Source organism: Agelaius tricolor, unplaced genomic scaffold (assembly GCF_023055355.1).
Source record: "Agelaius tricolor isolate 1412-34295 unplaced genomic scaffold, bAgeTri1.0.p SCAF_3, whole genome shotgun sequence".
In the NCBI taxonomy this organism is placed as follows: domain Eukaryota; kingdom Metazoa; phylum Chordata; class Aves; order Passeriformes; family Icteridae; genus Agelaius; species Agelaius tricolor.
The window spans coordinates 5,620,292-5,908,649 of NW_027269263.1; the positions used below are offsets into that span (position 1 = coordinate 5,620,292).

Genomic DNA, 288,358 nt, shown 5'->3' on the forward strand with positions numbered 1-288,358 from the left:
ATGCTCACAATTTTCAATAACTTTTTCTTGTAAGTATCGAAACCTTTCTTATAGCTGCAAAAATTGATAAAGAGCTAAAGAAAAAGATTCTGTAGAACTGAAGTTTATCCCTTTATTTCTCAGTTCTGTCAGTCCAGCAACTCTATATAACTGCATATATTTTCTCCTTAGAGACAAAGAGATAATGTATGTAGCAACTTCTACTTACCAGTAGCATCTTCTCAAATATTATTTCTTAAGATGCCATTAGACTGGCTTTCATAAATTCTGCAAGAGCAAACTTTGTAGGTATTTGTCTCCTAACGTGAAGATACCAATCCCAGGCCTATTGCTCCCACCTTACAAAGCTTATCGGCTGACAGATGTTGTACATATGGAAAACCTTCTAAAGGCTGAGGTTATTGGGATTTAAAATCCTGAGTTATCCTGAGTTGGAAGGGACATGCATCCTGTGATTTTAGTGCACAATAAAGATGAGCAGACTAACTCATATTTCACAGATGGAATTAACAAATTAAATGGACTCTGCACCGGCAGTGAATAATACAAACTCTGCACTCGAATGGTTTTAGGCCGAGTTCTGCTGCCCACTATTTTACCTCCACTAGATGTCAGGCTTTTGACAGAGCTGGAGGGGTTTAATCTCTATTTTTTAGTATGAAGCTTGGTCAGAATCACAGCTACAATTCTCCAATTCCAAGCACCAGCAGTAACCCAGAACAGGAGATACTCTGAGTGGCTGTATGGGTGTTTCTTGCTCTTCATTCTTTTATGCCTTGTTTTTTCCCTGCAGCAAATTTCTCAGCATTGACAAGGTACACCAATGCTGGTAAATGGGAGCACTTCCAAGGAATGTGGGATTCCCTGTGGGCATTTCCCTGTGCTCCTCCATTCATTGGCTTGACACATCTGTTCAGGAAGACTACATAATAACTGGTGAGTTCCTCAAAAATATTCAAGCATGTACCTCTTCTCTCTGAGAGCAACCAGGTGGTGGAAACTTTTCAGTTATTTCTCCTCCCTAGTAGGGATATTTATTTCTCTTTTCTGGGAGTGAGATACAATTTCAGAGAGTATTCCCATCTCTCCAGCAGCATCTTTGTGAGGTATCTGAAGGAGCCAAGCTGGCCTCCAAGCTTAGCAAATGAATTACATTTTCCAAGCAACAGAAGGCAGATAGCATTTCCAGGGCTTTACACAGGATTTTGTAAGACTTTGCTCACAGATGCTAAGCAGTGATTGCCACAGTCCCCAAAAGGTGATTTTCCCATGTGGAGCCCTGCAAATATGGAGCAATCCCAGCAGGTTTAATGTGCATGTGGAGAGTGACTCCACACCGTGCAAAAGCAATGAGTCTGCTTGAACTCCCTGTCCTGTGCCACAGAGTGGCTCCACAGAAGCACAAAAGCCTGGTGAGCTGATCAGCACAGAGCACAGAGGCGATTTATGTGCACTGGCTTAATAGCAGCTTTTTGGCTGTTCAGTTGTCTGGGCTGCTGAAGTCCAGAAAAGCTGTTGCTGCAATGAAAACCAGGAAAAGACAAGATTTGCACATGAGAGATGAGATCTGATTGTATTTGTCTGGGAAATCTACATTTTATGGCAAAAGTGCCAAATCTAGCTCCCACTCCACTGCTTGTGGGAGCATTTTCACACTGGCTTCTAGGACTTAAAGCAACACTGGGTAGTGGAAAAAGTCACAGGAGGAGACCAGTAAGTGCATGCTCTCACCTCCACAGCTCTCCTGGAGAATCCTTCTTTACCACAAAACCTTAAAAAAGACCCTTAGAACTTATTTCAGATATATTGTCTCTATGCAGCATTTCTGCAAGCTCATTGCTTACTGCCTCATTCCCCACATCCACCATTTTTCCTTCAGCCTCTTGACTGGAGTCAGTGGCAGCCTGCCTTGTGGAGAGAGATGTCCTTCCCTGCTTTGTGTAGGCCCTTGTGCATCCCTGTCCTTTCCTACAGAAATTAAGCTGTAGTAACCAATTTCTTTCCCTTGCAGCAGTGTTAAACTACACACCACTCTCAATCTCAGAATCATGGGTGGTTTGGGTTAGAAGGGACCTTAAAGAGCATCTCATTCCACTCCCCTGCCTTGGGCAGGAGCACTTTGCTCTAGAACAGTTTGCTTCAAGCCCTGTCCAATTTGATCTTGAACACTTCCAGGGATAGGGCATCACCTGACACTCAAGAAGATGTGGAATCAGTGACTTTTTTAAGGCTTAGTTTTATCCAAATTTGTGTTAACTCTCTAACAGGGACATTCTCTATCCATGAGAATACATTTCTAAACAGAAGGAGGCCTCTCCCTGGCACCTCATAGCATGGGAAAAGCTGCAGGATGACACGAGTTAACATACACAAAACCTCCTTGAATTCAGCACCATCCCTCTTAAAATTCAGCTGCATTTTCTTCTGTGCCAGACAAACCCCTGACTCTAAATTCCACATATTAAAAATCAACTGGTACATGAATTCATGTACCACAAAATTCCCCAGGCTACCAGGGAGCCAGACTTTGGGTACCAGATATGCTCAGCAGCATCTCTGACCCAGCTGACCAGGGCAAGGATAGTGTCTTTCCACATGTTTGTGCCACTGGCTGATATGATGAAAATTATGCTGATCCCAACAAAAACATGCTATGCAAATGTGGCATAAAACCTTTGTGAAGGGCACATGACAGTCACAAAATTCCTCATTGCCTCTAAAAACTGGACTGCCTCTAACAAATGAGGCAAGAGTCCCTGCAGTGACTCGGAGCCTGGCAACTGTGCAGCTGACAGCATTTCATCTGCATCTCCTTCTCAGAAGACATCATTTGTTTCCAGAACAAAATGCAAGGGCTTTGAATATCTCCTCAGAGGCCTTGTGGGCTTTTTTTTTTTTTTCCAGATGGAGGGATTTCCTTCTTATAAAGAATTAAATTTATTTATGATATTACATAACAAACAAGTGACCCATAAATCTCAACATCAAAAATAAGTGCTCTTTTATGGCCTTCAGACACATGTGAAACACCTCACCTGAAGCCAAATAAACTCTGTAGCTGGCTTCAGATTGCAGTAGTTATTCTTGGGTTTGAGACAGTCTGCAGTATCCATTTCATGTGGATTCTGTTTTACCTCTGGTGTTTAAAAAGATGGTGCTACCTCCTCTCAGATCTGCTCTTCCTCATCTTAATATAGGTGTTCAGAATTCCTTGGCAAGGTAAGGAATGCCTGTAATTTGCCCAGGGTAAGCAGGAAACTGAGGGCATGATGGCAGGGTGTGCTCCACAGATTTAGCAACAGAGGCTAATGAAAAGCATTTTTCCAAGAGCATTGATCAATTTCACTAGATCCTATTAAACAACAGAACAAAAATAAAAGCTTTTGGTCTACAGCTTCAAAGCTGTGTGGGCTAAATCGTACTTAATATAACGCAGGCCCAAAATAAGAATCAGAAAATGAGTATTTATGCCGGAAACATATAAAATATTTATGCTGCAGGATTTGCTTCTTTACTGTAATTTTTTCCAGAGCCCAAATTTTATCTTCTGATGGAAGTTGCCCCCAATAAAAAAGAGGCACAATCAGTATACATAATGAGATTAGAGCAAGTGGCCCTCTCACAACATTTGAGATAGGAGGGATTCAATGTCTTTGACCTGCTTTGCCTCCTGCAGAGTCAGCATTTGCTGGATGGGGCAATTTTCTTCCAGAGACTTAGCTAAGACAGGTCCTTCCCTTTTGCAGCTTCAAACACTGCTGCCTCAAGAGTATAGATTATCTCTTAATTTGATGGAGAATTATTTCAAATAAGTTCTGCACAACTTTGTTTTCAGACATAATTGGCTCTAGGTGGTGTTTCCCTTCTTGTAGTTCCCTAAAGCTGTGCTAAGAAAAATAAATGCTATTTAGACTCTAAACTTTCAGGGAAAAGCCTCATTTTTAAGGGATCTGCCTGTTTTTTCACAGAATTAGGTAGATCAGATGAGCTTAACATACAACATCCATGAGTGATCTGGAAAAAAACGACTCTATTTTATAATCTGTGTAAGAATTGGCTGATGATTGAACTCTAAGAGTGTCTTCCCTGTCCCTGAAGTGCCCAAGGCCAGGGTAAATGGGGCTGGGAGCAACCTGGGCTAGTGGAAGGTGTCCCTGCCCAAGGCAGGGCGTTGGCACTGGGTGGGCTTTAAGGTCCCTTCCCAGCCAAACCAGTCTGTGATTTGATGATGATTGTCTAATATAAAGTGTTTGGCCACAATTCGTCTTTTAAACATTGGAAGCTAATTTCCATACAGGTTAACTTTTCATACGTGTTTAGAAAATGCTGAATGATATATTTAGAAACGAAATATTTAAAATATCGTGTTTAATTTAAAAATATTTTAAAACTGAAGCAAAGTAGTATTTACTTCACAGAAAGGCTTGGACTGGGAAGGACCTTAGAAATCGCCTATTTTCACATCCCAGCCACAGGCTGGGAGATCTGTATATAATTAGGATGTTAAGCACGAAATAATTATTCCCGCAATTTATGTGTTTTTACATTCATTTAATATTTGTTTTGTTTAGAGACGGGTATCCCCAAGAGCACACAGGGCGCGGTGTGGGGAGCGCAGCAGCAGCTGCGTGAGGAGAGCGGGCCGCCGTGAGCTTCCCACCGCGGAAACTCAGGTACAAAAGGAAAAGGTGAGGAAGAAGGAAAAGCATGGGAAAGGGAAAGACAAAGGAGCCGGTAAGGAAACAGACACGGAAAAGCCACACATCTCCCGGCCAGGAGCGGCCATTTTCCCGCTGGCTCCGCGCACCCGGCCGCCCGCCCGGCGGGGCGGCACCGCCGCCATTTCCGCGCGGCGGGGGCGGAGCAGGGCCGGGGCCGGGGCGGGCGATGGCGGCGGCGGCGGCGGAAGCTTTGCCCGCGGCCCGCCTGGAGAGCGTGCGGGCGCTGTCGGGTCTGTTCCGGGAGGCGCAGCCCAGGTAGAGGGGAGCAGGGAGCGGCGGTGCCGGTGGATGTCGGGCAGGACTCGCCTCGGCTCCCAGCGAGGTCCTGCCCCTCGTGGAGTCACTGCGGGCTGGAAAAGGGGCTCTCCGTACCCACACAGGGGGTGAATGAAGTCCCTTCTGGGGAGCTTCTACACCCCCAGGCTTCTGCTGGGGCTGTGTTTTTGGGGGGTGAGCTGTCCCTTCTCTTGTCCTGCCCCAGGGGGCCCATGAGGAGCGCAGTGCGCACAGTCCTTGTGCCTGTAGCAGGGAGCAAAGGTGTTTGTCTCTTACCTTACCCGTGGGTGGCATAAAATATCCCAGAGATACAGAATGGCTTGGGTTGCAGGAACATTAAAGCTCATCCCATCCCACCCTTGCTATGGGCAAGGACACCTTCCACTATCCCAGGTTGCTCCAAGCCGTGTCCAGCCTGGCCTTGGACACTCCAGGGATGGGGCAGCCACAGCTTCTCTGGGCACCCTGTGCCAGGGCCTCACTGCCTCCACTGGGAAAGATTTATTCCAAACATCCAGTGTAAACCTTCTCTGTCAGGCTGATGCCATTGCCCCTTTTTCTGTCACTTCAGGCCCGTGTAAATAACCTCCATCTTCCTTGTAGGCTCCTCTCAGGTGCTGGAAGGCATCAGGTCAGCCCAAAGCTGCTCTTCTCTAGGCTGAGCACTCCCAAGTCTCTCAGCCTTTCCTAACATCAGAGCTGCTCCATCTGTTTAAACAACTTGGTGCCTTCCCTGGGTTCTCTCTAGCAGCTCCATGTCCTTTCTGTGCTGGGATCCCATGGCTCAAGGCCAGTGGGGTCTCACCTGAGTAGGGCAGAGAAGCAGAGTCCCCCTCCCCTGCTGCCCACGCTGGGGGCTCAGCCTGGCACAGGGGGGCTCTGGCTCCCAGCACACAGGGCCAGGGCATGGCCAGCTCTCACCACCAGCACCCCAAAGTCTTCTCCCAGGGCTGCTCCATCTGCTCATCCCAAGCCTGGATTGATCCCCGGGGGTTGTCCTGGCCCGGGTGCAGCACCAGCGCTTGGTCTCGTTGTCAAAGTTGTTGGACACTTGGCTGTGTGATTTACTTGAGGCTTCCAGTGCTTTTAGTTGATTTCTTTATGCTTCCTTTACTAAGCTACTAAAAATAAGAAAATGGATTTATTTTGTTCCTGGGAATGTTGTGAGGATAAGTACATTAAAGGTGTTTTAGGGACTGCTTACAGGAATGGAGTTGTGCAAGTACCTAAAACTTAGAGTGGAAATACAGAATTGTAAATTTGTGGATTTGTTTGTGTCATTCCTGACTAATTTTGTGATTTTTTTGGGGGAGCCCTGGTCTTTTGAACACAGTTACATTACTGTTTCTAACTCCATGTTCACTAGAGTGGTATCTGGTAGAGTTTCAGTTTTTAACAATCAAACAGGTCTTACAAGGAGTGACAGTAATCTTCCTTTTGGCATGGGTGCAGGAATTCTGACTCTGTTTTGACTTCACAAGAAATTGTGCATGTCTCCTTGTCCAAGGGCTGGGCTGCTGTACCCTTTCCCTCTGCTTCCTTTTGTATTCCTGCAGAACTTCATGTGGAAATGAAGGACAGGTAGCAACAGCAAAATGTGGAGCTGCTGTGTTAGGCACCCAGACATAGGAAACTGAAATTAGTGGAATATCCACAAAGCTGTTCTGGATGGATTTCAAGGGCTGTTTACAATGCAAGGTATTATTTTAATCCAAAATCAACTTAGGGGGCTCTCTGGTAGTTTTAGAAATTAAAAATTAAGGAAAAGATGTTTTCCATTTCAAAAATGCATTTTAAATATTTATAGCTGCTACTTTGTATATGAATCTTTGTTGTACTGCTGGAAAAAGATTATTCTTTAAAAAACTTAGTAATCATTGCTGTGGAACAGTTTTCTGAAGTCAATCTTGGCTAGTTTCTTGATATCAGCTAAATATTTTCTAGTGTTCTTGCTAATTTGAGGATTTTTTTATTCAGAAGGACAGTTTTATTTAAATTCCTTTGTAGCACACACTCAAGTTGCAGTGCTGTTTGAATGCTTAGGTACAAGAGTCACATGTAAATTTTCCTCAGAACAGAATCCTGCTCTATCAAACAACATTTAAGTCAGTCTGTGTTCATTTGGAATATCTTTTGCTTGCTTAGGCTTTGAGATTTGATTTCTGCCTGAACTGATCTGGCTTGAGCAGTCTGGATTTTCTTTCATAGTGTTTAAGAGACAGATTTGGAGTTCTGTCCTTCCTCAATGATGTAAAAAAATCAGCATCTCCTTCCACATTTACACTTCCTTGCTCCATTAGGACACACAAGGTTTTAATCTTCATATTTCACTGGAAATGTCTATACTCTTAGGTTTTCTTTTACTTTCAATGTAATTCTAAAAGAAAATTTGTCACAGCAGCTCAGCATGCTTCTGATCCAGTGTCTGGCTAAAAGTTCTGTTCTGCTGCATAGCTCTGCTAGGAGAGCAGAGCTTTTCCAGCACAAGAATAACTGTAAGGTGTCCTTTTACCCATTTAGTCACAAAAATATGCACAAAAGTTCTTCTGGCTTCTTTAATTTCTCTTTTTACCAATTGAAATAAGTGAATGTTGTACAGTAGTATGTCTTGCACTGACCACTGGCTTCTGTATTTTGCAGCTGTGTCAGGAAATGATTGGTTTCATGGGATAATCCAACAAAAGGCACAGGCTGATAGAAGGAAACTCCAGTGGGCTGAGTGGTCCCATTTTCAAGTAATGTCAGAGTTCAAGAACTTGGAAGAGCTAATGGTTCTGCTCAGTGTAGGAAGCTCTCCCTGGCTGGGGACTGCCTTACCAGGCTTCAGCTTGTCTGACATTTAGAAAAACTTGTCTCTGGTGCATTTCCCATGGGGACTGTGGTGTGTCAGCCACTGAGTCTTCTCTTGGCACAGCATGAGGTGGCAGGAGCTGCACTGCTTCTTGTAAGCTGAAGGTTCAAGTTCCATGAATATATTTTCTTGGGTCTTGAAACCAAAACCTAATTCCAAACTTTCTTTCTGGTTATGTAAGCTCCACTGTTTTCTTTAAGACTGAGGGCCAGCTCTGCTTTTGGTCATTGTGTTTTTGTGCCACTTTGGTATTTTCCCTTCCCTTCATTTTACCAGTGTTAAATGTAGCTTCTTCCCCATAATGCTCAAGTGATGCAGTGGTGGGATTTTTAATGTTTCAGTGTAGATGGAGAATGTGTAAATGTATTGCTCTTGATCAACTGTGAGGTTGCAGGATAAAATACATACTTCCTGAAGATCTGAGACCTAATGTTGTGGTAATTTAGTGACATGAGTGTACGTTGTTGTATTTCTTACCACACTCTCCCTTCTTTCTAAGTTTCCTCCACGCCCTAACAGACCTCAACATTGGAGAGACACTGTCCTGTCTGTAAGATGTAGCCTAGCATAAAAGTGTCACTATTGGAGCAACAAATCTGATAAGGAACTTAGAAAATGTGAACTGTGAGCAAAGACTAAGAGAGTTTTGTTTCCCTAGGAAAGGAAACGTGGCAGGAGCAGAGGTGGGAAATAATGGCTCCAGACATGTCTAAGGGTGTGCTTAGGGACAAGGTGGATTGGCAGTGCTTGGTCAACGTTGAACTTGATGATCTTAAGGATCTTTTCCAACCTTGCTGATTCTATGGTTTGATTTATGGACGTGATCACTTACAAAAGAGAAGGTAGAATTTCTAGTTGTGCAAATGTGTGGGCATTTGAGTGAGCATCAGAATGCAGGTCATACCATATCACCCAGTAGAGTTTGATCAAGAGGACTTTTAATTCTCCTTTAGGAAGAGTTTTCTGCATGAACATTTTATTTAATGCTATTTTACATTTCCTCTCATCTCATGCAGTGTCATGTATAAACCTACCAGCTATACATATTAGGGAGGATTTTTTGTTTCCTTTTCATTAAAATTCCAAAGACCTGTTGAAAAGTCATGAGGAATACTAAGGCAGCACCACTGTCCTACAGCCCCTTTTCTGAAAAGGCTGATGGGATGATTGTGTGATGTTTTTGTTCCTTTTACTTAAAATTTCTACTATGAATAGTTAAATACTCAGAATAGTTAAATATTGTTGCAGAGCATCTTTGAGTTTAAAATAAGAAGTGCCAATGTAGGCATTTTGGTAGGAGTTTGGCATTTATATTTTTTCTTCACCACAAATTTATGTATTTCAGAGAAACTGCAGAAGAAAGTGTATTTCAGGATGTCCTGGAAATCCTGACAAGCACCTCAAGTGCCATTGAGCAGAGCTGCAAGGACTCCTGTGGACTGGCAGATGTAGACACCTGCCTGCTGCTCATAGCAGAGTGCTTCAGGTGTCTGAGGAATGCCTGTGTTGAGTGTGCCAAGAACCAACATGTCTTGAGGTACAGTTATTAACCCTTGTAACCCATACCAAGGTACCACCTTCTGATGTTGGTGGGGTTTTATAAAAGAGATTCTTATTTTACACTGCTGTGTTAGTCGATTTATTAACTGGCATTTCCTGCTTGATGGAATCACTTGAATTCAGATATGCAAGACACAAAAACAGCTGACCTATTTGTAGGTCAGTCTGGGGCCCTGCTCAGTAATAGAACAAAGTGTTTGGATCCACAATACAAATTGATTACACAAATGAAATAAGCCTGTTGGAAGCCTGACTGTAGAACTATCCTTTTTTCCACCTTTTTTAAATTTTTTATAACATAATGAATAATTATATGGTCTTAATAATCAGTTACAGAATTAGTATGTCTTTTAAGGTTCAAATCTGTCTAGCTTTCCTGGCAAAACACAGCATGTAAAACTGTGCATATTAATCCTGATATATATATATATATATATATATGCAGGCAAGTAGAGTTTAAAGGATATTAAATCAATCTAGTTCCTTAAGTTATTTAGCCTCTCTATTCTTTGCCTATGTCTGTTGCAACTTTGAAGGGATGCTTGTGATACAACCAGCTCTAGTTAGTGAAAACCTGACAGTCTGGTAGATGTTTTTAAAAAACCCAGCAAAATAGCAACACTCTCCTTGCCTGCATGCCCCATGAGAACCCCAAACCAACCAACCAACAACAAAAAAAATGGCCCAACTTGTCACAAATTGGTTATGTCAAAGAATTACTGGAGACTACAGTCATAAGAACTGGCTTATTTGGTCGTGTCAAATTTGATTTATTGAACTAAATATAATTTTGACATGGGACTGAGTCTTAATTTCTGTGCTGGGGCAGAATTCTGTTAATGCCCCAAAAATTGCAGTGCAAATCATTCTGAGAGGTTATCTATGATTCCTCCTCACTGGAGAAAGGATAAATGATTACTTGGGTTTCTCTCCTTCTCTCTTTGAGCTGGCCCTGTTGTTTTTTGGTAATGGTCCCTAGTTGCTTTGTTGGCATTGAAAATCCTCCAAGTTTATTATGAAGTAAGATACGTGATTCTTGTTCTGGATGCTTGACCTCCAGACAAAGCAAAGTTTTTACAGAAATAAAGCTGTTTAAATTACAGGAATAACATGCTGATGTTTAATGTCTGATAGGAAGAATAGCAAAAAGGGAGGAAAGAGTACTTAGCTCTGAAGATTCTGTGCCCAAAATTGGTAAAATGCAGAATGATGCAATAAACCTCTTTGATTTGCTTCTGATGGTAGTAATGTGGCTACTGATAGGCTGGCAATAATGTAGGAGAAACTATTTTTGTTTCAGAGGTCCTGAAGATGCTAAAGATTTCCTGTTAACTTCAATGAAAAGCCTTTTAAATTTTTTTGAGTGTATTTCATATCAATGTTTTATTCCCAATTTAATAATAGGAACTTGGGTCTCATCTCTACATCTGTCCATTTGATAAAGTTGCTTCATGGAATACAAATCAAAGAAGAATTGTTGCTGACTGGTAAGGCTGGGAATTTATTAAATGTATATAAATAGCCTGCATTATATTTTTTTATACATGTGGTATGATGTCAATTTACTGATGCATTTGTTTTATAAATAAGCTTAATTCTTTCTTGAATAGCAGTTCAGAATTGGCCCTCTCTTAGACTGCTTGTAAAAGGTCTCAAGTCTAGTTCAGCTTTATTTTCACTGAACTGTTCCTTATAGATTGCTAAAGGAAAGATATTTGGAAACTTTTTAATATGAAGTACAGTAATTGGGTTTTATAAGAGGAAAAGTTTGTGTGCTACCTCCATTCAGAATATATTCTGCTGTTTTACTGTCTTTTTATTTGCTGATACTTAAGATAATTTATCTGATTCCAGGAAGCAAATTTTGGCTGTGACTTCTTAAAAATGGTTTTTAATTTTCATTTGGATACCACGGTTGCTGGCCAGTCAGGATGGTATCTGCCAAGAATTAAGTACTGATTTGAATAGTGTTCACATTTCCCTAACAGATGAGTTTTTTCTTTCAGTGCAGTGAAAATGTGGCTCTGTAGTACTAGTGGTAGTTATTGCTACTCATTTCACTGGATATTAAGGGTTTTCAGTAATTCTCACAATCCGTGTTTCCCAGTGTGTGCATGTGGAGCTTTGTACATTGGACTCCAGATGTGACTGTCTGTGCTTGCAGACAGTATAGCATGTTTATTTTCTTGTGTGTCTGTTATTTCTTTTCACTCCTGTTCCTCAGATAAGGTTTTTTACTGGATTTCTGCTGCTGCTTTTCTGCTGTTTTGTGAAAGCAGGTGAAACAGCTGTCATACAGTTACAGTTATGCTATACTAAAACTATACTAAAGAAAGAGAAAGGATACATCAGGAGACTTAACAAGAATGAATAATAAGAACCCATGGCTGACTCAGAGTCCAACACAGCTGGATTGTGATTGGCCATTAATAAAAACAATTCACATGGAACCAATCAAACATTCACCTGTTGGTAAACAATGTCCAAGCCACATTCCAAAGCAGCAAAACAGGGAGAAGCAAGTCAGATAATTATTGTTTTCATTTTTCTCTGAGGCTTCTCAGCTTCCCAGGAGAAAATCCTGAGCAAAGAAGATATTTCAGAAAATATTATGGTGACACTGTCCAGCCTGTTACTATCTGTGCTGGGGCCTTGGACAGCAGTGGGCTCAAAAAGCTGTACAGGTCAAGTGGGCTTGCCACCTTCAGCCCCTTAAAAGCATCAGGAATTGTGGTGTAGGAATGCCACCTGCCAGAGGGGCTGCCCAGCACCCGCAGGAGAGGGAGCAGGGTGTGCTCATTGTTGGATACAGGCATGGCCTCAGGTCTTCCCTTTGGGCTGCTGGCTGCTGGGCTGTCACATGTGTATGCTGTTCTCTGCTCAGGGGTTTGAAGGAGAGGGAATGCTATTGAGCAAAAAGCAAAGGGGGTAAAACCCAGTAGTTTGATTATCTGCTTCAGGCACTTTTTCCTAGCCAGAGGGTGGTGTAAAAATGTGTTTATCAACATTGAATATAAGGGTGGCATCAACAAGACATTTTTAACAGGATTTTGGTAGAAGTTGTTTTGTGACTGCCACTCTACATCGCCATTCAGTAAATACATCTGAGTTATAACTAAGATTTGCTGTGTTGGCCCAGGGTAGGTGCTTCATTTGATGCTGTAAGTAGCATTGATCTCTTGGGGAACCTCTGTAATGATCATGGCTTATGTATTCCACATATGTCAGTACACCAACAAAAAAATTGTAGACAAGCAAATGTTGCTAATTCCTTGCTGAGTGATCTGCTGAACTTTGTGTTAAGTGGAAATTAATGTAGTGCCTAGAGCACAGGTTCCTTCTGCAGGGTTTACCTCAGAAGTTAACAGTTAAATTTGGCTGTTAGTTGCACTGAAGCAAATTGCTAAATTGGACTTGGATAGCACTGTTGAAACAAAAGAGACCCATGAAATTAATAAGTGGTACTGTATTTATTAACTGTGATTCTGTTTCATGATTCTCCTCATGTTTCATATAGGAAATCAGGTCACAGGGCTAGAGTAGCAAGTGTATTTTGTTCTTGCAGATAATTAGGTGTTAAGTGGAGTATTTCAAGTTGTTCATTTGGGTGTGGGGTTCATCATTTCCTCCCTCAAATGGCTGCTTGGATTGGATGATCCCTCGTGGTGCCTGTGTATATTCTTAAGGTTTTTAAAATACCTTCATACTGCTTCCATAGCAACAAAGCACAAGGAGGAGGAGGTAAGGCTGTACTGCAGGGTGAGCAGCACTAAATAATGTTTATGTTCATAAATGTCACATGTTCATGTGAAAAATTCCCAGAACAAATTATTGTAGGCTAAATAAACTTGAAGTTGCAACATTACCATATTTACAAAGATGAGATTGAAAATTCTTTCTGCAGACTGAAAAATTCATCTAACCTGATCTATGGCAGGTTTTCACTCTAATCCATTGGTAGCTGTTAAGGCTAGTAAGTGAGTGGTGTGCTAATTTTTGTAAGAAAGCTCAGTGTAGTACAATTTCAAATGGATAAAACCAGAAATTAATTAAAAGTGTGTATTGTTTGACCACTGCTGTGGCCAGTGTGATGGTTAAGGGAGAGGACATGATCAAAGAAACCAAAAAGGAGGTGTTGTGCAAAGTGGTACGACTAAAAACTGTTGCTAATATTTATTCAAATAAATCCAGACTCCTTTGCATCCTCTCTGCTATGAGTAATACTTTAAAAATAGTTGCCCAGGGGTTAAATACATGGTTATTTTGGCTTGTCAATTCAGTATATTTACTGAAACAACTCTACTGCATGTTTTCACCATAGATCTTACTTTTTCTTTTTTTCACTGCTTTAAAATATGAGATAAATTACTGTATGTCTGTAATACTTGTCCCAGCTAGCTGTGGAAAAAGTTTCTGTTTTGATTACATAGTATACCACTAAGGCAGTGGGCCAGAATCCTTGAAGGTGAGTTAGAATGTCTGTCCTGAGATAGCTCTTTGAAACTTCAGGTAAGTTGAAAAATGGTGCATTCATACATGCAGCATTCAGAGATTGTTCAATACCATGTACAAGCCAGCTGTCCCTGTAATAAGAGTCTCCTTTCTTTTTAATACTTGCATTAAAAAGCCACAAACATTTCTAGTCCTTTCTTTTATGGTATTGCTAGAGTTAGCTGTTTGTCCCCACTCTTCCTCCTTGCCACACCATTGCTGGTACAGATTTTTTTTGGTACAGAATGTTTGGAGCCTGTGTTTGTGTCACAGGCCCTGCTGGGGATCTCAGCCAAAACCTGTGTCCAGGTGTGCTGCCTGTTAGAGCAAGGTTTGGGGTGTTCTCTGCTCTTTGCAGTCCAGAAATTTGGTTAAAATGTATTGGATTGTAGCTTGAATCTGTGAACAGGAATTTGACCTTGCTTCCAGTTTTCTGCAGTGTGTTCAGGTGTAGTTAAGCAGCCACAGATACTCCCTTCAGAACAGAACTTGCAGCATGCCTTTAAAAGCAGTAATGAAAGATGACTCTCTGTAAATTTTTTAATACTGCACTTATTATAGTAACTTGAGCATTTTCTGGTAGGAAGTTCAGCAGCATGAATATCATATGTCTAACACCTGTTCATGCTTCCTTTTGTGAGGGAGGATGTGTGGGAAAATATGTGATATTTTAAACATTTTTCAAGTACTACAAATGCCATATTCTTATAAAGGACTATAAAAAATGTTCCTTTCTTTGAGCTTTTTTTATTCCCCCCTCTTTTTTTCTTTTTTCCCCCTCTCTCCATTTTTCCTTTCTCCCTTTTTCTCTATTTTTTCTCTTCTATTTTTTTTCTGTTTTTTCTCTCTCTTTTTTTCCTCTCTCTTCCTTTTTTCTTTCTCCTATTTTTATCCTCCTTTTTTCCTTTATCCTTCTTTTTTCTCTCTTCAGCCACCTTGTTTTTCCCTCTCTCCTCTGTCCACCAGTACCATTAATAGTACCATGGATTCATCCTCAGTCAGTGTTGTTGAACTGCTCCAGCTGTTCTGGACCTGATTGGTTCTCATGCAGATTTTTCTTTCAGTTAATGAAAACCCAGTTGTTCTTGACCCATGGTGCTTTATGAGTAGCAACAATGAGTAGCTCATGGTCTGGGAAGAAAGTGCCTTTGGAAGTGTCTTGTAATCCATCAATGTGGAGGAGAAGCACTCTGCAGAAGAAATATCAATGAGTAACCTTTAAATCCAGAACTTTATATAAATAAAAATATCACTCCTTCATAGACCCTAAAAATAAATTTTAAAAAGCATAGGGTTGTGCATGTGCTTCAGAAATGACATGTAAGGGACCTAGGCCTATCTGTAGTTTCCAGAGATTGTTTCTTGTAAAAGCCAAATGGGGTGGAAGAATTTCATCTTTGATGAAGTGAGGAGACAAAAGCTCCCCTGAGGTCTACAGGGGAGCATCACATGGCTGAGCAGAGAAGGATACTTGATTTTTTTTTGTAAGCTTTTGAAGATTAAGACATGCTGGGTTTCAAAAGCCACTAAATATAAGCTGTAGGTGCTCCTGTAGTACTAGAAAATCACATTTACATTTCATTGGGAGAGATTGCTGAGAATAAATGGCAAGAGGAAATAAATTTCCAGCTGCTAAATTGGGTGCCTGTTCAGTTCTAAAAAGTTGTTAGTTCAAAGTAATTTTCAAAGGTTTACAGAAAAGGAGATATTTAATCAAATGTTTGTGTTTTTCTGAAGAAGAACATGAGTAAAACAGGGTTAAATTGTTATGTTTGCAAAAATATTCCCAAAAACAAAAATGGCTAAATACCAGTGAAGTGATTTCTATGTTTCCAGGAGGGTGTAGGGGAAAAAAACCTTTCAGTTCTGTCCTCACTCAGTGAAAAAAAAACAGGAGATGTTTCTTTGCTCTGACCTTTTCCATTTCTGCAGTCAAGGATTGGCAGTTGGGAATTACAGTGGAAAGTCAAGACTGGCTGATTTTGAAGGTACAGAAGAGCAAGGGAAGGAAATGCTTTCAAACCTGCCAAAGCACACTGAGTTGGTTTTCCTGTATTCCTTCTTAAATGGGCAGCCATGTGTCCTTAACTGTTTACTTTTTCTTGTCAATATTTATTTATCTCTTTTTTTATTTTCTTCCTCTAGAAGAAAAGGGGAAGAAGCCTTCCCCTAAGGCTATAGTCTCCTTAAAAAGATTATTTTGGTAGTAGGAGAACGAGCTAGAAGTAAATACTTGGACTTTTAGAAATGCATTGGAGTGGTACCTTTGCAGAATGAGTGAGTAGAAAAATCTGGGTATTTAAGGCTTAGTTTGAAAATCTGAGCATTAGAGGCTTATGTACTGGCATCACAGTCTAACTAGCTTTCACCTATTCTTGAAATTATTTTAAATCAACAGGAAAGAGAGAGTGGTCAGTTATGGAACCTAAATGTTCTGAAATGAATGCCAATATTGACCAAAAGAGTCAACTCTCATCTTTTGTGCTTCCCTTTTATCTCTTGTCCAGTATTTTTCATTCTTCTCTTTTATTCTTTTAAAAAACTGCATTTTGCTTTCATTTCTTTTTGTAGTTCTTTAATCATGTTTCACTGAATGGTTTAATTTCCAAATTACTGCCAATGTTTTCTGTATAAAAAAATAAATGTTTTAAAGCTTGCTTAGAAAGTGGGGTGGAACACAGTAACTTTTTGCTAGACAGACATCACAGCAGAGCTCACCCAATGCATTTGGGAAACCATTGTCCAGTTTTATTGTCTATAAAAAGAGGCCTGTAACTGTCTGAGCAAGTGTCTTCACACAGGCTTGTTTATAGGGATTTGGTGAAGGTGTAATTTCTAAATAGTGTCCTGGAGACTCTTATAGACAATGGCTACTAAATTTAAACCAACAGGATTAAGGAAGGAAAGTTAATCTTTCCTCTCTTCCCACGTCAGTGCCCCAAATATTTATCTATGAAGGAGGAGTCATACTGTTTTGTTGGAGATCTTGGGGCTGTTTGTGACCAAACACAGTAAATTATTGTGCTGCAGATTTCTTTGTACTAATCATGTTACTTGCTGATTTACATGGAATGAGTGAGTGGGTATAAAGCTTGAATTATTTTAGGTGTCATACAGTCACCATGAATGGTTGATAGGTGACATTTCTCAAATTAGGTTCACATTAGCTTTTCTTTTGAGGGAGAGGAAGAGGGAGAAAGCAGGTTCCTGAGTGGACCCACAGTCCATGGGATTAAATCCCAAAAAGTAGCATGAAAGAACATGCCTCAGCTGCATGGAAGAAAAGAGAATTTAAAAATCTGCACTACCATTTATTTTTGTATTTGGGGTGTCCTTTTGCTTACAGCTAGCATAATTAAAACTACATATGTGTTACTGCTTAAATAAACCAGCTGCTAACATAAACAGACTTTTTTTAGACATAGGAATAAAGGACAGCCCTGACCTTAAGAGTTGCCAGTTTCAGTGTGTGATCTTTGCTTTGTCTGTTAGGGTTTTTGTATGGGGGACTGGTGCCAATGCTTTGCTGCCACTGTTAAAGTAAAAACTATAATTACATTGTCAAAATAATATTTATAGTATTTTCGGGGAATAATTGTGGGAGTGTGATGAATATATTATACTCATCAAACTTTTATGTAAACATAAGCATGAGTTTTTTATTTGAGTTATTGGTGTTGTTTTTGGCCTTTGTGTTTTTCCAATCTGTAAAAATAATATTGGGATTTTCATGGTCTCTAGCATTTGCAGAGTGTGTGCCCTAACAATCAGTTGATATGCTATCTGGTAGAAGTAAACTGCTAGTTGCACTTGTATTGGGATTTTGGTTTCATGTTTCCATAGCTTAAGAAAATCCTCTGTTTTTTGAGTTTTGCTATCCCCTAATTACTATAGCACAGAGCATTTTGCTACTTTACCAAACAGGAAAGTTTTAAGTAATTGGTTTGTTCTTTTGTACCATTTGTGGCTTTCTGTTGTTGTTCTTGTTTTTCCTCTGTGTTTACCTCTTCTTTTTTTTTTTTTTAATGAGTCTGAGTTCCTCTTAAAAGTGGATATGAACATCTCCCAGAAACATACATGGTAAGAAGCAGTTGTGAGGTTTTCTAGCAATAGGCAGTTGTCCCTTGGCTGGTTGAAGGTACAGGCAGAACTTGCTGCTGGGCACTGGCAAGTTACCAGATGCACAGATGCTCCAGTCCTGCCCTGTATGGAAGTTTTAACTGTAGAGCTGTTCTGTCTCTGCTGTGTTTTGGTGAATATTGTCACAGATTTTTGATTGACTGTCTTCAGAACACCTACAGCAAGGATGTGTAACTTCATGTTCCCAAATCATGTCAACCTGATGCAACCTCCTGTGGCCAAGAACGTTCCCTTGGTTCTTGTAGTTTGGCCCAAAATTCGTTGAAGGCTGTGGAAAGACTCTGATTTGGGTGGGTCTTGGTTCAGGTCATTGCTCCAAGGTTTTGTGCTTTGGCCTTTTTGCAGGAACTCCAAAACAGGGAACCAACCTTTACACCACTTCCAGCTGTCTGCGAAAGAAAAAGAGCCAAACCTGGACCAAGAGCATTCAAACTGATGAGTTGTCCTGAGTTAGCAAATACAGAATTCTCTTTAGCTCTTGTGCATGTAGTACTGGCCCTGCCTGCAGAGGTTAACTCTTGCCCCATTCACTGGGAGTTCCCACACTTTGCATCTTGCATAGTGCATATGGGCACAGCTCCCTGTGCCCTGCAGGTCTGGGGTATTTGTGTACATTGTTGTCATACAGCAGGAACTGAGATTTTGAGTAAATGCCAACATTACCAGTGTTTTCAACCTAACATGTCTTTATAATGCTGGCTGTGAACTCTGGTATTAGTATGGGAACTTGATGCATGCCTTAATTTCTTTTTTCATTTTTTAACGTTTGGAGTAGAGTGGGGTTTGAGAGAGTTTAGATCCACTGAAGAAGGGCATTGTAGGATCCATTGTAGGACCAGGGACTCTACTTAAATGCAGCACTTTCTTATCTTAATGGTGAAAAAAAAAGGAAGAGGGAGTGGGGCTTCCAACTTCCAGCAGCATTTGGGTCTTCATTACTACAGGCAGCTGTAGTTGTAGGCTCTTGTGTCCGAGTATAGTAAGCTCCAGTTTGCTGTACTTATTATCCCTTATTAGTCCCATGGAAGGCTCTGATCTCATTTTAAAGCCTTTTCCTAACTCTGGTCTGTATGTCCTACTGTTTGAGTGCAGTGATTCACGGTAGGGGTTTTTTTCTCCCTACTGTGGGCTTGATTCTGTCCTTGAGTCTTGCTGCTTCTGCAGTAGAGGTCTGATTTAGAATCACAGAATGGCCCGGGTTGGAAGGGACATTAAATATCATTTTGAAGATCATCTTGATCATCCACACCTCCCATGGTTCCACTATCCCAGATTGCTCCAAGCCCCTTCCAACCTGACCTGGGACATTTCCAGGGCTGAGGCAGCCACAGCTTCTCTGAGCAGCTTGTGCCAGGGCCTCACCACCTTCACAGGGGAGAATTTCTCTATCATACCTCATCTAACCCTGCCTTCTGGGAGTGGGAAGCCATTCCCTCTTGTCCTGTTAGTCCAGGCCTGTGTAAATTGTCTTTCTCTGTTTAAACTGTGCTGAACTGAATTATTTTATTGACTGTATATATGCGAGTATAAAAATTGTGGAGGCACAATTTGAACTACAGACCAGATCCTGCCTAATGAAGTTCTCCTGTCAGGTACTGATGACATGGCTGGCATTGGAAACAGGCTTTGAAATAGGGATTAAAAAACTGGTGCTTCCCAGCAGTTTAATACTTGTACTGATAGTCAAAACTGTCCTTCTGGTGGTACTCAGGGAAAGGTGTTTTGATTGCTGTACTGGGAGGCAGAGGCAGTGACTGAGTGTCAGTGTAAATCATTTTGCTTCTTCTAGGAGAGAGAGTAACCTGAGGAAACATCTCTTAAGTCAGAACAATTAGTAGGTCAGTGGGCTGCCCTGTGGGCTTCCCTGGTCTCATTGCTGGTACAGCTTTTAGACAGTGTGTAGAGCTAGTTTGTTTTTTTCCTGCTCCTGCAATTTGGAGGCTTTCTAGTATAGCCTGCCAAGATGTTGCTGATTTATGCCACATGCATAGTGGTTTTATAATGTGGACTGATATCCACTTGGAGCACAAAGGAAATAGGAGTTTGCTGATGTCTATTTAATTAGAATGGTTTCTGGTTACTTTGGTTGAGGCTTGAAATGAATGGTAATGCCTGTATTTCTGTGGATCTCTAAATACAGTGTTCTGTAAGTCCTTTCCTTCCTTCCTTGCTCTTTAGTGTCCCCTACCCAACCCCAGCAGATAATGTCAGCAAGATTCATAATGAGGCAGGTTTCTGTTCTACACAAATATATGTGAACCAAACCTTGCAGAAACATCCCTAGATTTAAGATGGTCACAATGTTTTTTACAGGGACATTAGGATCTCAAGATAAAGGTGGGAAGAATGGGGCAAACAAACCTTTTAATTGCAGAGACCTTTGTAAAGATAGAGCATCATAAATGTAATGTAGGGAGAAGAAGCTTAACTTTTTTTCACATGTGCTGAGGGAAAATATCCCTTCTAAAGAGTCTCCCACAGAGGCCCCAAGGTTTTTTTTCCAGGTAGAGTGAAGATGGAATGGGGATGAAAAGAAGCTGGAGTAAGATCTGGGCAGAGGGAGCAATGGGATGCATCTGTTGCCTGTTGGGATAAAAATCCAAGTGGTGATAATTATGTAGAAGTTACACATGTGATTCTCTCAGCTGTTTGATTAACACTGCCATGGCACAACTTCCATACTCTCCAGTTACAGGAGCATTGTTCTGGTGGAAAAGAGGGAATTCTCTCACCATGGCTTTGCAGACACAAAGCTACAAGACTTTCATTCCCATTCTTTCCATTTCCCTTTCTTGCTAGCAGCTTTGGGCTTGGAGAGAAATATGTCTCTCCCTTTTTGCTGAGAAGTTTAGGGAATATTGCCAAGTTACATGATGTGTAGAGACATCAAGAAAGTTTGTGAGACACATCAAGTTCTTTCCTTTTCTTCCATCCTCTGGGCATATACCAGGTGTGGTACAAAAGGGACCATAACATGGCCATGAGAAGAGGTAAGCTGCCTTTACAGGTATTAAAATAAATTATAGTGCCCCAAAAAGGTTGATGCTAAAACTGTTGCTGTACATTAATGTGGCTATGCAAGTAAAAATACCAAGTGTAAGTTTGCTAGTAATTCTGTATTCCAAAAGGACTGTGGTCCATTTATTAGCCAGGTACAGAATAGAAGTGGTACAAGTAATGGGGGGAAGTCTGATACTCTTTGCACAGACTTACAGAAAAAGATCATTCAGCTCTTTGAGGGCAAATATAAGCCCTTCAGGGGAAATTTTGGGTTAAATGAAACAATGTACACAGTATGCTATCAAAAGTAATTGGAGATATTTGTTCATAACCTTGGTTAGTACTTTACATGTTAATAATTTTTTCTTCTTTTTTTTTTCAGACCTGTGCAAAGTATCATGTAGGAGGAGTGTGTCTCACAGTCAGACACCACTAATAGTGCATAGTGGGTGGCCAGTCCTTCTTATTTTTCTTGGTTTCCTGGTATGGTTTAAGCCTGGTTTGAGACTCCCCAGTACTTCAAACTTGCTGATTTCACTGCTGCAGGACCTTTAAAGAGACATTGCATTAGATTTAGGCTCAGCTTTTGGGCTGATTCAAGAACAAGATTTTACATCTAATGCCTGCAGAAAGCTCATAAAGGTAGTTCCCAGGTCTGCAAGCACTTAAAAGTGTTTCACTTCACATAGGAGAGTAATCTCAGGCATGTGCTTTTGCTACTTATGGGGATGTAACAGGAGTCCCATTTCATATGTCTTTAGATTTTAATAGATAATTTGTTAAAGAAATGAGCACATTTATGTTTACTTTCTAAAACTGAAATTATGCAATTAAAATAACAGGAGATAGATAAACTTGTTCTAGTGCTGTATTTATTAAGCCTTGTCAGTGCTTATGAATCAGAGTAGATTTGAACCTGATCTCAAGAGGTCTGTCAAACTGACTCTTAGTAAATGCACAAGTCTTTTTTTAATCTCCCATTATGAGACCTCATTGGAACTAAATTTGCATCAGAGGCTAATTTGATGTGTGGTCTGATGGTTTCTTCCAGCTCCCTTCTAATGTATTTGTAACTCCATGTTTTTAATAGTGTGGCAAGAATTTTAGTTGCCTTTTAAATCAAATTCTCCTTTTTAGTCAGAATGAAGTATTGATGTTTTGCCTAGACATTTATCTTCCAGGAACACAAGGGTTGTCCAATCAATGTACATAATGTTCTGGTAAAATTAGAGTTGGCACTTCTAAAGGGAAAGAAAAAAAAAATCAGAGTGCAACTTTGTTTCTGAGGTAAAGGAGATGGAGGGGAGGGCAAGCAGAAACTTATGAAACACAGCATTCTTGGTGTTCTACAGATGGTATAAATGGGTTACTAATCTGAACTGCAGCAAGTGCAGTAACACCAAGGTGAAAATATAAAAGGTAGCTAGACAATAATTTTATTTACAGCAATAAAATACTAAGTACTATTTTAATAACATTAAATGACAGAGCCCATATATGTATTGTACATTCAATTTCAGTAGTCTAGACAGACTGTTTTCCAAGGAAAATACATTTTCATCAGTATTTGTGGTATGATTCATGGTGGTGAAGAGGGAAATAACTCTTTATGACTGGAAGTTGCTTTAACTTGCAGCCACAAGGAAACAAGTCAATGACCGGATGATAGTGGTGGAAACTGACATTTTATAGTAATAGAGGTCTGCACCTTATGCTGAGTTGGAAGTTTTATTTTTCTGGGACAGGCAGTCTATCACAGAGCATTCTGCCATTATGTACAAACAGCCAGGGCTGCTCTGCATGGCAGCTCACAGCCCACAGTTCAGATTTGCAAAGCTCACAGGAGACTCTGAAAGTGTGCAGACTCTTGGGAGCCTGGGATGTGGCTCCAGCACTTCCTAGGCTTTGTGTCTGCCCCAGTGCACAGGGGGCACTCCAGCTCTGTTTTTCCTGTGTTATTACTGGTTGGAGCATTAAGAGAGATGCAAGTTTGTAAGTCTTATGTTTGCAGTCTGATGAGCAATGTTGTACAGTTTTGTGTGTGCTTTGGTTGGATCTATTTGATATCTCTATTTGTTTTATGACTCCAGTAAAGGCAGAAGCTTGTACTCACAGCTATCACTGTGTTGTCTGGCCCAAATAAAGAGAATGGAAATCTCCTAGGACTGTTAAACCTCTACAGTTGCTGTCAAGGTTTTCTGAAATGATTGCTGAGCACGTTTGTGGGCTCCTGTTCTAACCATGTGGAACAGAAGGAAACAAATACTGAATTTTAAAATTCTAATGCTTAAAGTCTTTGTCCTCAGAACTTTGGGGATTTTAATTTTAATCTAATACACAATCTGATTCTGCAAGTGGCGCTGTGTGAAATGATGCCTTTGTGTGGAACTGGAGCATCTCCCTGGCAGGGAAAGGCTGAGGGAGCTGGGGCTGTCCAGCCTGGAGAGGAGCCCCAGCTGAGAGGGGCCCTCAGCCCTGGGTGTCCCTGTGTGCAGGGAGGCTCAGAGCAGGGCCCAGGCTCTGCTCTGGGGGCCCAGCAATGGCACCAGAGCCACGGGCAGGAACTGATGCCAGGAGGCTCCACCTGGACATGAGGCAGAACTTCTTCCCTGGGCAGTGCCCAGGCACTGAACAGATTGTCCAGAGAGGGTGTGGAGTCTCCTCACTGGAGATATTGCAGACCCCTCTGGACACAATCCTGTGCTCTGGGATGGCCCTGCAGGAGCAGGGAGGTGGAACCAGCTGACACCGCTGTGGTCCTTTAGACCATATCAGGTAATTGTTAATACTGAGATAATGTCAATATAATAATTAAATGAAAAGCATGCACTGGAGTCTGGCCCAGTTGTTCTGTGATAATAAAGGACTGGAAGGAAGAAAGGGAACTGTGATCTTAAACATACTAAACTGCTGGAATACATTTAAACCATCTTCATACAGGGCCATCAAGTATCAGCTGTCTCACCTTTGTCATGGGTGGCCTTGAGCAACTAAATGTTCAGTTTGCATGCAGACAAACATTGAGGTACCAGAATTCATTAGGTAAAGTGTTTCTGCTTGTACCCTTTGCCCTGTTGTGTAAAGAGGTTATTTTTGTAGAACCTAGAAAACTCTCCTTAAGCCATTTCAGACTGGTTGTGAAAGCAACATGTAATTTGTGTATTTGCTAAAGAGCACCTGCTTTTACAGGAGCTGTTGAAATCTTGGTGAGGGGAAATCTCTTCAGCTCCAGGGTTGGTTTGTGTATCACAAGTTACATCTTAGTACATGCAATTTCACGGTGGTTGACCATCAGGTTAAAAATACTCTTCTTGACCACACACAGAGTAACCTTTTTTATAAAGTAAAATTTAGCTATGCTGATAGCTACAGAATTGTTTAAGAATATTGTTTTTAGCTGTGTAAAGGTCTGTACTTTTACAGGGATAAGTGAAATTTTCTTGTCTTTTTTTCCTTCTTTTTTTGTTTTTCTTTTCTCCTCCCCCCTTTCAGAAAGCTCATGGCGTATTGATTGGATAGCAGAATGGAAATCTGTCTTCATCAGCTTCTACATTTTCTTGCTTTTTCTGTAAGGACATGGAAGGGCCATGGAAGGAAATTGCCTCAAATTGTGCCAGGGGAAGTTCACATTAGATACCAGAGAAAACTCCGTCATGGAAAGGGTGGGCAGGCATTGGAATGAGCTGCCCAGGGAGTGGAGTTACCATCCTGGAGGTATTCACAAAAGGTGTGGATGTGGTACCTGAGAACATGCTTCAGTGGTAAACATGATGGTGCTGGGTGGACAGTTGGACTTCATGGTCTTACAGGTCTTTTCCAAGCTTAATAATTCTAGCTCTGTGATTTTATGATGAAGAAATTCTTAAAGAGAAGAAAAGCAGTATTTATATTGCACAGATATCCAAGTATACTTCAGTCTTATGTTGCAGCAGTCAAGTCCAATAGAGCTAAAGCAGAAAAGAAAAACATGGAAATTGAATGCTAAGAAAAGAGTTCCATAGTTCAAAATACAATACTTTCCTTTTATGGCAGTGTTTGCTTTTGTTAACATTCACATACCTTGCTGTGAGTTAACTTCTCTAGTTGGATTTTTGGGGAATTTCTTATTTAAAGTATAAATACCATAGTGTAGATTTTCATTGCTTCCATCGAAATTGACTGTCTTGGTAGCTTGGTGCTAGGCTAGTACATTTTCCATGGAGTTATATTTGAAGAGAAGCACTGCATGAGACATTTATGTATTCCAAGACCACCACCTGTGGAATTCTGGGAGAGAAGTGTTGGTTCTTTAAACACAACCATACAGATATTGCTGTGATGAGCTACTCTAGGTGTGGTGTGATGGCTTTTCATGCATCTTCATCTGTGCCTTTCTGTCTGTGGCTGCTGGACATGGTGTGTGACCTGGACCCAGTGCTTTGCTCAGCTGCTTACATCTGTTTGTAGAATCATATCTTCCAAATTGCTGAGACTCTTCATATGAGAGTATTTTTATGGCAAAATGTTGCATTATCAAGGCATCCTCTTTCTCGGCTTAGTTGGGAATAGATGTTAATAGGTTTTGTCTTACAGAATATCCACTTGCCCATATATTCATTTGTGTACTCTAATTAAAAGAAAAATCCTAACTCTTACTGGTTAAGAACAAGCACTTAGTGATGAAACTGGTTTTTTCCATAGGTGTCTCCGCAGAATTGTTACTTTTTCCTGTATCTTCCTTCCTTGATCAGGAAATCACTGTTGGACAAGGGCAGTGTTGTTTGGTTTCACAAATATTGAAATTTGTTGCTATTTATTACTGTACTGTAAATGAGTTCATGGCATTTCCTCTTTGGTACAGTAAGAATGGGAACTTTACAAGATCTTGAACATTTTCCCTTCATCTGTAGAACTTTTTGGACAGACTAATCTCTAACAATCAAAGTGTAATAGCTGAAAAAGGTGAAGCAAATTTCAGGGAAAGATTGGAATATAGTCAACCAACCTTATGTTCTTTGGGAGACCTTTCTTATTCCTGTATAGGTAAGGAATTCACCAAGGCAAATAATACCCTGTTCCTAGGATTTACTGCCTAGTTTTGTTTTTTTCTAGCAGGGAAGTATTTCCATAAAATGTCTGCTGGCATGCCCATGCTTGCTGTCCTTCAGAAACTCCTTAGTCAGCGGGATGGGAACCAGATGGGTGGGAGAAACGGAAGCACAATGATGAGCAGAAAATAATAAACCAGTGCAGATGTGCAGGGGGAGAGAACAGAGATCTTAACTAGAAGAGAATATAGTTCAAGATGCATTATGGTGAATGCATACATCTTTTGGGCTTAAATATATCTAGATATATATAGATACATATATATCTATATATATGGCCAAAAAAGTACCTTTTTTTCTAAGCACAAGTGACCACTTCTCAGACTTGCTTTCTTCTTGTTCTCAAGAGGACATATGCCCAGACCTGTTTAGGAAATCTGGCTGCCAGCTGGCACAGCAGCACAGCACCTTTCCAAGAGACCTAATTTTAGATGTGCAGAACCTGGCAATAATAGCCACTTCCATATGTATTAGGCTGTTGTTTGTATTATCTGTGAAACTGAATTTGAAAATGTAATTTCAAGTTTCTTTGCCAACTTATTAATAAGGGCCAGGCTATTGAGAGCTGTTGATAAGGATAAAATAAGTTTTAATTTCATGAAGTCTTTGGGTTCATGCTATTGTGTTTTATGACTTTACACCTTTTGGTGGCTGCTCTAGGATATTAACTTGTGTGGTGAAATCTCATCTTGTATTTTAAATCTATATTGAGAGGAGGCTAAAATAAATCCTTTGGAGTAAGAACAGAAATCAGCCATATTAAATTCAGTGTCAAAAATGGAGGCAGAGCTATTTGGAGAGCTGGCTTTCATTTTTCTAGGATAGCAATTCTGGGATAGAAGGTATTGAGCACATCGTAATTGTCTGTAATGATTTTTCCAGCTAACCAGAATATAATGTGAGAAGCAAGAACCTGTCAATTAGTTCTTGTAATCACCAATAGCCAGTGTGTAATACTCAGACAGGCCTTGGGTGTAATTCTGAAATACTTTGTAAAATTATTTGTATTAGAAGAGAAAATATAAATATTTATTTACAGTACCTGTGAAATACTGCACCTAAAGCTTCCTGGAGATGGATTCTGCAGTGTGTATCTGGAATATTGAAGTATGTAATTTTTGTGAAATTTATTAGTGTTTCTTTGAATTCTTGTTAATATATTTTCTGTATTTCTTTCAGCTCTTCGTTGTAGTCTTCAGTTTCTTGGAAACATTGCAGCAGGAAATGGAGATTCCCAGAATAGCATTTGGAAGTGTGCTTTCCCAGATCTCTTCTTGTAAGCATGGATGGGTTTTTTTTCCTAGTGTCATTTCTGTGGTTGTATTCAAATCTTTTGTACATGATAGTTGTGCCTTTGCTAGCACCATGAAACTCTGAAAAATAACTTTGGTGAGAATGGGCTGGTTGAGACCATATCCTGTAGATGGTTTTTGTTAGCCAACCACAGGAGTCAGAACCTTTAAAAACCTGCTTGTTCTAAACTATCAGTAAATAGACGTAATTTAACAGAAACTGGAAGAAAACTATTTTGAATGATGAGCTTCAAACATAAGCTTTATTTCAGACATGTTTTCAAGTAGTTACACACATTTACAGCAACACAGCATTATCTTTTTCATGTTACTGCTGTGCAGATCTGTCAGGGTTGGTGGATCACATGTAGTCTATAAAAGTTCCTTAATCTTCATCTCTTTCAATCCTTCCATCCCCCTCCTAACCTCACCAGAATATCTTCCTGGGGATTTGTTGACATATGTGTGAGGAAATATTACATAAACTATTTTGTGCAGACACATGACAGCATTGTTGATGTGTTCAACCAGATTTCTTGTAGTAAGGCACTTTGAGTCAATTTGATAATCATTCTCCATGGGTCTTTGAAGCCCACTTGTCAGCACTGAGTGTAGGAAGACCTTAGGGTAAGAAAAGCAGTTCCAATTTAGCATTAGTTTTGTAAACTTCCTGTAAAGTTTGACCTTCAGCTGTGAGTTGGATATTTTTCCTTGCAGGGGAAGGAAAATCCTTCTTTATCCTTCTTAGGTAATGGCAAACCTGTAGTTCTCTAAAAGCCAGCAAAGGACAACTCAGCAAGCTCAGTGCCCCTTGCCTGTTTTTCCAGGGTCCATTTCAACTTGCTTTTAACTTCTTATTTTCTCTTGAAGGACATGTCTGCCATACAGTGATGAGAAAATTGTCTCCTATTGCTGCATGGTTCTGTTCACCTGTCTGAATTCAGAGCGAGTGAGAGAACTGCTGGATCCTGGAAACTTGCCTGTGGCTCTTCATGTCCTCAGAGTCTACAAAGAACAGTTGGATTCTGAGTGGTCGTATGTATAGTTAAATTTTCTTTGTAATTTTCTTAAATTTGCTTTTTCCTCACCTCTTAATTAGGTGTTTTTCTGGTGTAACTCACTGTATTAAAATGTCTGAACTTGTGACACTGCAAAGTAGTAAATGGAGATCTGATTAGAAATTAGTAGTTTATAATAGAGAGACTTTCCATGGTAGTTTCATGACTGTTTTGATTGTTGCTAAATTAAGACTAAATTTTTTGTTGAGGACATAGGAATTTTCAAATCATGGTCTGGTTTTCTTTCATTAATGAAATGGGGTTTAGAATGCAAACTGATTTATACTTGTGGAGATTTTTTAAATTTAGCACAGAATAGTCTCACAGACAGGTGAGACTATTCTAGGAAGACTTGTATGTCTATTGTTTGGGAGTGCTCCATAAAATGTGAGGGTTTTCCTTTTTTCCTTTTTTAACATTGCCATTTTCTACTGCAACATGCAGTCATTTTTATAGCAAAACAGGGAAGACTTTTTTTGTGAATCTTCATTTCATACTTTAGGAGCACCTAATCAGTGGTTTTATCCCTCTGAACTTTTGTACTTCTTACTAATGGCCAATCTTCTAAATATTGTTGTCAGTTATGCCTTTGATAAATGTGCTGCCCTACATAGCAAGGATGCACATTCAGCTAATTGTTACACCATGTATTCCAAGGGGAAGATAATTTATTGTATGTTTTTGTAGCATTCTCTTTAAGGTCGTGTTTGAATTAAAAATCTAATTAGAAAGAATTGTTGGTGTTTTAGAAGCAATATGGAAAGTCTCAACACACAGTTAAGATGTTTGAAAGAAAAGTAAATGTCATTTTGTAGTTTGCTTTTGTACTGAAAAAAATGACCCCAAATTTGTATGTGGCTGGGCTTTTTTAATGGCAAGGGCAGTTTGCTTATGACATAAGTAATTTTCAAAAAGCAAAATGTAAGTTTAGGGTCACACTATGAGACTTCAGTTTCAAAAGTGACAAACCAGGTCCTTAGTTTTGTCATTTGTCAATAACACACATGTAAAGTGTTGCTTTTCAGATAATTATCCTGATTATCCTTAATTTTCGAAATTTGTTTTGACTGAGATACCAAAGTTGTAGTGGCAAATTTATGTTTTGAAGGTAAATGCAGAATAAATGCAGCATCAAAATAAATAGTGAGGGATGCATTTCCCTTACTCACAAATGACTGAAATGGAAATGTTCTTACCTAAAGTCAAAAATACCACTTAATTCCCGCCTATCTTCTTGTCTCTGAGCTGGAGCATCTGATTCTGTGTTACAACAAATAAGAAGTGACTGCCACATGTGTGTTTATTCTTCCTGTTGACTGGACTTTCTTGCTGTCAATTGCTGCTTTTAGGTATTGCAACTCTTTATTTGAATAAGTAGGTAAGTTTTCATGATAGGGAGAACTTCTATTCATTATTTTATTCCCTTTTATTGTGCACTGAAATGTATGAAATTAATGTTCCTCTGAGACAGTACCCAATGCATTCCACAAGCAAACAACTATGATGCTCAAACTATTTTTGCAGTTGCTGTTGTGAATTGTAAGGACAGAGAGAGGATATCCAGGATAAATATTTGGATTTAAGGCCATTGGCTGAAATGTAGTCTCTTCCATGGAGTGCTCACTACTCCACTCAGCCAGCACACTTGGGTTCTCTGTTCCTCACCCATCACAGGAATGCAGGCACACCTTTCAGGTCTTTAGTTCGATGAGCTGGCAGTTCTTTCTCTGTTAATAATCCTGTATTCATGTTTAGAGTCCAGTTTCCCATCTTCAAGTTGGAAAAGTCCTTAGGAAAAGTTCAGGAGGAACCTCCTTCCGAGTGTGATGCCTTTTGCCTCTTCCACAGCAACTTTATATCCAAGGAAATCTGAGATTGTTCTGAGCAGCTCCTCAGAGCTTCTTTTTTAGAGGCATCAATTGGTAGCAGAGCTTTTGCTCTTCTTCCTCTCTCTGCCATAAACTCCTCTCCAGTTAGAGACAGCAGAGGAAGGGTCTCTAAAGGTTGGATGTAGCTTTCTGGAATTTTCCTGTCACTTTTGCCTACTTCTTGAGTCACAAGACATTTGGTAGAAGGCTAAGATTTCGGGTCAAGAAAGAGGGAATATCTGAGATGTTGGCTCTACTTCCTGAGAGGGGTGGGTCATGGGAAATAAGGTCTCAGTTCAGCAACTTCTGATTCTAATCAGTGATGGAAAGCCAAGTCATTCTCTTCCTAAGCAGTTTCTGAAGCAGAGAAGAGCTGTTTTGCAGATCAGCATAGTGGAATTTCTAGACTAAGCGCTGATACAGTTTTAAAATCTTTGTACATTGACAACATAACAAAAAGTTGCCTTAGAACTCGAAAGAATGAGAGGTGACAGTGCTGTGATGCACATCTAAGTGTGTTTCTTGAGTGATACACATTCTGTTAAGTATTTTTGTGGTGTGCTGTGAGCTAAGAAATAGTTAATAAAGGAGGAGACAGTTTTCTAAGGAATGCCCTGGTCAAATTTTGTGTTCAGTTCTTCTGTGATCATGTTTCTCCGGATCAGATGGTCTGAAGGCTTATTTCATTAAGCTTGTGGTTACTTGTCAGCCTCAGAAATGCTTCTATCTCTGAGATCTGTGAAGCTGGAGAATGTAATACACACATTTAATAAATATTCTAATGATTAAAGAACTGATGGATCCTTCTCTTTTAGAAGCTTGATCTTCTCAACAGCTCCAGGATTATTTACATATTGCTGTCTTTGCCATTTTTAATGTTAGATGCTGAATGACGTATTCAAATAATATTAATTAACATATATTAGACAATGTATTTTTACATTGCCACTAAACTTCTATTCAGTACAGCTCCTGAGCTTATGTCAGGCTAGCAGTCCTGTAATCCTGAATGCTGGGAGCTCATCTGAGGTTGCTGCTGCTGGTCTGACTCTCTAGAGCAATGGTCTGAGGAAGCAGATGGTATTTAAATTCTGAGATGGTGTATAAGTTCTGAGGTTCTTAAAAATACTTGTCTGACTGGCTCGTACCCCTTTGTAGCTGGGCTTGTGGAGAGTGCCCAGAGCTTGCTACTTTGGAAAGTTGCAATGTGTGTGATGTTACAGAATGCATTTCAAAGAGTAAGTCTTTGCAAAGACACTAACTCTGCAGAAACAAGTTTGCTTCCTTTCTTGGATCTGATTTCTGGCATAGCCTAATTAACTGATCCTATCTCCTCCATCGTTCTTTGCTGTGCAGTTGTCTTGTAGAAAACATGCTGTTCTTCTCAAAGTGAGCTGCTGTCTCCTAAACTCTTAACTGATTTTTCTGCTTCTTTTTGGGTCTGCTTCTTCCATCCCTCCCTTCCATCTTCTATTTCTATTCAACTAGATGAGCATGGTTTTCAAGCCCTTGTGTGACAGTAATTTATTTTCTGTGTATCTTCCATCTTTCTGAAGTATCTCTGATGATACACAAATTTAATTCTGAACTGTTGATATAATGAGATGAATATAAAGAATTGTAGGATGGTTTGGGTTGGAAGGGGCCTTAAAGTTCATCTAGTTCCAGCTCCCTGCTGATAAGGACAAGTAGAACTGAACAGCATTTTATTCACTTGATAAGGATAGTAGAACAGAACAACATTTTACTCTTATCAAGTAAGAGCCAATGTAGCCTTGGAGAAGGAGACAAAACAGAATTCATGCAGAATGCAAGCAGGATGCCAGCTCAGCTCTGCAAGGCTGACAAAGTTAATGCAAAACAATGGTATTGCTCTTAATCAAAAGTGGGGGTCAAGGAACAGCCACCTAAAAAGGATACTGGATATTGGAAGACAGACCCCAGAGAACCAAGTCCATGAGGACTTCCAGTAAGGGATGTGACTGTGTCAAATAAAGTCTAGGAAGTGGAAATAGCTCATGAATATGTAATCAGAGTGTGTGATAAAAGTTCTGTTCATCTAATGCTTGGGACACTCAGTTGAAAGAAGGATCCCCCTAGGTCCCCCGTGCTGCCATAAAGAATTCCTGCTTTCTGATACTCAAACTGTGTTAGAAAGTTTCTATCAGGCCAATTTTGGTATCAATGCCATGGGCAGGGACACCTTCCCCTATCCCAGGTTGCTCCAAGCTCTGTCCAGCCTGGTCTTGGACACTTCCAGGGATCCAGGGGTAGCCACAGCTTCTCTAGGCACCCTGTGCCAGGGCCTCATCACCCTCATAGGAGGAATTTCTTCCCTATATCTAATCTAAACCTACTCTCTGTCAATTTGTATCCATTCCCCCTTGTCTTATCACTACAGTTCCTGTTGAAAAGTCCCTCTCCAGCTTCCCTGTAACCCTTTCAGATGCTGGAAAGTTCTGTGAGGTCTCCATGCAACCTTCTCTTGTCCAGGCCGAACAACCCCAGCTCTGTCATCTTGTCTCCGTAAGGGAAGTGCTTCAGTCCCTTTATCAACTTTGTGGCCTCCTCTGGACTTGCTCCAACAGTTTAAAGTGTTAATGTTTAAATATCTTAAACACATAAGCAAACCTGCTCCATCAGCTGATTCCTGTTCTGGTGCTGCTTGCTTTCAACAGCCACTTCCTACCAAAGGATGCTGTCAGGAAACTGGACGTGTCCATCCTTTAGGAAAGAAAGCTGGAATATAACTGACTATAACTGTTTAATAACTGATATGTATTTTCTACTCTGTTTCTGTGTGAGTACTTCCAGGACCTGAAGAGCCCTCTGTTACAAACTCCTATGCAGTTCCAAAGAAATGCTGTGTCTTATTTTTTTTTCAGTAATAGCTTCTCCTAAACACATGCAGACAGCCTTTGGCTCTGGAATATTGTGGATCCTTACAAAAGTTGTTTCTCTGTGTTTCCACATAGATCCACATTCACTCCCTCTTGGGTTTGTGTTAATCAGTAGCAAAGTATGTCACAGAGTGTAGAAGGTACAGTATTTAGGAAAGAAACCAACAGAGAATGCCACGTGAGATCTATTTTAGAATGTGAACCTGGAAAAATGTCTTTTAAAAATAATTAGGAAAAAGTAGTAAAAATACATTGTAATTTATCCTAACCAAGATCAATGTGTGTTCTAAAAGCTGTTTATTTTAGAAATACCTTGGTGGCTCCATTAGAGATGAGAGTATAGCTTGTGTCATCAGTTTTTCCAAGTGTGTGCATGGGGCAGTTCAGCCAATATGGATAGGAAAAACAGGTTGTATTTTTGATTCCTGAAGAGCAAAGTAGGAAAATCCTCCATTTTAAAAGAAGAGGCATAATGTGCTTTTTGGCTTTCAGAAAAATGATATTAGGAGTGTGGTCAGCTGTTTGGCATTGAAGTAAGTTTTGCTGAACATCCACTTTCTCTTTCTGAAACCACAGCTCAATGATTACTGTAAAGATTAGGCTGTGGGGCTACCCCTCCCCAGTTTTTTGCCTTTGGGTTTTTTGTCCTGGCTTATGGAAACATGTGTGGACAGAAACTGGTACTCCTGTGGCAAGGACTCTCAACTATGGGCAAGATTTAATGGCAAGGATAGAACTCTTCCTTGCTGCTCTTTTTGCTTAATTGAGGTGTGGGGGTTGTGTGTGTGAGGTGAAGTAACTTTATTTTTCAGTTGGGCTGGCAACTCAGTTTCTTCTGTTGGACAGTTTAGAATGTCCTCTACCCCTTTCTTCTGTTCTCCAGAAAATAATTATTTTTTAATTCCAGGAAAGTTGAAGTTACATTGCAGGTTCCAAGTTCAGCTGTGGTTTTAAGCAGTACTGACCCTTGGAAAAGTTTCCTTAATTTTAGAGATCTGAGTAACTTCTACTTTCTATTTACAGTAGCAGTGAATTGGCACAGATTTCCTCAATCTTTCAAAGCTCAGCCTCCTACATTTAATTATCTTGTCACTTCTTTTTTTCTTGTGTGTATTGTGGAGAGGGGGGAGCAGGAAGTACTATTAGCCATTGCTAATCATCTTCCATTTATTTCTTGGTAGCTCTTCAGAAAAAAATTATTTCAATTTTACATATAAATTAGATGTAATCTCTGTTTAGTGCCTTTCAGATGTAGCTGTCAAATTCAGTGGGAGTGTCCTCTGAATCAGAGGAATACTGCACATAATTTGAATTTAGTCTTCTAGACCATGGAGTTTACTTGGTGGGAGCTATCATGGCCAGTAGGGAGGATGCTTTCATTGGGGAATGCCTTTGGAAGATGGAAGGATGTTCACTGTTGTGCTTGGTTCAGCACAGGAGAGGAGCGTTGTGATGTTTGATGTTTGATAGGAGCAAGCCTTCCATATGAAAATGTGTTTCCTTTTTCTCCTTCTGAGCAAGGAGTGCTGGTGTGGGAATGGGGTGAATTACTTCTTTTCTAGGGATTTTATGGCAGCACACATTCCATTTGTTATGGAATAGCTTTCTACTTGTAATTGTTTATTTAAATGGTTCTGTTCTTGTGCAAGGATGAAATATGCTTCTTCTAAAATGTGCTCTGATTCCAAATAATTCCTCATGAGGCCTATTGCTTTTTTAGCATCTAAAAAGGCTGGTGATGAGAGTTTGAAGGTTGGCTGAAAATAGCTGAACTTTCTTCTTTACTTTTCTTCAAAATGTGGATGATTTATTACATTTGTTTGTTAAATTGCAGTAAAAAGCTATTTAGTTCTTACTAAATATTTTGGATAGAGTGTCATTATTGTAGGGTGATGAAAAATGCTTTTGGCTTTGAGATTGAAAAAGAAGTTTGCTGATCAAGTAGAGAATTGCCATGTCTTGTTCTTTGTACTTGGAAAACATGTGGGGTTGTCTTCCTCTTTTCCTGAGACTGAGGAAATTGTTCCCTAAATTTGCTAATGGGATAAAATCAACTTAATATGGAGCATGACATTTGATGATAAAGTTGATTGCTTACACCCAGCATTGATTGGAGCAAGCTTAGTGGCCATCTGGAATATACTGAGTGCAAATGGAGCTCATACCACTTTGTCTTGGCTGCTTCAGAACTGCAGTTTGGTACAATACAGCCCTTGTGCTGTTGTAAAGTCTTTGAACATCTCCTCCTCCTGTATTTATCTACTATGGAAGCACTTGATTTTTTAGGATTTTAGCCAAACAGTTTTTAAAGAGTCAAGAAGATTGGCATATTTAACACTATTCATTTCTTACTGTGTTACGCTTGCATAACAGCTTTAATTTTCATGATTTCCTTCACTAAATTACAGTGATCTTCAGTTTATTCCAGTGGTTCTGCTGTTGGCCCCCAAAGAGAGTTTAAATCTCCTACCAAAGCCTTTTGTGTGCATTTGAAATGCCATGTTCAGTCAGTAACCCAAAACTGAATATCTTTTTATATTTCAGAATTGTGGATGATCTTACTTTTCCTCTTCTTTTCTCGTGCCACAAATGAAAAACAGGAGTGCTGAGAGGACTAAAGATAGAACATTGAATTTGCTGCATCCTTGCTTAGTTACCTCCAAAATTGCTAGGCATGGTGAAGGAGTTGGAAGTGCTTTACTCCACTGTTCTTCTGTTATCTCTTGGTGATGATGCTCATGCTCTGTTCTTCAAGATACCATAGTGCAGAAAGTGGATAAGGTAAAAGGAACACTTAAATACAGAAGCAGATATTTCATAGAATCACACACTGGTTTGGGTTGGAATGGACTTAAAGCTCATCTTCTTCCACTCCTGCCATGGGCAGGGACACCTTCCATTATCCCAGGTTGCTCCAAGTCCTGTCCAGCCTGGCCTTGGATGCTTCCAGGGATGGGGCAGCCAGAGCTTTTTGTTTTCTGAGGTGTTGCATCACATCATGAAACCAGAAGGTAAGAATCAGAAATTTTAGTCTTAAAATATTCCAAGCTCCTCAAGCAGTAGAGCTCTAGCCCACAGAATGTGCAAAACGCACGTGAAGAAAGGCAGGAGCACTGACCCAAGGAACAGCTGAACTATGGGCTTTCCACTTTGCAGCAGTGATCAGGAACATGAACCTAGTAGCAGCAGATCTTTTTCTGTGATAATTATTGATCACTTTTTAATCATAAGACAAGTAGGCAAGAAGGTTTCCTCAACGTAGTCTTAAACGTGAAAATTCGGCTTTAAATTAAATAGCCCCAATTGCAAAATAGAAAAATTGGGCTTCAGGCTATCTCCTCAGATGCACTTTTTACTCTACTGCCTTGTCAGCTGAAAATTGTACATTCTTAGGCCAAGTTCTGTGTTCTGCACAGCACTGATCTGTGCTATTTTCTTCCGCAGCTCCACACAAAAGTTTGTGGTTCTGCTTAAATCCATGGAGAATGAAGTTGGTTGTGACGATTCTGAAGGTTTAACTGTGGATGGCTGTGAGATGTTAGTTCAGGAGCTGTGGAAGAGTTGCCCTTGAGTGCCCTGCTGATGGCTTCACTTGGATGTTACAGCTGAGTCTGCACAGCTCAGCTGGATACATTGATGCTGCTGACTTTGAGTCTTCGTGTTTTTTGAAATTTGTGTTGAAAAGCTCTTGGATCAATGCTACACTCCTCAGCGTGCCAGTTTTAAGTTGATGATTCCTTACACCTCTGCATATTTTTTTTTATGAATTAATGTGCAAATATCAGTAAAAAGAAGTGCAGTAGAAAATAGTTTTTCTTCCTCCCCCTCTTAAAAATGTCAAATTTTCAGTAACTGAATCAGATGCTGTTTTAAGTCCACAGTTAGCATTAGAAATATAATAGCTATTAATCTTTTGGACCTCTTAGTCTCCTATTTGTCCAGTTGGCATTGAGTATTTGTGCAAAACATACTTTGTTGCAGCTGGAAGACTTCATTGTGATTTTATTAACTATGCAAAATAAAGGCTGTCAGTAAGGGGAAAACTAGGGAGGAGGTGGAGGGAGTACTGAAATCACTTGATTTTAATATTATTTTAGCTGTTCTTTTTCTGTGATTTCATCAGCTCAAAGGATGCTCTGAGACTTGTAATTCCTAGACAAGCTACTTTAAAAATGCATCATCTTGTTTGAGTGTACCTATGCACCATAAATATCACTGCTTGTGCTCTTGGGGATGCGACTTGAAGAGCTAAATACTTTTACCTACTTTGATTTTTTCCCCATAACTGGGATTATGAGTCTGGGTTGAAATTAAATGAGTGCCACCTGCTGTGGACTGCTGTAGATGGTGCTTGGGAGAGCAAACAGTGAAAATACTGGCATTAGCACAAGGCCAAGGCTGACCATATTTTCCAGAGAAAGTATTAAGAAGAAAGAATGAGCCATTGCCAGTTTTGCATAGATTGTTTTTTAAATAGACTTTTTTTTTGAGGAAGGTTGATACCATAGATCCCTTGCAACATTTTGGCGAAGAGAAAGAGGGAACCAGTGGCCGGTTTGTCAACTTTAGTCATTTGTTGGTCTTTTTGTATTCCAGACAGAAACCCCAAATACGGTGTGAGAAAGGGAAGGTGGTGATAATTTATTACAGAATATACTTCACTGGATTTTGACTGGCAAGATCCTTGTGTTAAAGTTGGGGGTGTCTTGTGCAAGGCCAGGAGTTGAACTTGATCGTCTTTGTGGGCTCCTTCCAGAATATGAGATTCTATGATTCTATACCTACCTGCCTTGTAAAGCAAGGACTTGGAATTGGTTTTCAGCTTAGGTCTCTATTACACAAGGAGGGTATGTTTTTGAAGTTGAGAAAAGTGCTTTGCTGCCTTGCATCTGACAAAGAAATTCCCATTTGCTTTGATGCTTTGTTAGATGGCCTTTTTTTAAGAAAGATAAATATATTATTTGGGCATTTTTTTGACTTTTTGGGCTTACAGACAGTGTTATGATGAATAGAGTAATAATTTTCAAGCTGCTTTAAATTTTGTCTTTTTGTATAAACCATTGGATGAGTGTTTCATTGTTTGAATTGTGGTGTATATAACAGGCCTAAGACTTCAGCCAGCTTTCCTTCAAGCATGTGAGTAAAAGTGTGCTGAACTGATGAGAAATGGGCATTGCTGTGTTAAGGGAAAAACTGCAGGACAAGGTGCAATTATTTTGTGCCAATTTGTATCTATTAGTAAGTAGGACTAAAAGCACAACACACATTAATCTGCAAGTAAAGCTAACCAGCACCATTTGAAGTAAATGTGGATACTGCTTTTATAGCTGTAATAAGACTTTTTTTTTTCTTTTCCCTTAGGTTCCTGATTGTTACAGAACATTTGCTGAAATGTCCAGAGCTGGTAAAAGCCCTCTATGCCAAACTGAGCAATCAAGAAAGGTAACCCCAAAACCAGTGTGGCTTTTAGTATTTAGCATTCCATATAGAGTATCCTGTTCACATGATTGAAAAACTGTGTGGTTTCATAGTTGGCACAAAATATCTAAATACATGTTTCTATGTTAGTAATGGTTTTAAATTGGTTGGTTAACATTACAGCTTAGCCACAACTGGCAGTGATTTATGTAGGGTTGCAGAATCCAGGTTGGCGCCATTACTCTGTAAAGAAATACTTCACACACAAAAAAGGACAGGATTTCATGCCTGGGTCTTGATTTCATAAGAGCACCACACCCTGCAGACTTTTACAGCTCGATTAGAAATGTCCAGAGCTCTTCATACTTCTGTGGTTGTGTCCAGAAATTAAGAGGAAGCCTTTAAGAAAGATGGAAGTGTCTCATGCTGGTTAGCAGAACCTACATAACAATAGATGAACAGATGCCTGTGATTACTTAGTCTTTAATGTTTCAAGTGTTGAAAAGCTTCAACAAACCTTCACTGAAAAAGTATTGATAGCTTCCTTCAAGCATTTGAGTAAATGTGTGCTGAATTGATGGGAAATGGCCTCTGCTATAATGGAAAAATGCTCATTGCTTTAATAGAGAATTGAGGAAGATTAGGAAAGATACTTTATTAAGACAATCAAATTTGGGAAACACTGCTAGAATTCTGCAGCTCCTCCAACTGCTTGAAGATTTTGTGGTTGCATTTATGTGTTTACTGTGCCTACGTTGTTCTGCATCCACCCAGGGAAGCTGCAAGTTCCTCTCTAGTTTTTGCAGGTGAAAGACAAAGCACTAAGTGAAACAGTGCCTTTGTGGTTTTTTCTGTGTTTTGTGTTGCTTCCAGTGTTACCACGGGTCAGGGTTCAGGTACTGATTGGAGAAAGGATGTCAGACAAAGAAAGAATATGCAATAGGTGTGAACTGTAAATAAAATACCATTACTCTATAGGGATGGGAGTGGTAAGGAGGCCTGAAATAAATCCTGTGTTAATGTGATCAGGTTTTTAGTGGTATTCTGGCCTGGAGAAGTGCATGGTGTTGTGACAATGCCTGCTAGTTCTCTGGAAGGGATTACTGTAGAAGGATATGGCCATTGAGGTAAAAGAATATAGATTCTTGAATTCTTTGCCAGATTTGAGATTTTCCTGCATGTCTGTGCAGGTATTTGGCAGAAGTATTTAGAAAAAGCCTCGTTTGCATTCATCCAAGTTAGCCTTGAGCATGGACACACTAAGTTCATGCCTTGCTTGTCTTAATTATAAAATCTTCAAAAATGAGCACATCTGTTGTTGTCCCAAGAAGGGTTTTTTTTTTTTTTTTAATTAGCAGCATGAAAAAGTGCAGCTGAACAGCTTCATGTGTTTTTAAGATGCTCAAGTACTTGGGTCTCTAACCTTGATTTTAGTGTTGTTGATTTTAGTTTTTAGGTGAAGTGTCCAGAGTGAAGGATGCAGCCATTGATGGAATTGCCTGCCAGGAAATGGGCACTCAAGCTCCTGTAAGCAGCAGCACCACTTGCAAATGCTCAGCTACAGGGCTGCCTTTGTCAGTGCTTGGAATGGTTTTGTTCCTGGCAATGCTCACAGCCCTAGAGTAGCTGAAGGTAGCACTGATCTACAGGTGCTCACAAATTTACCAGTTTTCATTTAATGTGATGCTTGCAAATATCATTTGAAGATGAAAGAAGTGAAAGTTTTCAGGAAGGAGAAGCCTCAGTCACAGAGGGAGAATGTCCCAAGTGTCTGGCCCTTGCTAAGAGGTTATAAACAAAGCACATTTGATGCAAACATTGTGTGATCCTAAGAAAACCAATAGAATTTTACACTGCTAGTTTTAGGCTTAGTGAGGCAGCATTTTATTGTGTAGTAATGAGCTTCCAGATTTAAATTGCATTTGAATTCTGTTGTTTATTTGCAAGCTGCAGGAAACAGAAGTTTGTTTTACTGATGACTGCAGATACCTTATAGTGGCTGTTCTAAGTTTATGCCAGTTTAGTCAGCTTCAGGAAGAACTGGTTTAAATTTGGCTAGGGGGAAAAAAAAAACTGCAAGAGAGTCACAAAAGTTCTCCCTCAGTAGTGCCGAAAGAAGAGGAAGATGACATGCCATGATTATTTCCAAACAGAAGTATAATAGTAAATATAATCCACAGAATTAGATTTGAGATACTGAACTGAGTACTGCAAAAATTCAGCTGGTACTGGCAGTTGTCATATTTGTTGTATTTAGCTGCAGGCAAACAAATAGGAGGAGATGCTGTCGTTTGAGTGCCTGAACAGTTGTGAGATCATTTAAAAGAAATGGGCAAATTGCATTGTCTGGGAGAACTAACTTCAAAAAGTTAGGGGTGAATCTTGAAAGAAAACTGAGAGAAACAATAGAAAAAAGTAATGTAATGGAACTTGCACCAGAACAAAGCACTGCACTCTCAAGAAACTACTGGCTGAATGGCAAGACTTGCTTGAAATTCAGGGAAAGAGGGGCATGTCCTGAATGACTGTGCCTGGAAGAAAACTCAGAAAAATGATTTGACTTGAATGCCTAAAGAGACCAAAAAACTTCAAAAGAAATTACATTCAGGTGTTGTTTTAAAGAAGGACTGCAGTAGTTGAAAAAGGCATCCATTCATATTGCAAGGGGAAAAGTAGTGCAAAAAATTTCCCTATTCACCATTTAATCTATTAATCTGGGTTTATGGAAGTGTGGTGACTCTCAACTTGTTTACAAAAGGATTGTTTGTCAGTTTTAAACATTTATTATTTGCATTATTGGTGCAAGAAGTGCTGACTAGAATCCTGTCAAGCAGAAGGTAGCATTTGTATTGGGTTTGCATGGCCTGGTTTTGGTAGCAGGGGGATTACAGAGGTGGCTTCTGTGAGAAGCTGCTGGAAGCTTCCTCCATGTCTAGCAGAGCCAATCCCTGGCAGCTCCAAAGATTGACAGGCTTCAGGACAAGGCTGGGACAATTAGAGGTGGTGGCAAAGCTTCTGTGATAATATATTTAAGAAGAGAGGAAAAAAGAAGTTTTTGCACAGTTGTAATTGCAGTTTGATGGGGAATGTTGCCCGGGGATGGACTCACACTGCAGCAGTTCACTGGGATCTGTTGCCTGTGAGGTGGACTCATGCTGGAGAAGTTCATGGAGAGCTGTCTCCAGTGGGAGGGACCCTGTGGGTGCAGCAGGGGAATGAATGACTCCTTCTCCTGAGTAGCAGGAGAAACAGTGGGTGATGAACTGAGCATAACCTCCATTGCCTGTCTCCCTTCACCACTGGGGTAGGAGATGGAGCTGGGAAGGAGGGGGGTGGGTGGGAGGAAGGTGTATTTAAGGTTTTATTTTACATCTTATTATTCTGCTCTGATTTTGTTAGTAATAATTTTAAGTTATATCTCTAATTTCGAGCCTGTTTGCCCGTGACAGTATTTGATGAGTTGTTGTGGTGTGTTTTATGCTTGTTCAGTTTTCCCTCCATTGTTCTCTCAGAAAGTCCTGTCCTGTTACCAGTTTGTGTCAATCCCCAAACCCCTCCCCAGTTGTCTTGGTTACCAAATGTATCTTTCTTGTTCCCCACCCCTGGCAGCCTGCCTGTCACTCGACACCCCTGCCTCTTTTTCTAGAGAGTTCGGGCCAGGGTGTCGAGTGATTGGGTTAGGGGCCAGGGTCCCTCCCGCAACTGTGTTTGATGGGTTCTCCGATCATGCCAATCCTTAATGTATCCCTCTCTGATTTGCTATCTTTCACCCCTCCCACCCTCTGTAAAACCGAGGCTTTCCCTGCCTCGGGGCTCTCAGCTTCTTCCACCGAACCTGCACGTTTCCCTACCAATAAAACCACCCCCCCGAAGAAACTGAGGGTCGCCTCTTCATTTCATCCTGCGACTTCGGAGCTCTTTACTGCGGCCACACGTCCGCAAGGCTTGACATCGCCTTGGGCACAAAGCCCTGACTCCGGGTTGGGGAAGTGCCTTACTGGCTGGAGGTTGGCTGGACACTTATCTAGCCTGGGCGTTTCACTTTTCACCGGCCACTGCTCCAGTTTTGGCGCCCGGCGCGGGGCCCCCCCTTTTCTCGGATTCGTGGACCCCACGGACGGGATTTCGAGAATCCCAGCGGTCGCGGAACTACCCTGTGGTCGAGCAGACCTTGTGCGCGAGGTAGCGCTCCCCGGGGACCCTGGACGGCAGCTCCTTGCACCTGGGAGTCGTCCTGTCGCAGGAAACCCCTCGTTCTAGCTTTTCGTTTGTCGCCTCCGGACTTCGTGAGTATTCTGCTACTCTCCCTGTCGCCTTCCCCTCTATTGGTGTTTCGTCACCACCCTTCTTTTTCTCTAGACAGGGGCCGGGGGTAGGCACCCTTATTTTTTTTTCTCTTTCGCGTTTACTGGAACGGGGGGGGCTTTTCCGCAGCTGCCACTTATAACATCGAGCGATGGGTGCAAAGTTTTCGCTCTCGGCAGCTCAGAAGGGGCTGTTTTACCAAGTTGTGGGTATCCTAGTTGGGGGGGGTTGTTCCGTTGATAAAAAGGAAGTTAAAAAATTAATCCGATGGCTTTTTTCTGAGTTTCCCGAAGTCTCCCCCGATCTAATTAAAGATCCTGCCTTTTGGCAGAGGGCAAATGCCAAGTTATCAAACTTGATTAGATCACGAGACACCTCGCTTTCTCCGTTAGCTTTTTGGATTTCACAAATTCGATCTATCTTGAAAGCAGGAGGAAACTCAGAAAAACCTTCGGTCAGTTTTAGTTCGTGCCCCAGTTCTCCCGCCTCTCCCTCTACCCCTAACCCTTCTTCCCGTCCCCACAAATGTAAAACCGGGATTCTGAAAGGTGCAGCGCGCTCCAGCCCCGCGCAGGGTGACCATTCGTCCCCTAGCCCCCTTCAAAATCCTCGGCCCCCCCGCCCTAAGAGTCCTGGCCAGTCTCTTAGGGGCTCCTCGTCTTCCCCTACCTCTCCTGTTCCCGCCCCCAGGTCCTCAGTTTCTAAAACCCCAAAATCCAAAACCCTAATTTCTAAGTCCCCAGTTTGCTCCCAGTCGCCTCCAATTCCCCAAAATGGCTCCTATGGGGCCCAAGATGGAGGCAACCACATGGCTGAAATGGCGGGAAAGCCCTCTTCTTCTCCCCAGAATCCCTTTTTCCCAAGCTCCAACCCCTTCCTGCCAGTCGGCCACTCCCAGTGTTCTACCCCCTCGTCCTTCCCCCCTCCTGGTCCCTCCTCCTTTCCAGAAACCTCCTCTTCAGTAGTCCCTCCCCTTTCTCCTCCCACATCCCCGCCCATAGCTCCTCCCTCGGTCCCTCCCATACCACCTCCCATCTCTCCACCCCCCGCCAGTCAAAAGGTTCCACCCCTTGTCTCCGCCTCCTGGGAGGGTCCCTCGATATCGGATTGCCCTGCTCAAGTTCCCAGCCACGCCCCTACCTCCTCCTCTCCCGGTTCCCACGCTCTCCCTGCCGGCTCCCGCGCTTTGGGTTCCGGGGGGGGGGCAGCAGTTGGGAACCGGGAACCGGGGTCTGCTGCGATACCATCCGCAGCCCCGGTTGTTTACCATCCAGAGGGAGATGGTGGGGTGCGTCGCCAGTGGGTCCCCTTACACCATTCACAAATTAAGGAGCTGTGCAAGGCACAGAAAGATTACGGCCGGGACAGCGAATACTTTCGGGGAGTGTTGCAGGCAACACTTACCGAAGCCGATGTCACCCCCTCTGACATCCGGCGCCTCTTCACGTGTCTGCTCAATCCCACCGAGCGGGCTATGTGGGAGGCAGCCTGGAAGAGGGGAGTGACGGAGGCCCTCCCGAGCCTGTGGGAACGGCCCCACACGGGGCTAGACCTAACGGGCAATGTCCTGGCCATCGATCAACTCCTTGGGACCGGCAACTGGGCAGATGGGCACTCGCAGGCGAGTGCCATCCCCCAGGAAGCACTCCGGGAGTCAGCGCGGGCAGCCGAGAAGGCGTTCCTGGCGCTGCCGGGGGCGGCTCCTCTCCTTTCTTTTTCCAGAATCTTTCAGGGCGCCGAAGAATCTTTCCTCGATTTTGTCGAGCGTCTTCGAAAAGCTGTCGAGCAGCAAGTGGCGGACGAAGTTGCCCGGGAACATATCCTGAAGGAAGTAGCATCCACGAATGCAAACTCTGCGTGTAGGGATGCCATCCTCAGCCTCCCGATGCACCCACCCCCCTCGCTGCACGATATGCTCGAAGTCTGCACCCGGAAAGTCCTAATCATGCCATCTAGGGAGGGAGAGAAGAGAAAACAGCTGCCACCCCGAGTCAGCGCCACAGAAGAGGCGCCTGAAAACACCTTCTCTGAAGCCACCTGCCGCTCGCCTGCTCCCGGTCCTTCCGCCGCCAAATCACCCTGCCATCTGTGCGGAAAGCTCGGGCATTGGATGCCCGACTGCCCGCTGCGGCGGGAATTTTATGAATTCAAAAGGGGGCAGGGACTCCTGGGGAAAACCCAGACAAAAAACTAACATCTGAGCGCAGTTCCCCCCTGCGCCATGATAAAAATAGGGCGGGACAACTAACACCACGCAGGGAGGGGAGATCTCAGGGACCGCCGCCTGCCAAACAAGACATATTCTCACCGGACTTGTCACATGTTGCATGTCTCCAACCTAGACCCGTGCTAACTGCCTTTTCTGCTTTCAGACCCTTCCGGCTGCAGCTGACGGAGCCGCTACATCTTAAGAACTCCGATTTTCAACTCGTGTCAGTCAGCCCGGAATGACCATTAACTTCCTAAACTGTTCTTTCGAAAATCTCAATCCGCCTATTGTGCGACATTTCGGGAGACATGAGCAGCTGCAGGCCAGGGTCAGGCCTCCTGTCCTGATTAAGGATCCGGAGACCTGGAAAACGGAGGGGCCTTTCGATCTAGTGACTTGGGGAAGGGGATACGCTTGCGTGTCCACCCCCTCAGGTCCGAGATGGATCCCCGCTAAGTGGGTCAAGCCCTTCCGCCCTGGGAAGACTCTGAGAGCAGAAAACGTAGAACAGGTCACGGAGGCATGTTGGCGGCGGCGGCGGAAGCTCCCAGGGATGGAGCCACTCCCAGTTTAACCCTCTCCCTGCCCCGGGCAGGACCTGATTCAGAGTCATTCCTTATGTCTGTCTCTTGTTTGTTTTTAGTTTTCCCCCAATGGAACGTGTCTACATCTTAGCCCGCTTGACAGCCGTCCTCATCTGGACCCTGATGCCATCAGTGGGCCCATGGATCGTCCCCCAGCCCAAGGCCAACGTTTGGCGCACCCTCGCGAGTGCCCTTGGCCAAGAACACATATGTTTAGATATGGGCTCAGCAGAGGACCCGATGTCGTCATGCCTTGTGGGGATCCCTCTCTCCCTTAATGAGTTTCCCTCCCCTTTCAATACTTCCCTCACCTCCCTCTTATCCAAGACCCCTCCTCTAAAAATCAATGCACAAAATGCCTGGGGAGAAGGAGTCAAGGGGCTGGTCCCTTTGAGCTCTGAACCTCCAGAGCTTGATTTGCTCGGCTCAGCCAATGCTTCCCTCTGTATTTGGTTTCAGTTCGCCCCTAACCCTTGGGACAGCAGGTACTCGTGGATCAAACCATCAAGGCCCGAGTACAAAGCTGCCCAGTGGTGTCGAATGACCATCGAGATGCCACTTGCTTCCACCCTGGGTAGCCAACCGCTGTCCCTGCCCCGAGGTATCTTTTTCATTTGCGGAGACCGAGCTTGGGCTGGCATCCCCGCTCGTCTAGCCGGAGGTATCTGCACTTTTGGGCGGCTGTCGCTGCTTACACCCAACATTACCCAAATTCGCGATTGGAAAATGAAAAGAGCACAACCGAATTCGGCCCGCTCCAAAAGAGATCTCAAAGATCTCGACCCGGATTGTGACTCCCAAATTGAACATTGGTCGAAACCAAAAACTGTAGCCCTCACCCTGCTTTTGCCCTGGGTGTCTGTGGCCAAGTCTCTAGGTGAATTGGCCCACCTGGAGTGTTGGGTAGCTAAGCAAGCCAATTTAACGTCAGCGACGCTATCAGACCTCCTCACAGACGAGGAAATTACAAGGAAGGCGACCCTCCAAAATCGCGCGGCAATTGACTTCCTGCTTTTACTGCATCACCACCGCTGCGAGGAGTTTGAGGGCCTCTGCTGCCTTAATTTGTCATCTCGGGCTGAGGACGCAAGGGTGGCCATAGATAAAATGCAAAGCCTTGTCCACCAAATAAAACAACAGACATCAGACTGGCTGGGGGACCTCTTTCAAGGATAGGGTCTGTCAAGCTGGGCTGAGTCCATCCTGAAAACTATACTTTCCACCCTTTTAGTTTTACTTATTGTTTTGATCGCCTGCTCCGTAGTCTGGGGACTCGTAAAGAGACTTATATCCAGGACCATCAATGTCCCAGACGTCAGCCGAGCGGAAGTCTCAGAAGAAGAAGGAGAAAGAGTTGACACCGCTTCATCAGAAAACTCCGATCCTGAAGACTCCAGCTCGGTTTCTAGCGACGCGGAGCAGGCTGAAACTTCATTTTGAACAGTGTTTGCCCTTACAGTTCTTTTATTTTTAAACGAAAAAGGGGGAGATGTTGTGGTGTGTTTTATGCTTGTTCAGTTTTCCCTCCATTGTTCTCTCAGAAAGTCCTGTCCTGTTACCAGTTTGTGTCAATCCCCAAACCCCTCCCCAGTTGTCTTGGTTACCAAATGTATCTTTCTTGTTCCCCACCCCTGGCAGCCTGCCTGTCACTCGACACCCCTGCCTCTTTTTCTAGAGAGTTCGGGCCAGGGTGTCGAGTGATTGGGTTAGGGGCCAGGGTCCCTCCCGCAACTGTGTTTGATGGGTTCTCCGATCATGCCAATCCTTAATGTATCCCTCTCTGATTTGCTATCTTTCACCCCTCCCACCCTCTGTAAAACCGAGGCTTTCCCTGCCTCGGGGCTCTCAGCTTCTTCCACCGAACCTGCACGTTTCCCTACCAATAAAACCACCCCCCCGAAGAAACTGAGGGTCGCCTCTTCATTTCATCCTGCGACTTCGGAGCTCTTTACTGCGGCCACACGTCCGCAAGGCTTGACATCGCCTTGGGCACAAAGCCCTGACTCCGGGTTGGGGAAGTGCCTTACTGGCTGGAGGTTGGCTGGACACTTATCTAGCCTGGGCGTTTCACTTTTCACCGGCCACTGCTCCAATGAGTGATCTCTCATGGCCCTTACCTAAACCCATGAGCCCTTTGTGAAGTTTTTTCTCTCTTGTCCAGCTAATGGGGGTAGGAGAGGGAAGGAAAGTGAGAGGGTGGCTTTGGTAGGTGCCTGGCATCTGGCCAGGGTCAGCCCACTGAAATACTGGAATAATTCCTTTGTTCATCAAGTCAAGCAGACATGTCAAGTCTAGCCCTGTGTTGGGGGCAAATGACAGATGTGTGGAGTTGGGTTTTGCATGGGATGCCAAATGGGAAAGCCTTTGGTCGCTGGGGGTGCTGGGGAGCTGGACTCTGGTTGTTTGGAGATTGCCAGGGTTACCTGGCTGTAACCTGCAGGACAAACAGACAGTGAGCAGAGCCCCTGGGAGGCTGCTCCAGCCTCCTTCCTGAAGTCTACCCTTTGCCAAGGGTGCAGGCAGCGCTTCTGTGCTGCTGTGTTGAAAAAGCTTTTTGTCCTCCTTCAGATAATATTTTAATGCAGCTGTATTAATGACACGGAGGATTGAGTTTAGCAAGGACTAAGTAGCTGTTTTGTGATTAATAGAGGTGGGTTCCTGGAGGTTAATAAAGCAGTGACTGAGCTTTTCCACAGAAAAAGACATTTCTCTTCCTCTTCTGACAACCTGCTTGGTAAATTTAAAAGAAAAAGCATTTGAGCTATTCCACATGTTTGAATGTCATTTGTTCCATCTGAATTTCAAATATTTCACTGGAAGAAAATCCTGAGCTGGCTTTTGAATTAATTTAGTAAAGAGTGTTCTTAGAGTTTGAGGGAATGGCAGTGAGACTTCACCAGTCCCTGTGTGCTGGATTGGGGCAGGGACCTGTGGGAGGGCCTCTGCCATATCCAAGTCCTACTTCCACAAAATACTTCTAGCTTGCCCTGACAACATGAAAGGACACTGGAAATAAAATAACATTAAAGCTGTTAAAAAGCCCAACCCAAGCAGATTTCATACAGCAGCTTCATTTTGTATCTCGTTACTTGCCAGCTTCATACATTGAATATCTCTGAGTGGTACATGAGTGATTAACTTGGATTTGCTCAGTCCATCTAGTAACAATTATAAAAAGAACAGAGTGTGCATATCAATTTTTATTTTCCCTGTTTGGTCTCAGAATTGGTTTGGGGTTGTGGGGGAGAGTTAGTGGAGGACTATGAGCAAGGCAAGGGCTGTGAAAACCTGTATTTTTCAAACAGAAGCTGTCAAATAGTCTGTGCTTATTTTGCTGTGCTTAACAGCTTGTAAGAGCTGGTTTGCTGGAAATTTTAGATATAGGGAATATGCAATCTCAGTAATGTTTTGTTAGGACATAAGAAAATATAAATTGAAATAGACCTGAGAAAAATATTGACTGTCTGACCAGGTTGTATTAATTTAATGATGAAATAAATTAATTCTGTACAGAAAAAAACCCCAGCAGACAGAAATTGATTGCCAGTATTCATGAGGCTTGTTAATTTTTAAAAATCCTCTCTGTTACTATTTTTATCTTTTTAACTATTTATTTATCATTTTTAATGCATATTCTACTGATAGTGGTATGTGGCTCAGTGAATCTGACTAACAAATTGTTTTCTGTCTCCAGAGTTACTTTGTTAGAGCTGATGATGGTGAAAGTAAGTGACAAGAACTCAGTTAGCAGTGAAGAAATGAATGTGTTTGTGAGACATGCTGGCTTCCTTGCAGACTGTTTCCAGGAGAAATGTGGAGCTGTGCTCAAGTTAACTGCTGCAGCAGCTGCAGAAGATGAGGTATGACTGATAACCATTTCAGTACTAGAATTTGATGTGATAAATCCTCATTGCCACTGTTGCCCCGGGGGACACACACATAACAGTATCTTGTCCAGTTTACCTTGGGAAAGCAGTGGCAGAGCACACAGTAGATTCTGTAGGACAGCAGGCAACTTTTGCTTTTAATTTGAGGATGGCAGAGGATATGGTACATAAAAATAAGTCTACCCCATTGTTAAATATTTCAAAATCTAAAAAAATGTTCAAGTTGTCACATATTTGGATATTTTATTATCTTACTAAGGATCACTTGTATAATTTATTTAAGTTGTCAATTGTGATTAATTCAAATTTAGAAGTGTAGTGACAGGACAAGGGGGAATGGCTTCACACTGATGGAGAGTTAGATGTTAGGAAGAAATTCTTCCCTGTGAGGTTGGTGAGGCCCTGGCACAGGGTGCCCAGAGAAGCTGTGGCTGCCCCTGGATCCCTGGAAGTGCCCAAGGCCAGGCTGGACAGGGGCTTGGAGCAGCCTGGGGTAGTGGAAGGTGTCCCAGCCCATGGCAGGGAGTGGAACTGGATGGGCTTTAAGGTCCCTCCCAACTCAGACCACGACTGAGATGAGCTCAGCTGGTCAGAGCATGGTGCTGATAACACCAAGGTTTGGGTTTGACCATTCACCTAAGAGTTGGACTTGATGATCCTCGTGGCTGCCTTTCAGTTCAGAATATTTTGTGATTCTATGATGACCCTATGATTCAAATATGAACCAAACCAAAGATATTTATTCTGGGCATAGATGGGAAGCAGTAATATACATGGAGTCAGAATAATTTTATTGTTAATACAAAACCAATATGCAGTAGTTTCACTTCTAGAAACTCTAGAGAAGAAGTGTCATAAGTAATTTACTATCAAAGTAAAAAAAACCATTTATCTTAAATGCTTTTATATGATAATCTTAAAAAGTGTTGGACTTGCTTGGATTTTTTGTTTAAATAGGCACAAGAATTTTAAAAGTAGGTTTGAGATGTGTTGTGAAGAAATACCATAAATCACTTTATGGGGAGGTGGTAGTTGGATGTGTTAAAAAAACCAAACACAAACCAGCAAGCACACAATCTCTTCTTATCTGTCCAAGAAACACAGCCTTCCCCACTGCCCCAGCTCTTTAGTCTAAGTTATGGCAGATAACTTAATGGACTGCTTCTGGAAAAGGTACTAACTTGGCAGTGAGAGGACATACATTGAGACAATTCCATCTTTACTTTTTTTTTCCCTGCCTTCCTTTTTTTTTTTGTTTTTTTTATCCTTTGTGGTTACTTTCCAAACAACTTTCTGTGGTTTCAGTCATGGAAAAAAACTATTTGTTTGAACACCAGAAGGAGGTCTCTGTCCAACCAGAAGGTGCTGGGACAGCAGTATTGTGAATATTACTGCATAACTTACCCTGCTTGACACTGACTTCTTATTCTTCTCTCACATAAACAAGAGGTATAAGTTGAGAATCACTGTTTGGTGGGAAAATGGGGCTCATTGAATTAACATAAAATACAAGTCCTACTAGATGAATAAATGGAGGACAATATATGTGCATGCATATTTGGGTACACACTTGTTCACAACATATTATTGCCATGGGAAAAGAGAAATGCCAGTCTAAATTCATAAAACTCTTTTCTTACAAGAAATTATAAAGAATTGCACCAATTTCTCCTCATTTGTAGAAGTATTTTTAGGTTTTTTTGTAGCAGTTGTATTTAACTGCAAAAAATGTGGTTGTGCATGTAGAGTCTGTCATTAAAAATGCTTTAGGCAACATCTGTGATACTCAGCTTGGCTTTGCCTGGCCTTCTCTGTGGCCCACAAGCCAAGTGCCTTGCTCAGGCCATGTCTGTAGTAGTAAGCTACCTTAGGCTCCAGAACTCTGAGGCCACATTTAAAAACTTTTGGGAACAGTCCTTGGACTGGCCTGACTCCCAGAATGTTGTCTGGGTGTCCCATCTACTGTTTAACTTGTTAAGTGTAGACACTGCTTTGTTTTCTTAAGGAACATCAGGTCTTGTAGCTTGCATCCTAAACCCATGAGAAGCTAATCATATGCTTTTGCAGTGCTTAAACCAATGTTTAAAATAGCTTTTCCATTCAAAGCCTGACTTCAGCATCAGTTTGCTTGCACTAACTTTCAACCATACTTGCAATTGCAAAATTCTTTTGCATACTTGCAAAATAAAACTGTTCCCTGGACTTAGTTCATCTCTTTATAAGGAACATCTTTTCTGCATCTTTCTCTAAATATGTTTATTTTAAAAAGTCTTCAGTTATTTCCTTATTTACTTTTCAGATTATATCCATAGCAAGATGTCTGTCAGAGTTCAAACTATTTTGGGGTTTGAAATTCAAAAGGAGGTATTTTCCTTTACTGCCTTTGTTTTGTACAGGTGGAGGGCAAAAAACCCCAATTTGGAAAGTCAGCAGCAGGGAAGGAACTTTTTTTTTTTAACTTAGCAAGTTTCAAATATACATGAAAATTCAGGAATTCTTTTATGGTTTTTAAATAATCTGTTCCTTTTAAACATTGTAAAAAACTGGTTACTGTCTCAGAAGTGCAGTTGGGGTATTACTACTTGGTAACAGGATAATGGCTGATTATCTGCCTTTGTGCTGATGAAAGCAGTTTATTGAATAATTTAGGGCAAGACTTGCACTTTCCTACACCTGTATGGGTCAAAAAATAAAATGCAGCTTTAGTACCTGGGCCCTATAGCAATTTGGTGTTTTCAAGGAGCAACAAATGAATATAATTGTACTACTTAATTCATGAACACTATTGTTGATGATTTGAATAACAGTATATGGATCCAAAATACTACACTATGGGTAAGTAAACCTTTTTTTTTTCCTGGACCAGACAAGGCAGTAATAGTTACTGTGACCAATGTCTGAGCCTTTTCATGGCTACTTGCAGTTTATGTAACACTCCTGGAGTGGGATCATCTTGCAGTCACAGCCTGGCTTTTGAGCCATGTGTGGTGTTCCAGATTCTGTCATGTGCTCCTAAGGTATTTTCTGTAAGTGCTGGATTGTCATTATAGGCAGGACCAACATATTCTGTGAGAAAAAATAGTTCTGTGGCTGAATAAATAATATGCAAATGAACTTGTGTCTCATCCCTAACCAAAATGCTGCATCTCTGATCACAATCCTATTTACCCAAGAATAATGTAAATTCTCACAGCCAAAGTTTGTTTGACCGCAGAACTTTACAGAATTCCTGCGGATAACAAATTGGTGTCTTGCAGGCGGTGTTTGTGTCTTTAAAGTGGAACACTCAGACTGAATAAACTCAAAGAAAACATTTATACAGAAATAATTTTCTCAGCTAGTAATTTTCTGTATTTCTGCTTTTGGAAGCTACTGTGTTTTTGTTAAAATTTTATCCCTTATGGCTCTGTTTTGGTTCCCCCATGATTTTTCAGGCAGATATAACACTAACTGTAGAAGAGAAATTATTGCAATCTAATATGTTATTGTTATTTTAGAAAGTTGCCCTAATTTTATATAAATTGATTCTTGGCAGTATGGAAGACCTGCACAGAACCTGAGGAGCTGAGAGTTCCTGTCCCCTGTTTACATTTCTGGGTTTATGTTTTTAGGATAACCTTCATAAGCCATTTTCAGAAATGCAGTTTTCATTCCAGGAAGCACTGGTGACAATTCGTCTTCTCGATGTGCTTTGTGAAATGACCTCAAACAGCAGCCAGCTGGAACATCTGCAGGCATTCCCTGGTTTGCTTGAAACAGCTGTAGGTGAGTGAGCAGCCACAAGGCTTAACTGTTGGTGCTCAGTGAATGAAAACATGTTTTTCACCACTGGTGGTCATTCTAATTCTGACCTTTGAATGAGATAAATAAATAGAAGATGGAGTTAATCTGCATATTCAAATATTTGATTTGTTCCTGGAAATTTTCTGCTTCTCCACTTTCTCTGTTGGCCTGTGTTGCCCAACAGAGCCTGGATTCAAGTATCAGCAATGTTCTTTTCTTACTGAAAGTGTTGCAAGGGACAGTTGCTTCCTACATTCCTACATTCCTTCCTACATTCTGGCTGAATATGTAGAAGAGTTTCTTCAAGAAGTAGAAAAAGGACTTTTCCTCCATGCTTTCTGTTTCCCAAATTCCTGAAATTGAAGTGCAGTTTCAATGTTATTAACCAAATCCAGTGACTTTTAAAGGTCAGCTTTAAAGAAGCTAAAAAACAGCAAGGGAAGGACTGTACATAAATAAAATTATGCCAAGATATTCCAGAGTTGCTCAAGGGAGGAAGGAGGGATGATACATAACATGACCAGTGCTTTTTTACATTTTAGTACTTTGAGACTGAGGTATGCTACCATTTTGTGAGAAAATTGTAAAAGTTTGTGTATTTTTGAGACAAATAGGTAAAAATTAAAAAATAAAGAGGTTGAAACAGCTCTATTCTAACTCTTTAGGGGGAGATCAATAGCAGCAGCCTTCAGCCTTCATGTGTCAACTATGTAAGGGTGTAAAAAGTACTCAAAAATGCATTCTGACATTGGGCTGATCTTTTATGGTTAGTTATATTAGCCCATATCACACAGTGAGGTAAACTTCCAAACTTCTTTGACATGATGTTGAATATGAGAAATTATGTTGCTTATTGCTGAACTGAACAATTAAAAATAGAGCTCTGTGCCAAGTGAGACTGATTTTCTCATGGTAATGTATTAAAATGTTTTCTCTAGATACCCTGAGATTAACTCACCTTGCTGGGAAGCAGGCTGTAAATATTTTCACTGCCACACATGCTGTGACAGGGCAGGAGGAAATTTCACATCCAGCTGTTGGTTTCAAATCTCATCTCATTCGTTTGATTGGAAATCTGTGTTACAAGAATAAGGAAAACCAAGACAAGGTGAGCTTGTAGATTTTTATGGCAGAACTCTGATGTCTAAACAGATGCCTGACTATAAGGTAACTGAAATATATTGTTGGTCTAGAAATTGATTTGTAAATCATAGAATTGATTGTGTAAAAGAAGCTTTTTTTTTTGGTGCCTATGAATTACTATCACAATTATGCTGACTTTTTAATAACAATATAATGTTTGCCTGCCTACCTTTTGTTTCAGCCCTGTGGAATGCAAGCCAGTGCCTAATTCCTTTGTGGTTTTCACTTTTGCACTTTGTTTGAAAAGTCTCAAACTAAATTTCAACTTTAATTTGAAGGGAAATGGATGTGATTTGTTGCATGAACTTAATTTTAAATCTTTGAATTAGTCTGATGTTTTTTCTCCCTTTTTCATGTCACTTTAAAAATGGAGGCCTGCCTTTATCAAATCACTTGAAAACCTTTATCTTATAAATCCTATATAGAAAATCAGTTTTGTAGGGAAAAAGAGGAAACAGCAGCAAGCTTTAAATATTTTTTTTTTTGAGTGATAAAAGATGTGGCTTTCTTCCAGGATTTGTTAGACTATCTTAGTTTCAGCAAGAAAAACACTTCCAAAAGTGTTTTTGTCTGACAAATTCTAGTAATATGATCCTCTGGATGGGTAATAGGGGAATGATTTTCCACTTCCTCGTAATCAAAGCTTTTAATATATCTGAAAAATATTATTAATACTAATAATCTCTCTTGCTTAGTTGCATCTCTGACCCATTATGATGTAATGCTGTTTTTTATCAATGCAGAGATGAAAAAAAGGAAGTCTTCTGGGAGGAAAGGGAAAAGAAAAACACTTCTACTGTTAAAATTAAGCTTAATAAAAGTAGCGAGTAAAACATCTGGATGCTATTTAGTGTATCTAAATTAGCTTGGATTTATATGTATATATAGATCTCTAAGCCAAATTGTTTTATATGACACTGGCTTCCTAATTTGAAGACTGTTCTGCCTGAAAATATGAACAAGATTTGACTTGTTTGGAATTCAGTTTTCAATTCCTTTTTTTTTTCATGGGGGCAAGCTGTGCAATTAATCCACTTAGTTAGAAAAAGGTGCCAACATCCATAGATCAAACTGTGACCACCCAACTTCATGTTCTTCCTGTAGTGATTATAAAATAGAAAAGCTCCTATTAAAGACACAGGCTTTTTTTTTTTTTTTGCAGAGTCACAGAATAGTTTGGGTTGGAAGGAATTTTAAAGACCATCTTGTTTCACCCCCTGCCACAGGCAGGGATGTCTTCCACTATCCCAGGTTGCTCCAAGCCCTGTCCAGCCTGGCCTTGGGCACTTCCAGGGATGGGGCAGCCACAGCTTCTCTGGGCACCCTGTGCCAGGGCCTCACCACCCTCACAGGGAAGAATTTCTTCCTAATACCTCATCTAAACTTTTACCCTCTTTCAGTTGGAAGCCATTCCCCCTTGACCTTTCACTACACTAAGTCATTTAACAAATGGTTCTTTCACACTTAAGGTTTTTAGAAAAACTTCATGAGCTTATCTATTCTTCTTCAGGATGAATGTAACTTTTTAAAAATAATTGCATTCTGGCATAGGAGGATTTGAAATTACATGCAGTGAAGATCATCCCACATTTAACTGCACATGCTATTCAGAGGTGGTGGGGGGAGAACTAAACCTCTTGGATTTCTTAAGTAGAAACTTGCATGATTGTGATTATTGTGTTTTCCCAATGTTAAACAGAAGCCTGAAATGGAGGAAAGATTCTTGGTTTACAGTTGAACAAAAGAGAAGGAGTCTTTTAGACCTGGATGCTCTGAAGTGGAGCTCCTTCACACCTACCAAAAATTCTCCATGCTTCCACTGGTTGGGTGGGGCTGTTCTCATAGAGCTCTCTGTACCTTTTAATGCTTTGCTAGATAAGGACAAAACACTCAGGGTGTTGCAGGACTGAGCTCTGTAATTGGTAAGTTTTGTCTGGGTATAGCACTGTGAAAGTCAGCAGGAAAGCTGAAAATGGACCTTCTGGCAGAAGTCCTTTTAAAAGGTTATTAAAAGCTTTTTAAAGGGTTTTGCTGTGCAGATGGGGGCTCGACCTAACTAATACAGGAGTACACTGAGTAGAAGAGTCTCTGTGGCTCAAGACTGTCTTTTAGAGTATCTGTTTGGACATAAAAGGGAGCTGTCCTGGTCCCATGTTGTTAATTATGTTATTGTGCTAGTCTTCAGCTTTGTTGCAATCATGAAGCCTTAATAAGGTGCTAAGATTTCCATCAAAGCATAGAGACTGGTAAACAAAAGAGAATCAGGCTCTCTCTTATGGGGCAGGACAAAATGAGTAATAAAGGGTTGGTGTGAGGTTCTTGCCTTGAGGTCAGAGATGAATGCATAGTGTGCAGTATTGTTTGTAAAGCAATGGATTATTTTGTAACAAGGTGACTCATTTGTCCTTAAGGAATAATACAAAACTTTATTCTGTTGTGCTGCCCCTTCAGCAGCAGCAAGTTAATGTTCCCTCTTGCCCTGCTCCTATTCCCTCTTCTGCCCCTCCACTTGCTGACAGCTGATACAGTTGATCCATTGTGACTTACCCAGTTTGGCCAATTTCACTTGAAACCTTGATCATACAAAGAATGGAAAGTTAAAAAAGAAAATAAGCTGCCTCTGTATACATTTCCAAAGAGTCTGTACCAACTTGTAGGCTTCCTGGCTTCCTTTTGACTCTGGAGGGGTTTTTTTGAGCCCTGTGTGGTGTTGAACCTAATCATTGTAGTGGTACAGCACAGCCCTTTCTAAAGGAAAGCTTGGTACACCAGTGTCAAACAGCTCTTTCCAGACCTAAGTGTTGAAACTGCATCTGTAGCATTTCTTTTTAATGTGCCTGTTGAAGGTGTAAAATCCTCATTTTCCCAGACAAAAATCTAAAAATAAGGTAATTGACCTTTATATGGAAGAGTTCTCAAGAGGTTTCTGCAACTTCTTTCCTGGTCCAGCCAGCTGAGTAATAGTTGTCATACCTGTGGTAACGACTTCAAACATGAATTAAGCTTGGTATTCACCAAAGGGTTTTGTGCTGTTGCTCCTTCTTTTCTTCATCCTCAAATGATTCTGTAAGGCATGGATTATTAAAATTCTAGTCACTTGAGAAATATTTAGAGATGTTCAGAGATTTTTTGTTGTTACCTGTATCATACTCAATGAAGTGAAGAGCACCATATCAACTAAAAACATTCCTTGCTAGTTTACTAAGTGATGAAGAACTGAATTTGTTTGGGGTACACAATGTTAGAAAAACTTACTAAAATAACACCTTCTGATGTGGTTAATGTTTTTTTAAAGAGGTTCAGAAGATCTAGGGTACCCTATATTGCAGGAAGGGGGTTATGTGTGGTTCCTGGGGTTTGCCAGTGGTATAGATTGCTGGAAGCAGGAACCCCATATGTGGAAGAGCATCTGCCTTTGTGAACGCTCCTTCTCTGGCTCAGATCTGAGCTGTTAATCCAAATTCTTCCCACTTATACTGGTATCAGATACAAGTGACATATTTTCCAGTGTTACAACAAGAATTTCATCAGTTTTCTGTGTTGTTTTTCATTGTCCTAACCTCAACATGAACTGAATTTCCCCATCTTCTCTGAACTGCCATCCTGCCATACAATCTCTTCAGGATGTTTTGTTTATTGAGTTTTGGGTCTTTTTTTAAAGCTGCACCAGACTTCACAATGGGTTGATGTTATGCTGTGAGTGTTGAATGTGATCCTTTTTGGATATACAACTTTCTTCTCTTTCCACTTAAAAGAGGTTGTGCTTGCTATTTTAATTACCCTGAGAGACACAGGAATCATTCATTTTTTCATCTGTTTCCTGAGAAGTAACTTAAGTTTTGGTTACTGTGAGATATTAAAGTTTCTCAGCTTATGCTTTTATGACAATCCTGAAGTTTATAGGAACCAGCAGAAAAAAAAAATAAAATTCTTTTAAGTGTTGAGATTTGGCCTTCACTACTTATAATGTAGCTCAGTTCACATTTTGAAATAAAATAGTTTCATGGAGGAAATAATGATGCATGACATGTGAAAGACTGCATTTTGTGGTGAATTTCCTGCAGTAACCTGGTTTTAGTGGCACACTGTTGCATTCAGGGTGAGGAGAGCACCAGGGAGATGTTGTGTGTAAGGCAGTAGTGGAAGAGCCCTTCCCAGTGATCAGCAAGCTGGATGTTAAGCCCATGCCACTGAATCCTGATACCAACTTTCCCACCAAAATCAGAGAAGCTCTGAGCTAGACAGAAACTCACAATATGCTACCAAGTTCCAGTTTCATCACAGTGGGGTTCAGTTATTGGCTCCCTCCCCTGCGACAGCTGTTGCCAGGTTCAGTAGAGGTGTGATGCCATGCAGGCTTCAGCCCAGCTTTGCCTTGTCAAAAAGCAGCTGTCAACCTTTAGTTCTCTCTGCCTGTGTGCCTCTGAACCAGTCTGAATTCTCTTACCAGTCCTGAAAATTAGAATTACAGAATTGAATCTCCTGAGGTAGAAGGGAACCACAAGTATCATGCAGTCCAACTCCTGGCCCTGCCCATGACACCCCAACAGTCCCACCCTGCACCTGAAAGTGCTGTCCAAACACTCCTGGAGCTCTGGCAGCCTTGGGGCTGTGACTGCTGTCCTGGGGAGCCTTTTCAGGCCTGTCCACCCTCTGGGGGAAAAATATTTTCCTAATATCCAGCCTAAACCTCCTCTGACATACTTCCAGCTGTTAATTAATTGTTTTCTAAAACTCCTGTTGAAGGATGTGAGGCCATATCAGAGCACCTAATCTTCAGACAGAGACCAAGCATTTGATTTTATTAGTTTTTTTCCCCATTTTTCCTCTTTTCAGAGGAGCCAGAAAGTGTAGTGATAGTCATCTGCAGATTTGAATTTCTGCCATTGGGTGATGCTGTTTGTTCTAAATTGTAGCCCTGCAGGATTCTCCTTCTTGCTCTTCAGCATGGCAATGCTTTAGCCAAGTTTATTCATGCCTGTGCCTGAAGGAATCAAAGGTCTGGTCTCATTTTTAAAGAGGCTGGGGATGAGATTTCACAAGTCCATGTAAGCAGAGGTTCTGCCCATTCAGCTGTTATTTGCAGAACTCCATTTAGTTATCTTTTCTGCTTGAAATGTGGGCTCTTCAAAGAGCCCTGATGTTATAAGATGGTTGCAATAATATAAAAATAAGTAGTGGTCACTTCTGCATGCTTTTATCAACTAATTTAATCTGCCTGCTAACCAGTGATTGGAAGAAACCTTCTTAGCTTTTTATGTAAGCAGTGGTAGAACAGGTGACAAGAGTAGAACTTGCAGTCTTTAAGGAGATTTTAGAAAAATATCTTCAATTCTTGCATTGTTTAAGGGCTTCATAAATATTCAGGATCTTCTGCCTGTGTTTTGAGAGAGAACAGACTTAATATTCCTTTTACAGTCCATTGATATCATCAGCATGCTTATTCACATTAACTGTGCTGTTTGAAAGCCTTCTATTCTTTAACCAAAAAAAGTTGAGTATTTCAATCAAGAAGTGACAAAGAATTGCCTCATTCATGAGTATTTAAATGTTTAGAACTGTGAGTCTCCAAGTTTGCCTCATAATTGCAGTCAATCAGATGTGTTCAGATTGTTATGGCAGAAGTGGTTTGCTGGAAGGATTTCAAAGGGACATTGACCAAAGATTTCATAAAGACACTGGAAAAACAATTGGGTTTAAGTTCCTTGAATGGAGCATGGCCTATATTTAGATATTGTAGCAGTGGGAGAAAGATCAAAGTATGTCAAGTCATCTCTGTGCTGAAAGTCAGAGCACAAGAAGATATTGCATTAATCCTCCACTGTTTGTGAAATGCAGAATGAGGTAGATATGCAAAAGCCAAGATGATGGCTCGATTGTATGTATTAAGATTTAGTTAATTAAAGACTGCTAGCAAGATTCCTTCCATTATGCCCCAAAGCCTTTCCAGTGGGTAACACCACAAGACTGATTGCTTCCATCACACATGCTGACACTAAACCCTGCTCTAACAAAAGAGAAACCTGTGCCACCAGTGTGATTTTCCTTCTTGCTCATAAGGGGGTCACTCAGTGGGACAAGAGGAAGCACTTGCTGAGAGTCACTGCATGTTCAGGTCCCCATAGGCTCAGCCTGAGGGACACTAAGGAAGCAGACAACAGTTTGGCACATAAGCTAGAATAAGTATTGAATATGAGTGTCTCTCCATGTTTTTCTGCATGTTTTAGCATTACAGTCAGCTTTGGCTTAACATTAATCTTACCTATAACAAAATAAGAAGGATTTAGATTTTCGTCTAGCAATTACTGTTCTAAAGCACAATTATGGAGCTCAGTGGATTCATATTGAAGCTGGCAACACATGTTGAATTTTAATAAGGGGAAATTATAACATTTACCTTCAAATCAATTTTTCCTGTCTTTTTAGAAAATGAAGGTTGCTACCCATGGAGCTGTTTAGGGCTTGAAATTTTACATAGGAGAGTTTCCAGCTTCTAAAAATCTCTTCATCCTCGAGTCCAGGAAATGTATGATTGTGCATTTGGCTTTGGAAATATCAAAGGCCTTTATTTGGAAATATTGAAGGCCTTTATTTCAGGCAATTATTCAGCATTGTAGCTAAAAATAATAATAATAAAGAAGGGAGTGTTTTGCCTGCAAACAAAAATGCCAACAGCTCAGTGTAATTAGTCATAAATTGGTAGGTTCCCTTTAACCTGCATCTAACTTTTATTCCCTGCTACTTGAATGTCACTCCCACAGTATTCTCCAGCCAGGTCTGTTGTTGTCTCAGCTCTGCCTGTTCCCCACAGCTCCAGGCACAGGAAGCAGATGCAGTTTGGGAGGACACTGACTACTGCCCATTCTTTGGGAACCTGCAATCCAAATTGAGTATTTGGTGGTTGGGAGTGTCGCATCTTAGTTCCAGCTCTTGAGTTACACAGATTCATGAGTACTTTACCATTCAATGCACTTCCTTTAAAAGTACTTTTAGAATTTGTAGCTGCTGAGAAAATAAAAGCTTATAATTCCCCTACAATAGATCAACCTGGTGTCAGCTGATTGAGGTTCTGATTCAAGGCTTTTTCTCCTCTCACCTTCTGACCCACCATTACTGTCAGCCTGTTCCTGCAGGCATTTCTATAAAAGTGTTGACCTGCTCCTTTGAAAATCAACTTCAAATGAAAATGTTTATTATTAAGCTCCTATAGAGATTTTCTTTCTTTTTAAAAATAGTAAAAAATATTGACTTACAGAATTCAAAGGTTTTTGAAAAAGTTTCTATTTTTATGATTGCATTAATTATGGTACAAATTTCATCTATGGAAATGTACCCTCAAGCTCTGTTCATATGAGATTTTTTTTCTTGTTAATGGACTTGCTAAGAGGACTTGGCTGTGCTTGTGTAGCTTTCCCTTGAATAATTTTTAATAATATGGTGTATATATGCTTAATGTAGACTAATGAAACAGTCTTGAAACAAGAACTCTTTATTTTTCAGTTAAAGTATACAGCCTTGTCTTTATAGGCTGTCATCAAATTAATGATCTGTGGCAAGAAAATAAATAACAATATAAATAAAGCAAAACAGAACATTCAAAATTATATAAAGAATTGGCTTAGTGCTTGAGTGTATATATATAATTAGTGCAATAATATTTTCAGGTAAATTAACCCTATGAAAGAATACTTCTTATGGAGTTTTTAAAACAACTTTAACTTTGAACAACACTTTTGCAAATTTGAAAATTTTGTCACAGATAGTGGAGTTCAGCTAGAAATGGGGAATCTTACTTTTGTAGTACCTGCAGCTGTTATTACCAGACTACAAGACATTTAGAGGCACAAATAGTCAGAAAACCCTCTGGTAGTTGTAATTTAGAGGCAAATTAAGAACCAACTATGCAATCTCCTTGTGTACAGATTCATGTATAATCTCGCTCAGTAGCCTGAAGCATCAGCAAGCTTTCAGCATGAAATTTAGTGCTAGAGCATGCATTCCTGAGTTTTTGTATAGCATGCATATCATATATATGGCTTTTATAGACATATAAATCACAACATCAGGAGTCTTGTTTTCTAAATGTAGAGCTGATCTTAATCTCAACAAGGTGGCTAAATTTATCTTAATAAGAGAGTCTGATCCTGTGCAAAGGTTATGCTTGGTGAATCATTAAAAGGAAATGTGTATTCTTAGAATTTCAGGTAAATGCAGAGAATAATTGCTCAGCTTTCTCTTAAGTCTGGATTGTCAGCAAAGAAACAGTGTCAATGTCACATGAGGGCTGGGCCAGTCCATGGTAGGTACAGCAATTGTTTGAGGGCAAATTGCAGAGTTTGGCACGGTTCACGTGCACATCCCAGCCTTCTCCTCTTCCTTCCCTCAATCTTCCCCCACCAAAATCAAATCACAGAAGTGCCTTTCCTTTCCTTGGGCAGAGCCCATGGCCTGCACTGTGTACTCAGCAGTTCCTGAGTGTTGCCCAGAGGAGTGGAGGTTCTCAGGAGTTGCCCCTGGGACCGCCTGAAAAACGCAGCAAGGCAGTGCCAAATTCTGACATCCCAGCTCTGTCTCTGCTCATGAACTCAGAAGCTTTGCTGGGATGAGCTGTATCAACCCAAGTTTATTGCAGCCTTCAGACTTCACCAGTGTATTGTTCACTTCAGATGAGGTTGATTAATCTTGTCCTTCCTTCCACCCTGCGTTCCACCATCTCCTGTAATGGTTTTTTGTAATTTTTTTGATCACACTGAGAGGGATTAAACCTTGGGTCCCGTTGGCTTGGGTAGTGGAGAGCTGCACCTCAAAATGTTCTATGTGGGTGAACCTTTGGCAGATCATGGCTAGTTCATTTGCTCACCTCTTGGATCACCACATGTGGTTTTCAAGTTGTGCCCTGCTCCTGTAATAACCTCATAACATTCACTGGTTCCTAACCTATCCAGCAGGTTATTTCTTGAAAATAGTTTTCAAAATAAAAACAGCTCCCAGCCCACAGAGAGGTTTGTTAAGTAGTGCATTTATCTGCTTGTCCAGGGTGGGCAGGCATTCAGGATCAGCAGTGGTATTTTAGAGTGCAGTAGACCATTCTCTGAGTCCTGTTAGGAGATGTTGGGCTCAGCCTGGAGAAAATGAGGCTCAGGGGGGGCCTTCTCACTCTCCACAACTCCCTGACAGGAGGGGGCAGCCAGGTGGGGGTCAGGCTTTGCTCTCAGGAAACAAGGGACAGGATGGGAGGAAATGGCCTCAAGGGAAAGTTCAGGTTGGACATCAGGAGGAATTTCTTCATGGAAAGGCTGAGCAGGCAATGGAAGGGGCTGCCCAGGGAGGTGGTGGAGTCCCCATCCCTGGAGGTGTTCAGTGACATGGCACTCAGTGCTCTGGTGTGGGTGACAAGGTGGGGATCAGTCTCAGGTTGGATTTGGTGATCTTGGAAGTCTTTTTCAATGCTAGTGATTCTGTGGATCTGAGCTGTGTTATGGTGCAAGTGGACTGTGTCATTTGATGTCTCCAGTGGTGATGGGGTGCAGTGTAAGGTGCAAGGATTTATTCTGCTTTTATTTATTGCTATGGTTGTAGATAATTGCTGAAAGGGGGCAAATACTAAACTGTTATACTGCTGTAACCTAGAGTATCATTCAGCTTGTTTTCTGAATTCTTTTGTGGTTTGGCTGTTTGGGACTTTCAAAAACTATCATGGAAAAGATACAAAAACTTTATGCTGCCAGAATCACACTTTGTAAAAATTGTCAGTGGAAAAACTCTCTGTGAGTTACTTTTAACTGCAGTTACATCAGCAAAACGGGTTGCAAATGTCAAAAATGATGAGCCATCATAAAAAGATCATAATTCAGATTTCTTTTGCAGTTAAAAATGAAACACCATTACTGACAAAATTCTGGAATCATCAAGGAATTAATCCTGAGTATATAAAAGGTGTGAAAAAGACCCCAAATGAAAGTAAACTGCTTTCTGCTCTGCAGTGTGAGAAACATTAGACTTTTCAATAATATCCATACACAGGGATTTCCCCCACTTCTTTGGGTAAGCTGATCAGAGCCATAGAATCCCAGAATGGTTTGGGTTGGAAGGGACCTTAAAGCTTCTCTCATCCCCCTTCCACTAGGGTTCTCCAAGCCCTGTCCAACCTGAGCCTGTTAAAGACCAACACTTGCATTCAGTCAGTTTACAAACCTTAGATTGATACTTTTCTCTTCAAAAAACAGAGAAGACTTCTTTGTCATGCTCATATACAGTGGTATTTTCCAGATTTTATATTTGCATACAGTGCTGCTAGCCACTCTGTAACTGGCTGGCAATCCAGAACACCTTTGTTAGTATATCTCTGCTTCTCATTAAAGAAAGAGATTATAGAACACACAGCTGATGAGAAACCAAGTAAAAATTGATTTTAAGAGAATAAATCAAATGTGGAAAATTACATTTGGGGAAAGAGTCACCTTTTTTTCTCAGGGTGAACATTCATTCATTAACGAATGTTAACTTGAATAAAGCTTCTCAATGTATTGAAACATTTTTTCTATTGAAAAGTGTTTCTCTCATGCCACAGCTTCCCTTGTTTTAATACTGCCAAATCATTAAATACATCACTGAAAGTCTTCTATTTTCTTTGTTTCGTTTCAGCGTATGAGAGATCATTTAGTCTGTCTGGGATACTCTGATTTCAAGAGAGTATCTTCTTCAGGCAAAGTTCTTAATCATAAGGGGGTTTTATTTGCAAAATATATATAATATATATTATATATATAGTATATATATAATATATATAATATAATATATATTATATATAATATATATATTTTTATTATATATATTATATATAATATATAATTTTACTGTTGTCTCAGTAAAATTGTTGCTGAAGTAGTTTGTGACATTAGTTCAGTTGTGCAGAAATAAATTTGCCTGGAAGAGTGTGTGATTACTAGTGTAGAACAGTAATGAGGAAATCTTCGACAGGAGCAGTCAGTGGTAATCTATTTTTCTGTCAATGTCAGTGATTTTCAAAATCAGGATTTTTTTATGGATTGTCTGGAATTCTGTTCCAGAAGAAAAGTTATTCTGATGTAATATAAAATGTAAAATGGGAGAGAACAAGGCTTTAAGCAAACAAACAAAAAATATCCCCAAAAAATAACAAGCCTGTACACACAACCCACAAAACAAACTCTCTCATTTTAATTGAGATACTCATAAAATGCTTTTTAAAGCTTGACATAGAAGACAAAAATACTGTAGCCACCAAAACAGTGGCAGCTTGCCAGACTGACTTGGAACTTCCTATTACAACAGTGATTATAAAGGCTGATAGGTATCATGTGATTTTTTTTTTTTGTTCAACCTTTATCCCTGCATTTTTTCAGTAATTCAAACTGAGAAGTCTTCAGTTTTCACTTTGCTTTAGAACTAAATACATTTTGAAGTTTTGATGGTCTTGTAGAAGTTGTCTCTAGTCACATAAGAGACTAGAGACAACTCTTAATTTCTATCTAGTTTTTTTGAAAGAAGACAAGAGAATTAAGAATCACTTTTTTAGCAGTGGTTGGAAATCAGCAAACAAAGATTGTCTGATTACTGGGGTTTGTGGACTGAGAATGGGAGAGTGTGTGACTAGAAGTACATAAATGTATACTGTGGTGTTGGTGCAAATTTGTACAAATTCACCTGATTTGCAGGGCAGTGCTGAATAATGGATTATGTTTAGCACCATTTTTCTCTTCCACTGCTGCTGCCAGGAGAGGCAAAGGCTACCCTAGCAAGTATTGTGTGTTTCAAGCAAAATGAGTCTGTGTTGGACCTGCTTTATCCACATCAAGTCACAGATCTAAACCATACCAGAGCAAACAGCCTGCTTCCCATGGCAGCATCCATTTGTTGTGGCTTCTGGTTTAGGAGTTGTACAGGAAAGCTGCATTGTTTAAAAAGCAAATGTTCCAGCTGTGTTGCTGCTGTCTCTGGTGGGAACCTATTCTGAATTCTCCAGTGGTTGTCTTATCACCCCAATGGCTGGAAACTCCTGTGTTTTGCTCTTGGAAAGACTAGTTGAAAAAATGATTCAGCAGCTGAGTTAGCCTGTTACCCTCTCCTTTCAGCTGGACACTCTGCATCTGCTTATTTTGGCTCAGGCCTAATGGTGTGCTTGGAACCTTCCTCTTCCCTTCCTCTTCCAGAAGGCCAAAACCCTCTTTTCCTAAACTACTTCTCTGAGGAAAGGTTTAGGACATCACAAATGTACCCCACATTTAGATTCTAAGATTTTTTTAATTTTTTTTTTTCACCTCCAAGAAGGAGGCAAGGCTCTCCACTTTTGAGAGAGTTGAAATAAACCTCATGGCTCTCTGGGAAATAATGTTGAAAGTGAGCTAATATCTTTGAAATTAATGTAGCAGGAGCAACAGATTTTGTTGCCCTGGTTTCTGAGTTTCAGACATTAAAATGTTAAATACATGCTTCCCTAGGTGGTGTAGAGGTGGAAGAGTGTTCTGAACACTTGGAAGAGTGTTCAACCAAGAGTTGCCTTGGTTGAAGTGGACCTTGGAAAAACAAACAAAAAGCCCAAAACCAAGACTCAGAAATTAAATAAATGAAGTAATGTTTTTCAGTATCATCATAGATGCAGAGAAGCCTGTTTGGAAACCTAACAGCTGCTGTGTTCCTACTCTTACTGAGCTCTTCTGGTACCCACATTGAATGCTGGATTCTGCCCAGGTGTCTAAGCACTCATTAACTATTTGTTGAGGAGGTCTTGGAGAAAAATTGACTCATGTGAGTCAATTTAGGTGTCAGGGTCTGAAGGACAGATTTCTCACTACATAAGTCATCATGTGGTCTCATGTGGTACATTCAGAAGGAGTAAAGTAAAGCTTAAAAATGTCTTTAATGGTGGCCAAAGACTGACAACAAATCCCCAGTGTATATTTCATTGGAATCCTTTTCTTTGGCATAATTTAGTATTCTAGTGTGACTTTCATACCATATTTAAAATAAGATTAGGGTTTTGTGCAATATTAACTCCTTCCCCAAGCCCTGCAGAAGATCCCTGCAAAAGCTCTCCTTGCTTGCTCTACACTGAGCATTTCACAGACAGTTCTCTGCAAAGCAAGAACTCTGAGAGCAGTAATTAGTTGGAAGAGTTCCCAGAGCACTTTCTGTTTGGGCAGTGTAGTTCCAATGGATCTGTGAAAGAGGTTGAGGTACAAGATGATTTCTCAATGTTTGCAAAATGTGCTGGTTTGGGAGGAAGGGAAATGAGAGCAACAGGATTTGAGAGACTCTCAGCAATGCAAGTGAGACACTGGGCTGGACAATGATTCTTCCCCCTGACTGCCCGTGGCACTCCTGTTGCACAGGTGGCTCTGCTATGTGCAGAGCAGTTGGTGAACTGGCTCACATTACAGAGCACAAATTGTTGGTTGCTATAAAATGTGTTTTCAGTGGACCACTGGAGGTTCAGGAGCAGCTGGCTTGGACTGGAACTTTTCTAGTAGTGGTTGCTCAGGATTTGAGCTCTTCATCTCGTGAGTCACTTGGTGTATGTAGGTTTGTCTTGGGTAGGTGCATTGTAAGATTTTTCTCCTTGCTCCATTTCCCTGTGTAGTAAGTCATAGGTGACATTCCAAAGCTGGCATTGTGGTGACAAAAGCTGTGCCTATCTCCTGCAAATTGTATGCACATTTGAATTGTATGATGTTCAAGAAACTCCAGGCTGGGAGGTGCAATGCAGTGGTAGTTAGCAACTTGTTTATCTATGAAGGTATCACTGAGGCTGTGGTTTGCTGCTGCTGTTCCCACATAACTTTGAAGGAATCTTGACATATTCTTGCAGTAACTTTTTGAAATGTGGATGGATCCTAATTAGAATTGAACTTTCCCCAAATGCTTACTCTGTTAAGTAGACATCTCATTTGAATCAAACTGGAGCATATTATTGCATGGTTGGTTTCTGTTGACAGCACTTTATCCCAATTATTTTCTACTGGTGGGAAATAGGAGGGAGCATTGCAGGCACATCAGAGTTTGGCTACAGCCTGCACATCAAAGAACCAGCATTTCCCAGGCATTTGCAAGTGCTGTGTTGCTTAAAGGTCACTGCTTGTTCAAGCTTTGAAGTGTGATACTGTGCACGGTGCGTGGCCTTTGGAGAAAACACAAACATTTAGTGGAAAGAATGGATATTTTTAAACTTGTATTATTCACTGTATTTCATGTAGGTAAAGTTAGGCATGTTAGCACAGATGTGCAAGGTGGGTTTTAAGACCTAGAAGAGCTCTTTGCTTCTTATGCCTGTAAGCATTGCCTGTCTGTCTCTCTGTCACTACTGCTTTCTCATGTAGCTTGAGACTCTGCAATAACATTATCTGAAAAGGAACTTAAAAGAGGCATGTGCTCATCTTTGTCTCTGAATTCAGTTTTATTGATCCATAGGCTGTTTGGGATTTCCCATCTAAACCCGCTCAACTTGCCCCTCTTATCACTAAACTTGTGCTGCAGAAAGCTGATGATCCTGCAGTGTAAATTTTGAGATTTATTTTTTTCCCTTGGTACTTAAAAATGCATCTTGTTTGGGGCAAAAAAGATGGAAGAGAGAACACATCATCAAGTCACAGCCTAAATTGGCATTACGTTAAATTCCTTTAACTGGCAGTTCTTGGTTTAAAATTAAATTTTAGGAAATTAAACAACTTAAGATTTGGACAAGTATAGCTTGGCTATCACAGAATGGTTGAGGTTGGAAGGGACATGTGAAGCTATAAATATGCATGTGTGATGTTACAGTGTACCTTAGGAGTCTACATAAATTTGTTATGGAACATATTTCCATAAGATAATTAATGCTCCATGTTTATTATTAAGATCAGCTTGTCCCAAGTACTTGGTAAAGTGTATGTTTAGGAGTCTGTTAGGATTATATGTTATCTCATACACACACACAATGTAGCAGTGCAATTCATGAACTCCCGTGTGTGTATGCACAAGGAACTAAAAGGCACCAGATCTCATCTTTGCTCATTTGCCAGTAACATAAGGAGCACTTTCTCAAAGGAAAAACATCCAGGGCTCTTTGTTGATATAAAGAATTTGTGCTGGGTATGTACAAGTAACACATTGCTACTGAAGGTACAGCAGATGTGGTCTCATCCAAACTTGTGTGTGTGTGTAGGTGTATTTTTCAACTTCTTTTTTTTCCTATTTTTTGCTCCTATTTTTTGGTTTGGTAGTTCTTCCTTCTGGAAGCAAGCAGGAGATTTAAGTGAGGTGCTCACTTAAATCTGGCTTATCTGGCTCAGTGTCAGAAACAGAAAATACCTCAGTCAAACACTTGCTAAATGAAGGGACAATATGAAATTAGAGCCCACTTGTTACTGTTTTGTGATATGCTGAAAACACCAGGTTTACTCTGCAATTCATGTTAACATGTTTTAATATTTTTGATGAAATAAACATATATATTTCTTGCATGAAACATTGTTAGTATTGCTGAGACATCTGTTAAATTAAACTTTTGGGTTTTTTTAGGTGTATGACTTGGATGGCATTTCCTTGATTCTGGACAATTGCAGCATTGATGACAACAATCCTTGTATCCTTTATCAAATAATTCTGTTTCTTGAATATGACTCATGAGAAAAGGTGTGGGGGTTTCATGGATTTATGCCAGCATTGCTTTCACAGGGTATCTAAATGGAACTGGCCTCATGAGCTTCTAGGTTGTATTTAAATGGTTCAGAAGTGAACAAGGGCACAAGTAGGCTTCCATGAACTGGATTCTGAGTAAGTTAACTGTGAACTGTGGTTATATTCTATTTGCTAAAATAATAAATATTACTGGTTTGCAAGTGCCTATTCAAAGAGCTGTGTCAGAAATCTGAATTCAGACTCTAGTCATTGTATCAGATTTTAGAGCTTTTGCTTCCACTGAAATCTGTTCAGGAAACTGAAATAAGTACCTCATCAATTCTCTACACTTGTTAAATCAAATTGGAGGGCTTATTCTAAGCACAGAGACAAGGCTAGCAAGCCTGTTATGAAAATCTCTATAGTTGAGAAAATAAATTATGCAAATTACTGAAATGTTGGGAAGATTTTAATATAAATGGCATTGTGCTTCATATTAGAGATTTTTTTTCCTGGAATTTAAGAGCAGAAACTTTCAAAAATAGATTGCTATTAGAGGGAAATAATCTTATATTGAAGCTAAGTAGTACTTAAGCAGAGTTATCTATCTCTTCAAGTAATACAAGTGTGTTCAGTGACTGAGCTGTGATTTTCTGTCATCTAATCATCAGCTCTTTGTAAGTTTCTGATAATTGCATCTGGAAATCAAATGTCTTTCCTGTATGGAGTCATGTCAGCTTTTTTATACTGAACACATGAAATAGGTTTTCAAATGATTATATAAGAAAAAGCACATTATTTTTAGCAAGTATAACAACGAAACAAAAGGAGTAGTGAAAATGTTTCATAGTCTCTCAGTTGTGTCCTGCAGAACATCATGTACATATAAATATATCCTAAAATGATGAAATAATATAGATGATAGCACAATGTTAACAAACTATGTGGAGGAACAATGGGTGGTAAGTATCCTCTAAGTTACCCAGTTTGATGCTTTATATCCACAAGTTTTACATCTTCAGCATTCCTGCAGTTTGCACCTGGCAGTGCACTGAGTGGCAGAATTTTATTTCCATGGTCCAGATCTGGTAATGGGCACTGCTGGATGTGGTGGGATGGGCAGGGAAATGTACCTTTCCCTAAGTGGAAAAGCAGCCCTGAGAAAACCTAGTAAGGAGTTGTTGTCCCAGGTGACTCTTCTTTGCTAGAAAGCACAGCTGTGCAACCACTTCTAGGATTAATCCTTCATTTTAGCTGTAGCAGAAGAGGATAAAGTTGGAGACTCTCAGAGGGTAGACTTGTAATTTATGGCCTCGAATGAAAGGATAATAAAATACTATGAGAGTCTTTACTGTGTTTTGAGCAAAGTGGAACTTCTTGCACCTTTTGATACAGGCTGACATTTTATGGCTATACCATAAACTTACTAGAGGATAAAACTTTGTTTACTTGGTTTTTAAAAACATAATAACACCTCTTAATGTGAGCTTTCACCAGTGATCCATATTGGGGGATATGGAAAAGTGAGTAGCACCTGGGCACAGGGAGGACTTGCCTGCTGTGACAAAGTTTGCTGCATCAGCTTCTGGATTGCAACTCCTGGTGATGCCTTAAGTTCTAACTTTCATTTTATTTTAGATTTTGTACTGCCTTAGTGTGTGACTCTGAACTTCATAGAAAGTGTTAGCAAGTTCTCTTCTTAGGGTAGTCAGACAAAACAATCCTTTTGCAGCCTGAGAACCAAGGACAACAATTACAGCTTTAGGATCAAGAAGTGTAAACAATGGCAAATTGAGGAAAGCAACCTGGGAGGATGGGACTTCACTGACTGTGGCTCTGTTTATTGTTTTGACCTCTTGCTATTCCAGGTGCTCTTGTGCTACATGAAGTTAATGCTCCCCTGCTTCTCTCCTGCCTCTAACATTCCTCATCTGCTGCCTTCCCAGCAGGTCACACACAGGGAAGCAGAGGGCAAGTTTGCAGTTCAGATCTGTCTCTACTTTCATCTGCTTTGCAGTATGTTCTGCTGTTTCTGGACACCTGATGCCTGAATCCATGGCATAATGGATGAGATTTAGAGATTTAGACAGTTTCTTTGCACTCTCTGTGTGCTCCAGTCCTGCCTGGCACAAATCCCAGAATCACTGAATGGGTAAGGCTGGAAGGAACCACAGTGGCTCATCTGCAGTTTTCCAAAGCAGAAAGAGCTCAGCATAGCTCTTCAAACATGGCTCCTTCAGGAAGTCATGTCCAGAAAGTTCATTTTACATTCTTATTCCTAATGCCTGTTTTTGTGGTTTCAGGCTGTGTTACTTGAATTTCACCTTGGATAAAGCTGTCTGGAAAAAGTTTCACCCTGAATCCTTTGGTATAATAACTGCTTAGATTTCTTAGTAAGTCTTGGTAGATGCACATTTTTGTTGAATCTGTTTTGGAGTCACCCAGGCTCTACAGTTGTTAAGATGTTGTTATGTTTTCTCCATTTTACTAGAAAGGTTCTGCCTTCAAATTACACGTACACAATTTCTCACCAAAAAATGTAATTTTTGTTTTAAAAGCAATAGGATATTTTGCTGGATGGGAAAAAAATAATTTCCCTAAAGTGTGCAGTTTATCAAGGGAAGCTGGACTGCCATGGTAGATGTTAAAGGAGCTCTTTATTACATTTGAGAGGAAAAATTCTTTGATAAATCTTTCTATTTGTAGCATATGGAAGTATATTGAAAGAGGAAATGGGTCTTCTCTTATCCTAAATTAAATTCCTTTGTAAACCTGTCATTACCTTAAAATTGCTTTCTTTGAGATCCTGAACAGTTCTTTAATGTGCATAGAAATACCAGGGAGTTTGTAGCTTACAAAGTTCAACTGACATGTTTGCATTGCTGTAATTAATTGTTTAAATTCATCTTTCAGTCTGAGTTTGGGAGAACTGTTATATTGTCTGATTATATCTCAGACTTGTAACTTCTACATTTATACTAGCAAACAGGTTTTTTCCTTCAGGATATTTCATCAGTAAAAACAAAACACCACTCTCATAGTTACAGAAAAGAAGATTATTATGGACAGTTAAAAACAAATTTACTGTACCTCTGTAATTATTTGAATTGGTATTTTAATTTTCCAGCTACTACAACTTTGCATGTAAATGCAGCAGAGAGATGCTGAAGGGTGCCAGATTTTCTGTGGCTCTTAGGTTTTCAGCACAGGACAAAGGGTGAACAGAGTGAGACTGGGGAGAACCAGTTCATTGAGAGTTAAACTTCAAAGAAGGTTTAATACCACTTTTTCTATACCTGGAAAATCTTCCATGGGTTGGCTGTGTCCTAGTCATAACTCTCCTTCTGTTTCAAAGAAAAACAAGGTGTTTAAAAATGCAAGCAGAGTTATTTGCCTTTAGATTAAGGAGAGATTCCTGTATGAGCTAATCTTTATTTTTGAAAATTCAGTTTCTTGTTCTGCTTCTGAAAAGTGGGAAGATTGTGCTTTACCTTTGTAAGCTGTGCTTAAAAACAAATAAATTCAACCTGCTAAAGGGTAGCAGAGTGGGTTGGAGATGCCTATCTGGGTATTACCAGTAAAAAATTTACTCCAAATCCTGCTTTTCAGGTTACTTGTGTTGAAAAGGTGTTCTAAATTCAAATCTCTTCTATTTTGCTCTCTGAATCATCGTCTTCCTCATCTCTGACTGGCTCTATCATCAGACAAGAGCCCTTCCTTTTGTTCTTGCTTTTACCTCATCCTAAGCTCTTCCTGCTCCTTCCAGCTTCATTTCTGCCCTTTCACAGGTTCCATTTCGTTAAGGTAAACATGAGCAGGGAGGTCAGCCTGTTCTGATCAAAATACTTTTGACCCTAATCACTCAAAAAAAGGTGCTTATGAGAGGCTTTAAATACACTGACCTGTTTGTTATTGAAGACTTTTCAGTTTACCTTAACTAAGCTGCTCGGTTTTTCACTGCTTCCTAACATTTGTGCTCATAAGTAACACACACAGTTGTGCCTCTTTTTGTTTTTCAGTGGCTGTCCATAGAAATATTTATTACTATTTGGGGGGAAAGAAATATTATCCAGAGTACTGCAATATAATAGCTGTTAGTTAGTGGTAAAACTTGAAAGTCAGAAGTGAACTGCAGTTTTGAAGATGGAATATTCTTGTTTTTTCAGGCTGCTTGCCAATATTACCCTTTTGAGATTCTTATAGCTGTCTCAATAAATTGATTTTGTGAATGTCTGGATTTAATCAGTGACCTTATATAAGTATCTATTTTATATAAACTGTTAATTAGCACAATTTTCTATTAGCCAAGAAATCAGTTGTACATGAAGAAAATATATCCTGCTGTGAGGATATATATTTATCTATATATATGTGTATATATATATACATATGTATGTTATATATGTGAGCAAACACCTAGGCAGCTGTGTTTTAGGAGTAAAAATTTTCATCATTTCTGAAAGGAAAAGCTTGAGATATGGGAAGGAAAAGGTTGATATGAATTTCCATACACAGATCCCTTAGTATGAATAATGGATGAAAATGTAGAAAGAGTAAGTTAATTTCCAGATACTCCTTCCAAAACTGCTTCTATTATATTCAGTCATCTGAGAGGTAGATTGAAAATACTTTTGACTTCATGGCAGCAGCAAGTATAATTGTGGTTCATGAAACTGGCTAAAGCTGGAGGAAATCAAGTTGCTATGGTCTACAACAATGGCAGTTTGTTTTTGCAAGATGCCAGCAAGGACTTTTGGGGAGCTGACAGACATTTTTATCTAAGTTACAGAGTGCAACCTTTAGCAGGCCACATGCTGTAAAACAGCCTCACCACTGAATGGGAGCCAGCAGAAAGCAAAAATAGGAGAGTGAGTTGACTTTTTAGAGTGAGCCATCACAGAGCTGAGCCTTTTCATGCACGTGTGATATCCCATGTGTGTTGCTGAGAAAATAGAACACAGTGTCACTTCAGCAATGGTTGCCTTTTTTTGGAAAGCTCATTTCAAGCACTGGCTGTGCATTAAGAAGTTTGATGTGACCTATTTGATTCTGTATTTTTATAAGCATACACAAAATTATGTTATTATATGATCACTGTAAAGGACCCACTGATGAGAATTGTAATGGTCTCCTCATGCCCAGTCAAGTTCTGCCAACTTGGACAGAACTTCATCCCAACCCAGGAAATGGAATTACCATTTTCCTCCTCACAGTGACACTTGCTTTGCTGCACAATTTGAAGGCTTCCTAGTAAAAGGGAGAGTGCATTCTTTGGCAGACATAATAATTTTGCATTATTGTTGGTTGCTCTGTGTTCTCCAGGGATGACAGAGAGTGCTGCAAACATCTTACTTTTTATCAACCAGTACTGAATGTGTCACTGTGAGTTAACAAGCAGTGGTTGAGGTCAGCAGGGGAAGAATGGGACTTGTCAGCACAGGTTAAGAACATAAATTTGTTGGCCTGAACCCTTCATTCATAGAGCTAAAGGCAAAATAAAATAACAGCTGAGTGGAAGCCAGCTCTACCTCTTCTCACTGACACAGGTTGCCCAGAGAAGCTGTGGCTGCCCCATCCCTGGAATTGTTCAAGGCCAGGTTGTACAAGGCTTGGAGCAACATGGGATAGTGGAAGGTGTCTCTGCCCATGGAATTAGATGAGTTTGGAAGTGTAGAGGTGGAGCTGGTTTGGAACTCAGTGAGCTTTAAGCCCAAACCAGTCTGTGATTCCACCATAGATGGAACTAGGAAACCAAGAAGTCTCTGTATTGCCATGCTCCAGTTCAGACCAATTCAGTTCCTGTGTGCTGAGAATTGTTTTTAAAGAGAGTGGAGAGACTGGAGGATTCCTGCCTGGTGACATATGCACAAACCTGAGCTCTGTCTGAATGTCATTTTAAGGTACAGAGAAGAACTGGTCAGACCAGAAGCTGGAACAGGTACAAGCGTGGTTATTCATTGAGCAAGAGCAGTCTGAGAGGGGCTTATTTCTTTCACCTTCTTCAGTAGATGAAATCCTGCCCTGTTCTGCAAGTTGCTGTGAATTCTTTGTAGCTGTATTTGTTAGTGGCTGAGGGAGACCAGGGGCCTGTAGGGGTTTAGAAGGGAATCCCTCAGTGTTGTTTCAGGGTGGGGCTTTAGCAGGCTGGTTTCTGAAGTGATTCCCAAGAGGCTTCAGCCCAGCAGCTATTTCCAAACACCATATGTGGTTGTACTTGGGAAGGTCACCTGCCTACCAGTACCTACTGCTGTCACTCTCTATCAAGGGTGTTTTTTACACTCTTGAAAGAAGCATTACCAGATTATCCAGTCTTTTCTTACATCAGTGTTCATTGACCAAAGAGATCTCAATTCCAAGTAGATTTTCAGTATATTGCCTAAAGTGTCCTGAGTGGGATTATTATAAAGCTCCAAAGGGGGAGGAGCTGATAGGAAAGGGCACATTTAAACCTTGTTTTAAATCCCACTAAACATTGGCTGCACATCCCAAGAGTTGGGATAACATAGCTTCCATGTCTTAACTCATTGTTTATCTTTTCTGGGTGCTGCAAACTCTGCAGGGCAAAGCTCAGTTAAAGGTGGAGAACCAAGGGAAAAACCTACCACGTTTAGCATATTTGGTAGATCTAAATTCTGACACAAAGAGTGTAATTCTCAAGTATTTATTGCTAGAAAATACTTATTTTAAAATGAGAACAAAAATGCAAAGTTTTCTTATGAGATGTTCTACATTACTAATTGTGTCTTCCACACTGTTCCCCAGGAAAACTCTTCTCCTGTCAAATGCAACATTCTCCTCATACAAAAAATACTTGAGACCACAGAAAGAATGCAGTGTGCAGTACAGAAATAGATACTCTGAGAAATTAAAGGACTTAACCTTTTTTGTCTTCCAAAAGTGACCACAGATCACACTTTGTGTTTTATCATTTAACAAAGTTGCAATTTCTAAAGATATATTTCAATATGCTGATTGTGTAATTCCTAAAATTCATTTTTTAGAGCACCTGCAAGATGATTAAAATACTGAAAATACTTTAAATAGTTTAAAAATATGGAACTTCAGAGTTTGGGTGGGGTGGTGTTAGTAATTTCCTTGAGAGTTTATAAAATACTAACACAAATTTGCAGAGATGTGAATCTGAGTCTATTCTTCAGTATCTCCTTTCTACCCAGCTGTCACCATCGAGGAACATGTGATGTACAGGGTCTCTCTTAAAGCTGGAGGAAATCTAACAGAGCTGTACAGAATGTGAGAAGTCTCTTTCAAATGTTACATTCTAATATTTCTAATCCTTTGTGAGGAGTAATCTCTGTAGGCACCAACTCATGCATGTAAAAGTGAGGAATTAAAGTTAATAAGTCTATTTCTAAACCAAATGTTGTCATATTTGTCCTCTTCTCTAATCCTCTTGGTGGATTTAAATCCATGACAGGCTTGAATTCTTGAAAAAAAACAGGTCTTTAGTTATCAGGAGCACCTAAAAAAAAATCACTGCTTTTATAGCTCAAACAGCTTCCTTGATTTTTCTGTACACTTACTTTTGAAAAATTCCCCTCTGGGCTGAGATGGAGCACTAGAAATTTGAGAGCCAAAGATTTTTGGTTTTTTTAAGTAAAGCTAGGAGTGGTTCAGAAATATTGTTGAGAATGGAATGCCTTCTACAACCACCTTATCATATTTCAGTCTGTCTTCTTGGCATTTTTTCTTGTGCATACCTCCAAAGAATATTTGGATGTCATCTGGCCAATGCTTTGAATAATATTTTTATTCTGGCATTTTTCTGTTGCCCCCTTTTTGATCACTGTAATTAGAACAGTTTTATCTTCAGCTGGTGAATGTGTTCTCCTGTGTAACCTCTTCTTGAGCTTTAAATTGTTTCCTCTCACTTCCTCAGATCTTTGGTTAAAATTTGTTCTTTAGATTTGCTAATGGTTTTTAAAACCTTTCCTTCCTCTCAGATATATTTGCAGTTCTTTCCACTTGTGGATTTGTTCCTTTCTTCTGGAGTGTGGAGATTTCCTCAAGGAGATGCAGCCATTCCCTGAAATTGTAGACAGAATTGTGGCTAATGGCTATTTTGCTAAACAAATAGCTGGTTATAATTTAGCTGCATCTTTCAAAACACCCCTTTATTTAATGGTTGTTATTTTTGGATGCACACTGGGCATCATTTGGTGTCTGTGACCATGGAACTGGAGTTTCATTTACCTTCAGTGTTATGATTATTTGTCATAAAGTGACATTTGGAATGGCCATAAGCAGCAGGAGGGAAGGTATGCCACATAAGTTACACAGAGACCCTGAATTAATAAAATACATGTGTACTGTGCTGAAAGATAAGGTGGCATAAAATCCTTGTTGGATCTGTATAAATGGATGAATCTCTGGCATTTCTAAACAGAGAAAGAGCTTCAGTCCAAATTGTGTCAGCTCAACTCTTCATCTGAGAGTGGTGAATTATAATTAGCTTAACCACATCTCAGGCAGGAATTAGATTGGCTTTTTAAGTGTAGTGCCAAATTTCTGAAAGTTTTATTTGACTCCTGTAATTGCCATTTTAAAGCATTTTAGAAAAGATGCTTCACATCTCAGTGTTTGTGGTAGGTTTTAATAGCAATTTGATGCATGAATTTTAACTTAATGAAATGTTGCATTTTTTTTTCTGTACTTGGGAAGAGAAGATAAGGTAAAGCATTTTTAAGTAAGGTAACAGCAGTTGAAGCTTTTTTAACATACCAGCCTGCTAACTCTGGTACCTCTTGCAGATAGCTAATTGATTTAATTATGAACTCATAAAAAGGAATTATTATAAAAGAAGGGATTGAAAGAATTGACTATTCTAACTGTGAAGTACTAGCTTGAGATCGATCAAGAGTGTGATTCTTTCTGTTTTAAAACCAGATGATTTGTAGTTGCTCATAAATTATGGGTTTCTATTAAAAATGTAAGTCATAATTTAAAAAAAAAATTGGCAGCCTAAGCAGCAAAAAATGAATGTGTCATATTCTTGGTTTTAAGCTAGTATTACAAGTCTGAGTATAGGGAAAAGGAAAACAAGCTGGAGGTTATGGCTTAATTTTTTTGAAAGTTCTGTAAGTTTTGGCATAAGAGACATTATAATAAAAATAACCTGACAGAGCTAAACGTGTCCTATGGCTTTTGTAGCTCTGAAGTGGACCCAAATTTTTTGTTCAAGTTCATAGTATGCTAAGATGTCCTGGCATTGGGTTTTAAGTCCCAGAGAACATGAAAGGCTACACATAGAATATAGATTAAATGTTTAGTTGGCAGGCATTAAAAGCTAATACCAATCTGGGTGCATAATACTGCTCAGAACTGTTAACCCAGAAATACCAATGATCTAGGGAGAAAAATTCCTATATGACTCTAGTTACTAAGAAATGTCGCAGTAAATTTCACATTTCTGAAGTAGTAAACCTCATTTAATGAACATAAGGTGCCGTTTAGCTGGACGTCACTGACATGAGGATGTAGTTAAAAACAGGGAAGCCTTGGAACTTAAATGAGCCTCATGATCTGCCCTGGCTTTCAGTACTGGACAGTGCTGAAAAGGTGTGAAAGTGTGACAGGCTGGAGAGCTTGGACTCTGCTTCTGGGAGCACAGTAAATATTACATATATATTCATAATTATCTATTAGATATACAGCAACTGGATATTGTGAGCTGTTGTTCTTCTGAACTACTCACAGCCAAAGGGCCAGGAAACTGTGCTGCACCTGTAATCAGCCACATAGCAAATTTTGGCAGATTTTCTTACTTAGTTTTGGTGCCTGTCCTTCAAAAAGGATGCTGAAAAACATAAATTGAGGGAAGAGACACAAAAATTATGCAAAACTTGGACTAGCTCTCTTGGTTTCTTTCTTTAGTTCATGCAAAAAATACCAAATGCTGGTTATGATCTGGGATTTTTTTATTTTAATCTATGCTGAAAAGCTGTGTTTGGAAACAATTCTAAACAAATCTAAGCCAGAAATAAATCACAGGCTGTAATGAGCGAGATATTTACCCAGTAGGAAAGTTTATTTAGGGACACAGTGAAATCTTCCAGTTCAACACTGAAAGTTTTTCAGAGAAAAGGCATAAAAGCATCTTGTGCATGAAACAGAATTGACAGGTTTGATTTCAAGAGGAGGTGACCTTTGGTCATCTGTGTTCATGCAGAAGTGTTGGGCAAAAGAGATTTAGTAGTCCATTGTGGTCTTCAAAATGAATTTGTTGGCCATAGATACTTAAGTGGATGAATTGTCACTGAAAGTCATACATGAGGTTTAATGTATCTGTGTTATGTTTAATGTGTCTGCTTATACAGAAGGTGTAAGTCCCATTTTAAAGAAGCCTGTGTCTCACAAGGCACACTTTAAGAAATGGATTCATCATTGCAGATCTTGGGTAGACTGCTCAGAGTGTGAGATAAATGCAAGTAGCCAGAAGGATGGTGTTTGTCTGCAAGAGGAACTGCAGTTTCCACTGCTGGTGGGGAAGGATAATGAGGGCTACAGAACTGGAAAAAGTACCTCATGTACAATTATATTGTGCTGTGGATGTTTCCTGTTGTCTGTAGGCTGTGAATTCCAGAGAATGTTGCCTTAGAATTTAAGTTGTTTCAGTGCCTTTAAACCAAATGGTTTTGCCCATTTGTCTGTTCTGCGATGGTGAAGTTTAAAACCTCTGACAAAGCCATGTTCTGCCGGGCAGAATCCAAGCTGCAAACCCCAGTTCAGGTTTTTGGGGATAGGCTTTCTGTCTTTACTGGAATATTTTGTGGAAGCAGCTTCCTTTGGGGAGGGCTGCTGGTGAGGAGTGGAAGGGCTGCAGGCTCCTCATGCCACACGTGCTGTCCAGTGAGGCTTTGCTGCCACGCTGTGGTGGAGATGGAGCCTTGTTTGGTGCTGGATGGTCCAACCCTCTGGCTGATCCCTTGGGCCAGGTGAGAGTTGCTTGTAGCAGAAACATCTGCTTTCACTTCCCCAGTGTTACAAACCTTATCCCTGAAATGTGTGATCAGGAATAAATACCTCTGACAGCATCCAGCAGTGCCTCTGTAATTTGGAGGCTTCTGGACTGGATGGGTTGAGCTACATCAGCTCTGCAAGAGCAGAGTCACACAGAGGGGGGAGGAAGGGACATTCCCAGCTTATACAGTACTGCCCATTTCTAGCTTTGGAACCCAGAATGTGGTGACTGCAATCACAGGTGATAAGAACAGCTGTGGAATAAATGAAAATACAGGCAACTGAAATATTCTAGACTTTTTCTTTCTTACCTTCTAGGCAAAATATTGTAGGTTTGTATAGGATGAATTCCTGATGTTTTATGGTGCTGTTAATTCAATGTCAAGTATAAATAGAGTCTATAGCATTAATTCCAAAAATATAAATTAGCTTTTTGAAAATAAGTAAGTAAATTAAGATAAAGCATTTAATTAATTACATTTTCTGTTATTACTTTTTTTGGTAATGTCTTAATCACAGGTAGAAGTCACATAAAAATATAAAGGAGTTATAAATAATTGCTCTGATCTTATATAGCTTCTACAACTTCATTGAACTGCTAAAACCCCAGATAGAAGGAAACTTTGTAAGCAGTTTGGCTGATGGTGAGTCCTGGATATCATCTATGTGTGGTCCATCACAGCTCCAAACTGTGACAAATTGCTGTGGTAGTTGGCTAGAGACCTCTTTTAGTGGTGGTAGGAATTATCTTCAAGGTGCTGTGGAACAAAAGTGCTTGAAAGGACTGAAAGACTGGAAAGAAAAACTGTTTGTTTTTTTCAGTGCCATCCAGTCAGGTCTGCAAGTGGAAGTGACTCTAAGTGATGCTTCAGTATTTCATTCCAGTCTGCAGAGGTTCTAGTGATGATTGGATTACTTGTTGAAGGCCAGAAAGAAGTATAATTATTGTGCAATATAAATATTGTATTTTCATTACCTCCGTTTTTTAGTCATACAGTCCTGTTCCAGAATAAGTCTTAGAAAAATTGGGTGGCTTTAAGAAAGGGATTACATGAGCAGCCCATGTGATGAGGGCTCCAACCTGTGAGTGCTGGCTTTCTTAATAAGGTTTTGTAACTCTTCCTGTATTTGATTAGAATGTAGTTGCTATTGAAATAATAAAAAATTTGATTTAAATGAGGTAATGGGATTGGGCAAAGAATGCCCTCTTTTTCGCAGAAGACCTAATTACTCGTAAGGAAGAAAGTTCCTAAGTAATAATTTAGTTGTGGAAAACTGACTGTAGTGCAGGAAACAGTCTAATTTAAAAAAAAAAAGTCCCTAGACTATGTAATAAATCAAACTCTCCACTAAGAATGTTATATTTAGAGACCCTTCAGTATTAATAACTATGAAGGGGATTTAGGAAAACAGATGTATGTATTTCATTCTCCTTGTCATCCCTTCAGTATCCTGTATTAGTTAATGATAATTATTAACTTCTAAAACTTGCCTTTTGCAAGCAACATACTTCCAAGCTTACTTGTGCATTGCCTTTTATCTACCTCATCAGCTTCCAACCTCATTAATAATTTTTTCTGTCCTCTATCATCCATAGAACCCAAATTGCTTTATGGACAATTATTTTGGGTCCTGGTGGCTACAGTGGGCTTGTCAATCATGTTTAGTTCTAATTGGACTAAGAATGAGAAGGTGGAACCCTCTCCCTGAGAAATGGTCTGTGTGTCCTCTGCAGCAGTATTGGTTAGCGGTTCCTGGCAGGACATCCTTGTATTTTCACACCCCATTAAGTTTACAAACCAGTCCCTGTGCTCTTGCATTGACTCCAGCAACCTCTTGTAGCAGAATCCAAGTGAAAAGAACTGGGAGAATTGTGAAAAGTTCCCTTTGCAGTCAGGGACAAGACTTACACAGGATTTAGTGGCACAGATTTTCATGGCTCTTCCAGATAGTAATATTTTTCATCCTTAAGGGACAGTGTTCTCCACCTTTCTTCCTTTCTCTTTGTGTTCCCCTCTCCCTGACAAAGTTATGACCCAGAGGATGATTTTAAATTTTAAATTGTGGAGTGAAGATGTTACTTAGGCATAGCAGACAAGGCAAGTTGATTCAGTTTTGTTATTTGTATATGTCAAAATAGCATAGGAATTCCAAAGCATACAGTACTGAAAGATTTTGAAAACATGTTGCTATAAATGCACAGAAATGTTTGTTTTCCGTCCGTAAGCACAGATAGTCTAGTGATGAGGCTTCTGCAAAATAAAATTAATTGTTTTCTTCCTTTTGTATGCCCTTTTCTCTGTGACAGAATATCATAATCTTCACTTGTCTATAATATTAATTTATTTGAGAGTGTAATATGTCCAGTTGGGAAAATCTAGACAAGTCTGTGCAATCAGATCTGCTGTGCTTGCTGTGTTGCTTCTCTATGGTGCAGTTTCACAACAAACAGGCTCACACTCATATTTTTAGTAACTATGGCAACTTTAGAAGCTCTCTTTCTAAAGCTGAGCATACAATAAAGTGCCGAAAGTGTAGGTAGGATTAGAGACTCTCGAATATGTTTCATTTTCTCTCTGTGTCTGTGTCTTTGGAGAGGAGCAAGAGGGTAATGTGAGTATTAGCTGGGGACTGGCTTTAATCTCCACAGACACTCAAGTCTGCCAGGGTCTGCTCCCAGCTGTCCAAAGGCCTCATCCTTCCCCAGCATGCGAACAAGGGGATGATGAATATTCATGGCTGTGGTCACAATGGAAAACCTACACACAGAAAGGGGTTTCTGAAGGAGTGAAAATGTTATTGAAACCATTTTGCAGCTTCAGCTACAGTAGTCAGTAATGACAAATGCCACAATGGTGATAGAGTTCATAAGATAATGGGGATGTCTTAGATATTATGTAAGCATGAATGGATCTGGTAATAGGAAAAGAGCATTTGCAATGGGGTTTAGCAGCAGGTTTGTGTTGAAGGACATAAAGACTATAGTAGCAGGATCATTCTCAAAGCTAATACACACAAAAGTTTTGAGAGTACTTTTTTTGTCTGTGTGGCACTTTGTGTGATTGAGAACTGTCAGTCTCTGCAAATTGCTGTTAATATTACAGAAAATATGCTTTTATGCAAGTGCTGTATTTTATGCAGAAGCTGTATTTTAGGAACACAACAAGGGAAGTCTGCTTCTCATCCAGGAGCTGAGCCAGGGAGGGTGGTAGGATGTTTTTCACAGTCCACTGGGAGAACTTAGTGTTACTTTATGGCACTCATGATATGCCCTAAATCAGACCTGGAAAAGACCTGCTGGGTGTAAGCCTTAGTTTATCTGCATTCATCAGCTTGCATGCTTTGCTGGTCTGAAATCTGTTCTCACCGTTGGCACTAATGACTGACAGTCTGCACATACGTAATTTTATTACTTTATTACTAGCATCTTATTGTTTTATATAGTCAAGTGTAATCTTCAGTGCAAATACCAGGTTTATGTAACTTAAATGTAGATTGGCACTTGTCTTTTTTACTTAATTCTAGTAGTGATGCACTGACAAAAGACAATATATTCATATTCTCTGTTGTGTTCACCTGTTAAGGCTTTGATGAGATGAATAATTTGTTTTGGTCTTAATTTCTCTCCTCTGTCATTACCTCACACTGGAATTTTTCTGAATAAAGAAGGTGTGCAGCATGCTTCCTGACAAAGCCTAAAGAGGTCTATCAGGAAAAGAAAAAAAGCTCCATAATAGTTACACTTTATTATTTTTTATTTTCAATTCTGAACTTCTTGAATTTGAAAATAAATATAAACTGCTACAAAAAAGCTATTTTACTGAAACATGCCAATGCAGGGCTGTTCCCTTATGTTTATGTCCAAACTACTTTTCATCTAAACTCTTCTCTCTCTGTTGAGGTTGTGTAAGATTGTTTAAGTCCAGTTCCTCTCTTCTGTTGTTTTGTCTGAAGTTCCCCTCTGTCTGAGTTTTCCCCTCCTGTCACCCTGTGGCAAATGCCCACAAGAACATTTATCTCTGTACTTAAGATGCTCCCCAACCCAAAAGACGTCAAGGAGATGAGTAAATTATGCATATTCTTCTACTGGATGTGAAGCTACATGTAGTAAATAATTGGTGCCCTGCAGGCAAACCACTCATGGGATTCAGAAAGGCTTGGCTCCTGTATGGGTAACTTGGGAAAGATTATATCATAACAACTTTTCAGCTGCAGAATTGGGACCAACATCTCTGACACTTCATAAAAGGAACACTGTAGTTCACTTGGAAGATGCCTGGCTGATAATCCTGGGAATTTAAATCCTTTGTCTACATCCCTGACATGTGCCTCAATCCTGGCCTCAAGGGACCACCTTGGGAGGTGAATGAGTTGCAGCTTGTGCCCATTTAAACATCAGCAGGAGCTCCCTGCCAGTGATCATAGTGTCTGGTCTCCTGGCAAGTGTGTAAAAGCACCCAGGCATAAAGGACTGAGTTTAGGTAATATTAGAAGTCAAAGAATTTTAAGTGTCTCTGATATTATTTGTGCTATTTTCAGATACTAACTTGGATAAGTTGTCTTTTTCTACATCTCTTCAACTTTTGCAGTGAAAATAATAGTCATCTTTCCTGTGTATGATGTACAGCTTATTTTGTTTGCCAGTGCTTGGAAGTGTAGTGTTGAAGTGTTCAGATCATAAACAACTGACTTATTTTTATTTAAACTCACTAGGAAGATCATTGGAACATTTCAATTGACTGTAATTTTGGTTTAAAACAGTATGTCTTTTTAATTCCTGCAGTTCATTTGCTTGGGGTTTTTTGTTTGCTTGGGTTCTTTTTTTTTTGACTTAATATAAACCCTAGTAAATTTGTGTTAAGTTTAAGGGCAAACCTCTTTTAAAATTAAATTGCCTCATATGCAAGTATTTGCAGGTTCAGTGTCAGCACTTGTAAACGTCTTACTTGTTCAAACCCTTGATTTCTACTCGTTTTCTGAGTTTAAGGAGGAGGGCTGGGGGAGGTGAATGCAGTAATAAATCAAAATAATCAGTGTTTCATCTTCAAATAAATGAATGTTCCTTGACCCTGCCCGACAGTTGTGAGCCAGTGGGCAGTTTATGCCATCCGGAATCTGACGGAGCAGAACGAGCAGAACCAAGCGCTGATCGCGCAGATGGAGCGCAAGGGGCTGGCAGACAGCTCTGCCCTCCAGAGCATGGGCTTGGAGATACAGCAGAGAGATGGCAAGTTAATCCTGCAGTCAACCAGGAAAAAGCCCTCCTGAGCAAAAATATTAGCAATAGACTGAAAGGGTATTTCTCTTACAAAACATTTTCCCTTGATCAGCAACCGTTTTTTTCACTTTTAGTCCCAGTCTGTTGAAAATGTTGTGTTTGTTCTCACAAAACTGCCAGATGATAATGCAGCCTCCTTTTGCTGTAAATAAAAGGTCACCTGTGTGTTTTCTATGTACCTGAGTGAATCAGGTCCTTCTTGTCAGTTGGTTGGAATTTCATCGCTTCCTTTTTCATCGCTAGAAGAATGTCACACGTGCAGTATCGACTTGTCATAATTTCCTTTGCTGAACCTGGAGATATAACTATCATTAAAAAACTCTTCAAAGAAAGAGCTCCTTTGCAGGCTGCCTTCTCCATGTAAAAGATCTGTGCTGAGTCAGGGCTAAACAAGTAAAGTTAATAATTTTCAATCATAGGACCTAAATATATTTATATAAGCATCAATAGAATGTTGGACGTACTTAAATATTTAGTGAATTAAACACAACATGGCTTTTGTCTATTTAAATTATTAGTAAACTGTCTTTTCTACCTTGATACCTATCAGTCTTCATGACAAGTATATTAAAACCAAAGCTGAAGCTGTTGTGGCAACAGATGCTGCATTCCTTTGCACTGGGGCATGTCTCTGTTTTGGAGACTTGGGTGTTTGTTTGAATGTTATTTGTTCCTTTGGAGGGTAAGTCAGCCCACTTTCCTTTTATTTTGCACTTCTCATGGGTTTTCTGAACTTTGGCAGACTGCTGAAGAGGTAGTTTCTCACTGTGATTAATTCTAGCAGTTTCTTTTCACCCCTCTGCCTTTCCAAAACATTGACAAAACTCATTTCCAGTTAATTAATTCAAGAGAGGCAGAAGAATAGAAGGCCCTGCCTCTTCATTTTGGGTACCCTCCTATATTGTTGTTGGACCCTGCCACTGTGGAATGTGGCATGAATGAGATGGGGGAGAAGGGGGGGTGAAACTGGGGGGCAGGGGGAGGAGGGCACAGTTAACTCTGTGTGTGCCACAGCTTTGCCCTGGAAGCCAAAAAACATAATCCTCCCTGCAAAACAGGAATTACAGCTTTATATTGCTGGTACTTGTGTACAGTTACTGTCATTGGATTATCTTCAGCCATGTCTAACTCACAGGTGTCAGAAAAATTAACATATTCATGTTCTTGTTGACATTTAATCCCATTCTTAAATAGAAAGGCAAGTTCGTGTCCTTAAACTCCATATTACATGTAAACAGACCTTCATCCATGTGTGTGAGCTTTTGCTCCTCCAGCTGGATTTTTGATTTAAAAATGGAAAAAAGTACACAGTGCTTTGAGAAACACATTATACTGCTTAAAACTGATGGTGAGTAGAGCTGGACTGCTGAGGTCATTTCAAGTTAACAGAAAGATGTTGGTGTCTGCCATGCCAGCCTGGTGGGACTGTGGAATTGACCCAGTGGGATTTTAGACACCTGTTGGTTTTAAAGGCAAGGATACAAAATTCCTGTCTACAGCTGTTTGTTAAGTAAATTATGTCTGAAGAGGGATAATGGCAATAGGAGCAAGGACTCTAACTTTTATTTCTTTTAGTGACTTTTTACTTTAAAAATAAATAGGGGAGAAAGTTTTTCTTCGCTTTAGCAAGGAGTAAATGTGAATATAAGCAAATTGATTTGTTTGCTTTTAAAAGGTAGCTTGCCAGGACTGTTTTGTTGGGTGTTAAAATTGTGTTGAAGTGCTGTCATATACAGGTAGGTTTGTTGGCTTTTCCTGGCTGAATGGAAATGTGATTGTAGTTCTTCTTGAGCACATGGTTTCTCAGTGATTTCCTTAAGCCTTAATGATTGTGTTTAGGCTAGAATTCATTTAGTATTTTCATTACTGTCACATAGGATTTACAGCTGTAGGGGGTTATGCTCTTATCTCCATAACACAATGGGAGATTCATACTTCTACCATCTAAATGGAAAAAAAAAAATTCTACTCTTACAGAAAAAGATTTTTTTAAAGGCGGTTATTTGGAAGACTGCATCATTCAACTTTAAAAGGAAAGAATTAAACTTTTGCTAACAAAGGAGCATCAAATATGACACTACCTGAAATAAAGTGAAGTTGTTCTTAATTTGGTAATTAGAAAAATGCAAACACTTTTATTTTAGTGCCACTACTTAGGAAATTCATGGTAGATAATTTAACAAAGTGAGGAAAAAAATTATTCTGAACAGAAAATGGACTTTCTGTGTAAGGAAAAAATGCAAAGAATTTCCTTTTATTTAGGGTGATAAAGAGTTAAAATCCTGTTCACAAAACAAATCCAGAGAGAACTTTGGTTGTGGAAAAAGCAGTGGGAGTCCCTTTTCTTTTTAAGCAATGAGGAATAGACAGGGTGGGGATTTTTTAACTTGATGGTTGTATACCCACCAATAGAATACACACGAACCCATAAATATAAGCCAAATAATAACAAACACAAAAAAAGATTAAAAGAGTTTTGTGTGTTTCAGTACATAATGGAGTAATAGTTGTGTTTTCTAAAAGGGAAATGTAGGGCTTTCATAGTGGAGAACATGCTGATTACTGTATTGTGAGAGGCTGGCTTTTGATTTTCCAGGATGGATTAATTCTCGGAAGACAACAGCTTCCCTGTCCTCCCCCAGCGGAGTCCTGGTCTCCAATAGACTCGTTTTATATACTTGGGGATTAATACAGCACAGCAATCAGTCATAAAAAGCAAGCTTTAGTGAGTTTGTAAAGGGGCAGAACAGGCAAATCAAGTCTTGTGACCATCTTACTGCTTTCGAGTGCTTTCAAACAATAGTGATCAGATTTTTTTTTTCCTTTTTTTAAGGTCCATTTGTTATTAAAAGAGAATAGGGAGTTGGTTTTTCATCGTAAGTGGAGAGATTCTGGAAGAGCTTTCTGGCAAATTGTGAGAGATAACCTGAAATGTTTGCAAAGCTCTGAATATGCTTCTAATAATTTAAGTGATTTTTGCCTAAAGTGCTTGTAAAATATGTTTTTAAATACAACCCAAAAAAGGAGGAAAAGTCATAGGCAGTTTATGCCGTTGTCACAACCTTTATTTAACAGTCAGTTTGTATTTTGAGGTTCGTGCAAGTGTTTGTGTAGTGAGAATCAAAAAAAAAGTCTACTTGATTTGCAAATGAGAAACTACTAAAAATGTGAGGCTCTACCCAAAATTACCCCCAGTTTTTGTACCAAGCCTGAGCTGTGTCGTTGAGTTGTATTAATTTAGAAATCCCTGTCTTCTTAGTGTGGACTTCTTTGTATTAAATGGAGGGAGTTTATGAAGCAATGCAGAAGCATTTTAGTAAGACATTGTTCCCTGTAGGGTTGGTGAGGCCCTGGCACAGGGTGCCCAGAGAAGCTGTGGCTGCCCCATCCCTGGAAGTGTCCCAGGCTGGGTTGGATGGGGCTGGGAGCCACCTGGGATAGCAGAAGGTGTCCCTGCCCATGGCACAGGGGACTTGGAACTGGGTGATCTTTAAGGTCCCTTGCCACTCAAACCATTCCGTGATTCCCTGGACTTTCCTTCTGAAAATCCCCGTGTGCCCCTTAGGCTGCTCCGCCGGCTCCCTGCGGTGCTGTCCAGGGTCCTGACAGAGAGCTGCCCCCTTTCTCTGGAGCTCTTTCTGGAACGAGCCTTTCCTTGTCGAGAGCTGGCTCCAGTCTCTTGCAGCTTGGCCAAGGCATGAACATTCCAGTGGGGGGGTTCCATCCTGCTTTAGGCTTAATGGGTTTCTCTAAGGGAATTTTCTCTTCCAGTAGTTTCTGATAACATCCAGCAATTGATGAGGATGAGAAACTGGCATTGATTTTTGAAGAGGTCTTTAGTATCCCTAAAACAACTTTGTTTTGGAAGCTTTAGCTATTCCCAACTTAAATGAGGGTAGTGAATTTTCTTCTTGCATAATCCAGCCTGAACTTTGCCACATTGTAAGCTCTGGAAAACTTTAGTTTGTACATTGGAAGTAGAGACATGGGGCTGAGCTGCTAAATTTTCTGAATTGATGCTCCAGTCATGGATCCAGTGTCTGTACAGGACATTTCCCACAGCTGTTGCCCCTCACTAGGGTGGTGCTGGCAAAAGAAGGCAAGAACTGAAAGACTCCCTGCATTTCTCTCAGACCTGCCTGGTGGTGTCCATCTAACACGGAATTAGGAACCAGACTGGAGAAGGCAGAAGCAAATAAAAGTGGATTTTGGGGTGAGAGAGGGAGGAGTTGAGGTCCCAGGGAGAACTCCTGGGAGATGGAAAACACGTCAGTCAAATGAGAGAGTCTTGTTAGTTGGCATCTTCCCTCCTGCTGTCTGGACACTTGCAGAAATTTGCTGTCCAAAAAGAATCTTTTTAGGAAGAGTCTCCCCTTCCCCAGACTAAGATAAAAGAGTTGTCTTCTTTCACTCCAGATTTCATTTGGACAGAATTTTAATTGCCTTATAGAATCATGAAATCATAAACGTTGGAAAAGAGCTTCAGGATTATCAAGGATACTCTGGAGTTTTGCTCAGCATTTTCTGCAGCCTTACACCTTACTCTAAAAGTAGTGTATAATTCAGAGAGTACCTCAATAGTTAAAATATTTAAATAGTAAAGAGAAAATATACAAACAAATTAGAGAATTCTAGTCTTGCATGGATTTTCATGGGAAAGGAAAGCACAGCTGGAGGGTAAAGACCAAGGGAAGCCCAGAGCATTTTAAATTAACTTCCTGGTTTTTGCTGCACAGCATCTCATCTCATCTCAGTTCAAAAGTGGAGCTGATGCCACACTGGTGATGATAACATAGAGATGTCACAGAAGTTCCTGAGCAAGACACACTGTAGGTAGCACTTGGTTTTGTTTAAATGTAAGATGGCTTCCCTAACGCATTTATGCTAAACTTTAAAGCTTCCTTTCATTTTTGAGTGCAACTAAGTATTAATGTAGAAACATAATTGCACAAAAGTGATTTGTGTTTGATTTTTTCATTTTGTTATTCAGGAAGTATTTCAACCTGCTTGTCCACTTGCAGAATTGTCACACAATGCCTTTAGTTCTGTAATTTTTCGAGAGTTCTGAAAATCTTCATGCTTTAGCATACATTCATAGTCAGTATTTGTTATAAGACAAACAGTCCAGTCAGTTGTGTGGTTTTTTGTGGGGCTGTTCTTGAAACACTTTCTTCTCCTGAATTTTGAAAATGTGACCAAGGTAAGCACGAAAGCTGTGTTGCCTAAGGGAAAAAGTCTTAATAAATCTCTGAAGTGGTAGTGCATTAGTCACTGAGAGGAACATTGCCATGGTAGTGTTAACTATGAAACATAAGCAGAACAAATGGTGATGATCCCTCTTCAACTGCAGACCTTGTTTTCAGAAGTACATGTTTATGTAGTATTCATATAGCACAGTAATAAGGAAAACATTTAAGATAAATTCAAGTATCCATACCAAGTCCTCAGTCTGGGTGGAGAGGGGATTTTCAGCTGTTGTGCTGGGCAGTTTTGGTTTTGAAATTGTGTTTACTGTGATTATTTATTATAGAATGGTTTGGATTGGAAAAGATCTCTTAAGACCATTGGGTCCAGCCATTCCCCCAGCATTGCCAAGGCCACGACTTACCCCTGTCTGCAAGTGCCATTTCCATATGCCTGTTAAACCCCTCCAGGAATGGTGTAGTGAACAGGTAAAAAGTAAGGAATGTTTCTCCAATGCCTCTCTGAATATTAAGTTTTGAAAGTTTGTCTTGAACTGCCTCTAATAAAAATTTTAGCAACAGCTTTATTTTAGAAAATACGCCACCCTGTTTGAAGGTCATTACAATCACCTGTTGATACATCAGGCAAACAAGCAGTAAAGTTTTGATAAATGAGAAAAGCAAGCAATAAATTTTTTATGCATCAAGGGAACTTTGCCTGGGTGCCAGTGAGCAGCCAATAATTTTAAGGGAACAGAGATGAAGTTCTCCCCAGACATGCTGTTGCTCTAAGGTAGGTACAACATGGCCACTCTCCAAGCAAGTGCCCAACCTGCTGCAGGTTATAAAACCTACAAAGTGTCAGGGTCTTTGCTGTGTGTGCTGTTATTTGCTGTCCTGGCTGCTCCTGTGAGGCTGCTTGTGCCCCACCCTGCTGCTCCTGCTGCTGGGGCTCTGCGCTGCTGCTGAGTCCCTGGCAGCTCTTGGAGGGGCTTCTCTGGGCATGGTTTTCCCCAGTGCACTCCATCAGCCAGGACTGGACTCATAGAGGAGGGAACCCCTTTCCTGTGCTTCTTGTAATTGTTCTTGGCATTTTCCTACTTTGCTATTTTATCTCTTTCTCTCCTTCTTTAGAAAAAAAAAATGGAGCTGAATGATCGCTTTGGATTCCAACCAAGCTCATTTGGGTTTTAATCTTGTTTTCCACTATGCTGAGAACCTAATTCCTTTCTGCAATTTTAGATTGGGGTAAAACTCACCTGTCCTCACCTTAAGCAGATCAGAACAGATGGGGATGCCACCACTGCCCTGGGCAGCCTGTGCCAGGGCTGGATGGCCCTTTCCAGGAGGGGTTTTCCTAAACAGCCACCCTAAACCTCCCTGGCACAGCTTGAGACCATTTCCCCATGTCCTGTCTCTTGTTATTCAGGAGAACAAACCAATCCCAATCTGGCTGCTCCCTCCTGGCAGGGAGTTGTGGAGAGCCAGAAGGTTCCCCTGAGCCTCCTTTTCTGCAGGCTGAGCCCCTTTCCCAGCTCCCTCAGCCACTCCTGGTGTTCCAGCCCCTTCCCCAGCTCTGTTCCCTTCTCTGGACACTCTCCAGCCTCTCAGTGCCTTTCCTGCAGTGAGGGACCCAGAACAGGCTCCCAAATTCACAGTGCCTCAGCAGGGCCAGCACAGTGAGCTGTTCAATGGCTGCTCATAAAAGCATTTGCCTTTCATGATAAATCCTATGTCTATTGCTTCTTTTAAATGTATTTAAACAACTTTGACTAGGAATCAGTTTAACACTGAACATTTGCACTTTGTTGGCACTTTTGTCATGGAACACATCATGGAAATAGTGTCCATGGGCTTTTTTGAGGGGAGGAGTTGGGGGAGAAGAATCAGTTTGCTGCTTCAGATTACCTCTGTATTAATTGTGGAGGAGGTTATCTACATTTGCCACAGAGCTATTGAGCTGTTAATGTTAAATGTAAGAATTAAAGTGGAGGAAGGGAAGAGCATGCTGGATGAATATATGTGATAGGCTGAGTAAAAAAGATAATCCCTAGAAAAAGAGATCTAGAAGTTATAGAATCAGAGAATGGTTTGTGTTGGAAGGGACCTTAAAGCTTATCCCATTCCACCCCCATGCTATGGGGTTGGAATCACCTTCCACTATCCCAGGTTGCTCCAAGCCCTGTCCAGCCTGGCCTTGGACACTTCCAGGGATCCAGGGGCAGCCACAGCTTCTCTGGGCCAAGCCTGACCACCCTCACAGGGAAGAATTTCCTCCTAATATCTAATCTAAGCCTACTCTCTTTCAGTTTGAAGCCATCCCCTCTTATCCTGTCACACCATGTTCTTGTGAATAGTCTCTCTCCACGCAAGTCCAAGCTGACAGTGTCTTAATAAAAAAAGTTGAAGCAAGCCTTGCAGATCAAGGCACTGTGGCAGGGGAGAAGTAGGTTTTTACTTCAGCAGTGATTTTAAAAGAGAAAAAAAGCAAATTCTGAATTTGTTGATAAACCATTTACAAAACCACATTTTCCCAGACATCGGATGTAGAGTGGCTGATATTTCTGTTCCTTGCCCCCTTTATTCTGCACTATGCATTTCTTTTCTTAGGAACAACACAGGCTCTGCCTACTTTTGATTAGAAGTGAGGCTGATTTACATACACAAGGGGGGAAAAAAGGCAGTGTTATGTGTGCAATAAATGGGAAAACATTGATAAGGAAACAATGGATGAAAATGCCCAGATATTTTCTGAGGGTAAAAAGCATCCTTAGTGGCTCCTTTGAGGAGCCTCACCCTTAATTTTAAGTCTTCAAAACTGGGCCAACAGGCTTGAGCACATCATTTCTGCCCCTCGCCAAGGGTAAAGGGAGTGCATAACACTGCAACAAATAGCTCTTACTAATGGTGTCATTAAAATTACAGCACATCCCTTGTCACTGTAAACTTCTGTGTATCAGGTAACTGTTGGCTTCACTCTCTTCTCCTTGTCTTGCAAACTCTTCCTTAGTGGAATTGTTTATTACTACATTTAGGCAGACCTTGGCACCTCTATCAACTGCTCTCTTGGCCAACATTAAATTTTGTTTTAGAAGCAGGTTTTTTGGCCACATATTTTATAAAGTGGTGCAATTCCAGTATTTTCCCCAAGCCCATGTTTGATGATACCAAGATGTGTCTTGAAGAGTTTCCTCCTCAGTTCTGTGTATTTCTCATTGCCAGGGCTTTTTTTCTGAATTGCAGCCATCTGTTGTGAGTCTGCACTGCATGGGTTAAAGTTTATTTTTATATTAAGACAAGCTTTCATTATGTTTTCCCTCTTTCCCCCTTTCTCCCACCCCCCAGTTTGGAACTTCAGGCTTTCTAGTTAAGCTTTTATGGTGGCCACAAACAGGTGCGTGCTTCACAGAGGGTCTCATTCTGCAGCTCCCACTGGCATCCCTGGCCTCCTGAACTCCCTTTTGCTACCTCCTTCCCCCTCAATAATTTTTTATGAATGATAGCTTTTCAGCACCCTGGGAACAGCCTGTTGGGAAGAACACTCTTTGTGGGGTGCAGTCAAATCCTACACATTTCTCTGAGGGTTTTCTGTGAAAGGGCTGGTTCTGTGCTGCAGGTATGACGTACGTGTGGACTCCCCCTCCCTGCTGCTCCCCCACCTCCCCCCTCTGTGATTCACTGTGATAAATCTGCTTTTTAATAAATGCTGGTAGACTCTCACCACAGGTGCTTCTCAATTAAAATCCACTTTGTTTAAAAACTGCAGGCTTGTTTAACCGAGCCCCTGGGGAGAGTTGTCAGATCCCAGGATAGGTGACACAAATGGATTGGTGACCCTCTGGAGCTGCATTGAAAATACCATATCCTGGGGGACCAGAGGGCAGCGCCACTCTGAAAACAAATCCTCACATTTGAGAAACCCTGGGACTTGTCATTTCAGTGTGGGGCCTTTTTAATCCATCTTTTAACATTTTGTTTTGTTCCCTGCTACCCTTCTCACACCCCCTCCCCCCCAAGTACTTTCGCCTTCTTTCTAGTACTGATTTAGCTGTTTAGAAAACACAAAGGTAAAAGGAACATTTATTTTTTTCCAAGAACAGTCTCTCTTTTCTGAAGATATTTAAAGATTATAAAGATATTTAAGGATTCTAAAGATATTTAAAGTATTCTAAAGATATTTAAAGTATTCTAAAGATATTTAAAGTATTCTAAAGATATTTAAAGTATTCTAAAGATATTTGCAAGAAGTTAATTGGAATGGCAAAGCAGGGTGTGGAAAAAAGTATTTGGGGAAAAAAAAGAAAAAGCAAATGGAAATTATTTTAAATTTTCTTTTTAAAGAGAAAGGAAAATGTACTTTTGAGTGATCTGAACTTTTCCCTGCCTTCTTAGACGTGTATTTTTAGCATTTTGAATACATGTAATGTTCTCAGATATTGCTTACCAGAGCACTTTGTAATAACTATAGAGGGTGGATGGGATGACTCAGGGGACTGGTAATTGAATGCGGAGCCTTTTCACCTCCAAGTCCCCAGCTTGAATCGAGCCCAAGCTGAGAGGGACCTCGTGGTTACCCTCAGATGGGTGTTTAGTGGCCTGTCTGAAGTGAGTTGGTGGTCTCAGTCCAGCTCTTGGCAAGCAGCTCCCACATCACAGCAACCACGGCCGCAGTCGGTGCCAATTATCAGCCGGGCTGGCAGTGCCGGCAGCGAGGGCAAGGATGGAATTAGTGTGTGCTGTGCTGCTGTCAGAGGTGGTCCCTGCTGCTCCTGGAGCCCTGCAGCAGCAGCAGCAGCTGGGTTTGGTGCTGGTGGCCTTGAGGGATGTGTGTTCCTGCGCTCTGGGGTGATGGTAGGTCCCAAGTGCTGAGCTGGGTTTGGTTTTGCTTTGCCTCTGCAGGTTATCAGTCCCTCGGTTCAAGGGCATCTCCATGCATGGGAATTTCCTACACACCCTTTGACATCTCTGCTAAGCATGCCAAAAAAGAGATTCGTCACATTTGTGAGTCCAGAGAAGGGAATGGAACTGGGGAAAGGGCCTGGAGTACCAGGAACAGCTGAGAGAGCTGGGGGAACTCAGCCTGGAGAAAAGGAGGCTCAGGGGGAGCCTGCACAACTCCCTGACAGGAGAGGGGCATTCAGGCTCTGCTCCCAGGGAACAAGGGACAGGACAAAAGGAAATGGCCCCAAGCTGTGCCAGGGGAAGTGCAGGTTGGGCATCAGGAGGAATTTCTTCACCAGAAGGGTGCTCAGGCATTGGCAGGGATGGCCCAGGGAGGTGGTGGAGTCCCCATCCCTGGAGGTGTCCAAGGAATGTCTGATAACGGTTGTCACGCTTCTGGTAACTCTCAGCTCCCAAAGTTTCCATACCACCCCATTATTCTGCAATCCTCTTTCTGGAGTGGTTTTACATTTCATCTAAAGTTGTTTTTTTTTTTTTCTAAAGCTAAACTAAAATGTAGTCATTTTGAAAGTACGACGACAAAATAGATAATTCTTATCCTTTAAAATCCCTTATAGCTGAAAAAAAAAATCTTGCATGAATTTCTTGTATTTTGAGAGTTTTAGAGTATAACCCTCACAGAGATTCTGGATGGAGCTTTAATGGATTCCAAAGGCCACAGAGGAGGATCCCTCTGCTGGCAGTAAGATTTTGAGTTGATAAACAAATCTTATCTGTGGCAATCTGTCTGCAAAATCATGACAATTTTCACATGTTAAAGAAAAGTTGAAGTAAATATGGTTTGCAACATTTTATGCTGAGAGACAGTTCTTTCCAAAAATGGGGAGTTCATTTTTCATACTCTACATTTCATTCAAGGGAACAGAGTAACACAATTCTAATCAAAATAAAGTGGGTTTTTCCCCAAGTACTAAACTAAGTCCCTTAGAAACCCATTTTTAATTTTTTTGCCCCTGACTCTTAATGTTAACTGTGGTTTCTGTAAAAATAAACATTTCCTCAAGGTATTGGCAGCCCAAATAGAGATGCTGAAACTGAATGTAACAAGAGTGACCTTATGAGGATTTTTTACCTCTAAATTGAGACAAATGACTGAAGTGAATTGCACAAACAGAAACAATGAAGATTTTTAAGATTTTGATTAAGCTTAAAAATTTAAGCTGGTATTGGTAAAATGGTAAGGAGGATTTTGTATAGAAGGAGATCTAAGTATTGCCTGTTGAGGAGGACAGGGATGCAACTTTTGGAATCTGTAGTTTAGGTTGGGGTAACATCCAGCTACACACATCCAAGTAACTAGTTAGGTTGATTTCCTCATTTCTGGTGACTCACTTATAGATGATTTGGCCAGGTTTCACTGGGAGGGGATGGATTTGGGCTGTCTTTGCAGAATATGGTTTATTTTTATCCAAGAGTAAGACTTAAGGAAGCAGGTGGAAGACCAGCTTTCTGGCTGGGAGCACCACTGCTGGAGATGAAGGGAAGCCTGGCTCAGGGCTTTCTCTTGTCTTTTGGGCAAGCTCAGGAAATTAACTCTTGGAAGGGTCTACAAGGATAATCCCATGCTTGGTGTCTTGAGCAGCCCAGAAAAGAGGCAAAAATAATTGCTGTTTGCAGGTTGAGATTAGTGGGCAAAGCCAAGAAGATGTTGAGTGATTTGCCTCAGTTGAGAAACAGATGTGTCCCTCACCTGGAGCTGATGGTGGCAGAGCTTTCCCTCTTTAAAGCTCAGGCAGGAAGGAGGACTGTGCATAACACTGCCCTAAAAACTTGTTTTGGAGCACATGTTCACAGTGGAAGTGCTGTAAGTCTGGAGGAGATGAAGTCTTCTAAATAATGATGGTTTTATGGAGGAGGTGAAGATTTCTTCTCACAAAGGAAGGACATGGAAAAAACTGAAGTGGAAACAGTTGGCAAGGTCACTCTGTCTTGTCTCAGAATGTCAGGAAGGAGGCCTCCAAACAAACCAAAGCCTTAGGAGTGGGGCTATCACCATTTCTTCCTGCTCAAATAGAATTCTTGTTCAAGGCATTTCCAAATAAGGGTGAGGAACTGAGCACTGCAACCGCAAGATGACAGTGCAAGGCTGTTAGAACCAAGACTCCTTTTTCTCTCTACTTAAAATAATCCATGTCCAGCCATGAATCAAAGTGCCTCTGTAACCTGCCTTGCTCCAAAATAAACCGACAGAAACATATACAAATCCTCCTGGAAAAATACATTATGAGAAAAGCTTTAGCTGGAAACTCCAGAGTAAGAATGATTAGCAAGTTGCACTTAATGTGATTTTAATCATGGGCTAATTGTTCATCTCAAGGCGAAAGATGCCATGATGAGTGAGGTGAGAACAAGGCACGTGGAAATTCCATGGCAAAAGTAGCATTTGCATAATATGGTAACAGTAGAAGCAAAAAAAAAAAAAAAGAGAAGAGGGGGCAGAATTTCCTGGCTGGTATGAATTAGCCTGAAATCAGAGGAGCTTTACTAATCCATACCTTTGAAACCCTCCCCTTCAGCATGCCAGTGCTACAGCAACAGTGAGCCATGGGATAGTTGTTGAGATGCCTCACTGAAGTAAGAATCAAACCACTGTGTTACTGAGGGAAAGAAGGAAAGAACAATTTTAGCATGTAAGATTAGGGCAGTGCTGTCAGGGTGGGACCAGCCTGGAGTTTGCCAGTGCTTGAGCCCACTTACACTTTGTATAAACTTCTAAATATTCGGGAAACCTTTCCATGATGTTTTGATTTCCAAAGCTATCTGGCAGCCTGAGTGCCCATACCTAACAATTAAACCAAGGAATTCAGAGGCCAGTCTTTAAAGTTCAGAGCTTCAAATGCTCTCACTAGTGCATTATTCATAGGCCTGGTTTTTTCCTTTGATATCTCTCTATGGTGTGATCTGTAGAGCAGAAGAGAGCCCACATCTGTCTGTTTACACCACCCTGGAAATTCTTGTGGGCAAACAAAAAAGTCAACCACAAATAACTGCTGGGCTACCAACAAACATAGTATCTGGAGTGCCTCCACCCACCTGCCATCATGCAGACTTCTAAATCTCATTTGAAATGGGAAAAGTCAGATTGGGGTGGGAGGGAGAAGTAGAGGGAGGGCTGGGGGGAAAAAAAAACTAGATTGAAAGACTAACCTGAAATTAGCAGAACTAGGAATTTTGCTTTTTTTCTTTTACATGGAGTAGGTCACATGTGGGCCCTGAGCTGAGCATCATGGCATGGCACAGTGGATGTCCTTCAGTCAGATCCTTTGACTCATTGTGGGGTTGAGGACTGAACCCATTTGTGCCTCTGAGCTGTGTCTTGAGGAAAGGTGAACAGAAAACATCCTGTAAAACATTTTAAAATTCGTGAAAGATTATCCAGTAGGATGTTGGGAACGGCTGTAAATTCCTGCTTTTGTTTGAGTCACTGGGAACTCTGGTCATTCTCACTTTATCTGCAGGGTCTCTTTACATTGTTGTGGGTCTTATTGGAGGGAGTTACAATTTCTATTGGCTTGAAAAGCTTCCCAAATCTTCCACTGGTAACTTCCTTACCAAGGCTTTTGCTCACCCAGATATTTTCATGTACCTGAACTAAAGTATTTGGGTAGGGTTCTCAAAAATGGAAGTAGTTACATGCTTAAAAGTAGGCATCCAAGAAGTTGGATCTCATCCTATGACCCTTTAATTCTTGAGACGTATGGAAAAGACTCTGATTTATTAAGCTGATCCTACACGATGCTTCTTGATTTGCAGTGTTCAGAGAGTTTTAATTGTTATTTATCTCACACTAATATCCAATCACTTGGATGTTTCACCTTACCTTGATTTATGACTAAAAAATAAAGCCATGGTGGAGATGAGCATTTCATTGTCCATAAATAGCTTTTCAGTCAGGTGTTACATCTATTTCTGAGGCTTTAAGTCTTGGTGAGGTAATTTCTCCCCAGTGTAGATCATCTCATGCGCTGGAGTAATACCACATTGATGTGGACTCCCCTGCTTGGAAGTTTGTTCATCTTTCAGCTTTTATTTCCCTGAATCTGGGGAACAGTTCTTCCCCTTCCAGTTGTGTCCATTTTTCTGAGAAAGGGGTAGACTTTTTGACTTGTCCTGACTTTCTCCCTTGTTCTGTTTATCCTTGCTGCAGAAGATGGCCACAATTCCTCCATTTCGTGCAAGTTGGAGGTAGTGCTGGGGTCCCTGGCAAGTTCCCAATACAGGTCTCAGATGACTTAAATGCTTCCCATGGGTACATTGACACATTATTGAGCAATTACATTCTCTTGTGGCAGTCATCTGTGGAATAAGTAAACTGCCTCTGTGAGCCCCACGGTGATATCATGCACCATAAATGCATGCTTGGCCTCCATTGTGTCAACAATCCCTCACGTTCTCAAAGGCAGAAATGCCAGAATAATTCTCAAACTACACTGGCTAATAAACAGGTTAGTTTTATTACTTGTTTCTACCTTGAAGGGCAAGATTAAATTTAATTTATAAGGCTGCCGTAAAAGAAGAAGGCCTATGGGTAAGCATGAAGTGATTATTTGTTTATTCACTCTAAATTTATTAATCTGGGGTTTGGGGAGCAAAAAGGGAGGCCAGAAGAAGAGAGTGACTTACACTTAAGTCTTATTTTTTTTTCTTCTGGGTAGGGGAAGGTTGGTCATGAAGATCATTTTCTCATCAATAACTTTGGCAAGACTATGACATACATTACTGATAACTCCCAGATCTGCTTGCACAAGCAGAATATTTATGCAACAAGATGTCAAGTAACACTCTCCTGAAAATTAGGAGATCTTTGATTACACAGTCTAGTGTTAAGTTAATGGTGTAATGAGTCTTTTTTTTCCCCCTCCCTTCAAAAAACTTGTGTCTAAGTGTTTTGTTAAACTTTGAACACTCCCAAGGACCCAGTGTAACTAAAAAGGTGTCATAACTGCTTGTGTACTCATTAATAGCTTGCACTAGCTATCATTAATGGGATAGCCTGTGCTTTGGTGCTTTCTCCAGCCTTTGTGTGTCGTTCAGTGATGTGTGGTTGAGGCTGATCACTCTCAACCCAGCAGAAGGGACCCAGCTCTCACCCACCAACACCTCCAAGTCCTTCCCCAAGGGCTGCTCTGCATGACACTGTCCTCAGATAAATTTTATGGCCACCAGGTGTGCTGAGGCCTCTGAAAGAGGGAAGCCCAGCACTCCTGCCTGAGTCACCCTGAAGGTGGATGTGACAGCACAGGGTGTCCTACACACGAGGCCAGTCGGGTTGTTTCCTGTGGATCTTTGTTGTGGCCGGGGACAGAGCATAGATCCCAGTGTGCTTTTCAGGGTTGTACAGTATTATTCAGTCTGGTTGAATGACTACCCTCTGCTTTGTCATCAGAGAATATTTATGACCATCGAAGGAAGGCCGAGTTCCTGGAGACGGGATAACGCACGGCTTTCTGCTGCCAGACACAGAGTTCCTTTCCGTGGTCACACCAATGTTTGTTCATACTCCCACGGACACCACAACTTTTTTGGATAAGGAAGAAGATGATGGAACACAGATGAGGGAAAGAAATGGCCTCAGAGAACTTGGATACGTGGGGGTATTTTTACCCTTTGGGGTTTTTTCTTCCTGAATTTCAATGAGTGACTTATTGGAAACTTCTTTGGGTTTGAAGTGTTTTTTTTCTTTGTTCCACACACACGAAACTGTTTTGGGTTGTTTTGTTTGTCTTTGTTTATAATGCAGCTGAGATAGGGTGACTTGATATTTTTAAAATAGAAAACTGATGCCTTCTGAGGGAATAGGCGGAAGAGAGGAGGACTTCACTAGCTGGAAAACTCCCGTGGGTCATACCAAGGACAACTTGCTACTGTGAAGGTTGTGCTGGATATGGCAGGGAGGATTTGGTGAGAGCTGGTATGGAGGCAATAGTGCTGCTTCTCCTTGGGTGTCAAATCCACTGCTGGCTCTCCAAATGCCAGATCCCAAGGATCCCTGCACCACAGCCACATATCTCTTTTGATTTATTAACTGTTTTCCCCCTCTTTTGATTTATTAACTGTTTTTCCCCTCTTTCTTTTAAAGTAAATTCTAGATTGCACTTTTCCAACCCATGGCATTAGAAACTATCAGGCAGTGAATGCCAAGCAGGTGCTTTCAGTTTCACTCACTGACATCCTGCTATCCTCAATCACTCAATGAAAATAAACCTAAAACAAAACAAAAATCTTGTCTTATATGTGAGGTAAACAAATGGGATTACAAATCCAGTTTTTTAATTGCTAAAATGCAGAACCCTCAGAGAAAATGCTCAGCATCTTGTCCCTTCTCATTTTGATTATTGCCAAAGCCTACAAAGCACTGGGAGTTTAGGAGCATCTTCTGGAGCTTATTATGTGCTGGAGGCTGCCCAGCACACCCTGAAGTGACAGCAGGTTTTCAGAGAAAGAAATTGTCAGTGAACAGGAATGCATGGCAATGACAAAGTGTCTTCCAGGGATTACCAACCAAATGAACAGCGTGAGTCTCCACAAGAGGCCCCTCCACTTGATGCCCGTTGGGAAAAGCACTGTGCTGCTTTCCACGTTGTGCAATTAAATTAGTGAATAGTATAAGGTATTCTACTTTTTCAAAGCCATCACCCTGGGGATAGCTTAATATTTTGAAAGGAATATTTCATATTTCCTTGTCATTTCTATGTCTATGTTAAAAGTATTATGCGTATGCTAATATTGGCAAGTGATTACTGTAGGGTAAGTCTCTGTGATGGTAATCCTCTTTCCCTTCTCTGCTGTCATTGCCATTTCAAAGCTTCCAGAGGGGAAGCTGTGGGAATTATTCCATCTGGAGACAGGGACTAGAAATTAATGAAATAAATGCTGTTGTTCTGAGATTTCTGAAACTCATGTTTGCACTGGTGCTGATGGGTTCAAACCCAAATTTGAATATACTTTGCTAACTCCTGCGGGTGGACTGAGAGAGAGGGAGAAGGTGGCTTTGGTTTTGCATATCTATTATCACCTAATTTTGATTTTGTTGTTCTGAAACACTTGAGGGTTCATATATTTTGAGAAGTTTAGCAAAGGTCTACTTTGTGCAGATGCACTTCAAGCATCAGCAGATGAGCTCCAGGAAATCATGTTGGACAGGGCACTGTTACAGTCATCCTTTCTACCACTTCCTCTCAAACTGATATAAACAGATGCATGTTTTTATGTTCTTTCCCTTGGGAAAGGGAGAACTCTGAGCACAAATGATCAATATGTGGCCTTTCCATGGTTACTTGGGAAACTTCATCCCTGAAAACTTTTTTTAATCACAGGACAGAATCCAGCTTTTTGTTTTTCATCTACTGTAAGTTATAGAATCTGGACAAGAGGAACAAAGCTGAATGAGCTGGTTTATGCAACAATAAAAACAGGTATGTGTGTTTGTGAAAACTAAGGAGGTGCAAAAAGGGAAATAATCAATGCTTTTAAAATAGTGATAATTTTAGATTTTCTATGTACTGTAGACTTCCATATTAATTTACTGCTCCTTCCAAACATTTTTCATGTTTTATTTTTTCCTTCAGCGTTTTTAGAAATTTATGGAAGCTGGATTTGATGGCATCTGGCACAACATGATTTCTCTTCACTTAGGAAGGCCCTAAGGGAGGCAGTTCTGTGTGAACATGAGGTGCAGTGGCTGTTCTGTGGTGATCAGTGCCAAGACAAGCTGGTGTGCAATTCCTAAATTGTATTTCTGGTTGTATTGCAGCTCTGGACAAATCACACCTGGGAGGTTTTGGAGGGCACATGTCTGGTGTTTATTTCCCACTGGCATGCAGTAACATGAGTGGTTAACAGCTGGTTGAATTTTTCTAAATCCCTCCCATACAGCCTTTCAGTTTCCATGCTCTCAGTTATCCCAAATAAAAGGTGAAGGCTTTGGAGTTATCTTCTCTGGAAATGAAGCTCTGCAAAAATTTACTTGCAAAGGTCCCTCCAAGAGCAGAGGCAGCTCATTCCTCCAGCTGGAGCTGCTGGGCACCAGCTGAGTGTGGGCATCCCAGACTGGATATGAAAGGGGTTCCTGAACCACAGATTCCTTCTAGACACTGATGGGTGGGTGAGACTTTGCACACCATGCTGCCAGATTTGCAGGTTTGGCAAATAAATTGTGAGGCAGATTGTTCAGAGGGCTGGGGGAGGTGGGAGGTCTGTGGGGCCGTGTTTGTAGGATGGGAGGGAGATGGGACTGTCAGTGCTGTATGATTGTCATCTGCTGGGAGATGCTCCTGGACCTTGCCCCAGCTTTGAGGGGGGGTTAGGACTTGTGAGGCCAAACATGGGGTGTTTTCTAATGGTTTTGAGAGCGATTTTAACAATGCCAGTGAGGACAAACACTGTTGCAGGTACAAAATACTGACACCAGTCAAAAGGCACAACAGGCCTGTGGTGCACACAGGAGAGGAGTTGGCAGCTCTTGGATCAGTTTTTGACTTTGCCACAGACCTCCAGTGTTACTCTCAGAAAGTCACTTAATCTCTGCATCCACCCTCTGTGAAGCAGCCAGGCTTGGAACAGTTTGTGTCTCTGGAATCATGTATCTAATTCAGCTGTTATTATCAAAGTTAAATATTCTTTATCCTAACTGTTGTGTTATCATAGGATAAAACCATGCCACACCATTTTCACTGTGAACTTTGTTCTTTTGCTATTACGTTTTCTTTACATTACATTTTTCAGGAAAAACAATGTTTTCACTGCATAAACGTTAGTTAGGCAGAAATTCGTGATGCATGTTGTGCAAGCTAGACTTGTAGATTTGATGTCTGACACTAAAATAAGAGATGCATGTTAAATGCCACTAGGAAGACTTCAGGGCTGGTTGTTCAATAAAATGAAGCACAAGTCTGGGCATTGAAAGTAAACAAATAATGTAAGACTTTGTAGAGATCAGCCTTCCAAAGCTGTTTGGAAAGTTCCATAGCCTGGTTCTCACTGTAGGCACTCCTCATCCCCTTGGTGACAGGCATGCTGCCCTGAATTTGATATTCAAACTTCCACTAATATTCTGTGTCAGACAAGGAAATAACTTAGATAAGATCAATTTTCAAACATGTTTCTTCAGGAAGGAACTAAAGAGCAGTCCTGAAAAATATCTACTGGAATGGAAAAATTCTGATCTTTGGGAAAATAAAGGAACTGCTGTGTGAGAGGAAAAACGTTAATACATTTGGAGGACAGGTGAGTTTGCTTGCCAAGCAGCCTTCAAGTCTGTCTTTGGAAGTGCATGGTCAGTTTATGAGGAGGTGCTTTCAGTTTTAGGAAGCACTGGTAAATGTCAAAGCTATTTACATTTTTAATTTAATGGAACATGGAAGCTTCCTGTGACAATTGGCAGTTTGTCCATGTGGAGGAGAGGGTGAATGGCGACTTTGGAGAAGTTCAGTTTGGGCTTAATTGTGTTTTTCAGTATTCATTGATTCTGTGGAAGGTGGTAATTACCTGGTTGAAGTCTGGACAGTGTAACTCCCCAGCAGACACCTACAGCACTGTCCCATACACCCAGACAGGGAGGGATTTGGACAATTTGGGGCCATCCATGTGCTCTTCAACCAGCAGTTCCCCCAGTCCCACCCTGCAGTGTCTTTGGTCTAGCTGATGAGAAGTTTTACAGCATAAAGGCAGCTTATGAGGGAAGGGAACCCTGAAAGCCACATCTTTTCTCACACCTCCAGCCCTCAGCAGAGTGTAATAATAACCCACAGGTTTGTACAGAATTTCAAATATTTCACCTGTGTTGCATCTACATTGCCACATGCACTGATGTGTCATCCCTGAAACATTTCTACTGCCCTGTTACCATCCTGTTTCAGCTATCTCAAAACACCTTTTATTTTTTTTAAACCACTGAGTATTTAAAATGATCCACAGACTATTTCAGATTGGTTGTGAACAACTCCAGAACAATGTTTTGAGCAACTTTTGCTCCAAGATCTATAGGATAGATCTTTCCATAAGCTCCAAAAAGCATGCCTGGAGCCTCCAAATCAGGGAGAAGTATTCAGTTGGAAAAACTTTCCCCTTTAGAGGAAAAAAAAACCAAACACCCATATTCTTTGGATGCCCTTTTGTAATGCAGGGACTGTCACAAACCTCTAAACCAGAGACCTCCTCCAGCTTCTGAAAGAGCTGCATCTCTGCCTGGGTGTGTCTTACTTTGAGGCACCTCCCTATCCCTGTCTCATCTGCTGGGACAGGTGAGGCTTGTGATGTCTCTAACCTACCCCGAATTATTCATTTTCTCTACTGCAGTAGCATCTTCAACAACACCTGCTGTGTTCCTTCTGCTGGCAGAGGTTGTATTTTTGTGTTATTGGGGTTCAATCAGCACATCTGGCTGTGCTTTGTATCATTCTGTGTGAACTTGAGTCTTTGAAGCCTAAAACACTTGGGATGTCTTTTCTTTCTTTCAGTGAAATTGTCAGGAAGAAAACACTGTTAAAAAGGAGGCATAATTTAAATTTAAGGCTCCAGCTGAGATGTGCTGAGCTGCACAGCCATAGACTTTCAGCCACACAGAGCCCTGCAACAAGTTAGACAAGGGGCACTGAGGGCTCTCCTGCAGGAATCCCATTCCAGGAGAGGCTTGATTTGTGCAGGGACCTCCCAAAGAAGCAGCAAAGTCACTGCTTGGTTGTAAGGGCCTGCTAGACTTTATATGGTAGTAGTGTAACAGGCTTTGGAAATACATACTATGATGTATTATATAATTATAATATAATTTATAATATAATTATAATTATATATGGATCATGTGTGATCTAGTAGGTCCTTTCTGCCTGTTTGCCCTTATACATGTGCTGAACTTTAAATAACCCATGACAATCCACACTGTCAAGCAGAAGGCTTCATTTTAAGTTAGTCATTTGAAGATCAAACTATTTTTGTGCCTGATAGTGTCTCTGACAGTGAAAGGTCACAGAATAATTTAATTAAAAAGCTAAAGCAAAGCACTAGTAATACATGGTATCTCACCAAACCCACAGTCACCTCCCCTGCAGCTGCTGGATTTGCAAAAAAATAAAAAGCCATCAAATAATGGATTAAGGATGCTTTCCAGGCTGAAAGCTTTAAGTAACACACCAATATATGATTCTTAATAGGAATATCATCATCTAGAAACCCAGCCAGCAAGCATTGGATGAATCTGTTTTTGTTGTTATCGTTGCAGGCTGGCAGTACTTCTCTCCAGATGTACCATTTGGCACATTAAGCAATTCTTTTCTTAGAAGGGGAACCTATGTTTTTGCCATGTAATGCAAAACACCAATGGAATCACTACATAAGCAAAATGCCAGTAATGGTACAGTGGTCCAGCCACAAACATTGGTATGTTAATTTTGTTTTATTTTTCCTAGTGTGTCATCTGTAGTACTGTATTTTGTATCAGGACTATGGCTGGGCTGTTTAGTATCAGATTTTAAAATGTGTTTTCAGCAAGAGATTTAAGCTAGGAAACTAATGGTTGGGGGGTTTTTTCCTACTTAATATGGATGTAACTATAATTTTTACTTGATCTTTGAGACCAGGCCAAATTTTCCCCTCAATTATAGCTGTTCTATCATTCAGCTGTATGTATCCACTTTTGATAATTGTACCCAAATACACTGGAAAGCAAGCAGTCTACACTAAGGCTGTGGCTTATATATGCCATTGCTTCCTAAGACTACCTAGACCTTAAAAATTTTTTTTCAATTCATTTGTAAGAAGATTATTTAAATTACAGTAGTTAGCAGGTTTCTTTCAAGTTAATATGACAGGTGTTTATTTTTTTCCTGCCATTCACCAGAAATTTCACCTTTATTCCTCCCATGTTAAATAAGTCAGTTCTGGCTTTTGCCTGTCCATGCAGTCAGAAAATTATATTTTCTGATTACTGTCCCCCTGCCTAAAAGCAATGGAAAAGCAACAGTGGAAAAAAAAAAAAAAAAAAGAGTGGTTTCTCTCCAAGTTTCTAATGAAATGGGGTTGTGTGGCCTTTCCAGTTTGATTAACTCTGTAATTAATAATGGCCAGGTGAGGCAGGGAAGTTATTTTTCTTTGGGTTTTTTCTGTCCCATGAATGCTGGGAAGGAACCCAAGGAAGGCATGCAGTTGTGAGAACACTTTCCCTCCCCTGTTGGTACAATTCCTAAAATCTGGCCATGTTTTAAACTCCTGCAAAGAGCAAAATTTCGTTATTTCTCCTCTAGAGGATTTCTGCAAAGAAGTTAATCCTTGGTCCTGCTCGGCCACTGGAGGAAGAGTGTTAATGCTGTGCCCTGTTTCAGTTTTTCTATGTTTTTGTTGGGTTTTTTGTTGTTTGTGTTTTTTTAATTACTCTTTGAAGCAAACAACCCAGGGCAAAATATGGTTTTGAATGTTTGCAGTTACCCTTGGAGCTGAAGTGCAGAGAGCCACTGCAGTAGTGGTGTGAGCTCAGCCATGTGGGTCCTGCACTCCAGAGGGGGAAAGGGATGCACATTTTTAAAAAGACCCTGGCTAAATGTTTCAATGTGTATTTAGTCTTTTCCCACTCCTACCTGTGTTTCAGGAAGTGATCCTCTGCTGCCTCTGGGGTACCTGAGGTGGGGGGATGAGGCAGACTATGGGATTACCACAGGACTGTTTCTTCTTTAAGGCAAATATGTTAAAGTTTGAGTTGGTGTGTGAATGAAAGTCACAGCACTGGCACTGCTTTACTCACCATTATGTTATCATTAGGAGTCCATGAAAGAAATGTGGATTGGGCAATCAGCCTGTGCAGGGCTTTTCCCTGTGGCACACCAGCTACTCTTCATGTTTGCTGTATTTTCATAATAATTGAACTTCACATACTCTCCATTCCAAAGTTCATTCCATTTCTTGGTACTTTTCTGTTAGAGGTGGCTTTCCATGCCTGGCTGTCATCCAAATTGCATGTTGAAGGCATTTTTGAGGAAACTTGAAGTTTTAGAGTGTTAATAAAGTGCTGCCTGCTAAAATAAAGTCAGATTAGTTCAATGTTAATGTAAAAGAGGGGGTAAATAGTAAATACAGAAATATCAAAACAAATATAGATAATTTAAAAATATCACCCTATGCTCAAGGTACGTTGGTTTCATGACCTATTTTATTATTCATAGGTTTCATGACCTATTTTATTAGTTTTCACTTAAAAAATATGCACTGCCACATGCTGAATATATCGAGCTGTCCTTCTACTGCTGCTGTTCATATATTAAAGGATTCTTCTATACTTATACAAAATCACATTTTGTTCTTTTCCTTCAAAATCTTGCTTGAACCTGCACCTCAGGAGTGCCTACAAATACAGTTTTGTCTACAGCTTATTGCAGCTGCTTTTACAAAGCTACTCTTTTGTCTTTTGACTGTCTGCCTGAATGTGTAACTTCTCTTTTCACCTCTTTATTTGGGAGTCCTCTGAGGCAAGAGCCTCATACAGCACCTGGATCCTTGCCCATAATAATGCTCACTCCTCTATACATCCAACAGCACATGGTTTTTCCTAAGAAGAGTGAGTCCTTTTCTTAAGAGAGGAGTTAGGTTGGTCTTTATGAGATTAGTTAGTTAATTAGTTAGTTAGTTAGTTAGTTAGTTAACTTTTAGCTTAGTTATTGACTAGGTATGTTACTAGAGCTTTGGCATCAAACCAGTGTTCCCTTTGCATGAGTTTTCCCCTAGAAAGGGGTGTCCAGCTCATTGGTAGGACACACCTGCAGCCTCTCCCCTTTGCCTCACACCTGCCCACATGTCTTTGTCCAAAAATCTGGAGGCTGTTGCACCATGTGCAAAGTGTGGTCGTTGTGGGCTTGTTCTGCTGAGTTGTGGCATCATGATGGGCCATGTGGTGGAGATTGAGAGGAGAATGATTCTGGTGCTGATTCCTGACCCCCTGAGATCCAGAGGGTGCATTTTCATTTGATTTACATGATCCACTGACAAGGGTTATGTTGTTGCTTTCCAGGAAACAAGAGAAAGGAGAAGAGAAAGACTGGGAGAAGTGGTTGGACTCAAGGGTCAAAAGGGCTTTTTCCAACCTAAATGGTTTTCTTTAGTGAAACCTTGAAAGGCTTTTCATGTGTGAGCAAAGAAACTGGGATCCAATACCACCAAGACAACCTTTGCCACTTCTTTCAAGATGTCTTGAAGCACATATAAAATTCAACTTCACATCAGTTTTAATATGCTTTTATACTACCAGACTCCACTTTAAGTTAAAACCAGCTCTTGGGTGAAGTTGGATTTGATGTAAAGAATAACATTATGTAATCACATAGGAAAGTGCTGCTTAACCACCAAAATATATTTAAAATACTTTTCTGAGTAGATTTGTTGCTAATTATACTATATAAATTTAAGAGTGGAAACTTTGTTTCTCCGTCACCATGGCTTGCATGTCTAATATTTTGCACTGAGCTTTGGAGTGCAACTGAAGTGCAGCTCTCCTTGTAAATCTGTTTTTGATCTAATCCCATTTTCTAGTTAAACATTTCAAATGAAATATACTGAGCAAGAAAAAGTGGGCTACTTTGTTTGGGGTATTCTATAGGCAGAAGATTGCCTGAGGACTTCCTTGTTGACTGTACCTTATCTTGCTGTGTATCCACTAACAGATCAAGTTGAAGTGTGGGTACCTCAAGCTCTGTTTAATTTTCTTTTTCTTTTTTTTTTTTTTCATCTCCAAGTACATGGATTTGAGCTATAAAGATGTTGGTCTAAGTCACAAGAGTTTTGGAGACCGGAAATGCTTGATTTTAGTAGTTGAATTTAAAGTTATCTGAAGGTAAATATTTCTTATCTAGATGGTGTGTAAATTGTGTATTCATCTGATTTCCTTTCCTTACTGGTTATCATTTTCCTTTGGTGAGTGGTTCATTTGGCTTCCTAAGCAGAACTAGACAAACTCCTAAAACACTCCAAGCTTTCAGTGAGCTGTGTCACCTTTCTTTTTTTATTTTCTTTAATCATTCTTTCCATGCTTCCGGAACGAAGTATTGTGAAAGATTTCCTATCATCTTCTGTGTGCCTGTCTCAAACTTCATACCTCAATATTCAGTGTGTTTGATATTCAGCTACCTTCTCTCTAATATTGCATGCAGGGGGGGGTTGAGATTTCCAACATGACTGCAAATTTCACCTTTCCAATGACATGTTGTGTTGGATTAAAAGGTGCAAACACTTGTGAATGTTTGCACCTTTTGGAATGGAATTGTGGATGCTGGAGTTACGTGCCCTTACCACTCTGGGTACCTGTAACCTCCTGCTGGAAATTCTTACTCAGGTTTCCCAAAGATAATACCTTGCTGGAATTCTCTAATAAATGGCTATTGTGTGTTGCTAAATAGTTTGTGTAGAGCCCAAAGCTGACTAAATTCCAGTGATAGTCCCAGTTTTCAAAAAGGATGTGTGTGATGGATACTGTAATTATATGGGCTTTTTTGCAAGTACCATATGTGGACATTTGTTCTAATACCAAGTAATTATAGCAATAAATGCCATTAATAGATTAGTTAATTTAATGCTTTCTACTCTGAGAAGTCATTTGGAAAAAAATTCACCTTTCCTCTATACCATTATCGCTCCACAACACACCATTATCAGCAAATACCTGATAAAATATCTCTACATGCTTGCTGTTGTGAAAGAAATTAATATTTATACTTTTATTGCTGCAAGCATTGCCTGCCAGAGTGTGTGGATGTCTCAGTTTTCCATATGTCTTGGCATTTTTAACTATTTTGCTACTGTAGATGCAAATCCTGTCTTTAGCTTAGCATTGTTCTGCCTTGTGGGAAACAGGGAGTTGTACCCATTGAGTTGAAAGCAGGGTTTGACTCCTGGAATTTCTGTTCCCAGTGGTGCCATGTAGGCAACATGGAAACCAGCCTGACTCCTGTCAGTGTCCAGGTGAACTTTTCTCAGCTTGGCAAAACATCAGTGCTGTGTTGCACAACAGATTGGTATGAGGAAGGATTGATGCACTAATGTCTCTAGGTTGATTGTATACTTTATGGTCATACAATTAAAAATGTTTTTTAAAAAAAGGATGTTCTCCCAGAAGCACTAACAGGATCTTCTTACAATCCCTACCTGGTCCCTGCATGTGCAAACCTGGTGGTTCTGCATTTATCCCAGCAAGTCCTGTGTGGAGACATTTGTTTGCATCCCAACTCTTGATGTTCTTCCAGACCTATTAAATTAAGAGCTGGCATGGTCTCCTTTGAGTACCCAAGTGAGAGATGCAGGAAGGAGGTGGAAGTTTGGTACCATCCACATACATCTCAAATAGTTTAAAAGCAAATTTGGAGGGATTATAGCAGTAAAGAGTGTAGGTGCAGTCCTGAAGTCACATGCAAATACCACTGCTTTATAGATCTCTCTTAAAACTCTGACCATGCTGAAGTATTAATTTACTGGCTGAGAAGCTTTGAAAAACCTCAATTTCCATGTCAGCTACATGAAAAAAAATAGGGTCTTGTCCTCTGGTTCTGTGGCCTTTTGTACTATTTTTTCTACATGTTATGGATGGTCTCCACTGCTGCATGACCTTCCTGAGCAGGAATATTGATGCACTTCCAGTTAGGCTGAGGTAGTGATTCACTTTTTGGTGGCATTTATGCAGCCTCCCCTGCCAAAGTTGTGCAGCTGCTTTGCATTTCATCTCGGGAGTAGCGTTTCCTTGAAACCAGTCTTGAGGAATCCAGTGTGTAACTTGGAGAGGGGGAGGGTATCCTCAATTTCATTAAAATTATATCCAGGACTTCTGTGGAGGAAAAGTCTTGGAGAAAGGGAAGAAGCCAGCATGCTATTAATGAAACGTTAGATTCCTTGCAGAACACCACTTTCCTTGCAAGGCAAACCCCAAAAAGCGGAAGAAGTCCTTCTTGAGTTTCTGATTTCTGTGGCCCTTTGAGCTGATTTGCAGCACTGAGAAAAGGTGCCAATATCTTTGTATTGTTTGGCAGAGAAAAGATTACCTTGTAAGTCATCTTGTCTGGCTATGGCCTGGCACTGGATCATGACCAGGTTGATGGCAGCCTGACAGTTTTAAAAGAATATGTTGGCATTTTATGAAAAGGGAAGTTATTACACTTGAAAGGAAGTAAAAACAAAACCAGAAAACCTACCCTTGTCAGTTTTATGGCAGAGAGGCTGTAAAAATTCTGGCATGTTACTTCAGCCAATCCCTGCAACAAATTACTGAACTAAATTGATTACAAAATCAAAAGATGGATTTACATAAGCATTTGTGTTTTAGTTACCCTGCTCTTAAAATGTGTCAGACACTCAAAAGAGTCAACCCCATGCCCCTTACAGTTAAAATTAGTTTACAGCCTAAATTTAGATGTGTAGCAGCAAGAAGGGAGCATGGAAAGAAAAGAAGAGCATGGGAAGGGATGAGACCTCCTGGGTCACTGGCTCCAATCCCTCCCAGTCTCAGGAAACCACATTGTCTTACCCTCTTTCAGGCTGTGTTATGGTCTTCTGACATTCTGTTAGATAATACAAAAGATGGGGAGTTAAATTTACAGATTTGTCCCAGCTCAGTATAGTTTTTGTCTGTCTCTGTTGACTGCAGGATTGGACCCACGCTGAGACTTATCACAAGTTTCTGCTGGTGGGCTCTGTTTCACTGCAGGAGATGTGCCAGGGAGCTGGGGACTGTGGAGACAAAGGCAGCAGCATTTGTGAGTGAGCAAAGTGTGAAGAGCAAGGAGGATTCAGGGTAGCTCTTCCAGCAACCAGGAAGAGCATAAACTTGGAAAATAATGTTTCCAAACATTCTCATTTCTCTTTCTGTTCCCAAGCTGCTGTCAGAGTAGTGCAGCAGATCACTTCACCCTGCGAAAGCCTAATCTGCAGTGCAGCCCAGGGTGAGCCAGGGAGGTTTGGGTGCTGTGGACAGGCTGAACAGATGCCTGAGGAGCCACATGCTGTGCCAGCTGGGTGGCATTCCATTCCCATGCTAGCTCAGGTATTCCTGTGCTCTGCACTACAGGTCCCTGGAAACTCTTCCTCATGCCATCCTTCAAAACCCTTTACTGAGTATCTTCATGCTCTTGAGGGTGTTCCCTGTGTAAGTGAGGGCTGCAAAGAAGGCTTGCTTGGTGAGTGCCATGGCCTCAAAAGAGTTATTTTGCTTTGTCAGTCAGAACTGCAAACTGCAACTGCATGACTTTAGCTCCAGAGAGGGCTGCATGGAGTTCCTAGCATTACAGCATGTTTTCAGTCAGGCCATGTAGCCAAAGAAAACGATGAAACCAGACTTCTTCTTGTGGTCAGAAAGAAACAAACAATTTGTTTTGATTGAAGGCTCAGTGCTGTAGAGAGACCTGGAGTTCTGAGCAGCTGCACAGGAGTTACAGAGATATGGGCTGGTGGTTGACAGCACAACTTACCTCTGTCACAGCTGAGCCCATGGCACGACAAGGGGATGGAGAGCTGAGAGACACAGAGAGAGCTGAGAGCAAGGCCTGGATTGAGAGACACAGAGAGAGCTCTCACTGTGCTGGAGAGCAGAGAGCCAAGCTTGGAGCTGAGACACAGAGTTGTCACTTCTGGCAAGGGGGCTCTTGGCCAAAGTGATCTGCTTTTCTTAATGCCAGTTGAGATTTCTATGTACCGAATGCAATTGCCTGAGTAGATGCAAATAATCTGGGGGGAATTTTCTGCAGGAGTTCTGGCTCCTGTGTTGGGAAGGAGCATCCTGATGGTGGGAGCTTTGGGTCAGTAAGAGGTGCTATTGCACCTGCCTGGGGCCAGAGAATCTATCACTTATGGCTCCATCCCTACAGTGCCTGTATCTCCTGTGCAATGCAGCCTTGTGTGCTGAGGCTGGCAGCTTTTTGTTTTTTCCTTCAGCTCAATGCAATTCTTGCCCCATCACAGTTATTCAGCCCAAGTAGGTCCAATGTCGCCTGTTCAGATAAAACTGAACAAATTTGAATATTATTTGAACAACATTTTGAATAATAATAATAATAATTGAATAAATATTTGAATATTTATTTGAACAATTTTTCTTTAGATACTGAAAACAAAGTCGGTTGGGTTTGGGATTGAACTCAATATAGGAAGCATGTTTTTGGTATGCTCAGATTACTTGCAGGTTGTTTTTTTTCTTCAGCTCAATGAAATTCTTGCCCCATCACAGTTATTCAACCCAAGTAGGTCCAATGTCTCCTGTTCAAATAAAACTGAACAAATTTGAATACATTTTCTTTAGATGCTGGAAACAAAGTCAGTTGAACTCAATACAGGAAGCATGTTTTTTGTATGCTCAGATTCCTTCAAGGATTTTAGACCTTAAGACTCCTCCTAGTATGTAGCTCCCAAACAGGTTTTTCCATGAGATAAGAATAAAACCTCTCTTTTCTGAGGTTTCAGAAAGTTTTAGTCTTGTGCAAGTATAGTGGGAAAACCCAAATATTACCTAATATTTATTACTTATACTTACATTACTTAATTATTACCTATATTACTTATTTATTGGCTTTTTACTGAAAAATGTTTTGTCTAGAAAATGTGTTTGAGAAAAATGTGCTCAAATTTAGAGTCCACATTTCACCTTGAGGACATTGGATGCTGATGTTCAGACTTTGTCTTTTATTGTGGGTTTGTTGGGGGAAGTTTCCTAATTCCTATTTTACAGATGGGAAATTCAAAACACTTCTTAACAATTCAGAGATGTTCTTAGGATAAATATTTGAGGAAAAAAAAATAGCATGGTAATATAGAGTCACAGCTGACACATGGTGAGCACCCCAATGTCAATTGTCAAAATCTCTAGCTGCTTCATGAAAGCAAAGGTGAGTAGAAGAATCAGAGCTGCCATTTAAAAATTAGATTTGCATAAAGCTGTGTTGAAACTGCATCTTGAGGATTTGTGCAAAAGGAATTTCTGCAGAGCTTGTTGTTAAGGAAATCTTGTGAGAAAATGTGGTAATTTTTGCTTTGAAGGCCTTGAGAAGAACTAAACCATGAACAAATGAAGTTTAGAGTCTGAGTTTCCTTCCAGAGCTCCACCATCCACCAGCTGTCTGTCTGTAAGTCAGTCAGGCAGTTCTCTGTCTATCCCTGTGAATTTATGGGATGAAATATGGCCAAGACCAGCAAGAGCTGTGGATGAGGATGGGCATTGCCTGGCAGGGCCACCTTGCTGCTCCAGAAAGCCATCCAGAACACCATTTGAACATCAAGCTGTTCACATAGACCAGCTGGGACAACGTCACAGCTGCCCAAGCTGAGCATGGGAAAGAAAATTATGATGATACAGAAGTGACTGGGTGTGCTGGCATTCCTTTCTTTTCAGGGTAAAGACATGTGAAAGGGCTTGTCACTGACAGAAAGAGCCTCTCACATTCTATTGGGGTGAAACTTTCATCTTTCAAATAACACCACGAGTTGTATGTTTCAAGATGTGATTTGTGCATATGTATTCTTACACCACAGGAATTCAGCATTGTCTCCTCACCCCACAGCCTCAGCAACTTAGAAATCTGCTGATTTATTTGGGCAAAGGGTTGGGGTTTTGCTTATTTTTTAATTTTTAAAGCATGTGTCTGGTAAATTGCATTTCCTTCTAATGTTAAATTCTATGCAGGCTGAGATCCTTCTATTGTGCTTGATTAACTGAGACTCACAGATAAATCTTTAAAAGGAGAAGGTTTTCTAATTTCCATGGAGTGATTGCACTAGGGGATTAGGAATCTCATCTTCCACCTCTAAGCCTCTAAGCTCAAACTTTTAAGTTAGTGTAAGTGAAGCTAATCCTGAGAAAAATTGAAACTGAGGAAGAAAATAATAGTATTTCTAAGGAAAAAAAATGCAATATACAGTGGGGGAGTTTATCCATCTTTATTCAGCATGAAACCCTGTGTTGATTAGGGGCTTTGTGAAAAGTTGATTTTCCAGTTCAGCAAAATTTATAGAAAAAACTTTTGCTTCAGGTCAACTGCAGCTAGTTGCCCTCCCTTTCACTCATTAAAATGAAAAGCAAGTGTTCTCACTTCATTCAACCTTTTTGATCTAAAGCAGAGCTTTAAGGCAGAGCTTCTCCCAGAGCTTGGTCCTGTTCACTGGACTCAGGAGGATCCTTAATTTCTGTGGTTACAGTGGCACTTGAGGTCACACATAACCAGGCCCCAAAACAAGGAACACAATCCAGGGTCCCAGCCCCTGGTGGATGTCCAACCAATGGAGTGTCATGGCTTGCAGAATAAATTTTCATCAGTCTCATGAGAGGAAGAGCTTCATTTTGTTTGAGATGGAGAGATGAGAGGATGTTGATCTGTAGCTGATGGGAAGGGAAAGTGTCCCTGTGCTGGCACTGCTGGGACACTGCAAATCCTGTGGGCAGTTCTGGGCTCCCCACTGCAGGAAAGACCTTGAGGGGCTGGAGCATGTCCAGAGAAGGGGATGGAGCTGGGAAGGGTCTGGAGCACCAGGAGCAGCTGAGGGAGATGGGGGAGCTCAGCCTGAAGAAGAGGAGGCTCAGGGGGGACCTTCTGGCTCTCTGCAACTGCCTGAGAGGAGGGAGCAGCCAGATTGGGATTGGTCTGCTCTCCCAAATAACAGGAGAGAGGACACGGGGAAATGTGGGAACCCAGGAAATTCCTCTGGCTGCCCTGGAGGACTCAAGTCCCTGCCCAGGGGGCTCAGAGACCTTGGCACAGAGCCCAAGACCCCTGTGCCTCTGATTTAGCCCTTGGAAAAACCAATTACAACCTTATATGAAGAATTATGAACCATGAAAGTTTAAGTAGAATGATAGTGAATTTATCACGGGGTGAAAAATAGATTTGGGGGGTTTTTAGAATGGGGGTTCAGGGGGCAAGATGGAGGAATCTGGGCATGTCCAGCCTTTCTCCTTCTTCTCCTTGGCCTCCATCTTCTGCTGTGATGTTGGCACTTTTAGACTGGTTTAGAGTAGTAGCTCACTGTCTAACATAGGTGATAGGTATTGGAAAGTAATTGTAAATATTGTACATGTAGTTTTTAGTATAAAAAGATAACACTGCCCTGAGGGCAGTCAGTGTGCCTCTGTCTGTCCTGCTGAGCAGACCTCGGCAGGCCAGGAGAAAGAATTTTATAGATAAGGAACAATAAACCACCTTGAGACTGAGAAATTAAAGAGTTCTGACTCCTCCTGCGACTGCCAGGCTGGGAAAAGAGACTTTCTAACCTACCTTGGGGTCACTGTGACCAGCTAGAGAACCCAAGAGGGAAATGGCCTCAAGCTGTGCCAGGGGAGGTTCAGTTGGCCATTTAGGAAAATTTCTTCATAGAAAGGTTTTTCAAGCATTGCAAAAGGCTGGCTAGAGAATGGTGAAGTCATAATCCCTGGACATATTTAAAAGTCATGGATATGGCGCTTGGGGTCATGGTTTAGTGGTGGCCTTGGCAGTGTTTGGTTAACAATTGGTCTTGATGTTTTTAGAGATCTTCTCCAGCCTAAATGATTTTGTGATTTATAGAACAGAACATTGCCAAATAGCACTGAGATGTTGTATTAGCTTCTGAATTGGTAGGAAGCAGCAGTAGACTGGTTTGGCTGTTGGTGGAATAACTTTTCCACAGGGCCATAAATTGACAGGTTAATCACAGTGTTAAGGAGGGTTTATTTTTGCAGTAATAACTTTGGTTAATTTTATTATGTGTTTCACTTGTCAGTCCAGCAATCTTCAATGCAAAAAAGAGTGGCTTCAAAAATAGAAGGGAGAAGGGGCAGTGTATAAAAGAGTGTGTCAAGGAATACTTTGGAATACTTAGGCACTTAGGAATAGTGCCCTGCAGTGTCAGACCTTACAGAGCAGGCCAACCAACATTTTTATGGTCGTTTTTGAAAAACCTGCCTTCTGCAAGTTTGGGAAAGAGAGCTCTGCTCATCTTCGTGGTGAAGCAGTGGTGTTGAGATGGCCTTGTCACATGCAGATCCTTTGCTCTAGATGCTTTGGGGTTTGATGTTGTGCCTGAGAAGGTATGAGCTCATAGCCTGACCTCATACCATCTGTGCAACAGATGGGTGTGTATGGCAAGGCTAATGGTTAAAAACCTGGCTCCACTTAGGTCAGTGGTATCAAGATCTTACCCACGATTGGAGGGGGAGGAAGAAAAAAGTGTCCAAAGATAGGTCTCCTAAATCACTGCTGGGAAAGCCTGTAGGCTTTAGAGCCTTGTTTATTTACCCTGCTGTCGTTTGGCTGATAGTGATTTGTGCTTGGCCCTTGGACAGAGGATTTGATCTTTATGTCTGTGTCTGTGTGTTTGTTGGTGCAGACTATTAATACATGTAACTGCTGAAAGAGATGGAAGAAGTGCAGATCTTATTTCTAATCAAACTGTGAAAATTATAAACTTAGCTGGCATTGATCAGAATCCTGTTTGTCCATACTGTTCTGTAATGAAAGTAGCACAAGTATCAATCATGTTTATTGGTAAGTCTGGGTGTTCTGTTTGCTGTACCAGACCAGGTGATTAGGTTGTTTTCTTCTTAGCTGAATTGCCCTCTTTTTCTTTTTTGTTTTTTTTCTTTATTTTCTTCTCTTTAAACACCCAACACCACATAGATCATCCCTGGATTTCTTTAACCCACAGAATACAATTTTTCTGCCCTCACTGAAATGTTAAAAGTCTGTGGACTGGAACATGGCTGGGTGGAGCACTATTCAGTTTCCAGCCTAAAATACAGCCCCTGACAGATTAAACCCAGCTGTTGCACAGGTGCACTGAGGCTGTGCTGCAAGGAAGTTTGCCCACTTATAAACTTCTGCCTGTGTGCGTCATTAAACCAAGATATTTTTGGATCTCAACTATATACTTTTTGTTTTTTTGATTAGGCAAGGCAAGTGGTCTTCATTAAAGCCACAGACAGCAGAATGGTTTCATCTAAATTCTCCCCTGTAATTGCAGAAAGACAAACACAAGTCTCATAATGCTCCAGTTCTTCCCCATCCAGCTCATTCAGCCATTTCTATAATTGGGAGTAAAGCCCACAGAATCTTAATTGTTTGTCTAATCTGACACTTCAGCATCCAGCCTGCACTGAAATAGTGCAGAAGTACATGGAGTTACATTTTATAGATTTTTCTCGCTGACTCTGAAAGAGCTGTGATATCCCAGTAGGAATATAGTAAAGGCTCTAGAGAGCCAGTCCTATGTGGAGCAGGTCAGGGAGCTGGTGGGGCTCAGGGTGGAGAAAAGGAGTCTCAGGGGAACCTTCTGGCTCTCCACAGCTCCCTGACAGGAGGGTGCAGCCAGGGGTGTCAGCCTCTTTTCTCAGGGAACAAGGGACAAGACAAAAGGAAACAGCTTCAATCTGTGCCAGGGAAGGTTCAGCTTGGACATCAGGAGGAATTTCTTCACTAAAAGGGTGGCCTGGCATTGGCAGGGACTGTGCAGGGGGATGGCTGAGTCCCCATGCCTGGAGGTGTCCAAGGAACAGCTGGATGTGGCACTCAGTGCTCTGCTCTGGGTGACAAGGTGGGGATCAGTCACAGGCTGGACTCAGTGGCCTTGGAGGTCTTTTCCAACCTGAATGGATCTGTGATTCTATGGAATGGCCCAGGGAGTAAATGTAGTAGAAAAGTTGCTTTGAATATAAATATAAATACACCAGCATGGTGTATTTATATGAGTGAATTCGTGTGCAGACCCAGACTTCTCTTGCCTTTGCAGAATTCTGTAAATAATGTGCAATAAACAATTGCTCTGCAGGCAGGAAAATGTGACCACAGTGTGTAACTTACCCATGCTGGCTGCTGGGGGAGCCCCAGGTAGTGACAATCCATTTGTTCCTACTGATTCCAGCTGCAGGTGTGACTGATAGGCAAGGGGAAGAAAAACCAATTAGTCCCCACATGTTTTTGTTTCATAAAGACAATTCTCCTAATGTGTGCAGCCAGTAATGATGGGGATAATTGTAATCTTTCCATAACCTTTCCTGGCTTGAAGACAAAGCTTGTCACTTGCAATGACCCTTCCTCAGGTGACAGCTACGGTCTGGAGGCAAAAAGTTTAGCACTTCCATAATGACTGAGAAAGGAGGGAGGTTGCAATTTTATGCAACTCTTTCCATACCACAATTTGCTGCCTTTCCGGTTCTTGACTTGCTCTTGAACAGGACAGGAGGAAAAACAACATGTCTCTGCACAGGAATCCCCTTGAAATTTTATATTTTACTTTAAATACTTCTCTTGGTGCTTCTCCTGGCCAGAGGTTCAGTCTGCACTCCTGTTTCTTATAGCTACTGACATATGCATTGTCATTGTGTTTCTCTGATGGGATTTTTTATCTCAATCCCAAAGCCTCCTGTATCAGTGAGGTCTGCAATTTAATTATGTGTTTTGGAAGAAAGCATTTCCTCTGTGTTTTTGATCTTATTATCTGATCATCACATTAGATCTACATTTGTGCTGTATTTGGAAGCAGGCTGCCCTTGTAAGTTTGACTTCAATGGGCTCCAAACAGAAGATTACCATGCTGATTCAATTACTGCATGCTGCAGATTGCTGCAGGTCCTGAATGCTCAAGAACATTTTGCAGTTCCTGAAATGTCTACTTCCAAGCTGAAAATGGCAGCGCAGCAAGGCATTGGCAATAACATTTCAACCCAAAATTGCACCTAAGTCTTCAAGCTGCCATTGTCTGAAGTGGATTTTGGTGCAGAAATCCCATCTGGTAATTTATATTCTTGCAGGAAAAGTCACCATGAGGAATTGAATGCTTCAAAAGAATCGAGGCTTCTATTACTTTTAATTCAAAAATAAATGCTTTAAATGGAGTTATGAAGCAGGAGCTCACTGATGGGTCACTCCTCTCCCTGAAGGCTTGAGGCCTGATTAGGCTCAGGCTCTGAAATTGTGCACACAGCTGATACAGCAATTAATGGGGTTGTGATCATTGGCTTCAAATGCCTCCAGCTGATCCCTGATGTTTCTGAGGTGGACATCAGCAAACATGGAACTTGGACTGTGTAGAACCTTCACTTTTGCTGTGAAGAGGCTTTCAAGAGCCTTTTATTTTAAGGATGTTTCACTTGTTTACCAAGGTTTGCTTTCTTGTGTTTCCATTTTAAAATAGACTAATGTATGTTTTTTAGCTCTTGTTACATTTATGTTTATTTTATTTCACTGTTTGCATAAATCCATCAGTCTTATTGCTGAGAATGCAAACTCTTTTACCTCTCCTCAGTTGATATGTGGTTGAATATCCATTGTCCCCTTCAAGGGACTGCAGAATTGAATTTTGATCCAGTCCCACAGCTGACATTCTGCTATGGGCTGTGGATAATAATGTGAAATTTAAAAAGTAGATGAAAACTATTGTAAGAACATGTTTGTTATGGTTACTGCATTATGCAGTAGATTTCACTCTATGAGGAAGCTGCTGTCAAGGTGGAATGTATTTTGAACTTGAATTCTTCAGAAAATAACCTATAGATAAAGCCGTGATAGCATCAGAAAAATAGATACTTTGAATTCATTTTTGCAAATGAATGATAAAATCAATGCCATAGTTCTCACAGGGGTTGTTTTCATGTTTTCAATCAAATAAATTTGATTGAAAGATGATGTGGGTCACTCCAGCTTCTCTCTTCCTGGCTGATATTCTGCTAAGATGCATGTGACTTTTCACATGACTCCAGTCTCACTTTAGGCACACCACAAACTCAAGGAAACAATTCTTTTTTTACTTATTTATGTTGTTCTCTAAATCACAGAATCATTAAACAATTCAACCTTAAAGATCATATAGTTCCAATCCCCTGCCATGGTGGGTATAAACATCTAGTGCAACTGTGGTAGAAAAAAAAGCAAAAAAAGAAAAAAGCACAATTGTTCTGTTTTTTTTTTATCAAAAGCTGCAAGGCCCAGCACAGGTGATTGAATTATTGAATTCCCAGCATTCTGCCAGTAGCTGAAGTGACATCCATGCTGACAGCAAAAAACTGTTCATTTCCATTTGGTTTTTCCTCAAATACTCCTATGGGGAGAAAAAACTTATCATCTCTAGTCCAAAAGCACTTGTGAACTGTTTTGAAAGTTGATGGGAAATCCTCTTAGTCCCTTGGGATACAGGACAGAGAGATCTTTCACAGCTTTGGAGCACCTGAGCTGGGAAGCCTGTGCTTGGCATCTGCCTATAAACAAGAGTGCTCCTACTTCTTTTTGTGTCTATGTGTTTGCAGGGCAGCTGAGAAGGGCTTCTGTCTTTCTGGGTGTGTGTGACTGAAGGAGAAAAGGACAACTTGGAGTAAAAGGTAAGGAAGATATTATTTGCAATTTTTTTATTTTACTTTAGGCTTATTTTTTTTTAGTATGGTAAATGTAAAAATTCAGACTCTGATCTGCAACTCACCGTTTTCTATGATTTCCCTTATTTTTTGTATTTCCCTTGAGATCAACGGTATCAAACTTTTTAATATACCTTCATACAGAAGATTTTTTGTACAACAAATCATTTCTCTAGCAGCTATTTTCTGTGGGGATGATGGTAAAGCACATTCCAAGCCATTTGATTTAAAGTGCAGTGTCTGAGATTGCATTCCTTGTCACCATTGCTCAGTATGAGGTGCTCACCAGATTTTTTTGAATAATAGGTGAAGCTATTGTTTCAAAATGAGTTTGACAAGCTCATTGAGTTTGGACAGATGATAAATATGTCCCAGTTGAAGCCAGAAATTAATTTATAGTGCATTTAGAAGTCCCTGGACTTCTTTGTGTCAGGTGCTGTTCCCAATTCTCCATCCAGCTGTGGAATTGCCCTTCTGTCCTGACTTGTAGGGACCTCTGATATTCCAGTCCAGGCTTTCTCTTCAGCAGAGCTTTCCAGTGGTGCAGGGTTGTATGGTGGTTTTTCACTGTGGACAGAGGTCCACTAGGATGCAAACCACCAAACTCTCATTCTCACTGTGACCCGAACCTGGATTTAAACTGAAGTCTCTGGAGGTGAAAAAACAGGATACTAACAAGTGATGGGAGAGCCTCACATAGCTTGGTTCAGATAAAAATCTTAATGTTTAGCTTTTCTGAAACCATTCTGGTCCAGAAAGCAGCATTTCAGTCCTGTGAGAGTAGCTTGCCTTTTCTGACTTATTGCATAATAAGATTGGGACTCCATTTCTGAAACACCAACAAAACCACCTTTTTTTTTATTTTTCATAACAATTTTGACTAAAACCAGTGAGAAAAGACATGCATGCAAACATTAAAACAAAGAAATAAACATTAGGAAGAGCCTCATGTTTTGCAATCTCAAACACTGGGTTTGTTTTCTGGAAAATAGTCTGGAAATGTTTCCTCTTACTTGAAATTTTGTTTTACCATAGTAGTAAGTGGGAGAAGCAAAACTGGTGGTTATGCCAGAGGGGTCTGGAAGAAGGGCTGGGTTTAAATAGACATTAGAAAAAGAAACTAATGGTAAGAACCTGAATCACTGGGACCAGAGTGCCTAGGAAATGGGTGTCAATTCTATCCCTGAACATGAGTGGCTAGATAAAAGTTTTGGAGAATTGAAAGATTTAGGGCTGGTCCTAGGATAGGAGTGTGTGCATTATAAATTGTCTGCAGGTGGCTTCCAGGTTTATGATTCAGCAATTAGTTGTCTTTAGGAACACTATTTCAAGATAATTAAAAGTAAAACCATCAGTTAGTTATGGTTACTGTAACACAGCATGGAAAAAAATCATTCACATTTCCCTATTAAAATAATTATGCTTTGAAGGTTCACCAATTCTCAAATCATGGCATCCTGGAAAACCAATAACATCTAAGTTTCAGTCCATCTTGTGAATGCAGATTTCATTTTGATACAAATCATGCATAACAAATATCAACCCATCAACAACCACATTGTCCTATATAAGAGGATATTGTCCTATATGAGGATATACCCACCATCCCAATAAATACCAAGTTCCTCCTTTTCTTTCTAGTCACAAGCAATAAAATAGGATTTAATCTTAAAATATTCTATTAGCTGTAGGGTCTACCTCCTTCAGCAACTACTTTTAATAGATATAAAATGTACTGCTATTACTGTTGTCTTTATGTGAAAACATCATACTGAAAAATCCCTATATCTTAAAGATCACTCATGATTTACTTTATTTGGGCATGGCTTAGCAAAGACTTCCCTGTTAAAATCATAGCAGCCTTTGCTTGCTGGGGCTTCATTTTGGTCTTCCAGAAAACCTTTGCACAAAGCACTTGGGAGATGCTAATTGACTAGTAACTATATCCTGAAATTGCTGTTCTGATTTTAACCCCAAAAGAGTGGTTTATTTTGCATCCTGAAATGAATAGGGTGTTTTCACTTCCCTTATTCTTGATACTCAAAAGTTTAAATATGTGTGGGAGAGACATGCAGAGGAAGAACTGATGATGTGAGAAGGGGCAGATACAACTACTGGAAACAGTGGTTCCAGTAGATGAGACCCACTCAGATAATAAAAATGTGAGTCAGCTCTCACTCATGTGCTAACAGAGAAGTCAAATTTTCTCTAACCAACTGTTTTTAAATTTTCTACATAAACACAATGATGCATCAGGATATGTCTAAAAATAGTTCCTCCTCCCATGAGGGATATATCCACAAACCCTGCACAAAACCACTTGTGCTTCTCAAACACAACTACTGGGCTGTGAGGCTGTGGGTGAGTGAATGGGCTTGCTTAAAAAGAGTTTCAATCAAACTTTAGTTAAAGATAAGAAAAAAAAAATACAGAATGTCTGTTCTGAAGGGAAGCAATGAGCTGGATGTGCTGCCATAGTTCCTCCATTGAACATGGGTTTGTCAAATCTCACACTGCTCATTGGTGTGATGAGCTTCTCTGAGTTTCTCCTATTTTTGCTGGTTTCTGCAAGTGCTGGGCTCTTCTTGGCAGAGCTTTTTGCCTTCCCAAAAACTATTAAAAGTGCCCCTCATCCAAGCTGCATAGTTTGATACAGAAGTTTAATTCAGCTGAATTGGCATATGGCAAAAAAGGTAACTAGAGCTGTTAGTTTTGCTGTGGTCAGTTCGAGTAGGAGCTGGCTGAAAGGGCAAGATAATATTTGAATGGGATGTAGGGAAAGTGGTGTCACACTGGAAAGCAGGAAACAAGTTCATTTTTACACTTCTGCTTTTGCTTTTTAGAAATCAGCTCATAAACCTGTATTGATCTGCTATCAGATCAACCTGTATCTATCTGCTACCTGTGATCTTTAAGATATAGGGATTTTTTTCAGTATATTTTCACCTGAAGATTAATACACTTGAGAATTTTGTTGCATCAGACAAGTTATTACAGAATCATAAACCTGGAAGCCACCTGAAGACAATTTATAATGCACACTCCTATCCTAGGATCAGCCCTAAATTTTTCAGTTCTCCAAAACTTTTATCTGCTCTTATATTGAGCTGCTGCTGTGTATCTTGGTGAGAGAAGAGATGTTCTGACTGTCCTCTCTTTCTGTTGCAGTGTTGGCTGGGACTGGTTGAAGTGCACACGGGTGATGATGCTGCTGTTGGGGAATGTGTGCCCAGGGGTTTTAGGCTTGGCTCTGGAGCTGGGCACACACACGTGGGAGACACAAGGATGGAGAGGATGTGGCAGGGCAGCAGTGAGGTCTGCCATGGTGTGCAAACCCTGCTTTCTGTGAATCACTGGAGTCAGTGACAGGCTTTGTGCTCTCCTCTAGAGGAGTTCCTTCTGAGGAGCATCAGGATGTCAAAATCATGGAGTCACAGAAGGGTTTGGCTTGGAAGAGACATTCAACTCTTCTCATCCCACCCCTTGCCATGGACAGGGGCACCTCCCAGGTTGCTCCCAGCCCCATCCACCCTGGCCTTGGACACTTCCAGGGATCCAGGGGCAGCCACAGCTTCTCTGGGCACCCTGTGCCAGGGCCTGACCACCCTCACAGGGAAGAATTTTCTCCTAATATTTAGAAGAATTTTCTCCTAACTGTCTTTCAGTTTGAAGCCGTTCCCCTTGTCCTGCTATTCCAGGCCCTTGTCAATAGTTTCTCTCCATCTTCGTACCAGGCTCCCTTCAGGCCACAATGAGGTCACCCCTCAGCTTCTCTTCTGCAGGCTGAAAAAGCCAAATTCTCTCAGCCTTTCCCCACAGCAGAGCTGCTCCATCCCTCTGGTCATCTTGGTGCCTCCTCTGGACTGGCTCCAGCAGCTCCATGTCCTTCCTGTGCTGGTCCCCAGGGCTGGAGGCAGCTCTGCAGGTGGGGTCTCACCCAAGGGTACCACCTGCCCCTGAGGGACATAAACCACCCTGTAAATGATAGAGGTTGTTCTAAGCCCGACACAAGGAGCTCAGCTGACCTAGTCTCACTGGAAATTATGTCTCAGAAGAGCTGTGGTCTTTTACACCTGCTCACAACCTGCCCTGTGAGCTCCACAGCGCCAGGCATCCGTCCTGCAGCTGTCTCACACACAGACCTGGGTGAAAGCCCAGTGTTTCTGGGCTGTCATAAATCCAGATGTCCAAGTTCCATCTTAGATTCCTCTTGAGTCATGGGAAGCTGTATTCCTAAGAGGGTTAGTTCAGTACCCTGCAAAAATGAGTTATTGTGGTCTAAATTAAGTAAAAATTGGCATCAATTCTGGATTTTCAAATGTCTTCTGAAAAGAGATAATCCTGCTCCCATTTAAGCCACTATTGGGATTGAGGTGGACTAGAGTTAGATACAAAAAAAATGAAATCCCATCAGAAATCCCATCCTAATTAGAGAAGAAGAGTTAGGGATGTCAATGTGGTGCATTCTTGAAAAGAAATAACAAACAAAGAAACCCATTTGAAGTATGACTTCCACAAATCCTGTCATGTTATGCGAAGAGGTGTTTCAGAGATATGTACAGTTCCTAAAAAGATAACTTCAGCTTTAAAATTTGAAAGATTACTGTTAATCTTTTACAAGTTAAAAAAAAAATTCTGGCTGGGCTTTTCAAAGCAGTTCTAAATTTTAAATATAAAATAGTAAGTGTTGCATGGGTTGTATTTTGCCTTAATCCTCAAGTGCATAATCCTGAAATAAATTTTGAGCTAAGTCCCCTGTGACCAGAAATATTCCTTTAAACTCTAGGGACTGAGCCAGCTATAGTTTCATTTTATGCCAACTAGCCAGATGTATTTTAAAGAAATAAAATTCTATTCTAAGAAAAATAAATTCAAAACTCTTTACCATAGAGTCTAAAAAATAAAGCTGAAAACCAACATAGACTTTATTTCCACAACAGCTTAGAATAAATATGAACAAAATCTGTGTCACGTGGGATCAGAACTGATGTTTGTGCATTGCAGGGGCATTGCCTGGGCAAGGACCAGGGCAATTGCCTGGAAAGAAATTGCTGTAGGGACAGCATTTTTTATATTTGATAGTGGCATCTCCTTTCTTATATAGCATTGAAGCCTTTTTGACCAAAAACCATGGAAATTTTTGCAACTTTCATTGCTTGGCTGAGTTTCAAGAAGCTTTGCTTTGACTGAGAAGCTCTAAATAATGAAAGAGAAGCACAGGAGTGGACAGGGTCTGATTCTTAAAGCAGTGAATGTGAGTGCAGGGAGGCTCCCCAGGGTATTGGGATCACACACAGAGCTGACTCCTGGTAGGGATTTACAAACAGGGGCTTAGAACTCTTCTGAAGTTACACCCTCAAATGGATGCTGGTGCTCTGGTTTTCTCCCATTCTCCTCCACCATCCTTTCCTTGCATTCCCTTTTCTGCACTCCTCTGTTGTGAATATTCCTCCGTTCACACCCCCTGCTGCCTTTTTTCCCCCTATTTGCTGCCATTTAGCATTACACCAGCAGAAAATTATTGCAGGAGGGACTTCCACAAAGCAGCAAGTAGACTTGAAATCAAGGAACAGTTTCAAAGATGGGATTGTCGTGTTCCTGTGATCATATCATGACTGTAATGAGGGTTTGCAATGCTTTGACATATGCCATAGGGGTAACCTCATGGTTACCCACCCACAGTGACTCTGATCTGGAGTGATCTCATTCCATATCCTCAGCACAGTTCTGGCATGTTCCCTCCCTGTGGAGGGGGGAATAGGGAATGACCTTCCTTTGAAATCTTAGATGTATTTACATGAGATCATGCCAAATGCATTAACAAGTGGCGGGAGTGGAAACCTTGAGTGAGTAAACACGGGCAGCCCAAACATATGTAAATATATCTAAAATTTTGCAGTATATCATGCTTTGATTTGCACCACAAACGATAGGAGGAAATTCCAGGCCAGTGAGAATCTGCTCTGTTAATTTATTTTTAATTGGTATTTTGTCATGGCATAGCACGTCACGCCCTCAGGGGACTTTTAAATCTCATCTTTGCAAAGTAGATTTGGTTCAGGTTCTGTTGTGACTGACATGGCATCTCCTCACACATAGCAGCAGCTCCTGGTGGTGGTTATTTGTGATGTTGCACTCTCTTATATCCCTCCTTATCTGCTGCACTCCTGCCCAGAGAAAAAGAGAAAGCTGCTGCTAAGCTTGGGGTAGAGATTTGGCCAAGGACTTCCCTGGTTTTGGACGGGCGTTCCTCCTTGGAGCAGCATGCCTGGGCTTTGAGAGGGCTTTGTGATGAGTGAACAGCTATATGAGGAACTTTCAAACTTTAAATTGTATCCAAGGAACCTCCAGTAATAAGGGCTTCAGCTTCTGCCCACAAGTGGTCCTGTGGGAAAACTGGTCTTTGGGTTTTATTTCCTGAAAGGAAGGATTGTATGGCAGGGCTGGGGCTTCTGGGTCTGTGTAATCAAGGCTAGGCATGATGAATTTGATGTACTGGCATCTGTTCTGTGTGCTTTGTAAGGCTTCCAATAAAATATGAATTAAAAAGAAATATGCTTCATATGCCTATATGGGACATATGGCAGTTAAAGCTTTAGATATGGCATTTTTGTTGAGTTAAAAAGGATGTGTTAGAACACACATAAGTTGCACAGTTCTTACAAAAAAAACAGAGAGGCAGGGAAAATTTAGGAAGCCAGTCAATGTAGATATGACCTTCAGTGTAGGGGAATTTTCTGGGATGCCAGGGTTTGCTTCAAGCTTAATGTACCTTTGAAAGCTGAGGCTCCAGACTACATATAATCCTTCAAAGAGGGCAAGGTGTGAAAACAAGCTAATAAATGTATGAGGGCTAAAGGAGGAATTTTACAGATCAGAGTCGAGGTTGCCAACCTTTCCCCACCACAAAACCCCAACATCCCTCTCCAGGAACTCAACCCAGAATATTAGTTTTGGATGACTGCCTTTGCAAGTCAGTACAGTGCAGATGAGGACCCTCCCCCATTATCAACTTCCAGCCCTTCTATGAGTGCAGAAAAGGCAAAAATTAAAGATGAAGCTGCAGTTTGGGTGATTTTGGTCTGGGATTGATTATTCAGCACTGTCAGTGTGCCCTGTCTTTCCATTGTGATAATAGAAACATGATTAGGTAAATCACTCATTTCCTATCTTGCTTGCATTTTGTCCCAAAGCAAAACCAAACAGTCACTTTTTCTTCCTTGAGCTTTTTCTTCAGCTCCTTCCCCTGGCTCCTCCTCAGGGCTGCCTGCCAGAGCTGCAGCCCAGCCCCGATGTGGGACAGACCAGAGAAGGAGCCCTGGGAGTCGTGCCAGGAGCCTCCCCACGCTGGTCAAGGGTGACATCTCAGCCCAGCCCTCAGCCCTGGTGTCACAGCTGTGGGCACTGCTGTGTTACTGCCTGATCCCTGTCTGGGAACAGGGAAAGTCTTGGCAACCCCTCTGAGAAGCCCTTTGAAATGTTGTTGGGGTTACACCCGTAAAGCAGAGGGCTCTTGGATCTTTCTGCATTTCAGCTCCTCCAAATGCTCTTTGTAGGTTTCTGAAGGAGCTACAGACAGAGCTGAAAAAGAGAGTGCTCTTCCCTGGGAGTTGATCCAAGGGAATATTTGTGGAAGATACTTCACAAGCAATGGGTAGCTTATGAATCCCCTGCCTCAAATTTATGAGAGGAACTGAGCAGAAGATGAAATGCTTTGTAACATGATTTGGTTTCAGTCATTTGAGCTGATCATGAGCTACCCACTGCTCAGACTGGCTGCTTGCAAGGGGAAGATATTGCCCTTGAAGAGTTTTAAGTTCAATGCACTGGATTGACAGAAGAGAATTTATTATCATCCTGTACCATCTCTTTGGAAAGCTTTCTCTCGTCCCAGCACCATGTGGTCTCTTCTACATGGTGCCTGTGCTTCTGCTCTTCCTGAATGCCCCAAGACTGTGAAAAATCTGTGTTTGTTCTGTTTTTCTCCTGGCCCAGAAATGTCCTTTCCTGCATCTCACGTGGGACATAACTCAGCATAGCAGCACTAACCTGTATTCCATAACTGGAAACAGTCTCCTGTGGACAAAGACCAAAGGCTGCTTCTACTTCTCAATCTTCTTCAACATATGGGTGGGCTGGAGTGAGAACCCTTTGAGGGAAAACCTCTGAGATGGGAAAATGTTTGGGGAGGACCTGAGGCCCCTGCTGGACAAGCTGAGCCAGCCCTGGGGGACAAGAGGGGCAGTGGGACCCTGGGGTGCCTCAGGAAGAGCAGTGCCAGCAGGGCAGGCAGTGATCCTGCCCCTCTGCCCAGCCCTGGGAGGCACATCTGGAGAGCTGTGTCCAGCTCTGGCATCATCAGCACAGCAGGGACATGGAGCTCCTGGAGCGGGGCCAGCAGAGGCTGCAGAGAGGATTTAGGGCCTGGAGCATCTCCCTGGCAGGGAAAGGCTGAGGGAGCTGGGGCTGTCCAGCCTGGAGAGGAGCCCCAGCTGAGAGGGGCCCTCAGCCCTGGGTGTCCCTGTGTGCAGGGAGGCTCAGAGCAGGGCCCAGGCTCTGCTCTGGGGGCCCAGCAATGGCACCAGAGCCACGGGCAGGAACTGATGCCAGGAGGTTCCACCTGGACATGAGGCAGAACTTCTTCCCTGGGCAGTGCCCAGGCACTGAACAGATTGTCCAGAGAGGGTGTGGAGTCTCCTCACTGGAGATATTCCAGACCCCTCTGGACACAATCCTGTGCCCTGTGCTCTGGGATGGCCCTGCTGGAGCAGGGAGGTGGGACCAGATGAGATCCATTCCAACCTTGCCCAGTCTGTGATTCTGTGTTAAAAGAAAGTAAGCAAAGAAAGTGCAACAAATTTCTAATAGTGCAGATGTAATTTATGGCAATGAAATTTCTGTTTCATATCTGGAAACAGACAAGTGAAAAGCTGTGTGAGGTGAACATGAACTGCACATGAATGAGATTGGAAGATGCTTCAGATTGTTTTATATCAAGGCAGAATTTTGGGGGGGTATATATTATTATTTAATGCACACCCATTTATTACCTGTTCCTGTCTCTGGGACAGCTCTCCTCCCTGCAACCTTCTTGCCAGAGGATATGGTAGCAATGGCTCCAGGCCTTGCCAGGCACAGCTCACTATTGCATACATATGACCCCATGAAACCAAAACATACTCTCAAAGAGCTCTTGTACTCCAGGCCTTCCACTTCAGGAAGGATATTCAATTTCAAAGTATATTTACATATTTACTATAGCACTTCCAAGAGCAAGGGTTTTTTTTAAAAGGTTATAGCAACATCTCTTTGCCTTTGATGGAGACAATTCCTCTTGCTTATATTCCCTATATTGTTGGACTTCTGAATCTTACAGAAATCTTCAGCATTTTAAATTATCTAAAGGTTTGATAGGTTTTGGAGTAAGTGGTTGGAATCTAGATAGCTGCAGAGTTTTCACAGGTGAAACTAATGGTTCAGCAGTGCACTTTTAAGGCCCTGTGCTTCTTAAGTGTGTTGCATTTGCTAAAGTTAAAGAAAAAAGCAAAGTCTGACTCTATCTGTGGCTCATACTATGTTGTGTGTGATAAGTGGCAGCCCAAAAGTGAGTTTTCTGGTTACTCCATAGCAATGAAGTGTGTGAAAGGTGAGGAAGAAATTCAACAGTTAAGGAGCTTTGTGAATCCTTTGTGGAACCTTTAGTGTTCAGGACTCATGAATCTAACAATAATAAGATGATTGGATTAAAAATGTGAAATGCAAAGTATGAAACTGGCAGGGTTGAACCTTGGACATAAACACTGGTTACACTTTTTAGCTATTTTTTGCAGCTGTCTGGTTTGGCAATACATTTTTCTCTAAAAATTCCTAGTGGCTTTAAAATGTATTGATATCAAATACTGTGAGATGTGTCAGTGCAACTCCATAGAAACAGGGTAATGCCAATTAATTTTTGTTTGTTTATTTGACTGTCAGCTATGCAGTTGGTGTCCACCTGAATGTAGGAACACGCTTCATAATAATTTATTGGAGTATGCTAAAATGAGAGATGGTATTTCTATGTGAATAAAGAGTTACAGTAATAAAACCATCCCAAAATATGAACTGGTTTGAAATCCGTTCATGAAAAGTGAATGCATCACCCTTACCTTCACCTCAGCTGCTGTTTGCTCTGGTGATAGTTAAGCATGAACTTTGGGAAAGCTCCTGTCATCCTTGCTCCCACTTTTCTATTTTGTATTTGCCCTGGAAACTGTCTTCCAGCTGCAAGTAGATGTGGCACAAGAACATTTCTTTGGGGAATTACAGAAGAGCAGAGTAGAAAAGCTGGACAAGTTGAGTCCTGCAGTCAAAGGAAAAAAAAATAGCTTAGGGCAACTCTTCTGGGGTTTCACCACCCCTTTTCAACATTCATAAAACTGCACATGAGTTTTCCAAGTTGGGCTTGAGGGCTCTATCAGGGGAAGAGAGACAGGCCTGCAGGGTCCATGAGCTTTGGGGATGGAATTGCTCTGACAGCAAATGCACAAGTCTAAGATTGTTGTGCTTTGATACAGAGGAGCAGAAAGTGCCCTTTCTGGAGTAGAGAAATGTGAATCCTAGTCCTGACTCTAACTGCAGATGCCCAGAGGATGGATTAAGGCTCTGCTCTTCACTGTAATGAGAATATCTTGGTGAAAAATATAATCTAGACTCGTGATTCCTTAGGCTGTCCCAGCTTTAAAAAGCATATGGCTACCAGACCTCATGACTGCTCCTAGTTTGTTCTTCAGGGAAGTGTAAAAAGACTTAAATATTTTGTTTATTTGTTTTACAAATTCTTTCAGTGAACATGGAAGAATGTAAAAATTGGAGAAATGCAGAGAATTAAGCTAAGTCCTCCCAAATAATAACCCATTAGTGAAATTGCAAGTATGGTGGGTTTTCTTGGTATGTGCTAGAGTGAAAGCATGGGTAAAAGTGGGGAGAAGAACCATGATTTTAGGTTTATTCCTGAAATACTGGTGTTTTCAAGAGGCATTCTAGAGCCAAGGATTGTGTTTACTCTGATATATGTTGGAGGATCACACCTACCACACAAAGAGCATCTCCCTGGGTTGGATGGTACAGCTTGATAGCTGGGCACTTGGAGCATTAGCTATCAGCTAATTTTAAAAAAATGGAGAAAAAAATAAATAAAAGGCCTGTTCTCAAAAGGCAGCTCACCTAGGGCTATTAATACACTTGTCTGAGGAGAAGGAGGAGGATGATGTTCTCCTATTTGTTCAGGGCATGTCTTTTTGTTCCTTCCTGAATCCTTGAAGGCAGTACAGGTGATCCTGTGTCTTCCAAAGAGCTGTAATAGTCTACAATTAAGATTTGTTGGACTTCTTTGTCTTTGTAATCACCTCCCTCTTCTAAAAGGAATGAAGAGGAGAAGCAATTTCTGGTAATATCTGAATGAAGATATTTCATACAGTGAAAGTTCTTTATCCCACAGCTGCAATTATCTTAAATAAACAAAACCTTGTGGGTTTGTCCCATAAAAAGGATTTCTCTGATTTTCTGTGTGCTAAACCATCTCATTTGAATTATACCAGGGATTAGCCTGGGAAATGTAATGCAAATGACTGATTTTTTTTTAATAGATCAAAACGCCTTTTCAGTTTATGAAAGCCTTTTTCCCATAATTGATATTATTCCTTCTATTTCTTCTAAGTCCTTAGAGGATTATGAATGTCAGTATTAGAATAAAAGAAAGATTGCTTTAGATAATTTTATGTTCAGGGCTCTGTTCCAAAGGAACCAAACTCACATGGAGATCTTTGAGAACACGATTAAAAGGACATGATGAAAATAAGGTGGGGGTGAAGAAGAAAAACCCACAAATCAGACTCAGCATAGGTTTCCAGTACAGCTGACAGTCAGTACAGCTGCACTTTTGGTCATTACAATCCAGCTGGAACATCTTGATGCTGGAGCACAACATTGATTCAAGATTGTTTTCTCTTAACACTGGTGATTCTTTTCCTGACTTCTGTGAAGCTTTCCAGTAATTCAAGCACCATGATCTTGTCCTGGATTCACACAGGACATGGCTGCAGGGAACCAAAGGCATGGAGACCATGTCCCTCTGGCTGCAATTTGTACACCACAGTTGTTTTTGGAATCAGGAGCAGAGGATGCAGCTTTGAAGGACAATTCTTGGTGTATAAAGCCGTATTACCCCAGTTCCTATGGGAGAGGGTGTTATTCCATATCACAGAGATGATAGCAAACCTCTCACCTGCAGCTCAGACAGAAGAGAGAAGTGGCTCTTTTAAAAGTAAAGAGTTTTCTTTTTTCTATTATGTAAATGTTAATTAATTAATTTTAAATGTAATGCTGTAAATGTTAATTAATTAATTAATTTTGAGTTTGAAATCACGCCTCCCATCAAAAAACTACAGTGAACATGCTTGTAGAAGAGCTTTTGCCATTAATTTTAGTAGGCATATGGGAAATGTCCTAAACTTGTACCAGTCAGCCTACAAGTTTTTGTTGGCAGGCAGAGATCAAGATTAACATTTCCACCAGACTTTTTCTGTGCATTGGCCTTAGCTACCTTAGATTAACAAGGAGAAAGGTAGGGATGTGAAGGAAATCGAATCAGCCTAATGCAGCTTTCTAACAACTTATAGCCTCCATCATAGATGATGGCAAGGTTACCCCCAAGGGTAAATTTTTGGGGGTGTTTACAAAGTTTCCACTTTTCATGGGGAAAGTTGTCAGGTCGTTATGTCTAGTGTTATGCCAGTTCAAGACTGAGTGACAACAGTAGCACAAAAAAAGCACAAGATTTGAGGCTGTTGACGTTAATTTAGGCTTTGGCTGCACGACTGCACTGCACTGGAGTGGACCAGGCACAGTGATTGCTGGACTTCAAAGGAATGTTCCCTTTCCTGGTTGATGCTGCCCAGTAGGACCATTGGGAGGGAAAGCCTCTGTTTGGGGTCCAGTTAGAAACTGAGAGTGCTGGGAGCACCTCAGCTGCCATCCTTGTAAAGGCTCTGCTGGCTGGCTCAGGAGCCCCGGAGCTGCAGGACATGGGGGAGTTTTGAGAAAGGAGAGATCAGAAAGGAGGGCACTGGCTGGGAAGTTAAATAGGTGGTCTCCAATCATTACAAATTTATTCTGTAATCCCAAAAGTCCTTATCAAGGTACAGTAGTCAAGTTAGTCCAGGAAATTAGCTCCTAAATTAATATAGTCCAGGAGGAGCATTTCCACAGCAAAGGTTTTGCCTGCTGCTACTCTATGAGTACTGGGCCATTTTTTTATTTTTCCCTAAATGTCCATAGAGGAAATTGTGCCTCAATAAGGTTCAGATGATTTAGCCACTTCAAGTGTTGATACCATTAAATCAGTGGAATGCCATTGGGTTTGGAAGCTGGAGAATTGCCAATCCAAAAAAGGAATGAGTTTTGCTCTACAGCCAGGTTAACAATCCAGACTAATCCTAAAAGTTAGTGTTTCACAGAGTTAATGGTAAATATATGAAATATTTTAAAATAGATCTTAGGGTGGTGAAACATGCATATATTAGATGAATGAAAATTTGGAATCCCACTCTAAAGCAACATGCTGCAGTCCAGAAATACTTAGAAACTGAATGAAGTTACAGAACTATGACATGGCACTCACCTACTTCTGGTATCATTTAGAGATCTTGTAACTGTATTTATTAGACCCAGCTTTGTGCACTCCTCTTCACATCTTGATCCTGCACCATCTGATTTTACCCAGCTACTTTCTTTCCAATGAGCAAATTATGTGACTGGTGAAGATTTAAACTGCTCATGGCAACTTGAGTAATTGCTGCCAAATGATGTGGATTGCCAAATGATGTGGCTCATAAACAGTGGATAGGCATTCCTGTCAAGATCTTTGAGCCCACAAACGAAAACCTGTAATTCTAATTTGCTATTTAGGAACATGAAAACAAGATCTATGTTTTCCATAAAGCTGGGTTTGCACCTGAAAGCTCCTGTCAGAAGAAGCCTTTTACTCCAAATCTTTGAAAACCAAAAACCAAAGTGCTCAAATAAGAATTTAGGAAAGGAGAATCGGGCACCACTTGGGGAATTTCATCTCTGAACAGAAGGAGCTTGGCATAAAACCACACTGACAATGACTCAGTGCAGTCTTTCCCAAATGAAGTGAAAGATGGCATGGAAGCTGGCCAATGTGAGATCAAAGCAGCCATAGCAAGGCTGCAGAGAAGTCAGCTGCAGATGAAAAGCAGAGATAAAAAGCTTTGCATATTTTTTGTCTGAAGTCCTATGAGCTTGCATTTATGTGGGTGAGTATCACTGATTTTATAATGAGTCACTAGAGCAGTTGAAGGAAATTATTAAATGAGGAGTAACTGTGTGTTGCAACAAAAGTCTGAAGGAAGTGGTGTGTCCCCAGTCTCCTGATATCCTCAGACAAAGCTCCTCCTGAAGGTGAGCACTGAGAAGATGTAAGTTACAGGCTCAGGTGCAGAGCAGCTCAGGGGTGTTTGCTGTGCCCTCTGGCTGTGGGGCTGAGAGGCTGCCAAGTACCCACTGAATTGCTTGTTTGGCTCCCAGGGGAGAACTTTGTCTCACTGGCCTTGTCCAAACAGCTCTTCCACAAGCTTTCTGATCATAGAACAAGCTTGGATAGACTGTTACAGCCACAAACTGGATGTTTTCCAAAGCCATGTTGAGTTAAGATTCTACAGGACTCACCTAGGTGGTGGATATCCTCTAAGACTTCCAACTTTACCCCAGGTGAATGAATGGGCTCTGTTGTTTCAGAGGGTTGTTTTCATGTTCATCTGCTTTCCTGTATCACAGCATAAGTGACTTCTCCTGCAAATCTGCCAAAAGCCTGACAAAATTCAGAGTATATCACAGTCTTCACTTACTTTATCCCACTGGTAAAATTGGTTCCCATTTTATTCAATCACTTTATTTCCTTTATTTCAAAGTAGTTTTGCAGCAGTTAGACTGGTCTGTACTTCAGTATGTGCATTTCTTCAGTAAGGAGAAATCCTGAATAATTTACAGTTGTTTCATGACTGTACCTTTACATGCAAGGAAAACTGGCTAAAACTACAGGATTATGGGTGAGAGATTGTTTTCTTTTATATGCAGCTTTCAAAAAATTAGATATGCAATTCACTTGAGGACTTTTTCATCTCTTCTTCTAGAGTAGTGAGATTCATTTTGGCAACTGGAAAAACTTAGATTCAGTGCCACCATGTAGATTTTCAGTTGGACAAAATGATGCTATTGCTTCGTATATTATTATAAAACAACCACATCAAACTATGCAAGTGTCCTGTAATGTCATGATTACAGTGTTAGGCTCATACCAGTTGAAAAATATGACTAATTGAATATTAGAATATTCCTTCAATTATATATTTGGTTGTCCACATAGATATAGGCAATCTGTTAAATTACTATGTCAATTTGTATTATGGCAAGCTTGGAAGGTTCCTGAGAAGGGAAGGGGAGGCTGGAAGTGGAGGTTTTAGCATGTATTGTGGTGTCACCTAATCCTGCCATCTCATCAGAGCCTGCTTGTGGGGAAAGCTATGAGAAAAAAGTCCCCAAAGAATACCCAGATTGGTGCTGATGGTCATCAGGGACATGGCTGCTTTTCCAGGGGCATGGAGTGGCATCCTGTGGCAAGAGGAGCCAGTTTTGGATGGTGGGAGAAACAATGGAGCTGGTCATGGCACAGATTCTGTAAGTGTCTTTTTGTGAGAACTTCTAAAATCATAGAGTCATTTAGGTTGGAAAAGACCTCTAAAACCATTGAGTCCAACCATTAACCCATAATTTCCAAATCTACCAGTAGACAATGCCTGTAAGTGTCCCACCTACACATTTACAGGGACAGCGGTTCCACCACTTCTCTGTTCCAGTGCTTGATAACCCTTTCAGTGAAGCAATTTCTCATGATATCCAACACAAACATTCCTGCCACTACCTGAGGCCATTTCTTCTTGTCTTGTCCCTTGCCACCAACCCCTCACCTTGCTATAACCTCCTTCCAGCCTCTCTCTGCAGAGCACCCAACACTCCCTCAGTGCCCCTGCGTGGATCCCATCTGGCCCCATGGATTTGAAATTCTTTCTGAGAGAGTGTGATTTCTACTGCCAAATTGCAGCCTCTCTAATCACATTCTAGTTGCCTCCAGTAATCCTGCTATTTCAATTGAATGCATAAATAAACAAACAAACAACATGCTTTAAAAATACTAACTGGACAGAATGGCAGGAGGCACAGGGGTGTGGCCATTTTGTTTGAAAAAGCATGCTTTATTTTTTGATACTTTTGCCTGAAATAGCCTCATATTTTCAGGTCAACTTATGGCCAAGAAAAACACAAGTCAGACCAAAGCCCACAGGAAATTCTAACAACTCTAAGAAAGGCCAGCTAATGAAGGTTGTAGAAAAATCACCGTGAATGATATCATTGACCACTGGCAGTGGGAAAGTCTGAGGACTTGTAGCTGATCATGAACAGGGATTGGGGAAATGAAATGTTAAAATATTCTGAATTTTTATTTATTTGTCTTCTGTTTTCTAAGAATCCTGGGAAAAACAACTTTGTTATGATTACCACCCATTGCTTTCTGACTTTTAAGGTCCCACAAATGCAATTTATGCCTCTGAGTTGCTATAGATACAGGACATTAAATCTGTTCCTGGTCTTGCTAAGGTTGCTGGAGTTTTGCCATTCAGTAGGGGACAGATTTCACCATAGATTTTCAGTGCCACAATCTTATCTCCTGACAGAGTCAAAATGCTACCACTTCGGAGAGCAGCACTTTGCAAAAGAAAGAAGCCCCCCAGTGTAACTGTTTGTAGAATTCCTTCTGTGACTTTTCTGGCATGGTGTGTGCTGGCACAGTGTGAAGAAAGTGCATGGGGTAAGAATTTAGGTGCTTCATTGGAAACAGCTTTTCTCAGGTTTGATGTGGACCTCTTGCTAGAAAGCAAAAGTGAGGAAGCACAGAAGCAAATCGAGAGTGCTCCAGGTGATATTGAGCTGAACTTATTAGATAACAATCATCTTCTGATGTCACAAAAGGGCTTTGTGTTCAAGTATCTTTCTGTGACTGGCCCTAATCTTTTGTTAATGCATCTGAATGCCCTGGTTTGTGGGCTAGGGTTGTATTGCTCTCCTCTCCTATCTTTCAGAGACTTGATTGCATTCGTTTGGTGGACTACACTTTCACACAAAGCTTGTATCACAGATCACCTTTCCTGCTGTTTCTGAGCACAGACTGTGCTTCTGTAGTATCTGTTGCAATGATTTTAATAGAAATGTGATACTGGGAGAGCAGGAAAGATATTGTATATATGGTTTCCAGTGCTCAGAAGTCAAGAAGCAAATGCCACACGATGAGGCAACTCTCAGCGGACCTCAGCCTGGGGAATATGGAGTGTAGCTGCACTAGCCTGATGCTTTCCCTGTAGGAGAGGTGGGAGTTGGTTTCTGAGCTGTTCCTGTGCTTTGGTGTGAGGGTTACCTCTGAGCAGTTCATGGCACAGCCTGTCTGGTGCTTTGCTGCTGCTGTTGGGCTTCAGCGCTGTAACACACACCAGCCCCAGCCAAAGCTAAATTTGGAGCAGAGGCAAAGTGAACCAGGGCCAGGAGGGAGTGAGCCCAGGACAAATCCATAGCTCTGTGTCCCAGTTCAATGCCTTTTCCACCCAACTCGGTGGCTTGGGGCACCTTTCCAAGCTTCAGCATCTGGCTAACACTGGAATTACCTGGCTGAATTTCAGTCCAAACAAACTGAGGGTGACATAGGCAGGTGCTGGTGTGGTTCATCTCATGGTGAAGGAGCTGTGTCAAATACCACAGTTTCCACAGTTTTCTCGCTATCATTGTTCCCCAGAGTCCAAAATACTTTGCAATGTTAAATTGTCTGTATTAAAACAGTCTCTCCAATGCAACTGGAGACCACCCAGAACTGATCCTAGATACTACAGCATTCTCTCCAAGGAGATAGGCTGAAATTATTTGGAGTTCACTGCCCATGGGGCATATTCTGAGCTGGATTTATGCACGCAGGCAGTGCTCAGGGGACTTGTCTCAGAGCACTCTGTTTCTGGTGTGCTTTGTTTCCATTTGTGTAATGGAACCATTTAAAAAATAAATAGCAGTTTAAAAATAAGTGAGTGATCTTCGTAGCTAATGTTTATCTAGGATAACTGGCATCCATGTCCATGCTAAGAAACATTTGCTGGCTTTATGAATCTGTTTATTTAAGTATCTGTATTTGAAATGAGGCTTATAATATTTGCATGTTGAATAGCATAGAATTTCTTTTATCAAGGAAGCTTCTTCCCTATATAATTCTGTGCTGAAAAGAGGAAGTTGTGCTTTATAGCAAAGCTTACTGACATAACAAAGAAAATGGGACCTGTCAGATTCTCAGAAGCACCAGTTGCTCCAGTTTAGTTTTGCTCTGCCTTAGTCTTTTGTCATAGATTCCAGACGTGGCGTTAAATCAAATCAAGAGCCTGAACTGGGATTGTTATTTTTGTTCAGCTGTACCTGAAAAAAGTGTGTGAGACCGTCACCAGAGGACTTTAGAGGGAGTTTTCTGTGTGATTTTTAACTGAAAGACAAATGACTTATCACACATAAATTCTGTATACACAGGTTTTATGGTTGAAGGCAACGTGGAATATTAGAGGAAGGTTAATAGCAAATTAAGAAGGTAAGAAGATGAGACACTTTTAGCACCTGTCTGTTTTGTATGTCTCTGTATGAATTGTCCTTCAATTTTACATTAGTCATTTTATGAATTTCCCATACAGTCCCAAATGTTCACTTCCTCAATGGAACTGCCTCCATCCAGGTCCCCTTTTGGGCTGTGAGTGTTAAATGTCCTCCTGCTGAAATGTACCTGATACTCATTTCAGCTGTGTTAGCTGGTGTCCATGGTGCTAATAGGAAATACAACAGCACAAGTGATGTAATTTCATTATCTAAAGCCATTTTGAAAAAGCTTGGATCTTTCTTAACCAGCCCTAGTGTAGGTTACATTGGAGTGAGCTTACTGAGGGGATTTGAAAGACAGTCGCAGGGATCAGACACCGAGAGTTCATACCCCTACCAAAGGAACAGAAGAATTACAATGCTCTGTGGAGCTTTGATTAACTGTCTCCAGAGTAAATACAACCTCTGGAAACAAAAGCTTTCTCTCACACCAGGCCCCAGAATTGGCAACTTTAGCACATTCTCTTTGTTCACCTCCAGGATGGCTGGCAGGTTCAGCCAAAGGAGAGGGACTGTAAATTACAACAAAAAGGGAATTAGAAGATGTTATTTTAATCAGACTACTGAATGACTTAACTGCCGAGCTAGTGCACGGTGTGCACAGTAATCAGACTTCTGTGGGCCCAGGCAGGAGCTTTCTCTGTGGGGCTGTGCTGGAGGAGGCTCAGAAAGAAATCTTTCAGCACACCCTTACGGTTGAATGATCAGGCAAGTCCTGTATCCCTTCCCTTGTACTTCTATTGTATCTACTTCAGACCACTCTTTGCATAAGCAATAAGGCTGGATTGTTTTAGCTGGCATATCAGGCACCAATTTTGCAAAACATGATCTACTTATGTAGACCTGAATGCCCACAAAGAGTCCAACACCATTCCAGAAGTGATTCAGGGGATCCTTGCTAGGAGCTGCTGTTGAATGATTAACTTTCACCCAAGCCCCTGCATTATTTTGAACTCTACCCTTGTTCTTATAGATAAATGTAAAATATTAGAAAGTTCCTGGTGCTGTGCTGTGCTTTATGTTGTCAGAGCTATAATCTCACTGTTAATTACTGTGTGTTTAGCATCCCGGTCTGACAAAGCTCTCCCATGCAGGCAAGCTGAATTTCCTTGCAGTATTTCAAGTGAGATATTTACTGCCAGTGTTAGCCAAATAAAGGATTTTTGAATGCTCCATTATTTTGAATTATTTTCTCTTTTCTTTGTATACTAGGCTCCAAACAGCTCTCAGCAAAACAACCTGCCTTTCCCACAGCAGAGTTCAGGAGTTGTTCCCCAGACTCTGTTCCTGAGAGCTGGCATGCTTGAAGCAAAACCAAGCTGCAGGATTGGATTTTTTAAGGGAAGATACCTGCCATTATTCAAAAGAAATGCATGTTTTCCATTGAACGTTGCCATCACGTACCTGGCAGCTGCATGAGCAAGAGGGAGCAGGACTAACAGACTGTGCCATACTTAAAAACATAGTTGAATTTAAATTGCCAATTGTGAATCTGTTTAACAGGATCATTTACAGAAGAGCATTAGTCCCCTGAATGTTTCTGCAGAGCTTAGTGGAGTGGATAACATGACTATTTGAATTTTTCTTACAGGAAGGAGCAACTGGTGGTGCAAATTTGGATTATTCTTCATTGCAAGGCTGTGTTTTTGGGGAAAATGTGTGTGCACCCCAGGTGAAGATGCACACCACTGTCACCAGAGGAGGTCCATATTGCCTCACTCAGTTTTCTAAAAGCTTCTCTGCTCAGAGCAATCTCCACATTTGTACCTCTCTCTCCCACTTCCTTTTCCTAAAACCACTGACACACGCCCTTACCCTCAAATTCCCCAGGTCCCTTTGTGTCACGAGGCAGGCAAGGATAACTTCACAAAATTCAGCTTCTGCACGTGCAGATGCATGGTGGGGTGCCCTGTGTGATGGAGTGACCACCTGGGGCTGTGCAGATGTGCATGTGCAGATGTGCATGTGCTGTGCCTGGGAAGCACTCAGGGTTTGGTGGCTCCTCCATCGCCTCTCCAAGCACAACATAAACCTTTCCCCTGCCTGGTCTCTTGGGCTGTCCAGAGAAAGTCTTGCAAATCCAGATAGTTTTGTTGGACTGTGTTTAACCCACTCACTGATGAAGGCTGGGACTGATTGTCCCCCATGCTGATTGTCCTTCTGCACCTTAAAGCCAGGCCACCCCTTGGAAGGGCAGTTGTCTCAGACATTAGGAATCCTTGTTTTACCACTTCATCACTCACCTGGACAGTCATCTCTTGCAGCATATAGTTTGCCATTCCTGGCGTCATGCTGGAATAAAAAAACATTATGAGAAAAATAAAGTACTGCATAAAAGAAAACCCAAACCAGAGTTAAAGATTGTTCCTTAAATATGTGACTTTCTGTTTCTTGTATGACAGAAATTGGGCACCTGGGTTTGTTCCCTCCCCCTTAGCCCTCTTGAAAGTGAGACTTCTGCTCCTAAACTACTTCAGCCTTTTGGAGGGCTGTTCAGTGTCTTTGCCATCTGTTTGTCCTCCCACCTCTCCTCCTTGCTCATGCTGCTCTCTGGAGCGCTGCTGCTTCTTGCTGCTGTTCCTGTGCATGTGCCTTTGGACTAAAGGGTGGGATCCTGGTCACAGCTTGTGGTGACAGCACCTCAGAGCAAATAAATGCAGGACCAAACTGGAGCTCCCTGTGGACGAATCTAAAATCTAGGCTGGAATGACCTGGCCAGGGGATGTTGATATTAAATGTTCCTCTCTGTTAATTGGTTACGTATGGTGGCCTGAGTAAATGGGTGTACACAGGGCTGGGTGCAGCAGTTTAACTTTCAGGAGGCTGTGTCTGCAGGCTGGGGTCACAAACAACGAGGGTGGAGGAACCAGGAGCCTTTAGCAAGCCCAGAAGATGTGGATGAGTCCAACACACATGGACAGGGCAGCAGCTGCTCCTCAGGGCTTGCAGACTCCACACATCCAGGTAAAAGCAATGCCCTGGTCCAGCCAAGCAAGGCAACACTGCTACAGCCACCCCCAGGGCAAGGAGGCAGCAGCAGAGGCCCTTTAGCTGCCCTTGATAGATCTGTGCCCAGCTGTAATGTAAAGGAAGGTTCAGAAGGTGTGGGTGAGACTGCAGCCTAGCACAGTTGTCTTTTTTTTTTAATCTCATTTCGGTTGAGGAAACAGAAAATGCTGTTATGTAGAGTATGACAAAACATTATTTATTAAAAAAAAGGAAAAAAAAAAGATAGAAATTGACAGGGAGTTTATTCCTCCAGCATATTCATGTAAAAGTTATGATATCTGAATCAATGTTTTAAAGTGAGGAATTTAAAGCAGGAAAACCCAAGACATAAGTTTACCTAATTTAAAGCAGAAAAGCCAATATATGAGTTCACCTAAATGAATGACAAGTATGCATCAGTTCCATCAGAGGTTGATGTGAGGTGCACAAGAGATACTCTTGGGTAGTGGGAGTTGTTACTCACTGGGCTGTGTCTTTGCAAGTGGGAGTTTGGGGTCACAACTTTATGGCTCTAAATCCGGTATCACATTGCTCAGTGGAAAATGTTACAGCCTCTGCACACTGTAAGTATTCTGTGCCACAAGCCTCAAACTTTCACCACTTGACTGTTGCACCACCTGGGTTTAATTAGCAGTTTGACATCAGATGGCAACTAGAAAATTACATTAAAGTGGAAAACCTGGGCAACCTGATTTCCAATTTTCATTTTATACAGACAAGAACAGACACCACAAATGTATAGTCCCTTCCGTGCACTGATTCTCTCAAACCTTTCAGAGGCTTTACTCTTTTAACCAAGGATGTAGCTGGCTGAAAGCACATGAAATACATTGTTTTTAATGCAAATATATTCAAATTAGAAGCTATCTGTGGTATATTTTACAGAAGCTGTTTCAGTGTTAGCACAGCACAGCCACATGAAACCCACCTGGCCACCTGTGAGGTTTCTGGTTTCAGAGCCAGCTTCACTGAACCTGGCCCTCGTTGCAGAGTTAATTGGAAATATTTATCCAGGGAACTCGCCTGGCAGATTTTGTGTGTTGTTTGATTTCCTCATTCTTGGTGTTTAATCTGTCATATCAGAATGTGTGGTTTGGTGCAGTTGGTTGGTACTGTCCAGAGGAGGGGATGGAGCCAGTGCAGCTCCTGCTCCCGTGGATCCCCAGCAGCTGGAGAAGAGGAGGGGGACAAGATTGTGGCCAGGGAATTTGGAGGAGGAGGAGGAGGGCTGATGGACAGCTGCCTGCTGATAGCAGGCTCAGGCTGGATCTTTGGCACTCAGCACAATGCCCTCCTTAGGGTAGAAGTGATAGCAGTAGGATATCTCTGTGCAGGATCGCTGGCTGAGTACCCCAGTGTAATTGCCAACTAATCCTAATTGTGTTTGTTCTTTAATCCAAAATTAATCTAAGTCATCTGGACTCTTGAAAGTAAAAGCATTTGTTTCACTGCTGCTCTAAGGATAGGTAAATCTCTTCTTCCTTGCTCTTTTTAAACTTTTGAGCAATACCTTGCCTTTTTTAAGCCCTTTGGCCAAGTTTTTTTTTTTTCTTAAACACCAGTGACAAGAATATGAAAGGAATTAGAAAATTTTTATGGGATTAAGACTCATGCACAAAAGACATGTTGATTCCTTGTCCTCCAAAGAGGGCAGCATGGGTTCTGCAATCAAACCTAAGGGGTTCACAAGGGGTTCACGTGCCGTAATGTATGTGGTAGGTAGGAAAGTAATGCATGGAATAATCTTTGATTAAAAAACCAAACACCTCCCTCCCCCAGGCAGTGTAAAAGGCAATAGTCAAAAACCTATTTCAATTTTTAGAACTAAAAAAAAAATGTATTCTTCACTTTTGTGAAAAAATGTTATCTGTCAGTGGTAAAAAACAAAATGGGCACACTTCTAACTTTACTGATTTTGTAATATGTTATTTCTATCTCTTTCTCATCAGCAAAGAGATGCTTTGCTACATGGACAAATATTTTTTCTAATTGCATATTAAGTTCCCATATAGAGTAAAATTAGATGGGATACAAAAATTATTGATTTGATACTTATTTGATACCTCCCCACCTGATTTTCAGTAAATGGAAATGTCACCATCTATATCCTCTTCCTTCTAACCACAGATATGCCAAAAGTTTTCATAACAATGCTGAGAGGGGAAAAAGTGTTTTTTGAGGAAATTTACATACAACTCTCTGGATTCCTGTTTGTTACGAGAAATAATAATTTTAAAACTCTGCTGTCTGGACTTTGGGCTCTTTGGAACTCCCAGCTAACTGAGGGCCGGTCTTAAACCATGAACTCCAAGCTTAGTGCTTGGAAACCATGAGGGTAATATCATTGGGAATTTTGCATCAGTGAGGGCTTCAGGATGTGGCTGTGTGCCTTTCTCTGCACCTTATCCCAGTTCCTGTTTTCTTCCCCCTTTGAAGGCCCTGTTTGAAGTTGCTCCTTAATCTCCTCAGTTGTTGACTTGAAAATGCAGCAGACCTCCTAAGCATGAGTCATGCCAGCCCTCAATCATCAGTATTGTCCAGAAATGCTCTGTTTCCCTTTTCATCTCTTCTTACCCCTTAACCAAGGGCAGCGATGATTCATAGTGTAAAAGGACTTGATTTGCATTTGATATGAGGCAACAACTAATTCAAGATGAAGAAACAGCATCAAACAGGCCTTGTAAAAAAAAGGGAAGGAAACTTTCTTATTTAATGTGGCCAAATCAAAAGTACAGGCATAGACATTATTCTTGAAAAATCAAAAGATACATTACACTAGCTTGAAAATCCCCTCATACAGATTCTGCAAATGTTTGAAAAAAATCAATGTGTGGTAAAATATACTGTGTTCCAAACAAATCAAAATCTTAATTCTCTTTTAAACATCTTGCAATGAAACATTTCTGCTTTTTTGGTTTTGTTTGCTTCTTTTTTAACAGAAATTTTTGTTCTAGGCATTTTACAGGTAAGCAGAACAAGATGAAAAAAATCTCCCTAAAGAAAACTTTTTAGGAATGCACTTAAAGTGTACAAATCTCATCTTTATTTTAGACATAAGTAATTATGTGCTTACCTGCTATTGATGTCTTTAGGCATTAATCCCATCTTTAACGTTAAGCATATTTCTAAATTATTTTCCTCCATTGAGGTCTAAATACACAAAATAGGGGGGAAATCTACTGAGGGATCAAGACAAAATGGCTATAATAAATCTTGCAAGTCTAGAAAGTTACTTCACTAATTTTGAATCAAATACTTCAGGGATCTTGAGCTGCTAATATTGATCAACTCTGGGTGAGTAATGCAGCTGAGCAGGAGCAGACTTTGCAGGACAGCTGCACCCCATAGTCTTGGGGCAGTTTCCTGTGAAGAAAATTATTATATATACTACAAATATTGCATGTCTCTCACCCTCTCTTTTGCAGAACTCAGATTGCCCAGAAGATGGCCTGTTTCTTTAAACTGTCTTGAAAAAGATTCTGGTGGAGATGGAAATGGAAACTTTTGGTAACATACTGAAGGAATTAGATGTTTTCCTTTCCCTCTGCCTGCCTCTTGACATTCAGCTTCTCTTGCTTCCCTTTTCCCAGCTACCATCATTATGTTGTCTACCTGAACTCTGTGAGGCTCATCCTTTGTCTTCAGCTGCTGGCCAAAGAAAATCACTTGGCATTTTCAAAGTAAGCTAACAACTGATCAAAGGAAGAGTTTGGGAGAGAAGGAGATGGCTCCCAGAGCAAAGTCAGCCTGCTTACATTGGGAGGTGTAAACTGAAATAAGATCTTGGACCTCACTGAGGACTTACATTTCTCCACAAAACAGGGGACAAAATTCACTTGATGATGAGGCAAATTCTTCAGAGCTGTCCACTGCGCTCTGAGCTGCTGCTCTTTTGGTTGTAGCTCTCCACAATGTTTTGTTCAGGTCTCAGATTGGTGTTGGCCAGTCCCCTCTCCATTTCTAATCTGCTGTGATTAAGATCTTGGAGCCTCAGAATGTCTGCTTTCCCTCTTTTTTATGTGCTTTAAAGGGGGCACTGTTTGTGTGGACTTTCTTAGTAATCTCAGAGAAATGATTGAACTTTTTTACAGGACATGAGTGATTTTCATAACTGTGTTTGCTGTCAAATATTTTCAGTGTGCTATTGTGTGTATAAAAAGACTTTTAGTCATGTCACAGTGTCTTCTATATCAGTTTGTTTCAATATATGTATACAAATTTACAAAAAATGCATTAATACCATCTTTGATTCTCCAAGGCAAGTAACTTCCATGCAAACAGAGATTTTGTATGTGAGGTCACAAATTTCATGGTTGAGTATCCTAAGGATCATATTTCTGGAAATTATTTCCATATTCTGGAAATTAGGAATAATCATAAAATCACAGAATTGTTAAGATTGGAAAAGACCAAGATCATTGCATCCAACCTGTGCCCAATCCCCATCACGTCACCCAGACCAAGCCCTGAGTGCCACATCCGGGCTTTCCTTGGGGTGGAGACTCCACCAGCTCCCTGGGCAGCCCCTTCCAATGATTAACATCCCTTTTGGTGAAGAAAATCTTCCTGATATTCAACCTAATCTTTCTCTGGCACATCTTGAGTCTCCATCTGCTTGTCCTGCCAACCAAAACATGAATTTTTTATTAGTCTATGTATGTACACCTGTATACATCAAATGTGATCTATAGGTCTTATGTTGTTTAAAATTACAGTTTCTCCCCCACCCCTCTAGTTTCTCAATATTCCTATTTTTAGCATTTGCTATTGTGTTGTTAGGGCTTTATTCTCCCCTGAATCTGCACTAATTTTGAATCAAATATCTTCTCCAGTCTTCTCCACTCCTGGTGTCCACAGACCTTGCATGTCCTCACTTTTGTATTTCCTGTGTTATAATTTTACACACCAATGATTTAGAACCTCTGAGCAAAGTGCTGTCTGCCACATAAATTTCTCCTTTAAAGTTGTTAAAAGGAGTAGGTTTACACTCAGAAGTCAGCCAGCCTCAATCACTGGCATTACCCTTGGCAAAGTCTCATTTCTGCATTTCTGTCTCTCGCAGTGACCGATCGCATCCTGCCTGAGACCCAGAAAATTTCTTGAACCTATTTACATGAGCAACATCAGACTCTGGTGTTTGCACTACCTCTCTTTTACTGAAAACTCAGACAGAGTGTCTGCTGACACAAGATCTTTTCCAGGTTTATATTCTGGCTGTAAATCATCCATCTGCAATTGAAATAACTTTTTCTGTTTGTGCAACTCTTTTCTCCACCACTGGCACAAGCGGTTTACAGCCTGCTTTGGCAAACGAGGAGCTGGAGGGTTGTGCATGCATAAGCACTGGAAGTTTTAATTTTTCTGTCCACATTTGCTGGCATTCCCCTTTTTTTAGGTTTCCTGCAGCATTACCTACAGTCTGATGATTTCTGTAGTTGCAAAAATGTTGTTGCATGACCTCACATAGCAGGTCCAGGTGATGATTCTGTATAGCAATTACCACCAGACAATCAAAGGAAGGGTGTCTTCTTCATAAGCTGTTCCTAGGCTTATTATTATTATTATTATTATTATTATTATTATTATTATTAATAATAATAATAATAATAATAATAATAATAATAATAATGTGTTTTGTACACATTTTTTGCAGATTAAGGTTTTTTAGATCAATAGTTACAGCAGTAAAATTGGATATAATTTTTTTCCAGCCAAATTTATTCATTTGTGTGTACTTTCCTTCTCTGTAAGTAAAGAAATATTGATAGCCATCTCTAACTCCCCAAGGCCCAGAAGGGCCCCTAGATCAGTCCTGGTTTTCCTACAGAAGTTAATTATTCACTTCTACCTTTACACTGCTGTCTGTTATATTCCAAGCTTACAGCCCCCACTCCCTGTCCATGATACCCTTCTATTGTTTATACTCACAGCAAAATGCCATCACTAAACTTCAGTGTATTCCCACGTCTGGATATCCTTTCAGGAAATTATATGGGTGCAGAGCACAGCCTAATATTTACAGGGAAGCACTGTGTTTAGAGGGCCTAAGTTAAAATTTCACTGACTATAATTTTCTTTCTACAGAAATTTTCCACCACCCCATTGAACTAATGAGGTTGAGATGAGAGGAAGAGGGGGGAAATGCATTTATTAAGAAACACTCTTCCTGGTAGATATGTGGAGATCTGCACAGGCTTGGCCCCTTAGGGGGTGGGTAGAACATGAAATCACAGAAGGGCTTGTGTTGGAAGTGGCATTGAAGCTCTTCTCATCCCACCCCTGTCATGGACAGGGGCACCTCCCAGGTTGCTCCAAGCCCTGTCCAGCCTGGCCTTGGGCACTTCCAGGGATGGGGCAGCCACAGCTTCTCTGGGCACCCTGTGCCAGGGCCTCACCACCCTCACAGGGAAGAATTTCTTCAAATATCCAATCTAAATCTGGCCTCTCTCAGTGTGAAGCCATTCCCCTTATTCTGTCACTCCATGCCCTTGTAAAAAGTCCCTCTCCTTCTGTCTTTTAAGCTCAAAGTGTGGGTAAAAGGTTTCTGCTTCCTCTTCTGGAGCTGGTAGACAAAAGACCCATTATAAAAGTGTGTCAGTACTCTCTTCTGGATTCAGAGCAATAAGTCTAATTTCTTCCTTAAGTTTTCATCTTAGTGTGCTTCTAAGTATGTGTTGGCACACATGCAACCGGGAATTTGAATTCTGCTAACTTTATTTTGTGTTCTGTTGATAGCTTTTCTATGCCATTAAAAACATCTGAGAATATATTTTTTAGCTTTTAATGGCTTCTGTCCTCCTACTGTATTCACTTTCTTAACAGCATAATATCTGGCATTTTCACCCCTTGAGTAAGTACTCCTTTTCCTGAAAATGTTTTATAAGAAAGCAATTATAAATGTTATTTCTTCTAGATTTTGTTTTCCTTTCACATGAAGTTCACATTCACATGGTATGGTCTGATTTTACCCTAGTGTCATCAAAGAAAGATTTTATCAATGCTTTCCCTATAAATAGGTTTTCCTTTCAAAATTATTTTGGTAACTAAGCTGACTAGGGGTACTACACACACTCTCTGGGTGTCAGAATAATTTATGCACCCAAGTCTAACCTAGAAAAACCTGTAGAAGGAAAAGAGTGAAAAGTGTTCCACAACATTTCCTTCTCTTTTATTTCTCCCAGTATTGGCATGCACAGTCTTTTGCTTTTTGTCTCGGTACTTGGCTAAGGCTATGGCTAAAGTTTTGGTTCTGTGATCAACAGAGCTAAATCAAAATCTGATTACAGCTTTAATCAGTCACAGTGAAAAAAATCGTGCTAAAAATATCAGAGGTTTTTCCATCTCTTTGTCTCTTCTAGGAAATTTCTACCCCCACAGCTTGATTTTTCCCGAAACTGCAGCACTGTGATTTCTGTAATTTAGAATGGCAACTGGTTTGCTCTTTTCCTCAATAAATTGAGTGTTTCTGACCTAGTTCTCTGTATTAATAGCCACTTTTGCCTCCTCCCCGCTCACTGTCTTCACAAAGAGGAAAATATTTCTTGAACCTCTTCCAGTTGTGTAACAGATGTAGTGGAGCAGTGCTGTGGTTGACATGACCCTGCACTTATCCCTTCATCTTCTCCTCAGGTTCTGGAGGTTGCCTCCAAATTCATGGGACCACATAATGCTCAGTCACCACTCCAGGGAGAACCTTGCATTGCTTACAAGCCATAGATGGTCTTTTATAATAAGATAACTGTGAAAAGAGGGAATTAGTGAGAAACCGAGGCAGAGGGGGCTCTCCACAAAGTCAGCAAACATCTAAGGACAGGATGAAATGAAATTAAATGCTCCATGACTTTTAGATGGCCAGTTCTCTTGCAGTGTGTGTCCTCTTTTGCCCTAAGCCACAAAAAACATTGCCATCATGCTCACAGGAGCAATAATATGGGGGTTTTTAACCATGTTCCAGTTGTTCTTATGCATGATCTGGAAAGGAAAATACCTGAGGCCAATACTTGGCAAACTCTTTTTGTGCAGCAGCTAAGATTAAATAAATCTACTACTGAGCTAATAATCAGAGCAAATTTATACCCAAAACCATTTCTGAAAATATTTATTCATTTTTTTGAAAAAAAAAATTCCAACTAACTTTCCTTCCACAATTTTTCAAAGAAACTAAAGAAATATTATAAAATACAAAGAAATAATAAGGATTATCTATCTAAGGATTATCTATGGTGATAGATTACATTTTTAATGTTTTTTGGGGCATACATTCTGAAAATTATTTTATTCCAGTATTCAAGCTTTTGGGAATTCATCTTCTCCCAATACACTTCATTGAAGGATAAGAATTACTCACAAAAATAATTGAGTAAAACTCAATTTAGCATTCTCAACAAGTTATTTACTGTTTATCTCAACCACTTCTGCAGGGGAGAAAAGGGGAGACTTCAGGTAAAAGCCAAGAGCTTGTAAAATCATCTTTCACTCGTGTAGGATAATGCAGATGCCATCCAGTTTCAGAGGAATGACACAGAATGGGTTTTGCACTGTTTGTTAGAGTCAGACTGATTTTAAGTCAAATAAATACAAAGGAGAGCAGGTAGAGGAAGGAGATGAGTGAAACTCAGAGCAGGATTCAGGTTTTGCTCTTTATATCTGTACTGATGGCTGTGGAGTTATGCTTATGCGTATGCTCACAATCCCTTTGGTCTTCCCACTCTAAAGAAGTTTACAGTAAAAATTTGGGTTATTAAAATACTCAGAAGTTAAACTAATACCTTGAAAAGCACCAGGTGAAATAGCACTTTCCAGTGCTCACAGCTGATTTCCCTGTGTTTTGGAGCAGAGTAACTCTAAGCCAGTATGTCACAGTACAGGAAGTTCCTGTGAAAGTTGGTTGGGATGTATCTTGAAGGATTGTTATGGAGCATGCAACCACGAAATACGGATCAGAAACATAAAAATGGATGCAGAAATCTGCAGCTAGTTTGGGCTATGCAAGACAATGAAAACAAAAACTGCCTGAGATTAGTTTGAGGATTTGTTTGGAAATTCAGAATAAAAACTGTGTTTGTCTGAAGCTTTATTCAAGTCCACTAACTTGTCTACTGATTCTGAATTCTTCTTTCAGATGATTCTGAATTCTTCTTTCAGATAAATCGGGGCTGATTTATAAATTGGTACCAAAATCTCACTAAACCTGTGGTTTTGAGCAGTTTAAACTGGCCATGCTATAAAATGGAGGTAGCAGCCAGTGGTTTTGGCTGGGTTTTCAGTGGCTATTTTGAGTTCAGTAGAGCCCCAAGCTCAAGATGGAAAACCTGGAGGTGCCAAACCTGTCCTGCTCCCTGCCATGAGCCTTTGGCAGGGCTGCAGGGGCACGCAGGGGAGCTGGGTCTGCTTCTGCATAAAGGACTCCAAGTGGAGGAATCTGCCCTTTCTCCCCCAGCAGTTCTCCCCCAGCATTCTGAGATGTGCTCAGCCACAGAATAAAGTGTGAGTGTGTGTCTGCAAAAGGCTGAAAAGCTGGTGTGGGCAGGGAGCCCTCAGGCAGAAGAGTGACTGCTGCAAGTTCAAGACTTTTATCCAGTTGTGAGTTGAGAGTGTTTCTACTTGTGTTATTATGTCTATTATTATTAACCTCTTTCTTCAACTCATGCTGGATTTTATCAGCAATATGTGTTTTGAGAGGCAAGCAGCTCTTTTTGGAGTGGGGCTTGTGTTTCTGTGACCACTTGTTTTGCATCTGTCTTGGGTGATTCAGGAGCAAATTCATCCACTTGTCTCCTCTGCAGTATAACCCTGCTGTGCTTCTATTATGTGCATGATTTCACATATTAAATTTATTTCTTGTGCTGCATTTATTTTAAAACTTTATTCAGTCATGTGCCTCTCAGTGCATTTAAAAGGAGCCACAAATATTTATGAGGCAATTTTAACACTTACCAATTACTTTTGTGGTGTTTGGTACTTTAATAGCTGTAGTTGTATCAGCCTTGGCTGATATTTCCTAATTATTCATATCCTAACATGTTATCAGCCATCACAGAGCATTACCAGCATCATTTTAAGCTCTCTTCACCTTCTTCAGTCTGGGTTTTATTTGAAAAGCAGACATGCAGTCCCCAGTGAGAATTAAAGTAGAAGCATTAGCTTGCAAAATATATGCCAATGACCTAATGATTCTGACATTTCCACAATACAAGCTTTACAAGAAGGCATGCAGACAGCAAAGTCTGTTTTTCTATCTCATATTTTTTTAATGGCTAAATGTTTGGAGGAAACAAAATGGATTTATTCTGCTCAATCCAGGGTATAATATCAGGACTTATCCGGTTCCGGGCCCCAGGGCTTCAGACAACTAACAAAACACATCTTACTTCTGCTCTGCTAGTTCTCTGTTATGCTTTTCACATGCAGGAAGAAAGAGTAAAAGCATAACCCAATTGAATAAAGCAGCATGGCCTGCTATTCTTTGCTTATGAAGCATCACATGATAGACACCAAATTAAGAACCCCCCCACCTGTGGTTAAGTATGTATGCAACTGTCAAGCTGTTTTATCTAATATAGAGGGAATTTTACCATTCCCTTCACTGCCAGAGTACAAGAATATGTTTAAAATGTTAATGCCTTACCAAAGCATGCTTCATTGTTTTTGAATAATCCAGTGATTTTACATAATTTAAATAAAAATCAAAGCTGCTCCCCAATCTATTTCGAAATGCTCCTACCTTTCAAAGCCTTTGCTCTGATATATGGAAAGAAGGCTAATCTGACATGGTCCTCCTTACAGAGTTTAAGTTGCAATTTGTTTTTTGGCTCTTCAGTTGCTGTTTATGTAAGGATGTATTGGGATAGGGCTGTCTGCCATGATATGGCAAAAAAAACAAGACCATCTTTCCTAATAAAAATAAGATGCTATTTAAACAAGAGGCTAAAGGAAATCTATCCTCTCTGTTGACCTTTCAGACTGTGGTAAGCACAGAACACACAGTGCCAATTTTGTGACACAGTCACGTCAAATAGATTGTATGTGACACATTTGAGCTGTGATTTCAAAGAAGGTTTAGATGTAAGAGTCAGGAGGGAAAACCCATTCAAATGTGTTCTTGTTCCTTTTTGTCCAGTGACTTCATGGACCAACCACCTAATGACTAAGACATGCCATTTGCAAGAATATTCCCTTAACCACAGATTTTTCTGGTTCATTTGCTTGAAGAACTCCAAAATTTTCCTGTCATTGCCCAGGAAATCACAAGCAAATCTGGTGGTGCTGGTGTCAAAGACTTAGAGGTGCCTGGCATTTGTTGGGGTACTGGGCTGGTCATTTCCTCCTTTGTGTTTTTCCTTTCTCTCTTTTGCAGCCTTTACCTACTCAGGCAATGAGCTGGTTACAGGAACTTCTCACACCTGCAGAGAGTGGGGTCCTTGCAGCAAAAGGGCTTAAATGTCAGAGGTGGCCTTTGGACATTAAAACCATGTAAACCTGGATTGCTTTCTTGTGATGCAGTGTTCAGAAAACAAGCAACAAAAGAATAATTTCAAATTCAGCAGGAGTCACACTGCAGTTCTCATTGCTGAGTTCTGTGACAGAAATATTCCAAATACCTGTCTGTAGACCAAGGACTTGCAAGTTTCAGAAGAGGCTTCTCACTGGGTGCAAAGCCCCTCAGTAGTCCTTGCTGAGCATAAGAATCATTAGTTGCTTTCAGGGATTTAGCCTGGAATTAACGTGACTCCTCTTCTTCCAGCATTTCTTCCCTGCAGCTGATGATTCTCTCTGTGCATGTAAAAGCACTGCTAGGGTCATCATTAATGTACAGCACTTCTTTTCTTCTTAACAGTGGCTTCTCTTTACTGCAGAGGTGAAAGCTGTGGAAGCCTTCTGCCTTTGAAGAACTACTTAAGATGAAATGGTTCTGAAGTGCATTTAAGGGTGTTTACTTTAGGCACTTTATTTTTTTCTTTATTTTTATTCCTATTGGAACTGGCTAATGTTATTCATTAAACTAACAATTTCTCCCCTGCCTGTTCTTAAGTGTGACTTGTGACCTTGCAATCTGTGTATTTTGTCATCACAATGTGTTACCATGGAACTGATTTTGATGTCATGAATAAGGGCATTGTGAGTTTCCACGTTCCCAAGCATATTTGAGACACAGGTTTGGAAACAAAAATGACTTCACCAGTTAAATATTGTTAGATCCTATAGTATATCAAAGGTAAGAACACTTGTGCCCTATATTCCTTTACATAGAAGAATCTGAGGTTAGCAATTTCAAAGCAGGTATATACAAGAATGACACTACAAATAGCATTTCACAAGATTAAATATTTTGTGAGAGTATTGAACTCTAACCCCTTTATGTTACTGTAGACAAAAATCTTTCATATTGTTCATGGAGCCTCCTCAGACTGTCTAATAGGGATTCTGTATAAAGAGGAAGAAATGCAGTGTGCTGAACAGCTCCAGGATGCTGCTGGGACTTAACTCCTTCAAGACAATAGTGGCTGAAGGGAATTTTCCACCCAAGATCACTCACAGGCAGGCAGAGGGCAATGTACCATTGCTGCTTTTGAAGCTGAGAGGAGTAGTAAGGATTTCTCAGAAAAAGAGCCTTACACAATGCACAAAGGGAAAATACACTTTTGTTGTGCAGCAGAATACATGTATTGCATGCTTTAAATTGAAAAAAGCAAGTTCCCCCAGTGATCTACCTACCCACATGAGGTTAAAAGTGTTCAATGGAATCTCTTGTCAAGCTGTTCCCCAGGGTGTTTAATTCATCACATTTAAAGTCTTGATAGCATTCTATTATAATGGAGAAGTTTGAAAAGCCTCAAGTGGGGTTAAAGTCCTGAGTTGCAAAAAATCTAGTTTAGCAGGAACCACATCTATAGTTCTGTTTACTTCATCTGCTGGGGTTTTTTTTCCAGATGAGACTTACCCATCCATTGCATTTTACAATCTATCTCAGCAGCATTTTGCTCCTGGCACCAGGCAAATATGTCCTCATTAAGTAAAATTTATGCTAATACCATTCTGATTAGCAGCAGTCATTGATATTCACTCTCATTAGCTAAATTGGTTCACTGGAAGACATCCCGTTGAGGGGGGATTTTTTTCTGTTTTAAATGGAATATAAAATGTATGGATTCACAGAGAAGACAGATGATGATAATTATACCCTGTGTTTACTCCAGCCATTTTTTTTTATCCTAAAGCCTCCTGAAGTAGTTTGCAGCATTTAGATCTGCAAGGAGAGAGAAGATATTTTTTCCCTCTTAGAGAAAAATCTCTGTCAGATATAAAGAAGCCATTCTGGTTTTACTGTAATTAGCACAGATGACACAAAGGAGTGAATGTAGGTGCACTTTTTGATGACACAAAATGCAGGATATTCATAGGAAATCTAGCCTGGGAATAAGCTCAATTCGTGGAGAAATGGGACTTTCTACATGCAGGCTTTTTGGAGTAACCTTGTGATTCTGAGCTACCATCTCTTGGAGTTGGGCCTGCAACTGATATTGCAAAATTATCCTCAGTGTGAACCTTTTGTCAAAAATACAAAGATCCTCATCTTTATAAATCAGCTCATCTTTATAAATCTTGGTTGAAGGGAATGATCAGCTGAGAATTTTATTCTATTTTCTCATGTTAAAACGTACACGATCAGTTCAAGCCATGGTTTGATGCAGTCTGGTGTGATGCTGTGATGAATTACTGTTTTCTCTTAACTCCCTTGAAGGGCTCTTGTTGGGCAGAAAAGACCAAGTTGGAAGCTCTTATTGCCAAGGTGTGATAATCTTGCCATTAACACTGTCAGGTCCATCCAAAACAGTTTTCTTTGTATCATAGCCTCCAATTCAAGTGCAAGAAGGAAAGCAGTGCTCTTAATGCCTTATATTCTTACTCATATTGACAAAAAAATCCCAGTTAATGTCTCTCTCTATATGCACACATATCTGTCCTTTACAAACTCTGCCTCTATAGTAGTCTGATAAAGTTCTGTTTACCTTTAAATATTGACTCTGCACATACTCCATTCTCTTTAAAGAGGAAAAACATTTCTCTGGTCCGTTCAACCCTTGACCTTCCTAGAAGGATTATAAACAAGGATGTCTCTTCTTGCTAATTTTTTACCTTTTGGATCTGCAATCAATCCTGCTGCTTCATGAGGCTGCTGAGCAGCAAACAGATGGCAGCAACCACTGACCACTGGCAATGGTGAGATGGGAAACACTGGCCTACAGTGACCTTTGACTGGGCTTGAAATTCCTCATTTTGCCTTTGAATTCCCATCCCTGAATAGCTCACATCACTCCTGTTCAATAATTGCAGCCTTTTCACATGTGCACTTCTGTTTCAAGTCTCTTACATTGATCTAATCTTTCTCCTTTAATCAAAACTAGTTCCACATCCAAAAGATGCTTTGGAGGGGAGATCTGTGACCACAAGCAGCAATGTGAAACCACCCAGATGCAGATAAATTGCCATTCTCTCCCACTGCACAGAGAAATTGGGTCCTAATGGTATAGCAATTACTTTGTTTCCATGGTAACGTGTGTGAGCGCTATAAATAATGTTTGATGTTTATAAACAATTCAGTTTACACTGAATTATATACACTATTTGTATGCTAATATATGGGATGCACTTCTAGTTGTTTCACAGCAATAGAAGAGCAAATAGAAAGCTGCAAGTTTGGTGAACACTGCACTGAACCATGTGATTATTACTTTTTCCCATGTCTATGTCCAAAGGAAAATCTGCATGAGCTGAATGTATTTCCTTTCATAATGTATACACTCAATAATGGAAAAATATCCTGGAAAGAAAAACTTACAGAATTAGCAGATGGTTTTGCTCCCCATCATCATTACAGTACTGGAGGTTTTGTCACAGAAGGTAAAAATTATTTAGGTTGCAATTCAGCAAAATGCTTCTGTGCATGCTTATTTTTAAGCTCGTAAAGTGATAAAATATCTTAGTTTGATGTTTTAAAATTGCTCTTTTTTTTCCACCTTTTATTATGTAACAGCAAAATATTTTTTCAAAATATTTTAGATTTGGCCACGAATTTTCAATTTTTTTTCACAAAACCAATAAAGAGCTGCTGGTATTTGTTCAAATAACATACAAATTCACTGCAAGAGCAGTTTATTTGCTAGTCACAGGTAGTGGTCAGGGAGAAAAGGGGGCTACTACAAGTACTTAATGGGGTTGCAGAGAAGGCAAATTTTAAGAGGGGCCATGTGAATGTCCACGGGCAGCTGGAAACACCAGCACAGAGGCACAGCTCTGAAAGGATGGGAGGCAGGAAGGGAATTCCTCCTCCCTCCTCCTGCCTGGCTGGGGAAGCAGAGCTCCCTGGCCAGGGGCCAGCCTGGCTGGGGCTCTGCACCTACCTGGGCGAGCTCTAATTGCTGCTGCTCACTCTGTGAGCTGTGTTTGTACTTGTTTGGCTTGGGAGCTGGGACAGGCTTTAGCAGCCAGGCTGGAAGAGGGAAGCAAACAGAAGCAAGCAGATTTATGTTAGCAGGCTGTGAGTGCTTACAGGGCACAACACCTGTGGGCAGACACGTAGGCAGCAGTGGGTACACCTCTGAAACAGCAAGAGAGTGCCATTTACCCATTGTTAAGGAGTAAATTGCATTAAATTTGTTCCTTGGCAGCCGTCCCAGCTGAACTGCCATGCTGGTTAGCTGTGGATACCCCTGTATTTACATTAAAATAGTTCAGAAAACTTCACCTTTATTCATGCCCTGAGTTTGCATACTCAATCTCCTCAGTGTGAGCTGCGGGCGAAGCGTCAAGGTGTGCTGGAGGCTGAGATTTCACCTCTCTGGTTCCTGGCTCCACACCATGGCTCTTTGCAGGTGGCAGGGCAGCAATCCCAGCCCATTCCCCTGAGCAGACGGGATCCCCTCTGCCTTTGATTTCCTGACATAAGCCACAGCCAAAATTACACAAATGGAATATTTGCTTTGTCATCTGGGCAAGACTTGTTTGTTTGCATCACCCACGCTCAGAGTGACTCCTCAGCCTGTGCTGAAGCTGTCTAGCAACAGGCAGCATGTTTATTTTGCACTGTTTGGTTGCTGGTCTGGAAAAGAAAGACACTTGGCTTTTGGGAAAGCACCAAGAAAACAAATATGAGCCAAATAATAAGGCTAAATAATGTGGGATTCAGTAAAGGGCTGTTATCGTTGTGACAGGGCTGCAGTGTCACTTGGGAGGCTCTGCTTGGGCACTGTCTGCATCCTGTCCCTCCCTGTCTTAAATAACTTCTCCAGCACTGGCCTCCAAGTGTTCTCCTGAGCCGGTGCCACGAGATGCAGGAAAACCACACCAAGTTTCCCATCAGTTTTCCTGTAGCTCTCAAAGTCTTGCCTTCTGCCCTCCTCTCCCCCAGAGGATGCAGAAGCAGTCATTAACCAAGAAGTGCAGAGAAGCCAAACATCTTCCACTTGGAAATACTGAAAATGACTGAAAATAGCTCCAGCCATAGATTGCCTGTGGTATGGCTGCTGGTAGGAGCGTTCCTGTGTTCCACAAATAGCTGTGGAGAGGTTTTCAAACCCTGCTGAGCCGTGCCTTGCTGCACCTACCGTGTGCTCCTTGACCTCCACGTTCAGTTTGATCTCTTCACCGTGTTCTCTGCCACACCTGGCCTCAGCACTGCATTTCACTAGGGTCTGCTCAATGAAAGAAAGGGGAAACTACCCCCAGGCATTGGGCAATATTTCACAAATGGCATCCCAGGTCAGGCCAGTAAGCTCCTATTTAATCAGTTGTATTTATTTGAAAACCATGACAGAATATGATAGCCTAGCTCTGTTTTAATGGTAGACTTTGCGTATTTAAATTTTCTCTGTGTTTTGGGGTTTTTTTTCTCTGTATCTTAATATCTTTTAAAAGTACTTTTAACACCTTTTGGTTTCATATTAAGATGAATCTCTCTAAGATTAAGATGGTGGTATACTCCAAGTTAGTTTGATTTGCACGTCTGAGAAAGTTTAGAGAGAGGAAAAATACAGGACTATCTTCTTTTGGAACTAAAATATGAAACTTTATACTGTCACCCAGTCAAGGTTTTTACAAAAGTTGGAGGAATTAAAGATTATCAACTGCATTGGGACAGAAATGTTCAAAAAGCTAACATGCTCCTTAACTAGGAGCACAATGATTTCCCCATCACAAATACACATACACAAAAGAATCCTGAAAATTATTCTCTTTTCAAGGAAGCATGAAAATTTATAGTTCCCTTGATGTAAGACAAGGGCTGGTTTGGATAAGACAACTAATTTTAGTTTGATATTTGTGAAATCTTTCTGTATCTTGTTTCTCCCTTTTTTTCAAGCTTTTAGATTAAATATATTAAAATATATAATTAAAATAATGCAAAAACTAGGACACTGAGGAAGCCTGCCTTAAAAAATGTCCTCACTCCCTAGTCTTCTAGTTTTATATTGAATTTGAGAGATGCATCATAACTCTATTTTGGTCTCGATTAATCTGTCTTTTGTCCCCAAATAATATTTTTGCAAAGTTTGAGAGGCACACCAGACTTAGAAAATTTCCCTGTTTAGTTCATAGCATCCTCTAGCCTGGCTTTGCTTAGTGTAGAGTCAGAGCTGGATTTGGTGAAAACCATCACCTTGGACAGGTTTCAGGTCAGGAGCTGGAGCTGATTTGATTTATTCTCCTTAAGCTGATGTGCCTTACCTTGCAGTCCTGCACAGTGGAAGGGGAGGCTCAGCTCCCTCCTCTTTCAGCTGGAGGTGATGGGAGCAGGCAAACACTTCACTGCTTTGAAGTGCCAGCAGAAAAGCTTTCAGGATGGTGGCCAGCACCCTCTGCAAGTGCCTTTTGGATCTGTCTCAGCTTGAGTAGAGACATTTGAACAGGTATCAGGCTGGGAGGGAGGGCAGCCAGCTAAAAAGCTGAAGTGGAAAAAGAAGCTCAAGTGAACCCACCTAGGGAAAAGAGGCAGCTCTTGAATGCAAAAGGCTTTAAACAGAAAACTGAGGGTATTGTTTTTAGAAGAAAGCAAATGCAGGTCCTTGGGAAAGCACTCATTTAGCTGGGTTTCGAAAAATTTTATTTCTGTTTATTCTCTTTGCTAGTGGGTAGTTAGGGATAGGGAAAATGTTTCAGGAATTACCAAAAACCAAAAATTGACAGTGCTGGTACTTTAACTAAATTTGTTTGAAGTATACATGACTTTCTAATGCAGAATCAAAAACTACAAAAGTGGTTCCAATACTTGTAGAGGGCATTCAATTCACTAAATTGACTTCCACTTCAGGAAAACATCACCAAAGGGGTGTGTTGACCTCTTATTATCTGCTTGTAAAATTGCAAATAATGAGAAAGAGTTCTAGCTATCACTTTAAAAAGTAATATGATTTGAAAAATATGCACTGATTAAAAATTAACATTTTCCACATCTCCCTTTTCATTTTAAATTTGCAAATACAGCCAAAGCATAAAGTGGCATCACTGGGGATTGTTAAAGGCTCACTGGTTCTTCTTCCAGGTCTTTGGGACTGCAAGTTGATATTTACAGATACCTCTAAAATGGGGATACCTCTGGATAAGTTAATGGGAGCATTACAAACCCAGGAGTTTCTGGTTTATGATCCTGAAGACTAGAGAAGCTGAATTTGAATAAGGTGCTTGGGAACAAAGAAATTTGATGTTCTGGCCTAATTGTCCTTTTTGCTCCTTTTTTTTTCCTTTTCTAAAATTAACTTTATAACTCTATTGAGCATCTCAGTGATTATTTCTATTTCATGGAAGCATTTCAGCAGAGACTGTATGAACTGTTGCAAAGGGTTTGTAGATGTAGAGTGCTAGGAGTGTAATCAGCCACAATTAGTACGGCTGAAAAAGTCCAAGATATTCAACTTCTGTAAAAAGATCTTCAACTTGAATAAAAAACCAGAGGCTTATACTAGGAACATTAATGCTTAGGAGTGGCTCTGTTTGACTAAGAAAATGCCATCAGAACCAAGTATTTATGACTAAACACACTTGAATGGAAAACATGCAGAGAAAGCTCTTGGTAGTTCTTTTGTCAAGAGCTGGCTGAACTGTAGCCCTGTAATAATTATGTACTGGATATCACAGCCAGAGGAGCTGGTAACCACAAACTGACTTCCTCATTCCTTCTCCTTCCTCCAGGAGTGGTTTGGATTAGGTAGTCAGCTGAAAGTTCCAAAGCACGTATTTTCTTACCGTGCTGCGACCCATCTCCAGGTACTTCTCGCTTGGATTATCCCTAACACTTTCTTCTTTTGTTTCTTTCATGAAAAGTAAAGTTTATTAATGCATTGGCTCAGTAAATCTTTCCCAAGTCCCTCTGCGTGTGTGCACATGCATAGAGAGTAAAGCAATTTACCCACTAAAAAAAGGCGACTGGACACTCTTGAACACAATCCAACAGCTCTGTGGTTCCTTGTCCTGAACAACAGATATTCTATATCACCTAATATTAACAAACAAAAGACTTTTTCCCACGCCATTATATATTTACTTTACCCTACTCTTCAAGCTTGGCATGTTGGCTTCCTAAGACTATTTCATCCCAGATGCAGCTCAGTGCCAGAATTGCTGGAACAAAATGCAGTGGGTGGACAAACCTGTCCTGCTGCATTGCTTCTGGCCTTTTAAAAACAGAAAGCATTTATCTGACTCATTACTGTAAATGTGCTAACAGAGCATACCAGTGATGGTTTTCTGACTGAAAGTGCCTGCATCTGCTCAAAAGGTTAACACGGGTGCAGATCAAGTGCATATCATGACACATTTGTTGATATCAGCCAGGGGCAAATATTAAGTAGCTTATCTTTTAAGGAGAGAGATAAGGAGGAAGGGTTGTGAGGTGCTTGCCAATAAATGTAAATTCATCACAACTGTCGCTCCTGTGTGCTGCAGGTGGGGCCAGCAATAGCACTGAAAACCAGGACCTCTGAATTCAGCCCTCACTCTTGGCCTCTGCCGGGGCCTTTGGCAAGGGATTTAGAATGGAATTAGGCTGCCTTCTGTTCCTGACTAGGCGGAGGGAGAGAGGTTTCACACACATCCCCTTTTAGCAAGTGCACAAACATAGAATCACAGAACAGTTCTGCTTAGAAAAGGCTCATTAAAATCACCTAGATCTAATTCCCCTTCTGTTTTCCATCAAGATCTACTAACAAAAAAAACCCACCAACAAATAAAAAAAGGAGGTCTTCTCAGAAGTTACTGATGACACAGATATATGGAAGACAACCTAGAAAATTTGTATCCCTATATTTCAGTAGGAGGCAACAAAATCCACTCCCCTTGAAAAAGGAAAATTGAGGAAGGAGCTTACAGAAATTGTTCTGAATATCTGCAGTGCGTATTTTTCAGATATACACACACACATGCATTTCTATGTATTTACATATATCTGTACGTGTGCATGGAAATACATGGATAATGTACATGCATTTTAGGCTTTTTATTTGGGCTATAAGATGCAATTTGAGGATTACCTTTTCTCTCTCTCTCTGGGTGTGCTAATTCCTTCAAGTATGATAGAATCTTAGAATATCCTGAGCTAGAGGAAACCCAAAAAGATCACCCAGTCCAACCCCTGGCCCTGCACAGACACCCCAACAATCCCTGCCCAGACACCCCAACAATCCCACCCTGTGCATCCCTGAGAGCGGTGTCCAAACGCTCCCGGAGCTCTGGCAGCCTTGGGGCCGTGACCATTCCCTGGGGAGCCTGGGCAGTGCCTGAACAGGAGGAAGAACTTTTCTCTGATATCCAGCCTAAACCTCCTGTTATGTGTATATTTCTGTATTAAAAAAATGTAATACCTCAGCAAAGTGCTGAGATGATGTTTAGCACTGTGGAAAATTCTATGTTATGTCTAGCACTACTGAAAATACATGATTGTTAAATTTCACTGCCCTTTGAACAAGCCTAACTTGGAAGCTGAACTCAGCTGGGTGCAATGGCAGGGTGCAATCCTTGCAGGTAATTGGGATGCAGTTGCTGTGATATCCTTTCAGTGCAGCCTGGATCCACTCTGGTGAAAGAGCCAGGAGAGGACTTCAATGAACATCCATTAGGATTGTCCACAACCACTGTCGTGTCACTATTAAATGTTCACCCCTTGAATAAGTGTTCTCTGGACAGCTTATATGTTTAGAAGAATTCAAAATCATAAATAAGATGCTTTGTAGGAAACTGCTTCAATCAAATCACTGCATACTAGTCTGGCTTTTATAATTCTCTTTGAAATAATTTTTGTGGGGAGACAGTCCATGCATTAAATCAGGAGTTGGTGATTGGTTGGAAGAGAAGAGAGGGTGGCAGTAAAAAGCAAAAGCAAAGCAAATTTCACTGATGGAGCATCTATTCCACAACACATAAAATAAAGAAGCTTGCACTTAAGAAAACCCTAGGGAAAATGAAATTGGTGCCCAAGAGCAGCTAAGGCAAATGGTAGAGGGGAAATGGAAATTCATTCCCGTGATACAATTTTTGGTGTTCAATTTCAGCAGTTAAGTTGTCTTCCGAGAGTTTTTCTCCAGATGAGAGGGAGAAGGTCTGTCAGAGCTGAACTAAGGCCCCCCCTGGAGCAAGACTGCTCTCCCTATTGTAGAGGGACTCTGGAGAGGCTGTCACTTCCCTTAGCCTGTCTTTTAGTCTTTTAAGTTGAGTGGTGTGAATAGCCTTCAAAATGCCTTTGGGTTTCCCTTTACCCAAAGATTGAGGGAATGCTCCTTTTCATTCTCAGCCACAGGAATTAAACAATAAGATCAAAATCTTGTAATCTTCTTGGGAATTCCTTTTAGTTGTATGGGATCTAAAATGCAGGGTTTTCCCTAAATTGCTGGGCAAATGAAGGCAGAGGCTAATCATACATCTGGCTTCAGATGCAAACATTTCCAGTGTCTGGTGCGGTTGCCAGTTGTTTGGGATGCCTATGAAACAAATATCTTAATCGTTTTTATGACCTATGCAAGTTTAAGTCTCATTAAGTTGTTTCTTTATTGATCTGAGGACCTGTTTGCATCAAGAATAAGAGGACCTGGAAACAAAGCAAACTTTAATATTTCAATTTTTTGGTCTTTCATAGCACTAACTTCTGAAAAGGATGATCAAAATAGACTCACACAGGGGGTCTCCAAACAGCTAATAATTAATATATTGCTTTTAGTAAAAAGAGCACGACTAAAGATTTTGAGTTTACAGTAGTACTATTCCCTCCATGCTCTAGGGAACACATTGCAAACAATTACCATGTATCATGTGAACTGCCATTCTTCACTGAACAAATCCTTTAAAGCAAACATATCTGTTCTGCAGGATTGTGCAGGGGAGAAAAGCCTTAAATCTTCATTTAAAAAATGAGATGCAAATTTTAAATTTGCGGCTATGCGTTCCCTGCCAGAAAATGATCCCCTACCATTTCCTAATAGCAGATTAAACACGAAAAAGGAAATGCTTGCCAACCTTTGGATAGGCTTGTTGAAGTCTGAATGTGTAGACATGCAGACAGGGACTTTGGATTTGAGGGGAAATGAGCTTGTGGGTGAAGTTCAGCCTACAATGCGGTTTGTTTAGCACACAGGAGGTTTCTTACAATATCAGTAACACAAACTGAAATTGCTTACAACTTCCCCTGCCTTTCCAACTTTGATGTTTTTTTTTTTTTCCTTAGGCATAGTTTTTGTTGTGTATATCCCACATCTTGTTGTGGCCATCACTCAGAGAGAAGAATGTTGGGTCTTTACTGTACCATTTACTCCATCGCCTTCGCTGTGGGAACTGTCATTGCAACAAAAGCTCTGAAGGGCTGGAAAGGAAACGTGCAGTCATTCTTGTCCAGTTATGAAAATTGCTATGAATGCAAATTAGCTTTATAGAAAGCATTTTCTGCTGAATGCCAATTTTGCCTTCAATAATGAAAGCCACACTGAGCCGTTTGCAGGGGAAAGCTGCTATAAGGGAAGGTCTTGATTTGTTAGCTCCAGTATCACTTCGGGGTTTTAGTCTTCAACTAACAAAGAGACCCAAGGAAATATGTTTAAAACTTTAGGTGACCTGCTTACAGCATGCTTTAGATTTGTTAAAAGATTTGCAAAGCTTTTGATGAGTTTCATCTAGTTTCCAGATGTCATCGTAGAAACAAATGTAGTATTATCATGTGCTATAAAAACTTCCTGCAGCTCTATTAACAAGCTTCCCATGATGTAATTAGAAAGAAGGTGCAGTGTTTTCTTTGGCATCTGTGGGTAAAATACTGTGCATACTTATGCTACTGTAAAACCCAGGCCAACTTAGTTCATTTTAATGAAGTTATTTTGGACTCAGTTCATGTAGAATTTCACTATAGCACTATCTGTATCTGGATACCTTCCCTGAGGGGTAAATACAGCTTAAGTTGTACAGTTTCTTTAGATTTTGTATAGGAAGACAGTATTCTCAATATCAAAGAGGTTGTAACTATTCTAGCCAAAGTAAGTGCTGTAGAATCCTTCAGGTTCACATTCAGGTAGGGTTTTCAGGTGTGTCCATAGCTGACTTTAATAAGCTGGAGCATGTACAAGCGTCCAAGTCAGGACTTTCAACCCTCTTCTCTACAACTCTTATTCCTCTCTGTTTGCTAATCTGTTATGTGAGGTTCATGGTCAAGAACCATTTTTGGGTTAGCTGCCAAATTTCTATCACAAAACATTTATTTTCTTCCACCAAGAAATTGACTTTTTATTGTAGCCAGCTAAAGTCTCTGGTAGCAGCATTGTAGGTGCTGGTGTCTCTGTAGCACTGGTGCAGGAAGATGGCTCAAGACTGATACCACACATAGTCATGTTCATTACTATTTTTCCTGAAACACAAAAACTGTTTAGGACTTGGAATTCGCCTATCATTTCTCATGCGGAGAAGCCTGTACACAAATGTTCTTTTCATAAGGCCCTGTTGCCTTTTTTTTTTTCCCTTAACAAAGAACAAATAAAAGGAAAAGGAACTGGAAGGGGAAAAAATTAAGTTTTAATGGAAACACATTTCATCTTTTGTTTTCTGCTTGCCATAAAACATTAACATAGTAAACAAATTGATCTTTGCTCTTAAGTTCTTTAATAACATAAAGTATTTTGAGTTTTGTCATGGCTAAGGTATGGTTAAACCACATGCTGCTGGTCGTGTTCCAACCTCTATTGTCACAGATCTTTGACACCAAACTACATTTTTAAAAATAAAAGTTGTGTGTAACCCACTTCTGTTCACAGACACCTTCGTTAGAAGTCGTCACTTTGGGGAGTGTTTCTGTATATTAGTGGCAGTGGTATTTTCTGATCAGAACTGCTTTTCCATGGGACATATTTCAAAGTCCAAGCATTCCCACTGCCAGCCCCTGCTTTGTGCCATACAGCACCTTTTGGAATGCTGCACCTCCACATGAGCAAAGCTTTTGTAGGATGCTCTGAAACTTTACATTCTAGACTGCTCACCCAGTCATGGGACTGTTACAGTGGTCTTACAGTAGCAGGCAGAGCTACTTCAAATAGGGCTGTGGAAGAGAGAAAGTGTCACTTTGGTCCACTTTTTTGAGTGGTTGGTGTTATAATATATAACCTTTTTTCCTTTTTTTCTTTTCTCTAACGCAGTGTAGTTCGCAATAATTTAAAATACTCTATAGACATTTAAACGATATACAATAATATAACTTAATTGGATTCCTCAATTGTACTTAACAAATACTATTCTAATAAATTTACAGTATCTAGTACCATAAGACTGTGCATTACTGTGTTTGGGAGCTTTATTTGCTTCCTGTCAAGAATGTAGTGAAAGTACAGTATCGTCACTATAATTCAACAACAATACCCATGAGTCCAAGGGACTTTAAATTACATGGAGTGAATCTAGTATTTTGGGGGCCCCTGTTGACTTCTGTGAAGTTGCACTCATTCATGCCAAGGCTGATATTTAGAAATCAACAGCAACATCAAAAAGAAGAAGAAGAAAAAAAGCAATTTTACATTGCTCTGTGAGGGTAGTCATCAAACGGGTCTGATTTTCAGAGGGTAAGTGCTTGGGGGTCAGAAAGGCAGGTCCTCACAAGTGTTCAAATGAAGGTCCCCAAATCATTAGTTACTTTTGATAATACAGGTCCACAAATTGCAGAGGTAATTCTGGCTCATTAACATATCCAGCACGGGAGCTGGTGGAGCTCTAGATCCACCAACCCCTTGCCCCAAGAGCACCATGTGGATGGACAAGTGCTTCCATGTTAGGTGGGGAGGGCTCATGGCTCTGCAGCCCCTCAATATAAGGAACAAAAATTAAACAAAAGCTAAAAATGCAGATATGCAGATGTAAGGAGATTTTTAATCCAATTTTTCCAGAAAATCAGGCAGGGACCCTTGGGACAAGCAAACAATTACATGGTTAAGTGGGCTGTGTTCTAAGTGGGCATATCTGGGCTCTTGGGGTTAAAACACTACATTTTACAGCAGTAGAATATCTGAGGCTGTTTTTAAAATCTCTCATAGGGAAAAGGTGTGGGAATTAGGATTGAGTGCTTTAAGTGAGCTTCTTTCTTTTAACATTCACGTGCTTACCAGGAGGTACTCTATTGCCAACCTTAAAATATTGATGACACACCTAACCCAAATTTTGGCTTTCTTATGCTCATGAAGCCATGACAGCTCACAGGTTGCAGCAACCTAGAGCTCAGCTGCCAGACTTTTATCATCTTCTGAGTGCATACTGAGCATAAGTTTCTTAAAAGTCTTGAAAATACTAACTTTCAACCATTAAAGGGAAAACACAATGCCTGGAAGACCCTGCCAGTGCATTCATTGTCAAAGCAAAACCTTTGATGCTTGTTGAAGCACATCTTTGTATCCTAAAACTCCCTATGAGGAGCTGTGAGCAGGTGCTCCACACCTCAGGCCTGAGTCTGAAAAAGTCATTCTTATTCAGGAGGCAAGTGGTAAAAGTCAATATCGAACATTGGTAACCAAAGTTTCATGGTTTTGCTCAGTTCTGGCAATTGCAAACAGTAATTGAGCTCTCTAATAGTGGAGTGACAACAGATCAGTAGCATTGAAGAACTTAGGCAGAACCAAATACAAAAGTCATACAGTCAAGAGTTCCAATAAGTTTACATTTAGTACAGAATTAAGACATAGCTACCCGTTAGTGCTTAGAATTTTTTGATACTATTAAAACCATAAATAATTATTTTTAATGTTCATTCAAAGAGTTCCAGTGTCACTGGCAGCTGATGTAATTTTGTGAGTGCTTGTTGGGGTTTTTTTCCAAACTGACAGTGGAGTATTTCTGCCATACATTTTGCTCCCTACCTGTTGTTTTCTCTCTATCTGCTTTCTTAGAAATTTTGTTTTTTTGCAGAGAGAATGCTGTGTTCTCGTCAGTGAAGATTTCATTTCCTTAAAAAAGTCTTTTTTTGCACAGGGCCAGACAGTTTTGTTGCTGTAAAATAGGAGAAAATGTCTTTTTCTTTTAAATGTCATGGGAGCTGCAATGCAATCAGCTTCTCTGATATGTATAATTTAAAACACTAAGAGAACTCTACAACACCCGGATTGTAGTTTCAAAAAAAAAAAAAGAGAGAGAGACAGAGAGAAAGTTTCATGTGTTTGTCAACATCACCTTAATCCTGTTGCCCTTGTTTCCAAAGCAGTTACAACAGCCAGCCAGCCAAAATGCACCATCCTTAGAAGAATAGGTAGTTGTGGGGAGGGAGTGGTTGTTGTGGTGTTGGCTGGGGTTCTTTCCCCCAAGAGGATCAGATGTGCAAAATGATGCTGTTGTTGTTTGTGGTACTCCACTTTCCTTGCTCGCGGGGCTTCGCTCTGCGCGCTTGCGCGCGGCGCCGCTATTTGCAGGTGAACACCTCTGTCCTCTCGCTGCACGTGTTGCACTTGACAAAGCAGCACCAGTGGAATTTGCAATTGCACTGCCACACCTTGGTGTACTGGTGTGTGTTGTACCCCCTCCCGCAGCACATCATGTCGCACCCGTCCGCGTTGGGAGAGGTGCGGTTGCAGAGCCGTCCCTGGGTACCGACGCTCCCCGTGGAAGCGTCTTCCTCACAGTAGTTGGGTGACTTTTCAATGTACACTAAATCCGTTTCCATGGGTTTCTGGTAGCTCTTAATCTGCTTGATCTTCAGGAAGGTTGGCTGTCTCAGTCTACTGGCTCTTACCACCTCCACTTGCACTGCGGCGTTGTATTTCTCTTTCAAAATATATCCAATCTCTCTGAATTTAGGAAGCGTGGTCCAGCAGGTCTTGGTTGTACAGGAGCCTGAAACTCCATGACACTTGCACTCCAATTTCATTCTCTCTTCGAGAACCTATGTGTACAGATATTTGCATATTGTTACTGCAGGAAAACAATGTTGCAAGCCTGCCTAAACCTCAGTCTGTTTCATTCATATGAGTATTCATTACTGCTGGTTCAAATTTTTCAAATGCATGCTTATTAATCTTCTCACCTCCCAGCAGAATGCTCATAACATTTTGTTTCAAGTGGCACCTGGTTGGAAATGCAGTGTCTTGTCATTTTTTTGGGAAAACATTCCCATTCTTTTTCCAAATGTTGGAGAATATTTACTTACGTTTTAGAAGGCATTTCTTTAGAGCCACAGGGGACTTCAAATTTTTTTCAAATCATTTTCGTTTTGAAAACAGAAAACAAGAATGGGTTTGGGGGTTAAGTGGTATAAGATTCAAAATACTTAATTGCTTTAAGTAATGATCAAAGAATGCTTAAGAAGAACAGTATCTACTGTGTGACTGAATAAGCCTACATGCAGGGAGCTGGAACTAGATGATCTCTAAGGTCACCTCCAACCCAAACCATTTTATGATCCTATATTCACTGCATAATTACAGATTTTTCCTATGTACCTATACCAGCACCACCAGCAGTAAACTTATGGCCTATTCCACCCACAGAATGTCCCACTCCTGAAAAAGCACCACTCATTGCAGTACTTAGTCCAACTATTCAGCAAACAATCAGCCACAAATACATTTTTTTCCACCAGGGCAATGATAACACATCACTAGAGGGAAAAAATTCACTGAAGGAGTGAAAGCAATGCATTTCTCTTCTCTTCTGCTCAAAGGAGTACTGTTGAGAAGGAGAGAAGAGAAACGCATTGCTGTTGTAGAGGAGGTTCAGCCAGAGGGGTTTAATTCAGAGTCAGAGGAGACACAAATTTGGGGGTGGGTGCTCAGGTTGATGCTCCACTGTCACATTGCTGTTTCTGCTGCCACCCAGCCGTGCCACGCCCGGCACATCCCTCCTTCCCTGGGTGTCCTAGGTTGACTAGATGATGCTTTTATCCCCAGTCGTCTAGTTCTGTTTATGCTGAATAATAAGTTTTGCACCTTTAAGACTTGTTGCAGAGAGTGAAGGGGGGAGAGAAGAGCGCGCAGTTTGTTTTCAGACACTGCACTCACTCCTCCACATTCCTGCTCCTGGACTGTGTTGTCTGCAGATGGACAGACAGAGGGACAGAGCTTCTCTTTGCTCTTAGTTAGCTTTTAGCTAGCTGAGGCAAAGAAGTTCCCTGGACTGTGGTTTTTTCCTTTTTCCCTTTTCTTTGGACCTGTTTAACCCTGCTCTGGACAGAACACCCAGCACAGCACCGGCAGCTCCAGCTGTGGGCACCGGGCCGGGCTTGGGCATTTCCAGCACTGGAGGGACTGATAAGAGACTGAGTGATAAGAGACTGAGTGAGCTGAGCTGCAACCCGGGGAGGGGACTTTCTCAGTTTGTCATCTCTTTTGGAGCAGCAAGGGGTTTTATTGATGAATATTAATTAAAAACAGTTTTTTTTCCACTTTTCTCCAAGGAGGTATTTTCTCCCAGACTGGTTGCGGGGAGGGGCCAATTGAATCTGCTTTCCTAGAGGAGCCCCTCTGGGGGTTCTCTCCCAGATTTGCCCTGAAGCAGGACACTGGGCCAGGTTGTGCCGGGGGAAGGCAGCGGTGTCCTCCCGCCCCGTGTGTGCAGCAGGGGGACGCCAGCCCCACGGAAGCGCCTCTCTGTTTTTCTGCCCTCGCGTTACCACTTAAGGCTGACCATAATTACACCCACAGTCATCATTAGCTTATGGAAATCAAGGCCTAAGAACAAAGCGAGCTGATCTTTCCCCTTCGCAACGGGATGCTAACAAAGAAACATGAGCTAGGGAGCTTGTCTGAAAGCATTACTGATGCTGCAGACCATCTCCTGCAGCGGTTTCGCTGCAGATCCCAGAACATGACTGAAATGGGCAAAGGATAAAAGGGCCGAAATCTGAGTACAATGGTATAATGAAGTAGGAGGGAGTAAAAAATGCTTACTGCTTCAGAAACTGGCCTTAAAATAAAAGCTGTACAGATCTGGTTATCCCTGCAAATAGAGGGCACCCTCCTGAGTTGTTTGAGTTTCACTTAAATTGTATGGTTTGTTTTTTCCCAAATTTCTGGGGTTTCAGTATTAAAGAGAATATTTGGATTTGATTCTCCCTTACCAACATACGGTAGCAAGTATGAGATAGCTGAGCAACCTATGCAAGAATCATAAAATATCCTGAGCTGGAAGGGGCCCTTTGAGTCCAGCTCAGGACAACTCCAAAATCCCACCCTGTGCATCCCTGAGAGCGGTGTCCAAACGCTCCCGGAGCTCTGGCAGCCTTGGGGCCGTGACCATTCCCTGGGGAGCCTGGGCAGTGCCCGACACCCTCTGGGGAAAGAACCTTTCCCTGATCTCCAGCCTAAACCTCCCCTGACCCAGCTCCAGCCATTCCCTCGGCTCCTGTCCCTGGTCACTGAAAACAGAGATCAGAGCTGCTCGTCCTCTTCCCCTCAGGAAGAGCTACAGCCCCTGCTGAGGTCTGACCTCAGTATGGTCATACCTTAGACCTTCTGAAACCACAGGCTTTACCAGGGTCAAGGTGAAGTTATCCTATCAGAGGCAGAAAAGGTGTTTCCCAGCAAGATTTACTGAGTTGGGGAAGAAATTCCTGTAGCTGAAACTGCTTTAAGAGCAGAAAATCAGCAAGGCTGTGATGAGCTGGGTTTTTTTGTGGGCACTGGAATGCACTGTACCACCTTCCTGTCTTCCATACTGACAGAAGAGAAAACTTGCCACCTTCTGCTGCAGCATCAGCATTTCAGTGGCAGTGAGGAGATGGATGCACTGTGACACTTTCTGGGGTCTTTTAGGGGTCTCCAGGGTCTCCTCTGTCTCCATTTCTGGCCTATGGAGAAAGTCTTTTTCCAAAGACCCCTAAGTAAGATTTCAATCCTGTTCCATGAATCTGGGTACAAATAATCTATTGATATTTAGATGTGTTTGTATATATATATATTAAAACATGCTTAGAAGTTGTGCTTGATATGAAGTTGTGCTGAAAAATGTTTGGTTTTGTTGAAACTATCCCATTTCTACAGCTTTCTCAACATGCAGTTGCAGCTGTAAGAACTGCAACAAAATCCATGACAAGAGGTGGATGGATACAACTTTTACACCTCCCCAAAGAGTACGAGGATCTAAGGATTTCCAGGAAAGCACTGACAATGGGATCTGTCATCCCTGAGTTGTACTCCTCCCTGAGCAGTAAATCTTGCTGAAGGGTCCATGTTTTGTCATGCCCTACATGTGTTTCTGGTGTCTACATTTTGGTTGAAAAGGCCAAGTCAGTAGCTTGCTAAGAGAGTGGGAGGAGGTGAAGTTCATGAGGCTCCTTATTCTTCTGTGGGTTCAACACCGTCCCAAGGAGCCTCTGATGTGCTTCCCTAGAAAGTGTCATTGCTCCTGAAAGACAGACATCACCCATTTCAGTGTCCTGGGTGACATCTTTAGAAATGTGTATTTATATATGGATGCCTGTCTGTCTGTACAAGAATTGTTTGCCTGTGTGTATTTGGTTGAGATGCTGATGTTTGTATAAATTATTACATACATTATATATATATAATTTATAGACACTACCTGGCAGCCTCTATACTACAATCTCCAGTAACTTTATCCCAACTCTTGATATATTTTTCTTTTTTGCTGCTGTCTTTCTAAAGGTCCGGTTTTGTGATTCATTTTGGTGAGCAGGAACCTGATTTCACTGCTGTGTTTTTTCAAAGATTCCCACTATTTTGGATGGTGGGAGGACTTGCAAATGCAAGCCATGCAGGCTCAAAAAATCAGAAGTTTCAAAAAGTATTAATTCATGCTCCTGAGGCCAATCTCGCAGGTTTTTTTAATTTTTTTGGAGGCTTCTGTCATGAATGTGGAATGCTTGGGGTTACAACACTGAGCAGAGGCCCAATCATCAGGTAGTTAAATTCCTGAATGCTATAATTTGTGTGCCCACAGTCAGCTGTGGGTATAAAAATGTGCCCAAAGACTTGGAGGTCAGGGAATACGAGGCCCAACCTAAGCAGATTCTGAGCAGCATTTTTTCCCCTCTTTCCACCCAGATGCTGCAGAATGCCCTTCCTTGCTGACAGGCCAGCATGTTCTGGCCCTCCAGAGGAATTTCTCTCTGTGTGGTGCCTTGAGCAGCTTCCCGCTTGCCAGGGATGTGCCACGGGACCTGGCAAAGGTGGCCGGGTCTGACCCTGTTTGCTCAGCGCTCTGAATGAAGAGTAACTAACATTACTAACATTTTGCTTCCTAAAAGTCTCCCCAGCTCAGCTTTCCTCGGCAAAATTCCCATCAAAGCTCTGACCCTGAACCCTAAAGGTACTTACTCACTCAAATCTAAGACACTATGCCAAGCTAGGTGCTTAATTAAAGATTGAAAATCATTAGCTCCTATGAGCCACTCTCTCAGCAGTTTCATTTGTCATATGTCAGTGCCTGATATCTAATCTTGAATGGTTTACAGCAAGACCTACCTCCCAGAGGAAATTCCCATCATTGGGCTGTGCTGCCTCAGATTAATCATAGGAACATTTCTCAGGTCCCTTTTCCACATACAGGTCCACTCCCACCCCAGTATGATCTTGCCAAGTAAAATTTTCTAACTACTGCTACTTTGTTAAATGAATTGTGAAATAGAACATTAAAGCTTTCTTAATCCCACATTTTTTTATACCTATATAAATCATACATTTAAAATGCAATTTGAGGGCTGTCTGCTGCCAGTTAAGTAGAAAAAGCCTTGTGAAGACCAAAATAAAAAAGAATTATATGCATTAAAAGAAATTCACCTTTTCGAGTTCCATATCTAGACCCAACTGCATAACATCAGAACATCAGATACAGTTTCTGTACATAGTAAAAATCCTATTTGGATAAAAACTATATATATATATAAACAATAGTTTGACATATATATATGTAAAAACAATAGTGACATACAAGTAAAACAAAATTATATGCATTAAAAGAAATTCACCTTTTCAAGTTCCATATCTAGACCCAACTGCATAACATCAGATACAGTTTCTGTACATAGTAAAAATCCTATTTGGATAAAATATAGACATACATATATATATATATATATATATATATTTTTTTTTTTTTTACATATATATATGTAAAAACAATAGTTACATTTTGTGTGTGTATGTGTTTTGGCTTGCTTCTGTTGGCTTTTGTTTTCCTCAATGGAAATGCACATTGTTGTTCCAAGTGTTGAGTGTAACAAAATCCATATAACTTTTTGACTGAAGCATCAAAAAGAAATAAAAGACTTGAGGAGTTTTGCCTCATCAAATATGCAAGTGATCAGCTTTTGTTTGGGGTAATAACTACCAAAAGAGACAGATTCTGGTCACAAGATGTCACCACCTCTTTGGTGCTCATGCAGGGGAGCTGATGGCTTGCTGATGATGTGTGGGCACATCATCAAACCCAAATCTCAGCTAACCCAAATCTCAGTGCAGCCTGGGCCCCACCACTGCTGACAAAATGCTGATCTCCTGGACCCCTCTGGGAATCCAAGCTCAGTTTGTTTGGGTTTGGCTTTTCATCTTGGATAGGCAATGGTTGTAACTAAGATTAGTAGGGTGTAATGCTACGCTTCTAATACAAATGTCCTGAAATTATTCTTGGTTAATAGCAGATCACAGAGCCCAAAACTGAGCAGTTCATGGTGTGTCTCCTTGGGTTATGTTCCCTTCCTGTGAGGAGGGAGCATGGAGCCAGCAGGAGAGGAATAAGGCTATTTCATCTGCATGGCTTTCTTTCTGCTCCTCTCTGAAGCTGTTCCATCAAGCATCACAACAGTGTTTATATTCTGTGAGATGTGGGATGGGGAACTGACTTACTGTGCTTATTCCTCTTGTCATGTCCTTGCTTTCCTTATTGTTTAGTTTGATGGGAGCAGGGAGCCTCTGCTTTGCAGCAGGTCAGTGTCCAGACACAGCATGAGCTGGATTTTCTCTGCCACTGGCCAGAGTGAGCAGGGCAGGGGACCATTAGAGGTGCCTGGAGGTACCAATTCACCTCTTCCTGCCCTCCACTTCCCTCCCTGGGTAAGGCACCCCCTTCCATAGACAGTGTCCCCACTTAATGTGTTGAAAAAGCTGAGGAAAACCCACTGCATTCTTTACACAAGTTCTCCTCTTGGCTACCAGGAAAATTAACCCAGCATTTTGGGACCTGCCGCCCATTTGACGGATGTCCCTGCTGCTATGAGGGTGAACAATAGCCTAATCCATCAGTGTTTCTTCTCTACTTTCTAGGAGAAGAGAAAATAAATTTTTGATCAACAAACTTCTGCAATTAGTTAAAACATTCTGAAGATTATTTTTACAGTGAAATGTTGCAAAGCAGTTTCCCTCAGAAGCCTGATCCGCCCCATCATCCCCAAAGTGTGCTAGCAGTGTTCCACCCTGTTTTCTATGGAATTTTTTGTAAACCTTAAAGGTAAAATATCACCTGAAATAGTTAAAAATATTTCACTGGTAGTTTTATTCTGTCAGGCAGAACAGATGTGTCAGGTTTGAGGTCGTGCAGTGATATTTCACTAGATGTTTGATACATGCCTTGCATGCATTACATGGTATGCATGGGCATGCACATTTCTTGAATAAAACCATTTAGCAAGTCCTAAAATATTTGGCTATTCCCCCCTCTAATTTTAAAGCAAATTGTTCAAAAAGTAGGGTAGTACCAGATGTAGCTGCTGGCAGTCTGTGCTAAGGGTGTGTTTCTGGAAGAAGAAAATAAGCTAACAAATCCAGCCCAACTGGAAGCAGGAGATCTATCCTCATGAGATTTTGAGCCAAAGCTTGCATATTCAGGACATATGGATAAGTCCTTAGTTATCCATCTAACCCACCCAAGCTGTAACACCAACGTTTTTGAAATTGGATTTATGTAACTGACTGCAAATCACTTTAAGCGGGAAGATTGAAAATACGGCATGAAGCACAACTATTGAAAACTTTTCTTTCATGAGTGGTCTCACAAGGGTTGTGTAGTGAAATAATTTGTCACTTTTTGAGAAAGAAACTTTCAGCAAATGACGGACCCGAGGCTGTAAAACCTGGAAAGTAACATTCTTTGCATCCCTGAAATGACTTAGGAAACAAAGTCACATTTTAAAGAATACTTTAGGCTTATAAGAGCATAAAATTAGTTGGCTTTCACGTTTGAAACTGGGATTCAGCCTCCACTGTGACTTCAGGACATTTGATTCAGAGTCTTTTTCTGGGCATTGCTCTTTATCTTTACATCCTGTCAGGTGACAGTGTGGGCAGCCTGCAGCAAATTAGGCACTGTGCATCTTGCAGGAATGAACTGACTAATTACAATGCTTCACATGAGGTGAAGGGAGCTAACACTGTCTTACATAAAATATCCATAGACCATATACATAAATATGTATAAATATTCATAATTATGTGCACACGCTATATATATATTTATGTCTGTTTATGTATATATAATATAATATAATATAATATAATATAATATAATATAATATAATATAATATAATATATTATATATAAAATTTCTGTATCTTTATATGTGTATATATGTAATTAATGGTAATCAACAAATCACCTCATTAGCTGTTTTACAGCCAAAGGAAGTCAGCAAAAGAACCCCTTTCCAATACTACAGGCCTATTGCAACAGAAACTATGAGAAAAAGCCATAGCTTAGATGGAAATGTTGTCCCAAATAATTGAAAAATCTCTTCTGAAGAGAGCCTGAATTATTTGGTTTTTCCCCACACTCTTATTGTTTCATATGTAGAATAAGCTGTTTGTCATCTTCCAGGCATTACAAAAAACAGCAGGAAAACCCCACTGCTGTAACAAAGGAGTAAATATTGGGATGGTGTCAGGCAGAGTTGCTGGCAGTCAGAGTGATGGGTGTGTTTCTGGAAGGGCCAGTTTCTCCTCCACATAACCACAGTCACTGTCTGTTGTAAGAGCCTAATTGATTGATACACTGTTAGAAACATTTCTACTTTTTGCTAAAAGCTGCAATCTGCTACCAATTTGTCAGTTTGTTCTTTTAACTCACCCCATAAAAACAAGCAGAAACCTCCATTTTTATAAATGAGATTTCCCGTGAGAGACAGTCATTGTTTTGAAACTCTCAACAAAAAGTTAAGCTTAATGATGTGGTTTCCCAGATGTTACTCTAAGTTCATTTATCCCAGAATAAAGATACTTATTTCTAAAAATACATGGTAGAAAGCTGTCTCATAAAACAGCATCAAAGCTGACTTGGTTTGATGATATTTAATTTTTCATTACTCTGTAAAAGTTTTGCCCACAGATCTCTCTGTAATCTTTCAAATTTGCAACAAAACATTCTTTCAGTAACATTTGTGTTAGACTTACACTAGTCCTCCTTTGGGGGCTTGTTTTCATTTACCACACTTGTTCTTTCCATCCCAAATCACAGCAGATTTTTGGAAACTCACAGGGAAGTTTGTTCCTCTGCTCTTTCACACCGTGCGGTGCCACTTTGCCACCAAACATAAATCTTCCATCAGGAGAGTCTTGTGCCACCAGGAATCCCTGAGCATTTATTTACTCCAAATCACACCAATGACAAGATTACGATTTTGCCACTGGTGCTTCCTATTGCAAATTTAGCAGAAAGTTTGCAAACCTGCCATTAGCTGAAACAATTCTTAGAAATTCAGTGCAGAGCCATACAGGATGCAGTGTGGGGCAATTAGGGTATTCATTCATTCCACAGTTATCAGAAATTCCCTGAGAAGCCTAAATTTCTTTTTTTTTCCAATGAGATCATTTATTAGAAGGTTGTATTGAACATCTCAACCCTAGACAGAAGTAAAAGACCCCTGCAAGACTGTTTTTCCCCTCCTCTGTTTGCAAAGTTTGTGCAATTATTTTTACAGCATGCTGCTTGTTCCACAAAGAAAAATTCCTCTGGGCTCTGTTTTTAGCAGCAGTGAAGATCAGCTTTTGAGAGCATCCCAACAAAGGCAAATTATTAAAGCCACACTGCTGTACTTACAAACCCCTCTGACCGCCAGGCATGTGTGGGACAAGTGCTGGAAGAGATGCAGAATGGACAAGATTTCTGAGAGCACATGAGAAAGTCCTTGTGGTGGTATAAAAGAACACTCAAATAATTGCTTGAGGGGAAAAAAAACCTGGTGGCCAGAGTATTGACTAATGATCCTAGCAATGAACCTCTGGGCACCTGGTAGATGTCCAGTGGGGTCATCAAGAGCCTACCACTGACTTCAGAGCAAGCTGGAAACAATTGTATGTGGGGTTGGGAGCTTTTTGTGTCCTTTTTTCCTCATGTTTCTGACTCGGAAGGCTCTGAGATTCAAAAAGAAGACTAAAAGGAAGGTAGCATATTTGTTGGCTAAAAGTAGTTCTTCTAAGCTAACTCAAAAATTTGGAATGACTAAAAAAGAGCTGCAGGCCTTACCATTACAGATGTGAATGCAGGGTACTTTAAATGGTGAAAATGCCATGAGATTTCTGTAGGAAGCCACAAAAGCCTACACTTCCTTTACCATCTTTACTGTCCATTACCACTCTAAGGTAGAAAATACCTTATTTGAAAATATTTGAGAACTTCTAAAGCAATGAAGGAATTAAAACGTTCCTGTTGTGTGTGTTTTCTTTCTCACCTTTTCTTCCTATTCATAACATGGATAAAATATCTGCACTTTGGTTCTTTATAGCAGCTGTAATGAACAGAAACTTGGCTCCAAAGCGCTTCTGAATTTTAAGACAAGCCACACACAGATCAGCAGGACAGCACTGACAGATTTTCTCAGAGCAGTACAAGCATTTCCCAGTTGTGTTGTGAGAGTTTTGGAAGGAAAAAGGAGAAAGATGGAAGTTCAGTGTTGTACCCAGGCAAATGGAGGAGCCAGCAAGGGAAGGATGGACCCTTCCAAAATTACCTATTCCATGATTTTGTGATTCTGTGGATGCTTCTGTGATTCTGTGATCTCTGACTCGAGGGTGAATAAGGACCATGTGGAGGATGTAAGAATGACACCCATGCATAAGCAAAATATCCTGGTTTCAGATTTTGTGTCAGACTCACAGTGTAGTCCAGGTTCACCAAGGACCCCCAAACCAGCCAGATTTCGGGTGAATGTAGGGCAGATTCCAAGTCTGCCTGGATTCTCAGAAGGAACTTGTGATTTCACACCGAAATTGCAGAAAATTCTGGAACTGCTTTTGCAAGGGTCCAACCCAGAAACACAGAAAGCATATTCCAGGTTCCAGGGTTTTGTTCCAACCTTAAGTTTTGGTCAGTCCTGAATTCAAAATGTCTTATTTATACAAATACCAAATTATCTCGGAAGAACCAAAATCACTAAATATTATTTACTGTACGACTCTGAATATTCACATAAAGGGAATATACATCATAACACCAAAATTATTTCTAAACATGACCCCCAAAAACGTGTTTTATATTAGCACATTCCTCTGGATTTTATGGAATATACTTAAAACCAAAAAACTACACCAAATTCTTTCAGTCATTCTTAGCTTTTGAAAGCAAAACAATGAATTAATGAACAGCTATGGGTATAAATAACTACTGAAAAATGCAACAAAAAGTTAGTAAATTCCAAAATACTATTTCTATTTTTAAAAATGGGAAAAAATATATTGTTGGTATTGCAAGCCTTTGTATTCCTTTCTTAAAATATGAAATTATTATTTCTTTTTTGCAAGAACATTTAAAAAAAATGGAATTATAAATAAAATTTATTTACATGAATTCTGCTACGAGAAGTATCTGTAAAAACATGCACTTATTTGGTTTGTTTATGTCCCTCTGCTTATGAAATTCTGATGAAAAGTAAAATATAATGTGCTTCACAAGAATCAGCAATGTGGTCTGGTGGTTACTGAGCTGTATTTAGAATTGGGGGACCCATGATCAGTGCCTGGTTCACATAATGAGCTCTTTCTGTCCTTGGGACATCACTGTTTTCCATCTCAGTATCTGCTTTTGCTTTTTTGTCCCTCTTTCCCATTTAGACTGTGGCATGTTCCAAGCAGGACCTGCCTCAGGATCTCCATGGGGGTGGCACACACACACCACAGAGGATGCCAGCTTAAGCAGGGATGGGAATGAATCTAGCAGTAATAAATCCTCCCTGGCAAGTTTAAGAGTTGACTTCCATCTTGTTTTGCCTCCAAACATAATTTATGATGCTTAGCTGAAATTCCCAGCCAAAGTGAAGCGATCAGACCAGGAGCTGGTCTTCCAATGGTCAACTGCTGAATGAAGTTCTTTTATATCTGTGGCAGCAATTTTTAGGAAAAAAGACTGTGGCCCTCAAGGCTGTTTTTCTGTTTGGCTCTTCAGTCACCTTTCTCCTGCACATCTGGAGACCTCAGTGTGAACTCTCACTGAAGTACCCATCCTGTCTCTACACTTGAGATTATGCCTCTCTCACCACACTGAATTTATGCAGTATTTCCATCCCAGTGAACTCCTGCCCATACAGAACCTTCTGTTTCAGAGCATGGCCGACGCAACTGTGCTAGTAAGCAAGATCCAGGCTGTAAAATAATTGCATTGCTTCTATCACCACCAATTCTACTCTCTCTGCCCAGTGCTCAGTACAGGACTGAAAGCACACATGGTTTTAGAGGAGGAAAATTCAGTCTTACTTTGGGGACTAGAGAAGGAGTCAGATTTTATTGGATTGCTACATTGGTATATTGGATTTTTCTGCAACACTGGAGTGGAGGGCTTTTCCTAGGGGAAAACACTTTGAAGGCTATAATCTCTCCTGAGGTAGATACATATGATGCAGAAAGATTTGTTACACTTTTTAAAGGACAAGCTTTGACAGCTATGAGGATTAGTGAACACAAATCAGCATAGCTCCATGATGTTTATTGTCACCACAAGAAGCAATTCAGTCATGGTTGTAGACATGAAACTGCTTCTTCTTCTGCAGCTCTTTCAGCTTTGTATTTACAAAGAAATAGTTGTGCATCTGCTAAGAAGTGCATTGTATACTACTTTGTGTATTTCACTAGAGCTGGGGTGAAATAAGTGATTTGGGGTTCACTGGAATAAATATCTGGAAGTGCTGTGGAAGTTGAGCAATGCAGCTTTGTCCCATCACAAGCCCCGGCATCCCTTGGGATGAAAAGCAGTGATTTATCATTATGCTAAACAGATCCAGCAAGGTCCTCCCTGTTATTAGGACTGGAAAGAAGGAAGCAGAAAGTTTTACAGGAGTACCTATAATACATGGTACTATAGGTACCATATATACATGGCCAGCTCTGAATAAAAAGAAACAGGATAAAAAAGGTGAACAACAGGTGGGTTGATGTGGGTGCGGGATAGCGTCAGAGAGAGGGGTGAGCTCTCAGAGAGAGGGGTGAGCTCTCAGGAAATGCCTCCTGCCACCAAGCCAGCCTCCCCCCCATCCTCCAGCACACAAGTTCCCATCCCTCATCCTTTCTGGAATACCTTTCTTCCAGCCTCATTGTTGTGCAAGTTCATCAGCCTCCGTGCATTCTTTTTGATTTCTCGGGCATCAACAAACCTCCGGGAGAACTCAATGCCGTATCTGATATCCGCAGAGCAGCCTCCCCACTTCCAGCCCTCCTCCTGGTTGTAGTAGCCCTGTTTCTCTCGGTCACAGCCACAATTGCTGAGGTTGCCCTGGCTGCAGGCGGCCGTGACAGCGTGCGCGACCCCGGCAGCGGTAATGGCATAGGTGAACGCGGCCTCCCTGCTTCCTGTGGAGAGAAGCCAAAAGCTGATGGGTTGGCAGAAAGGCAGCTGAGGAAAGCACACACACATCATCTACAGCAAGGGGGTCAGGCAGCAAAGTGAGGAGGGGCATCATTCCTCAGCGTGGATTTCTCATCTTACGGAATTCCGCGCGTGTTTAAGATGCTTGGCTCAGCTTGGGCAAATTACCCCAGGTATGCAGGCATGGGATAGTCCCAATAAACCCCTTCACCAGAGGGGAACTTGGAAATGAATCTGGACAGTCCTGAGGTGAGGCCGCAGGATTTGTTTTCATATTGTCCAGCCAGGTTTGCAAGCTTGAAGTTTATCTGTTTCAGATTAATAAAAAGTGAGTTGACAGCTACCTCTAAGCATTGACACTGCAATTGGAAAAAGAACTGTTCAGACAACAACAACAACAAAACCCCTAGGACACAAATGGGGTTGATTATTAATCTATCTTTGGTTGATTATTAATCTAACACTAATGGATGCTCCAGTAGCATCCATCACTGATGCTGAGTGTAAAGTACTGCAGGAGAGACCCATAGAGACAAGAACTGGGTAGGGTTCATTATTTTTCAAGGCAGAGGTTACCCCTTTCCCTTGCAGACTTCTCCTGTTCATTAGTTTTGCTGAAGTGATCCTTTTCCACTCCCACTCTGACTCAAACCTCTGCATTACCATGGCTATTCAGCATACAAAGGGCACAGAAGTGCTGTGACAGCACTATTTTCTCCCCAAATTAGGTGAGATACTGTCCTGGAAGCACAGCCTTATTTTTAAATAATAGCTGGTTTAGAAAAGGAGTTCTTTTTTGGTAGTTTTGGGGTTTTGGGGTTTGAGTTTTTTTGTTTGTTTGTTTGTTTTTAGCAATGCTGCTACTTGCAAAGGTTCCTGGTTGCCAATTCCATGCAACAGCAGTTGGTGATGAGTGTATGAGGAGAGGTGAATAAGGTGAATATGAGGAGAAGTGAATAAGGCCCCTTTCTAAACTGATTCCCTGAGGTGCCTGTGAGGTGCAAGGGGGCAGAATGGTGGGAGGGGAAGGTACAGCCCATCCCTGCTCTTGTGTGAGACCACACTCTGTCACTGACTGCACACAGGGCTGGATCGTGGTGTTTTGCTGCTGTTATTTATGACACTTCCACACAAGTTCCCTTCTCAATGCTTTCCCCACAAGTTCCCTTCTCATTGCTCTCCTCTGTGTGTTTCTCTGGTAATAAACAGACAATCCTGTAGTGCTGCAGCCAAAGAATTACTGTAAAGAATTTGCAGAAAGTTGCTGAAATGCTTTAATGACCACACACAGAGCTCTAGCATCATTAGTGGATTTGGGAAGGGAAAAAAAGGAACAAATTTTCCAGAGGAGGAAAAAAAAAATAAAACCAACTTAGACGCTAGTTCTAATTTTTTAATTTTTGGATTCATAGATGTCACAATTATTCTGGAATGATAACTCCACAGTGGGGGAGGGTTTATATTTCTTATTTTCACTGCTAGCTTCCTGAAAGATTACACCATTGCCAGATATGAGGAAGATCCTACAAGAAACAATCAGAAATGGAGGTTTGGCACCATTTGCTTGTTTCTCCAAAGAAATAAAAAATAAACTTTGGCTAGGGAAAAAAACAAAAGGGTTTTGTGCTGTTCAGCTACCGAGAAGGTTGAGCTGGCATGTGCATTATTTGAGTAGATGGGGCAGTTGCAGGAGTGCCTCTGTTTCAGACCCAGCAGTGTTTTGTTGGGGTGTACGATGTGTGCAGTCTGGTTCAGTGCTTCCCAAACCATGCTCTGCAGAACACTGGTGGTCCAGGAGGCCACGGCAAAGGGTTCACAGCTAACCCACAGAGCCATATTAAACACTATTTTAAATTGTGTTTTCAATTAAAAGTTTGATGATAACGATACCTGGTGGTCTGTAAGAAATTCTGAGGGTTTATAGCAATCCAAACCAGCTATGGAACCACTGTTCTAGCTCCTAGTGTGATCTTCACATGTTGGTATTCACCCCTCTCCTCTTTGCCTGCCAGCTAAGTTCAAATCCGGGACTCTTGTTTTAAAATTATTAATTAAAATTATAATGTGTTAAAAATTATAATGTGTTTAGAATTATTAATGTGTTCTGTTGACTTGCATGATTACTTTCTTTCTTCTTTTAAAAAAAATTCCATTTCTAACATATAAATTGAACTATTGGAAGTATGAGATGTAATAGAAGCTACATTATAGATACAGTTGGCTTTTCTTCAGAATGACGGTAAACAACAATGCAAAACCAGACCCAGGGAAATTTTTGGTCAGACATCTTTGAAGTATATGTAGAAAAGCTTATTAACAAGAAGAAACTTATTCCTGTGAGGGAACATAGCAGCTGTGACCTACAGTTCAGTAGATTTACTCAGAGGTTTAGTGACAGTTGCTCATATTTTGTGTTTCAGCTCAATATATTCCCCATGTCTCCAGAGCACGTGGTAAGACATTTTATTACAGCCACTGTGTCTGTGCCTTCTTTGTAAATTTTCACACGTTGCTTCCCTTGGTCAATTTTATAAAAAGAAAGAAAATTATCTCTTTATTTTCCTTTCTCTCCCTCCCATTCCCATTATACCCCTGACTACCATCAACAATAAAGGAAAATATCTTTCCTTTATCCATCTGAGAGCTAACAGCAGTGATGGAATTTTCTCAAGTCATGGGATATTATCCAATGGAAACCACACTGACTCTCTTAAGAGATTACTCTCCTGTTTCAATGCAGCTCTAAAATAAGAAGGTCTAAGAAATTAGCAAGTTAAGTTGTCCTGCTAAGAATTAAATTTTTGGGGGTATTTTTAAACTAGAATATGTTCTAAAACTTCACTAGTGTTCCTGAACAGTTCACTAAGGTCCCAGGATCAGTGGAGTCTATCAGAAACTGCTGATGGAGGAGGGAAGGGAACCTCTGTGCTCAAATAATATCTGCTGTACACAAAGCTTTTCATTAGCATGTCATCACTTGGAATCAGTTCTAAGCAAGTCTTTGTTAGGCAGCTAAAAATATTTAAGTAATGATTGCTGTGATACCTTAATGGAGAACAATAATCTCATTTTACGAAATTTTCTGAGATTTCAAAAATATTCTTGGTCTGCAACAACATCCAGAAATTTCATGAAATGAAGATATAAGTAGCAGCAGATTTGGGGTTTGACCCAAATTTGGGGCTAGATATTTCTTTTCCCAGTGAATATCCTGATTATCTAGTTATTTGGCACTGTATACACTCAATTTCTCAGAAGAAAAAATCTTGTCTGACTTCCAAAGTTTTCTTTCACATAGACCAGAAAAATTCTGTTGAGTTTTTTATTTTGGTGGAAAAGACACTACTTTGGCTTTATTGCAACCCTTGGATTTGTCCATTTCTCTGTTAGAAATTCCTGCCTTGGTGTCAAAGATGACAGTTCTGACTTTATCCCCAAAACATAGAAGGGATGTTTTCATGAATATAACATGAACTAATAACTATCTGATCTGATAACTGTCTAATTTAATAACTCCAAAAGGAGATGACTGCCAGTATTAATTAAAATTAAGCCTTTTTTCTTCGGTGAAGATGCTCAAGGCCACTTCTAGCAAACTGCCAGGCTATCAGAGGAGTCTGCCATTTGCCAGTCTGAGTTACTGCTATTTTCTTGACTTTATTTGCATTCTAACAGAACTTCAAAAGTGTTCTAAGAGCCAGCAATGCAGGCAGCTGCTGCTCAGACAGATTTTGGACCACTGATTCCTTAGCACTTGTCTTCTGGCAGGCAGGCAGAGAGGAGCCTTTATCTGTCCTTGGAGCCATGGGGTAGCCTGTGTTTTACCCCTCTTTTAGATGTCATTTCTGGCTAAGTTTTAGACTTCTAACTGAGCACTTAACTTAGCATGGTTTGATGTAGAAATTCTTCCAAGTTCCACGATTGCTGTAGTTTACCAGACTCAAATGTGCACAGATTCAGCAGAGTATTTCCAGCCTGGAGCCACAATGAGCTGAGAATCTCATAGGCTAAATACATATTCAGTCATCCAGCTGTGAGCACAGGGTTAAAGATTGAACTGTCCCATAGCTATTTGCAAGACATCTATTTTGTCAGAGTAATTAGATGAGAATTCTGCTGTTGCACACACCATCCTGAAATCACTTATGTCAGCAGCTAGATGAATAAGGCTGCCACTGAATGTCAGCCATTAGAACTGTAATTTAACTTGAAATATTTAACTGCAGAACATAGAGTGTTTGGCCAGTAATTTCCTAGATCTTGCATCAGCAACGATAGAAAAAATACTACACACTGTTATCAAACAAAACAAATTCTTCATGCACTTGCACAAGACAAAAGATTGATTATATGACACAATACAACATAGGTCAATGGGAAAAAGAAATGAACCACAGCAAAACTAAAAGTTTTTTTGACAAACCTACCCTTTTCAACAAGTCTGGTAAGCTGATGACAGATTGAGTCATTTTTTATGGCAAAAGACAATGGATACATCCAGATGAATAAACTAAAAATCAGACAACTGCACCCTAAGTAGTGTTGGATGAAGACTTTTACAGACAAGTTTATTTCCTTTGTAATTTTGTATTTTATTCAACACCCATATTAACAATTCTCAAGGAAAATACTGCAGGCTCTTCATTTTGGGTTTGATCCTAGAGCAGTACAAGTCAGAGGGAGTTTTCTCATTGTCTGGAGCAGATCCTTTATTTGCATTTTCAGTGTAATTAACTTTGAGCTTCTTGGTTTATAAAAGCAGGGACTAATTTAATTTAATTTAATTTCTCTGTCCCTCTAGCTTTCTGTACCCAGTGCTACATGTCAGAACTAAAGGCTACTGAAACCACTTCGTGCAGGCAGAAAAATTAAGGCAGAGGAGCAGAAAACTCAGGAGGGTCTCTACTCTGTCAACTCTGACATAGGCTAACAAGACAGATGTTCCTCACAGCAGCTTTTATTGTTGAACAATCTCTATTGTTCCTGTTCTTAAGGATCTTCAGTAGAGGAGGTTCCAGGGTCTAGCCCAGTACCTTAGGACCCTTCCTGGCATGTATTTCACTAATATTAACCTGAAATTTTCTTTCTGAGTGCAAACTCACTGCTGCTTTCTCTAGAGCTGCCAAGAGCAGATTATTCCCTCCTTCTAGCAGCAGCTTTGAGATCTGTAAAGCCTTCCACCCCTTCCCAGATGTGTTGCATAGTCAGGTCTTGCCCAGCACCCCAAGGGCCCTGCTCCTTGCCCTGCTCTCCCAGCTGGCTGATGGAGTTGCAGTGCTGGAGATGTGACAGGGGCTCCAGCTGAGGCCTTGCCTCCTTGGGCCAGAGCAGAAGGAGCCCTTCATATGCCTTGTGTGCTGCAGTCCTGTTTGTTCCTGCCAGCATTCCTCCTTTCACAGCAGCAGGACACTTTTACTCAATTTGCAGCTGTCCTCTGTGCAGCTGCTCTCCCTCCAGATGTTTCTCATCTTGCGTTTGCGCAGATGATCATTCCCACGTACAGATCTTTGCCTTCCTGATTTGCCTCCTCTTTCTTTGCTTTAAGGCTTTTTTTCTTCTTTTCTGGATCACTTATCCGTGATCATGTTCAATTTTGACCCAAACTTCCTCCAGCTTCCTTGTAGTCCTTCCCAACATACTATAATTCACAAATGCAATGTGCACAGCTTATCCTCCTGGCCAAGTCCAGAGTATAATGCTGACTGGTACCAGCTCCAGCACAGATCACAAGAAACCCAGCCAGCACACCTTTCCATTTTGATAAATACCTTCCAAGATATTTCCAGATGGTCTGTAACCATCTGGCAAGTTCTTATTTTTCTTTAAGATCCCTTTAAGTCCAAGATGTAGGGTATAAACTGCTTCTGCTCTGCCTCTGAGGCCCTGGGTGGCCCAAGAAGGAAGAAAATTAGTTTGGTTTAATGTGATTTGTTCTTGCCAGATCCTGGTTGACTCTTACTCATGCCCTTGCTCTTAGTTATGAGCTTACAAATGGGAGTTTGTTCCCATATCTTTTCATTTACTGAAGTTAACCTGATTGGTCCTACAATTCCTTTCTTTTAGGTTTTTGGTGGTTTTGTTTTGCTTTTTTTTTTGTACAAAGGCAACACATTTGTCTTTTCAATTCTTCTTAATTAGAGTTCTCCACTAGTTTTCAGCACTAGTGGCTGTAAGGACAACCACTCACTCCATTAAATGTTCTGAGATGAGGGACAGCTAACTGGAAAGCAATCAACACAGACAAATTCTGCTCTCTCAAGCTCAGAGGGTTCCTCTGTTGATGGTGTAAGTTTATAACCATCTGCACACCATTCACCTGCTTAGGGAAGTCTGAGGCAAGAAGTGCTTGGCCTTCTCGATATTATCCTTGTTTGTATTCTCCTCTGGAGCCCACTCCACTGAGCAGTGGATCAGACTTTGTTCTACATCTCCTACTCACTGACAAATTACTGCTAACTCATTGATTTCTGTGTAGCTTCCTTAAATAAAAAAAAAATGGGTATAGCCATCCATGGTTGTGAGGTTCCTTTGAAGCACCTGCACTCAGAAGTGTTCCTGAACAATGAATGTGGTGCTGGCTGAATATCCCAGGAATTTCAGGGGTGGAACCTGCTGATGGTCATGTTCAGCAATGTTGTCTTTACAGTGCTCATTCATTTCACTTTTCCTCCTTAAACCCCTTATTTTCTACTACAGTCTAATGAAAACAATCTTGTTTAATTTTGTTTCATCCATACAGGTCTGTTAAGTTGAACTAGAGCTAGAGCAGGGGTGATTACAGCAGCTTCTTCCTAGGCTGTCTGTATTTTCAATTACACATGGCCAGGACAGAGAAAATTGCAGATCTCAAAGCTGAGCATGTGTAGTGATATGACATAATGGTTTATTTACAGATTCTTCTCTTACTCAGCATTTTTCATCTCCAGGCTCCCACTAAGTTTTTATGGCTGGAGGTGCCAGGATCTTGGCCATCAGTTTTGAATTCCTTTGTCAACTGGATTGTTTTCTGTTGCTCATGTGGGTTTGTCAAATCTTATTTTAGAATGGGCTGTACATGAGCCAGAATTATTTCACACTAGCCTTATTGCAGCTTCTTGCTGTCACTATATGCTTTTGAAAGCATGTCTATTAAAAAGGGATACTTAGTCTGCCTCTCCTTTTCACATTTTTTCAAACATTTTTTGAATGTCATGGGTATTTTCCAAAGGCTTGGTGTTACTTTCCACAGTGATTTCTGTAATGAGTCTTCCAAGGATTTACAGGGATTTTAAAGTTAATTAACCCCCTAATTTATTCAGTTAAGTCCTGGCAACCTTAAACAATAGTCAGCATTTCTGTTCCAGTGAGCATAATTCTATTATGTTTTTGACTGTCTTTTGGCAACATGTCCCTTGGTGAAGTTTTCTGAGACAGTTTGTGTGAGGTTAGTGAGGTTGCTGTAATCTTTGAAAAGATCTTTAGCAGTGCCCAGAGAAATACGAAATTTTTGTGCTCTCCGCTGTAAAAGTATATTTGCCATAACAAATATTTCTTACCAGCTCAGCCCTAAGAAGCATTTTCAGAGAAAATGGTGAAATTGAGTTTTGGTCCCAAAGCACCACTGCTTATTTTTGTCTAAGCTAAATGGGAACATGGTGCTGAGCACACATTTAAAGAGTGCACGAGAGCATGGCTTGAGGAGCACGAGGGGGGAGTTCCCAGATGCTCTGTGCCTTTCAGAGGAGCCTCTGTGTGTGTGTCACACACGGCTGTGTTTCCACAATGCTGCTGCTAATACTATCAAAGCAGCATGTGGGAAACAAGGGCTGGAGCAGAGAGATTGTCTCCTGCTTGTGTTCTCTTCTGGACCTGCTGATGTCCCACTGTGGCGCTCAATGGTTCCCTGATGAATGTTTGGTGCCTTTTCTTTTCAGTGATGACAAGAGGTTTGATATGTCACAGTGTGTGAAAGCTCAGCTGGAGACATCTTCCAGTGCACTGGGGTTTAAAAATGTTCTTTGCACCCCTTGCCAGAAAGCATGGAATCCTGAAGGCATCCCAGAGAAACTGTGTTCTGAAGTGTACCAGTGTCCTTAAATTAAATGAGTCTGTGAGGAACCAGATGTGTTATACATTCTATTCTATTCTATTCTATTCTATTCCATTCCATTCTTATATCATCTATTCTATTCTATTCTATTCTATTCTATTCTATTCTATTCTATTCCATTCCATTCCATTCCATTCCATTCCATTCCATTCTAATAATTCAACTGCCTCAACCTGTTCACAACAGCTCTTATGTAGGATTTGACAATGCATTACAGTCTCTTTCTTAAAGGGCATTTCACAGAGAAAAATAAGTGCAGTATTTAGAAAAAAGGGAAGGGAATCTATAACTATGTGGGCACATATTTTTGTCTTTTTTTTTTGCTTTGCTCTTGATAGTATTCTTGCACTATAATATGGCCTGTTAAAGGTTTCTGAGGTACCTGTGTGGGGCTCAGCAAGGGAAACATTGTCCACTTGGATTTAAGAAGTAGAAAAGATGCTTGCCCCATAATAAAAAATAGAAGGAAAAAACATGCAGAAAAGAAATCTCCATTCTGAACCTGAGAAGAAAACAGGACAGTACTACCAATCACATTTTTAAACTACATTTGCTTTCAAATAAACTTTATGTTCTGTTTAAGGAGACACAAGAGCAGAGGAGGTGGCTACCATAACCACTGACATTTTCATGTGCATAGATTTTAGAGGCTTGAGCCTTTCATGAGTGAATCAGTTCAGAACGGATGCACTCAAGGTAGGATCCCTACCAATCTAAATTATTCTGTAATTTTGTGACTGTATTTGATTTTGCTGTGAACCCCATTTCACAAATACTCTGTCTATATTCCTTCTATTATACTCATGAGTATCAAAAATCCACTGCCATGCAGCATCAGACCTTCTCAGTGGGCTTTTTGCTGGGTCACTATTTTAATTAACTTAAATCATCTCAGTGGTCTGACATAATTGTACTGTGTTGAAGAGTACCTCTATAAAAATAAATCTGCATTGCCATTTGCATCAAATCATCTTTTCCTCTATTACCTTATGTCATTTCTAGCCCAGATAACAAATCCCCAAGGCCAGTGGTCATGTCCTTATTCTTTTTTAAATCACTGTCCATACCTGTCCTTTGCTGTAGGAACAATAATCCTCTAAAGGGTCCACTGAATTATGGGTGAATGAAGGGTCATATGAATTATGGGTTGTTGTAAGCCCCAAACTCCTATACCTGGGCATGCCAGAGTGTCTGTGGATGTGTTTCTATATATTCTGCAGATAAAATTTCTGATCTTGCTCCCTGAGGTAGTTTAGTTAAATCATGAATATTACCTGAATGTTCTGTGCAGAGCCTATGAATAGGCCAGTGCCACTTTGCCAGAATTGTTAAATTACAAATATCTGAGCTATACCTGGATGAAATTATTGTTAGACACAAATCTGTTTCTGCAAGAGGGAGTCCTTGCCTTAAGGAGACACATCATTCAGCTGGAGAGGGCTGAGAAAAGAGAGATAATTACTTCTCTTTTACAGAGGCATGAGGAGGTTAAAGTATGTATCCAGAGGACAAGCTGTCCTCCTGCTGGATTATTTTTGTGAGGAGATAACAGCAATTCAGTTGGAATCTTCTCAAGCAACAACTGAAATACAAATTCAAGCCAGGGAGAATATCCACGGAGCTGCATGGTGGGGCAGGAGCCCTCCCAGAGAGGAGCAGTTGTGATGGGACTGAGAATCCTCTGCTCTGCTTTTCCACTGCTCAATAAAGGACTGACCTGCACATCTACTGCCAGAGACACAGGGGGATCTGGCACAGCAATGCTCAGCATCCCAGTGCCTGCCAGAGAAAGCCATGGCTGCAGGAGTCCACTCCTTACATTCCCACTCACACACATCCTCACGTGCCACACCTGCTTAGCATGGACCCACATCCCTCCTTTACTTTTCATTTGGAAAAAATAACTGACCAAAAATACCTAATATGTCCTCCCAGAAGAATTGCTGAGGTTCTATTTATTCTGTTTCAGAGAGATGCCAAGGGATTCCACATCCCAATTTGGAATTGACATTTCTTGAGTACTAGTGAGACAGGTGCAACTTCAAGCTGGGTATTTTGGATATTTTGTTTGTCAGCGTAGACTTTTTTCTTGTACTCACTTTTTATGTTAGCCCACACAGATGTTTGAGAGAGAGAGAGAGAGAGAGAGATAGATGGATGGATAGATGGATGGATGGATGGATAGATAGATAGATAGATAGATAGATAGATAGATAGACAGACAGATAGATAGACAGATAGATAGATGGATGGATGGATATAAATCTAGAAACCTCCTTTTGGGAGCACATACAAAGCAAGAGTAGCCCAGGACATTTATCAAGTATGCGGTACTGCTTTCAGACTAATGTGTATGGGACACAAAATAATTTACATCTATAAGGGCAAGAGCTAATCACCTAGAGCTAAATCTGCAACAGGGTGTTGGCTCTAAAAGCCTGCCTTTTAGATGTTCTTCCACATAGCATTTTCCATGTGGCTGGCACAAAAATCCAGCCTCACCAAGAGCTGAGAGAGTTAGAAACCAAAAAAAGCAAGGCTCCCAGAAGGTATCAAGCTGCATGGGGAAGCCCCGAAACTGGCAGTAGAAAAGGCAAGGAAAGGGAGAGTCTAAACTTATCCCATCAGAGTTAAGCCAGATTTCCCTGCACAGTGAGACTTTCCAACTTTGCTGGCAGCAATCATCTTTGTGTAATTGCTGGAGGGACATGGTGGTTTTAGAAAAAGAGAGCCCACCCTTAAAAGATTCTGACTGAGGAAAAAAGATTTCTTTACATGAAAAGCCAGGAGATTACTTTCTTGCTTTCACTGATTAGAAAAAAGACATTCTTCTGAACATAACTTCTAGTGTATTTTTCTAGGGTTTGGTTTTTTTTTTTTAGCATCTTTTAACTTGGTTCTGTCAAGTACAGAATTAGGATGAGTTTATATAAAGTGCTAATTCTACTTTGTCATGACATTTCCAAAGTAAGATTTATGAAGAGCAGCAGTATCTTTTATTAAACTGAATCACACACACTAGGCATCTATGTGACCTAGGAAGGGTCTAATAAATAAATAAATAAATAAATATGTATTTAAATTATCTTTCAGACTTTCAATCTAAATCCAGACAAATATAATGAAATGGAATAACGACTGTCCTTTTATTTTTGTCCTTTTAGTTCTCACTGCAACAGCAACACAAGATGAGCCTTATGTCAAATAACTGTGAAATAATGACCTCTAGAAATACCTTTCTCTACACAACATTTCATGGTAAGAGCAGTGAGTATGGAGGACATCCTACTCAAACTGAGAAATGGTGCCAGCCAGACTGGGAGGCCTGAAAATCATTTCAGGTCATGGAGAAACAGCTCCTGTGTGCCCAGGACAGCACTTTCCAGGCACAGAGATTGTTATGCTTTCTTGTCTGGTGACTCTGCTCTTCAAGGTGGCCTTCTTCTTAAGAAGTGCATAAGCATAGACAAAAGACTTATGTTTGACCGAAAAAAAGGAAAAATAATTTGCATCAAAAAGTATACCAGAATGTTGTCTTCTTCTGCATATAATTCTGTATTCTTCTTCTGTATAAATTCTGCACAGGAGCACAGCAGAGAGGTTCTTGCTGCATTTGCTGGGAACTGCTGTTGGATTATCTCCCGGAAGATGAAGGTATGAAGGTTGTCCTACAAATCTGTTGCTCACATAAATTCCTGGCATAGTTTCTAATGCCTGGCAGGATACCTTAGAGGACCAACTCAGCAAGTTAAATTCCACTGTCACAAGTGACCCATCCTGTAGGTGTGGGGGCTTTCATGGGTTTGGCGCAGGGCAGAGTTTGGAAGGGGAGACAGCAGTGAGTGTTATGTGGCTGTTTAGGGTGTTCTCACTCTCTGGATATCTCCCATGGCAGCAGATGTGCCACAGTGGCTTTAGCCCACTCCACCCAGCCCTTCCAGCAGAGGGGCTGGGCTGGCAGCCCCCCAGCATGTGTCTGTGCTCTGCTATTTCTGCTCAGAGGTCACATCTCCTGGGCTGCAGCAGACAGGCTGGGCAGTAACCCTGCAAGTCACTGCAGTCCTCTCTCCGAGCTCAGAGGTTGTGGAAAGCAAATGAGAAAGTTCTGGTGGAAGGGCTGGGTTGAGACTTGCTTTTGAATTTGCTTAAATATTTTCCAGATTCTCTTTCACACTGCTTTGTGGCTGCATTCACCTTTCTGATACATCTGGCTTGCCTGTACATCTCGCTGGGAGGAGAGACAAGGTCAAGAAATGATGTCCACCCTTCTTGGTGTTTAAAGGGTCCTTGCCTGGTAGTCACATCTGTAACCCCAGGGAGCAAGACACAGCACAGATCACACATATGAAAGAGATTTAAAAGAGTAAAGAGCTCAGAGAAGTTTGGATAAATACACAAAGTCTAGATTCTGATCCAAACCTCTCTGGTTTGCAAAATGAGTTTGGAAGCATCACAAGAGCAAAGTCTGTTTTTTCAGCTCTGGAGTTTCTGGTCCTGACAAGAGTTGGGAAGTGACAAGATTCACATAAACAAGGAAGGTTTATCTGAATCTTCTCAGGACTTATAACAGATACTGAGTCAATGTTTCATCTGAGCCTGTCCAGCTGACCCCACTGGGGTCAGGTTATCTGATCTAGCAGACAAGTGGTTGCTGTTTATTATTTGTGTTGTGTCTTGCCATGGACTGAGTGAGCTCACCCTAAAATGGGGATCCAAACCTGCACGAGATTGACAAATGGCAGATGCCATAACAACCCCACAAGCTACCTGCTGAAAAAACTACATTTTACGAGAATAAAATGATCAAATTTGTAGCCCACAGTCAAATGTTTTTAAGCAGTATAGCCTAGAAAGGAATGATGAGTTTTAAACAAAAACAAGAAGAAAAATTTCTAGGTTTTTAAGGTACTCCAGCTTCAGACAAGGATCCAGGCTTCATGACCAGAAAAGGAGGAACAAGGCCCTTTCTGCTGTACATGAGTATTTCAATAGATAGGTTGGTATTAATACCAGTCTTTGAGATGCTGCTTATGTAAAACTGCTCCTAAAACCCACGAGCAAGTGTCTCTACTGCAAATACCCCATTAAAGTGAGAAATGGGTCTCACTAAATAATCTTCCCAGCCCCCCACTTTCCAGCAGCTCCTTTCCAGATCTGAACTTTGGAGCTGACCCCTGTCTTTGTGATGGGCCAAACCAAAAGCCAGATCTGAACATCGCTGAACTCTGGGAAAGTTCAAATCTATCGTTTGTGGTTCAGGTTCAGCTCTAATTAAAATGGACCAGTTAGAAAGGCAAATGTCTTAAAACCAAACCAAAACAAATGTTTCACGTGAAAAGTTCTGGGCTGGGCTATATGGTACCAAGTAGTGTTTTTGTCTATCACATGATGTCATGTTCTTCTGGCTGGCACAAACTGACAGCATGCACATGCTGCTGTGTGAGATATTCCATGCAGACACTTTGAATCCAGCTTCAAGAAGAAGACAGTGTTCATGGAAATGCTTTCATGATGTGCAAAACCCCATCAGTGATCTTCCTGACACTCAGCTCTGAGGGTAGGCTGCCACCTTTCAAACTTTCCATGCCCATCCCTTCTGGCACAGTAGTCCAGGGTCTCCCAAAACACAGTGTCCTGCCTTCTCTGAGTGAAGCTTATGCTTCATTATGTCACCAGTATGTGGACTATTGCCACTGATCCCTGAAAACAACCAAGAAGGGGGTGCTGCAGAACCTTTGGTTGCATAAGAGGGCAGGGAAAACCCAGCTAAATCTCCTGCTCAGTGCTTCTGTTTATACTATAGTTAATACTGCAGGGTAATAATCAAGATGGTTGATCAGTGGACAAGGGGAAAGCAAACAAAAGGGAAAGGAGCTTGGTTTCAGCATTACTGAACTGCTGAAGTGAAAGAAAATGGGAGACAGCAAGGAGAAAGAGAAAGAGAAAGGGGGAAAATTGTTAATGCCCCATCTCTGGTGTCAGGATGTGCACCAGTAGCTAGAAAAAGAGGGAACACAGACAGGAAGATTTACCCGAAGAATCACAGCACACATACAATAAATAACCAGAATTTACTCTCCCTGTGGGCTTTATTCTGTCCCTTTTTTGTTACATGAAAGTACTGAACATCAGTTCAGTATTTTCTCTTTGTGAAATTTGAGTGGACAATTACATAAGGTTTTCAAACTTCCTTCTTCTGCAATCTAAGCTAATAATTCTACTAGGTCTCTTCTACTGGGACTTTTCACTATTTTTTTTTCAGGCCTGGACTCACTTTTTAGAAGACCAAATTCCTCCATGATATTTCATTCTTTTCCTTTCTCTTTCCTCTTTGAGTAAGAAGACTTTATCAGCAACCAGTTTTGTTTGAGGATATATCCAAAATGTTTAAGTGGAGGTTAATCCTCAATAATTTCAATTCCTCACTGAAATTAGTCATTGTTAGTTTCCAGAGGGTGAGATATGAAGTGACTTGCCCAAGATCACACAAAAAAGCACAGCTGGGAGCAGAGCACAAGTCCATTATCTCCTGGTCCACGCTTTCACCATAAATGATTGTTCTTACATTGAACTAGGAGACACAGGTATGTGAAAAAGGATAGGAAGGGAATAGTATTGAGTTTCTCAACCTGATTCCTTCCTCTCAGCTTAGATAAAGAAAATGAAAAATTATTTTATCCATTCCACGTGAATACTGCTTGAGTTAAAGAATATTCCAATGTTTTCACTCAGGAAATTTTCAGTTCATTTTCACTGGTGAAATTGTAACTAAAAGAGCAATCTAATTAATCATTCTTAGCAATATACTAAATTCTATTTACAGCATAATTTTAAAGACACCATAACAACAGAAAGCAGTAAAAGACCCACCAAAGCAAAGGACTGAGACACAATATTTTTTTTCTGCATAAGTTTTGTGAGGCTCATGAAACAGGATTGCCAGGAACCTAGTTATTACTTTGGAATTTTCTTTAAAGCAAGAAATAGAGTGGAAATTGACACCAGCTCATGTGCTACACATGATAATGTATTGATGGTTGAAAGAATCGTGGTATTTTGACAGATATGGCAGAAAATATATGCTTGTCAATTTGTGCTAATCCTGCTCTGAGTATGGAGGACCCAAATGCTTAAGAATGAGAAGCAGTCAGAGAATAAAACCCACCTGACTGTTTAGGAAAGTTTACCACCTTTATTAGGCCCTTAATGAAATACCCTCTCTGGTTCTGCCGGGGGTACTGGCATTAGCAAGTTTCCAAAATGTAGACATCAAGATTATCCTTCAAAAATGCACTGTCAGGTGCTCACCATTGATAGCCAGAGCTGCCTCAAAGCAGGAATGCACCAGTGCTCTGTGCTGGCCACCTTGGATTTTGGATCCTGTCATTGCCCTTCACCATTACTGATTTTTCCTGCTTCTGGCCCATCTCTTTTTCTTTCCCTCTCCCCTCACATGCATTTATAGGTCTGCTTCACTCTTTCCCACTTCCTCACGTCCCTAGCCAGAGAGTTGAAAGGCTTCCATTACACAGATTGAAAACACACTCCATATTAAGTGTAACAGGATAGTATGACCTGCAGGTCCATGTTTCAAACACATTCAATTTATATCACAACTGAGAATAAAGAGCAGGGGAAGCCACTTGGTGGGTTGCTGGAGGCTGTGGCTTCCATTTTTTTGTGGAACATGTCTCTGTCACTTGCTAAATAGGTGCACCATCTGGTGGTAATTTTGGACTCCCAATTCTTAAATTTCCAAAGAGCAGCGGTGGAGCTACACCTGTGGTTGCAGCATTTATTTTTGGTTATTGCCACTATTGTCTTAAAGTCCTCAGCTAAGACAACTTTTGCAGGTACTACTGGGGATTGAGTACTAAGAATTGGTAGGATTTTAAAAAGGGATCAAGTTTCCATGTCTGCCATGTGGGGAAGCAGGTAGGGCTTTATGAGAGGACCAAATGCTCCCCTGAGGAACAATATACATAGAGATGGAAAAATTTCAAACACAACTAGAATTTAGGTATTAAGAGAGTCTAAACTCCCAGGATAGGCAACAGGGACCATTGTGCAGTCAAATTAAGATGCAAATCACCCTCTGGAAGTGTTTCTCCCTGTTCTTTGACCATACAAGGAAAACAGCCTGACTAGTTTCCTATCTCAGACATCTCAAGCAAATGCCTGGAGCTGTGTGATGTGAAACTGGGCCAAAGAAAAGAAGTGAGGAAGGGGCTCCTCATTTTTCTGCCTTTGTTGTCTGAAACCCTTTAATTCAGCAGCAGAGAGAAACCACTTGAACCTCTTGTGCCATTCCCCTCAGGAACTGCGAGGTTGCACTGACGATATCTGATGGGACTTAAAATGGAGATCTCTTCTGAACAAGGTGGCTGGAGGCTGAATCAGACAGAATATCAGGTTCCACATTTTGGTGAAGAAATGAGTGAACTGTGAATAAAGCTGTAAAGCCTACAGCAGTTCCATGCATGTCTATTGAGCTCCCATCTAGAGAGAGCAGAGCCTTCTCCCAGTGCACCAGGGAGCTTCTGGGGTGAGAGCAAACCAAAAAGACACCTCAGTAATTCAAGCCCATTTAGCTAACAGCAGCTAAGTCTTAGGAGTCACCCTTCTCACACAATCCCAGAATAGGGATGTGAACTTCTTGAACCTCTGCAGTGGAGAGAGCATTGTAGATAGCAGCAAACTACACTTGTGGCTAAAAGCAGTCCCCTAGACCCACTCCAAGTGGATCTGGGATGGGCAGAAGGACCCATCCTCGGCTTGTTCTTGCATGCTGGCTTTTACTATGACTTTTGTATTCTGCAAACCACTTGTTCTGCCTTTAAAAAGAGGCTTTCAAAGCCTCTTTAATAGCACTTACAATGGAAGGTTTAAAGTTAAGCATGTATTGGGTAAAAAAAGCACTGCTGGAGTCAGTTCCCAGTTTGAATATTGAGAATGACTACCTTAGAATGCTTGATTCACTTTTTCAAGTCTCCAAATAACAGATTATAGAGTTCTCTTGCTTGCTTGCTTGATTTCTTTTTTCAATTTTCCTCTTCTATCAGTAACAATAATATTATTCTTCACAGTATGAACATCAGTAAGAAATAAACTACAGTCATGCACAATTTAATCCAATGCTAAAAGGTCAGGCATGATACGCACGAAGGAAATTTTGTCAATTAGAAAATGAGGTATTTGTCAGATGTAATATTTTGCAATACACCAGCCACTTTGTTAGGAAGAGAAATTGCTCGTGACTGGAGGCACGATGGCAAACTGCATGGATCAGCGGTCTAATCCTGAATGCTAAAATATTTGTTTGCAAACCAAAATGTGCAGATAACAAACTCAGTGTTTTTTGTAATGTTTGTACATGCCTCTCTCTGCATTTCAAGTTTTCAATTTAGAAACAGATCGTTTACCAAACAGAACCTATCCCTAAGAACAGAGGAGGAAAGGGAGGGATGCTGCTACACATGTAACTCTGAAGCCTAATGTTATGTTTAGCCTGTCCTGCTTGGTGTAGAGGTTGGGCTAGATGACCAAACCTATCATCTGTAATTCTAGGGAAGAGGTTTTGACAACACACTTAACCACAGTAGTAAAAGCTCAAGGAATCTCCAGAGTCATTGGAACCCTAAGTTATTAAGGCATCACACACCAGCAGGTACTGTCCTACACTCCCTGTCACCCTCCATAAAGAACTTCCCCTGCAGTGGCAAGGCTTGGCAGCACCTGCCTGTTTGCAAAGTTGCTCTGTACTTAAAAAGTCAAATGTTGTATGGTTGATTGTCATTTAACTAATTGGGGTTTAGCTGAATCCTTCTATGAAATTCAGCTTCACTTTCAAATTCTGCTCATAGCCAAAAGCCAGGAGACTTTTTAGTTCTGGTGAAACCAGTGGCAAAATTTCTACTGACAGCAATAGGACAAGGACTTGGCCTCTGTCCTTTTGGATGGAGCCCAGCCCCACTTTATTTGACTTTTAATGTCATTTGCCTTCCTGGCTTAAGCATGCATTGCATTCTAAGTCATTGACCAATAGGACTGGGATGCTGAAGTAACTAATGAGTCAGCATGCTATGGAACATTTATACTCAGCAATAAAAATATTAAAAAATGGCACTAAATGAACATTAATGCTCCTTGGAGGCACTTGGAAGTAAGGAAATGCCAAGCTTAAAGCTGTTATGCGAAGTCAGCCCTGTGTCCAAACTTTGGTACAGAATTCAACTAAACCATAGCCCAGAATTTGTACACAATCTTTTCCACAGGACCTCTGACTGACTCATCCCAAGGGAAACCAGAAAAGCAATATGGAAAATGTTACCCTGAATAGATACAGACAAAGCTAAAAGAGAAAAGGAGGATTTTTGTGCTGAGCAGGAAATGATCATCACAGACCCAAGGCCCCATCATGTGTTCCTGCCCCCTTTCCACTACACCCAAGCAGGATGATCAAATGCCAAAACTTATGAGTACCCACCCCTCTCCCCCAAAAAATGTTTATTTTCCATACTGACACTTAAATGGAGCAATTCCATACAATAAAAAGGTCCATTTAGTTCTGAACCATGGAAATGATGTGTTAAACCCCACTCCCATGTCAGTCCATTGGTTTTTCAGGAGATCTGAGGTTTAGGGTCACAGGAAGAAAATGTGTTGTTCTGTATGATGTTTCCTACCAAGCTGTGCAGTGTAATGGGCCCTTACATCCCAGAATACTCATGGAAGCATGTGAGAGCAGAGTTCAGGAGATCCAGAGACTTGAGTCTCCCAAGTTACAGTTCTTGGCATTAATTTACGTCAATGCATGGAACAAATTTAAAATTAAGTGCTCTGAAAACAAAAATGAAATTGCTCACACTCAGGTATGTGAGTGTATTTAAATTTGAAAATGTCTACAGAAAAGCACCTGTTCCAAGAAAATCTTCAGTTTTATATGAAACAGAATGAAACAAAAGCCCTTTCCTTAGAATGGAAATTCCAGATTTCATTCAGATCAGTAACCACCATTCCCCATCCAGCTGCAAGCCACACACAGTTCACCAAGTAATTGTATTACCATATTAGTGCTGTGTTTGGAATGAGGATATCTGCCTTTAAAGAAAGTCTGCTGCCAAATAGGTAAATATTTAAATGGCAACAACAACATTTTAATTTAGGAGGATTTATACTATTCTTCACACACAGGATCCTTGAGGGAAGAAGAAAATACAATTGAGCCATACTTGAACTACACAGTAAAACCTTACAAAAAGACAAGGAAGTGGAGAAGATAAATTGAGATATATAAACATCTGTCTGTTCATGGCTGGAAATTATTATATGCTGTAGACTATATATGCTTTTATTTTTTTAATAGGGAGACAAAGAAATATAGATTATAAAATTAGTGTGGCAAACTGACAGTTTTTCTAGTGAAGTGAAACAAAATTTATTTCAGCCAACTCAATTTACAAATGGTACTGTCCATTTATGTTTGTCTTTTATCCTATGATTTACAATGTATTTTGAAAACATTACTAAGGCCTCCCTGAATCATTTTGAGGTTTTGACATCTAAGAAATTTTTAAAACACAGAGAAATTATCACCCACAAATGTTCAAATTGATTCACCAAGCTGGGAATCCTCCATCCTGTCAAAATAGGATATTTCTTTAAAACAACAGTACTTTCTTAGAATAAAAAGATATTTTTCCTTTTTCTAAAAACATCCAAGTGACAGACATTAAGAGTCTGAACCTACCACTCCCACAATAACCTGTCTCCTCAGTTTAAAAAGTACAAATTCTTAGCACCTTAAGGGTTTCATAACCTTTATACTGCTTCTTCACAACCTCAGCTACCACCAGCTGGGAGGGTTTATTTTCTTATTCTGGTTTGGGTTACTGCCTTACCTTGTTACTTGTGATAGTGAAAAGCTTATCCAACATTCAACAGTAAGAAAGTATGAACGGTTTAACCAACTCCTCGGTTTCCCCCAAAGATGATAATGCAAACTGAAATGCCCTCTCACATACTTTGCCCTGTTATTGCTGCATTATCACCCCTTTTCCCCAGTGCTCAGCTTTCAGCTGAGATGAAGTGCACTGAGGAAACTGTTCTGCTAAGACAGGCTGCCTTCGAGGACTTTTCTCACTGCCTGTAGAGTAACTCAGCCCAGCACACAGGGCTTTGTGTGGAGCAGCTCAGCTCCAGCATGGCCTTTCTACCTTCCTACCTCTGTAAGGCAACTTGTGGGACAGTCCCTGACACACCAGAATCCTTCCAATAAAAGGAATATATAATACTATATAATAGCAGTAATATAGAGCTAATAAGTGAGAACGAATAGATTGCACCTCCTTAAAGATATTTTGGTTTCTCCTTCCAGCAACAACATGGCACTTGTGAAAATAAAAGTGCTGTTTGGGACATTTTGAGGGGAGGCTTTGCAGAGACTGTTTGCAGGGTGGTAAGTCTTTCTTGCAAAATGAACATGCAGAGGAATTCCACAGATTTTGAGGGTTTTATCTCTTTACTGCCTGTCTCTACCTGCCAGCCACTTACCCTTTTTTTTTCATTCAGGCTAATAATGAGAATACTCTCCCTCTCCAAATAACCAAGAAAAATACAACTTATTATGCACCACTGTGCTTCTATTAAGAGTTATGCTTGCTTAAGCCACAGATCATTAAATTTGCCATGGTATTCATAGATTAACTAAATCAAACAGGCAAATGCAATGACTCCACGTGGCATCTTGGGAAATGGACACCAGCAGTCACCCCAAGCTGGCTACATGAGCAATAAAGACAGAATTTGTTTTGGTCCTACATCACCTTCTGGAGCTGCACACATCCTCAGCACAGACTGCAGCCCATTGAATGCATCCTGTGCACCTCTCTCCTGGAATCCCAGACAGCCTGCTGCACTAGGAGCTGAAAGCTGATGCCATGCCCTGAGAAGCCACCCCTCACACTGGAAGGGTTTTACTACATCCTAGCACCAACAGAGAAATCCAGTTCAAATTACTGAAAACAGATTTATTTCTGCTCTGTTGCTTGAATGCTCAAAGAACATTGTTGTCTGGGCCTGTGCTATAAGACAACAACAAAAAACCCCAAATTTTTCCACTTTAGGTCCAAAAGCCACTGTGCAATTGAGGTTCCCATAGCTGACAAATGCCTAAACCAATCATAGCACCTACTGCTATGACAAAGATAATTACTGCCTTTCCGTCGGTGAAGTGTGTACCCTGCTCTGTATCATATTTAAAATAATCTAATTCCAACTCATTTTCCCCCTCCAAATTGTTTCCAGCTGTACAATTCCTCTTTTTCCCCCATATTGTTTTTATTGGATATAGTGCAAGTTCGTAAAGATAGATTTTCCCATAATAAATACGCAGATGTTAGAATAATAAACATACAGTCAACCTGATATATGAATATTACTAAGCCATAACAAACATATAACAAACAACATAAATCTATTTTAAAAAATTGAAAATGAGAACATAAAGTAGCAGAGAAAGAATTGGCAGGAGAAAATAAAGGCAAAAAGTGAGCTAGCAATGTACTTACTTTAGCAAACTGTCTGGATTCATTTATGGTTCCCTTTATTGACTTGCTGATAGCATTAAAGCACAGCTATGGTTGTAAAGCATTCCTAAGAATGCCGCCTATCTTCATGTGTCCCAAGTTTTCTGCTCACACTGAAAGCCAAGCTTCCCAAGTTGGCCAACTCATACCACACTAGACACTACTGTGCTAGATTAATCCATCTGCTTGGACCCAAATATCCATTTTTGGAGAATAATGAGCCTCTCTACTCCTCCCATTTTTGGTAGGAAGTTTTTATGAACATTTGGCATCCCGGTTAAACCATCATCGTAGCCCAGAATAAAAATGACTGGATTCATATGTGGAATCCAAATTTAATTTAGCCCATATATGGCCTGAACAAAGAATAATTTACTGGCTGACACCCCCTCAGCATGTATGATAAGATGCCAACTGCTCCTCCATGACTCCATCACTTAGATATCTTCCATGCCCGGTTCCCATGTCTTCTCAGGCCTGCAGCTGAAACATGAGATCAAGAGGGGACTGACAATGTTACCTGTTTCCAGTACAAAGAGAGCAAGAATCTCTGTTGCTTATGAGTATCTCTCCTTCAGAAGTTTTCCCCCTCCCTTTCCCAGTCTTCTGTTTGGAATTATCCATCCTCTTCCCTGTTTATGTGTGCACATGTACAAGTGCATGCTTGTAGAGAGCTGTGAAATTAACTTCATGTTCTGATTGTGTTTGCCAAAAGTCTCCTTCACCTGGGAGTTAATAAAATCCATGCACAGATTTTGTTTGTTGCTTAAACTGTGGGGTTTTTGTTTCTCCTATCCTTCCCCCTTTTTGCCTGGAGAGTGGATCAAAAGTTAAATGAATGGGAAGAGACAGGAAACTTCTTAAGGTGTTCTTCTCCTCAACCTCCCCTGGCAAGCAGAGCTGTAACTTCCCTTCAGAGGCATCCTTTCAACGCACCAGAAAACTACAGATCAAAACTAAGGGTAAGACATTACATTAAAAAAAAAAAAAAAAAAAAACAAACCAAAAAACAAACAAACAAACAAATCCCCAAACAAAAAAAAACCAACTTCAGAACTCCCTTAGTTTGGCCTACTTGTTAATATTTCCCTGTCAGGTGTCCAATTTAATGATTTTCCAAATCACTGCACCAGTGACACAGCCAAATATTGCTAAATCATTGCTCATTTTCCACATCATGAGTTTGACAAAGGAGACAGGTACAGATCACTTTGGATATCTTGACAGATATATGTTCCAAAACACCAGAACAGCTCAGTTTTGCCCTGGATTTAGCACTGGTAAGAGCTGCCTGTTCACAAGCACTTCAGTTTAAAGGATTCCAGTGGAAAGGGTCAATGCATAAATGATTAGCCAGAATAATCCACTGTCAAAGAACAACAGTAGGTTTCATTTCTGTTATTGATTCAGACTTCCTACTGCAGAGCCTGCACTGCTGACTTTTCTGGGGGGAGTTCTTTGCTTTCAATGCTATTAATGATCTGCAGCTTTCAGAGGCATGGAGGTGACAAATTGCTCTGCCCATCATTTGGGGGAATAGAGACCTAGTGCTGGAGCTCTTTTGTATCAATAACCTGACAGGACCAGAGGCTTTACTCTTCCAGATCAGGGTCCTTGCTTTCAAAATGTTAGAAGGGCAATTATCTTTCAACAGTGATTATCACTAATAACATTTGATGTATGATTATTTTTAATTAGAATAAAAATATTTAATTTTTAATTTTTGAATTCAATTGTTTAAGAGGCAATCTTTAAAGAGGCTTAAAGCAAGAAGAATGAGTGGAGAGTACAGAAGAGTATGTGAGAAGCTGGCCTGAAAACTAGGGATGAACGCAGGAAGGTGACAAATACAAAAATGTACAAGGACAGCATGAGTAAAGTAAGAGCAGGACTGACTTTCTTTGGGGGTGGCATGACTATGGAAGAGTTCCCAGCTATAAATATATCAAAATAAGCTATGCATACACAATGCTTGGCAAATTCATCCCATGCTACAGCCTTTGTTCATGCTAGTAATTTAGATTTCTCTGTCACTTTTATGTCTGGCTGTTATAAATCTTTCACACCAACATGAATGCCCCATGATTTCTACAACTGTTATTCCATCCTCTGGACTATTTCAATTGTTTTTAAATATAGATTCCATGTACTGTATTGGTGATGCAGCCCTCATTCACTGAAGTACCTCTGTGAATAAATAACTCCTCACTGATCCATCTTAGAGTTTATCTAATGAACTGAGGACTTCTCCTGGCACAGCAGGATCCCTAGAAATCACCAGGGGGGACATGTGTCCCTGTGTCATGTCTTCTGGCTTGGTGGTGGGTGGAAGACATGCACAGTTAGAACACAAAGGCACCCAAGAGGTGATGGTAGAAAGAGATGTACATCTGCTGGAGAAACTTCACGTTGGGTGAGTGTTTGCTTTGAGTTTTGAAGGAGGAATGTTGCATCAAAATGCAAGTTAGAATAACCATAAATCTGTACTTGTCAGTGTGGTGGTAGAGTCTTGGTCAGTGGCTAAAGAGTAGCTCCTCTCCTTCCCATGCAGCAAGAGTTTAATATGTTATCACTGCTTACTGTCCCTCCCTACCTGAGACCTGAATAACTCATCTTCAGTGTTCAGCTCCCCGAGGGGTTCTGGGACAAAGCTTTCCTTTGGGGTGAAGTGAAAAACATGCTTGTCTTTTTTTAGTTTCAGTCCTTTCTCCAGTGTGTTCAGGAAGAGCCAAATGGCTGGTTTAGTGTTTCTGTGTCAGACATGGGTCTGTTTTGTTACACATGTGAATATTTGTACTTTTAAGTAGTTGGGTTTTTTAATTCTTTGTCCATTTTTTACCTTTTTCCCCCCTTGCTAGTGTAATAGCACTACTTCCTAAACTCTATCCTTTTCCTAGGTACTGACCTCATCATCTCTGGGTGCTACCCCAGTAATAAAAGAAATAAAGACTTGTGGATTATGGGATCCTTTACAGACCTGCATGGAACTCATCTGGCTCGGCTGGAAGGGGTCATGTAAACCTTCTGCAACTGCTAGAGTCTGTGTGGTTTCACACCCAACAAATGTCAGAGCAGAACTCAGCTGCAACAGCCAAGTTTCATCTGTGTTTGGGTTAACCCATAAAAGAACCCACCAAATTCCACTTCAGTCATTTCAGACTTGCAAGGAACCACCCAGGTTCAGTGAACAGGTCAAGAATCTGGCAAACATTTTGGCAAATATGGCTTGAACAGTGGCTCAAGAAAGCCCTGTTTTTTTCCAACTTTGTATAGTCTGACCAGCCTGATAGCTGGTCCATCCTAATGACAAATAATTTCTGTTCCTTGTAGCTCTTCTACTTTGCACAGAAACATTGAGACTGAAAGCAAAACTACGACTTGTCCTCTTTAGGCATTTGAACTGCCCTCACTTGCAAAGTTTTGGAGGATGAAAGGAGTCTCTGGTGAAGAGGATTGCTACCCACGAGCACAGTGGTGAAGATGTTGAGGCAGCACAAGATCCTCAGCTTGAAGAGGAGAGCAGAAGTGGTGGAAGCCTTTTCACTGGAAAGCTTTGAGATGACACCCACTCTGGTACAACCCTCCAGTGTGGCCTTTCTCAAGCCATAAGGGATCTCACAGAAGGTAAGCCAACTCACTTATCTAAGGTCAGGGCATGCCTGCAAGCTTTGGCAGATGAAAACAGAGCATGAAGAAGCACAGAATGCTTGGCAGATGTATATTTTCTGACAGCAACATAATTCTGGTTACCAACCAAAATTAAACAAACATAATACCAGCCAAGGAGGACCAGACCATGCTTCTAATAGTCAAGACAAGTCACTAAATATTTTTCTGGCTCATTTAAATTTGAAGGTAGAAGTCAAAAGTTAGGTTAATCCCTGAATATGATGCCTTGAGAATGTAATGTAAAGCTCACAGAATATGACAGACCCTCTGCAAACATAAGTCAATTGCCCAATGCCAAAGGATTTATTCCCTTACAACACTTTACAGCTGAACCACTGTGTCCTTAATGCACCCAGACCTCAGCCAGACTCTCAGATTTGATGTTCTTTCAAAAAATATTCAGTTCCCTTGTTGACCCCAACATACTTCAGTTTTGGGCATTCGTTTCACAAGGGTGTCAGAAAAAAACCCTGACATCTTGACCACCACTAACAACCAAAGCACCATATGAGTCAACACCTTTTTGCACAGATGAAATTAAATGTTATGCCTTTTTTCATACAGTTTTAATGAGACCTTATGTCTGACCACACTCAGCTGTATTGGATATACACAAGACTCACCCAAACCATTGAATGTAAGAGGTATCACCCAAAGAAAAATGGGATACAAGAAGAATAGGGTACAACCCCACTGAGAAGCTGGATGGTATCACTTTGAGTGCCCTTGAGAGAGCCACACAGTACAACATGTTATCCCAACCCAGAGCAACAGACAGGAGAGTGGGCAGCCCTTGGGGGAGAGAGAAAAGGTCAGGAATAAGTTATGGATACCCTGCTGGATGATGAGGAAAATAGTGACCTCACTCCTGGAAAAAATTTACATAATCTCCCCTGTGAAATAATACCAGACATAGGGTAAATGAAAAGGCATTGATTTAACTTCTGCCAGCTAGCAGCTTGTCAGGCCAAGGCCATGTATTATTTTCTTTGACTATGTTTCCTGCCTCAAATCACTTGCAGTATTTTCTTTGCAGTATGATAGCAACACTAAAATGTATCATTGCCACTTATTGGAAGGCCAGTGTTGTATGCACAGTACTTCATCAATTATTTGGGACTCTTCCATTGCTTAAGCTTCTGGGAAGTCTGAACAAAGAATAATTTACTGGCTGACACCCCCTCAGCATGTATGATAAGATGCTAAATGCTCCTCCATGATTTACATATCTTTTATGCCCAGTTCCCATGTCTTTTCAGGCCTGCAGCTGAAGCATGAGATCAAGAGGGGACTGACAATGTTACCTGTTTCCAGTACAAAGAGAGCAAGAATCACTGTTGCTTATGAGTATCTCTCCTTCAGAAATTGTCCCCCTCCCTTTCCCAGTCTTCTGTTTGGAACTATCCATCCAGAAGGATTTTTCTGAGCTGCTTTTAGTTAATTTTTGATCGGCCATGATATTCACCACAGTTATCATGACAACGTGTAACAGGACAGCAGTTGGAAATACTCTTCATGGGCTGTGACCTTGGATGGCTGTGCAGGCACCGAGGCCATTGCTGGGCCTGAACTTGCACAGATATGAGTGACTTCATCTACAGATCACTGGAGACTCCATGTCTCTTGCCAGTGACTTTTCACTGAGTGGAAACACACAATTATTCTGGAAGCATTGCTGTTGAACTCCGAGGGTTATAAACCTTTGCGGGAAAGGTAAGAGAAAGCCATCCCAAACAAATCCCTACAGCACTGCAGGGACAGAGACACCCTTACCTACTCGAAGCTCTTGTCCAAAGACTGTTTTCTCTCCCAGAGCAGAGCAGTTCCACCTCCCGTACCGGAACTGGTACTGGCACTCATTGATTCCCATCTGTGCCCCTTCCCCGATCACGATGATGGCATCAGGGCGGCTCTGGCAGATCGCGCGCTGCCGAGGGGCCAGGCCTGGGATTTTGTTGCAGATTATATTAGCTCCTAAAGCCACCACGGATGACAAAGCTCTGAAGGAAAAAGCAGAAAGACACGTTATAACCGAATTGAGGTGAGCAGGTGCTCCTCTGTGGCTGGCGGGGTGCTGTGCAAAAGGGGAAGGGTCAGAGGTTGAGTTCCTGTAATTATGCCAACTTGGCACAGTGTCTCTGGTCTGGTATAGCAGCCTGGAAATCTTGCAGTAATTCCTGGTCTGGTTTGTGCCAGAAGAAACAAAGAAATTTAATTTTGGCACTTTTGTTTTCAGTCCTACACAGAGACGTCAGCTTGTGAGATGTGGAAAGAAAGACTTATTTAAAATTTAAATATAGTGATAAGCAATCATCCACAAATCTCTGAATGCAGGTTCAGAATTAGTGTTTTAGTTACTGCAGCCAGTTCATTCACCTCTCATTTGAAACTGTTAAGCACGATTTAGAAAATGACTTGACGCTACCAACACTCTTGCCCATTTTTATGCTCAGGGTATTGAATGATTAATGAAGTTCACCAGCATAACTGTGTTTTTAGATCTGGCAAACATCATGGAGCACATAGGAGTTATCCTTAATATGTGCCATCCAGGCTAGAAACATTTGCAGTTCTCATTATTCAAGTATATTTTCAGAATTCATTAGGAAGTTTGCATATAACTTGCACCTGCCATATGTTTTCACTTGAGCACATTTATTTTTCATTTTTCAGCTCACTTTTCAACATCTTCACAGGCTCATTTTTCAACATCTTTACAGCCTACATTTTAAATGGTAATATTTTGAAAAAATAGGACAAGATGGGTACATGTTTAGTGATGCTTCTGGTCACATCTACTGAGTACCCTCCATGCCTGTGGAGATGCTTCAGCTGGCTCTGGACAAACAGACTGCCCATGATCCTACTTCCCACCTTGAACACCAGCCTAGGCCTTTCATCTTGGTGTTAAAAATTTCCCACTGGAAATGCTCCCTTGGGGAAATGCTGACTAAACAAAATTGAAGAATTATAGAGGAATTTGTCAACTTCATCACAAGGTAACTGCAAGATTACATATATGCTGCATTTCAATGAAATCAGAGTGTTTCATTTTGCCATTTCAATAGAATACATTAAAGCCAGAGCAAGGAGGGTGAAATACTGCTATTCCTGTGGAATGGAAATTCCATGATGATCCACTCTGCCTTTAGTAGGTATTTTTGCACTTTTTCCAAAGTTAACAACCCATGAGAAATTCACCACTGGTGGGTTTTTGTTTATGGTGGCGGAGGGGGGTTATGGATACAGAAGTAAGGGATCACCCAGCATGTGCCTGCCCTGTTGTTCTGCCTATTAAACAGAAGTAAGAACAAAAGGTAGTTCCAGTCTGACCACTCCCAGTGCTGGAGCAGGAGTGCTCAGACCTGCAGCTTTAATTTGTGCTCCTCTGGATGCTGAGAAACAAAGCTGGAGCGTCAAATGGAACAAGAGTCCCTGAGATTCATGCAGGTTTTGAGCTAACGTTTTATTTCTGGCAAAAAGTATTTCTCCTCTTTCAAATTAAAAAGAAAAATAATAAATTTAAATAGTGATGTCTTTAGGACTTTCCAAGAGATGTGATAATCTTTAAAAAGTATTATGTTTGATACAGGGACAAGATTCTTTTTACAGTGGCTTATGACTTTTATGTTATGGCTTCAAAAGCTAATGAAAATCACAGAGGAAAGGATCAGCACTTTTTTTTCTTTCTTTTTAAATAACACACTTTCCATATTGAAAAATATAAGTTTTACTTTCTTTGAAAGGTTATGGATCCCTTCTCTCTCTGACTTCATCCACTTTCCACACGAAGTAGGATGGACATTCTGAAAATATTCATTAAAATACAAAGGGAAGCATTTTTCCTTAATAGATAATGTGTCAAATTCAGAAACACAGACTCTTTGATGACACTAAAATGCTGTGTCCCATTCTTGTCCCATCCCCTCCACCAGGCTTTGCCCAGTTCCCTGGGACAGACCAGATGCCCAGGCTTCCTGCAAGACCTTCCCACCTGGTAACCCATTTCCACTGCTGCTTCAGACACTGACCCTTCCAGGAAAATCTAGCCCTGAGCAAATCTGGGGCTGGCTCCTAAGAAAGAGACATGCACAAGGCATTCAAAATTCCATCTGATGCTTGGCATATGCACAAGACACACAGTTCTGGTCTTGTAGCTGCCGGATGGCCATCAAGTTACTGAGGCTATGCCACCAACTTGCTAGCAAAACTTACACCTAAAAAATTGTTTGTGTGTTATAGAAATACTTTTTTAAAAATTAAAAAAATTATAAAACTGTGTGATAACTTCCTGACATATTTTTTTTTTTTAGCTGCTGGGCTTCCACAGTTTCCACTAACTATTCTCAACTTGAGCAGCAAAAACCTTACGACTTTCAAAACAAAGGAAAGCAAGAATTGGCCACAGCCTCTAAACATATAATTTTCAGTTAAGTTGCTTCCTTCATACATGTCCCTGCTGTCTCATAATTAGGTTAAAGAATATATTCTTTGGGCTCCCATTGTTTTTTGGAGCAGACCTTGGTCAAAGTATTTTAACACAGTGGGTTAGTTTATTCATCCAGAAAATAAGCACGATCATACCTGCTTCAGAAGGTATTGTGAGGGTTTCATGTCATTATAATTATAATTATTGTGTGCTTGTGAAATGTATTATACCAATAAAACTGCAATTATTGGGGGTGGAAGGGGTCTTGGTTTTTCTATTACTTCCAGAAACTTCCCCCCCTCTCTGGCCTGAATTTACCAGCATATTCCCTCAGACTTGTTTAGCCTACTTTTAAATTGTTACACTGCCAAAAGAAATGCTGAATCATGAAACTGAGGTTTTGGAAAGCTTTATTTTTATTAAAGAAATGCACCCAACAGCATTTCAAGCTTCCTCTCCTCTATTTCTTGTGGCATCCCTCAGTTTGTGCATCCATCACACATTTGGGAGGGTTGTGATGTGCTCCTGCCCCTTGGCAGGTTGAAGGCTAAATTTTTTTTCTCCAATTTATAGCTGTCAAAAGGCAGATCCTCCACGCCACACTTTGGCATCCTCTTTCATCTAATCTTTCTCTGTGGTGCAAATTGCCTTGATTCTTATCACCAGAAACTCCTGAGTCTGGCATTTTGTTAAGATTTCTGGTGCAGTTTACAGTAATTGCAACCATCCTGCACCACAACAGTCTCCACACAGCTCAGACTGTTCTGCTGGGTCATCCACATAGGCTATTCCATTAAACATCATCCACATGGCTTATCCAGATAAACAGAGTGAGTGGAATAATGGCACATTTCCTAAGGAATCGGCACTAGCCCCTGGCATATGGAGAGCTTTGACATTTCTTCATGCCTATGCCTTTAATGCAAGGGAAACACCAGCACTGAAATTGAGCAATATCTATAAACAGAGTTATGCCCAAATTTAAACAACAACAACAACCCCTCCAAAAAAAAAAAACACAGGAAAAACCCAAACAACCCAACAAAACCAAACAAACAAAAAACCCACACAGAAACAAACAAAAAAACCCCATCAGATCTGGGCTTGGATAGGACCTTGCAGTTCAAACTTCCATCAAATTACACCTGATGAACAAGATTTTGGAGGGCTTGGTTTCTGCATAAGAATTCTGAAACATCATGGTTTTTATCATTTGAAAAAATAACTAGGACTGTGTCACAGCAAGCAGAAAAACACAGTGGTGGGAGACAAGTTTCAGCTTATTTTCTGAAATAATGCTTGCTTACTTATGCAAAGACAGATGAATCCTGTCACAAAAAGAGAAATTTCTCCTTCCAAGTGTATTTCCTGTTACAGTTGTATCTCCTCTCTAGGACCTAAGCAATTCCAGTTCCCCTTTTCACAAAGCTAAATGAAAATTATTAGATATTCTAAGCGAGTCATAAAAGTAAAGGTCTTTGAAATGCTTCAGAAATTAAGCACTAAGGCCACTTGAGTTTTAAGAACTGCTTGTTTGAAGAGAAATGTTCTCCTCACTCCTGGTTGGCTTGCTGGAGTCTCCATTTTATATTTGCAAAAGCAAGCATTCACCTAACTTGAGCATGAGTCATTTCATTGATTTCATATGTTATCGTGTCCTTGCAACTTCTGATTAATTTTACATATAAGAAGCTCATCATGTGAACTGCAGTTTACAGAGTCTTTGCAGGAGTGGAAAATATATAAAGTAAATCCTTATAATGGACAGCTGTACAAGCACATAAGAAGAAAATATTTAAATTTGATTCTTGCTAAAAGAATCTGAATTTTGATAAAATTATGAAACAGAACTGTCTACTTCTAGATGAAGAGTAGTAACTGACCAATCTTTGGAGTTATCCCCAAGCTCCTGCACAGGCACAGGTGAGTACTGAGATTTCTCCTGGGAGCTTAATATACCAGTCTGACAAATACATGACAAAAGATGTAAAATAAGAGATTAAACCAACAACACATTGCCTACAGATGAAACACTTAGTCAAGTTGATTTCAACCTTTTGGTTAAAAAAAACTAAACAGTTGCTTTAAAAATCTTCTGCCAATCTGTGCTCCCTGGGCAAATTACATTTTATTGGAGCTCAGGACTGGTGTCAAGAACTTGTTCTCCTCCAGCACCATCCCTCACTCGCATTCCTGACTGCACAACAGCACAGCACACACTTCCCACTGAGCCAGCCCTGCTGCAAGCCCTTGGATAGGCAACTGTAGGGTCACTGCAATCCCACCCCAGCTCTGCTTTCTGACATTCACCTGAAACTGCTGCTGGGCACAGGGTTTGCTGTCAGCAAGGAATGAAGGCATTTAGCCACACGAACCCCATTAACAGCAGAGGAGTTGTGCAGCTTTTTGGCACACTGTACAGAAAACTTACCCCACCATCTCTGACCAAAAAAAAAAAAAAAAATCCACACAGTGGGTTCTTTGTTAGCAGGAGCCACCGAGGTATTTTGTGGTGACATTGCGACACATCTGAAACCGTACACCACTACCAAATGGTTGACTTAATTAAGAATTCCTAAGTAAATATTTTGAGTGCGTATCAGTTGCAGAAATTGGCAGGAGTGTCCCGGGCTCTGAATGCCATATGCATTTGTTTAGGCTTTCAGTTTTGTTTTCTACCCTGGCTTTGGGAAGCTGATGCTGGGCACATGTGTGATTGAAGAGGAAATCCAGCAAGGCTGCGTGGCTCAGCCCTGTGCTGCTCTCCCCTCTGTTGGGGCTCCAGACCTGGGGCTGTCGGAACCCAGGACATTCCTCTGACCGCCCTGGAGGACTCGAAACCCTGGCAGGGGGCTCAGAGACCTTGGCATGGAGTCAAAGACACCTGCGTCTTCAATTTTAACCCATGGAAACAATTACCAACTTTGTGTGAAGGGTTACAAGCCACAAGGGTTTGAATAGAATGGTAGTGAATTTATCACAGGGTGAAAAAGTAGAATTTTGGGGGTTTTGAATGGGGGTTCAAGAGGCAAGATGGAGGAATCTGGGTGTGTCCTGTCCTTCTCCTTCTTCTTCTTGTCCTCCATCTTCTGCTGTGATGGTGACACTTCTGGATTGGTTTAGAGTAGAGACAGACTGTCTAACACAGATGATGGGTATTGGAAAATTACTGTAAATAAAGTACATGTAGTTCTTAGTATAAATAGATAATACCACCCCATGGTGGTCAGTGTGCCATGAACCAACATCCTGGACAAATCTCAGCAGGTCAGAGAAAGAATGTTATAGATAAGAAAAAATAAACAACCTTGAGAACAAGAGCCAAGGAATCCTGTCTTCTTCTTTGGTCTCGGGACTGGGAAAAAGAGACTTTCTAACACTTTGGGGTCATCTTGACACTAGAGACCTCATCAGGGGGCTGCACACAGACCTGTTCACTCCCACCAAATGAAAGGCAGAGATTTCTTTGAGGAGCTCCCCCAAAAAAGTGCCTGATATCCCATGCACTGTGCTTGCTGGCATGGCCAGGAGGAATGGGTGAGTTGAGGGATAGCTCACACAAGGGCAGAGCCTGCCTTGGGGTAAATGGGTGCTTGAGAGAGGAGTGGGGCCATGCCCCCCATCCCTCTGTGCCACAGTAATCAGGGAACACCAGCAAAGCCTTGGATCACACCCTCCCAGCTGGGATGGTTGCTGTGAATCATTAGGCTTCAGCAGAAGGAGGGCAGACATTGCCTGGGATGCCATTCACAGATCAGCACCAGCAACCAGCACCAGCCTCCTGCAAATTCCTGCTGTTCACTCAGCAAGAGAAATCTGATTTTGACACATATCTTATTTGCTGTATGACTGGTCCACTGCAATAATTTTTAATAATTCTTCAGTGAGGCAAGACTCGATACATAACAGCAGGGTATCTTAAAGACTGCTACATCTGTAGTTTACCTGTATTCAACTTTTTTACACCAACAAAAGACTCATGGAGAACAGAAATGCCTCACAGGCCTCATGTGTCCTATTGTAAAGGCCACATTAGCAAATTTACATTTCCATTTTCATTGGACATTTACTGTCCAATGAAATTTCTATGGCAAACCACTGTCTAATGGGGATTTTCTTTCTTGTCTCAAATCACTTTACTCTGGGGGCATCATGTTATATGGTGGAAAACACATCCTGTGGATATAAAAATTTATAAAAATAAAATTGGGTGTTAAAATATCTGAAGTGTGGCAAATAATTATTCCAAAGGAATTTGTGTTTCAATAAGTGTTTGGTTTGCTAAACCAGAGAAAACTTATAGGCCAGTGTTTGAAAGCTGCAGGAAGGTAGCAATTAAGCATTCTCCTGGGCAATTCATGGAAGGCTGGAATATTCCTGCTTTGGTCTTGTCAGGGATGAAGGTGGTGACTTACATGGTGCAATTGAACTTATCTGAATAAGCTTAATGAAAAATTGTGTTGATATAAAATTATTTGATTCCTTTTACAAGCAGAGCTTTATCAGATTTAGAAATCAAACTGAAACACTTTTGTCTCACACAGGTTTTTTTCTTTTGTCTCTATAAAGAGTGTTAGCAGGACCTACCAGTCCAGTTCTGCAAATATGCACATGCCTCACCTTGCAGAATACCAAGCAACATGGTGTTGTTACCTTCAGTAACAACAAAATCCATTCCTCAATGCCAAGATGCCCCTTAAGCACTCCCAGCTGGTGTTGATGTCTAGCACCATAATTTGCCTTCCATCCCATTTCTGGCTCCCTTTGGTACTAGAAAGAGCCACACTAATATCTGACAAGGAGTCACAGAGCTGTTTGCTGGGCAGCAACACACCAGTGTGGAGAGCAAAGTTACCCTGCAGAATAACCAGGCTGGGATATTGCAGTTCTGCTGGCATGGAATGCAACTTTGAGATACCAAAGTGGCTGGAAGAGATAACTCACAGATTTTCTGTGTCTATGCAGAAACAGTTCAGTACCATAGAAAAATGAAAATTTCACACTTCTATATGCAAAGTTCACAGTTTTGCCATGTTTTTCATATAGTAAATAAGAACAAATAAGCTTTCTCCAATCACACACACAACATATATATAGGTACGGGCATTTTCCAAGCTTTATCAATTCCAAGCCTTAATTAAACTTAAGTGACGTGCATATTTTGTCTCTGACCAAAGTTGAGCAGTCTGTTCTGTTTGGGGAATGGATTAACAGGAAGAAAGAAATAAGGAGTCTTCAGGATCCAAGTCCAAGATTTATCAAGACCATACCCTGCTTAATTTGCAACATCTGATGAAAGCCTGTCATAGTCCTACCACAGATGTCCTACACAGAAGCAGCTCTCTGTTGGTTAGCTCATTCTAAAATGCCAGGTGTGCCTTGTGGCTTTAAAATCTTTAAGGTGGACTGTTACAGGACTCTACCTTAAAATATATGCTTTGTGATAATTTTCATTAAACATTTTTGAAAGATCCTAAATTTTTTGCTTTATCTGCATAAGGCTTTCATGGATGTGATACAAAAATTGAAAGAGGAAAGCATGTAATAATGGGTCTACAGGAGAGGAAGACTCTTCCTTCTCAAAATGAAGTCAGCTGGCTTTACTGCTGTCATGGTTCAGGCAGGAGCTCATCAGGATCTGAGCAACCAATGAGAATAAATTGTGAAAGTCTACTGAACCATTATGTTGGAGAATTTAGTATATTGTGTTAAAATGTTGAGACTCAATTGCAGTGTCTGTTAACCATGAGGATCAAAATCTGTATGCAGCTGTGAGGTGCACCTGAAAAGCCATACGAAGTTGTCTCAGATGTACTTTTATTACTAAGGTGGATACGCCACATTGACCCTTCCCATAATGAACTTCAGACTAAATGACCACTGAGGGCTGCTATTTGGACACAGATATATGACCACAAAACAAGACTTGCTGGTCTTGAATTAGCATCAGAGGAAAAAAAAATTAAATTCTCTTTGTCAGTGACATTGAATTTTTATCCACTGAATATGCCATTATGATGAGCCATGATTTATTTCTTTTATTCCTTCCCTCACCACAGTTTTCATGGTGGTAAATCTTTCGTAAGGCCATGAAAAGTCAGGATATGGAATTAAGTAACATCCACAAACAAAATTAAAGCAAAAAATCCATGGATTTGGTGCTGTCAGGTTTACTTACTGGCTACTACATGTGGAATGGGAGCACTGCTCAAACCAGCAGCAGCATGTGCTGTTCTCATCTGCTCTAAATGCCTCAGTTCAGACAAAACCATTCTCAGGGGGTACAAGGGGCAGGATGAGCTCTTTTGAAGTTTCTCTACAAGAGCTGAAGCTTTGGGAAGACAGACAGAAGGGCAGCTCCTCCTGCTCCGGTGTGCAGCAGGGGAGGAAGAGTGTGAGGACTGGGCACATCCTTGGCACCACCCAGCTGGGACCAGGCAGATCACTGGTGCCTTGGCAATAGTCCCAGTTTGGTTGTGCAGCCTTGAGCCCTTGTGTTCTTCCTCCTCACTTACCCACCTTCACCTTTCCCTCGAACTACAGCAGTTGGGGAACACTCATTCACAGTGAACACAGTTGTCCTGTTCTCAAGATGTGGGAAAAACTGGAAAAGAAACACAAATTCCCAGAAGCCGGAATTGTGGGAATGAACAGGTAAGAATGAGGAAAACTGTGGGGTTTTAATTTTTTTTTTAATATATTTTATGTCAGAGTTTATTCCTTCACAGGAGACCGACAATATCCCACCAGACATGGGTGGTGTGTCTGCATGAGGCTGGGTGGTGGTGCAGAGGTATCTCTGTCAGAGACATGGGTTGAATTATAACTACTCTCCATCTCCAGCACCAAGGACAGGAGGGAGGATGCACCTTCCACATCACCTCAAAAAGAAACAGATCCTGCTCCTCAGAATCATGGAAGAGTTTGGGTTGGGAGGGACCTTAAAGCCCAACCGGCACCACATCCTGCCATAGGCAGGGACACCTTCCACTATCCCAGGTTGCTCCCAGCCCCATCCAACCTGGCCTTGGGCACTTCCAGGGACGGGGCAGCCACAGCTTCTCTGTGCTAGGGCCTCACTTTGCACTGGAGCAGGTTGCTCAGATTGGCACAGGTTGGGCACAGGTTCTGTTCCCAGGACAGGTTTGTGCTAGGGCTGGACAGCCAATTTTAAATGACCTCCCTGGGCTGGCTGCAACTTCAGGGCAAAAGTGCCCTGAAAGTCCCTTTCAGCCTGCATAGCTCAGCTAAGCTCCTGCAAAGCCTTGATTTAGGAAGGAAAATGCTTTTAGGACCACCTTACTAAATACAAGAGGTCTATCAGAGATTTCAAGGTGCTAGACGTATGGCTGACACCCTTTGTGTTTTCCTGGTCATGCAGTTCTATTTGCTTCCATGGAAAATTTGTTGTTAACTGCAAGTCAATGTACCAGAATATGTCCCTGTACAAAGATCTCATGCTGAACACCGGATCCCAAATAAATTAAGAAGGTAGAGGTGTTACACTAAGGAAGTTGCAAAGGAAATGCAGAGTGCAGAAATGCTACACTTGGTAGGTTTTCTATACTTTTAATTAATAGTTATTCAAAAGAAAAAGAAAAACAATAGCAACCTATTTTTAAGAAAATAGCAATTGGCACTTGGAAATATTTTTTTTATAGTCTCTTAGTGTGTTAACTAATTTTGTCTCTTATTTTCTGAGTCTGTTCCCTGACAAAAAAAATATTTGCAACCTTTCTTGTACCACCACACCACCTGTAAGCAAAACTGCTTGGCACTTCCATGGAGCAGGTCTGCATTCCCTGAACCCAGCAAAACTCCCCACTGGCTATTGGTGATCATGCAAAAAGAAATTCTGATCCATCAGATAGATATTTTATGGTTAGCTCCTTACAGGCATTACCCTACTGAAGTTATAAGACTGTTGGTCTATTTGAGATTATACATGTTGGTTAGAATGGAAATAGGGTTTGATCAGACCTTCAAATCTGTACCTAGAAGTTGGATATTAGTATAAAATAGCTTCAGTCTGAGAAAGTCTCAAGTGTAGAGAAAAAGGGGAGAAGCCCTCAGAAACTGCAGAATATGAAAGTTTATTTCCTATGTAGATTTCCAAGCATTTAAAACATTATTGTATGCTGCATGTGGGCTTTGTGTGAACAACAACTCTCTGTTTTATAATCTGAACTGTCAACACTGGCACAAAATAATGTGACACCAAACAGGGCTATCTATGAATGTCTAAGGTTTCCCTCAGCTACTTATTTAAAAATTTTAATTCTGAGTGATATAAGAAGCCTGGTAAACCACACAGTAACTTTCCTAGTTCCCTGGCTTGTTGAGTCTATTCCAGGTGTTCAGAAGGATTAGCAAAAGTAATTTTGAGATGTTTTTCTAGAGGGAGTTTCTAAATTTGGTGTGCAGCCATAAAAATCTTGCATCTGTGTTATTATCCCAGTGGCCCGTGCTGGGTGTGTCCTTGGTGTTTTGAAAATCACTGTAAGCTTGTGAAAGCAGCTGGATGGAATACTTCTCCTTCTAAAATCCTCTCTCAAAAGATCCCACACACACTGGCAGTCATACACACACAGGCATTTACCTGCCTTTTTGTAAGGTGGCATATTGACCCCAATTTAGCTGCTTCTTGCCTTCAAACTGAAGATGCTGCTGACTATGGGCATCTTGGATTCCTTTTTCCTGCAGTTTTCTTTCTGAATTTGATAATTTGAAAAAAACCCCTGATGGCCATGCAACCCAAAGAATGGAGAGGCTTAAAGAGGTAAGTGATAAGGACTGTCTGGGATTCACAGCTGAGCCTGCAGAGGTGGTACTCAATCAAACAGCTCTACCAAAGTGACTCATGTGCAATCTGTAGGGGCTATAGGCAGCTGATGGCACACACAGTGCCAGCCAGTGAGCACCCAGAGCAGGTTAAGCCTGGCTTAACAGCCACATCTGAGCCACAGCCCAGTCTCCATCATCAGTCAGCCCCACACTCTCACAGAAATGTCCTTTCACTGCCAATAAATACTTGATCTCATTTTTCTCCCTGATGCTACCATTCTTTTGTCACTGACCTTTTTAACTCTTTACCCCTAGGTAAAACAGAAATCGATAGAGAAGCTAGCTTTCTGTCTGAATCACATTTATCTGTTCCACAGAAGAAAAACTTAAGCTAACAGCAGCATCACAGACTATTAGGAAGCTCAGAAATTATCAAATTTTCCTGAAACTCCACGACTTAAATATCTTTTAAGCACTGTAGCACGCTCAGAAGATGAGTTTGTTTTTAAAAGGTTGTGGTCATAGACAAGGACAGCCATGGACATTCTCTAAGATCTGAAGCCTGCAACCTGCCCCCTCCATTCCCCCAGTGAGCATTTGAACACTCAGGCACAGGGACAGGATTTGGACTTGATGATCCCTGTGGGTCCCTTCCAACTCAGAATATTTCAATGTTTCTATTCTATGATTCTAGGAAATTTCTGCAATTAAAGATCAGGGTTTCTTCTCCGAGACCCAATGGGAACAGAATATTTTGTCCCCAGAGGCCTTGCACTGCCCTTCAAGTTGTTCATAAACCTTCTGCAGAACAAAACAGCCTTCATCCAAATTTTCCTCTCATGCATGAGACCTCTGATCATTTCTATCCCCCTTTCCAATGTTTTCTCCCATTGGTCCAAGCTTTTCTGCACAAGAAGATAAACTACACATCATGACTGGAATTACAGTCCCTTCTTCTCCTCTCAGGGATACACAAACAAGATAACTGCTTTTGCCATTCTATGTCTTTAGCTCCACTTCGTAAAATAGAGTTGAGACCTAAAGTGGCTCTTCAGTCCTTATTCTACAGTGAATTACCATTGCTTCTGACTTCTTCAGTTCCTGCATGGACTGCATTGCAGCTGTGTGAAACAGGCCCAAAAGCATTTTGACTCCTTGTGTCTCATCCCCTCATTAGTGGAACAGTAGCAGTTCAGCAATCAGTGTCCAGTTATGAGCACTCCTTTGATTTGCAGCATCTGACTTTGAGAACATGGGGCAGATGGAGGGGAAGTGTGGTTAAAAGTATAGAAAAACAATTTGTTTAGATTGTGTTTAATATTTACATTAGAGGTTTTACTGTCTGAGACAGGTCAAGTAAAAGTATCTTCACTAAGTACCTAAAAATACACAAAGCTTGTGTTTTAAAAGCATCCATTTTAGGAGTCTTAAAAATATTGCATATATTGCCTCCCACTGATACACAGCCTGAATAAATCTACACCAAGTTTTGGTGCAGTGTTGAGTGGAATTACAGCAGAGGAATCAATTTTCCCAACAAACAGTAGCCAAAGTAGGCTTGATGTGTTTTGGTTTCATTGCACTTCTGAGAGTCAGAGCAACTGCTCAGGAGAATAAGAATTGCTCCAGCTGGAACTGAGATGAGGTGGCATCACCTCCACCCTTACTAAGTCATTCTCTTGTGTCTCCAAACAAAACCAGAGAAGTTTTTCTTGTAAGGAGCTACATGTGTCGGTGAAAAAGTATCTTCCAGTTGCAGGCTTAAATACTGTCACCCTTTGTTTAATTTCTAGGCCAGTCTGTACATTCAAGGGACCCTAGGAGTTAAGATCTACACTTCAAATCATTCAATGCTTATGAATTTTCTGTAATTCATGGATTTTCTTTAGAGTATGGATCATATAAAGGTTTCTATCCAGTAACACTTCTGGAATTAAGCCAGTGTTTTCATCCACCTTCTGAGCATTTCATCCCTAGTAAAAATCAAAGTGCCTGATTTTATTGGATTACCATTGCATTATGCCATTACCGTGAATCATTAGACCCTGGTTTCCCTACCTCACACATAAAGCATTTGTGCCATATCCTCAAGTTTTCCTAGCACAGCCTATATGATCCAGGATGAAAGTTTACTGCCATGGCAGAACGAACATGTAGCATGGGAAAGACTTTACTATAAAATAAAACTGAGTGGAAACTGAAAGCCCAGAGTAACTTTGAGAGCTCAGTTTTGGTGTCTTTGGATCTTTAATCCTCAGAATGGCTCCATTTTTTTTTTTTGTCCAAATTGTTCACCCAGGTCTAATGACCATTGAACAGTCTGGCAGGCACTGCACATGAGATAGGATTAGGAGGTCATGGGTTCAGTCTGTAAGTAGGACCACTCACCCCTCTCACAAATCTACTCAGTTGACAGACAATTCCTTGTGATGAGTTGGCCACCCATTTGGAGGGTAAACAGAATTCTCACTGATTTTGAAAATTTGACCATGAGACACAATATGCCTTTCTGTGTGGGGAAGCCCACCCCACAGACATGGGAAAAAAAATCACAGTTCATGCTGTTCAAAATCCATCTTCCCTAAGGTTCTTCCTGGGCTGACCAGTGTTTCCCAAGCTGAGTGCTTTTATTCTGTCTTCCAGTGTGTTCTAAAAAATACTTACAGAAGGCTAAAAATCTTTATTTTAAAGGAAAAACTAATTGCACTAATGGAGCAACATATGTATTTGTTCAGTTACTTTAATGAAGAGAATGTTTTGCATGCTTTCAGGAAAAAAAGAACTATAAATAATACCTTAATGCCATGTCTTAAAGCATGCTTCAGAACTCTCCTAAGCATCTTGTTTGTTATGCTTCAAAACTTTCTGTCACCAGAAAGGGAAAAAAAATCAACAGCATTCCTTCTGTCTTACAGAAAGATGAGAGTAAGAAAATCGCCCCTTTGGGGATTTTTAGTTGATGTAGGGAAAACTGTAACTTCATGAAGGATCTGATAACTAACCCATATGGTGCATGATCCTGATAATGCAATCCAAACATCACAAACCAACTCCCAAAAGCTAACAAGAATCAGAGTCTTTGTTGTAGAACAAAACAATGAGATTTCATGCTAACCCGAAATCCAGTTCCTCTGGAGATACAAAATGCCTCATTCACAAGGAAAATAGATGGTCACAGATGATGATGCATGTCCTACAGTTTGTTGTTTCCTCCCACAGATGAAACAGAGGGCTTGATCTCTTGTGGTGCTAAAAATCCTCTGGCATTTTTTGGAATCAAAGAACTGATGGAAAATCAGATAATTAAAATTGCCTGCTTAGAATCCCTGTAAGTATTAACTATATGTTGTATTCTTCTGCTCTTTCTGTTTAAACAGTTTTTCTGCATTTTTCTGTATAAAAACCATCCTAGCTTTTTTATTTTGGGGGGCAAGAAACCTGCTGATTACTCAAGTAAAAGGGCTTAAGTAAAGGGCTGATATTTTCCAGTTCAGATTCAAATGATTCAACCTAAAAGTTCAGACATGATATTTGACTTTATGGCCCAAGAGGACAATCCCACGAATGTAAAATTGAGTACACATCTCAGAGGCTTGTCACTGTTTTGGGGCTCATTTGGGGACATAAATATTGTAGATTTATGACTTATCTGTATGAAATGCATACAAAGTACAGGTGAATGTGGGTTTAACTAAAAAAGAAAAGGCGTAACATTTTATATGTTTCTTAGGGTTCTCTCTGGCTGGAGAAGTCAAGTGATGCCAGGATAGATTTTGGCCATAACCTAATAAAGAAGAATTTTGGGTGGCAAAAGAGCCAGACTTATGAAATAGGCTCACTCAGGGCTTTCTAGAAATGGTAATGAATGAATCCACATTGCACAGAAGAGATTATCCTCCTTGTTTTACTAATAGAGGAAAATGTGATTTACAGATCTAGAGACTTCAAACTGGAAACTTGACCTTATAATGATTTTTATACTGTGGACTATTTTTGAATCATAACTGTCATGGTAAGTTCCCTATCCAGTTTGGTTATTTTGCTCAAAGCCACCATTGTGCTATTTCAGTGAAAGACAAACACCGACAGCCAGTTTCTAGGTGAAGGGATCTCAGTTCTGCCAAATATTCAGCAGTGTATCATCATGTGTGTCCAAACATCATGGCACAAAACTCCAACACAGAGAAAAGTTCATAATTAATAAAAATGTTTCCCATGCCAAAAAAATCACTTACTCAGAAGGAAAATGTAAACCCAAAAGAGAGATCAAATAGGTTGTAGTATAAGATCCTAACACACTGCAGCCAACTAAAGTCATGTCAGTTTTACTGACTGAATCTGCAGCGAGGCTGAAATGGTAATAAATTCCAGGACAGACCAGAAAGAACTGGAAATATTGGGAGAAAGAAGTCTCCTAGAGTGAACCTTCTGCTCCCCAGTGTCAGTGTCACGTTGCCCATGGTGTGGTCCCAGCTGTGACAGCAGCGGGAGCAGCTCTGCCCAGGAAGGGGGAAGGCGACGCGGTGCGGCTGAAGGAGCTGCTGGTCCATGCCAGGCACCACTGACTGCACTGCCAGGGGCGCCCAAGCCAAGCTGGGCCTGGCAATGCCAGCAGCTGCACCGTGCCAGCATGCCAAGACTGATCCCAGAAAAGATGGGCACTATGGCAGAGAGGATTGAGCTGCTTGACCTCAGATGACTCAGTGTGACAAATACAGGGCTTGCAGAGAAAAATAAAACTCTGCATAGCCAACATTTAAAAAAAAAAAAAAAGTGATAATTCAGTGTTTGCCTGATGGCTTTTTTTCCAGTTATAAAAAGGTTCTTGTTCAGCTTTTACAAGATATAGCTGGTGTATTCTTTTTTTATGCAAGAATGAAAGGAGAGAAAAAAAATTCTCACACACTTCTTCTGGTAAGTTTCTAGAAACTGATATTCTCCCTCCCTTATTTCCCTACCCACATGCAAGGATTGCTGTATTCACTGCTGAACTAGAAAAAACTTCTCTGAGGATGAAGAGAGAGTTCCTGTTCTACAACCAGTAAATCCTTGAATTCTATGTAGAGACTATCAATGAGGCAATGACAGATAACAGCTGTGTGATTTTCTCGGTTCTGGAAATTATCCCAAAGCTGGCCAAACTCACATCATTCCAAACTACTAGTTTCATCATGATGTGAATCCAAAATGTGAAAATAAAAACTCTATTATATTTGCCTATAATAACTTATCTCACTGGCCACCAATTCTTTGCATCTTCATGACTTTCAAATTATACACAAAATACCAAAATTCCACCCACATTCCACACGCTTCACTAAATTTGGTGAACTCACACAGAAGTAAGCTAATACTTCAAAACTGCTGTTACTCCAAGCTAGAGGGGGTGGAATTAAATATCCCTGAATATGCATGGTAAACTGGTGGGCAGCTTTTATTTTTGTCTTATTGACAGACTGTGTTCCTGGTGGCTGAGATCCTTGGGTTTGATTGCAAGCTGTTGACTTGCAAGCTTACAGCTGTCCTGGCCTGGATATAGTTATAAGGAAAGCTGTGTAGAAAGCTGCCAAATCGTAACCTGACACTGACTAAAAAGAAAACATGAAGAAATAGGTCCCTGAGAAGATCTTGTGAGTTACTGAAGCCAGGAATCAAAGCTGGACTCCAGCAATTTTTGTACAGCAGCTTTATCAAGGAATTAAGCCGTGCTGCAGGAATTCTACTCCTATGCTGGCTACAAAGTGTTAATTTCCATCATTTCTTCTTAATTGGCATCAACTGATGGTGGGATCCAAAAGATTCCAAACCTTTCTTTGAGCATGGTGAGACACTGTATAGGCAAACAAAATAATCCTCAAACCTATCCTGTGTGAAATAAAGAAAAGCCTGGCATCTTAAAAAAATCAGAGATTGAAATTCCCAGCAATAGCAATAGATGAGAAGTGGCAGTCTAAGATGTGAATACTGAAGCACAGAACCATGCAAAAAGCTGGGTTTTGGAATTTGAATGTGGCAGTTAATCCAAAACATCTTCTGGTTCGCAAAGGTTTTAATGAATTTTAATGAAAAAGCTGGCAAAAAGTATCTTAATTGACTCCCTACCATCTTAACTTAGTGACATCTTCCACATGCAATATCTTTGTCAACCAACCTCTTGCTCAGCTGCTTGGTGATTACTGAAACTTAAAAAATCACCCATCCTTTTTGGAGAGAATTCCAACCATTATAGCTCAATATAAAAGGAAGGGACTGAAAACCCACACAGGAGCTTGTAGAAAATTGTTAGAGTTTCCAGCAGATGTACATCTTTACAGGATCAAACCCCAGCAGTTGCTGGAGATGGGATTGCTGGTCTTAGTTGTCTGCACCAGTATTTCCCACATTTCAGAGGCTTGCTGCTTCTAAACAGCATGGGAAGTCTCCATTGCACACACTGAAGGCACTATTTCACAACATTTATGTTCCTGTTGTCTTTCTAAATGAAAGTTCTTAGGACCATAATGTCAAATCATGGGAATGATAGGCCAGTTCATCCCATAGGTTAGAATTTGAAATGAAAATCTGAGATTGTCCTCTGGAGTCACAGACTCATAGAAAATCAGGCAACCTGACTCAGGCCTTACACTGTTCTGTTCATACCTAGAACATCAGTTCACTTCCCATGTTTGCAAGCTAAGGCAGGTTGTGGGAAGGATGAATCCAGTACGTGCCGGATATTGAGAGTCTTCTGGTGCTGAGGAGCAGCCTAAACTTGCTCTCCTTGTTCACCTATTCTTCCAGAAGATCCACAGATAAGGAGTGGAGAGCCACTTCTCCAGTGGCTCCAATAGTGGATCAAAGTAGCAAGATCTGGTCCTACTCTTGGCTCTGATTTGCTGTGTTGGTTTGTGTGAGCCACCTCCTTGTAGGGTGCTGCTTTCCTGCTTCTCTGCAGTCCTACCTTCCTAGACAGAGTGTGAGCCAGGACAGTGACTTGCCTGTACTTGCAATCTCTTCCACTCTACAGACTGAGTGCTAGGCATTAATTTATTTGAAAAAATTAATTAGAATATATATATCAACTGACTCTCACATAGGTACCACCAGTAACAAGCAGGCTGACAGCAAAAAGGAGAAGCAATAAAAATTAGAGTACCATCAGTTTTAGTGCTTCCCTCTGCCATCCAAACTATCCTTTTCAAACTTTTAAATGATCAATTTTGCTGTAGATGCTGTTATTCATTTGCACAGAAGAAAGATGTTGGGTTGGAATCTGGTCTTACCTCTCCAGCTGCCCATAGATTTTGCCTAGCTGAGCTGGTGTTGTTGCCAAAGTAACAATTCTAAAACAAACCATCCTCCTCACTCCTGCAAACATGTCTCAGTGCTTTCCAGCTCCAGAGAAGGTACCTGAGTGTAGGCACAGCAAATCTGAAATATCTCCTTCAGGTTGCTCAGGAGTACCATCTAAAGGACAATTTTCAAATTCAGCCATGTTAAACAGACAAACACTAACTAGCAGGTTAGTTACATGCCTAGGATACTAATACTAGTTTGTGGATCAAATATCTCCCACTAAGGACAAGGAGGACATCCTGAATATATTAAATCTCAAATTCTTAACATAGATGAACCAAATATAAACCCAGCACAAGTCTTGTGACCTTTTAGGTGCTGACTCCACACTTGGCAATAACACACCTCCTCTGCTCCACCGTCCTTGCCTAATGCACATTCCACAGGTCTGAAGGAGCTGAGTTCCTACAGCACACTGAAGCCACGGTGCTGTGCCTTGGCTGGTGCAACTACAAGACACCCATATCTGCACTGCCTCTCTCTCAATGCCATATAACACTTTGTAGCATCACCCAAATCCTCTTTTGACCCCTAAAGAGGTCATGAATCACTCATCTGAGAAATCCAGCTTTAAAGCACATGCTGGAACGGATTTTGATATTTCACGAGCACTTTCCAAAATGAACAGCCCATCACTTCCCATAGCAGTTTGCTCTAGCAATTCCAATTGAAACATAAAAATATGAATTTTTCTGTTTTCTGCCTCCAGTCATTGATTCAGACACACATATTTGCCACACACAGAAGAACAAATGACAGCCAAAACCAAAACTGAAACATCTGCAATACGAAATTCAGTTCTGCTCTATGACTCTGACCATGGCATCCTAAGATATAGATGCTTTCTCTTTCTTCACTAACCAATCTCAGTGCTTTTCCCTGGGTTAGTTAAATGGCCAGAGAGCAAGTTTAACTCATCTCTTTCCCCATCTTATGTTCTTCCCAGCTGCCCACTCTCTTTGTGTGTTCAAAGGATACTACAGTGCTCACTCTACAAGTTTAGCCACAACCCAGGGGCCTCTCAGAGGGAGAGCTCTCACCTTTCCAGGCCTGCCTCATGGCCATGGAGCTAACACTGGAAATAGGGGTGTTAATTACTACTGGTTACAGAAGTGGCCTGGTGGGTCCCATGGGGGAGCTGCTGTGAAGCCACAACATCTATTTTCTCCTCCAGCCACCCAGCAGCTGTGGTGTGGTGATGTCTCCCAGCTAATACTGCTCCAGACAGAATTTGGGCAGCTCATTGTGAAGCTGGGAGATCTCTGCTCAATGGATTTTGGTCAACCACTCTTCTATCCAGATGCATGCCTCAATATCCTGCTTTTACTACCTGCCACCTTTCTTCACTTACCCTGGGAAACACAGCCAAGCTATTTTGCAGGCTGTACCTTTTACAAGGGATTTTTTCTTAAAAAAAAAATCCAAAGCAAATCCAGAAATTGCTGAGGTTGATTTTCTTCTTTCAACTGAGACTCAGCTCCACCTTGTTTCAGGCACACACGTACACACGTAGCTGTGTTCATACACACCCAGCCACTCACCTGCCTCCCCTGCTCTTGCAGAGTGCAATCAGCCATAGAAATCACAGAGTGTTCCAACATCTTTATCTAAAAATACATCTTGTTTTAATTAGATCAAGAGTTTTAGGAGCTAGGATGGATTTAATCAAGAGTTTGTAAGCAGGGTGCAAACTTTAGCAAACTTACTGAAATTATCACTTAGCGGTTTGCCATCAACCATGTAGCAAAGTTTTCTTTTGCCCTGTGAATGCTTCTGTTTCTTTGGCAATACACAAAATAGTTTTGGTTTGTTTTTTTTTTGATTCTTTTGTTCCCTGCAAAAGCATCCAGATATGTCTCTTTGTTTACTGAGTTGTTGACACAAAGGAGTCCAGTGTAATAGGCCAAGTCGATGTATCCCTTCACTGTGAGCAGGACTAGCAGGATTAGCCTTCCAAAATGAAAGGGGTGCAATAAGCCAAATACCAATGTCATTAGAGCAATATGATGGATGAATTTGAGCAATGCCTCTACGATGCCAAACTGTTAAACTCTAGGATTTAACAGGCTTCAATTAACTTGGTAATCTGAAAATGAGTGAGCCAATATATTACGATACAGTTAAAGCCTCAGAAATTAAGTATGAAAAAAACTGTTACTTAAAAATGAAAAAAAAAGTTTGCATCAGGGTTTTATGTCCTAGCTCATTCTGCCAGTCTTTCCATTCAAACCCCTCTAAGCATAGATAATACCAAGTGATAGAAAGCAACTCTACACTAACATTTTCAGGTCATGAGGTCAAGCACTTGCAAGTCAGAAAATGCCAGGACAAGGATTGACAGTGAAACTTGAATTCACCTGTCTCCTGTGCATGCACAGGAATGCAAACTGCAGTTCTACAGCAACACAACTTCTTTTTTTCCACAGGACCCTCTCATCCACTTGGTGCACAGCGTGGATGCACTCTCTTGATGAGGAATTGCATTCTCTTGCTTCCTCCTTGTTCACTGTGCACACCCAGGCTTTATAAGCATTTCAAACTCCATTTTATTGAAAGAATCTGAGCTTGACCTTACCTTCCGTATGGTGATGATCAATACAATGAGAGAATGACCAAAAAATTATCCCATAATATCTCTTTGAGGACAGGAGACATGAATCCTCCCACCTTAGAAATTCAGCAAGATTTGGCTATCAAGTATTCACTGGTCCAAGGAGTTGAGTTCGACAACTCTTAGGACTACAGCCTTCAAAACATTTTTTGTTGTCTGATCCTTCTGACTACTTCTGCAGCTGGGATCATTCCCCATTTCATCAAGTCACATTCTGGGAACCAACCAACCAAATACAGTGCCAGGGAATAGCTTATTTTCGCTTAAAAACCAAAAAACTTTCATATGGCAACACTCAAATATTTAACTCAGAGGAGACTTCTGCTCCCCCTGCACAGCCCCTGGAGGAAAGCCTACAGCCCAAAGCCACTTTACTGAAGTAAATGCCCCGAGGCAGAAATACTGTAGAAATATGTGACTGAACTAGAGATGAGACACTAACACACACTTAGGTGGGAGCCACATTCAGGATCCATTAGTAGTTGCCAGAAAAAAAAAATAAATAACTGCTAAACTGAAATTTTAACCCAAATGGAAACTTTCAAATACCAAACCTGGACATAACTTGGTTACCAAGTGCAACTCTCTGTTCAAAAGCACATTATGACAGAAACATGAAGGTAAGGGTAGCCTCACTTTCTGTAGCCTCTTTCCTAAGCATCTTCTGCACCACCTCATCTGAAATCACTGAGGCAGAAATTTCATGTCACAGAACAGGAAAAGTCTTGATACCATATCAAATGCATAAAAATCCCTCCTATAATTTCAGATAAAAATTCTCTCTCCCTGCTCTGTTTGCATGCACAGCCCTCACTTACATCTGTGGCTGAGTTTCCTATGCTTACATCCATTCTGAGTAGTGGTATACTTTACCTGCAAACTGATACAGTTCAAATGGCTTAGGTGCATTATTGACAATTTCATTTGAAAATTACTGCTTTCTGTCCTTCAGAAAAATGGGGGAAAAACCCACTTCTGAATTTTGAGAATGCCCAAAATTTAGGCTTTATAAAATTGTAAAAGGGCTAGAGAAAACTCTGCATTGTGCAAGGGATTGTGTTGCAAGCAGTAAACAGTGATCTCTGCATTGACAGAACTCCCAAAAAGAAACTTCAAGAGTTAAAAATTTTGTTTCTACAGACTGCCTCACATTTAGTGCCACCTGAAAACCAAAGCAAGAAAGATACATAGCACTGAAATGAAGCAGCACTAGGAAAAAAATAGTGACCTGCAATGCTTTATGGGCAAAACTTACTTAGTTACGGAAAAAAACCCACCAGAATAAGAAAGGGTTTTCTTGTATTGTTCATGCATTCTAGCACCCATTTAAGAAGAGATTACTGGGAAAAACAGCACAACATCTTTCTGGAAAAGCTAATCATCCAGTCTTGTGCCCATGCCACATAATTGCTGCTAATCCGTGCTCCATTATGTCATCCCCCGCAATGCTCCTTCCCTTGCCTTCACAGCCCTGATACCTCCTCTTCCTCCACTCACATCGTCCTCTCTGGTCCTTCTAACCACAGAAAACAGTTTTCTTTTATTACTTTCTGAAAATTGTGGCTGCTAAAACCTCTTTGGTATTTATGATAACTATTAGTATCTATAGGGTTCAATTGACTCACACAGCAACCCTTTGCTCTTTCATGGTAATTGCCTTCCACCCACACTCTCTACCTTCCCAGATCTGAGCTCCCTTCTCTTTCTCTCTCTCTCTCTGTCCCTCCCTGTGACTCACCCTCACTGCCTGGAAGTCCCAAGCACATGCTGGCAGCTCTAGAGATTGTGTTCCCTCTGCCCAAAGTGCTGCCGAGCCCCTAACCTGTTTGAGAAACCTTTGCTCTGCTTCCTTCTCACTTGGACACTGATAAACCAAAACAAAGCTGCAGAAGCTGTTTTGCCTCAGGAGCAGGAGTGGGTTGGTATGAGTGGAAGCTGTGTCAGGGGAGGTTCAGGCTGGATATCAGGGAAAGGTTCTTTACCCAGAGGGTGTCGGGCACTGAACAAGCTTCCCAGGGAACAGTCAGGTCCCAAGGCTGCCAGAGCTCCAGGAGCATTTGGCCAATGCTCTCAGCACAGGGTGGGGTTGTTGGGGTGTCTACTCAATGATCCTTGTCTGTTCCTTCCAGCTCAGGATGATACTCTATCCCACATTCAAAGAACTGTAGCTCTCTGTCAGTGCTGTCACCCTCCTCAGTCCAGCAGCCTAAAGAAGGATGCCACCGGTGCAACACCTCAGGACTAAATTGAAAAAATATTTCAATTTATGAGGGGCTGTTACAGCTCCAGTTTAGCAACCTAAAAATCAATGCAGCACAAAGACTGCCATTGCTGAATTTCCCCCAATACTGCTTGGGTTCCTTGGACGTGGTGGATCGCAGGCACAGGGCAGAGTTTCATCCTTTGCCTCTTTAGCATCCCATTCACTCCCTTTTATTCTCTTTCATCTCAGCATTCAGGCAACCAGGCTAGGTCTAATTAATTTTAATGGGAATTAAAAAGATATTTTTTTACAGAATTATAGAACACCCTGAGTTTTGGCAGACTTTTTCACTGGGTCATGTTTTTTCTCCATTCACAGTGCCACTAGATGCACCTGAGGGAAGCCACCAGGTGCACCAGGTTCCCTCTACCATCAAGGAAAGAGCCAGACACCTCCCAAGGATGATTCAGAGCAGAGGTGGATTGAATTACCCCATGGACCTGCCTGTCTCTCCATTAACTAAGAAGACACCCAGGGAGACTGGACTCCTAACTTGAGAACCTCTCCTCATTGCCTAAATCTGGCTGTATGAATCCACCTCTGCATGTTGCTGCAGATAAACATTCAAATAGATTGCAACATGCCACTGCCTTTCACAGCTCCTTTTGTTCTTCTCTTTGTTTACCCCTCTCTTATCACAGAGCAATTGTGGTTTCCGCAGATTGAATTTTTCAAAGTAAAAATCCAACACACAAATATGTATTCCAGTTGACTTTGAAAACAGCTCTGGATTTTAACACCCAGGCCAATTTTCTGTCACTCGGTAGCAAGTCATCTCTGAGGAGCCACTCTGGTGTGCTTTGGCTTTAACAGGAGCTGCCAAACATTAGCAGCAGTGTCTGCTGTCCTTCTGGGCCACGCGGGAACACGCCGTGTGTGTTATCAGCCACTCCTGGGCTTGATCTAAAGCTCATTGAAAACAGCAGGAGTCTTTTCACTGGGTTAATTGGACTGGGGAGTCAGTTCTCATAGCAAAATGATTCCTTTACATGTTCATCAGTACATAACAGACGGGTGGGTTTAGAATTTTTCATGATACAGGGGCCTGAGCTATGGCCAGATTGAGGTGTCAGCTCCCCACAGACCAGGGGCCATGTCGCCCTGGTGTCACAGTCTCTTGTGTCCATGCCTTTTAATCCTGATGGGTGTGCACTAATCTTCCTTTGCCAGGCTGGGGATGACTTCTCATACACACAGGGGTTTTACAAGTGAGGATAAATGCCTTTTCCAACACTAAGCTCCTCTCTATCTGCTCCATCCAGCATTCTGCATTTGAATAACAGGGCGTCAAGTAATCTCAGACTTGCAATCCAGTTTATGGCTTAGCTTTTCATTTTTATGCAATTAGAAGAAGTGGTAACATTTATCTGCTTTCAAAGGAGACTATTCCCTCTTCCTCCCTCTTACTGCAACTCCACACCCTCCCCTTCAATCAGCTGTGTCTCAAACTGGAAGGGAACTGGACTAATTTCACTCTCATCATTAAAGCAAATTATTTTATCAAAAAAGGCAACCTGAGCCAAAGTCCATTTAAGTCTACAAGTCTCTGGGGACTTCAAAGAAATTACTGTTCTCCCTGGCAAGGAGTATACTAGGAAGCCAGGATTAGTATCCATGCTCATGATTGTTGCCTTAGTGTTCCTGTCGTGTGTAGAACCTTGCCAGTGCATGTTTCCCCTTTCCTTCCCTGCTAGAGCAGGGAATGTGGGGTGGATGATGACCCCATGGGTGCTGAGGATTGAACCTGCTAGAAGATAGAAATTTGGGCAGCTGTAGAGCCCATCTTAAAATAAATAAATAGCAAATGTTGGAATGGCAGTGAATGGGAAAGAACAATGCTGGGGTGACCACCCCGAGAGCAGAGATGGAGAACACCAGGAATAAAGGGTCACACCACATCTTTGTGTATGGATGGAGTGGTGAGGCAGCCTTGAGGGCACCTCTGTGAAAAGAGGCACCAGGATGGGATCCAGGCTATAGCCAGAGCCAGGGAATGTGTGCATCTTTGGCTGAGTGTACTGGCAATAGCACAGGCATGCAAGGGAGTGAATGTTCTTCAGGCCTTCAGAGAAGGTGACTACCTTCACAAAGCTTTTAGCAGTGCTAGGAATGGCTTCAGAGAATGATAATTAAAAGGCAATCTGTCTAGCAGCCAAATTTTCCAGAGAGCTGAAAGCCACATATCCAGCACAGGAGCAGCCTGATTTCCTGAAGAGCTCCTATCTCCTTTGGACAGTGCATGACGTTACACGTTCAGCACATTCCGCATGCAGATTTGTCACTTCCGATTCTGCTGATTGCAGGCAGATTCCCTAGAGGTCTGAGCGCCTGTGCTAAAGGCAGCTCTTAAAAAGAGCAACACAACTGTGCAAGCAAAGAGGAAAGGGACAAACAAAACATTCCTGGTCAGGAAAAAAAAAATGCAACTGAAAACAGTCTGGTAAAGCAACCACCCACCCGGGGGACCAGGCTGTGACTGAAGCACACACGTCACTGGTGGCTGCTGATGACACTCAGCCACTCAGCCTCTTGGTGCTGGCCTCATGGAGCACCAGGCATGGGCTGTTGACACACTCTAAAGTGTGTGTGGAAAGTTTTAAAAACACATATGCTCCCACTGAGCTCAAAGCAGAGCCAGCGGGATACTCCCAGACTTCAGTGTTTTGGTGAAATTAGGCCACAAAACGCCAGAAGTGACCCTGGGTGGGAACCCAGTAGAGCAGATTGCTTTGTTCAGCAAGGCACTGATATCACTTACACTGTGGTGATATCAGCTGCTAAGCTGTGGAAATCCTCCTACAGGACTTACCCTGCACCTCTTGTACCCATTAATCCAGGCTCCCTGGAGCCACTTCAGAAGCCCCAGACCTAAGCAGCAGTTATAAAACCACCAGCACATACATAAACATATTTCCCCCCAGAATCAGTATTTCCTGCGTCAGGCACAATGGTCAGCCTTGGATGACCAACAGGCTTTGTGTGTAATATCTCATAAGTCATTCTGGCTGGAAATGAGCATGCTGCACCCCTGAGGAGCTAGGAATTGTCTTCTGCCCATTTCTAGGCCTTACAGGATCATATGACTCTAAAGCAATCCACAATTTTACACAGCTTATGGACTCAGGTTGCCTAAAAAGCACCCCTGGTCCAACACATTCACCCTGTGGTCTACAGCTTATGAGGTTTTTTTATGCTTTCAAAACTACAATTGTGTTTTCTCCTGGTTGAAAATTGCTACACTAGACAACAAAATGGTCCCAGAGCTGGATGGGATGAAGCAAGAGGATATGATCATAGAACAATTAAGGTTGTAAAAAACCTCCCAGATCATCAAGTCCAGCCTGTGACCAATTCCTACCATATCAGCCAAAGTATTCCTTGGACACCTCCAGGGATGGGGACTCCACCACCTCTCTAGGCAGAAAATATCTACAACCCTTTCCATGAAGATCTTCCTGACCCTCCCCTGGCACAGCTCAAGCTGATGTCCTCTTGTCCTGTCAAACTGAAGTTGAACTTCAATTTCCAGATCTTCACCAAAGGCCAAGCCATCAGAGCAGTGCCAGCCAAAAGGATTTTGCACAACTGGGCACTTTCACACCTCCACAGTGCCAGTTCTGTGTTACAGACAAGAACCTGAACTGTCACTGTTAGAGACACCTGGCTTTGGGGGGAGGCGAGCATGACCAGCAGTAAAAATAATGTTTCATAGCTCTCTCAGGTATTTCCAGGATAAACCTTTTTTTCTGCACAGAGCATCACAGAAGAACACAGAAGGCAGGTACAGAATTGCTCTGGGTGCAGCAACCCCATCCCAGCAAACAGGAGCACCCACAGGGTCTCCTTGTGCCACGTGTGGGGCTCCAAGAAAGCCTTCCCTGGGACACATGATGACAGAGACAGCAAGGCTTTGCTGCCAGCTGCTACACACCCCCAACAGCACTTTGCACACATGCTGGCAGGCTCTCCCACACAGGAAACAGGGCCAGCTACATGAACATGCCCTCACTCACCGCTGGAGCTGCAGCCCCGCTTTGGCTGCCAGTGCTTCCACAAGGAGCCTGAAGCCTTAAGTCCAAGAGAAACATCACACGGCTTGCTCATGCAACAAATCTGCTTTTCCTGAAATCTGGCAGAAATGGTGATTAGTGTGCTTAATCATTTCATTCCCAGTAATGCAACCAAAAGCTTTTAGGCAATCTGCTCATGGATCACTTTGGGTTGAAGTAGCATCTAAAAAGGATGCAGCATGAAGAAGATTCCTCAGTCACTACTGATGTGGGATTTAATGAAGGAATTCAAGCTCTGCATCTTGCACACAGTCCTGCTCCACCTCCTGTCTAAAAGATATCCCAAGGGCTCAAACTACCAAAACCCCTTCCTGTGCAAACTTCCCAAGTTTCAAAGGTGCCAGCTTTCAGATCCTTGTGTCCAAATCCTGACTTCTCTCCTGATAGCCTCTTGCATCAAGGAAACAAGGGGAAAGGATTCATCTTGTAAAATTAAAATTTGGAACAACACAAAATGCCATGCATCTTATCGGAATATGCAAAAGCACAAAATAAGGCTTTTAACAGACAAGAGGTCATGCCCACCCAGATATCATTTAAATGCAATCTTGATGTGATGTATTTTGCTAGTGCAGATTGTATGAGAACAGCTCAATTTACTTTCTCTCTCTTAAACTTGTTTCCAAAGTCTCAGCTCTAATGAGATGTGAGATTTTGAAGAGTATTTAAGTTAGTCCTTGGAGCCAGTCCAGCTTCAGAGGTGGTGCAATATAGAGGAGGAGAGCAAGCAAACATGAAAACACCTAGGATAATGCATTAGGATCTTGAAGAAAGAGGGGCACATGAATATCATTCTGACATTACTTTCCCTCTTTACACTCCAGAATCATTAGCAGCTAAGTCTAGCACCTTTCCGTCTGGTCAAACATGCCAGCATGTTTGAGAATTCAGACAATTTGCCAGACAATTTTTGAGAATTCCCTGCTCCTCAGTGGTTAAATTTTTGTCCTTTGCAATTTCCAGATTTCTGAGAGAACTCCTAGTGACAGTTGTAATAATATTCTGTAAAATGTTGTGGTGGTGATTCTTTGAATGCCTTTGTGGTTTGCTGTCCAGAGTTATAATAACCTATGCTTGCCCAGATATGTGTTCTCAACTTGGAAACACTGGAGCCAGCATTTACTCTTCTGCCTGGGCAACTGCACGTGTGTGCCTGCATGTGTTGCTGAACATGGCAGTAAGTCTCTCTCCAGGTATTTGCCAGGTGCTTCCTGGTCCCTGGGAAGTGTATTTTGGGGTTCACATCTTCAGGAAAGTGGGTGACTTGAGGTTTATTCCAAATAGAAGGACATACCAAAGGGAGTCATAGGTGGTTTCTGAGCCTCCTTTGAGTTTCGTGTGTTTCTCTGTCAGTTATCTCCTTCCTTAAGCATTTTATTTTAGAAAAAACAATAGAGGGAAGAGAGGAGGGGCAGGAAAAGAAAATACAGCTCTCCAACTATATGGCAAGACTGAAATGGCATAGCTGCACTGAGACAAACCTTGATAAGATAAGGTGGCTGTTGTATCTGAAGTAAGTTATGTCAACGTTTGCCTGGTCTCAGGTATACACGTACATGCCCTTGGTGAAAACTGCTGAGTGAATCCCTGAGGATCAGGCTTGAACACACATCAAAATCATATATGTATGGATGAGGCACCAATTTCAACTAAAATGCTGTGTAACTTTGAAAAGAGGACTCTAAGGGCTAAAAAGAAATCCCAAAACCACTCAGATCTTCTCTGGAGTCTTTCTATGCCTTATAAATATTTGTATCCATGAAGAAACAACAGAGAAGAGAAATGTGAAATATGAATTGTTATTTATATAAAAAGATATATCCCAAAAACACTTTACCAAGTAATAAACTAGACCCTTGTAGTGCATGAATGCTATAAAATCCAAGGTCTCTATTCTGTGCCAAGCAAAGGCTCCTATATATATATATATTTTAAAAACTGGATCCCAGTCAGCTGAAATATTGAAAATAGTTCTAAAGATGGCAAGGAAAGAGCTGAATTTAATTTGGGGGAAAAAAAAATCCCTTATGGTTTGGCTGCACACAAGCAATGCTATACTCCCTGAAAGCTGGCTTTTGAAATTAATTCATGCTCTAGAGGAAGGCAAAGCTGAGCATCCACTCAGCAGTGACTCTGTGAGTTCCACCTCACACACCAATGTCACACCAAGGATTTGTGTTCCCAGTACACGCTGCAGTTGCAGACTTTCAGGGCAAACAGTATTTTTACCCCATGCCCACAAACTGAAACCTGTAAAAACAGCCCTTATTCCACATCTCTTTTGACCATCAGTATTAGAGCATTTCTGAATCTCTAAGTTTAAAAGTGCACCTGTGTAAAGGCCTTATGTTTCTCAAATGTTAAATTGCAAAACTGTCCTTAGGACAATTCAAGAGATCCCAAAATCCTGCAGCTGTAGAGTTGAGCACAATTTATGTGGAGCAGACATGCAGAAAGTCTTCTTCAAATACCAAATTCTCTTATTGATGTAAACTGTGCTTTGTCTCTTCTCTTTTACATTCCCTCTCCTGTACTTCTCCCTGAAAAAGGGGATCATGCTCTGCTAGCTGAAACCAGGCAGCTGTGACCTGCACTCTGTCCTGTGCTCTCTCCCTGCTCAGCAGTGGTCACTCACATCCTGCCTGGGGACAAACAAGCCACAGAGCACAGCAAGCGTCTCTGGGCTGAGCTTGGCTTCCTGAGCCACTCTGCTCACACCTCCTGAGCACACTTCCCAATGCCCCACCTGCATTCTGGTTCCAGGATATGATCCTCCTGCCGAGGGGCAAAGAAGCTGCTGTGAGGTGGTTAAATTTCAGACCAGCTGATGGGGTCATGGCTTGGACCCACAGGACAGGTTGGGCAATGATTTAGCTAAGTGCTGAACCTCCCAAGAACTGGCTCCCTCTCTGGCAGCTATCCTAAAGCCTCTTTTATCCTCCAGATCCACCTTTTCCAGGCTTCATGGACTTCTTACTTTCTTCCTTTCTGTTGGTAGTCTCCTTTGAGATGGGTTTTTCACCTCACCCTTCTCTCCATTCCCTTCTCCCTGGGGAAAATGCAGGTCCTTCCCTGGCTGTCCCTCCCACGCCAACATCCACTCCTCATCACCTCTCACCTCAAAACTCCTAGCTTGGTCTCCACTCACAGCCAACAAGCTTACAGAAAAAAAATCTGACTTATTTACATAAACTTATGCACTCCCAAACTGAGATTTCTCTGACAAAGCTCATTTTCAGTTCTCTTTTCCTGGGTTTGGAAGGGAAATAGTAAACTTGAGATGCCACTCAAATTTAGAGCTTGTTTCAGGAAAGAGTTAAGCATGTCTCAGAATCCCTTTGTACTCAGGGAACATACAAGGGTGCTCAGCACTGTGTATATCCTGTTTTCCACATGTGTGACATGGTCTGTTTAAATATGTGATGTAACTACAAACTCTCCAAAGCCTGTATGCTTCCAGCTCTCCATGAACTTTAAGCCTCAGCTGTCACTAAAAGGGAAGCTTCTGCCCTGGAAAGACAAATTATAAATAAAGAATTCCAGATAAGCAGAGAAACGTCTAAAAGAGAAGAGACACACTTATTAAAAAAATTAAAGAATTATTATTTCTATATGTATCTATATGGCTATATATAATCTTTCAAGCACAATTTCTTCAATACTCTTTATCTTCCTCTATTTCTCTTAACAGGGATAACTTTTCACAGCAGATGGATGCATAAAATAAAATATTTTCATTTTCTTTTTAATAAAATAAAAGGAAATCCAAGATATATGCTTCACAGTCCAAGACTAATAAACCACAGGTAAGATGCCTCTGACACTTCATCTGTGTGTGAGAAAGCAGGTTCTACCACAGCCTCACAATATCATCAATAAATACCATTTTTTCCTCTATTTGTTGCTTCTGAATATCCATAGCTGCAAATGGATTTTGCTCAGAATTCTCTATCATCTTTACAGCCACTCCTTTGTTGTCCCAGCAGCGTCACTTCCATGTGTAATAGGGAAGAGACAGGTGACTCACTGTTCCAAGGAACTAAAGCAATCAAAGCTGTGCCCTCCTGCCAGCTTCAATGTAAATGACCCCCAGAAAAACAAACCCAGTTACCCTTCAGGAATTGCTTCAGCTCAAGGGAGAGATGGTGGCAGCACTGCATGGTTATACATTACCTGAGAAAGGCCAGAATATTTCACTTGGCATGCTGAAAATATGCTGCTCACCTTCAGAGCTCTCTGGGGCTGGGTCTCTTCTGGGCAAGAGCTACAGCCCCAGGAAGCAACATAATTTATTGCCAACAAAACTATTTCAGCTGGCCCTGATTCCTCTCTCAGGTGTGCTGAAGAGAAGAACTTTTGGTTTGGGAGTTAAGCTGGAACTCTACTGCATTTTTGTGCTCTGCTGGGCCATGCAATCCAATAGAAACCTTGGATTTTATAGCATTCAGCAAAAAGATTTAGTCTTTATCTCTGAGAAATAAATCACCTCCCAACAACTCAGAGCACTAGAGGGCATGCACAGAGACCAACAGGGGCCACTGACAATATGAACAGCTGCTGGAAATGCTACCAGATCTGACACACAACTGGGATATCTCTGAAAGAACAAGAGCAACAGAGAATCTGATCTCCAATTTTAATGGCAGTTTTTCTCCTGGGGGATTGTGAGACAAATTTCAAGGTATAAAATCAATTTTAGGTCAGAATATAAAGTAAGCTGGGGTGCCAGTGTGTAACCACTATCTCTGAGAGCTTATTTTGGATCACACCACATGGGTCTGCCACCTGCCATCTTCCAAAATGCTTCCCATCATCTGAGCCCTCTACAATCAAGTAATGAAAATTATGTGTCTTAAAGTGCCAATATGCACATTAAACATCAGCAGATCAAAGTAGAATCTAGGACAAAAAATAATGTTTTCCTTCTTTAAAAAATTATTTCGGGAAACTGTATGGCTCAGGGGCTTGGTACTGGGATATGGAGCCTTTCATCGCTGATCCAAACATGACCCAAGTCAGTAGTGACCAAAAAAATGGTTACTGGTTGGCAGAAGCTTTGTGGCCTAGAGTATTTGAAACGAGTTGATGGTCTTAATCCAGTTCCCAGTGGATGACTCTCCACATCACAGAAACCACCACCACAATTGGCACCCTCTTCAGCAGCCTTGGCAGGTTGGCCAAGGATTAAATGAGTACAGAGACTGAGCCACCCGCTTGTGCCTAGCTAGAGGTTGCCCCTCTAGGTCATGGATGAGACATGAGGATGGGGTGGAGTGGGGAAGCTCACACACCCTCTGCTTGTGCTGTCCTGGTTTTGTGGGTAAGAAGAGGAATTCATTTTCCAGGGCTGTGATTCAGGCACCCTTCACAAGCAGTATATTCATATACATCTGTTGAATTTTAAAAGGAGCTAGAAACTGAGGCAATTTCAAGATTTTTTTTTCTCAAAAAATAAGGTGCCAATTTCTGGGGAATTATCCAAATCAGGGTAGTTATGCCTGGGCTGCATTTAACAAAACACACACAGCCAACCTGTAAAGTGGCTCCACTTCAAGAAACATTCCTCTTGCTGTGCTATGTTTTCAGTCAACGCTTTAATTATCTCACAAGATGTCTTAGAGTGTACATAATCTGTGCCAGCTATTGTCAGAAAGCTAAAGCTGATTTCTAATTAGGTATACAATGGCAACTATCATGTAAAAAAATATATGATACACCTCAAAAAATCCTATCTGGGCATAACAAAGAAAAGCAGGACTTTGGTTAGTGCTGAAAGAGGTTTTCAATTTTAGAGAGGTAAAAGGCACCAGAATCTCCTTCCAAAAAACAGCACTCTCCTAACAAAATACTTTGACCTAAATCCTGAAGTTATTCAGGCAAGGTTTGTGTGGAACCAAAGTTTAAACTTCAACTTTAGGCAGTACCCAGATGCAGTGAGAAGGGCAAATAGCAGAAGCCTTGCATGTGCTTCCCTGCGTGAAGGCACAGAGCCATCCTCCCTGCTTGCAGGTCAAGCAGGCAATGCTGGAAGAACTTTTCTGTGCACTGTCAGGAAAGGCTTCCCCAAAGTTGGAGCAAGACTGGGCAGCACTTCAAGCCACTTCTTGGCTGTCTCGTTTCTTGCCTCCTACAGCACTGCAGCAAGCATGGCAAGCAGTGACAGCTCTGCCTGAGGAAAGACACAGAGGAGGAACACTGCAATTCACTGGAGATCCCCCCTTTCCTATTCACCCCCATGATAGCCAGAGCACTTCATCTTCTGCTGGACTTTGCTACAAAAAGTCTTTAATAACAAGCTGGGACTGATTCAACCTCTAGCTTCCACACCAGGAGTAAGACAGCAAGGCATTTTCAAATTACAAAAAGGGAACTGTCATTTGATCTGTCCTGCTGCATGGCCCTCATATGTCTAAGATTTGAAAGACCTTCTTACGCAAAGGAAATCTCAGGAAGCAAAAGTGGCAAACTCTTAAAAGGTTCCTCATCCGTTGCACACAAAATGGAGCAGCATTTCGTTATTTGCACTTGAATCAATGCTCAGATTAGTGGCTCTTCATGAAGGGAAGGTCCAGATTTGGACATAAGCAGAGATCAAAGTGGTGAGAAGTAGGATCTCTTCCCTGTTCATTGCAAGAACACCCCTCAGCCTTGTGCTCCTGACCCTGGACATCCACACGTTTCTCCATGCCAACACATGCTAGGTGTGAAGAGCACTCTAATAGAAGTACTTGACCCAAACTGAACAAATTTCCTAATTGCAGTAGGACAACACTTGAGGGTGTGGTTACGACAGAAAATCACACCCATGGAAGGATCAGGAGCACCTGGCTGCACCTCATGACTCCTAATGTCCCAGGGGCACAATTATCTCATCAGGTGCCACCTGCCAAGTCTTGTTGCTGAGGAACTGGCTTTGGCACACTGCATAACTGGGGTGGGGAAAGGAGAGGAGCACACAGGGCCAGGCACACATGCTTGTTTTAAGTGCATTCCTTAAAAGTGAGTATCTACACCAAGGTTCTGCTCAGAAGCATGTCTGCATTGGGGGGTTACAAACAAAGGAGCAAGCTGTTGTTTCTGAATCCTGTCCTGCACCCCCACACCCTTGCAGAGCTTGCATTCTGTGGTTACTGATTAATGGACATCCCTGAACTGGCAATTCTCCATCCACAGCTTTTCCAACCACTCGGTGCAGCCTACAAGAGTCCCAAAGAGACAGACAAGCCTGGAAAACTTCTTGGCTGGCAATTTTCAAAATGTTTTGCCCTTTTTCTCCAAAGAGAGCACAAAGCCACAGTGAGGTGCAGACTTTATGACTTCCAAAGTGCTCTGACCATGAATACAGCTTGCTGAGTTCAAAGTCAGTGTCTGGGTGAGGCTGTGCCACACACGGTCACCTCTGCATGCAAGGCCTTCTCATCTCCCCTGCTCTCTTTCATCCTCAGTTCAAGGTGTGAAACCTGACCTCAACACAACAATTAGTGGATCATGGCCTAGCAATAGAAGGCAGAACAAGCCTCTGCCTCAGCTGCAGAGCTTCTCTGGAACAATGGAGATCACAAACCACATAACAAAGCTCTGTGCCTAGAGGTAAGTTACTCTCGGTCGAAAGGATCTGTCTAGGGGACAAATTTTTAGAGATTAGCCTAATCCAGAGTCTGATGACCTTTAGGTCATAGTGCAAGAACTTCCTCTTTGATACATCTTTTACAACATAACCAGAGTGACATTAACAACAATAACCTGACCCCATCTCTCCCCTCAGGAGCACCTACCCTGGGCAGAGCTCCCCAGAGACAGAGTAGGCAGAGGAACAAAAGACTCCAGGGAGTCTACTAGGGATGTGCCAATCTAATTATTGTGGGCAGTGCCAATGAAAAAAAAAGCTAACCAAAAACTGTTAAGCTAGTTGATATACCCTTTAGGCCATGGGAGTGGAGAAAAAGGAATTCACTGTGAATCAGAAGCCATATTTATTTGTGCTTCCACCCTCAGCCCTCTTGATAGTGTCAAAGTCCACTGGGTTTGAAGCTACCCTGAGAGATTTAGCAGTAGTCCACAGCAGCAGGGAAGGGATTTAAGTCTCATCCTTTACTTCTTGCTCACTGTGCTGCAGCAGAGCTGTTCTCCATCCAGCAAAATCATCTTCTTCTTTAAGGCCCAGCACAACAGATCTGATTCAGGAATGTTTCCCTTCCTCTTCATTCCCCTTGAATTTCTCACCCTGAGTCATCGGACTACAATATAACTTTAATGTGGAAAGTTTTGTGGGTATGTTTTGTTTTCTTTTTAACTTCAGAAAAGAAAAGGTACAACCAGAGGGGGAAAAAAGTGTCTCATGGTTGAGAGGACTCTTTTGACCAAGGAGTCACATGGCTCCCTGGCGAGCAGCCAAAGGAGTCATGAGAGATGCAGCCATTCTCCTCAGCACTCCCTTAACCATGTCCTGTCTGTGCCCAGCACTCCAGCCCCGAGGCCAGCAGCTCTCCGAGGCCAGGGCTTGCTCCACGCTGCCCACAGTGGCTGTGTGGAAGGAGAAGGCGCTGTCAGAAGGGATGCTCATGACTTTGGTGAGCAGCCCTGAGCTCTCCCCAAGGCCGTGCTGGGCATGGTGGTGAAGAGGGCGATGGTGACGCCGTGTTTCAGATGAGTGCAGTCGCATCGCCTTTGTGCTTGTGGTCAGAGAGAGAGTCACTGAAAGTAATGACGCAGCACTTACGCTGCGCTTTCTCTTTCCAAAGTGCTGTGGCAGCTCTTGCTCTCCTGCCCCTCCCCTACTTTCAAGCCTTGCCAGTGCTGTTATTGCCCTATTAAAGCTGTGGGAAACTGAGGCAGGCAGAAGTCACGATACTGCTATTCAGCATCTCAGACATCGGCCCACTCTCGGACCGCTCCTATCTTCCCCACAGAGTGAAACCCAAAATGGGAAAGTGCAGTATTTAGAGGGACTGGCCCTGGCCAGGGTCCAGATCAATCAGAGATGTGCTTGGGCTTTCTCAGATGCTTTCCTGCCTAGCTGCCAGGAATGCCAGGACTGGTGCTGGTCCTGCACGTCCATACAGCTCTGCTGGGTGCTGCACTCCCAGCAGTGTTGCACTCCAGCAACTGCTGCACTCCACCCCAGCAGTGAGGGAAATGATCCTTGCCCAATTCACTTGCATACTGGTAGGATTAATTCACTTACAATCCCTGATGAAAGAAATTATTATTAAATAGTAGTTACATTTGATAATTATGTCTCACTTCAACCAGACTAGTAAGGTGCATATTATGTCCAGTCCCAGTACTGCAGCACTTCAAAATTTTTAATCGGATACAAGTCAAAACATTTCCCAGGTCCTGCCTGCATGCAGACAGTGGTTTATATATTTCTGGCTTATGCTTACTTCCAGCTTTGGGCTTCTCTGCAATACTTCATATGCAACAGCAAATGCTTCAAGGCTTTTGACTTATTTCTCCCCTCAAAAAATTAAATAAGGTTTCGAATTTATGTCTGGTCTTGCTGATTCCAAAGGCTGTAATTCTTTCAGTAGCCCATGAAACTGATTTTGGGGTTTGTCTGGCACGGCCTCCTACTAATATTGTCTTTGCTGTATGTTCTTGTGAACTATGGCCAGGTCTCCTACAAATTGCATAAAACAGCAGCCTGTGTCAAGGCTGAATTCAAATGGATACTGTAAGGACAAGGCTGTTGCTGACTTTGTGTTTGGTACTCTTTTTGATTGCACTGGAGTCACTCCTTTGACTGTAGCAGAGTCACTCCTGCTTTATTAGCTTGCTGAGCTGTGGATATGGCCTCAGGGGAGAGAAGCCTTAGGCCCATAAAGCTTAAAAGACAAAATGTAAGATCTTCCCAAAATTCTACACAGCGATGGCCATCCAGAAAGAAATTATTTTGAGTACCTTTATTGTGCATTCCAAGTAGGTGCTGGTGAAGACCCAGCTCAACAGCACTACTTTTTGCACCACAAATCTGCCAGTAAAGTCCATACAGTTCCATAAGCTTTGAAAATGGTGTCACTGCCTGTAACAGTGTGGCCCTACTTCAGATAAAACATTTGGGATGTGCAGGGACCAGTGGACTTGGTGCCATTGCACAGGGGAAATTCTTCTGCCACCTATCAAACTCCTAACTCTCACTTCTTCCCCCACTTGCACACTTGCTATACCACTGGATGTCTTTTTTCTCCTTATTAGGAACTCAGGGTGAAATCTGACCTTGGACAAAGAGCTGGAACAAAGACTGTCACCATGATGATTAAGTGGGATTTTTGCATAAACATGAAGTTTATCCTTTTTCAAGGGAAATCTGATCCACAAGCATAGGCTGAAACAAAAATAAATGTTCAAAACCGTAACAGTGATACGGGTACAAACTGTAAGCACTGTTAAAATGATTTCCAGAAAAGAAAGATACAATAACTCTCTGATTTACTCTGTCTTGAGATTTTCTAGAGAAGGTATGATTTGCTGAAAAATAACTAGTAGGTGATAATCATCTTATTATTAGATTCTAGTGGAAGAAACACATTTTTATGATGAGAGCAACTATTTGGCCTTAACTATCTTAACTTCAGTAAAACTGCCCATAATCTATTAGAACTGAGTAAGGCAGCAAACTTTCAGCTCCATCCAGAAAACTGACTTTTAGAAAGAAAGCTCAAGAGGAAAGCATAGAAAAAATAACTCAGCATGTTATCTAAAGGTTTGTCCTAAAAACATTTTGGCAATAGCGGAAGGGAGAAGTCATAGAAATGCATACAGAGAGAAAAACCTACTGCTCAAATATTTAAGTCTCTGTATCTAGAATTTCTTTCCATTTCTGCTAATGCAGAATTTGCAATGTTCCTTGGGCATGTGTTGTAGCAAATGCAAATACATAGGAACTGTCTTAGCAAGAAGTTAACAGCAAGTCCTATGCAGCTATCCACAATGGAGAGAAAATAGATCTTTCTACATTTGGGGGAGAATTGAAGGGACAGCAAAAGAGGAGAGGGTTCTAACAACCCTTAAAAGACTGAAAGACATTCTCCAGAAACATGCCTTCCTTGGCTTTTCTCTTTTCTTCCAGAGTACTCCTGTGCCTATACTCCTGGACTTTCTCATCCTCCTACATAATTCTGGACTTGTAAACCTGAAGCTTTTGGTGGCGAGTTTCTTCAGCTCATTGACGGGGTGTTCACGTGTGCATGGCACAATTCCAGAACAAAAAAGTCATGGAGATTTTGCTTTTCTGTCATGGTTCTCACAGAGAGAGGCTTGTCTGGTTCTCATAGAACCCTTCCACGCAGAGTTTTACTGTAACACTATGCAAGTTCCATACCTGGGGAAGGTTGGAGAGATGCTCTACAGAAGGGCAATGGAGCATCAAGGGAGAAAGAGCAAAAATTGCGAGAACCAAACCAACAGGTGAACCTGTCTTGCAAAAATTCATCTCTCAGGTAATTAACAGGTAGACATGCTTTGCCAGCAGCCATGAAAGGCACTGGTGAGAGTCCACTGAGGGTAGAGCAACATGCAAAAGCTGTGGGCTGAAGAAACTGGGCTTGCAACATTAACCAATTCTGTAACTCATAGTGTCAGCATATCTGTAGAACTCCTTTGATCTACAGCTGGTCCCAGGTTTTTGTTGCTTGGGGTAACTCGGGAGGACTAGAGGGTTAAAGTATATTTTGGGGTCAGGAGGCTCTCTCACTGCATTTCACCCCAATTACCCAGTCCCATGCACTGACAAAGTGGATGCCACCATTCTACCCTCAGCATGCCACTTTGCCAGGTACACATGGCGCTTTTCCCATTGCAAAAAAAGGCTTTTGTCAGTCTAACTGTATAATTGCTGCTCATTTTGTTTAGCTCTTTAACACCTTCTTTGAAAGACTCTCTTCTGAGGGATTAGCCTTGTTGGGTGTTTAATATGAAAACACATCTGTATTCATCCTTACCTATTCATCTGAGTATTTCATATAGCTTTTTACCCACTTTTTATTCTATATTAGTAATACAACATATGTATTTCTACATATACTACATAATACAGCATTCCATGCTGTCATCCTACACATTCTGGATGCTGCCACCTTTCCTTGTAATTTCTAAAGTAAATATTATTTTTGCAATTTCAAGGTGTACTAAACATCTAATTCCTGGAACTGATAGTTGCAAAGGATTGAGAGAGTTGCCTTCATCCAAATGCATTTGGAATCAAGGATATTCAGGAGTACAATGCTTGATCTAGACCTTGGCAGGAGAGGAGTGGACAATCCCAGATTTACCAGAGCTCTCTGATTTTAGACAGGGAATTTTATTCTGGGTCTCACAGGAAATGCTGGACTTTACCTCCTATAGCTACCAAAAAATCATATCACAATCATTCTCCCATCTTTGTGTAGCTGCTTCAATACATGGAAATTTCCTGTGCCGGGCACATAAACCAAGCTTATGGCAGTCCAGCATAAAAATATCCTTTATCTTTCTCTTTTCAGCTGAGCAAAAGCATTAGCTTTAGATGAGCCTGAAAATATTTGATACTCTGAAGATTGACCTGTTCTGTCTATAAGCGAACACATCTTTGAGGGATGGTGAAGTGGAAGGAATTCCTCTTATAGATAATCATTATTACAGTATCACATAAAAGGAAAATATAGCAGCAGAGCTCTCTTTGGGCATTGTACACTGCATAACTAGAGTCTGAGCGAGCAAGCTGAAGTCTCAATTATAAAATGAACAAGGTGCAAAAGTAGGGAAATGATGGATTTACACTGCAGCTCAGTGATTGAGGCAATCCCATCCCCACAACAGGCAGTTTAATCACAGAGGTTGATCCTGCCCTGATCTAACAAGGATGGGAAGAGTGGGCCAGCCTGTCTAACCCTGACTGCACCAGCTGAAGTGGCAGCATCATTCAGGCTGGTTGGCATTGCTGGTGAAGCTGTGCCCACTGTCCCCTTGAAGGCTCTGCCTCATAGAGCAGCTGGGTTGTTCTCTGCCTGTGCAGCTCCCTCCAGAACTGATGGATTAAGAAGCAAACACCAGGGACTCTCTCCAGCAGTCCTGATCTTTAGGGATTAGGCATGACCACTTTCCTGTAGGCATACGAACAACCTGCATCCCTTCTAGTCTGTTTCCCAGCAGTGTTGAGAAGCCCTGTTGTTAAGGATACAGAATTGTAAGGATGTGGAAGCACCAGCAGAACAAATGCAAAAACATGCAGAGGATATTTCTTCCTCTACATTTCCTAATCAAGCAGTGATATCTACTCACCAATATAAATTATTTGCTGTGCTATGGTGTTAGAAAACATATCTTCTTTGAACATTTGTGCTGCTATTGCTACATATGCACACACTATCTTAAGAGCAATTCCAAATCACTTTATAGCAAATAACTGAATGAACTGTATCTATGTGCCAGCAGATAATCCCTAAATAAGCTTCTTCAGAACTGTCTCTCATGTTGCTGGTGAATGCATCCTGCACTGAATAAGATGAACAGTGAAAGGGGAGCACCAATGGAAAACCAACAAGCACCACGTTCTTTAGAAGCAGCTGAATATGTGAATGTGTACAGACACATGCACACTCTCACAGGCACTGCAAGAAACAGTACCAGTGTTCTGCATAATCCTGGTGTTTAGACATTTATGCTAATTACACTGATATTATTTAATGGCAGCTTTATACTTTCAATATTTAACTGGATTATCAAAATACGTCCAGCATTAAAATGCATCAGCTATTGGAGCCACAGTCAGTTTTCTTTTTCAGAGAGCAAGACACTAATTTCTTCTGGTTGTAGAAATGTGCCTCAGCAGGCCAAAGGTTACCAGGGAAGCACACTGAAAAAGATGACTTTATCAGATAGCACACTTACAATATAGAAATCAATTTTATAAAGGAGTCGGATTTTAAATTAATTTTGGATGTAGCTGACCATAATTTAACTTTCTTCCCAACTATTGCACAAAAAACACTGGGGTGTGGTGCTCATTTCATTTCATTTCATTTCACCATTGGCTTTTCCATTCAGAAAAATCTGATGGGATTTTTGCTTGAAAGGTTTTCTCACAGAATAACAGGGCAGCACCCCATCTCCCCCGGGCCTGCATTCCCGGCACCAAGAGAGACGGAGCACGGACACCCTGCACTCCATTTGCTTGCCCGGTGAAACTCATCCCCTCTGTCCCTGAAGGAGCAGCAATGCAGAAGCCAAGGAGTCGTTCCCATAGCTAAAAGATGATAGAGATCTCGGGGGAAATTAACATAACCATTGACAGTCCTGAGAGCTCACCAAACAGCAGCTTGGGAAGCATCCTCCCCTCCGGAGAGCGAGGGTAGCAGAGACACCCGCAGATAATGCTCCAACAGACTCTACTATGCTTTAATCTTCAAAAGCTACCATTAGTAAGCCAGAGAAGTATATTTACCCACCAGACAAACACCGCAAGTAGGCTACTCTCCATTAAGCACTGAAATAACTCCTCTTTCTTTTCACTTCCTACGGGGAGTGGGGCAAGGCACCGCAGCTCTCCCGCCGCTGCCCCCGCTCTCTGGAAGGGATGGGGGGGACACAGTGGAAAAGGAGCAAGTGTGGCCGGGGGCTGGTGCCGGGGGTGGCACGGAGGAGAAGCGGAGGGGGATGGGGGTCGGGTCCCGGGCACCCTGTCCCCAGCGGCCCCGTGCGCGCTGCTTTCTCCCCGGGAAAGCAGCCGGCTCCGTCCCTCCGGAGTGATGGATGGAGGGAGGTGGGCGTCGCTTTGGGGCTCCGCTTTGTTGGGTTTCACCTCCTGATCCCTTTCGCTTCTGCTCTGCTGGGCTGCAATAGCCACCTCGGCTCCAGCTCCGCGGGTCCAGCTCCCAGTGACCTGCCGCGGAGGGGATGAACTGGGGACGGCCCAGGGAAAGGCGAGAGAGCATTATTTATCCACCACAACTTCTCATTGTCGCGGGGCAGTGCTCAAAAGATCCACAAGCAGTTGGCTTTAAATAAAGCAGGCATTGCTTCCCTTGTATTTCCCCTCAGCAGTCGCCTTAGTATTATTATTATACTTCTATAGCTTTTGCTTTCGGACCTTATAATTATGTCACACAGCAAGGGAAACCGCCAGCATCCCAGCATCTGGTGTGCGGTTGCAAACTTTTGTTTTAAGATTTGAACTATTTATAGAAGGAAAACTTTGTAGGATAGTAATTTCCTACGGTTTTGAGAAAAATATGGCTACGCTTATATTAAAAGGGTGTATTTATTTATTTATTACGACTCCTTCCTCCTGTATAAAAAGAAATAATAACCACAAAAAAAACCCCAACCAACCAAAGATAGCACGGCAAGCTTTTTTACAAGCTATCGGTCACCTACGCAGCAGACATTTCCCTCCTGTGAACAGAAACAGGCAGCTCTGGTTGAATTAATCTAACGTGCTTCCATAAATCTAAGCGCTTTTAAAAATCGGTGGCCAAGACATGTGCATTTCATTAAGAATTAAGAATGTAGAAATAGGCTTTTAGTTTCTTTTTATGGGCGTGTTTGTTCCTATTTTTCTCCCATAGCAGTGGGATATGTTTTTTTCCATAGCCCACAGAAAACAGACGGACACAACACGGAGGAACACACGCACACGTGCTTGTTCATGTGCATGTGCTCCTGTGCGCAAATAGAGAGGGAAAAAACCCAAATATATATAAATCCACGTACAGTTCAGGGATAGGACCTCAAAATCGCATCCTTCGGGGGCACAAAAAACTGAGGTCGGCTTGGAGATAGGAGGGTAGGGAAATCTGTCCGGCCCCGGCAACCGAGATAAATGCGGGACCGAGGATGCCGAGACGGGGTTCCCCATCACCGACCGGGGTGCACCCCTCTGCCGCAGCCCTGGCAGCCTGGGCAGGCTCCGAAGCGCCCCAGAGCTCCCCCGGGCCCGACCCCCGCGTTCCGGCACTCTTGCCCCGGGGCTGGGGGGATGCCCAAGGGAGGGAGAAGGCTCCCCGATTTCACAGCGGCTCCCTCCGCCGGGTACCTGCCGCCGCAGCGCCCTCCTCTCCGCACGGCTGCCCCGCGGCGCGGTCAGCTCTCCTCCGCAGCGCAGGAGAACAGAAGCCCTTGGCGGGTCCCCGGCAGCCCCTCCGGGCTCCGGCTGCGGTCCCGGACGGGACCCCGGCCCACCACCCCCGCCACCCTAACGCGGCGGCCGGCGGGCACCGAGACCTGCCGGGGGACCTGCAGGAGAACGGCGGCGGACACTCTCTCCGCAGCCCTCACGGACTAGCCCAGCCGCTTCTTATCCACCGCAACGATAGATACAGATATAGATATTAAAAAAAGAGACCGAAATTCCTCGCAGTCCCACCCACCGACTCTCATTTCCCCCACCCCTACCTCCACCCCCTTCCTCACAAGGAAAAAGTCCTGGAGCCAGCTCTAACTGCGGGACTGGAGATCCCTCCGGAGCGAAAGCAGCCGGCCGGCGAGCGCCTCGGCGGCGGGGACTCTCCGCGGGCGGCCCGGGCTGGGCGCTCGCCGCCGGCTGCGGCAGCCCCGCTCTCCCCGGGACCTCGGCACGCAAACAGCCTTCCCCCGACGGGCGCGAAGCGATGCCCATCTCCGGTTTGGCAGGAGGAGGAGTCGGGGTCGGAGTCCCCAGGGGAGACGCCGGCCGCTCCGCGTCCCGTTGCCCCGCCGCCCTCCCAGGTGCGCCGCCCCCGCTGCGGGCACGCCGGGCCCCGGCCTCGCCGGCGGGGCAGCCACGGGAGTTACCTGGCGGTGCGTCCCTTCCCCCGGCGGGGTCCGACCAGCAGCGCCAGCACCGCCACCAGCACAGCATCTCCTCCTCCTCCGCCGCCACCACCACCACCATCCTCACCACCACGCACCGCACGGAGCTGCCGCCCGTGCTGGCTTCTCCCGGCTCCCTCTGCTCGCTCTGCGCATTGCCCCTAGGTAGCTGCTAGCGGGGGCATTGCAAACAGTATTTGGAAAAAAAAAAAAAAATCTGGATCACTTACAGGTAACTCCCACTGGTAAGGATGAGGAAAATCTGAGGGTAATACACTGAGAGTAACACACTGCGAGATGAAAAAAGGATCATGGCTGAATCCCGTTTACACTCTTGAGTTCGCTTCCTTGGTTATTCCTTTCTGGCCCCCCCTGGTCGTAATTCCCCACCCTTTTTGGTGTCAGCTGTGGCTTGAATCTGAGTTGGAATCCAGTCCCTTGGGCTTGGGGGGGCTTTGTCTGTTTGTTTGTTTGTTTGTTTGTATTGTTGTGTGTAGTATTCCCCTGGTGCTAATGCTGCTCCCTGTGCAGAGTGTGTGCTGCTGCTGTTGCTGCTCTCGCTGCTGCTGCTGCTGCCTCTGGGCTCCTGCCTGTCATGTCTCAGTGGTTGGAAGTTGTTACAGTGGGTTCTCGTGTCGGAATGAGGATGGTTTAAGGGATTTGGATGGCAGAAAGTGCCTCTCTCTCTCTCTCTCCCTCTCTCTCTGTAACTCTCCTGAGGCCCGGGGCTGCCATTGGGCAGTCAGTCACTGCAATCCGCCTACTTTTTTCTCTCCCTCTCCTTTTTTTTTTTTTTTTTTTTTTTTTTTCCTAGGGGGAGGATGACAATGGAAAGACACTGATCTAGCCCGGGCTGCAATGAATCCGTGCTCCCTGGCTGAGCCCTCTCCCTACGTCTCGCCCGACAAGGGCTCATTTCGCTTTCCGTGGGGGCATTTTTAACTCCCCCCCAGCAGCGCTCGGTGGGCTGAGAGCTCCCTGCTTCTGCCGTGGCACCCTTAGCTCGCCCTGGGAGAGGCTGAACGAGCTGGCAGCTTCCAGCCCCACTCTCGGCTAATTGTTTTATTGCTGTCCCGGTTCCACCGAAGGGTTCCGCCTTCCCTCCAGCCTCGGCGGGGGTTTGGCTGTTACTGTACCCCCGATGTTAAAAATTAGGCTTCGATTTCAGGAGCAACGTCAAGAAAAAAGGAACACATATGTAGTCATAGCCTTACTGAGTGAGAAATAAAGACATGCACACTCGCAGCTTCCTGGCGAGGTCGGGTTTCGGGAAAGGACCAGTGCGGAACAGCCACTGTAGGGAGAGAGCGGGGGGCGGCTGCCGGCGGCTCCCGGCTCCCCACACCTCTCGCCACCCCCGCAGGAAGAGCTTTCGTCTCCCCTCTTCCCTCTGCTTCTCTCGTTTCCGAGAAGATGCGAGTCCGAAGAGGCGTTTCCCGGCAGGTTTGTTGCCTCTCCCCCGCCTTCCCCCTGAGCCGAGCGACTCCTGCCCCTTGGCACCGCGGCAAAGAGATGCTCGACCCTTCCCTCTCCGACGGGCCTGAGCCCTGAGCCCTGAGCAGCCCCAATGCAGGAAACCATTGCTCTTCCTCTGCATTGTTGGGCGTCTGTCCTCGATTTCGGAAGTGCTGAGAGCGATGGTGAAATACGCGCCCTGCGGATACCGGGGCTGAGGGTTGAAAACGAACCCCGAGAAATAAACGCGCACAGAAGACACTAAAACTGAAATGCAGCTGAAACGAACAAGAACCAGGCTCCGAAGTGTCCTCGGTCTGAAAATGTTCGTCTCAGGTTAATCGGCTATTGACCGAAGAAGATGTCTTGGCTAAGAGCTCTAGCGAACGCCCTGGTAACACCTCCTCCAGTTAACCAGTCCCAGAACATGGGTGCAGGTGTCTCAGCGACACAACGAAATATGCCCTCAGATGGACTGGGAATTGCAGAACTGGTGTAAAAACGTTTGATACCGCTCAATATGCGATAAAAATCTTCTCGGGGTTTGGTTGCTTTAACCGCTTTCATCTGCAAGTTCAGCAGAGACGTTGGGGCAGTCAATGTCCTTTCGAGAAACGCTGATCTCGATTAACAAGAGACAGAAGTTTAATCCTTTCAACGATTGCTTACATCCCAGAACCGTCTTATTTATAATTATTTAAGATTCTAAAATGGATGTAGTTATACTTCTGTAAGCGTGCATGCAAGCCTATATATAGAGTTAGAGATGTACATCTCCTCAGTGCCCTTTTCCCTGCTAGACATGTGGCTGGGGCAGCTCTGCTGAGCGTGAAACCAGCAGAACGAGAAGCCACTTTGAATGTTTTATTTCTAGCATTTGTCCCGCTTCGGATAGGTGTTTTAAATGTGCGTCTGCTTTTAAAGATGTACCTGGGGGGGGGGGGGGGGGGGGAAGGAGGAGGACAGCGAACTGTAAAAATGCAAATAAAAGTTGGCACTGGAAAACTTCGGACTTGTGCTGGCAAAGTTTGACCAACTCCACCTGAAACGAAGACGGTTTGCCAATTTCCATAATTTTCAGGTCGAAACTGACTTTATCCACAGATGTGCTGTGTAGGGGAAGAAAAGTCGTATAAAGAAATCAAACCGTGCAGTTTCTTTTCGGGGAGTTAATTTTTATTCTAAAACCACGGGCCGGTTATTATGGCGAAAAATTATTGATGCTGAATGATGATGATGAGCAGGAGGATGAAGATCACGACGATGATGATGAGAATAACCTTGCGAATTCCATCCAAATGGTTTCTATACATATATCAGCCGGGGCAGCGAGAGCCACACTCGTTTTGTTGATTGAAGACGGAAACATTCCCTTCAATAAAACGTCACACTGGAAAGGAGGTATTGTCGGCAACGTCTTATACGGGCACTTCAGCATCTGTCGCTCCTTTTTCCACAACCAGCTGTGTTTTGGACTAAATGGGGCAGAATTACACTGAAATAGTTGCCGACACTATAGTCGGGCGGGCACTAATAAAGTATTTGCTTTGTTGTTGTTTATTTTTTAATCCCCTATTATCTATCTATTCCCAGCCGCTGATCCTTTTTTACCCCAAGCCTGGGGAGAGCCCGGCAAAAGGGCACGTCGGAAGTCGGGAAGATGCGCCAGGCGGGCAACACACCGCGTCCTTTCTGGGCGGAACCGGGCGTTTGTTGCATCTCATCGAGCTGCAAGCCCAGTGCCGGGGAAAGAAGGCAACAATGAGTCTCAGAATGAGCGGTGTCGGGGCGATGGGGCAGCAGGGAAGGGGGTGGCGGCAGCACGGCGGCAGGTGCCCGTGGAGGGGCCGGGAGCGATGTTCCCGCCGGCGGGACGGAGCCAGGCAGTGGCGCTCCGGGCGGGAATCCCGGGGTCTCCTGCCGGGGCCTCGCCGCCGCTCCCGGCGCTCCACGTGCTGCCGCCGTCGAGGCTGAGCTCCCGCCGCTGCCTGCCGAGGGCCGGGGGGACAGGACCGGCCCGGGCGGGCTGCCCGCGGCCGGACAGCCCCGGCGATGGCGAGGGCAGCAGGATTTCGTTGGCCTTTACTGCAAACGTCGCGAAGCCAAGGCGAATTTCGCCCTGGGGGAGGCGAGCGGGACCGGCTCTCACGTTCCACGCCGCAGCATCCCCGGGAGTCCCGGGAAGCGGAGTGCTCCGGCCGTCCCAGAACGGGCCGGGGTCCCCGATGTCCGTAGCCCTGTGCGCCCTCGGCTCGGATGGGCACGAAAGAAGCGTCCCTGCCGCCCCTCAAAGGGGTGCCGACACCTTTCGTTGCTCCCTGGGGCAGCGCCAGCTCCCGCCGCCAGCATCCCTCTAATGTCATAGTGACCCTCTCTCCGCGGGAAAAGGGGGGTCTTCCCCACTCCCTTTGGAGCTGCCCGGCTGTCACCTTTCTTTTCCTCCAGAATAAAGAGGAAAAGGGTGGGGTTTGTCCTCAGATCTCAGATCTGGGTATTGCCCACGACTTCATCTTTCCAAAAGACACATCACTCATGCCCAGAGCTTCCGCTGTCATTTGCATCTGTAGTACTGTAAATTTTTACTGCTGTAATTTTTAATTTCTGACGTATTTAATAATTAAAACGGTATCCGAATCAAATGGTATCCGAATGCTCTGTGATCTTGGCAGGAAATATTTCTGTTTCAATCCTGCCTGAGGTCAATATTTGATGCGACCTGCTATGGCGGGGGGTTACATGAAATCAGCAAGGCTGCAGATACTTAATGCTTCTGTGCCTGGAAACGTCATCGACAGAAATATTAAGGGATGTTTCACCTCACCCCTGCTTCTCCAGCAACCTGGAGGACCGGAAATAGAAACGGGAACGACGGAAGATCCCCCAGAGGAAGGACTACTTGAGTGGGACCTGCTCTCTTCTCCTAACTGGAGGAGGTAGTGGCTTCTTTATGGGATCCTGCCATGTCACCCCACGCAACACCCCGGCCCGTCCAACAGCTTATGTATTGCGTTACTTTCTCTCCCCTCGGTGTCATGTTTGCCACCGAAAGTGGAGCTTTTAGCACGTTTTATTGAGGCACGAAGACGCGCTCAGCAGAAAAAAAAAAAAAAAAAAAAAAAAACCAACCCAAAAAAACCCTGCCAAGACTGCCGTCCTTGCCGTGGTTGACACGACGGCTCTCTCCTTCCCGCTGAAAATCAACAGAATGCCCTGGAAGACATTTTATCCACCTTCACCTCCCCCTTTTCAAAGCAAAGAGCTCACCAGAAAAGGCATCATTACACCCAAAGGATATGGTTTCAACAAAATGGTAGTTCCAGTGATGGTAGTTCCAGTGGCTGATGAAAGAGGAAATAATTGCATCCCACATGCCTAGCCTAGAAGTAGCCCTGGATCTCAGAGCAAATTTCTCTCCTATTGTTCAGAGAAAGTGAAGTATCCTCATCGCCTTACAGGCATGGTGATGGATCTGATAGGGTTTCCGCAAAGGCTTTTACTGTTCCTGATGTCCGCTCAGTTTCACTTCCAGGCTCAGTCCGACAGCATTCTTGTGATTTTTGCTCTGAATCCCCTTCTAAAACAGCCAAAACCAATTTCGAAGAGAGATCTGCCTTTCAGACTGCCCAATCCTCTGTTCCCTTCGGCCGCAGCGAAAGCAATAGCTGTACCATTGCCCTCATTTTGCAGAGCGTTTTCCTTGAGCTCGCCTGCCTCTATGTGAGGGGTGTGCTCTACAAAGTCCTCACGCTATTGAAGCAGATTGGGTCCTCTGTCATCGCTTCATTTATGGATCCACAGCCTCAACAAATTCACTACACATCTACACTCCCGGCAATCCGAGCCTAGAGCGGGGACAGAGCCGACATCGCTACGACAAAGGGCGGCGCGGGTTCTCGGCCCCGCAAAGGTCAGAGCACTGAAAGGACCTGTCTGCAGCAGGCAGGATTTGGAGCTACCCCCGGCCATGTGGCTCAGCCGGGCCAGGGGCGGACGAGGGCTCCCCGCGGGCACAGGGCAGGGGGCAGCGCGCAGGCCGTGCCCCTTCCGCACCCGCGCATCCTCCGCGGGGCAGCGCCCTGCTCCGCCGGCCACCGCGGCGGCACCTGCGGCTGCAGGGGCGGGCCGAGCGCCGTGCCAAAAATACCTAAATGAGCAAACACAAAGGGATGCGATCCCGCCGAGCAACCCGCTGGGAACCCTCCGGGAAGCAGCCAGCTTCTTTTGAGGGTCTCGCCGGCACCCTGAAAATGGGACAGCTCTCCCCTTGCTGCCCGCAGCTGCGGGAGCTCCTGGTGGGCTATACAGAGCCTGCCGCTCCTTTCTCATCCCCGAGGAGCCCAGTTTAATTCCTTCCCCCCGCTGTTTAACCTTAATCCTCGGCTCTGGAGCGCTCCCTCTTTGCAGATTCCCTCCCTCTCGTCTCCCCCTCCTCCCGGCGCTGCCGGGGCTGCTGACAGCGGGGACGTGGCTGCTCCGGCCGCGCATCGTGCGCGGAGCAGCGCCCGCGGCGGCTCCCGGCGGCTCCCGGCGGGCAGGGCCGGGCCGCTCCTCGCTGCCCGCCGCCCTCCCGCCCTGCTGCCCCGGCCGGGCTCCAGCCTGCCCGTCGCTCTGGGGAACTCGCCCGTTCTCCTGCCTTTGGGAGCTGCCCTTTGGCTTCCCCGTATTGATTTCAAGGTGGGGAGCGAGCGTTTTCGGATTGCAACTCACCTTATGTGTTCTTGATCATTAAAAAAAAAAAAAAAGGCATAAAAAATCCCGCAAACACAGGATCTTTAAAGAGTTTGTAGTTCGACAGGTAAGGACTCGGCTGGGGCTCAGGAATGTGGAAATTCAACTCAAGTCAGCCTACTGCGACGAGCAATATTAATAAGGGCATACAGGCACTGGGGGGAGAGACAGAGGGAAAGAGGGCGAAACTTGGCAACCAAAATAACCGCGTGCACTGGATTGCGGTGATCAAACACCGAGGAGCAAACAGCGGGCTCCCCGGGAGCCCCCGCCGCACCCTGCAGGGCCCCGGGCCGGTCCCTTCGCCGGAGCCCGCTTGGCTTCCCGAGAGCACCAGAGCAGAGGTAGCCGGACCAGTTGTCAAGTTAATTTCAACACGTCCGTGTGATGGATAGAAACGCAAATTTTGTCTAGGCCTGCATAAACCAAATCCCTGAGCGCAGGTTCAGAGCAGGGATTCCCCTCCTCCCGCCCCTTTCGCCTAATACCTCAGCTCTGCTCTATTGTCCCAGCAGCAGCGCCTGAGTTAACTCTGTCAGGCTGCCTTTTTCTTTTTTTTTTTTTTTTTTTTCCTCCGAGGGTACTGTAAGCCAGAGATAATATTTAAGTTCGCTTAAGCAGTACAAAATAAAAGGATCCGTCATCACCCGCGAGCGGCTCCCTGCAGGCTCGGGGCGGGCGGAGCGCCCCGCCGCCGGGCATGGCCCGGGACCGGGGGAGACGGGACGCCCGTGCTTCGGGGGGCTGCCGGCGCTTGGACACCCGGAGGCGGAGAGAGAAATAATAATCACGTCTTTTCTTTTCCTTTTCTTTTTTTTTTTTTTTTTTTTCCTCCTCTGCAGTATTTTGCTCCCAACTCCGCACTTAACGTGACCCAAAAGCCAAGGAGATTTGTCGTGCAGAAGGACTTACCCTAATTTGACATAGATGACTCCAAAGCATAGAAACACGTAGAAAATCCACTTCCGAAAGTTTCTGTGCATGATCTAGAAAATGGACTGAGCCATAAAAATTGCACAAAAAGCCGAACTGATCTTGTCGATTAAATCCCAGTCAAGAGCATTGCTGAAGCTACCCAGGAGCAAAGCCGGCCGAGCTGTAAAAAGTCAACTCCGCGCAGATAGGCAGCTCTTCCCAGAGCCATGGTGACCGAAACCGGCTCCGATATTAAAGCTAAAGAGGAAGAAAAAACGGAAAGGGCTGCTCAAAACAGTAAAACAAAACCCCAAGACAGACAGTCTGAGGGAGAGAATGAGCAAGCACTGATCTTGATCAACTGCCTCATAGAGCCCTGAAGTTCAATCTGTTTTTACTTGTTCTGACTTCCTCAGGTAACACTACGTATCTTGCAATCTATGGCTCCAGGTAGGAGGATCTCTCTTTCTCTCTCTCTCTCTCTCTCTCTCTCTCTCTCTCTCTCTCTCTCTCTCTCTCCGCTCTTCCCTCCACCCCGCATGTGTCAGGATCTAATACATATCTTATCTGTGTGTGCGTGTGCGAGCTGTGCGTGTGTTTGTGTTTCAAAAGGCATGTCCTTAAACCGGAGTGCAGGGGAAAACACATGAAACGTATCCAATAAGGGAAATAAAGGACTCGTCCTCTCAAACCGAAGCATTTTTTCATTTCCTTTAAGCATGGTAACGCGGCTGGATTTGCAATGTACGGACTTCACAAAAGAAACTGTTAAACTTTTCTAATTTTTTTCTTCCTCTTTTTTTTTTTTTTTTTCTTTTTCCCTTTCCTTTTCTTTCTAAACAAACAGAGGCAGGCGTTAATCCCCACTTGCTGGCAGCTGTATCCTAAAAAGCAACATGTGTCCAGACTACTTCTTCGGCCATTTGACCCTGCTGGACACCAATGTCTGCCACCAAATTTGATATCATTTTCCGCAGTAAGAGAATATGCTTCCTCCTTTGAGCAACTGATACACTTAGCTTGTAACACTAGCTTAGGATAGTCAGTTTGCTGCTCCTAGAGAGATTAATCGGTGGGACAAAAACTCACTTTGTGTTCAGACACTAACAATGAAGCAAAGATTCCTTTTCTTTCTGATTTTTGGGGGTTTTTTCCTTTCATTTCTTTCTCTCTGTTGTTTTTGTTTTTTTTTTTTTTTTTCTATTTTTCTTCCTCGCTGATTTCTGAGCTGCTCCGTTTATTCCTGCATTCTGTGGAATTATCTGTTCCAGTCTACTACACAATGTGTGCCTGTCCGGAGGCACAGATCTGCATGCATATGCACGCTTAAATAGCACTCCGACACAGGTCTGTGGGCTGCAGGGAGTTACACCGATACGGAAAAACTCGTGCACCTCTTCCCTCTCCTACACATACATTCATATGTACGTGTAGCAACAGTGAGCACAGATGGCTCTAGGCATCTCTCAGAGAGAATCGGCTAAACACACACCAGGAAAGCCTGAAAGGAAAGCAGGCAGTGACAAGCAAGAAAAAGAGGCTGAACACAGAACTTCATCGTAAAGTATCTATCCTGACGGAGAAAACAAAGGATTTTTTAAAGGCCAGCCGGGCTGCCGTGGTTGAAGAGGTGCAGTGTGAAATCGCAGGTCACGTTCAGACTGCCGCAGTAAAGGCTGCCCACACCTTGTCATCACCCACTCAGCCCACGGGAACAGGCTCCTCTCCAGGCATCGTGCAGAGACCCCAGGCCAGTCCCTGTGAGGGGAAGGGGAAGCGAAGCGGGACAGAGCAGGGCCGTGCTGGGGAAGGGGGGCTCAGAGCAAGTCCCCCAGTAGCGACGAAGGCGGCCGAGACTTCCCACTCCACCGCCAGCTCCGATTCCTCTGCTGAGGATCGGTTTGGCTCTTTTCCCCTGCATTCCTCAGTTTCATTCTTTAATAATCAGCACTCCGGCTCTCGGAGGCAGCCAGCTCCCCTCCAGTCCACTCGGCTACTGTCATCAATACTGAATACTACAGACAATTTGTCCTTTAAAAAATGCCGAGTCTTCCCTTCACACTCATTTCCTTCTATTTAAATGTCTTTTTTTTGTTTTTCCGGACCCAACATAAGGATTATTTTGTTCTTCACCCCCATTATTTTTTAAGCAATTTTTTTATAAGATGAGGCCGCGTTTCACAGAATCACAGGAATCCCAGGCACATGATGCGATTCTTGGGACTGTCCTGTGCAGGCCCGTGGGCTGGACTTTGAGGATCCTTGTGGGGCCCTTCCAACTCAGAATATTCCATGACACTTTGATTCTATGTTTCGCCTTTGCAGAACCATGTCTCCAACAGCCTAGTAACTTTACCCACAGCTGTCTCCCAAACTCTTCGACCAACACCAAAAAGTCATTCACGATACAGCCCCACCACCGTCCGCCACCTGTGAATCTTTATTCTGGTTTTTGAAACTTTTTGGAAACGAAGTGTTGTGTCCCTCATGGCAGTCGCGGTGGTGGGAGGAGCGGGGCACATAAAGATGTTTCCTGCGGGGCAGGACGAGGCGGGCAGCGATGCCGAGGGCGGCAGCCGACCCGAACCGCGGCAGCGGGCGGGTGCTGCGGGATGCGCCCCGGGGATGTGCCCCGGAGATCTTCCCGGAGCGCTTCCCCAGGGATGTACCCCAGAGATCTGTCCGGAGCGCTGCCCCGGGGATGTGCCCCGGCTGTCTGTCCGGAGCGCTGCCCCGGCGGTCTGTCCGGAGCACTGCCCCGGGAATGTGCCCCGGAGATCTGTCCGGAGCGCTGCCCCGGGGATGTGCCCCGGCTGTCTGTCCGGAGCGCTGCCCCGGGGATGTGCCCCGGCTGTCTGTCCAGAGCGCTGGCCCGGGGATGTGCCCCGGCGGTCTGTCCGGAGCGCTGCCCCGGCCCGGCGGAGGCGGCCCCGGGCGGCCCCGGGCGGTCCCGCGGGGTCACAGCGCCACCCCGCGGTGGTGCTCCGGGCCCGGGGCGCTGCGGGGCGCGGAGAGCGGAGGGTGCTCCGGGCCCCGTCCCGTGGGGCCGGGATGGGCTCAGGAGCCCCGACGCTGCCGGGACCTACAGCCCGATCCCCCCGGTCTGTAGGAGCGCCGCGCCTGGGAGCTGGCCGTGCGCTGCCTCCCTCGCCCGAGCACAAATTTGCTCCCGCGCCCGAGCACAAATCCAGGCGTGGGTGCGGAACAGACCTGAAAGGGCAGGCTGCCTCCCCCGTGTGTGAGGCCATGAGCAGGAACTGGGCATTCACTGGCCAGGAAGATTAGGAGGAGCGAGGGGCTCCGCATCACAGCTATTTGTTGTCACAGGTCTCCTCTACAGATCCCTCGTGCCTGTTTTTTCACAAACCCCACGGATATGGGAATACAACTCACATTGTCTCCATCTCCTCAGTGACTGTCAGACTAGCACATCCCACTTGCTTCTGCAAACTAGAGAGTATTCTTCACAAAAACCAAAGAAGTTTCAACAACAGAAACTAGACTAGGTTGCAGAATCATTTAGAGGTCAAACATTTTCTGTATTTTTGACCCTTACTCCGCTGCTATCTTCAGCTAATTGATTTGAAGATCAATTATACTGGGGGAACTGGGGGAAAATTATATATTTTCTTACCTTCAAATATCAGTTTGACTATTCCTGAAAACTTAGGCTGAGGATAAAAAGATTTGATGAAGCTTAATAATTCTGTGATTTAAGAAAAAAACTATGTAGAATATTAAAATGCTTAATTCTCACATTCGTATTCAGAGATTCACCTGATTAGTTTATGTGCAAAATATAGAAAGCCCGTTGAATCACTTTAAACAAATACCACCTTAATAATGCTAAAATACTTTCTGGAGGCAAGGTAATATTCCTAAATAGAAAAGCATTGGTAGATGTGGATTGAAATAATTTGCTGAATGGTCTTCTAGTACACAATTCTTATTCATTACTCATCCAAAACAATTGGCATAGCAGGGGATATAGTCAATTAAAAATTCAGTAATTCAGTTTCTCCTGCACTGACTTTCTGCTGACAAAGCTCAACATTCACACCTCCAAAACCTTCCAAAGCAAAGGTCACCTACACACACTGCTGCTGGTCCCTACACCTCTCCCACTGCCTTTTGATAAAGTGGCTCCTGTGGTAAAATATTTCAAAGCCCTATTGAGCTTCAGCTTTCCCAATCCATCACAAATGCATTTACTCCCACTCCAACTGGAGAGCCTTTTCCTTCACCTAGGGAGGAGAATCCAAGTGACCTTCAGAAGTCTCCTGTCAGGCTGTGAAAGCTTAGTCAACAGGAGGTAACTATTGGCTGCAGGCACTCAAGAGCAACTTAGGTGTGCATCTCTTTAAAAAATGAACATGATGGGAATCAGAGTCACTGGCCCAGGCATGGGTCCCATTTATTCCAGGATGTGCCACAAGGGACACAGTGCTGTTTGTCTGACCTGGGGCTTATAGGGTTCCATGAACAGGGAACTGTGCCCAAGCAGAAGGAGCAATCTCCACAGTATGGGAACAGCTTGCAGCCTGTACAGCTCTGCAAATGAAAGTATGAGCAAGCAGGACCAAAGGGGAAAGGAACTGTTGGTCAGAGCTCACATCATCTTCCCTAGCATTTTTCCAAGAACGGTGTCCAAAATCAGAGTAAATCACATGAAATTTCTAGGGAATGCAGACAACAGAGATAATTACTCTGTGACAGGCCACTTTACACGCCTTTCTCTTCTTTCTGTACTGCCCAGATCAGCCAGTGGACCAGGAGCTGGACTTCAATGATCCTTGTGGTTCCCTTCCAGCTCAGCATATTCTACGATTCTGTGTGTGCTTGTTCTAAGTCCCAAAGGCTTAACTACAAGGCAAATCCAGCTGCATTTATCCCAGCCAGCCACTCTCTGGCACTGTTGCTCCACTGTTGCAGTTGTAGATGAAGGCCCCATCTATCACTAACAAAACAATTGCACAAAAACATTCCTTAGGGGAAACACCCAGAGCATATGGGGCTAAAAAAGAGAGGAAAAGAACTAAAAGAAGAAAAATTTAAAAAAAGAAGCACACAAAGATAGGTATCTTGCATCTGATCAGGATCTTACACACAATTTACATATGTTCTTAACAAATGTACACATTAAGCATATCCACATACTAGCAGTCTTTAATATTTTGTACATGTGTTACCATGCTTTCGTACATGAAGTCTTTTCTTAAATCACACTACCACATCTACCCACCTGCTTCCTATGTCTAAGATGTCCCTTCTTTCTAAGAGTCTATCAAACCCACTCTCTGATGCCAGAGTTTTTTTCAGGCTTGGTATGTCCTTCAGTGAGCTTCTGATGTTGAGATGTGCTCTCAGTCATCTGGTCTTTGAGCTTTGATTCAGCAGAAGGGTGCAAAACTGGTAAGAGGTTATGCTTTTGGCATGTGCATCAGGCATGGCAATGACTTAATGGCAATAGCATGATTTAATGGCAATAAAACCTGCATGATAGTCCAGGTTTGAATCTGGTCTCACATAGTAACTGACCTGTCCACTGTCAACTGCTCTCTTAGTTCTTCTCTCATTTAGTATTTTGCAAAACAGCATCTGGTCACATCTTTGATTACCACTGCCTTTCATCTCAGCTTCTTCCTTGTTTCTCTTTTTCTTTCCTCTCTGTTACATCTCATTACCTGGAATATGTTCCACTTTCTTAAGCTATCAGTCTTCCTGAGCCTGTTAAGCCTCCACCAGTTTAGCAGACAGCTAATTTGACTAATAAGTAACAGAGTTGTCCATGCTCAGTTGTTTAAGGTGTTTCATATTTACAGGTAAATGCTGGTTTGAAAATTTCTGTTTACTTGTCTTATCCAAGCTGAGAGTCAGTGTTCAAGCAGAGGTACTGTACACATCTTTATAGCAGCATGAAATGGAATTTAAAAACTTTCTCACAAACTCTTCCCTTGATAACTGAAGCTTTCCTGGCTTTGTTGCATTTGACTTAATAGAATTTTAAAGTCTTTCTTTTGTTCTTCATGAACTGATTTCTTACTTTGTTGACTGTATTACTTTGAAAAATTCTCTGCAGAAGAAGGTCAGGCAGTTAAAAAGGAATGTGAGCAATAACATGTTGCAAGAAAGGAGAAATACTATGAACAAACGGGAATGTTGTATGGGAATGAACATAACATGTTCTGTCACTCTGCAGCAGTAGGAAGTCCAGACTCATGCATGAAATTGTCTTCTGGCCAGAGAACTTCAGTAAGTACATAGACCAGCTAGAGATGACCCAGAGGTGAACAACAGGATGATGATCCACTACCCCAGTGAAACACATGATCCATGAGGAAAGGTTGTGTTGCTTTATTTTAGAGAAACACAAACTGAGCAGGGAGAGTGTAATAGTCTTCAAATGTGCAAAAACGCATTGCAAAGACAGCAAGGTAAGGAATTGTTGTACTTGTGATAAATGGACTCAAGCAGCATTTAGACAAAATTAGTTTAATGGCAAATATTACTAAGATTTAAGATCAGGTTAAATAATCACCTACAGAAATTTAGTAGTACATGATCCTACCACAGGCTACAAACATCCAGATTCCTTTTAGACATGAGGCCTTTGATTCTGTGACTCTGCTTTCAATCACTGTGCTGTCAAAATTCCATTCACCTTCATAAAGCATGATGAGATGCTTCCTGACTTCTTCTGAAAGTGTTTCAGAAAGCATCTAGCTTGACCAGAGGAAATGGAGTTTGCATCCAGGAGTTTAGAGGAACACCCAGAGCAGTTATTTCTAGGCTGTATTTCATGAAGAAAGTCATTTCATCCTATCTTACAGAAACAGATGTTCTCCCTGGTCCTCATGAAGCAAATGTCCAATGAAAGGAGCCTTTGCACATTTCTAATCAGTGCAGCAATTCAGAGGCTTAAGGTTTGAGACTGTAGATTCTGAAGTTCTGTGAATAACTTTTATTCCATGCTTCAGATAATACAGTCAGACATCATCATTGAACCCAAGTCCATGATTTGCCTAAGGTAGCCCTACTAAAGAAGCCTTATAACAAATGAATGCAAACTAAATACTGAGTTTAGCAAGATTTCTACTGGAATCAAGATAAAATAATTTTAGACTAGTCTTTTAATCAGCAAGTCTCTAACTCCTACAGCTACATATGATACAACAAAAGGAAAAATCAGGACTCAGAAGTGATTTTTGCTGTGATTTACATGTTCATTCCTATTTTCTTATTATAGTCTCAGACATGTCTAGATGGGAAAACACATTTTTAGTTAGCTATGGTTTTGAAAGATGACTACAAAAGATACCATGGTGGGGTCAGATTACACTTAACCTTTAAAATCATCTTTCAAAAGCTAAGGGACTGAATAGTTTTATGTGATATACTAATTTTGTGATATACTAATTGTTTTGCCTGCCTATTGAGTGCTGCAATTTTTGTAAATATTACAAGGGAAGCTGAACATTGTTAATCAGTTTTTTCTTCCTAACTGATCTTCTCTACTGTAACCTTACTCCATCTAGTGCAAAATGCCTTTTAGCTTCTGAGTTGCAAACCAATAAACACTGACAGTCAACCTGAGAAGACTAAAGCCCTACCTCTTCTGTGTGTTTGGCCTGATGTTCTGTCCCAGTGAAATTGCATCACTGTCGATTTCAAACACAGCTAAGAACTACAGTTTGCATCACAGGGATCTTTGTTGACTGTATTACTTTGAAAAATTCTCTGCAGAAGAAGGTTGAGCAGTTAAAAAGGAATGTGAGCAATAATATATGAATGCAAAAAAAAAAGATAAATACTATGAATAAACAGGCATGTTTCTTCCTTTATTCCTATTTAGACCTTGAAATCTCATTGAGGCAAGCAACATATTCCCCTTGGCTCAGACACAGTGAGACCCACAGAGTGTTTGTCACCAGGGCAGCATCCCCGTGCAATGCCAAAGTGGCCACAGTGCCAAATTTGGAGATGAGCTTGCAGATAGGGAGCATGGCACTCTTCTATCAAGGGAAGATTGCTTCTTAGAAGAATTATGACAGAAACCTTCCTACCCTTTATTGACAAAGAGGAAAGTCTACCAGTGTCACCATCATATTTTCTGGAAAAATCCCCTTGCCTGGGATTCTTCTCCTGGGAAGCTGAGAAGCCTCAGAGAAAAAGGAAAACAATATTATCTCATTTGCTTCTCCTGTGTTTTGCTGCTTTGGAATGTGGTTGGAGATTGTTTACCAATAGGTGATTGTTTCATTTGATTCTGGTGTGAGTTGTTTTCACTCATTGGCCAACCAGTGCCAAGCTGTGTCGAGGCTCTGGAAAAAGTCACAAGTTTTTCTTTAGTATCTTTTAGCCTTCTGTAAGTATCCTTTCTCTATTCTTTAGTATCGTTTAGTATAGTATTCTTTAATATAATATAGAATCTTAAAATAATAAATCAGCCTTCTAAGAACATGGAGTCAGATTCATCATTCCTTCCTTCGTCTGGGAACCCTGTAAATACAAGATACCAGGTCCTGCTGTAGGTTTTTCACCACTGCAGCTGTCCCCTAACCAGGTATTGGTTTTGATACTGTATGTAGAGAGATTGTGAGTCTAGAGTTGCAGGGTCCTTTGGAGTCCTTCCTCAGGTAAGCCTCCAGAGATGAGCTTTTCATTGTAAGACAGGGCACCTTAGTAAGAGTAAGCAAGAGAAATATAAGGGGAAGAGCATTCATTGACAAATAAAATGTGACAATGGTTCTCTCTTCCAGTTGAGGCAGACATCAACATTTGGAGCTCTAAGGTATCAGGAGGTTTCCACTTACACTGCCTCATCGCCATCCATCCATGTTCTGGCTTCATTGCCACACACTGAGAGAAAATGTACTTGTTTCTAATTTGAGCAGTGTGGAAATTACTCACTACCCACTGGCTTGACCACAACGTGGATGAGCTTCCCTCCTTTTACATTTGTCAATACATCACTGGTGATACAGCTTAATCATGTGAATTTCCTTTAGCAATTCATCTTACTGCTTTCAAAGGTATTGCTTATAATCTCTCAGATAAATTCTTAAAAGCATTCATGTTATCAGAAGAAATGTGATTGCCCCCAGACCAGAACAGCACCACTTCACGTAGCCACACAAAAATCTTGCATTTTCACTAAATGCAAATACAAAATCTTGTAGCTTCATTAACTGCAAAACCAAAAACCTTGCCACTCCAATAATTGCAAATAACCATCTATAAAAGAGGAAAAAAACGTAGGTTTTTTGTTTTATTTTTTTTCTTTCTGATTTCTAAACTACACTTCCCAGAAATCTCAGGTCTAGAGTCAAAGTACCTATTTGTGTCTTGCTACCTGGTGCAGTCTCCTGTCAGGGAAACATCCTGAAAGGCAAATAGTGCAGATGTAAGAGTATATTTTTTTCCCTTTCAAGAAAATATCCCATTTATTTCAGCAACCAGTAAGAAACTCCATAATTGCAGACCTATGCTTAGGTCATATTCGTTATCTTGTAATTGTGCCTTTAAATATTCATTTTTCTCCTAAGAATAACTCATTAACAGACTTGATAACCATCTCTTCATAAAAATGCAGGACTTTATGGGCTTTATTCATATTGAAATTATTAATTTGTTTTATTGTATACTGCTTACTATTTTGAGATAAATCTGTGTGAATATGAACGCTCCTGTTTGGAATAAAAATATCATCTCTCAATTTTGTGCATGGTTGTTTTTAAAAAGTACTCTGATGATCTGTATTTATATACATTTGACAGTACATTATTTCTAGATTTCAAAAGCTAATCACATGCCTTCCAACGCTTGATGTTTTAAAATGACAAACGAAAACCTCTGGATTATTTTATTCCATACATGTGAGATGCCAAGAAAAACTCCTAAATGCAATTTTTTTTTTCCAGTGCTCACAGAAAACGATGGCCTTCTAAGAAAAACAAGCATATATAGAATTGCAATATTTAAAATTATCCTGATTTTTAAAGTAAATCTAATAATGGAAGTGGGGGGAGGGAGAGTCCAGACTATTATTTTTGAAAGCACAGGATTAATGATATTAATGCTGCCAACCTAAACATGAGAACATTGGTTTGTTTAGCTTGCTGTCTTTTCCACCTATTTAAAAACATCTACTGCTCTTACTGAGTAGAATCTGCAATTTATTTACAGCTACAGTAAAGTCAATGGAAATAAATGTCCATTCATAGGCTACTTACGAGTGAGAAATATTTCTAGTGTCTTAAATCAAAAATAAATGCCCCATTAAAGAGGTTTTCAGGTGAAGATGACCTCTAGTGAGTAGTTTTATGAGGATGTGCCCAATGAAGTTTACTCTTCATTCATCCTTCATCTGTTTTCCAGAACCCTCTGTGCATCAGGGTTTGGCTCACCTAGCTGTGTTGTCAAATGCTGATATATATATATATATATATATATATATATATATATGTAATGGCCAGACTTTGGAAATTATCTAAAAAGGTCTGCCACTCTTCCCTTTACAGCTTTCAATGATTCATCAAATAATGTTGTTTGCATCATGTCCTCCCCCCAGATCACTGACTTAGAATGGTCACTTATCTACACATCTTTCCTACATTTTCTTTCTATTACAATAAACCTCTCTTTCATCAGGATTATCAGCAAAAGCTGCAGGATATTTTATCTGGCTGCAATTCAGCTTCATGTGGGGGTGCTCACATTCACCCTGCGGTATTTTGTGCAGTTACAAGCAATTTATGAAATGTTTAAAAGTACATAATTCACTTTACAGATTTAACTCTTTGTTTGACTCCAGTGTCTTCTTAAACTCAGTACAAGATATCTGTAGAGACCAGGGTTTAAATCTCACGTGGTGTTGACAGCCTCTACTCTTTCACCACCTCCTTTGGAGCTGAAAGTTCTCTGCAGATTGTTTGGATGCAGCCCTAACATGCCTCACATGCGTTATAAAAATCATTTAAAAATTCTTTCCAAACCAAGCACAGGTGGGATTCCACACACAGGCTCCCTGAGCAAGGGCCCAAAAGAGTAGGAGATTCCCCATTAAGCCTTTCTGGCATGAAATCTGCACTCCTGCTCTAGGGTTAGGCTAGGTCACCTTTAAAAGTCCCTTCTAATCCAAACTATTCTACAATCCCGTGTTTATCTGAAATGATTGTGTGGCCACCCTAGTGCCTGCCTCTCCCCCTGCCAAGTATCTCCCTGAGAGGTGTCAGGATGTGGACAGTCACCTGAGGAAGCACCCCAAAGCAGCCCTGTAAGACACTGGGCTGGCAGGTGCTGGCTCCTGCCATACCCACCACTCCTGAGAGCAAAACAAGTCAAGCCCAGAGCTGAGACCAGTTATTGAGTGTCTTCAGCCATGGCCTTGCCATAGCAAGTCTTCAGTTCTCTGTGGTTTCTAGCATCAATTTATCTTTCTGCTTTTTTAAAAGAAGGGAGGAACTTAGAATGTGTTCCTGTGCCTGCACACCCCTACCTGTGCTTTCAGAAAAGGGAAGAATTGAAGAACCTTTGAGGAAGTATGAACAGTTCCTGTAGGATGAACATGTCTCACCCCAGGGAATTAATTAAATTCTTTCATTCTTTGGGTGAGACAACGACTTTTTGCTACAAGTTCATATGAGGGTTAGTAAATTGGAGCCTAGCTTTGTGTCCTTCACATAACCGAACACAAAATTTCTGATTATTGAATGTGAATGATTAATCCCCAACATCCTTCCAAATCCAGAGCATAGCTCCAACCCAGTATCACTCTTGGGAATGATCCTCAGTACTTCACATTGTCTGTGGGGTCTCTGGATGCAGGGGAAGATTATACTGAACAAATTATTAAAGTGACCAACAAAAGTTTTATTCATGGAATCATCCTGGACTTGTTTGTGTGCATGCCACAGCTAATACAGACTTTTGCCCTTTGCTATTTGGGACCTTTCAAACTCCAGTTGATTGTTATGAATTGTCTACTGAGCCTCTGTGAGACATAAAGTGAGAACATATTTATTGCCTTGATTAAATACAGTCTCTTGGCTGTCTTTTCATTATATCATTTCACTACATTTCTTCTTCTTTTCAAAAGTCTTAACTTGGGTTAATTCTAAAGGCAATGGCTCCTGGGCAGCATCTTCCATAATCATGAGGCATAAACTTAGGGAGAAAAACCCCTCTTTTGGCTGACAGCTGTAGGCATCCCCTGACTTTTGGCAATTAAGAAAGAAAAGCAATTTCCTAGAAGTTTCCTTCCAGCTACCATATTGCTGTATGGGTACTTTTCCTTTGTAATATGAAAATCAAAACTTGTCTCTTTTAGAACTGCACCGTGTCAGGTCTTGCAAAGCTTGCCCTGTTAAAAAATCTTATTTTTATTTCTGTCATAACACAGAGCAATCTGTTTTCTATATGTAGCATAATTACATGTTTTGGAAGAATCCAATTTAGGACAATAAATATTTAGAGGGCTCTAAGGGTGGCTATTATTTCTGTTTATTTTACATATTGACCAAAAAAAAGAGTCTGCAAGAGAACAGAAAATGGAAGGTAGAATTGAAGGACGGTGATATAAGAGAAAAATGGCGTGCAGAAGAGAATCAGCAAATAGAGGAAAGAGGACTGAAGGAAATAAGAATTAAATGAAATAGGAGTTAAGGAAAGAAATATTCTGGAACCAAAAAATTCAATCACTCTTATAAAATGAATCATTTTATTAAAAATATACAGGAAATACAGCATTTCTTTAGTATTTCCAAGAATTTGTTGTAAATCAACAACTGTAGTTTGAAACTAAAAATGAAATCTGGGTTCAAGAGTGTAATCATACTGAAAATGTAGTATTTCTAGAATCCACAAGATGCTGTTTCTTTTACAATTTCCATGGCTAGAGCTCCCTTTTTGAAATTAGAACGCTACCTCTCCTTCAACTGGCTTTTCTGGTCTTCCTTTTAGATGCTGACAGATCAATGCATTTCAGCTCCAGCTCAGCCATTTTAAGTGTATTACATTGTTAGTCTGTCAAGTCATACTGCTGATAATGCAGTAAAATAATACAACCATAGAAATCAAACAACAGGCAAGTGGGTGCCTTCTGCCTTTTGATTCTTTGTCACAGATTACTTCAGCTCATCATTGTTCCTGTGGTTTGTCATGACTTCAGGAAGCCTGAGGATGCTGAATTTAACATGCCTGAGTCACAGCCTGCACTGAATCACTGCCTTACTGAATGACTGAGAGTCACTTCCATCACAGTGCCTCCTGCCTCAGCAAGGAGACTGGGACTTTCTTGCTAGTTCTCTCTCCACAGGCTTGAAGGAATGAAGAATCTGACCTAGAAAAGCAGGGCATCAGTAGGGGTATCAATAGTGGGGGAAAGCAAAACAGGTGGCAGTAGGTTTGGCTGATACGAAAGAATAAAGCCAAAGGATATAAAAATTTAATATAAATAAAATATTATATATATATTTAATAGATAAATAAATATATTTAATATAAATATATACATAAATATATACCTAAATATAAATATATGCATAAATATAAATTATAATAAAGCCAAAGGATATAAATATTCCACAGTCTTTGGATGTGTGAGCTAGTTTTGCCAAACACCAAACCAGTGACCTTGGCCTTTGCATTCACGGCTTGCAAAAAGCAACATCAATGTTTTGATGTTATTACTGAGAAAATTGTTAAGACTTTTCTACATAAAGGGCAGGGTATTGGTCACTTTAGCACAATTTGTAATGAAGGCACTGCTACAGAAAGCATCTGTGAATGCCAGTGACTGCATTAGTTGTTGCTCATTACAGGCAATTAAGCTGTTGGTATTCTCATCTAAGAGGTCTTCCATAAATTATCTATTTAATTACTAATATGGATGAAACAAGGGAACATTAAAACCAGTCAGGAGATCAGGCTTACCTTATTGAAGACACCACATACATGCATTTTATGAGATCTCCTGATACTCCCTGAATCACTCTTGGTTTGTTCAGGGAGCTTTTTGTAAGTACAAGGACTATGATTTCTGTGGCTACTTCTACTCCCTTAAGATACTAAAAAAAATCCTTTACCTGTCATTCCTGAAAGCATTGAAGTATCCAAATACACTGGAAAACCCTTTCTAGAGAGATGATCAATGTTCAAAGTCAGACCTTAAGACATTTGGACAATGATAACATGTTTTAAATTTGGCCAGCCCTGAAGTGGTCAGGTAGTTGGACCAGATGATTGTTGCGGTTCCTTTCCAATTGAAAATATTCTATTCTATTCTATTCTATTCTATTCTATTCTATTCTATTCCATTCTATTCTATTCTATTCTATTCTATTTCTCAGTTTGCAAACAGTTTGGATGAAAAAAATACTTTTCTTTCCCAGTTAGAGAAAATGCATCATGCTCAATTCAAACAAGATAATGGTGATAGTGGCATGTAGACATATATTGAAGGAAAGAATTCAGGATGATAAAAGCATAGTGTTGGTGCAGAAACAATTTTCACACTTCTGCCAAAAGACCCACTGTGTGTTTGTTGCACTAAGAACAAAAAAGTAAAAAACGATACACATAAAACCAAGCTTCCTTAGACCTTAACATATACAGAGAATCTCTCATTTTACTCTGTTCCAAAACAGTGTTTTGAGAGTAAACCTTTATTCACAAATAAGAGCAAGGAACTGGATACACAGTGTCAAAACACACTCAGTTTTATGGACCATTCTGGATTTTGGTGGTGGGTTGTTTGAGCATGAATCGTTAAATAACTTCACACACAGCAAGATTCTCATGGCTTAAGGCATATCTTTACCTATGTAAACCTCATGGACTCATTTAAAGGAGCTCCCTTGTATTTCTTTTGACAGCTCTATGAATTTCTATTTCTCTTCTTCCAATTCTTATTGTTTTACCACTCTTTATGTCCTGCATCTGGGTCTACAAGATGCTACTGACCACACATAATTTAATATCCTGTCTTTGGTTTCCTAACAAACCACCAGACCATATATCCTATTTATTTTCTCATTTTTCAGTCCTTTTTTTTTCCTTTTATGTAATTCTCAGTCTCATATGAACAAGCCCAACTCTCTCTGTTGTTGCACTAATGTTACTGAAACTCAGATCTACCTCTTAGAAATTGACACTCAGTTTCTTCTATTGACACCAATAATACTTTTTCCGTAAACTTCCTCATTATCCCATTATTGTTTAATGTTACAGCAGAATATTATTCTAATCCAGTCATTTTCAACCAATCTAATATAGCCCCAAAGTGGATTAGCCAGCAGGCACTGGTAGGCTGTGCATCCATCAGTTGACAGCTATGAAATCCCAGGATAATTAAATACAGACAGATATCCAGAAAGGGAAGGGAAAATTAATTTGCCTCCTACTTTTCCATCTGTTGCTGTTCACTCTATACAACTGAGGATCAGCTCCTTGCTCTTTCTTCTTCCATTCACCTAAGGCTGGAAGTGGCAAACGATGCTTTCTTTGAGAAACTGAACTAAGGGCAATGGTGAGATGTCTGATCCCCCCACCCACTCCTGCTCCTAGGCAGGAAGTTTCTGCAGCAGTCCCACCAACACTACGGTACCTACAGAGGGTTTGCAGCATGATGGGTTCATCAGTGTCAGTACAGTGAAGCATCCAACCTCATGGCTGGCATGTCCTGAGGGTGAGCACTCTGTAAATCACCTGTAAACTGCCCTGAAAGCTGGACATTCTATGATACCTTTGTTTCATAATCCCATTATTAAGTGCTGATTCCTTTGTGCGCATGGGCTTTTTCTCCATGTTCACATTTAATCATGGGACCAAATAAGGGAGTGAACCAGATGTTTTTTTGTGAGTTTAATTTGTCTCTTTGTCTCAGCCCACCTTTTTCTTCCTTAAGTACATGTCACCAAAACATGCAAGTTTGCACATTCTATAGTCATGACTTCTTTAATTCATGTTCCTTTGCTCAGCAATTTTTTTTCTTACATTGCAGAACTTATCTTCAGAACAAAGAAGGAGCTTGAACTTTTATGTTTTGTTCACAACAAGGTGTCTTCCTTCAAGCTGGCTAAACCCCACTATCCCAATACAAATGCCAAAAGTGATTAGTATGACTACTACTATTTCCATTCTTTGAGAAGGTTACTCATATTTGCAAGGAGTAAATTTATATTTGCTATAAATAGCTTCTGTAGCATTTTCCATATAATTAATTGCATTGTGATATTCATCTAACTGAATGTAACTGGTAATCAAGCATGCAGACTTTTCCCCTGCTGTATCAGCATCCCCCAACCCCATCTTCTCCTTCTGACATTGTCACAGCCACTACACTGCTGCTGCTTAACTACCACTCTCATCAGTGAGTCAGAAAAAGTAAAACTTCAAAGAAAGTAAGAGGTCCATGTCTCCTTTTGGCTATCTGCCAGCAGTGTAGTTGGTGAGGATTAGTGTTTGAGGGTTTTTTTTTCCTCCTGCTTTAAGGAGTGGCTATTGAAATATGCTTGAGGAAACTACTTTGGCAGGGAGAAGCTAAAAGGTTTTGTTAGTTGCTGTGTGTGTATGAGGTGGACACTGTAGCACATTTTTGTCAGTCTGAAATGAAATAGCCTTTTTAATGGTGTGGCCTCCTCCCTGCTGCCCAGAAGGTGCCTCAAACAACTGCAATGGAACGCAAGTTCTGGGGAGGGAGGAAGATGAAATGAGTCATGAGGCCTCCAAAAGACTCAGGCTGCCCCATTCCACCGACCTTTAACTCTTGTCCTAACATTTTTAAATATTCCTCTGACATATAAAAAAAGGTCTCATTTTCTGAATAAGATAATTCTCCTTGGGCAACGAGTAAGATAATATTACTCCTTACTTCTACAGATCCAGCTGTTTTGATAGAGGTATACAACATTCCCCTTTCTCCAACACCAAAAAAGCCTTGTATTTTGTCTGGCTTTTATTCCACAACTGATTAAAAGGGACTCATAACTAAGCAGCATTCAAAGCAGGCCAATCTGCAAATCTTGGCTTTCTAACTTGACATGCCTTAAAGCCAGAAGCACTTAAGTGATCAACAGCTTGTAAGACACCCTTGAAACAGATACTGGTCCCCTCCCACCACTCCCTGCCCTAAGCCTCACGATCTTCAGGGACCTATGCTCAGCTTCACAATGGAATATGTGAGTCTGAAGGGCTGGGAGAAGCTCTTTCATAACAAATCATAATCCCACTGAAATCAGTCCTACTGAAGATACAATGCCACTTGTGTATCTGGAAATTATATGAGTATACCCATCAGCTTTAAATAAGGGATTGCTAATTGAAGCATCTAAGTGTGATTACAGCTGCACAAATGTTTAGAAATGTAACCAGTCCTCACTGACAGTGCACTTCTGTGGTACTTTGGACAGCATCATTTATTAAATGATGCAGAGCAGTTTTTATGCACAGAAGTTGAGCTTCTCCATCTTATGGAGATTTCTCATCCACTGTTGGATTTCTGTGCTTTGGCAGCCAAACCAAGATAGCCAATGCCAAGATAGAGTCTGAGCACTAAACTGCCATGATGCTGTGAATGCAGCACCTTCTTGGAGGAGACAGACTCCTGAGGGCACCAAATCCCACCCCTGACAGAGGCCAGTCAGCTTGACAAAATGGTGGAATTAATGGTCTTCCCTTTTCCTCTTACTTACACTTCTTTCCAATCTGAAACATCATCTGACCTCCCCACTTCATGGCACAATGCAGAATGTCTTTTTGTACACACAGCTGAGGGGAAGAGTTCTTGTTCTTTAGCTGGAGGAGACTGAGGTCTGCAGCTTCCTCCCAAGGAGCAATACAGCAGCTCCGATCTCTGCTCTCTGTCACCAGGGACAGGACCCACGGAACAGCTGGAGCTGGGTCAGGGGAGGGTCAGGCTGGAGATCAGGGAAAGGTTCTTCCCCCAGAGGGTGTCAGGCACTGCCCAACTCCCCGACCATTCCCCCAGGCTCCCCAGGGAATGGTCACGGCCCCAAGGCTGCCAGAGCTTCGGGAGCGTTTGGACACCGCTCTCAGGGATGCACAGGGGGGGATTGTTGGGGTGTCTGGGCAGGGATTGTTGGGGTGTCTGTGTTTGGCCAGGGGCTGGACTCGATGATCCTTGTGGGTCCCTTCCAACTCAGGATATTCTGTGATTCTTTGAGAAGAAAGGGGATGATGAACACTTGGTCCTGAGGAAGGAGATCATTCTCTCTCACAGGATAGCAAAACATATGGCAAGGATTGTGTTCCTCAGCTTATGCAAGGCACAAATTCATCCCTACCCCTTTTACTTCCATGAAGTCCCAAACTGCTATCATACCTTACAGGAGTATTTCAGTGCCTACACAAGCCCACTGTCAGCAACACTGTACATAGTATCAGCCAATCTGCTTTTCAAAAGTAAACATAGAACAAAACCTTGATTACCTGCATAATTAATCCCTGTTCACAGTAATTTGCATGCCTGAATAATTAAAGAATTATGTTCTAAAAATGAAAAGCGAGCAAATCCTGCGTTTTTGTACTTGAAAAGCTGCAGCAGCAATCATGATAGTTCATAGCACATAAATAATTCAAACTGAGCTTCCTTGCCTTTATTTTTTTTTCCTTGCAGAAATCCTCTTAGCACTTCCTAATTAAATGAAAATATTTTATAAGCCATCACTTTCTGACATCACAAGAATATTTTAAAGTCCAGATTAGACAAACCGGATTTGCATTTTCAGTATTTGCGATCTGATAATCAGGGCCATTTAAAGGAACCATAAACCACCATAAAGGGGTGCTAAAATGGGCACGTACTTTTAAAGAAAAAAAAAAAAAGGGAAAACAAACTGCATTGCACTGGTCAGCTGAGTTTAACTCAACATTCATTTTACTTGGCCACTCTGCACTTTCAATTTACACTGCTAAATTAAAAAATTGACAAAATCCTCACACTAATTGCACACTCAGCACATGGGGGGGGGGGGGGGGGGAAGCAGGGGTAGGCGTATATGCTGCAGGATGCCAAGCCAGCGTTAAAAGATGACGTTTTCCCCACAGAATTACTAATTTTTACATGTTTAACTGTCCCGGCGACCCTGAGGGCCGCGACCGCTGCGTGAGGGCAGCAGGGGGCGGCCTCCGCCCGCCATGCCGGGCTGGCAGAGCCCCCGCGCGGGGAACGTTCTGGAACGGCCCCAGGTCCGCCTGGAGGGGCCGAGCCCTGAGAGGCCACGCCGTGTCCGGAGCCCGGGGAGGATCGGGCGCCGTGTCTCTGCCATGTCCCGGTTAAGCCCAGACGGGCGGGGGGAAAGTCACTCGCTCCCGCCTCAGCATGGAGCTCGGACCGCCCTGCTGCCGCCATGCAACCACTCAGCGCTACGATCCCGCCTGCCTCCATTTTCTCTGGGCTCCCCCCGCAGGCAGCCGTCCTCAGCCACCGCCCCCGCCACCCTCAGCCCGCCCTGCCCGGCGGGCCGAGCGAGCTGGCACGGCTGGGAGGGCGCGGGACGGGTGCCGGGCAGCGGGACCTCGACTGGCGAGGCGCAGAGCCCTCTCCGCCGTGAGGGGCAGCACCCTCAGACATCTTCATTTCGGTGGCCCCTTCGTGTTCGCTTGGAGGGCCGTGCGTGGAAACACAAACTGGAAGAGTTCGCCGGCTCTCCTCCCTTTTTTTGTAAATCTTGGGCTCTCTGGAAGCAGCGCTGAAGGGGCGCGGTGGGCGCAGAGCTCCGTCTGCTCGCATGTCCCTCCGGGGGTTTCTTGGCTCCTCCGCGGCCCCGGATTAAGGCTTGTGCCGCTCCTGGATGTGATCCCAGCCCGTCCTCCGCTGTCCCGTTTAATGCGCAGGAGCGGTGGCTGTGTAAAATGGCGAGACTGTCTGCGTGCTGCTGTGTGCAGGGACCGCCTGCTCCCCCCCGGGGCTCCTGTCCTTGGATCGGGCAAAAAATTCCCCTAAATAGAACATCCACAGCGTCCCGGTCTGTCCTTTCCCTCCCGAGTAACCGAGCACGTAACATTCCGGGCCCCCGGAGTGTATTCCAAAGACAATTGCTGAAATCATATAAACCCTTTTAAGAAACCCAAATCGATTGTTTAAAAGTACTTGTATTGCACCCGTGTCACGATTACACATGAGTTTATCGCTACTCCTGAGCACTACGTTATTTAAAAATACCATTATTTAAAAGTAACTTTAAACAAAATAAAAAGCATTGCCTCCGTGTCACGATTTTAACATGAGAGCGGATCACTACACGATTTTTTTTTAACTGTTCGTGAAGAGGACAGTGAATCCTGGGATTTAAAACTTTCCCCGCGTGCGATGGTGGATTTTAATTCCCGCATCCAGCGCCCTGGCCGGCATTCACGAGCAGAGGGATAACCGGGGATGTGCCACTGTAAAACAACCCCGAGGTGTCCGCAGAGAGTGGCACGGGCACATTTTAGCACTGCGGTTTGTCACGCTGTTCAGGATCACCCAGGGATCGTCCTGATTAATCCGGTTGGTTTAGACAGAGCGCTGTCTGACGCAGACATAGAGACAAAGCCTGTCGGACAGAGCCGGAGAAAAGCTGCTCCCGTTCCTGACTTTGCATTACCTCGAGTCTGAGTTTTTCCCGATGTATTGAAAAAGGCCTGGGGGAGCTTAGATATGTATTTCTACATGTGGATATAAATACATAATATGTACTTTATATATTTTATAAATAAATGCCAATCAGCATATCTCAATCCCGTGTTTACCGTTTATTAGACTGTTTTGGGAGATTCTGCAAGGCCTAGTGCACAGGGTCGGGGTTGCTGCTTTGTACAGAAAAAAGAAGAGACATTGAAGGGGGGAAAACAATCAAATAAACAAAAAACAAACTAAAAAACCAAACCAACAACAAAAAAGGAAGGTTCCTTCCCTCCGTGGTTGGAGTGTCGCGGAGGGTAATCCGAGCAGCAGCTCGGTCTCCGGGAGCCAGCAGTGCTGTGCTGCTGCCCGCCTGTCCTAAACTGGTATTTGGGGGTGTATTTTTGTTACCTTTAAATTTTCTTTCTTTGCTTTACTGAGATCTCGGCAATATTTCGGGTTTAGGTAGTTAACTCTTTCTGTTGCTAATTTACGGTCAGGGCAGGCAGCGTGGGGCCGGATGTCACAGCCCTGCCGCGGGCAGCTCGCTCCCGGGGGCGGGCTCCGTGTGTCCCTGCGAGCCCGGCTGGGTTCCAAGGGTGCTTTTCTATCGCCCCGCCTCACAGCGAAGATCTGATGGCTTGGAAAGGCCGGACGTGGATAAAAATAACTGGTGGGACTCGGGGCACACTCAGTTCTCCCCCGTGGAGGTTTTGGTTCTCAGCCGGCGGCCCCTGTGCTGAGCATCCCCCGCGAGTGGCTGCCGGGGCAGCGGCGTTCGCAGCCCGGCGGTCGGAGCGCGCTGGCTCCGCTTCCCCGCGGAGCGGACGAGTCTGCAGGTCCTGCTCCAGACTGTCACATATCCTAAAAGTATTTTTCGGTTTTGAGAGCCCCTTAAAAAAAAAAAAAAAAAAAAATCCTTTTTTTTCTTTTTTTTTTTTTTTAATTCCCGTTTCGCACAATGTTTCTGTAGTGCTCATATTGTTTACGGCACCCTTTGAGCGTGGTACAGTGAATTTGGGATTGAAACGACATCGTAGGGTTTATTGCTTGTTAACGTGGGCGCTTCAAGTGAGACTGTTTAAGTCCATAGTTAGGCCTTTGTCAAAAGGTAGCCCGTTTTCTCCTAAGGCTTCAGCACCCAGCACCTGCCAGGGAGATCCATGGGAACAGTGAGGAGGAAAATAAAAAAAAGGTGCTCAGCACGGAGGAAAATAATTTTCTTTGTATTAAAAATGAAACTAGGAGCCCCAGTGGCGTCTTCATCTTGCAGAATGAGGGACTAACTCTGCATTTTCCTGTTTGAGAGCCCTCTTGCTTTCTTCCAGTAGTGCATGTTATGTGGAGAGCAACTGGAAATCGCGAAGAATTTTCAAATAAATAATAACTTTCACGGAGCAGTGGTGAATAAGTCACACTGATAATTAAAGCAGTTAATGGATTATTAGAAAAGTAATTTTTTTGAAGCGTGAATGGAAGCAAAATATTGTACTTGATAATTCAGTGTAATCCCTTTTCGCTGCGCTTTGGAAGGGAATATTTGCAAAGCCCCTGGCTTGGTTCTGGCTCCCGCTGCCGCGCCGATCCTTCGAGCAGGGCAGCAGCCGCCTGCCACTCGTGTGCCCTCCCTCTGCTAAGGCAGGGATCGGTGGGGACGTGGGGAGGCATCCCGGAGGGTTTTGGGAGCCGCTCCGTGTCACTTGGGCCGGAGCAGCCCGGCCCCGGGATGGTGCAGCCGCCGGGGCGGGTGTGCGGCATTGTCCCCTCGTCTCGGAGGCTGAGGAGAGAAAGGAAAATACACCTGACTCCTGTCGTGATTCTCACAGGGCCTCGTTCCCTTCCACCCTAAGTCAATAGAAATTTTGTCTTTCTGTTAATTAAAAAAGTACAGTAAGGCCCTACTTGTCGCCTCCATAGTTTTGGGTTTATTTTTGTTTTTGTTTCTTCTGGAATTTTTTTTAGTAATGGACTAATGTAATAAACATGGATACAAAGTGGATACTGAAAAACAAAAACAAACAAACAACAATAAAAGCTCAACATAAAATAAAATAATAAAATACAACCAGCCAAAAATCCAGCACCTCCTGAACTCTACATTTTTTACTGCTTATGAAGAGGAAGGTCAATACAAGCAAAAATACTGGAATCTTGTTTTGTGAAGTCTCTTTTTAAAAAAAAAATTCTTTAAAAACCCCATTAATTCCTAATTAGGGAAAATTAATAGCTATCAGTCCTTTTTACCTAAAATGCTTAGTTCTGAAACTGGCAGGGTCATGTTTTAAATGTTCCGTACGTCTGTAACCGCTGAGATCGTCTGTAACTTCCTGAGATCTTTAATGCGGTGTCAGCCAATATTTTAACTACAATAGTAACAATTAAGCGAGCGGGATTTTTAGAAACGTATTGTATGTTGCCTCCTAAGCGCGGCGACACTGGGGCTCGGGGGGTGTCCTCGATTTTGTTTGTTGTGTGTGGGTTTTTTGTAAGTTTGCTTGTTTCGGGGTTTTTTGTTCGTTTCTTTTTTCCTGCCCACTATCAGTCCTTCAGCATCAACAGGCTTCCCTGAAAAGTACTGACAGTTTCTGTTACTTTCCCGTCATTTCCACGTAAACTCCGATGTGGTCTCAGAATTATTTCCTGTATTTATATGTTTATGATTTAAAACCAATTGCGGCCAAGTAGCCCTTAATAGTAGAATGTTTACTGTCTATAATGTTGATTAGCTTCCCACGGGGAGCTGTCGTCTGGATACAGTTTTTTTTTTTTTTTTGTTCTCCATTTTAAATGCTTCCAAACAATCCCGCATCCTTCCAGCAGAAAAACGGGGGGAGCGTCTTCTAAGATGTTATTTAACGCGAAATAACGACGCGTTTGAACGTCCACAAGGCGCTGATTTCGTGTCTGCTCTCAATCTATTACCTCAAATAACATCCCACGCTGTGTTCAGGGCAGGCGTTTGCTCTCCCGGCTCTTCCTGTGTCCTATTAATAGGACAAATCCGCCCGCGCATGACCCTTCCTACAAGAATTCGGCTACAGTTTGCTTTGACTTATCGCTGCCTGTAAAATGGGTCCTTTA

The 288,358-nt window shown here is 41.8% G+C and overlaps 2 protein-coding genes and 2 long non-coding RNA genes across 7 annotated transcripts; 3 read left to right on the forward strand and 1 right to left on the reverse strand.

Annotated features, from left to right (window-relative positions):
• The first annotated feature begins 4,822 nt into the window (after positions 1–4,822).
• On the forward strand, positions 4,823–87,004 carry ATXN10 (ataxin 10). 2 transcript variants are annotated; one of them, XM_071422295.1, is made up of 11 exons: positions 4,829–4,976; positions 9,194–9,385; positions 10,813–10,895; positions 27,306–27,402; positions 28,289–28,453; positions 38,606–38,686; positions 49,455–49,620; positions 53,304–53,412; positions 54,369–54,538; positions 70,111–70,174; positions 86,267–87,004. In XM_071422295.1, the coding sequence occupies exons 1-11, from the start codon at positions 4,888–4,890 to the stop codon at positions 86,452–86,454; spliced, it is 1,404 nt and encodes a 467-aa protein (XP_071278396.1). In that variant the 5' UTR covers positions 4,829–4,887; the 3' UTR covers positions 86,455–87,004. The 2 variants fall into 2 exon arrangements, with proteins under 2 accessions (XP_071278397.1, XP_071278396.1); XM_071422296.1 differs by lacking the exons at positions 53,304–53,412; positions 54,369–54,538 and having other exon boundaries at positions 4,823–4,976.
• Positions 87,005–87,479: 475 nt separating this feature from the next.
• On the forward strand, positions 87,480–124,504 carry LOC139587751 (uncharacterized). The gene is made up of 6 exons (XR_011678472.1): positions 87,480–91,293; positions 101,996–104,024; positions 105,719–105,834; positions 107,825–107,982; positions 111,321–111,418; positions 123,824–124,504. It is a non-coding gene; the product is annotated as an uncharacterized lncRNA (long non-coding RNA).
• Positions 124,505–169,743: 45,239 nt separating this feature from the next.
• Positions 169,744–265,195, reverse strand: WNT7B (Wnt family member 7B). Of its 2 annotated transcripts, none has more exons than XM_071422298.1 (4): positions 264,652–265,195; positions 213,071–213,297; positions 185,666–185,937; positions 169,744–173,102 (listed from the first exon to the last, which is right to left on the reverse strand). In XM_071422298.1, the coding sequence occupies exons 1-4, from the start codon at positions 264,720–264,722 to the stop codon at positions 172,623–172,625; spliced, it is 1,050 nt and encodes a 349-aa protein (XP_071278399.1). In that variant the 5' UTR covers positions 264,723–265,195; the 3' UTR covers positions 169,744–172,622. The 2 variants fall into 2 exon arrangements, with proteins under 2 accessions (XP_071278399.1, XP_071278398.1); XM_071422297.1 differs by lacking the exon at positions 264,652–265,195 and adding an exon at positions 257,787–258,270.
• LOC139587753 (uncharacterized) lies at positions 203,777–219,046 on the forward strand. Of its 2 annotated transcripts, XR_011678474.1 has the most exons (4): positions 203,777–208,590; positions 210,526–211,252; positions 212,557–213,338; positions 213,971–219,046. It is a non-coding gene; the product is annotated as an uncharacterized lncRNA (long non-coding RNA). The 2 variants fall into 2 exon arrangements; XR_011678473.1 differs by having other exon boundaries at positions 203,779–208,590; positions 212,557–219,046.
• Positions 265,196–288,358: the final 23,163 nt, after the last annotated feature.

Coding starts and splice junctions, on each gene's coding strand:
- WNT7B (XM_071422297.1), bottom strand. CDS start 257,869: ATGATCCTTTTTTCATCTCGCAGTGTGTTACTCTCAGTGTATTACCCT. Junction 213,298..257,786: donor CTTACCAGTGGGAGTTACCT/GTAAGTGATCCA, acceptor TTTTTCCTTCAG/AGCTTTGTCATCCGTGGTGG. Junction 173,103..185,665: donor ACAATGAGGCTGGAAGAAAG/GTATTCCAGAAA, acceptor CTGTACACATAG/GTTCTCGAAGAGAGAATGAA.
- ATXN10 (XM_071422295.1), top strand. CDS start 4,888: ATGGCGGCGGCGGCGGCGGAAGCTTTGCCCGCGGCCCGCCTGGAGAGC. Junction 9,386..10,812: donor AAGAACCAACATGTCTTGAG/GTACAGTTATTA, acceptor ATTTAATAATAG/GAACTTGGGTCTCATCTCTA. Junction 70,175..86,266: donor CATTGATGACAACAATCCTT/GTATCCTTTATC, acceptor CCTGCCCGACAG/TTGTGAGCCAGTGGGCAGTT.